The following is a 229467-nucleotide window of genomic DNA, read 5'->3' as shown; positions in this document are numbered from 1 at the left end:
GACATTTTTCCTTCTATTGAGTTGAAATCTGGCTCCCCGTAACTTCCCATCATTGCCCTCAATTCTGCTCTCTGGGGATGAGCGGCACAAATCCAATCCTTCTTCCATCCAACAACCTCAGACACTTGAAGCTAATTCCCCAAGCCTTCTCTTCTCCAGGACAAATACCCCTGCCCCTCCAACTGCTCCTTGGGAGCTAGTCCCCTCCCCAGTCTGATCATGCTCCCTTCAGCACATCCTAACCCCAGCTCTCCCACTGGCACACTGCAAAGCCCTTAGGCATGCTCCTGCCTCTCTGAGGGCCTCAGATATCTCCTCTATAAAATGGGAGAATAATCCTGGCCTTTCTCTTGCCCAAGATGGATGTCTGGGAGGATCACATGAGAATGAGAAGGCCCACAAGAAAATGCAAAGGCTTGCTGCATGAATGTAAAGAAGAATTATGTATTATCATACCTCAAACACACAAGGGGAGAATTGGGATCATTCGTTCCCTGCCCAGAGCCCCCTGCCCCCCCACCTCAGTTAACCAATTGCAACCATTTATCCATCACCTCCTACACACCAGGCACTGGCTAGGCATTGGGGATACTGAAGCAAAAATGAGATAGTCCTTCCTGCAAGGAGCTCACTCTCTCTGGTCAGGCTGTCAGGAGAGAGATCAGTAAGGTCCAGGGATCTCGGCTTCCCTCAAGGAGGCAGCAAACCGGTGACAAAAGCCGGGCAGGTGGGAGGGAGAGAAGGTGGCTGACGGCTTTCATAGGAGGATCTATCTCAAAGCACCTTGTCATGGGAGTTAGAATTAGAGAGGCACTTAAAGACTATTTAACCCATCTCCCCTTCCCCCCATTTTACAGATGAGAAAACTGAGGCTCAGGGGTGGGACAGGACTTGTACAAGTTCATCCAGGTGGTAGCAGAGCCACATGCTTGATTCCAAATCCAGGGCTCTCTTCACCGTACACTGTCCACATGGCCAGCCTCCTAGTCCCGTCACAACTGCCCCAGCCCAGGGCAGGAGGGGAGAGAAGGGCTACAGATGCAGAGCCAGAAGCAAAGAGAAGAGGCAGTCAGAGAGATGCAATTCCTTCCTGTTTTATTTATAAGCAATGCACAGGTCCTGGGCTGGATGCCCAGTCTGGGGCCAGGGTGAAGGGGCCTCTGGCCATGGCCTGGCCAGCTCAGAAGTGCAGCTGCAGCAGGTAGCGGAGCCGGCACTGGCTCTCCTTGTAGATCAGGTATTCACTCTGGAAGAACGAGGACTCTTGGAAGTCAGGCATGGGCATGGGAGGGCCTTGGGGCACCATCACCTTTTGCCCTTCCAGCTCGAGCACCACATCCTGGCGGGGATCTGTGGGGGCAGGGCCAGCCGGTCATTCCCACTCCTCTCCCCACCTCTGGCCCCAGACAGCCCTCTCAGGTGGTAGCCTGCCCCAGTCCTGCCCCTACTACTCCCAGAGTTCCCCTCTTGGAAACCTTCAGGTTCTGGAACACAAACACGATTCAGAACCCTAGAACAGTGGACCAGGGCTGGGAGAACTATAGAGAGCAACCAATCCAGCCCCTATTTATATGAATGGGGAAACTGAGGCTCAGAGATGAGAAGGGACTTTCCCAGGGTCACAAGGAAGAGAAATGGAAACAGACTTCCCAGGTCCTCCCTCCCCCAGGGCCCTGCTGCCTCCTCTGGCCCGGACCCTCACTCAGCAACATTTGGTTTCCCAGCCTTCGCTCCTGCCCTATCCTCCCTTCATTTCTATCCTTCCCTCCCAGTTTCTGCTTCCCCCATGGGATCTTGAATAAGTCATTTCAACTACAATAATACAAAACAAAGTCAAATGCAGTATCTTAGAGTGACCCATCTTTGCTCTCTGAGAGGAAAGAAAGCCCTGAGCCACTGTCTTTTCTTGGGAGCGGTGGGAGTGGTGGTCTATGGGTGCAGAATGGTGCATATGCCACCTCTGATAAGCATGCAATCTTTGTTAGAAGGGAAGGCTCCTGGTGGGCTAGGGGAGGGCATATATACAGATAGGATTAATATCAAACAAAAGGCACCAATAAAACTCAAAAACCCAAACTAAAATGGAATTAATGTGAACTATTACAAATGGATATGGGTGGCTTGGTGGGTATTTTTGCTTCTGGAAACTCTGAGACTGTCTGCCCATCAGGGGCTAATCTCCCCAATGGGAGCTCTCTGAACAAGTGAAATCAGTTTCAGATTTTTGAAAAAAGAGATATCTTTATCAAAGTAAAATGCTTTTACCAAGAAATAAAAATAAGTTATTGCTCTTCTCTGAGACCCAGATTCCTTCTTTATAAAATGAGGAGGCTACACTTGATGGTTCTTAAGGACCATTCCATCTGTGACATTCCACGTTCTATGCTCTAAGGCCTCTCCCAGATCTAACGTTCTACATTCTGTCTCCCTGGCGATTCCCAACCTGTGGGTCCAGGTTATGTTCCCTCTCCATCCTACACTCCCCCAAGCCTTCCCCCCCAGCCCGTGCCCAGCAGTGCCCAGAACTCACCAGGCTCCGTGTGGCCCCGAGCCACGATGCTGTGATACCCTGGTGGTGGCTGCCGAAGGCTACAGTCATCCTTGGTGATGTGGTACTCCTGGCCCAGAGCCACCTCACTCAGAAACATGAGGCCAATTTTTTGAGAAGTACAGCCCACTGCAGGACAGGAAAGTCTGGTCAGATCCCTGGGCTCTGCCCTGCCCTGGGCACAACCATGGATAGCACAGATCCCCTCCTGGGAGATGAGCTAGGGAAGGCATGGAATAGGATAAAGGATAATTCTCATGAACTTGGGGTGGAGGCATCAGATGGAGCTTTGAATCCAGGCTACATGCAGGGGTGCTTCATGGATAGGGCGAAGGTTTGAAAGGGACAGAGGAGTTATCACCAACTATCACCCATGAGGCCAAACGGATCTTCCTGGACAGGGCAGGGACCAGATGAGCTTGGACTGAGAAGCTCAGGGCAGCCAGGTGCATTGGCTAGTTAGCCCAGAGCATATCTCTGGTTTCTGTATATCATACATTTTACTCTCACTCTCCCATATAAATAAATCTCTTGCTAACACGTACAGCTCAGCCTTGGGTCCTAAAGAGGGTAAATGTCTAATCAAATAAACATGGTGGTGATGGTAGATAGTACAGGTTTGAGGCAGGCTAAAGATAAGGGTCCTGAGAATGAAGCAATGAAGTACTAAGGCTGGCTGTTCATTCATTCATTCAGTGAGTGACTGTTAATGACCCACAATGCACAGAGGCCTGTGCTAAGTACTTGGGGGAGACACAAAGTTCAAAAAAGACACTGTTCCTACTTTTATGACCCTCAGAATTTAAGGGGAAAATGGCACACACAAAAATAATTCATACTTCGGGAGATCTGTAATTTCATTCTTGGGGATGTCTCTTGGCAGAGGCAACGTGACATAGAGGAGACCTGTAGGCACCAAGAAGACTCAGGTTCAAATCCTGCTTCAGACACTTACTAGCTATAGCTCTCTGGGTCGCTTACTTGATCTCTGAGCCTCTGGTTCCTCATTCACAAGAAAGGGGTGATAGCGACACCTGCCTGCCATGGTTGTTGGGAGGTCTAGGTGAGATGATGCACGGGGAGCTCTCTGAAAGTCAGCCTCTTTCTGTGACTGGGCATAGGCTCCTCTGGGATGGGCAGTGGGCCCTCACTTGGGCTGGGGCATACCCAGTTTGAATTTGCCATGACTCAAGGAGGCTGAGCAGTATAGGTGGGGTATTTTGTAGAGTTTGTGAACAACTGTCACAATAACACAAAGAAAGACAACACTGAAAGATAAGAAAACTCCAACTGCCATCCTGACCAGTCCTGATACCCAAAGACTGATGGTGAAATGTGCCTCCCTCCTCTCAACAGAAGGGTGGTGGACTATAGGTGTGGAATGGGGTATACTTTGTCAGACAAGGCCAATATGTTGCTTTGTTTTTCTTTCCTGCCCTTCTTTGTTAGAGGAGGAGGTGAGTCTATTGCGAATAGGGGTGGAAGTCACTGGCAAGTGATGGGGATGCTTTAAAAAAGCATCAGTGAAAAATGTACATATGAGACAAGGCTAGAAAAGGATGGTGCCAGATTGTGGAGGGCCTTGAATAACAGGCTAAAGACTCTGGACACTAGCTGGAGGCAATGGGGAGTCAGTGAATGGCAGAGGAGGAGTGAGGTGACCAGGTATATGCTCAAGAAAGGCAGCACAGATGACCTGCAAGAGGGAGTGAGTGAAGATGGGCATGGCTGTGGGGGGCTGGACCAGGGAGAAAGGGACTGGTGAGAGAGATGCTGGGGAAGTAGAAGAGACAGAAGCTGGTGATCCAAGGCCTCATCTGAGATCTGAGAGGTCAGGGAACCAAGGATTACCCAGAGGTTGTGAAAACGGGAGACTGGGTGAGCAGCTGTGCCACAGACAGAAGAAACGAGTTTAGAAGGAAGAGCGGCTTTATGGGGAAGGAGGACCAGAAGCTTGGTTTTGGTTGGGATAGGTTGAGTTTGAGGCATTGGTGGGACATGTCCTAAAGGCCTTTGGAAATGCAGGTCTGGAGCTCAGATCACAAGGGATGTGGGAACGCCCCAGGCTCAAATGAACAGAGGGATTGGGGGTTCTTGGGCTTCTGGGAGGGGCCGTTTCTCTTAGATTCTACCCCCAAGGGGTTCTGAGGAGAATTGGGCAGTGGCACAGGGATCTCTCACCATAACAAGCTGACTTGCTGTTCTCAGAAGCAAAATAGATACCCTGCCCCACACGCCCACCCGAATGGGGCATGATCCGGAGGCCACTCTTGAGGATAGCAGCCACTACTGCCACGTTGGTTCCATGCCACAACAACCGCCGGTTCTCTAGCTTGGCATGGTCCCGGAATCGCTCTCCCTGGAACACAGGATGGGGAAGTGGGTCAGCACAAAGCTCCAGGTTCTGGGACCTTACCTCACTGCTCATATGCAGAAAATGAGGCCCCAGGCCTCAGTGAGGGAAGGGACCTGGATGTTTGTGGCAAGGACCTGAAAGGCCCTGGGCTTTCCATGTCCTCCCATTCCTACACAAAATCAGGACTTTGGCCAAGTCACTTTCCTTTTCTCGGCCTGCTCCTAAAATGGCAGAGAAGAACTAGCTGATTTCTAAAGTCCCTCCCAGCTCTACATTCTATGGTCCTTTGTATAAATGGGCTGTGGACCAGGAAGAAAAGTTTTTGGCAGGGCTTCAAAGAAATGAGGCAACATATTTTCATGTGGTCTCCTCCAGCTGTCTTCTCTCTGGGAGGGGGTACTGAAAGAAGGCCAGCCCTGGGAAGATGAGGGTAGTGAGTGGCCCTGGCTCCTCTCACCTCCCCCTCTCGATTTGTTTTCCAGACATGGAGAATGCGGAGATGAGGCCATCCTGTCTTCTTCAGGTAGGTTTCAATCAGCTGTGGCAAGAAGGGGAGAAAGGAAGGCAAGAAAGGCTGAAGGTGTGCAGGGGGCATTTGGCTGGGAAGAGGCTGGCAGCAAAGACGGCCTCAAGCAGCTCTATTGAGGCTTCAGGGCTCAGTGTCTAAGGGCTGCTACTTCAGACCCAGAGCCACCAGGGCAGGCTGGCCAAATGTCTCTCTTGCAATTAATAGAGTCTGGTGGTAGCTACAGTGAATAGAAACCAATTTAGGGTCCTAGAATCACAGAGTCAGTGTGGAAGGACCATAGAAGCCACCAAAGCCAACTTTCTCATTGGCCATATGGGGTAACTAAGGGTCTAGAAAGATGGGACTTGTCCAAGGTGAATAAGGGGCAGCCAGGACTAGAACCCAACTTTTCCCACTGTCCAGCGCCCCTGGAATCTGTAAGACGTGCCATTCTGGGTCAGAGTGGACAGAGACAGAATGGTGGGAGTTGTAGGGGCCCAGGTACAGGGTCCCCCTTCCCTCACATAACTTCTTTTGTCCCGGGATAGCCAAGGCTGGTAGGGACCCAGCAATGTGGGTTTCTGAGCACTCTTTCCCACCTTCCTTTGTTGTACCACACACCTTGTACTCATGAGTATCAGTTGCCAGTGGCTGCAGCTGGCATCTCAGGAGCTCATAATCACGGTCCAGTGGGTGAGGCACTTCTCCCACCTTTATGTTTTCTTCCTCCTCTTGTCCAGCCTTCAGGGCCTGGGCCAGCTCAATGTCAGCCAGGACCTGGGATGATGTGTAGGTTGGCCCCTGGGGCCCATGTTCTTCTGCCTCCTTTATCCTGCCATCTTCTCAGCCCAGCCCATCCTCTCTGCCTCCCTCCTGGTTTCCTATAGTACCTTCTCTCCATATCTTTCATTTGACTCTCTGGTCTACTTGACCTTCCTACTCATGTCTGTCTCCCACCTGTCCATCTCCCTATATTTCTCTCTGTCCTCCCCATACATATGTTCCCTCATCTCCAATTCCTGTCCATCTGCTTCCCCCACCTCCATTCATCTATCTCCCCTTTCTCTGTCTGCCCCTTATTTCTGTCCACCTTTGCAACTCTTCATATGCCCACCACCCCCATCCTTTTCCATCTGTCTTTCCATCCCCATCCATCTGTCCCCATCACTTCCATCTGTCCCTCCCCCAACCTGTCCATCTGTCCCCTAGCTCTCACCAACAGCATGTCCTTCTTGGCCTGAAGGACCTCCAGGGAGTTGATAGGTGGGGGCCGTTTCCTGCCAAAGTTATGGGGGATGATTGTATAGAATCGGGAGGACAGCTCCTCCAGCTGTTTTGCCTCTGAGCTCTTCTGCAGGGCAGACTCCAGGGCCTCCAAAGCCTCAAAGCCCTTGGCAATCTGCTGCTTGCTCAGCTTCCCCAAGGGCATCTTCTTAACATCTATTTGGCAGGTAGGGGTAGGAGAAGGAGCAGAATGAATCCAGGCTCTGAGGTACAGCTACCTCCAACCACTGTCCCCCTTAATTATCCCTACCCCAATTCCCTCCCTCCCTGGCCTCACCAAGGTTCATGGTCTTCATGGCATCATTGAACATGTCGTGGCTGAAGATGAGGGACACCAGTTCCTGAGTGGCTGGATCTAGGGTACACGGCTTGACATTCCACTGACCAGCCTGGACCCCGTCCACATGGTCTATCTGGGGAGGGGAAGGATGGGGTCATGCCAGGGCCAGCAGCTGCCCCTCTTCCAACTCCTAAGCTCAGGCCTCCCTTTGTGGGACAGACAACACAGGGTCACTGAAGGGTGGTCAGAAACTGGGGTTTGATTTCGTAACTCCTATAACTGCAACTGTTCCCATTTCTCTATTGCCTTAAGGTTTACAAAGTCCTTTTCTCATAATAGCTATGTGAGGAAGAGAGTACCAAGACTACTATCTATTCTGTAGAGGAAGAACCTGAACACATTGCCTATGACCACACAGCTAGAGGGTGCTCTGAGGCTGCCTGGTCTCTCTTAGTCTCCTCAGGATGAACCTGGGAGGAGGTAGGGGGCGGGGGAGAGCACCCACTGCCCACTGTCCATGAGATAAGGTCCAAGCTCACAACTCAGCATTCACAGCCTCCCATCCTCTGGTCCCACCAACTTCTCTAGCATTTTCCCCATCTCCCATAGTAATAAAGGCTTTACAAACAGCCGCCATTTCTACTTCACGTAAACACATTACAGAGCCCTTTACTTACACCAGCCCTGGTCAGGGACGGCATTCTCTCTCAAAGCTGAGCCTTGATCCAGCTCTGGAAGAGCTTCTTCCATCCCCAATGTACTTAAGCCCAGGTTCTATCATTTCCCAGCCCCTCCCCAGCTCCCAGATCATCATCCCTCCCTCCCTCCCTCCCCTTACCCACCTTGGCCTGAGGAGAACAGAAAATCCTTCCTTCCCTCAACCCCCTTAAGGCTATAATTTACTATGTTGTAGATTCAGAGAATTTAAAGCTGGAAGGGACCTTGGAGAGCATCTAGCCTAACCTCATTTACAGAGGCAGACGCTGAGTACTGGAGAATGGAAATGACATGCCCAGGGTCATCCAGCTAGGAAGTTAACAAAGACAGAATCTGAATCCAGGTTGTTTTTTTTTTTATTTTCTTGGAAGGAGATGAGGAAATAAAAACTATACAGTTGTTTTATCACTAATAGAGATGTCCGGACTTGTGCCTGGGAAGCAGGTGTGCCCTGCCACACCCTTGCCTCCCCATCCAGCTCTGGCTGCCGAATTCTCTTCTCTTCTCTCCCAGGGTAACCGGGCTGTGTGTTGTTCCCCACTGTGTTGCCAAGGCAATATTCACAATGGTTGTGATCATAACATAGAAGACATCCGGGTATAGAAATCCCTGATGCAGCACCATGTGCCGTCCTCTCCCTGAAGCCTCCTAGGGCTCACTAGGGACAGTTTCCTTGGCCTCTATCATTCAGCTCTCTTCCCACAATGTGCCTGTGTGAGCTTCGTCTCCCCAACAGTGAGGATGATTCTCATCCATTCTTTAAGTCTTCCTGCTTCTGCCCTCGAGCTCATGCCTGTCCCCTCCATCTGGAACGTCCTCCTGCCACAACTACCGCATCTATCCTTCCTGGCCCACTTCAAATTCATCTCCTCCACGAAGCCTTCCCTGATACCACACAGCAAAACAAAACAAAACAAAAAAACCAAACAACTTTTCCTGCTTCGGGACATCTGCAGAACTGTGACTGGCTTTCCCTTATGACCCATGTCATGATCTGCCTTGCTGTATAATTATTTGTATCTGTATCTGATTCCCCCCTACAGAATCTGGGGGGAGATTCATCTCTGTTTCCTCCTCAGCTGGCCTCAGCTCAGAGCCCTGTACACAGGGGGAGTTCAGGAAATGGTTGATGAATGAGTGGATGAGGAAGAGGCAGAAGGGAAGGGAGTGGGTCAGACAGGATCCCAGAGCCACGAAGAACGCACAGCGCAGTATGCCTTAATCATCTCCAGATGGCGGGACCAGAAATCATTCTTCCTAAGAGAACTGGATTGTTTTGCATGTCTCCCCCCTTTGATTCCATGGAATCCTAGATTCTTAGCAAGAATCCTCAGAGGTCAAAAAGATTCACTGACTGTCAGAGCTGGAAGGAACCCTAGACACGATCTAGTCCAATCTCATTTTACAGAAGGGCAAAGTAAGGCCCAGAGAGGTCCAGGTCACACAGTCAGTAAATAGCAGAATCAGGACTTGAATCCAGGTCTTCTGACTCCAAGCTGGAAGCTCTTTTCACACAGTTACAAGCTTCCTTAGGGTGAGAGTCTATTTTACAGCCTCTCAGAAATTCAGTGACAGGGACCTCACTACTCCTTGGAGCAGCCTATTCTTCTGCTGGATTGTTGTAGTCATTAGAAAATACTTGTCTGGAACCACAGAAAAAATTAAAAGACAGTTTGGCAAAAAAAAAATAATAATGAGTTTAAACCAGCATCTTCTATGATCTATCACAATGAGTTCTAAATGGACACTTGATTTCAATAAATAAAAGGCCATTAGAGAAAAATAGTCAGAAGTATCTTTCGCAACTATAGTTACAGATAAAATTCTTAACCAGTTTTGCAGAGAGGAGATCACCAAAAAGGCATGGAGATCACAAGGGATAAAAGGCATAGTTTTGAATATATAAAATTGAAAAGATTTTTCACAAGCAAAATGAATGCAGCCAGGAAGCAACTGATTGGGGGAAAAGATCTTTGTATCTAATATCTCTGATCAGGGTCTGATATCTACAATGTATAGATATTTAGCACAAATATGTGGGTAGCTAGGTGGCACAGTGGAAAGAGCTCCAGCCCTGGAGTCAGGAGGACTTGAGTTCAAATTCAGCCTGAGATACTTACTAGCTGTGTGACCCCGGGGCAAATCCCTTTACCCTGTTTGCCTCAGTTTCCTCATCTATAAAATGAGCTGGAGAAGGAAATGGCAAACCACTCCAACGTCTGTATCAAGAAAACTCGAAATGTGGAGAGTCAGACAAAACTGAAAAAACTCAACAACAAAAATACAGACCCAGAGACATTCACCAGTGGATGAATGGTGAAACCACATAAGAACAGTTCTCAAAAGACCTGCAGCTATCAGTCCTCCTCGTGAATAACTGCTCCTTTAATTACTGATAATTAGGGAAATGCAAAATAAAACAACTCAGATTTCACTTCATACCCAACAAATCGGTAAACATGACAAAGACAGAAATCGTTAATGTTGAAAAGGCTGCATGAAGACAGGCACACTAAGATACCTTTGGTGGAGCTATGAATTGGTCCAATCATTCTAGAAAACAATTCTGAATTGTCCTAAAAAAAAAGTGACTAAAATATCCATTATCTTTGATCCTGACATCTCATTGCTAGGCATATACCCAAAGAGAAAGAACAGAGGTAAGAAGAGCTACCCCACATAATACCAAACCATTCAATATACACTTTTTATGGTAGTAATTATCTGGAAACAGTGTAAGTAACCACTGAGTAGGAAATACCCTCCCAAATTGTGGATTTTAAAAATGTGAAAAATTCAGAGAAGTGTGAAATTTCTATAAACTGATACAGAGTGAAGCAGATCCAGGAAAACAATACGTACAATGACATAGATGGATAGAATAATTTAAAAAACTTGAGAGCTAGCCTACAAGTCAGGAAGATGTGGGTTCAAGTCCTACCTTTGACACATATTGTTTGTATGATTACGGTCAAGTCACTGACCCTCTCAGTGTGTCAGGCAGTTCGCTAAGACTATAAGTTATAGAGGAGCTCCTTACACCAGTGAGATCATAGGTCTACTCTTCTCAAAACTCTAAACAGTATCTATAGAAAATAGAAAATGATTATAATCTGTAATAGAAAAATACCATAAGCCTTCCCAACCACATCAGGAATAAAGCGAGAATATCCCTCATCACTACCATTATTTAATAAAGTTCTAGAAACTCTAGCTATATTTTTTAAAAAGTAGAAAAGGAAACTGAGGAAATAAACGTAGGCAAAGAGGGAACAAGTTTTGCTATTTTCAGACGACATGATGGTTGAAAAGGAAATTGGTCAGTATTGACTGCTTTGATTAATTTTTAGCTTGATTGTAGGATTAAGCTCCCTTCTTTAGGAGAAGCTAGCCCTAACAGCTAAGCCAAATTAACATAGACATTTTCATACGTTGCCTATAGATTTAGTGAAGAGATTGTTAAGACTTTATCATTTAGAGGCAGATAATTTAGATTAAGACCCCTTATTAGGAATAAAGTAATCACAGGTTTATAAGACTTTTTAAAGGCTAAGGTCTCCTCTCTGGCAACTGGAGAAAGGGGGGTTGACTAAAGGGTAACTCCTCTTTCCAATCTTAGTGGATAAGCTCCCTTTTTTCTTGAGCTACAGGTTAAGTCTAAGTTGAGTAATAGAACCTTTCTCTGATAAAAGGTTTAATATCCAAGACATAAAAAGAATTCATATAAAAATATATTAATAAGAGACAAATCATCAAAGTTCTCAAATAAATAAATACCAATATGAGTGTGAAATACCAATACCTATAGGAGAAATGCTTCAAGTCATTAATGATATGAAAAATGCCGCTCAAAACAATTCTGAGGTTCTACCCCACACCCACCAGACTGACAAGGGTAACAAAAAAGGAAAAATGACAAGGCTGCGTGGAAGGAACATGGGAGGATGGGTACACTGGTGACCTGTTGATGGAGTTGTGAATCGGTTCCACCATTCCAGAAAACAATTGCGAAGTACTTTCAAAAATTCACTAAACTGTAAATATCCTTAAATTTAGTAATATTACTATTGGTCACACACTCCCAAGAAAGTCAGGGTCAGAGAGGGAAAGGACTCACATGTACAACAATGTTTATAGAAGCACTTTTTGTTGTAGCAAAGAACTAGAATGAAAATAGGTGTCCATCCATTGGAGAATGGCTGAACAAATTGTAATCCATGAATATAATGGGATTTTATTATGCCCTAAGAAAAGACAGCTGTGATGGATTCAGAGAAATAGGGAAAGACTTGTGTGAATTAATGCGTAGCGGTGGGCATAACCACGAGAACAATTTACCTGACGATCACAGCATTGTGAGGCAAAACAACTCTGAAGGACCTCAGAATTCTCACCAAAGCAGACACCAAATATGACCTCGAAAGTCTGAGAAAGAAACACCTTCCACATTTTGGCAAAGAGGCATCGCACCAGACACACGCTCCAGGATACGGCTTACGTGTTTATGTGTCGATTTGTTTTACCTTAATATACTGTATTTGTTGTATAGCTTTTACTCGGTGGGAGGGAAGTCTGTTGGTAGGTAGTAACAGACATGGGGAAGAACAATTAAAAGTTATTTTTATTCATTGAAATTAATTAACCTTAAATGGTTACTAAATAAGATTAGGTGGTTGTACTGATGTCCAGTATTAAGTTTTTAATAAAACATTTTTAAAAAGAAAACTTAAGTTCGGATCGGAACAAAATGTTCAATGAAACCAAACGCTAAAGCTGAAGAAAAGTTGAGAAAACACATATCTCTTGCACTTTGAAAAGACCTCACTCTGCGGAACCATATGGGTTTCCAAATTAATAGGCCTCAGTGCTATTTTTCTGTATCCTGAAAGGCAGGTAAAATAAATTCTCTGAATCAGCAGGACAAATGGCAGGGTCAGGTCAGAAATGAACTGTCTAACAGATTTTCATTTCATAAGCTCAAGGATGGGGCCTAAGCACCTTCTGAATTGTGGGAGAATGGAACCCATAAAAGAGGGATCATCTGTAGAGACTAACACCCGATATCCTGCGCTTGCAACAATAAAATACAGCAGTCATCCAACAGATGCCTGGCATGAGGAGAGGACTAGAGACCAGGTCACATACAAGTCAGCTGAAGGGGGATATTTTACCCAGGAAAGATTGGGGTGGGGGAAGGGGAGATAGCTGGCTTCCAATATTTGAAGGCTGTCACATGGAAGAGAAAAAGACTTATTGTATTTGACCTCAGAAGGCCAACCGAGGAACAATGGAAGGAAGTTGAAGATTTAGGGGGACATGATGGTGATCTTCAAGTGTCTGAAGGGCCATCATGAGGAGGAAGGATTAGTTTTGCTACGTTCAAGGACAGAACAGGGAGCAATAGGGGAAGTAGCAAAGACGTTCCCTCTCTGAGACTCAGTTTTCTCATCTCTAACAATAATTTGCATCATTAATTCCTGTAATAGCTGGCTTCAGAGAAGTTTTAGGTTCAAATGAGATCATGCCCCCCAACACCTGTCTTTGGTCCTCCTTGAGAAAGAAGGACAAACAACAACATTCTCCTAGCTTTTAGCATCCTTTCCCTCTTGAGATTACTTTGAAATACTTGGTATTCACTTATCTCTATGTGTTGTGTCCCACCCCGACCTTAAGCTCTTTGAGAGTGACTCCCTAGCACCCAATTCAGACATTTAATAAATGTGTGTTTCTCATCTGAAACGAGATCTGAACCCTGGAATCCTAGGCGCGAACCAAAGGGATAGAGAAATTTGGGGGTAGAAGGAATGGGGTGGTCAGGGGGCCTCATACCACAGCCTGGGTGGCAAGGCCCTGCCTAGGTCAGAGGGGACAGGAGACCACAGGGAAAGTACTGCATGCGGGTCTCTAGTCAATTCTCCAGGGCTCAGTCAAGCAAACAAGCATTTAGTGAGTGCCTTCCATGCGCTAGGGTCTGTGTTAGGCACTGGGGTTTCAAGGTAAAAGAAAATGAGTCTTGGCCTCAAAGAGCCTCTCTTCTGTGAGTTCTCCTCCTGGCAGAGAGGGATTCCCCTCCCCCTCCCCCCTGCCCCAGGGCAGAGGACCTGGGGCTGGAACCCAGTTTCCTCCTGTCTCTGCTGTGGCCCGGGGATGAAGAGGAGAGGGTACCCCCTTCCCCCGCAGCAGGACCCACACCAAGCAGGCCCTCTTTGAGGCAGTGAACAAAAACTTCCCAAGGCACCATGCTAGGAAAGAAGTCCGGCTATTCTTCAAAGCAGAAGCCTTGGGTTCTAGTCCTGTCTCAACTGCTGACTGACTGGGTGACCCTGAGCAGGCCCCATCCTCTCTCTCAGATCATAATACCAATAGGGCCTATTTCCTCCTTGTGAGGATCAAACGATAATAACATTTCTAAAGTACGCAAGGCATCTTATGCAGGTGTTGGGGAGCATGACCTCATTGGAACTTAAAACTTCTCTGAAGTCAGCTATTACAGGAATTAACAATGCAAATTATTATTAGAGATGGGGAAACTGAGTCGCAGAGAGGTAATGCCCACAGTCACACAGTGCCAGAGTGGAATTTGAACGCAGCTCTTCATGTCTCTAAATCTAGCCCTCTAGTATCCCATACACGGCTCCTGCTGCCTTGACGACAGCGTATAGAAAGCGCTTTGCAAACCTTGGTCATGACACTCTGCCTGTCCAAGGATTGCAGACTCTGCTCTTGTGGTGTCTGCTTTCACCCAGATGACAAAGCATGGGCTCACGGGGCCTTTTGCTCAGACCCTCTTATTTTACAGAGATGGGGAAACTCAGGCTGGGAGAAGCTGGGGTACTTGCCGAGGGTGCCCCAGTTAGAAGCATCTGAGGTGATTTGACATCTGCTCTCCCTGACTTCAAGTCTAGCACTCTGTTTGGTTCTCTGTACACAGCTTTGGTTCGGCCCTGCTATTCCTAGGAAGGGGTCCCCTCGGTTTCCCACTAGGGTCCTGAGTGAGAACTTCAGGGGAGATACCTGGGTGGGACTCACCTTGACCGTGCCTTCCTGGCCCTTCTCACCATCATCAGCCTGCACTTCGATGAGTGTGTACTTGCCCGAGTGGGCCACAAAGTTGTCTCGATCGGTCCAGTGGTTCTTGGTTTTTTCCCAAAACTTCTTCTCAAAGTCCCGCTTAGCTTCATCCAAGGAGGGGAAAAAGCTTAGCTTGGACTGGCCCTTCTCTCCCTGGACAGAGGAAGGCAGGTGACTTGCCCTGTTGGGGCTGTGGGCTCCCACTACCCATTCTCCTGCCAGCCCACTTGGAGGGCCCGGGGGTCGTCAGGCCCTCTGGGTAAGCGGGAGCTCCTCAGACACCCAGGCACTGTGGCCACTTACCACACGACCCCAGCGGTTCCAGCATCCGTAGCGACCATTCTCATCCAACAGCTGGATGAGGTAGAATTTGTTGTTGTTGCTTCCTATGTTGGTCTGGTTCAGGGTACAGTCATAGTCCTCATATACCTAAGGGAGAAGAGGAGGGAGCCCCAAATCCCATGCAGCCAGGCCTTCAGGCAGCCTGGGTCTGGGGAGGAGATGTAGCCATTAGACAGCCTTCTTTCCCTCTCCTCTTGTCATGGGCCTCATGCCTTACTGAGGCCTTGGGATGGATCCAGGGGACCTGTGCTTCCAGTACTGCTTTCTAAACTCCCTACCCCAGGGCCCAGAGGCTTCCGCCCTTCCTTAATCTCAGGGCCTGCTCGATTCATCGAATGAAAAGATCTACAGTTCCCAATTACCAATTTCCTCGGCCAAGCCCCAAGGCCCAGGGCAAAGCCATTCACCAGCTCCTCAGAGGAGGGAGGTACCCTAAGGACTGGGCTCACCTGCACAATAGGGTTGCTGCTCAGTGGGCACATGGAATCCACTCGAGCTTTCTGTGTCTCCTTGGGTGCAGCTTTAAGGGCCTCTATGGTGGAGTGGAAGTCGTCTTCTGCCTCTGGCTTCTCCTTCTTCTTGGGTGTTCCAGTGCTGACAGAAGCTGCCTTGCGCTTCGGGGCCATTGAGCAAGCCTGGGTACATAGGGTATTTAGAAACTCCTCCACTGCCCCCTCCTTACAAGAGGCAGTGTGGTACCGTAGCTAGACAGCTGGCCTTAGAGCCAGGAGGATCTGAGTTTGAATCCTGCCTCTGATATGAGTTATGATAATGAATGGAAAGACCAACAGACATGATTTCTGGGTAATTAATAATCAAATTGTTAATTGGGCTAGCTAATAATCAACAAACTGATGGCCAAGACACTGAATGCCTTACATATTTTTATGTATGCCCTGATTGGTAGACATTTAAATGAGGAAGTGGGCTAAAAGTATTCAGCTTCTACCATAGAGAACATGGCTTGATCATGAGGCTCGGCCACCCCTAGCAATCTGGACAAGGGAGCACAGGTCTACCCAGACCACTCTGGCTGGTTTTCTCCTTCACAAGCCGGGTCACCCTAAACTCCAAGGGAGGGGTACAAGGACATGGGCTTATTCCCAAAGGGCAAGAATTCACATAGATTAGATTCTGTCCACACTCTGAACAGAAGTGAGATCTCCTACCCTGATGGGGTCCAAGATCAAGAAGCAGGTTCCCCGAGGATTAGGGCAATCTCATCCAACAGTCATACCCTTCAGAGACTGGCTGACTGGTCCCTGAATGAGGAAATAGAAAGCCTGGATCCTAATTAATGAGTTATTGATAGAATAGAAAATAAACATTTCCCTCAGACACATACTAGCTGTGTGACTCTGGGCAAGCGACCACTTCTGTCTGCCTCTCTTCCCTCACTGATAAAAAGAGGGGGCTGAACTTGACAGCCTTTAGGGTCCCTTCCAGCCCTAAATCTACTATTTTTTATACTGGACCCTCTCTAGTCTGGCACTGAGTTACTCTATAATCAATCCCAACCTACCTTTCCAACTGCTTTCCCAATACACACCCTCTGCTACAGCCCAGGTAGGCACCTCCTTGTCTTTGGTGCTGCAGGGGTCCTGGGGTCAGGAAGAACTGGTGAAGGAAATGACAAACCGTTCCAGTATCTCTGCCAAGAAAACCCCAAATGGGGTCATGAAGAGTCAGACACAACTGAAACAACTGAACAACAAATGATCATTATTACAAAGGCATCCTTCCCTTTATGAGGATTTCCACAGGCAGCCTGGATAAAAAAGAGCACTAGATCTGAAATGAGGAGACCCAAGTTCCAGTCTCCCATTCATTAACATCCTCACAGAAAAGGAAATTCAAGATAATCTGGAGAGGAGTGATGTACCCCAAAAGGAGGAGTAGCAGAGTCCCCACAAGCCCCAGAAAAGGCTGCCTGAGCCATATGAGTTGAGCTGGAAGGAAGGGAGGATTCTAAAATGCCAATCCCGTGGAAGAAACACATCCTAGGCCTGGGGGACCTAGGCATGAAGGCAGAGGTGGAAAGTCAGGTTTGAGGAACAGCAGGTGGGCCAGTTTGACCAGGACATAGACTGTGTGAAGGGTTGTAATGGATCGTAGATTGAGAGCTGGCATGAGTCCCAGGCCTCATACAGTCCAACCCTCTCATCATACAGATGAGAAAACTGAGGCCCAGGGAGGTCAAGTAATTAATTTGCTCAAGGATCACAGATGCAGCCTTGGAAGGGACTTCAGAGGCCACTTGGTCCAGCCCCCTCATTTTACAGAAAAAAAGTAAAACCCAAGGAGGCTAAGTCCAAGGTCATGGGCAGTAAGATCACAGGCAGGATTCAAACCCAGACCCTCTGGCTTCAAAAGTCACAGCTTTTGCCACATGACCCTACCGCCCCCTGCTAGGAGCAGACGGTGACTTTGCATGTGGGGCCAAGGATTCTGTGTTTTATTTTAGGGGTAATAATAGGGAGCCACAGAAGGTTTTAAATAGAATGACATGGTCAGACCTGCGCTTTAAGAAGATTAGTTTGGCTGTGTGGAGGATGATTCAGAGCAGGGAGAAAACAGAAGTGGAGGAACCAATTAGGAGGCTGTTACAATAGCCCTGGTGAGAGGTGAGAAAGGCCTAAACTAACAGCGAAGCTTTGCCAGTGGAAAGAAGGGAACACGTGGAGAGGTGGAATCAACAAGACTTGGCAATTGAGTCTAGTAGGAGCCGGGAGCTGGGAACTGGGGAGAAGAAAGAACAAGGATGACTTCAGGGTCTCAAACTTAGATTAATGGAAAGACAGCACTACCCTGCCTAGAAATAAGGAAGTTCAGAGGAACGGGAAGTGGGGGGAACATCAGGAGTTCCATTTTGGACATGCCGAGCTTGAGTTGCCAGAGAAAGAGGATATCTGAGGAGTGGAGAGAGATCACCACCACGTGATAGCCGGCGCTTCGCAGCTGGAGCTCAGGAGGAAGATTAAGCTGAATATATAAATCACAGCCACAACCGGTAATTCTTTCACTAGGGCAGTAACAGTCTAGACAGTGTGTATGGTGGTCTGGCCCCTTCCTTTCTATACTTGCCACTCCAATATGACAATATCAGCAGGATCCTAGCTAGGGATTGGGCAAGGCGTGGGAGCCGCTGTATACAACACAGGCTGGGGAGAAACCTCTAGGCTTGAGGCGTGGGGACAGTAGTGTCTGGACTGCGTGGGTAAGGAAGGACACCATAAACAGCATATCCTCCCCCCATCCACCCCTCCTTGTGACAAAGCCCCAGTCACCCCTCCCAAGTTGCATCTCTAACATAGATTCAGTCCTCTAGGGTTAGAGATCAGCAAAGGGAAAGCCAGAGTTTCATGTACAGTGCTTCCTGTAGTTCATGTGAGCACCATGAGACTGTCTTTGGATTTTCCCAGGCACCAAGCACAGAGTACAGGAGATGCTTAATAAGTACTTATTTTATGGATGAAAACCACAAACCTGATATCCCTAGGCATACCTTTCTGGCTGTGGGCAAGGAAGGGTTAATTTTAGGGTAAAGTTATGTCTCTACCTCCCTGGGGATCTGAGATTGGGAGGCTTGACACTATCTCTGGGGGAGCACCAAACACTGGGCCTCAAAAGAACTCTGGACCATGCAATCTAGACCCTGAGGGGTTAAAGGGAACTAGGTAGTAGGAAGACATCACCTTTAAAGGGAAGGGGGTTCCTTCTGTAGGGAAGAGGCTTTCCTTCTTCCCCCACACCTCACTAGCCCCATCCCTGGAAAGAATCTTTTCCCAGTTCACAAAGTCCTCCCCAAGATATCTAGGCCCGGCCCACATAGACTTCTCCGTTTTTCTGTCAGTTCCAGGAATGCTCAGCTTCCCCAGGCTCCAAACAGGCCTGGGGCTGAGTCACTGGATGGGATAGTGCAGGAAGAAGGGGTGTATGGGTGTGTAGTGGGGCAATCCTGAGGGAAGGTAGCTTTTGGAGTGGCGGGGTGGGGTCAGACCATGATGGCAGAGGGCTCAAGCAGAAGGGATGGAAGGGTTCCCCTCTCATCTAGCATCCTGAAAGAAGGTGGGCATGACAGTCATACCAACCTAGACCCCAGGAAGTCATGCCCAGCTCTCTGGCCCAGGGCTGTGTCCACTATCCTTCTCCCCTCCCCACCCCTGCAGCATACCCACCCAGAGCTTTACCCTAGAGTCAGGTGTCTGAGATCCTCCCCTCCTCCAACAACCTTTAGCTCTTGCCCACCCTAGTTTTTGGTGTCCTGTGGTGGGGTTGCTGGCACTCACCTCTGGGCAGCCTCTTCTTGCCCGGGCTGCAGGGCAGGGCAACACTAGGGTTGGGCTTCAGCAGCTGCTTCTCCTCCCCCAGACCTTCCACTTCCACCACTCTCCCCTAGCTCCCCACGTGCCCCCCCCACCCCAGTCGCAGGGTGACCTCATTAAGAATTTCAGGCAGTGGGTGGGGCCACCAGGCTCCCTGGGCAACAGGCAGCCCAACCAGCCCGGTTGCTGGGGAAGTCAAGAAGGAAGGCTAGAACCCAGCTGGTCCCTCAACAATAGATTGGCTCTGTGGTTATTAACATGCCCTTTGGGCCAAAGGAAGACCTTCAAAGACTGGCACACACCTTTTATTGTACTTCCTGCCCTCAAGGGGGAGGAGAGTGATTAGGGCACACTGAAGTGTATATGTGTCTGGGTGGGGTGTTCTGCTCTGGCTCCCAGGTGCCATTCCTAGTACCTAGGTGGCAGCTAATAATCCCAGGCTCTTCTCATCACCCTGGGAGTCCCTACTGTCTGGTGGGCATTTCCCAGGGACCCAGTGCCCAGCTGGCACTATCAATAGCCCAGGCTCTTCCCATCACCAGGGGGTCCCTGTCTGGTGGGCATTGCCCAGTCACCCCAGTGCCCAGCTGGCAGCCAATAACCCCAGGCTCTTCTCATCACCCCGGGGGTCCCCACTGTCTGGTGGGCATTGCCCAGTCACCCCAGTGCCCAGATGGCAATGCAAACAGCCCCAGGCTCTGCCCGTCAGCAGGGGTCCCTGTCTGTTGGGCATTGCCATGTCACCCCAGTGCCCAGCTGGTACTATCAACAGCCCAGGCTCTTCCGATCACCAGGGGGTCCCTGTCTGGTGGACACTGCCCAGGCATCCCAGTGCCCAGCTGGCAGTCAATAACGCCAGCCTCTCCCTGTCACCCTGGGGGTCCCTACTGTCTGGTGGGCATTGCCAGGGCACCTCAGTGCCCAGATGCCATTGCAAAAAGCCCCAGGCTCTCCCCGTCACCAGGGGGTCCCTGTCTGGTGGGCACTGCCCAGGCACCCAGCGGGCACTGCCAGGCTCAGCCATGTTCTCCACGCCGCTGGCCACACACCAGTCAAACCCAAGCTCCTTCCCCGTGCCCAGCTGGCACCATCGTTCTCTCCAGGCGCCTCTGTGCTTGGGGGCCACGTACGGCTCATCCCAGGCTCGCCACTGCGTACACTGACACTGCCCGCTCCCCTCCCCCAAATCCCTGACGCCCAGACAAAGCCCCCAGGGTGTGTCTCGAGCGCCCCCAGAAGCTGCTCCCCGGAAGCACAGCTGCCTTGCTCCTCTTACTCCACCTCCCCGACCCTCCCCAGACTCGTCAGGTCTCGAGCATGCGCCATAGCCCGTGAAGCAGGCAGCGGTCATGACGAACTTCCTATCCCATCTTCCGCCGGCAGTAGAAAAGCCCTCCCTCTTAAGAGCCGTGGCCATCCCCCCTCCTTAACCTATGAGCGCTCCAGGGGCGTGGCCATACCGGAGCTGGGTCCTATGAGGGGAGAAGAAAGGCGGGGCCAGGAGGCAGGAGCCTATCGGGGCGTAGGGGGCGTGACCCAGGCCTTCCCGGTCCGCCACCACGTGAGCTTCGCGCTGTTCTCGCAGTAGTGTGGGGGCAACATGGCGGCGGCTGTAGCGGCTGCGGGAAAGCTGGGGAGGCCGACGGGCCCTGGTGCGGGGAAGCGCCGGCGGAAGGTGAGGCCGTGCCCTTTCCCGGGAGCGGCGTCGTCTCTCTCCCCAGCGGGTGGGTCCAGCCCGGGCTCCTTTTCCTCCTCCCCTGGGTCCCCTGGGAGTCCGGCCCTGGGGCTCATCTCTGCCCTGCTGGGCCCCCGCTTCGCCACCCTCTCCCACCCTCGGGGGTCCCTGCCTGCCGCTGTCCCTCTGACTGGGGGCGGGGCCCTTTTCTTGGCAGCCCGACGTGGAGGGGGAGCCTGTCCGGCCCAAACTGGGTCCCAAGAAGAGACCCAAGCTGAGCGAAGAGATTTCCAGCGACTCGGAGCCGGAGAGGTGTGTGGGACGCGGGACGGGGCCGAGGGGGCGTGGGAGGGCCGAGGGGGTTTGGGCCCTGGCCGCTGACCCCCCGAGCGTGACCTTCCATCCCAGGGGCTGCTGCCCCCCGTGCCTTCTTCCCCTCCGAGCTTCTTTCAAAGCTCACTTCCGCCCCAAACCTTCCCCACCCCCTCCCAGAGGTAATACTAGCTAGAGCGTACGCGTAGCGCTTTTAGGTGGGCAAAGCGCTTTACAAACTACACCTGTCTGTTTGCATCCTCGCGACAGCCATGGGAGTTAGTGCCCTTGGTATGCCCACTTTGCAGATGAGGACAGGGAGGCATGCAGGCAGAGGTTAAGTGACTGGCCCAGGGTCACAGCTTCTGAGGCTGCAGTTGAACTCAGATCTTCCTGACTCCTGGTCCAGTGCTCTGAAATTACTCCGTAGGTGTGTATTTATAATCTTCTTCCTCCATGCTACTCATCCCCTCTTTGCGTATGCACGTATGTGTGTGTATTTGTTTGTGTTCATTTATTCACGCCTAGCCACATTTACGCTCCTCCAGGTCATGAACTGTTTAGTTTTTGCCTCTGCATCCCCAGCATCTAGCACCTGCTGCCCTCCAGATTCTCTGGGCCATCCCAGGGGTCACACATGTTAGGCACTTCATAAATGCTTGGTCAGTTCAACAGCCAATGACGTCTTAAATTGCTAAATCTAATGGCTTTTTCTCAGTCTCTTTCCTTACATCTCTGTGCCTTTTGCCTCAAGCAATGACCTTCTTTTGAATAGTCTCTCCTCTCTAGGTTTGTGTGACACTGCTCCCTCCTAATTCTCATCCTGCCTTTCTCACTGCTCTTTCTAAGTCTTCTTTGCTACATCTTCTTCCACCCTACGAGTGGTCCCCCGAGTGGCCTGGGCCCTCTTCACTTCTCTCTCTATACTGTCACACTTGGTTACCTCTTTAGCATCTGTGAGTTCGGTTATCATCTCTATGTGGATGATTCTCAGATTTTTTTTTTTTTAAATCTAGCTCTGACCCCTCTCTCTCGACCTCCGGGTTTTTTTGACATCTTGAAGTGGATATCTTACAGACACCTCAAACTTGGCATGTCCAAAAAAAAGCTCCTTGTTTTTCCCCAAAACCCTCCCCTCTTCTCAACTTTCCTCTTAGCTTTCAGAGGACTGCCATCTTACATCTTCCCAGCCACCTGGGCCTACAGTGTTGGCAGCTTCCTCAACCCTCGTTCTCGCCCCATGTATCTAATCTCTTGACTAGTCTTCTCCTTTCTACCTTCACAGCATCTCTCGTGTATGTGCCCTTCTTCTCTTACACAGCCACTATTGTAGTGCAGGTTCTCATCACCCTATGCTGGTCTCTGCTTCAAGTCTCTTCCTCCACCACTCTGTTCTCCACTTAGCTGCCAAAGTGGTCGTCTTCAAGTCTGACCACGTCATTCCTGTCTCTCCCCGCCCCCATGAAAAAACTCCAGGAGCTCCCTCTTACCCCCAAGATTAAATATAAAATAAATATGAAATCCTCAGCTTGGCTTTTAAAGCACTTTACAGCCTAACCCCGTCCTACTTTTAAGTTAACATACCTCTAAATATTCTGTGATTGAGCAGCACTCGCCTTTTTGCTATTTCTCAAACATGATGCCCCATCTGACAACTCCATCCATGCCTTTTTAATGGCTGTCCTCCAAGCCTGGAATGTTCCACGTCCTCACCATCACTCCTTCACCTTCGTTAATAGTCGGCTAGGATCTCCCCTCTGCAGGAGGCGTTGCCCTGTCCCTTCTGCTGCTCAGTGCCTTCCCTCTGAAATTATCCTCCGTTTACACTCTTATGTCTCTTGTATGGATGGTGTTTTGCATGTTTTGTTTTTTATTATCGGAATTGAGGGCAGGGACTGGCTTTTTGCCCTTCTATGTATCCCAGCACTTAGCGTAGTCCTTAGCACATAGTAAATGCTGAATAAATGTTTGTTGCTGGCATGTTTGTTAAAAGAACGAACCAAGTTCAATCCTTTGTTGTACAAGGGGGATATGAGTTCCACAGAAGTGGGAGTGACTTGGCCAAGATCAATCCGGGTGGTTACGGGAGTTTCTATTCTGTGTTCTGTAATTGAGGTACAGAGAGAAAAATGAAACAACCGGGATAGACTTTTACATACGTAAGTAAGTAAAACGTACGTGCTTAAATACCCGAAGGATCTTATGAAGTAGACATTCCCTCCAACAGTGCGCAGCAGTGGGTTGAGCATTTGTTAAGCACCTACTATGTACCAGACATCTTACTAAGTGCTGGAGAGACAAAGCAAAGTACCAGCTATCCCTGCCCTTGAGAAGCTTACACTCTCACAAGGGAGAGTAACTGGGTTCTTACAGATACGTGCGTACTAGACAGAAGGTAACCTTAGACAGGGAGGTAGCCAGCCCCCTCCTGCCCCTGCTGCCGTTGCGTTGCACACTCTCCCCGAGTTCTCTTGACGTGAAGGTAACACTGGAGTATGTGGACAGCTCATCCAAGCCACGACTTACAGAAGTACGAATCAGGTAATATCCAGGGACAGGAGCTGGAGGAGGAGTCTTAACCAGTTAGGAGGAAGTAGTATAGCTGTGCAGCTGTCCCTGCTCCGTGACTTTAAAAATGGCCGGGGCCTTCTGCCCACCTCAGACGGACTCACTGGCTCTCTGGTTCTAGAGGCCATCCCTACAGTCCTCGGTCTCCTCACCTGTAAAACGGAGGCACTGATTGCCCCAAAGTCCCTTCCAGTGCTGGCGCTGAGTGTGGTCCTCTGAGGGAGGCCAAGCAGAACAAGCCCTTCAGGTAGCTGAAGGCAACTTTCACATCTCCCTTGAGGCTCTTGTCCTTAAACACCTTCAGTTCCTTGATCCTTATAAAGGAAATAGATTCGAGCCTCTCCGCCACGTCCTAGTCACCCTTTTCCAGATGCCCTTCAGCTTATCAGGGTCCTTCCACGTGGTACCCAGAACCAACATAGAAAGGAACAAAGGAAATAAGCACTTGTGGCACCATTGTTATGGCACTGTGCCACACTTTTGTTCATCCCCTGTGCATTAAAAAAAAGTTTTATTGGGATCTTTTATTTTCACATCACCTCTACTTCTCACTTTATTCCTCACCTTTCCAGAGGGCCATACGTTATAATGATCCATAAAACAATAGGAGGGACAAGTTCAGCCACACGTAGTGTAAAAGTAAGATGTTACCTACAGCGAATGCTCCCACTTCTGTGCAACAGTGGGAGGGAGTACCTTCTCATGGCTCTCCTTTGGGGCCAGACTTGGTCATTATAGACTGCCAGGATTAGTTTGGATTGTTTATTTCAGAGGGTAGATGAGCCACCTGTTTTTATTTGGCCAAGGAGCTAAGAACAGTTTTTACACTTTGAAATAAAATCTTACTGGATTTTAAAATGTAGAAGCCATTCTTAGCTCTCAGCCTCCTGACTGGCTGCAGTTGGCCAGCCCTTGGTTTAGCTGCTGCTGCTCTTTTCTAGTTGTATGTGTTATTTTCCAGGTTCTGCTTCATTTTACATTGGTTCTCTCTACATATCTTTTAAAAATCTAAGTTGGTAACTTCCTTGTGTATCCACATTGATCTCTTAAGGCAAGTCTCATTTTTCCTTCATTAGAATTGTTTTCTTTTATGTCTTCAAGAATTTCCTTCTGGAAAGTTTCCCATTTCTCCTGGACTGACTTTCCCTGTAGAATTTCAGTCCATTTGAACCCTTTAAAATCTTCTATCACAAAGGAGTAGAATGTATTCAGAAACACCCCAATATAAATTGCAGAGATCTGACCTTGTGGTAGGAACTTGTAGCAAAGTGCCTAACTGAATACTCCTCAAACAAGTGTTCTGAACCAAATGTTCAGAAGTTGAAGTGGATTGTGTCTGGACGTACTGCACGTCAATTGAAGCCCAGTTATTACAAAATCGCTCATCTTCCAACAATCCCTGAAACTGGGTCTTAATAGGATTCTTGTGGTGAAGAAATTCCGCTATTTTGAAGGCTAATTTCACATCAGAACTGTGGACTCCAATATTAGAATGGATTTAAGCTGTGAAGCCTGAAACACAGCAACTAGGTTAGCACTGATATTTTCAGACTTGAGAGGAAAACAGGCTCTAGTTTGACATGGATTATGTGTGCTGCAGTTGGAAAAGTGTTCAAGACTAAATTATGATCCTCAAATGTGAAACTCTAATGCAGAATAAGGATGGGAGACTGTACTGTGAACTGACAGGTAATATTGATCCAATCTAGTAGTGTACGGATCAGTATACTGATTATAGGTAGTATTGATGGCAAGGTACGATTGATTTTAATTAATGTTATTTGAATTGTGATGCAAGTTCATATCAAAACAGATCAACTTCATCAGAAAAATGGTATGATGCACTTTAGTATAGTCAGGGTTACTAGTCTTTGAGGCAGTATAAACAACCTTGTTAGAGCCTTATACAGCTAGATAATCTAATAATTCTAAAGATTTATTTTTTGTTTGGCATATTTTTCATTTAAATTTGATTGTAAAATTCTATTAGAGTTGTAGACAGACATGTTAAATTTAAGTGATCTTCGACATTATCCTAGGGAACAAGTGATATGGTATACAAAGTTTTATACAGAACGATTTATATGTCAATATCTAGCCCCTTAGAAAACAAATAAATTTCTCTTATCACAAGCAACTCTTACAGTCTTGCAGATCTGAAACAGCTGTGTCCTTCTAAAGCAATATATGCTAATGCTGACACTCTAGAGCTTGTACATAAGGATTATGGTTGGTATGAAGCTTTGTATTTAAAAGCAGTACATGTGGGTATGCTATTGTCACAGTGCTCCTGTAACAATTCAACTTAGAGACTAAAGTGAGCTGCCTATCCAGATTCAAGTAAGCAGCAATTTAATTGACTAATTATGTGGCAGGTGGAGCACTTAAGGCTAGTTGTAGGTTAATGAATCTGAATTGACATAGGGTTGGGAAAGCATATAGCCAATCAGTGCAATATATAGTTTAATTTCCACAATAGCTCTAACTAGTTCAAATTTCCCTTTGACATCATGTTGTAGGAAAAAAATCTTCCCTTTAAAGATAAACCAAAGAACCACAGTAGGTCTCATATGTCTTATGCTTCATTTAGTAAAGCCTTTTGCAGATGCACTCTTCAGTTACTCCTAAACACCTGATTCATTGAAGAATTTCCTTTCTAATTCATCAATGCAAACTTAAGTTGGCTGAAGTAACTAAACAAAAGTACCGTTATGTTCTGGTACTAAGAAAGTGACCTTTCAATAAAACTATTGAAATGCAAAAAAAAAATCTTCTGTCACAAAATTTAAAGTTCTAGCACTAAGCACAGTACTGGTACATAGTAGGTGCTTAAAAATGCCTTCTGACCAGTCACATGGCCAGTTTTTCTCTCCTCTGTCTTAAATTCTAGGAAGGGGCAGTCAGTTCCCCCTAATCATTTTCACTTCAGCAACCAGTTCTTCCCTATTAATAAAAATCAGCTTTGGTATAGAATTTTACCTTGTTGGTTCCTTCACTTTTTTGAAGGATGAAGTTATTGTCATTAGCATCATCTTCATCTGGTAGTATTTATTTAGGGAGGTATGTGATCTTTTTATGCTTTAGTACTCATAATTTCCTTCTAATTTTAGTAGCCTCTCTGTTAATTTATTTGCTTATGGAATTTTCTTTTTTCCTTATTTCCACCTGTCACTCAATTTTGGGCACTCCCTCCCTTTTGATGGTGGGTATATTTCTGGGTGCTAGATTGCTAGGCCGCCTCAGCTTTCTCCCATGTTGGGGAATTTGCTCCTCACTGGTCTCACTCCCTGCCCTAAGTAGTTTGGGGGGGTGAGGGTAGTAGAGAACACAACATTAACTCCTTTTCCTTCAGATTCTGTATAGCCACTTTAAACTGCCCCACTGCCTGAGTTATAGTTGGGGTAGATGCTTTACAGCCTTGCGGTTCTGTACTTTGGAGATTGCCCCGGGCAGAAGAAAGCCTGATTCTCTTCCTCTTCTCCATATGTGACTGGAAAGAGTGAATTTCCACAGCTTATTGTAGTTGGGCTGGGGGCCAGCTGGGCGGTGAGGTACACTGAGGCACACTGTCAGAATCTGCAGCAGGAGCATAATCTCTGTCTCTCAAACCCACGCCCACGGGTCAGTTTTCGTGTCCTGCGGTTGCATGGAGACTGCTAAGGAAAAGTACTGAGTGAACACATTAAAAATGAGCATTCTCCGGTGTTATGAGGCTATTACCTCGTTGGGATTTTTGCTTTCTTTTCTTGTGGATTCATCTCAGATTCCAGCCCTGACACATAATTCCTCTATGGGGGGTGTTGAGAGTTACTGCAGACTGGAGAAAATGCCTGGTGCATCACCTTGTGAGTCCCATGCCTGGAACTGCAGAAGGAGCAGTTGCTGATTGTTCGCTGTCAGTGTGGCAAGAGGTCTCCAGCGTATACCTCAGGGGTCTATGGCCTAGTCCTGTTCAGCATTTCCATGTCTTGGAAAGGCTTGCTCAGCATATTTGCAAACGGCGCAAAGCTTGGAGGGTTAGCTAACAGTACTGAATGGGAAAGTGAAGATCTAAAAGCATAGAGCATTGGGACTGACCCAGTAAGATAAAATTCAATAGGCATAATTTAAGCCTTACACTTGTATAATATGAAAGCATGGGTAAATAGCAGTTGTTGCCCTCCCCCCAGAAAACAAAAATCTTGGGGTTTCAATGGACTGCAAGCTCCGTGAGTCAGCATTGGGAGGTGGAAACCAAAACAAGCCAATGAGATCTTGGGCTGCATAAAGAAGTCAGGCATCCAGGCACAGGGCTCTGCCTTCCTCAGACCTCGTCTGTGTTCTTCTCTGTGCGGTGCGTCTTAAGAAGGACCTGGGTGCTTTGGAGAATGTCCATAGGAGGGCAACAAAGATCAGGATGGACCTTGAGTCCATGACCCATGACCCTTGAAGTTTGGTTGAAGTAACTGGGAATGTTTAGCTTGGAGAAAAGAAGACTCCATGGGGCATGTAAGAGCTGTCTTCAAGAATCCGAAGACCTGTCATGGGGGGTGGGGATTAGGCTTAGCCTGTTGGGTCCCAGAGAGCAGACCCAGGAGCCCAGAGTGGAAGCTACAAAGAGACAGAGGTGGGCGGCCTCCACTTGGAGGTCTTCAGGCAGAGGCAGAATGACTGTCAGGGGGACTAGATGCCTACTGAAGTCCTCAATTTCAGTGGTTCTGTGAGATGCCTATGGGACATCCAGGCAGTTGGTGAGGAGGGGCTTGACGCTCAGGAGAGAGGTTAAACCTGAATAGGGAGATTCAAGAGTTGTTTGCAAGGAGATCGCAGCTTAAAGCAGAGAGTAGAGGGCCCAGACCCCCGACTTAGACGCCCATGGTCGGGGGCTGGGGTGTGGCTGGTGAGCCCACAGAGGATACTAGGAAGGAACCGTCAGATGGTGGGAGGAAAACCAGGAGAGGGAGCAAAGAGAATGCTGAAGGACATTGTGGCCATTGTGACCTCGGGGGTTAAAAGATCAGCCTTGGAGAGACAGAGAGATGGTGGGAGGGTCAGGAGCCACCTGGCCAGGGCTGAGAAGTGAGTGGGAGGTGAGGCAACAGAGGCTTTGAGAATCACTTGTTTTTTATTGTGAAATCAACAAACATGAACATTTCAACATATGAAGAAAAGTCAGTCAGCAAACATTTATTAAGCACTTACTAGGGCCCAAGCACTGTGCTAAAATCTGGGGGGAGAGGGAAAAACCCAAAAGTCTTTGCCTCAAGGAGCCTCCATTCTAACGGGGTGATGGTATAAATAACTGAGAACACACACGTGTGGGGTAGATGAAGGTAATCTGAAAGGGGAAAGCATTAGCTGCCTAACAGAACCGCCCTGCTGAACGTCCTGCTGCTCTCTTCTAAGAGCATAGAGGCCATTCTTCCTCGTTACCATCACTGCTGATCAGCTTCTCACCCACATGAGCCCTCTCTTGTAACAGTTCCCTAGAGTCGAGGAAAATAAGTCATCACATCTGAAAACATGCACATTGTTCTGTACCTGAGGCCCATTGCCTCTCTGCCAAGAAGTCAGATGCCAGCACCCTCCCTCATCAGTCTTCTGTTGGGTGCCTTCACTCATTGGAGTTCTGAAGTCTTTCAAAGTGCCTTTCCTTTACAGGATTGTGGTCATAGTGCGTATTATTCTACTGGTTCTGCTCACTTCCCAGGTGCACATCTGCACACGTCTTCCCAGGCTTCTCTGAATCCCAGATATTTGAAAGCACAATGTCCCATTACATTCATAAACCATCATTTGTCAGCCATTCCCCTCGCTACTGGGCACCCACTATTTTTTTTCCCAGTTCTTGATAGAACAAAAAGCACTGCTGTGAATCTTTCTTGTAGCTGAGGGTCCTTTCTGTCTTGACGACCTCAGAGTTGTGCCTATTAGTGGTTATGGATGACTTTTTCTAAGAGTCAGTGTCTTTTTAAGATTAGAGACAACCTGGGTGTGATTCTAGGCAGCAGGAAAGGAACCAGTGAAATAGAGATTTGAAGATTAGAGAGAGGTGGAAGGCACCATTGAAAGGGTAAGCTCTGGAGGAAACACGGCCGCTGCTAATTCAGAGGCTTATCAGCAGGCTAGTGGCCTCTGAGTTGGTTTCCCTGCATCCAGTATGTCTCTCCACGCCATCCTCCACAAAGCTGCCCAATTCATGTGCTTAAAGCACAGGTCTCTCCAAGTCACTCCTCTGCTCAAGAACTTTTAGTGGCTCCCATTGCCTCTAGGGTAAAATACAAAATCCTCAGCTTGGCCTTTGAAGCCCTTCACAGTCCTGCCCTAACCTGTCCTCCCAGGTGGATTGTCCATTCTTCCCCCTCACATACTCTCTGTTCCATACAAATTGTCTTCCTGCATGGGGCATTTCATCTACCCCCATTCCTGGACTGCTCTCCCATCTTGCTTCTTCCTTGCAGACCTTCCCAAGGGAAGGTGCTCAGGTGCTGCCCCCTACAGAAGACCTTTCCGGTTGTTAGAACTGCCCCATCCTCTCCCCTCCCCTCCTCTCCCCCCAGATTACTTTGTATTAGTCTGTGTGCATTGTGTATGGACTTCTCCATGTACATGCTGTTTCCCCCTTGTAGAAGAGATATTCCTTGAGGGCTTTTCATGGATGTCTTTATGCCCTAGCCTGGCAAAGGGCCTGATTCTCCATAAATGCTTCCTGCATCTCTCCTTGGGCTTTCCCTGACATGCCCAGCTCATCTCTGCCTGCAGCTGTGTATAAGTGTGCTGGCTGCAGAAGTGGCTTTGCCTGGAGCAAGAGGCAGATCCCTTCACCTCCACTCTCTCCTGTGTCTCTAGCCCTGAGGACACGAGGAAGAAGGAAGAGGAAGATGAGGAGCTGGAGGAGACTGCCCAGGAGAAGAAGCTTCGGCTAGCCAAGCTGTACTTAGAACAGTTGAGGCAGCAAGGTAAGGCTGAGGGATGGAAAGCCTGGGTCTCCTCCCTGGCTGGGGCTAGGGTGGGTGGGGGTTGGGGGGCAGTGTGGCATCCTCTTCTGCCTTCTCTGGGCTTTGCTAGGACATGCACAACCGCTGGCATTTTCCTGAACATTGCTGCCTTTAGGCCTCCAACATGGGGAAGCCAGCATGGGGCTCTGGGAGCCACCTGCCTCACCCCTCCGCACTGTCTCCTCTCCCTCCCTCCCCCTGCCCCCTGCTGTCTTCACACTTCTTTGGGTGGCTAGGCCTGGGCCACCTGGTGGGTGATTGATGCCAGTGCTGGCATTTAGCCTGGCAGGGGGGCAACCTACGTCCCTGAGCTAACTTTCCTGTGAGGTAGAGAAGGGAAGACTTTAATAGGCCCCCTGAAGGGAAGGAGCCCTGGGAGCCTCTAGTTATTTAAACAGACCAAGGCTGTGAAGTGGCTTCAGGATGGCCTGTGTATCCACAAGGAGGGCTAGGCCCTGGGCGGCAGGCCCTGGGTAGAGTTTGAGCGGAGAATTTGGCACATTCATTTTTGCCCCCACCTGGATCCTTACATGGTCTGTGTTCTGCCCTGGACAGAGGAGGAAAAAGCTGAAGAAGAGGCCTTTGGGGATGACCAGGTGGCTGGGCGTCTAAAGGAAGATGTGGTAAGTAAAGGGTGAGCTTGGTGGCTGAGTCTGCCCCTTGCCCACAGGGCTCCAGAGAGTATCATCCTCTTTCTTCTTCCCACAGCTGGAGCAGAGAGGGCGACTTCAAAAGCTGGTGGCGAAGGAGGTGAGTGACAGAGAGAGCCCTGTGTGGGGTCCTTCCTCAGGGGGAGATCTTGGACTTCCTTTTCTTGAACCTCAGTTTCTTCTTCCATAAAATGGGAGTGATGTTTAGGCTCCCTGCCTCCTAGGGCTGTGTTGGTGCGCTTCGTAGGGCTTTGTAACCTTAAAGGAATAAATGGCGAGGCAGTCATTAATCTGGACTCCGCCATGACTGTAGGCTGACCTGGAGCAAATCCCCCTGAGCCCTGTGCCTCTTTTCTCATCCATCAAGCAGCAGTTATGTCCCCCCGTGTGACTTGCTGAGGGTTCCCCAGTTAATCAGTGTCCATGCTTCAGACCCGGGTCACCAGCTTCTGAGTCCAGTACTCTAGCCACCACCCCCCTTCTCTTGGACCGGGAGAAGCCAGTTGAGGTGAGGTGTTTCCATTTAGACACTTATTTTTGAGGCAGTGGAACATAACCTCCATCTCTGGAAGCTTGGGACTGCAAGATGCTCCAGCTTTCTGTAGTAATCAGATGATGTTCAGCTTTTTTGTGCCTAACCTGTAGAACCAGCTTGACCCGAATGATCCTTCATGGACCCTTAAGTGCTTTGTTTTTCCCCAAATTGGCTGCTTTTCTTCTTGCTTCTGCACCCAAAAGATGTCCTGATTGTGGTACTCTGGAAACTCCTGGACCTGACAGACATCCTGCCTCCTCACGTGTGAAGCTTTCTTTTCCCAGTGCATTAATGCAGAAACAGATGCCTTGGACATGAGATGGCTGGAACAGTGTCAAGTCATTACTGTCAGATAAAACTCTGAGCAGTCTGACCCACCAAGAAGAGGCGTGGTCTTTATTTCTTCGCTGCCCTTGCAGGCCTGGATGTGGTTTCCACTCCAGCATAGCAGGGCGGAATGAGGCCTAAGGTTATTTGGAGTTTTGGAGCCCGTGTGGAGTTTACTATTCCTCCTGGTGCCAGCTGACAAGACCCCCTCTCGTTGGCAGATCCAGGCTCCAGTGGCTGCAGACATCCGGGTCCTAAGGGGCCACCAGCTGTCCATCACATGCCTGGTCATCACCCCTGACAACTCAGCCATCTTCTCTGGAGCCAAAGACTGCACCATCATCAAATGTGAGTGACCAGGGAGACCCAAGGTGGGGCATGTCCTGTGCATAGGAGACCAGGCTGTCTTTCTTCCTCCCTTTTCTTCCCCAATCAATGACAGAACCTGGGCAGAACCCCTCCCTGCACAGCCAGGGCCATTCAAGTGGGTGGGAAGCTCTGGAAGGTGAGACTCTTGGGTCTCATTCTCATACCTGGCCCCGGCTTTCTCCTCTGTCTGCCATCAGAAGAGGGCCAGCAGCCGGTCTCCAGCCCTCAGCCATGCTCTCTCCTTACACCTTCCTCCCTACCACTGCAGGGAGTGTGGAGAGCGGGAAGAAGCTGCACCAGATTCAGAGGGTGAAGAAGGGAGCTGAGGGCCAGCCTCCCGGGCACGCTGACCACATCCTCTGCATGGCTATCTCCTCAGACGGCAAATACCTGGTAAGGGAGCCTGCTGGGAGCCTCAGAGACGGGGAGGGCAGGTGGGACAGGGCCTGAGGACTCCCAGAACTGTGTGTTCTTGTTCCCCTAGGCCACAGGAGATAAGAATAAGCTGATTCTGATCTGGGACGCAGAAACCTGCAAGCACCTCTCTACCTTCCCAGGGCATCGGGATGCAGTGTCGGTAAGAGGCTTGGGAATGGGAGAGGTCAGGCTTGGGAGACACACACCCCCCCCCCATCTCCTGGGGGCTTGTTCTGGAATATTCTAGCTGGAAATAGAACTTTGTGAGGCCGTTGAGGCCATCCTCCTGTCTTGGGGCAGGGCCAGTACCCCTATTATGCTGGTAAGCTTACCCTTGGGGAAGTTCTTCCTGTTTCTGTCTAACTTTGGCCTGTTCTTCTATAGTGTGGGCCCCTGGGCCCTGGCTGCCCTAACACTTGACTTTCCCTCTGCCTTATTTAGGGTCTGGCATTTCGGAAGGGCACGCACCAGCTGTACAGCACATCCCACGACCGCTCTGTGAAGGTGTGGAACGTGGCCGAGAATGCCTACATAGAGACCCTGTGAGTGGGAGGTTGGCAGTCTGGAGCAGTGCTTCCCATGGGGAGGAGGGCATCCCAGGTGAAACTCCTTAGCCAGGCTTTTGAGGTCCCTTGTCATTGGCCGCAGGCTCGGTCTTATCTCTAGCCTCCTCTCCCCAGAGTCCTTAACAGATTGGTCCTAGCATTGTGATGTGGAAAGGAACAGGGCCCCTATAGAGGAGGGGAAGGACTGTGCCTGAGGCCTCACAGTTAGGAGGGTTCTAGGATTTAGAGCAAGAAGGAACCGGAGAGCATTTTTTCCTCATTTTATAGAGGAGGAAACTAAACCTAGAAAGGCTATGATTTTCCCAAGAGCACAGACACTCCTAGAGCCACCACCAGTCTTTTTGCCCTCTCCCAAACATGCCCCTTCCCTGTTTGCCCTCCCTGCAATGCTGCTGCAGTCCTGGCTCCCTCCTTCTTTTCCATCCTTCAGTCTGGCAGCTGTCCACCCTGCGTGGTGCACAGCCCCACTGCCACTGCTCTGAGCTCCCGATGCCCTCGCTGGCCGTGCCCATTTTTGTCCAGCTGGTGTCTTGGCTTTCTTGCTGGAAGCTAAGCTCCCCAAGGGCAGCAGTGAATTCAGAGTCCAGGATGAGGCTTAGCTGTGTGCTAAGGGAGAAGCTTTTTAAAAGCTAATTGGATCACAGGGCTAGAGTTGGAGGGGACCCAAGAGATCAGATCAGCCAGCCATGAGGATGCAGGCTTCCAGAGAAGTGATGTGTCCAGGATGATGTGGCCAGGCTTCACACTCTTGTCCTCTGACTAGATGGGGCTCTTCTCACTGCTGATGCTACTTTTTGCCTGATCCTTTCTCCTCTCTTTGCCCCAGTTTTGGGCACCAGGACGCTGTGATGGCCCTGGATGGACTGAGCCGGGAGAGCTGCGTGACGGCAGGTGGCCGGGATGGCACTGTCCGTGTCTGGAAGATTCCTGAGGAGTCGCAGTTGGTCTTCTATGGCCACCAGTAAGCGGGTGGGAACAAGGAAGAACATGTACATGACACCAATCTCCCCAAATCAGGGAGGGACTCTGGGTCACCCTGGGGAGGGGATGGTGTGGCTTTCCTCTCAAACCCTGTTCCCTCTTTCAGGGGATCTATTGATTGCATCCAGCTCATCAATGAGGAACACATGATATCTGGTTCAGAGGATGGGTAAGAGTTCCCCCAGCAGCCATGGCTTCCGTCCACCCCTACCCCCCCATTATGTACACAAATGCACTATCCCCCACCTGGTCACCCTCACAGAATGTGTGCTCTTCCTGTGCCTTCCATCCCCCACTAACTCCTTCATCTTCCTGCCTAAAGCTCGTTGGCTCTGTGGGGTCTCTCCAAGAAGCGGCCCCTCACCGTACAACAAAAAGCCCATGGGATGCGTGGAGAAGAAGGCTTGGAGCAGCCCTACTGGGTGTCATCGGTGACAGCACTGCTCAACACAGACCTTGTGGCCTCAGGTTGGTTTGAGCCCCACACTATCTAGCAGGGTTTCTCTCCTCTTTGTGGCAGGCTCAGGCCCAGTGGCTCTCAGCAGCCTTGTGGGCTAGGCTGATGGCCTCCCCTTGCTCTAGTATTTTGTTGTTGTTTTATTTTTTTAATTGAGGTCTGGAAAAATGCCTTCTTCCTTGAGTTCATAATACCATGTGTAATGGTACATTGTCTCTAGTCCTTTAAGGTTTATGAAGTACTTGCCTCAGGCTGTCCTGAGGTATGAAAAGCCTTATACAGTTCAAGAAACTCTTGGGCCCAATCTTCTCGCTCTCCTCGGCCCAGTCTGAGGAGCCCTAGTTAAATCATAGGACCTGAAAGGCGAGACCTTTGTCTGAGTAGGAATTCCTAACAAGATCCTCAGGAACACATCAGTTCTGCCCAAGGAGATGCCCACTGCTTCCCCACAGGAAGTAGAGAGTTCACTGCCTCTGGAGGCAGCCTGGGCAGCTCTGAGGGTCAGGAACCAGCCTTTCTGCAGCTTCTCCCCATTGCTGCTAATTTGAGGCTCAAGTGAGACAAATCTGATCCCTCTTCCACCTCATAGCCGCAGAGGCTGTGGACCCTGCCCAGCTTGTTCACCCCATGCTCAAATGGTTTGGTTTCTAGCCTTCTTGCCAGCCTAGTCACCTCCTCTGGATTGTCCTAGAATGTGACCCCCTGGATGCTCAGGGTCTGGCTGCAGCAGAGGAGTCCTGCCAGGGCCATGCCTGGTTCAGAGGAGGCCCAGCTGCTCGGATGTGGGCCCAGGCCATCCTGGGGGAGCCTTGGGGAGCCGCAGCTTGTGACCTCGTGGAACTTGGCAGCTAACATTGCCTTGGGGCCTGAGGTTCAAGTGTCAGCTCTAGGACTTTGGGGAAAGGTAGTGCCAAGGTAACTGGTGCCTCAGTTTCCTCATCTGTAAGTGTTCCTTCTGGCACTAAAACTTTGAATCTGGTGCTAAGTGTTGTTAGGGTTTTTTTTTGTTGTTTTTTGGTTTTTTATACAAATGAGGAAACCAAGGCTCGTGGAAGTTCAGCCCCATGACCCAGGTCACATACAGCTGGTCCCAGTCCAATATTCTCCACTAATAACCCTGAGAGAGTGTGGGATCCCAGGATTTCTAGTTGAAAAGGGGTAGTCTGGCTTTCTTGTGTTACATGGGAGGAGACTGATACCCAGGGAACAGACAGGAATGACCAAAGAAAACCTGGCTTAGTCTCTGGAATAGCAGCAGCATCACCCTCCCAGCCTGCAGAGCCTGGAGCCAGGCTCCTAACCTGCCTCTGCTGCACCACCTTCTCTGTGAGCAGTGTAGGACTCTTATGCTATGGGAGCCACTAAGATCAATAAGATGCTTCCCTCAAGGAGCTGCCAGTCTGCTAGGGAGAGAAGATGCATGCATGGCTTCTCAAGAGTGAGCCCATCTGTGATGAGGACACAGAGGAGATTGGAGGAGGGAGGATTCACCTGGGGCCGGAATGTTTGGGAAAGGTCTTAGAGTGGGAAGGGCCCCTAGGCATCTGGGGAGTGCATGGCCATCCAGGCCACACCACTGACCAGCAAAATGTTGGAGTCAAAGTCCCCAGACCACAGCATGGGGGTTCTCACTGGTGCAGGAGGTGGAAACCAGAAGTCAGGGAGAGGAAGCAGAACCTGGGGGTGGGGGGCGCAGGAGCAAGACATGAGGAAGGAAAAGGAATCATCGGGTATTTGAGAAATGATTGAGTTCTTCTAGAAAGTTTAACAGACCAGGAGAAATGCGCTTCAGAGAAGCAGCTGGGAAATGTTGCCCTAGAGGGCTTCACGGAAGAGGCAGCGCCTGAGCTGGGCCTAGGATTCTTGGGAAAGATATATCAGTAGGCAGAATTCTGTCTGGTGCAAGTTGTAGCAGGCATTTTGGTGGCCACTGCCAGAAGGGAGTAGGTTACTGTGAGGGGTGACCATGAGGCACATGGCCATTGAAGGGATGGACGCCTGTTCTTGACGTTCTGGGAGGGGTGTGAGCGCACACACGTGTGTGAGTGTGAGTGTGTGTGTGTGGCACAAGTCTAATAGGTGGTTAAATTTGGCCAGAGTGTAGAGTTATTATTGGGGACATGGCTGGGGGGACAGCCTTTCGCTGATGTAGAGAACAGTAATTGAAGAAACCCCCCCCTTTATCCAGGCAGATGGTAACTGTTCTGCAGCTCATCTTAAGAGAGTGAGTGAGTGGGACAGTGTTGGGCAGGACTGGCCACTGCTGAGGCCAGCTCTCTCCTAGGCCTTCTTGGGCACAGGGTGTCTGCCCTGAAAAAGAAAGCTAGCTTACACCGTCTCAAGCTCCTTCTGAGTCAAAGAGACAGCAGGGGCTGGGGGTCTTCGGCTTACTTTCCCTACCCAGCTCCAAAAGTTTTTGTGTTTTCTCCTTCCCCAACCCCAGGATCTCACAGCTCCTTTGTGCGACTCTGGCAGTGTGCAGAGGGTTTCCGGAAGCTGGAACCACTCTGGGACATCCCTTTGGTGAGTAGTGGGCCCAGGGGAGGACGTGGGGGGCTCGGACTGGTGGGGACAAGGTGGTATTCTGGTTCCCATTCACTCTTCACCATCCTCCCCTTTAGGTTGGCTTCATCAACAGCCTCAAATTCTCTAGCACAGGAGACTTTCTGGTGGCAGGTGTTGGGAAGGAGCACAGGTACGTAGTGTTGGGGAGTCCCATCGGCCAGGCCCCTCTTTTCTCTGGGATGGGAAGTTGCAGGGGGTGGGCTGGGACTAGAACTGGGACAGTAGAAGGAAGTAGGTTGGGAAGAAGCCGTGGAGGGAAGGCCTCGAGGCCTCGGCCTCAAGTCCTCCCTCTCCTCACAGATTGGGACGCTGGTGGCAAGTCAAAGATGCCAAGAACTCGGTCTGCATCATTCCCCTGCGGAGAGTCCCTCCTGCCCCTGCTGCTGGCTCCTAACTCCTCTTTCTCCAAAGCCCCTCCCTGTTTATTTAAATCTCCTCCCTGCCCCCAGTGTTTGTGGGTCGGTCCAGGCCCCAGCCACCCCACTCCTGTCTCTGTCGCCCTTCACCCGGAGGCCCAGCCACGGGAACAAAGAGGAGGAGAGGCTTGGTGGTGGACAGACAGAGTGACGTACACAGAAGCAGCTGGTGAGAGCCAGAGAGCGATGAGGGTAACTAGCATTTATAGAAGCACTTCAAGGTTGGCAAAGTGCTGTACATGTGTTGCCTTATTTTATCCTCACAACAGCCCTGTGAGGTAGGCACTATCGTTATCTCCAGTTTTATAGATGAGGAAACTGAGGCAAACTGAGGTCAAGTGCCTTGCCCAAGATCACTCAGCCAGTCAGTGTCAGAGGGAGGATTCGAACTTGGGTCTTGCTGACTCCAAGCCTGGCACCTGAGGTGGCACGGGGAGAATACAGGCAGAGAGTCCCCAGGGCCTGGGCTCGCTGAGCACCACCTGCAGCTGAGGAGGGAAGAGGTCAGGTCAGACCCACCAAAATCCTTTATTGGAGAGGGAAGACCAGGCCCTATGCAATTAAGACCTTCACGTTCATTGCCAGACCTCTGGCTGTGATCTGGTAGCGGCCACGCAGGAGCCCGCGGGTCAGGCAGTTGCGCCAGCGCGTCTGGATCAGGCAGGCGGCGGCCCGGGCCCTCAGGTAGCGCCGTCGCACACGCCACATTCGGATCAGGGCCTGAAGCTTCACCACGGCCCACTCTCGCCTCGTGTAGAGCTGCAGCACTGTCTGGCGACGCCGATCTAACAGTCGCACGTGAGCTACCCGCCACCAGCACTGTATGATCCAGGCACGGAGGGCTGCGTGCAGCAGGGCGCGTCGTACTACGGTCCCCCGCCACCAGGCCTGGATCTTGATGGCTGCCTCGTCCTAGGCCAGAGTAGAGCAGGACAAGAGCCTGCTCAGGCCCAGAGCCCCTCCTCCTCTTCCTCATTCTCTCTTACCTTTTGTCTCTGTCTTCACTTTCCCTGTCCTAGGAAACCCCCCCGCTCTGTCATCCCCTTCCTCAGACCCTGCCTGCCCTCATTCTAGGCTCTGGATAATAACCCCAGACCTTCTTACCCAACTCCTTTCACTCTCCCCAGTCCCCTCCCTCCCTTTCTCTGGATCCCGCGTGGCCTGGATCAGGCCTTGATGTCCCCTTTAACACCATCTGGGGGGGCTCTAGGTCTCCACAGAAAACATTCCTCCCCACCCCTGCCTGAAAAGATACAAGAACCCACTGTGTTCCTCATTTGTCGATGATGATAATTTTTTTAAAACATATTAGGGCACCTTCAACATTCTCCTGGCTTGATAAATGCAACCAGAGATAACTTTGTTCAGCAGTCCTCCAATTCTATACAGCGAGTGAAGCATAAAACAGGGAGAAGACTGCCAAGCAAAGGTGTCGGCCTCTGTCACAGAACGTCTTATGCGGCTGAAACAGAAGAAGGTTCTTTAGAGGCCGCTCAGCTCCTCCAAATGCCTTTATTTTCAGATGATGGCTTGTTGATTGCATCAAGCCCCAGAGTCATAGGACCCCCTCCATGACATGCATTCCCATCCAAAAGTAATCAACCTGGCAATTCGATAGGAGAAAGCCAGATGCAGGAAGATGTGCCTATTGCCCAATGTGCAGCTGGAAACGCGGTCCATGATGTCAGCCTGTCAGCGCATACATCTTGAATAGGCACTGTACTGGGTGTCCCTAAAATCTGAACATGGGAAAATTGACGGCAGTGGGAGTTATTGCATCGAGTTCACGTGAATCTTGCAAAGCGCATCAACCTTTGCAGCACATATGATGGAAATCATATTGAAGATGTTATTTCTTAATATTCCAATTAAATAAAATGTGGTTGAAAATTTCATTTCTCGAAAATACACATTTTTTGCCTATGTGTCCAGACTTTAGGAACACCCTGTAGACGGACGAGGAGTTAGACCCAGATTCAGAAGAGAGTAGATTGAGTGAATTGCATTTAGGTCTAGCACTTCTAATCATCTTAAAGTTGTTGCCTGAAAGACAAAAACCCATTTTTGAACGAAAGCATCTTTCCAGTGATGCTCTGTGTCTACACAATATGGAGTACCATGTTCCCCCAAGGAATACATGGTAGGTGTAAGACAACTATGGCATATTGAAGATTGGTTTAAAAGTTATTCAGGAAACGCAGCGTCAGAAAAGAGGCAGATAGGGCCCGTAGTGAGTTGAAAGATAAGACAATCCAGGTGCTGCGTCGATAAGTCACAGAATGTGGCCATTGGGAAGCTCCTCTAGAGAGGGATTTTGGAAGTATGTGGGTGCCAGTAGTGAAAGTTGAGGAAGCGTGAACGGGTGGCACTTGGGTAGCATGGAAACTGTCCTGTGTTTCTGTAGCAACCTATGAACTATCTTTACTTTTCTGTTTATTTTTCCGGATTTTTTTTTTTTTTTTGCAGTTCTTATGCACATAATGGTTAGTCAACAAGAGGGAGCATGATATAAAGGAAGGTGCTGGGTTCACATTCTTTGCTTGGTACTTTTGATCTGGCACAAGCCGCTTAATCTCTCTGTGCCTTGATTTACTCATCTACGTAATGTGATGAGGTTGACTTGTACAACTGAGATCTTGTCTTACTCTGCTTAACTGGGGATAGGTGATACTTCCCTGGTAGAATGGGTGGCACAGCCTCCCTTTCTCTTTACCCCAAGCACCTGGCACACAGGGTAATAAATGCTAGTTGATTTCTCTTCAGAGGCCCAGAATGGGCCTCTTTATCTTCCCCCGATTAACTTACCATGCCAGTTATGGTTTCTTACTTCTGACCACGGCCTCCATTAATCTATCCTCCCTCTCATCACCCCTCCACATGTTCTCTTAGCCCCCTTGCCCTCCTTATCCCCTGTTCAGTAAAGAGAATTTCTATACCCAGCTGGGTGTGCATGCATACTCTTTCCTTGAGCTCATTCAGAAGAGTGAGGCTCAAGCATGGTGTTTTTCTTGAATATTATGTTTGAATGTTAAGTGTTCCTTTCAGCTTGGGTCTTCTCATCAGGAATGCTTGAAAGCTCTCTATTTAAGAAATTAAATATCCATTTGTCTCCTGAAGGATTACACTCAGTTTTGCTAGGTAGGTTATTCTTTGTGGTGATCCTAGGTTGTTTCCCTTCTGGAATATCATATTCTAAGCCCTCCGCTCCTTCATGGTGGTATCTGCTATCCTGACTGTAGCTCCATGGCATTTGAATCATTTCTTTCTGGCTGCTTTCAGTATTTTCTCCTTGACCAGGGAGCTCTATTTTGGCTGTAATTTTCATGGAAGTTTTCCTTTTGGGATCTCTTTCAGGAGGTGATTGGCGGATTCGTTCATGTTCTACTTTGTCCTTTTGTTTTAAGAAATCCAGGCAGATTTCCTTTATAATTTCTTGAAATACTGTGTCTCTTCTTTTTTGATCATGCCTTTCAGGTAATCTAATTATTCTTAAATTATCTCGATCCATTTTCCACATCAGTTGTTTTTCTATAAAATATTTCACAGTTCATTTTTTTTCATTGTTTTTGACTTTCTTTTATGTCTTGATATCATGCAGTCATTAGCTTCCGCTTAACCAGTTCTAATTTTTAAGGATATATTCAGTAAGGTTTTGTACCTCTTTTACAATTCAACCAATTCTGATTTTTAAGAAGTTACTTTCTTCAGTATTTTTTGTGCCTCTTTTACCAAGCTGTTGTCTTTTCATATTGCATAGCTCTCATTTCTTTTCCCAGTTTTGCTCTACCACTTTTTTTTTTTTGGAGTGGGGAAGGCAGGGCCGTTGGGGTTAAGTGACTTGCCCAAGGTCACACAGCTAGTAAGTGTGTCAAGTGTCTGAGGTCAGATTTGAGCTCAGGTCCTCCTGACCCCAAGGCTGGTGCTCTACTCACTGTGCCACCTAGCTGCCCACTCCACCACTCATTTTTAAAATCTTTTTTTGCTCTTTTCTCCCTTTAGCTTTTCTAGGAATTCTTGTTGGGCTTTTGTCCAATCTGTATTCCATCTCTCCCCCTACCAAAAAGTCTTTGCTTGTAGATGTTTTCAAGTCATTTCCTTCTGAGTTTTTGTCTTGAGCTTACCTGTCACCTTACTAGCTTTTAATGGTCAGGTTCTCTCATTTATCCAGTCTGTTTCTTGAATTTGGATTTGATGTTAAGAATTGGACTCTGCTCATCTCTGGTGGTGGATGATGGCTTGGGCTTCTATTATGCCCTGGTATCACAGCTTGATCTGAGTTCTATAGGCTTTTGGTGCCCCCAGAGTGATGTGAGAGATCTGGTCACTGTCCCGCAGGTCTGCACTCTGCCCCTTACCCAGGTAGAGCCCCTGTTTCCTCATGATGGTGACATCGAACTGGATTATTGGTGGCAGCAGTCAAGTGGCATCCAATCCTGCACCCAGTGCTAGCATGGGGTTCCCCTGAGATCTCTTTCTGGCCAAGTGTTCAGTCCCTGTACCAGCAACAGAGACCAGTCAGATGTAAGGTGATGAGGCCTTGCACAGGAATAGTGACATCCAAGAGAAAGGAAGGATCTGGATGTGAGAGATACGGAAGCAAGAATGGCCAGAACTTGGGAAAAGGGCTGGATGGAGGCGTGAAGGAGTCTGAGAAAGATCTGTTTTATCCTGGGGGGTTGGGAAGGATAGTGCTGCCAGCAATAGAAATAAGAAAATGGAGGAAACCTGTTCACGACTTTGAGGTGCCAGGGGCACACTTAAGTGGGCTTGTGTCTTGTTAGTAGTTGGAAATGGGTCTGGAACCTCAGGAGACAAGTCGTTCAGGGCTGGAAATCACATCTGGCAGTCAAAATCACCTATCAACCATAGGTGTAGAGCTGGAAAGCACATTACAATCCAGTCCCCTCATTTTACAGATTAGAAAGCGGGCTAAGAAGGGTTAGGTAGTGCCTGAAGCACAATTTGGTTTCCAGACCCAGCACTCTAGCCACCTAGCTGCCTTAAACCTACCTGACCAAGAATCCTCTCTGAAATATTTTGATAGAAGGCTTTAACTTGAAGACTTTAAGAAAGAAGGAATTCATCTTCCAAGATAGTTGATTACAATTTTAGATCATTCTAATTATTAGAAAGTTTTTCCTTATATGGAGCTAAAATCTGCTTCTAAAATTTCTACCTCTTCCTCATGTTAGCCCTCCAAATACTTGAGTGACTGTCATGTCCTCCCCGCCGTTAGCCCTCCTTGCAAAGCCTTCCCTCTTCTCCAAGTTAAACATCCTGAGCTTCTTCAGCTTAGCCTTTTATAGTCTGGTGTCCAGTCCCTTCCCCATCCTCATCTCCATTTTCTAGATACTCTCCAGCCCATCGGTACTCTTCCTAAAACGACTTCCAGAACCAAGTGGAATATTCCAGATTAGGCTTCTCCACAACCCCAGTCAAGCAGAGGACGATGGGACTTTGAGCTCTCATGTTCTAGGTATGTCTCAGTGCAGCACAAAATGTGGTAATCTTTTGGTCCCATGTCCCATTATTACCTAGAGTTTGCAGTCCACTAAGGCCTCTCCATTTTCTTTTAGATTTGAGCAGCTGTTTTTTTTTTTGAACTCAAACATCTGACTTTGTCACTATTATACTTCATCTTAATCAATTCAGCCCTTTGTTCTAGCCTGTTGGATTCTTTTGGAATTCTGACTTGACATGCAACCTGTCAACCTTCACTCCCAATATTGGCATCTTCTGAAAATTCTGATCAGTGCCTTCATGCAGATAATTGATCAAACACATCAAGCAGCCCTGACCAGAGGCACGTCTATCCTTGGGTATACTCCATCTGCATTGATGTTGTAGTTTATGCTAGGGGAGTAGACCAGATCACCAAGTAGAAAACAGAGGGGTCAGGTCTACATTTTGAGGGAATGAGGAGTCAGTGAAGAAGACAGGGTGGGCCTGAGGATGTCTTTTGTTGGGCAAAGGAAGGTCTAGTGCCCTCCCCGCAACAGCCCCTTAAACCATTAGAATTTTGGTGTCAAATGCCAAATGTTTGCATGCCACCTCAGATTGGCTAGGTACTTTGTTTTTCTGCCTCTAACAGTACAGTAAGACTGGATGAAGCAGGTGGCAGAGTATTTGGCAGCAGCCCCAGTGAATGTGCCACATGTGGACCAGTGCTGGAACTTCACCAGGGCCCACTCCCTTGAGGTACACAGCAGCAGCACTGCCTGTCGTCTTCTCTCCGTTAGCCTTATATATGCCACCCACAACCAGCACTGGATAATTCAGGCTTAGAGGGATCCATGTAGCAGTGCCGGTTGTACCAACGTTCCCTGCCACCATGCCTGAATCTTCCAGCTTGCAGCATCCTTCATCTGTGTCTGCTGCAGGGAGTAGGACAGAGCTTAACAGGAGGGACCACTTAGGATGGCCTGGCTTGGCAAAAAGCACCTACTCCTTCCTTACCAGAGGAGAATCCAATGTTCTCATGTCAGGCCCAGTCTTGAGCTCCGATGGACTCCTCTCCAGTCCCCATCCTATTCCTAGGCAACTAATTCCTTGGCCCTTCCAAATCCCCACCCTCTCAGTTTCCACTCCCTGCACATGACCTGATTCAAGCCTTGCTACATCTCCCTCCACCATCTGTCCAGGACATAGTCAAACACAGCTCCCTGGCACCAAGAATGTGTGCTAGTCAACTCTGGATCCCCCTACAGGAGTCATTCCCTCTTCTCCAGCCTGAGAGGACTTCTGCCCCCTCCCAGTCCCACCCTAAGGAAACACACACTCTTCACCTACCATGTTTTTTTCTTCAAAGTTGTTAAGTTCGTTTTCAGATTCTTTACTACCCTTCTGTACCAGAAATGGGGCAAAAGAAGGAAGGAAAGGGGACAGATGAGAAGAGTGGACTGGGAGATGTTGGCACTGAGTGACCATTCTTTCTGTGGACTGGCCCTTGGTCCCTAGATCCCAGAGTTACTTGGAGCCCTCTAGAGGATACTTGTTCTCTCACCCTTCTAGGTCAATGTATCTTTCCCTCCCACCACCCTCCCAACCAGAAGCAGGATCTCCAGGATTCCCAAGCTGCCACCCAACTCTTCCCCCCACTTTCTAACCTAGCCCACCCTTACAGAGCCTTTCAATCCCATGGTTTGGAGGCAAGTAGCTGTCACCCTCTGACCTGCCTTGACAGCTGTGACCTGGTCTAAGCAGGAGGGCTAGGGGAGCACCTATGAGGTCATAAGGGGTGACTAACTCAGGGACTTTGCTGTATCCTTGATCATGAAAAACCTCTTTACTTTCCCCCCACCCTCCTTAAAGGATAGGAAGCTTCTGGCTAGAGTCAGTGGAAGAACAAACACCCAGATTGAAAGGCAGGACACAAAGATCCATTCTAGTGCTCACCCATACAAGGTGCAGGATATGGGGGGAGGGAAAAGGGATCTGACTCCAAGATGCCTCTTTAATGGGGCTTTAGGGTTCTGTAAAGTTGAAAAGAGAGCACTGAGAAATTAGCTGTCTACTGCCAGACCAACTCCATTCCCTTTCTTTTAAATGGAGTTATAAGGATAACTCATTGTAGGGACATCTTGGGTTTCAAAAAAGCATTTCAGAGCTTCTCTTAATTTCTTATTGGACAGGATGGGTGGCTGTTGACTAGATGAAAATGCGGTTAGACGGATTCATAACTAGTCAAAGGACTAAAGTGGACATCAGTCAATGTCAGCCGAGACTGGACCTTCTCTAATAGTACCATAAAGCTCTGTTCTCTTTTGATCCTTCCTCAAACTTTCCATGGCTTCCTTTCTCCCCATTCTCTCAGCTGAGATCCTTCTTATTTTACAGAAAATATTGAGGCCATTCACCTCAAGCTCTCCTCCCATCATTCACTCTCCTCCTTTGCCTCTATCTCATATGATGAAGTGGTCTTACTCCTTAGCAAGGTGAACAGGAGCTTCTGCTCTTTCAAATGATCCCATCTCATATCTTCCAAGAGATCATCCCCTCTGTCATCCCTATTCCAGCACTTATTTTTAATCCCTCTCTACTGATTCCTTCCCTATTGCATACACACATGCCCATATCTCCATCCTGCAAAAAACCACTCACTTGATTCTTCCACTCTTTCTAATTATAATCCTATATATCTCTGTCCCTTTGTAGCTAAAGTCCGGAAAAAGACCATCTACAATAGGCACCTCCACTTTCTCTCCTCCCACTCTCTTCTTAACCACTTGCAATCTGGCCTCTGGCCTTATCATGCCAACGAAACTGCTCTCTCCAAAGTTACCAATGATCTTAATTGCCAAATCCAGTGGCTTTTTCTCAGTCCTCATTTTCCTTGACCTCTCTGCAGCCTTTGACTCTCTCGATCACGCTGTCCTCCTTGAGACTCTTTTCTCTCTAGGTTTTTGGGATATCACTCTCTCCTGGTTCTCCTCCTACTTATCTGACTGCTCCTTCTCTGTCTGCTTTCTGGATCCTCCTCCAGATCACACCCTCTAACTGTAGGTGACCCACAAGGTTCTGTCCTTGACCCTCTTCTACTTCACTTGGTGATCTCATCAGTTCCCATAGATTTCATTACCATCTCTATGCTGATGATTCTCAGATCTACCTATCCTGCCCCAACCCCTCTGCTGACCTCCAATCTTGCAACCGTCTTAACAAAAAATCTGCCACATTTTGAACTCTCAGGATGGTACACTGGTCCACTTTAGTCCTTTTATTTAATCTTGTAGTTTACACAAATTTATCTTTTCTTATTCTATGTAAGGAGTTCATCCCTATAAGAGATGCCTGAACTGCTACACTTTATTAACATCATTAAGCAACAATTTTATCAGATGGCTTCTGGGATCTTTTACCACAGATCAAGAAATCAACCTACAGCGCTCTTGGAAACGTTGGAAATCTGAAAAATGTATCATGTGAGTTACTTCTCAGACACACCCTATATCTCACTCTTGCAATGAAAACACCTGTTTGCCTGCTGAGGTTCTCTCTCAACCAATCGTTCCATCCTTCAGACTCTGTAGGATTATCAGGATGCTCTACTGAAATGAATGACCCCAGTGCTCAGCCACCTATCATCCTTCAAGCTTCTGCGCAGACACATAGAAAGTCTGGTATTCAGGTAGCGATCACTTCTTCCCTTGCTCCTTTGCAGCGTCCTGCTAAGACCTCAAAAAGGTTGAAGTTAATTCCAATCAATGCTAACATTCTGGAGATAGTTGCTACATCTGGAATGAATGAATGAAAATGCATTTATTAGCCATATACTATGTGCCAGGCACTGTGCTAAGCACTGAGGACGCACATACAAAAGTGAGACACTCCCTTCTCTCAAAGGAGCTTACATTCTAATGGCTGTTGTCATTTTTTCTCTTGTGTCTGACTCTTCGTAACCCCATTTTGGGGGTTTTCCTGGCAAAGATACTGGAGTGGTTTGCCATTTCATTCTCATTTTACAGATGAAGAAACTGAGGTAAATGGAATTAAGTGACTTGCCCAGGGTCACACGGTTGGTAAATGACTGAACCAGATTTGAACTCATGAAGATGAGTCTTCCTGATTCCAAGTCCACTGCTCTATCTACTGTACCACCCAGCTGCTGTTTATATTCTAATAGGGGAAGATAATGTGTGTGTGTGTGTGTATGTGTGTATAAAATGAGGGAAGAACTGTCATGCCTTTTCCAGAAACAAGGTAGTAGTGATTTGATTACCATTCCCAAAGCAAAAGGTGGAGATGAAGATGGGATGGGGTCAGTGTAAAGTTGTATGATAGATATCTAGAGGCTGCATGTGAAACGTGGTCTGGGTAAGTCTGGAAGTAGGTTAAGTGTGTTGCCCTCATTCACCCCCTCACCAGTCTAGGGACACTCAGCCCCAGGGTAGGAATTCCCAAACTGAGTGGATTAACTCCCACCCTGAATGAACGGGAGAGGTGTAGTCTCTGGAGGGCTAGTCCAGTCCAGAGGGCGCTGTTCCAGGGAAGACTTGATCCACAGCATCTACTTAGGACACAACCCATCAGGTTATGCCAAATATGGAAATACTGATAGTCCTTTCACTCCCATCTGTCCTTTGATTGGCTGTGAAGGTGTTTTCCTCAAATGTGGTTCCTTGAGATCCATTCTCCAGCACCACAGAATGCTCCATGCTATCCATCTTCACTGTCACTTCTGTACGAGATCATCTGAGTCCCAGGCCATCGAGCCACGAAAAAATCGATGCCCCATGTCTTCAGCGTCGGGGGTGGGGTGGGGGGGATGGGACTTCTGTCCTTGTGCTAGGCTCTGTTTCCTAAATTGGAATTCAGGAATTTCAATTGAAATTCCATTTGGAAACGTGGCACACTTTTGTATTCTCTTGAATGCATCCCTCACTCCGCATGAGCATCCAGGCTCTGCTGGTTATACTTTAGTGGTTCGGGGGATTCTTCCTTAGACAACTGTAACCTCTGTTTCCCCTGATCCTTTGTCTTCCCAAACAGAATGGTGTTTGCTCCTGATCCCATTTCTTGCCGGGTTTTCTGCAGAATCCTGCCATTAAATGTGTATGACCTGTGAAGAACTCTTTTTCCTTTGCTTCTGTGGCCCACACAAGAGAAGCTCTTCCCATCAGTTGGAGTTGGATTTTCCTCAATCTGGCCATTCTTTGAGGGAGGCAGTGGAAAGAATCCAAATCCTCTCTCTGACACTTATTATCTATGCAACCCAGGGCAGGTCACTTAACCTCTGGGGGCTTCTGTGTCCTCATCTATAAAATAAGGGAATCCGACTAGAAACCTTCCAGACAGATCAATGATCTTTGGGCTCAAAGACCAATTGGATGCCCTTTTCCTCTGTAACAACTCTAATAACAGCTAGCATTTGTATAGCCCTTTAAGATTTGTAAAGTGCTTTACTGTTCATTCATTTAATCCTGACAACCATCCTGTGAGCTGGGGATACAAAGAAAAGCATAAACAATACCTGCCCTCAAAAAGCTCATAGTCTAATGGAGGAGACAACATGTAAACAGCTGTGCATAACCAAGATTTGTGGTGTACTGTTCAGTCCTTTACAACTTTTTGTGACCCCATTTGGAGTTTTCGTGGTAAAGATACTGGAGTGGTTTGCCATTTCCTTCTCCAAGTCCTTTTACAGCTGAGGAAACTGAGGCAAACAGCAGCAAGTGAATTCTCCAGGGTCACACAACTAGTAAGTGTCTGAAGCTGGATTTGAACTCATGAAGATGAGTGTTCTTGATTCTAAGCCCAGTGTTGTATCCACTGTGCCATCTAGCTGCCCACAAAGAAGATACATAGAGGATAACCTAGCAGTGAGGGGGGAACCTCATAAATGAGGAAACTGAGGCAGACTTGCCCAGGATCACACAGCCAGTAACAGTCTGAGGCAGAACTGGAACTCAGATCTTCCTGATTCCAAACCCAACACTCCATCTATTATGTCACATGAGCGGCCTAACAACTGACCATTTCCTCCATTTCTTCTTCTCTTCCTCCACTGGTGCTTGCACTACTGCCATGTCACTTCCAACTAGAAATCTATAATCCTTTTTATTCTGCAGGTCATCACCCGCTTATTCTGTTTTGACTTTGCTTCTCTGGGTTGTGCTGCTCCTCTTTCTACACTGGATATATGCGCATTGTTGCCTCAAATGCTTTAGGGTCTGGAGCAGACCCTCTTCCTGTATTCCAAAGGAGCTGGTCTTTCCTTTTTTATACCTGTATATGCCTCCCACACCCTCTGTCCTCTGCCAAAGCGTCCCTCTGATCTTTGCATGCATTCTTGTGACATAATGTCAGGGTTAAAGTCTTCAGATTTTGCACAAATGGAGGGGCAGGGGTAGGGGCAGGCAGGGAAGCTGCCTTTCTACTGCTCCCTAGGAGGGTCCCCACATTTTCTGACTCAGAAGCTTGCCACTTCTATCGTCATCTGGTAACTTGCCTTCCTGAATTTCTCCTCTGTCTCCTTCTCCAGGGGAATGTGGACCTTGTCCTAAGAAGATTCCTAGCTTGGGCTTATGACTTTCCTCCTATGTGGCAGGTTTAGACTCCGCACTGCCTGAGAGTGAAACATCCTTATTTTTTCCCTCACTGGCCAATCTCTGCCCTTGAAGGCTTCCATTTTTTGGAATCAACTTTTCCTCTTCAGAAAATGGAATATAGTCATTAATTTCCAGGTACTACATTACCTTCCATCACTCTACCAAGAATTTTTGAGTGACTAACTGTGTCTAGTACTGTACAAAACCAGAATGAGAGTGTCTCCCAAGCTTATCCCATGACTAATGATCATATATGATTTCAACTCTTTTATAATTCTTTTCCATGATTTGATAATGTCCTTAGTTTTATGCTCTGAATATACTCCTAAAATTAAGAGACTTAATTATACCCTTAGGAAGCTTTTTGATTGGCTTCGAGGTAACCTGAGATAATAGAAGTGGCCAATGTCCCTTATCCAGTGCACCCAGGTGGGCAAATCCCAAAGCTTGCTTAGGGTGAACTCCAGGCCCAGATCCTCTGGTGTACAAACTAGAATCCCAGGGAAGTTAACCTGGTTCTGGAATACTGAACAAGTATTTCACAGACACAGCCTACCGTGTGGGCTGGGAAAGTGGGTACTGGAAATAAACATATGGTCACTGTGGAAGGATATAGTCTCCAGGCCTTTCTCCAGACCTCATAAACTTGACTGTAACGCCCACCTCCAGCCTCTTCCCCCTCCAATCTGTACTGCCAGATTCGTCTTTCCTTCCTTTTTTGTCTAAAACTCATGGCCTCGATTTGTCTAAAACAGAATCTTAACCTCCACCCCCAAGCCTGCCCACCCTCCCAATGTTCCTGTCAAAACGACATCACCCTCTTTTAGTCACATGGGGTTTGAAGATTCAGTCACAGAATCACAGACTTTCTACAAAATGCCTGACAAATGGTTGGCCAGCCTTTGTCTGAAGACAAAGAGAAGGCCAAAAGGGCTGCCTTTTAGAGGCCAGAATAAGGGCCTACAGACAGTCTGTTCTACAAAGCTGGGAGCCCACTACTTCCAGCAGCCAAATAGATTTGGGGACAGTTCTAGTTTGTTTTAGGGAGTCAGTAAGGAAATTATTTGATTATATTGATCTTATGGGGTGGTGAATCTATGTAGTGTCTTTGCCTCTTCCAAGGGGATGGACATGACTGTTGGTGCCCCATATAGTGTGGGCCTCATTGATGGGGGCTGTCGCCTAGATGAATTGGTTGGCTCCTACATTTGTTACACAGACTATTTATGGCCCTGGCCTATAAAAGGGGTCTTACAATCCCCTCTGGCCCGCTCTTTTCCCTCTTTTTCTTTTGCTTGAACACAGTGGGTATCTAGAGAATACGGGAGGAAGTTCCTGCTCTAAGAGTCACTAACGGCTGGATTGGGAACAAAGAACATGGCGTGCTTGAGCCCATCTGGTTCAAGAGGTTCAGAAACTCACATCTCACCCGTAGCCCCATCCTTCTCAGAGCGAGCAGCCTCTTGGCTCAGGAGATAGCAGTGGTAGAATATTGAGAGTTTCTGGGGAGGCAGATGGTCAAGGCAGGCATATGTTTACCCACGTGGCCCGAGGGGAGAGTTCCTGAATAATGCTGAGTTCCTAATCTCAGCTTGGAAAGGCCTCCTAACCCCCCAACCAGAAGTTGAGGAGATAGTGGAGAGGAGAAGCATGGTGATGAATGTTCCTGAAGGCTGCATCTCTAGCACCCCCTCCTCTTGGATATTCTCTTCTCTCTAGGGTTTTGGAAGCATTCACGTTCTGCTGGGTCTCCTCTCCCACCTTAAATGCTTTGTCTCTTTTGTTGTCTCACCATCCTTTTTTTTCCTGACTCCTTTTCGTGGACATTTCTTAAGGGTCTCTCTTTGACCCTCTTATCTTCTTTCTTACCCGTGCCAATGACATCAGCTACCACCTCTGTGCAGATGACTTCCACAACAGAGTGGTGCTACTGGGGAGAAGTGGAGGGACCATATGCATTCCCTGGGAAAGTTGAACTCATCAGAATGCAAAGGGCTGCCCTACTAGCATCTCCAAGTTCAGTTCCCTTCAAAAACGTGTCCAAACCACAGGATGGCAATGAGGCGTGGAGGACTTCAGGGCCCTTGTGGAAAGAGCAATGGCTCAAATCCCACCCTTGTTACCTTGGGCAAATCACTTAGTCTCTCTAAGGTTCAGTTCCTAATGAAGCTTATAAAGAAATAAAGAAAGGGAGTTTAGTCTAAATAGCCCCTCCCAGCTCTCAGTCTACAATCCTAAGAATGGCATTAAAAGTTTGGGGAACATCATGAATCTTTTATGTTTTCTATGTTTGTTTGTGGTCTCCTTTCATTTTCTGTGGATAAAAATAAAGGATGTCCTACACATTTCACATGCAGCCTCTAGATATCTATCATACAACTTTACACTGACCCCATCCCATCTTCATCTCCACCTTTTGCTTTGGGAATGGTAATCAAATCACTACTACCTTGTTTCTGGAAAAGGCATGACAGTTCTTCCCTCATTTTATACACACACACACACACACACACACACACACACACACACGTTATCTCCCCCTATTAGAATATAAACAGCAGCTGGGTGGTACAGTAGATAGAGCAGTGGACTTGGAATCAGGAAGACTCACCTTCATGAGTTCAAATCTGGTACAGTCATTTACCAGCATGTGACCCTGGGCAAGTCACTTAATTCCATTTACCTCAGTTTCTTCATCTGTAAAATGAGAATGAAATGGCAAACCACTCCAATATCTTTGCCAAGAAAACCCCCAAAATGGGGTCGTGAAGAGTCAGACACAAGTGAAAAAATGACAACAGCCATTAGAATGTAAGCTCCTTTGAGAGAAGGGAGTGTCTCACTTTTGTATGTGCGTCCTCAGTGCTTAGCACAGTGCCTGGCACATAGTATATGGTTAATAAATGCATTTTCATTCATTCATTCCAGATGTAGCAACTATCTCCAGAATGTTAGCATTGATTGGAATTAACTTCAACCTTTTTGAGGTCTTAGCAGGATGCTGCAAAGCAGCAAGGGAGGAAGTGATTGCTACCTGAATACCAGACTTTCTGTGTTGTTACCTTGAATGCTTATACGGGAGCTGGAGGTACCCTTTTAGCTATGTCTATGAAGACCTAGACATAACCTATATTGGAAGATTTCCTCTAACTAACCTCTGCATATATGCATAACAAGGCAAAGAGGGAATGATTTGGTGGGGGAACCCCCCTTGCCCTCCCCCCCAAAAAAGGTAGAACCAGGTCCTGGTAAAACTCAGACTGGAGAGCCTAGACCAGGGCTTTCACAAGATTGATAGTTTTCAAAAGAAGCTTTACTGGGAAATTCAGAGAATAATAAAGCTCAGCAAAAATATAAATTCAAGAGCAGGTTTTACTGATCCTGGGATTGTGTGCCTATGAGAAAGATGAGGGACAGGAAGATCAAGTTGGGGAGAGGAGGAGGGTGTCAGGTCCTGGGGCCACTGACCTGTTGAGAAGCTAACTGAACAGTGGCCACCAGGTGGCATCCCAAGACAGTGGCCCTGGCAGCCTGTGGGTGCTTGTCTCCGTCTTGTTGCCTGGTTGCCAAGATGCTGCATTCTCAGGCTTTAACCAGCCTGGCAGTTTGGATTCTGTGATCGTGGTGTTGATTGCTGTTACCCTTACCCTTGGGAAGAAGTTGCAAAGAGGGAAATTTAGTCAGTGTCAAGAGAATTTTCTTAACAAGCAGAGTAATCCAGAAGTGGAATGAGCTGTCTTGGATTCCCCTTCCTTGGAGGGCTTTGAGCAAAGACCAGATGACTCCTCAGTGGTTGTGTGGTTGAGGGATTCTAGTGGGGGTACAAAAGGTTGGACTACATGGTTTCCAAGGTCACTTAAAACAACAAAATCCGCCAAACTGGAGATTCTGGGTCTGTGATTCTGCCAGCTGTCCCCCTGATGCTCTGGGCTCTCCCAATAACCCCAACCCAGCAGCCTCTTGCTGATCTCTGCTGCTCCCTGCTCCTCTGCTGCTCTCTGCTCCATCTGCCAATCCCTCCCCATCAACCCTCAGCGATCCCCTCCCGTGTTCTGCTGGCCCCTCTGAAGCCTGTGGGCTCTTAATGACATTGCACTAACTGAAGATTACTGTCTGTCCTTTCCCTCTCATCTAGAGTAGGAAATAAGGGTGACTTAGAATGGCAGATTTTTTAGAGATTTATGAAAGAGCTAGAGGAATCAGTGAGGGGGGGAATGGAGCAGAAGGGGACAGCGGTCCTCACCACAGGGGGCATGTGGTTTGGAAGGACTCTTGTTTGGCTCGAACAGGGCAAGGCAGGAGAAAGAAGGTTCACTCTAATTAAGCTGGGGGTTGGAGACGGGGGTGGGGTGAAGGGGAATGGGAGTAGGGTGGAACAATGGTTCCTGACCTGGTTCAAGGGTCCCCTAATAATCATAGCAAAATTTATACAGTGTTTTATGTTACATCAGAGATATGTGTGCCTGGAAGCAGAAGCGGCTCAATAATCAGGATGAAGAATCACTAAGAGACAGCCTGCTATAGCCAAGTAAAGTCAAGACATTTAAAGGAAGTCTATCCCCTCCCCCACTACTCCATTACGTGGACTTCCCTTTGGATAAAGCCAAGGACACAAAGCCCTTACAGCATGGTGAATGGGCTGTGATCAGCACCACTGAGGCGAATACCCACCACAGTGAGATGCGAAGCATATGAAAAGATGATCCAAATTGCTAATAACAAATGAAAGACCAATTAACTCAGAAACTCTTATCTCACACCCGTCAGATTGGCAAAGACAGACAAACAAATTGGCAATTATTGGCAGAGTGGCTTCTCGGAGTTAGATTAGGTACACTGATACATTGTTGATGGAGTTGCAAACTGGTCTGACCATTCAGAAAGATTATTTCAAAGTAATTACACTTCAAAAGTCACTAAACTGTATATACCCTAAGCCAGAGATACGACGGCTAGGCATATACTGTAAAGAGTTCAAAGACGAGGCAAAGGACTCATCTCTACAAAAATGCATATAGCAGCCCTTTTTGTTGTAGCAAAGAATTGGAAACAGAGTGAGTGCCCATTAACTGGGGAATGGCTGAACAAACTGCCGTGTATGGAATGTAATGGCATGTTATTACACTTTAAGAAATGACAAATGTGAAAAATTCAGAGAAACTTGGGAAGAATGAAATGTGCAGAACCCAGAGAATCGTTGGCGTGGGAGTCATGATAATGTAAAGAAAAACAACTTTGAAAGACTACAAAACTCTAACCATGCCTGCATTGAACATCAAAGACTTCAAAAGGTGACACGTGGCACCCATCTCTTGGAGAGAGGTGAGGGACCGGAGGCATCATGAGACATACCTTGTCAGATGTGGCCAGTGTGTTGAAATGTTTTGCTCAACTTTATGTATTATAAGGGGAGAGCCTTTTTCGAGAGGGGTGACTTAACAAATAGCAACAGACAAAAAGGAGCATCGAGAAAATATTCAAAATACACAGAAGAAAATAGAAAGTTCACAAGGGAACATAAAGCAGGTCAATTTTGTTACTACTCTGTTAAATTGTTGTTGAGTCATTTTAGTCATGTCTGACTCTTTGTGACCCCATTTGGGGTTTTCTTGGCAAAGATACTGGAGAGGTTTGTCGTTTCTCTCTCCGGCTCATTTGACAGATGAGGAAACTGAGGCAAACGGGGTTAAGTGACTTGCCCAGGGTCACACAGCTCATCGGTGTTGGAGGCCATATTTGAACTCATGACGATTAGTCTTCCTGACTCCAGGTCCATTGCTCTGTACACTTGGCCACCTACCTGCCCCTAATTTAATATACCCTAAAGCCACCACCATCAACAACAAAATCCCCCAAACAATAGGTGAGTTCACCATTTCATATGCAGTCCTTTTGTGTTTTCCTTTTTGTACACTGAAATGTTCATGTTTATTGATGATTATTAAAGTCATAATATGAAAATATAAATTTAAAAAGTCACAGAACAGTGCTGATCGGGGCCACTGCAGATTTACGTCATCTAATCGCAATCGTGCTGTGCCCCACTGCTGCAGAGCAATCTTTTTCTGCCTTGATTGATTCCCTGTCACATTCTCCACAGAGGCTGCCTTGCAAACCTTTTCCTCTCTCCTGTATCACCTGCTTCCTTGTCCCCCCCGAAGCTGAGGACCTGGCCTCAGACTTTGCCAAGAAAACAAAGGCCATTCATTGCGAACCACCTCTTCTCCTTGACTCCACACTTCAAATCCCCTCAGGCATTCAGCCACTGGTGAAGAAGATGTGGCCCTGGGTTCAAATCCCACTTCTGATGATTGTTGTCTGAGTGATCTTGGACGAGTCACTTAGTATTCTTCAGCCTCAGTTTCCTTCTTGGTAAAATGAGGAGTTTGGACTAGATGGTCTTTGAGGTCCCTTCCAGCTCCTTGCCTATGATACTATGTCCCATCCTCTTCTGCCTGTACTGGAAACTTGATGCTTTGACCATTTTCTTATTCTAATATTTAATCTCTATTCACTAACTTCTCTCCTGACTATAAACATGCTCAAACCTACCCTATATTTGAAAAAAAAATCTTCACTTAAGCTTGCCATCCCCTCAAACTATCATCCTGTGTTCTTCCTCTCTTTAACAGCCCTAGAAAAAACTGACTACCCTCTTTGCTTTCCTTTCCTCGACTCCCACCCACTTCTCAATATCTTGCCATCTGGCTTCCAGTCTCACCACTCAATTGAAGCTGCTGTCTCCAAGACCATCAACAATCTCTTAATTGCTAAATCCCCTCGTTCATTCTTCTCGACTTCTCTGCAGTTTTCAGTACTGTTGATAAGTTAGTTAATTAGTCAACTAGTATTTACTGAGGGCCTTTTATGTGCCAGGCACTGTGCTAAGTGCTGAGGATACAACCTCCCTCCTCTTACACATACTCTTCTCCCTAAGGGTTCTCCTACTGGGCTCTCCACACCTTCTCAGTCACCTTTTTGGGGTCATCATTCATGCTTCCCCTTAAGCATAGCTGTGCTCTAGGGTTCCATCTTAATCTCTTTTTATTCTCCACATTTTCTCTCAGTGGCCTCATCAACTCCCCCAGGTCCACGGATCATACCTGTTTCAACCACTCCCAGATCTACCTATTCAGTCCTCACATTTCTAATCTGAAACCTAACTCTTACTGTAACTTGCGCATCCCATAGGTATCTTAAACTCAGTGTGTTCAAAACAGAACACATCTTTCTCCCTAAACCCACCCACTCTTCCTTCCTGTTAACTTCCATATGTCTGTCAAAGGTACCATTATCCTTCCAAGTCTTTCAGGTTCACCACCTTGGACTTATCATCTCCTCTTGGCTTCCCCTCATGTCCAGTATCCAATCGGTTGCCAGATCTCAGTACTTAATAAATACTTGTTTATTGGCAGATCGATCTCTCACATCTGACCTCTTCTCTCCACTCAACATAGCCGGCCCCCTAGTTCAGACCTTTTTTCCTCTCAGTTAGACTACACCAAAAGCCTCCTTGATCGATCTTCCTGCTTCCAGTCTCTCCTCTACCCAATCCAGCCTCCCTGCAGCACTCACATTGATCTTTCTAAAGCACAGGTCTGATAATGTCAAGAAGTTTCAGCATATCTCCACCTCCTCTAGAATAAGATACAAACTCCACTGTTTGACATTTAAAGACCCTCACAATGTGCCTATCTTTTCACACTGATTTCACTTTACTTCCTCTCATGAACCTTATGTTCCAGATGAACTGGACTATTTATCATTTCCCATACAGAACAGCTTATTTCTCACCTCCATACTTTTGCACAGATTCTTTTCCATGATTGGAACACTCTCCCTCCTCAACTCTGGCTCTTGGAATCCCTGGCTCTTTTCAGAGTTGAGCTCAGGTGCCACTGCCTGATCCTCCCCCCGGCTATTAGTTATTGCCTCATCCCCAACAAAATTACTGTATTTGCTTTGTATGTACTTATTAGTGTATGTATCACCCCTATGCCAGTAGAATGGAAGCTCCTTGAGAGCAGGAACATTTTTGTCTTTATAACCAAAGTGCCTAGCACAGTGCCTCAAACATAGTAGGCATTTATAAATGTTTGTTGAATGAAATTGAATCCTCTATGTTTTCTCTGTACTTTACTGACTTTGTTTATGCTGTCCCTTATGGCTGAGACTGTCTATTCTAAATACACATTCCTTCCCTCCACCCCTTTAATTCCTATTCAACTTTTAAAGCCAAGCTTAAATGCTACCTCCACCAAGAAGCTTTCCCTCATTTTACCTGGTCACTAATAACCTTTTTCTATCAGACCTCACATAGTACTTTTAGACCTCATGTAACACTTTGTTTTCTAATTCTCACATATGTGTGTAATATTATGTAGCATAGTTATCCATGTGTCTTCCACTAGACCATGAACTCTGAATTATGGCTACTATGTCTTACCTAAACCATCTCTTCCAGGGCCTGGCATAGTGCTCTGCACATAGTAGGTACTTAATGTTTATTGAATTTGAACTCTCTTTTCTTTAATGGGTCCTTCCATCTCTGACATTCTAGGTTCTGGGAAACAAGCCCCTCTCTCCTTGGTTCTCCTTAAGCTCTTCCCCTAGTCCAGGGAACTTTCCATTCAGAGGTGCTGAATTCTAGTGCTACTCAGTTGTAATGCTTCTTCACTCCCCCTCCTCCTGGTCCCAGCCCCTCATTCCCATCTATCCCAGATGCCAGACCATCATCCTCCTTTATGACCAACACTCCATACTAAACCTTTCTTGGTAAATTCCCTCCATCCTTCGAGGCCTAAAACAAGTGCTATCTCCTCTATGAAGCCTTCCAAGCATCTCAGCCCTCCCTCTGTCCTCCAGCATTTATAGTACCCCCCAGAACCTTCCTAAAGATCTTTGCACTGATCCCCTTCCCTTTCAATCTCACATCTCTCATTTCTTTGACTTCTCTCTAGGTCTTAACACTAAGACTCATTTATAATTTATAATAGCTGGAATTTGTATAGATCTTTAAGGCTGGCAAACTTTCCCACACACATTATTTCATTTGCTCATAGGATTACAGATTTAAAACTGGAAGAGACCTTGAAAGGTCATGTGGTCCAACCACCTCATCTTAGAATGACAGAATGAAGGGACTTGCCTGGGATCACATAGGTGATAAATGACAGAGTTAAGACCACAATTCAGGTTCAGGTCTTCTGACTCTTCCAACATCACCCAACCCTGTGAGCTTGGTACAAGTATTGAATTATTTGGGCTGCCTGACTCAGAGGAAGCTCTGCTGGGCCAGGACCCAGGAGCCAGTAGTAACAAGCTGATGCTACTATGGCCCTGGCTCCATGTGACCCCCCTGGTCACAGCAAAGGGTGGTGCCATCTAAGTACCCTACCCGTTACATATAAATTCCCCTCCTCTGCCCCTTCCCTTTTGTACTAAAGGCACACAGGATTAGGGTGGAGAGGACAAGGGCTTGGATTAAAAAAAACTTTATTTACAGAAATTACAAAATAAATCACAGGATACAGTATTTTGCAGGAAGACTGGATGCTCCCTCCTCCCTACCACCCTAGAATAACATATAAAAAATTAAAAGCCCTAGGACATAAGGATATAAGTAGGGATTAGGAGTTGGGCCCAGAGCTGGAAGCACCTTTGATGTAACAAGGATTGGGGAGCCTGGCTCCTCTATTTTCCTCCCATTTCAGGGCTGCATTTCTAATATGTAAACCCTTTGATCCCAGGCCTTCAGTGTCTCTACTTTCCTCTGACCTCCCCAGGTCCCTCCCTCAGGGTTTCCATTGGACTCTACAGGTTCAAACAAAGCCAATGCTATGACCTATTAGATAGGTACCCTATACTCCCAACATTCTCCAGCAGCTTCTGACCCTGGGCCAAGGTTGGGAGGTGGGATGGGTTAGGTTGTTATGACAACCTAGAGGGGTTAGGTGAGATGACAATGTTTGGGGAAAGAAATGAGGTGATTTGGGATTATTGCAATGCTCCAGGCTTGTCTGCCTGGGTCCCGGGGGATGGCGCCCTGTGCTACCTTCCCCGTCTCTAGCCATGGAGCCAAGTTGTTTTGGGGTTCAGCCCTCAGAGTGATGAAGTTGTGGAGTCCACCACCTCCCGGCCATTACATACTGTAGGGACAAACTGGGATCCAGAGCCTAGGGGGAAAAAGCAGAGAGGTTAGTGGTGGGAACAAGGGAGTTTCATGAATCACATAGAGGGACAAAAGAGGGCATCTACTCCAAAAGGGGAGTGTTTTCTCAGGCTCAGTTGAGTCCTCTCTATGGTGGTGGATTTCTGGGAAGGGTCTAAGGGGTCTTCAACTGAAGAGACTTTTCTTTTTTTAACTCCTTCCCTTTTCTTTCTGTTCTATTCTCAGTGGATAACCTTTCTATTTCCCTCAAAAAATAAATTAAGTGTCACACACCTGGTGACCTGAGTATGTCTTCATTCCCCTGAACTCTGGGGGAGGGGGCATAATGAGGCAGCAGCTGGAGTCTGGGGGAGAGTGGGTATAGACCAGGTTTTGGTGGGGGACTGGGATTCAGGAGTGGTTAGGGTCAGAGCAACCTATGACCCCAAGGAATAGATATGGTGATTCTGTGATGATGGGAGGTGGAGGTGGGAAGGATGGATGGAGCTCTTGGCCTGGGAGTGCCAAAGAGGTCCAGGGGCATAGACTGACCATGGGAGATGCTGGAGCCAGCAGCTGTGACACTGAAGCGGCTGGTGGGAGCTCGGTGACTGACTACGTTCTTCTGTGGCTGGAAGAGGATGATGTGAAGTTTTGGGGTAAAGAGGCAGCCTAGAACAACGGAGCCACTGAGGCTGACAGACACACACATGGTTGTGGTCTGCACCTGGAAGGAGGTACCTGGAGTTAGGGCTTCTGTGTTGCAACATCCCCCACTGCTCCACCCACACAGGACAGACCTCCCCCGACCATATCTTGGGGTCCCGTTATAAGAGTCAAAGAACCACAGAGCATCAAAGTAAGAAGAGACTTTGGAACGTAGAATGCTATAATATTTTCATCATTTATATACTGGAGCATGTGAACAGAGGGTTGGGACCCAGGGAGTTTGCCTGGGATTGAGAGAGGGCTGGAAACCATGCTGTAGGGGCTCAAGGAATTGGATGTTAGCCTGAAGAAAAGATTTGGGGGGTCATGAAAGCTGTCTTCAGCATTTGAAGGTCCAATCTAGAAAAGGGATTTGGATGAGGAACATATCACAACTATGGCTGGGAGAGAATTCACATCACAAGGTCACAGTGATCACAAAAGACCTAATAGACAATTTTGATTATGTAAAACTAAAAAGCTTTTGTGTGGACAAAATCAATTCAGGAAAAACATCTTTGTAGGGGTGTACTGGAGCCAGCTTGGCCAAGTCTGCAAGAGCCAATTGCTCAATTTTCAGTCTAGACTTCAGAAAGTGATGGACAAAATGCTTATAATGCAAATTGAACTTAAAAGTGTGTCTGCATACATTTTCCCCTGAAGAGCTGGGTGGTAAAACATTTACCAGGACACCACTGAAATGTCATTGATAAAAGCCAGATATCATAGATACATAGGGAGTTGACATAATGTATGATTTAAGAGCTATTCCCCAGTGTATAAATGTCAAAGGATACGAACAAATGATTTTCTAAAGAAGAATTTCAGCCTACGAATAACCATGTGAGACCATTCTCCAAGCCACTAAAAATAAGGGTAACACATAATTAAGAGTAAAACAACTCTGAGGTCTCACCCCACACCCTGCACATTAGCAAAGATGGCACAAAATGCCAACATTCACACAACTTCTCAAATTTGGCATCATTCTTGATCACTGCGAATATCTAATCAGTTGCCAAACCTTGTCATTTTTTTCCTCCAACATCTCTTGCATATGTCCCTTCACACAGCCGCCACCCAAATTCAAGCCCTTTTCACTTCTTTCCTGAAATATTGCAGTAACCTTCTAACTGAACTCCCTGCCTCAAGTCTCTTCCCAATGCAATCCATCCCCCATACATCCTCTGACAATGTCACCTCGCTACTCAATAAACTCTAATGGCTCTCTATGACCTCTAGGATCACCTAGAAACATATCTCTTTGGTGTTTAAGGCTCTTCACAACCTAGCTCCTTCCGATCTTTCTAGTCTTCTAGTCTTCTTATACATTATTTTCTGCTGCATCCTCTCTGGGGCAGCCTGACTGACTTTTTCTCACACACAACATTCCATCTTCTGTCTTTGGCTCTTAGCATTGATTGTCCCCCATGCCTAGAGTGTTCTCTTCTGTAACCTCTTCTCTGAGAGAGAATCCTTGATTTCCTCAAGCACCATCTCCTGTAGGAGGACTTTTGTGGTCCTCCTTCCCCATCCTCCATATGCTTCCATATTCCATATTCCATCCTTCTCATTTAAAGCTACATTCCATCCATTCTGTATTTACTTTGCATGTACCAATTTTAATGAACATGTTGTCTCTCCATTAGAATGTAAGCCCCTTGAGGGTAGGGACTATTTTTTTCTTTGTCTTTGTATCCCTAGCACATGGTAAAATGTCTGGCACATAGTAAGTGCTTAGTAAATGCTTGTTAAAATAAAAATAAAAAATAAAAATAAATGCTTGTTGATTGATTGTGGGAAAGCAGGCATGCTAGCACTCTGTTGATGAAGCTGCGAACTGTTCCAACACTTCTGGATAAAAACTGAGAATCATATGAGAAAAATGACTGAAGTATCCATATTCTTTAACTCAGTGGTGTCATTATTAGGTATACACCCATAGGAGGTCAAGGACAGAAACAAAGGTCCAATATATATCAAAATATTCAGAGCAACATTTTTGTGGTAACAAAGAAGTGGACACATTGAGCTTCCATTGACTAGGGAATGGCTGAACTGTGGATGTTCTCATGCCATAAGAAATGACAAATATAGGAAGCAAGAGAAGCATGGGAAGATTTGTATGAACTGACATAGAGCAAAAGAATCAGAAGGAAAAGAACAAGATACACAACCAGTACAACAGCGTAAATGAATAGAAGTAGCTGAACTCAAAGTTAATTGGGAAAAAAAATAACCAACTTAATAATGGTCCATGAGAACAATTCATCAAATATAGAGCCTTCTTCTGAGCAGAGGTGGGGAAGTACAAGTATAGAATGCCATCAATATTGTCGGATGCCATCACAGCATCAGTTGTTTTTGTTTAACTGTTTTTCTTCACATAAAGGAGGGTTGAATTCTGATGATGTGGTGGTAAATCCAGAAATGACAGTGATTTAAAACCAAAAGAAATTAATAACACTATTTTTAAAATGAAAAAGTCTGTGATTTAAAAAGTCAGTGTTATATGAAGTATAAAAAAGGAAAGAAAGAAGGGAGAAAGAAAGAAAGAAAAGAAAAGGGAGGAAGAAAAGAAGGAAGGAAAGAGGAACAAAAGGATGGGAAAGAAAGAAAAAAAGAAAGTGAAAAAGAGAGAAGAAAGAAAAAAGAAAGAAGAGGAGGAAGAGGAAGGAAGGGGGAAAAGAAAGGGAGAAGGAAGGAAGGAGGGAAAGAAGGAAGGAAAGAAGTGAAAGAAAGAAAAAGAGAACAATGTTAAAGAAAAGGAGATTAAAAAAAGGAAGAGAAAGGGAAGGAACAAAGAAAGGAAAGAAAGAAGACATACAGCCAGAAAAAAGAAAGCAAGGCAGAAAGAAAGAGAGAGAGAGGGAGAGAGAGAGAGAGAGAGAGAGAAAGGAAGGAAGGAAGGAAGGAAGGAAGGAAGAAAGAAAGGAAGGAAGGAAGGAAGGAAGAAAAAGAAAAAGAAAGAAAGAAAGAAAGAAATAAGGAAAGGAAAAGAAGGAAGAAAGAAAGGAAGGAAGGAAGGAAGGAAGGAAGGAAGAAAGAAAGAAAGAAGGAAAGAAAGAAAGAAAGAAAGAAAGAAAGAAAGAAAGAAAGAAAGAAAGGAGGGAAGGAAGGAAGGAAGAAAGAAAGAAAGAAAGAAAGAAAGAAAGAAAGAAAGAAAGAAAGAAAGAAAGAAAGAAAGAAAGAAGGTAGGATTGGGACCACAGAGGATCAGGGAAGTCCTACAAGGGCAGATTTCAGCTCAATATGTTAGAATTTCTTAACAAGTAGAACTACATAACAAGGAAATACATGTTATTAAGTAGTGAACTCCAATCACTAGAAGTACTTGAGTAGAGGCCAGATGACTCCTTGTTGGGGATATTGTGGGAGGGATTCCTGCATCAGAGAAGAATCAGCCAGATAATAAAAATAACCTAGGACATTTGTATAGAGATGTATGGTTGACAAAGCACCTTACACCCATCATTGTATTTCATCCTCACACCACCACTATGAAGTCAATGCCATCACCAACCACACTTTACAGATGAGGCTGCTCAGAGAGGCTGAGTGACTCTGCCATGCTAGCACAGCCAATAGAGATCAGCAGTGGGATTTGAGTTCGGGTTGCTCCTCATTCCAAATAGAACACACTTTCCATGACCTCCCCAATTGTTTTAGAATGATACATGACCTTAATTTTAACATGAAAGAGCCCGGGGGTCAGGGATTTGCATTCAAGTTCCAGTTCTAAAGCCTCTCAACTTCTCTGAGATTCGATTCCCTCATCTGTAAAATGGGTGTGCTATTACATTCTCTTCCTATATCATAAGGTGGTTGTGATGAAAGTGCTTTGGAAACCCTAAATGCTGCTGAAATTTGAGTAAAACAGAATTGTCAGCTGGAAGGGGCCATATCAAACCTGTTCATTTTTAGAGGCCTATAAGCAGGTGTTTGCGGGTGGCTAAGTGGTGCCGTGGATAGCATGCCGGGCCTAGAGTCAGAAAGACATGAGCTCAAAGCAGCTGTGTGACCCTGGGCACTTCACCCTGTTTGCCTCAGTTTCCTTATCAGTAAAATGAGCTGGAGAAGGAAATGGCAAACCACTCCAGTATCTCTGCCAAGAAAACTCCAAATGGGGTCATGGAGAGTCAGACATGACTGAAATGACTGAACATGCAAGTGCTTAAGTCATCAGGAAGACCCTTTCTGAGGTACAATGTAGTCTTTCTGTTCAAGCTTCTTTTAGAAACTGGCAACAATAACAATTTATAACTTACATTTATTATTTATAATTTATTTAGGGCTTTAAAATGTGCAAAGTCCTTTATGTATTTCAGTTCATCTGGGCCTCAAAACAATCGTAGGGAGGCAGTGATAGAGGTCTTATTATCTTCATCTTACATGTGAGGAAAATAAGGCAGAGAGAGTTAAATAACTTACCTTGGATGAGAGCTAGTAAGTGCCTGAAGAGAATTTGAACCCAGGTTTTTCTGGCTCCAAGTCTAGGTGTCTGACCACTATACTATGATGTCTGAGGTAAGTCTGACTCATGACATTTAGGATTGGAATGGACCTCAGGGAACATCTTGTCCAACTGTTCCATTTTACAGATAAGGAAACTGAGGCATAAACAGTAGGAAGGATTTGCCCAATGTCACACAAGTAAGAAGCAGGGTTTAAACCCAGGTCCTCTGACTCCATCCAAAGCCCAGTGGTGGGTGGCGAAGAAGGGCAAGAGAGGTGGAAGGCAAGCAGTAAGCTGCTTTTAGGGGTTCCTGACCATGATCTTAGTTGGGCAGAATCTGACATTTCAGTTAGCAGTCAGAGACAGCAACTGTCATTTGTGTTCAAGGACAGAGGAATCCGTTGGCCAAGGGGAACTTTTGGGGCAGGTGAAAGAAGGATTCTAGAAATTACTTGTACTTTCCTCCTCCCCAAACTGAGGCTCATAGGAGGACTGAAATAGCTTAGGGAATCCTAACTTACCTCCTCCAACATGTACTGGATTTAAGAAACGAGTTTAAATTTCATCTCAGATGCTTGCTAGACATGGGATCCTGGGCAAATAAATCACTTAACTGCTCTGCGCCTCTGAATTTCCTCTTCTATAACATGAGGATCTTGGAATTGTTGGCCTCTGGGGTCCCTTCCAGCTCTAAATCTGTGCTCCTATGACCCCCCCCTCCCCAATCATATCTTTCCCTCTTTATTTCTCCCTCCCCCACTGCTGTTTTCTCTTGTGCCTTTCTTCTATTTCTGTCCCCAATCCACCTGTGTCTCTTTCTCTCTCCCACGTCCCCTACACAGGTAGGCCCTTGGATTCAGCCAGGCCCCTCTCCTTCTGAGGTGCTAAGGGAGAGAGGAAGCAGTGTTTGTTGACTTTAGAACATAAGCTCCTTGAGGCTAGGCACTGTGGGTTTGCTGTTTATGTGCATCCCAAATGTTTAGCACATGCCTAGCATATAGTAACATTTCATAAATGCTTATTGGATGATTGTTGGTTGAGTTGAAGTCAAAGAACCTGGGTTTGAATCCCGGCTTTGCTACTAGCTTTGTAGCCTTTGATATAAGGCACTTTGTTTCTTCATCTGTAAAATGTGGCTTAGTAATACATGTGTGGGAAAGTGAGATGAGGAAATAAGAAAATGGATTGGAAAAGATTAAGGATCTACAGAAATGTATTATTGGTTTTGCTTCATCTTCCTGCCCCCTGCTCCTCGCTCCCCCTTCCTCCCACCCCACCCCTTCCCATTCTCCTCCTCACAGCTTGTTCCTTCTCCCATCCCTTTGGTCTTCTTCCCTGACCCACCCAGCCTTCATTCCCAGCCTACCCCAGGTTCCAGCTCACCCTGTAGTCACTGGAGGTCACATAGAAGATGGGCAGAAAGGCCAGCCAGATGATGCAGGTGGTGTACATGGTGAAGCCGATGAATTTGGCCTCGTTAAAGTTCTCTGGACACTTGCGGGTCTTGAAGGCATAGAGGGTGCAGAGCGCAATGAGCAGCACATTGTAGGCGAGAGAAGCCAGCATACTGGAGTCCCGATGGTTGCAGCGCAGGGTCACCACCTCCCTTCTCTCGGGCCCAGTCTCCTTGCCCGTGCCCGGAGCCTCCACCAGCAGCCAGATGGTCACAATGAGCAGCTGGCCCGAGATGAGGGCCAGACAGATGGCCACCTGGGAAGCAGGACTTATGAAACGCGGGCGCCGGGCTCCGTCTCGGGCGCCGCCACCAAAGATGCGCGCGATGCGGTTGGTCTTGGTGAGCAGGGCCGAATAGCAGACGGAAAAGGCAGTGCCCAAGCCAAGTCGTCGGAGGGCGCATACTGCCGTGGAGGGCTTGGCAATGAATACGAAAGTCATGGAATAACAGAGCAGGACACCGGCCAGAAGGATGTAGCAGAGCTCCCGGCCTGAGGCTTTGACCACAGGTGTCCCATTGTGGCGGACAAAGACGCCCAGGACAAAGAGGGTGGCGAGGAAGCCCAAGCAGGAGATTGTGACTGGCCCCAAGGCCCAAGCATCTCCCCAGCGGATGTACTCTTGGGGCAGCTCAAAGCACCCAGACAGGCTGGCGTTGGGCCAGTAACCCAACCCACAATCGGTGCAGGTGAACTCATCCTTCAGATACTCATAGGGCTGGCACGGAATGCAGAGCCAGCAGCAGACATCACCGGGCTGGACGCTCTTCATCTCATTCTTCAGGCAGGGTTCACTGCATCGGGAGGCAGGAAGGGCGGTGCCTTGGGTTGAGGCCCATGGGATGAGGCTGGTGTCCAGACTCAGGCCCTCAGCCCAATAGCCGACCTTTCGGTATCGGTAGCGTCCACTGCCTCCGCGCAGGTAGGTGAAGATATTGTATCGGCCGATGCCATCGCCAAAGCGGTCGAAACGCACCTCGTTGTGGGTGTCAGCCGGTCGGAAAGGTGCTGGGGGTACGGGGAGAGAAAGGGGGAACAAGTGAGAGAACCGAGTCTTGAGTTTACAGTCATTGACTCTAATCCTAAACCAAGCCCTAATCCCCAAAATGAATTCTACTCAGCTTTGAACCCAATCTAAACCTCTTCTAGCCCCTAAATCTAACCCTCCACTAAGCCTAATCCCAAACCAGCTCATAAACCCACCCTGAGCACCAACACTGATCATCGGACTTAACCCTATGTAGATTCACCCTCAGACCAATAATCCTGACTTTAACTCCATCATTGAACTAGTCATCCTGATCTACATCTGGCCACTGGACCCAGATGGCTCCAGAGGAGAAAGTGAAGCTATTGGCTTTGCGTAGCCCTCCCTCACTTAAATCCAATACACCCTCAAGTCGGGGCATCATCTTCCTGACATCATGGTCCTCTTTGAGAAGGAAAAGACAAACAGCCGCGAGTCTTGATTCACCCCAGCCATAAGCCTTACACAACTACGGTGTTAGCCCCTTGAGATGATCCCAACTCAAAACCAAATGCAGTTCTAACTTGCCCAGTCTCCCAAATACCCCATACCCACACCCCACCCAACCCCCAACACAAACCTGACTCTGATGTAATACTAATCCCATTCCCAACTATTATGTGCATCATTCTCTACTCTGCTGGGAGTACCCTGTGAGACCTTGGGCAAATCACTTAACTCTCCTGGACCTTAGTTTTTTTTTTTTAATCTCTAAAATGGGGATAATAGTATTGTCTATGCGTAACTCACTATTCTTGGGAAGCTCAAATAAGATCAGATCCACAAAACTCTTTGCAAACTTGAAAGCCAGATTGAAATGGCAGCTGTTATTATTAGTTCTGCCCTCTGGGGCCAAGTAAAGAAAAGTTTAATCTTGCTTTCTCATTCTGGCCCTTCAGCTATTTGAAAACTGTGATTAGTTCTTTCTGATGCTTGTCTCCTCTAGGCCAAACACCCCCAGTTTCTTCAGGGATCCTTGTATCCCTGGTCACTATATTCTTAGCATACTGGTCATCCCCTTCTGGGTAGGTCCCAGCTGGTTAGTACCATTGCCTAAAATGTGATGCTTAGAATAAACAGCAGAATTCTCACCTCTCTGCATGGGGATGATGCTGTGGGTTATCATGCAACTGAGGATCATTCATTAATTAAGCTAATTAATGCAGCTTCTGGTGGCCTGTGTCTCATGATTATTAATAACAATAGCTGGCATTTGTAGAGTACTTTAAGGTATACAAAGTGCTTAGAAATACAATGCCATTTTATCCTCATGAACAACCCAGACAGGTAGAAGCTGTGATTACCTCCATCTTACAGACAAGGAAACTGATGGAGAGAAGTTAAGTGACTTGGTCGGCATCACAGAGCTAGTAATTATCTGAGGATTGATTTAACCCTGGGTCTTCCTGACTTCGGGTCCAGATATCTAACCACTGCTCCATGTAACGCTTATGACTGATGCTTATATTGAATTGAGGTTGACCCAGTAATTCCAAGGCTTTCTGAAATCATGACATCTTGCCCTACTGTGTTTTCACAATAGCTCATGCCTTCCCTCCAAAGGACACATGCTTTCCCTATTTTAAAAAAAAAATAAATTTAAACAAGCTATTTTTTAGGGGGGGAAAACTCATGAGAACTCCATAGTATCACATGGAATGAATATAAACTTGGGGGTATAAAAAGCAGATGGAGAATGACTCTTCCCATACCTTGACCCTAAATCTGACCCTTCACATCAACTCACACCAGTTTCCCCCTCCTCAGGGTAGCCCACCAGGCTCACTTAAACCTCTCACATCTAGGATCCTGAACCCTCACCTCCTGCCTCAACAGTCCTGGAGATGGTCATTGATTGAGGCGGAGGGTCTTGATCAGTGGATGCTTGGTACAAGACTTCTTGACTAGGACTGACTGTCCCCTCTCTATATACTTGTCTTCATCCTGAGCTTAGGGTTGGGGGGGCTAGAGGGGGATCCTCTACTTTAGATCCTTTCCATGACTCCTTACATCTTCCTCCCCTCCCTGGGAGTCCAAGTAAACTTGAACAACTCCCCTCCTCTAGACCTCACTCTTTAGGTAGCCATCCTATCTCCAAACACTCCGCTTTTCTTAATCTCTCTACTTCCCAAACCACCTTTCCAAGGTCCAGTTGACAGAGCTCTGGTTTGAGCCCTGACAGAGACCTTATTTCTAATTTTGGATCTGCCACTAAGCTCACCTGTGTAACCTGGGACACAGCTCTTGCCCTCACCTCACCTCACCTTTCCCCCATCCATGTGATGGGGCCAGCAACACATGTCTTCTGTCCCCATCCAAGGTGTATTGGGAGATAGATAGTTTTCTATTTCATCATAACCTGAATGGAAGCATCCATATAGAAGTAAAGCCATACAGAGGGTCATCCCCATCATCAGAATCTCCCATCTGTTATCTAGGTTGGCCTTTATTGTACTTGACCTTACATTCCGAACAGACTGGGCCACCAGCTAGCTGTCCCAAATCTTCCCACAAATCCTCCTTCTGCATATTTGAGCACGCCTAAGCCCTGTGGTTTAGGAGAAATGGTGCTGATTGGGGATCAGAAAATTGGCTTCTTCAACTTATTAGGCACATGACCAGGGTTTAAGAAAGTAACTTGACTTCTCAGCCAGCGATATGCTCACTCCTGAAATGAGAGATTTAGATAAGCTGGCCTCTAGGGTTCCTTATATCTAGGAGTCATCCCTTCTCACTTTCATTTGTTGAAGTTCTTCCTTTCTTTCAAGGCCCTCCCCCAGTGGCAACCCCTCTAGGAAGCTGGCCCTGATTGTCCCAGCCAATGAAAATGCTCTCTCCCTCCTCCTGTTTTCCTCACATTTTGTCTGGATTTCCACCCCATCCCCCCACTCTCACATGCATACACATATTATATCTCCCTATTAGACTATAATCCCTGTGGAGAGTAACCACGCCATTTTTCTTTTAAACATCTCCATGTCCTTAGCATCAGGTTGGGGTATTGATAAATGGGGTATTGATAAATGCTTGTAGGGTTGGATTGACTCATTACCATCAAACTTGACATTGAGCATGAAGTCTTTGTAGAGCCGCTTCCCATTGACAGGGCGCATGGCATCACAGAGATGAGTGGTGTTGGGGCACAAGGCTTGGTGCATGTTGTGCAGGCTGTGGGCCATAGCATACACAGCATTGACCACAAACATAATTTTGGACTCCTGCTCAAAGGGCCCTGTCTTGAGTGAGTGGGCCCCACAGTCCCGCCGGCGGAAGCTACACCCAAACTTCTGCTCCCAGAATTCTCTAAACCAAGGGTTTCTACTGTTGTTCCATGGGTCAAGGGCCCGAAAATAGGTGGCAAAGTCACTGATGGGGTAGGAGGCCAGCTCAATGGTGAGGGCACCCTCTGCTGCTCCTTCACTGCCCGCTACCACACTTTCCAGGGCACCCCAACCATCACTGGCCACCCAGGTGAAGGAGGCATTGAGGCGTTGGGCAGCTGCCAAAAGTTCACGGGCATCCTCAGAGCGAGCAAATACAACAGCCACTCGGGCACTGGGCTTCTGCAACAGGGCCCGAACCACACCCTCAAAGGCAGCCCGGCTCATGGCCCGGCCCACCTTCTCTGAGGTGGCCACACAGATGTTGCGGGCGCGGGCCTCCAGCTCAAAGGCCTCAATGCCAGTCTCCCCGTAGTCCCCCTCGGAAGCCACAGTTGATACGTAGGTCCAGTTGAAGAAGCGGAGGATCTCAGCCATGGCCTTGGCCTGGTAGAAGTCTGGTGGAACGGTGCGAGCAAAGTAATCATAACGGGACTTGTCGCTGAGCTTAGCACTGGTTGATGCATAGCTGATCTGTGGGATCTGGAAAAGCCGGAGGAGGTTGGCGACCTGGAATAGAAGGTAGGGGTCAGAAGGTCCCAGGAGTTTCAGACTCAATGACTTATTTGATACTTGCTGGGGACCAAGCCAGGTTCCTGACTCACTCATTCCCTGGAAGATAACTCCCAAGGAATCTCTCCACTCCTTGGACACATGGCTCATAGTGCCTCCTCCTGCCCCTTCTTTGGTGGAACTCAGTCCTGCTTCTTGAGCTTTAGTTTGGGTGACCTGTTCCCATCACCATCATTCTAACTCTCCCTCATCCAGGCCCTTCCCACAGTCCCCATTTTACTGGAGCCACTTCGTGTTTCCTTCCCCTAGAGACCCAGGGGTCTTGCTTCTCACTCTAGAACTCTCTCCCCTCCAGCAAGAGCCTAACCTCTAACCTTTTCTTTCTCAGTGGATGGGTGGAAATGAGCACATCTAGGTGGAGGTCTTTGAGTCAGAGTCACTCTTGTGACCTCATAGATGACCCTGTAATCTCCTTTTCAGACAAGGCCAGGGCTGCCTAAGCTAAGGTCAAGAAGACAGCTGAAAGATCATCTGTCTGGAAGCCATGGGAAGTCTACTCTCTGTAAGGGATAGACCAGGGGTGCTGGGCAAGAGCCTTGAGGTCCTCATAATTTCAGGGAGGAAAAGGCTGATTTGGACCAAGGGCTGATCTTCCCTGTGGTAGGGGGAAGGACCAGATTACCTCTGGAGATCCCTGAGCAAATCCAGAATAGAGTGGGGGGCTTTAGGTCCCTTAGAGTCTGGGCTGGGGTATAAGGAGTAGGGCAGATTCCTTTCTCCCTCTTCACCTATCCCCTTCTCCCTCTCCTCCACACTAGTCGGCACAAAAAAGGAAAAAGAAGGAGTCAGAAACAGAAGAATCAGAAATGGAGGGAGGAACAACGGTAAGTAGAGGCATCTTGGAGGAGGCAGGATTTTTGCTTTGAGTCCTTGGGGGAGTGGGGTTGGATGAACCAAGGAGTCAGTAGAGTGATTAAGGGTTAGGAAAATAGAAAAAAATATTATTAAGAAGACTAGAGCAAGACTAGGATTTTGGGAGAAAATCTTAAAGATGAGGGTTGATGTGGAATCCATAGCTAGGCTTGATTTGTGGGGTAGGGGCTGGTAGGAGAGAAGAAGGAAGACAAAGGGAGAGGGAAGAAAAGAACAAGAAAGGAGAGAGGAAGGGAGAGAAAAGAAAGGAGGGGAGAGGAACAAGATGAGAGAGAGGAGACAAGAGAAGAGGAAAGAAAAGGAAGGAAGGGAGGGGGCAAGAAAGAAGAGAAAAAGAAAGAAAAGAGAAAAGGAAAACTGGTGGAGAACTGTGGGAGGGAGAAGGAAGATGGAGAGCAGAAAGGGGAGAAGGGAGGCAGAAGTAAGGAAATATAGAAGAAAGCACACAGCTGCCCTCTTCGCTTCAAGTTTCCAGGCCAAGTACAGTCCAGAATACTGAAAGAACTGCTGCATGAAATTGCTGAGCCATATGCTATCAGTGATCTTTGAAAGATTTTGTGAGGTGCCACAGAACTAGAGGAAAGCAAATATTCAGATTTGGGAGAAGGGGGGAAAGAAGAGGAGAGTGTGCAAGCTATAGGCCAGTGAATTTAATTTCAATTTCTGGGAGGGAGGGGATATAGACTATATAATTAAAGGACTAGCCTGGGAACATCTGGAAAAGAAAGCAATGAAAGCCAACATATCTTCAAGACGTCATGCCAAACTAGGCTCATTCCTTTTTTTACAGAATAATTGGACTGGTAGATCAGGTAGCTGTGGTCAATTGGTAGTTGACCTTGATTTCAAGCATTGGACAAAGTCTCTTATGTTATTCTTCCAGATAAGATGGAGAATTGTGGGTTAGACAATAGTATTAGGTAGAGTTTGAGCTGGTTGAATGACTGAACCTAAAGAGTGGCCTGCAACCTCCCTGAGTCCATAATACAACATTGCTGTCCATCTGGCCAGCTAAGGATGTCTTAGAGCTGCATCAAGAGGCCTGGTGTTCAGAACAAAGGATACCGTGGTTCTGCCTTCAGCAGATCCCATAGAGAACGGTGCTTGGTTCAGGGCACCACACTCAGGAAAGAATGTTAAGGAGCTGGAGGATCACAACCAGGATTTGGGAGACTGAAGACCATGCCACCAAAGGACTGTTTGAAGGCACTGGGGCTGTTTAACTAGGAGAAGAAACACTTGGAGGGGAGGACAGAGACATGATCCTTATTTTCAAGTATCTGCAAAGATGTGCAAAAGAAGGCTCCGTTTGATTCATTTGCTTGGTTCTGGGGGATAGAATTAAAAGCAAAGGTTGGGAAATGTAAAGAGCAGATTTAGGTTCCATGGGAGGGAAAGCTTCATAAAATTAGGGCTCTCCAAAGGTGAAATGGATTGTCTCTAGCAATAACGGGTTTTGTCCTTCACTTGAATTCTTCAAGTGACAAATGGATGACCCTTTGTTGGGAATGTTGTGGAGGGATTCTTGATCAGGTCAGATATGAGCTATGACTGAGCTAGATGATACCTGAGGTTCCTTCCAGGTCTGAGGACAGAATAGAGAAGAAAGGGAGAAAAGAAAGGGGAGAGAAAAGATGGGGAGGAGAGGGAAAGGAGAAAAAGGAGAGAGAATAGGAAAGAGAGAAAAACCGGGAGGAGAGATGGGGGGGGGCAGGAAGAGGAAGAAGAAGAAGAAGAAAGAAGAAGAAGAAGAAGAAGAAGAAGAAGAAGAAGAAGAAGAAGAAGAAGAAGAAGAAGAAGAAGAAGAAGAAGAAGAAGAAGAAGAAGGAGGAGGAGGAGGAGGAGGAGGAGGAGGAGGAGGAGGAGGAGGAGGAGGAAGAATAGGGAGAAGAGAAAAGAATGAGGAGGAGAGGGCGAGGAGAAAAGAGAATAGGGAGGAGCAGGAATTGAGGAAAAGGGAAGAAGAGGAGGGAGGAGAGGAGGAGAGGGCTCTGTAGGGGAAGTGAGGAGATGGGAGAAGCAGGGAGATTGCAAAGAGAAGATAGCGGATGGGCTAGGGAAAAAGAAGAGGAGAGGGGTGAAGAAACAGGGCACTCCTGGCTGAGGGCCAGGGTCAAAGCTGGGATAAAGATTCCCTTTCTCCCTCTAAGCGCCCCTCTTCTACCCCAGGACAAGGAGATTGAGGCAGCCATCAAGATCCAAGCCTGGTGGAGGGGCCTGCTGGTGCGACGAACGTTACTGCACGCAGCCCTCCGTGCCTGGATCATTCAGTGCTGGTGGCGGGCTGTGCTGGCCCGGGCCCTGGAAAAGCGACGGCGGACAATGCTGCTGCTCTACTCGCGGCAGGAGGGCGCCGTGGTCAAGCTGCAGGCGCGGGCGCGCATGTGGCGGATTCGCCGCTGCTTCTGCCGGGCGCGGGCTGCCGCCTGCATCATCCAGGCATACTGGCGCTGGTACGCCAGCCGAAACCGAAAACTGGAGAACAACCACACGACGGCAGAGCATTTGGAGATCGATATAAAAATTCTGGTTTAAAAATTCTGGAGCCCTAGGGGCTGGGGTAGCTGTGGAGGGACCCAGCCAACTCTACCTCTTTCAATAAAGAGTATGGACTGGACTAACCTGGTCTGGTCTGGCCTGGCCTGGTCCCTTTAGCCTCTCCTACACTGTCCCAGGCCCTAGGGAATCCTGGACTTGGTACCGGGCAAGGACCTTGGAGAGGGCATCTCGTTCAAAGCTCGCTTTACAAATGCGTAAACAATACCAGAAAGGGAACAGAATTTGCCCCAGTTTAGGAAGGTTAAGCACACAGTAGGGACCCATAGGCTCCTTTCCTTTCTCCCTAGGGAAGATCCCCACCCATTCCCCACCATCCCTCCTGCTTTCTAACTAATTTATAGGAGACACCTCCATATTGTCTCCAAAGGGAAAACTAAGGACCCCTTTGCCCCTTCCTCCTACAGGGGAGGATGGACCCAGGAATCCGTGCTCTTGGCTGTCTTCTGTTTCAGCTAAGAATAGCCCTCTTTCCTTGGTTTCTCTCTCTCCTTTCTACCTCAGGCTGTACCTTGTACAGCTACTGCTAGTCTTGGGGTGGGGACCAGCTGGGTATCTGGATTCTTGGGTTGTGTCCTTGGCAAGGGCCACTACCTGGTAGAGTGCCTTGGGGACTGGGCAGCTGAGAGGAAAGTAGCTGGCAATGAGGGGAGCGGAAGGGAAAGAAGGGGAAACCCTGATCTTGGACCCTGTCTCTCATGGGCCAGAATGGCAGATGGTGAGAGCAGACAAGACTCAGCTGGGCCTGCATTGGCTCACCCCTCCCCAGGGGCTTTCCCAACAGGATTCCCTCTTCAGGCCTTTCAGACAGAGCTAGATGTTGAGGGAAGGAGAAAGAGACTGATGTCGATATTTATGTATGTATGTGTATGTGTGCATGCGTGTATGTGAACGGCCTGGCCTCCTCCTGGACATGTGGGTGCCCCTACCATAGAAGGGTGTCTTCCCATCCCAATACCTCCCCTCATATCCAAAACCTTGCCTTCCTATCTCATTCCCTCCCACTCATCCCATCAAGGTATCTGCCGACCTACCTCTCCATGTTTCACAGTCTTTGCTTCTCTGGGCCTTGGCAGGCCTTTCTGCCTCCATTTCCTTGTACATTTCTCTAACTTGTCTTCCTGCCTTTGAGTCTCACTATCTCTCCATCTCTGTGTCCTGTCTCTAACTTTCTCTTTGTGAATCCCTGCCTTTCACTACCTATTTCTATTTCTATTTAGAAACATCAATGGCATACTGAAAATAAGCACAGGGCGTGGTGTCATGGAGACCTGGATCAAATCTAGCCTTAGATACTAGTTCTGCGGCCATTGGCTAATCTCTCCACCCTTAGAAGCCTCCGTTTCCTGTAAGACTGGGATAGCATCTGCCTCATAAGGTGGTTTTGAACATCAGATTCGGTCTATTTTTTCCTGGGCCCCTCTTTTGCATTTGCCTCAGTGTCCTACAATTTCTCCTTTTCTCCCTATCCCCCCATTCCCATGTTCCTTGTTGGGTCTTTGTCTTTTCCGATCTCTGTCTTGCCATCTCGATTCCTAATTTCTCCAGATCTCTCACTGCCTCTGTTTTGTCCCATTCCTGTTTGCTGGTCTTCTGCCCACTTTTTCTGCCTCTCCATCTCGGCCTTTCACCACACTCTTTCTGTCTCTGTCTGTCTCTGTCTTTGTTTACGTATGTCCTTTTCTTATTCCATGTCTCCATTAGAGCTATCTAGAAATGGAACAAGCTGCTTGTAGCAAAGGCTGCGAGCAGCTCACTTCTCCGAAATGTATCAGGGACGGGTTGTCCCATAGAGGGACCTTCTGGAGGTTGGGAGTCTGTGCTTTCATTTCTCAGTCTTTCCTGTCTCTTAGATCCGTCTCTCGCTACGTTGCCCTGTCTTACTCTCCCCATTTCACACTCCCTCTCTGCCTCGGACTACTTCTTTTTCTGTTTCCTCTCCACCTCCTTCTCTGTTACTATGTCTTACTGTCTTTACATCTCCGCATCTTTTTTCCTCTCTCCAGGGTCTCTGTGCCTGTTCCCTACTGCCCCTCCCACCCTCGCCTGTGCCCCTGCTCCTAGCCAAGACCACTCCACCCCCGCCCAGGCCCTCCTCCCTGCGGACCTGGATAGAGACGTCGCTGTAGGAGCCGCCGATGACGCCGGTGATGGCTGTGGGCGGCTCGCCGTGGATGGCGTAGGAGCCGTCGGGGCACACGTGGCGGGAGCCTGGGGCGCCGCGGCTGAGGGAGGCGCGCACGAAGTCCAGAGCCTGTTCTAGTGCGTGCGTGTCGGTGGAACAGCTGTCGAGGATGTGCGCGCCCAGCCGCACGCCGGGTAGCAGCCTCGGGTCACTGTTGATGCGGTCCAGGGCGAAGAGCATGGCTTCCAGGCGCTGCACACCGCGCTGTTCGTTCACAGGGCCGCCGCACTCCCCGTTCCCCCCAGCCCCCGGGACTCCCTTCTGGTGCACCGGGAACAACCCGCCCAGAACCAGGTCCCCCGCCAGGCTTAGGGTCTTCTTGCCTGGACTCCCAGCTCCCGCCTCGGCCCCACCCCTGGCTCCCCACAGCAGCAGCAGCAGCAAAAGCAGAGTTGGCCCCATTTTGAGGGCACCTGACCGAGGTCCCGGATGGGATCAGGGAGAGGAGACAGAGAGAAAGGGGGAGAGAGAAGACAAAAGGAGAAGAGAAATGGGGAGAAGGGAGGGGAGGGGGAGAGAGAAAAAAGAGGTGGAGGAAGAGAAAGGGGATGAAGAGAGGGAGGGAAGAGGAGAATGGGGAGAAGAGAAGGGAGTCAGAAGGGGAAAGGGAGAGGAAAAAAGAGAAACAATGGAAGAGGGAAGGGGAGGTATGAGGGGGAGGGGAGAAGTGATGGGAGAGACAGGAGGTAGGGGAGAGGAGAAAGTGGAGGAGAGAGTGAGGGAAGGAAGAAGATGAAACAGGTAGGGGAGGTGGGGAAAAGAAAGAGGGAGGAGGAAAAGAGAGATAATGAAAGGGAGGAAAGGATCAGCTTGAGGGAAGAAAAGACAGAGATGAGGGGAGAGAAGACAGAAAGAAGATGGGCAAAGGGTTCACTGGGAAGAGAAGAAAAGAGGAGTGTTGGATGAAAGAAAAGGAATAGGAGGTAGATGATTGGAAAGAAGCTGATGGGCTAGAGTGAAAAAAGACAGTGAGGATAAAAGGAGTGGGAGAGGAAGGAGGGCAGAGAGAGAGCAGCACCTGCAGAGAGACAGAAACATGGAAGCTGGGCAAAAGGGAAAACCCAGTGGGCTTCCCCAGCACTCCCACCTCACATACTCAATCACACTCTTGGGAGAAATGAGAGTCCAGGACCAGAGGAAAAAAGATTATTCATTAAGCTGAAGAGGTGACAGTGATTGGCTTCTGATCTATTTCCTGGGGCCCCATTTTCTTTCTCCTCCCTTCTGTCCTACACTATGTGATCCCTGATCTTTTCCAGGGGCTGACATGTGGGGGGGGCAGAGTGGAGAGAAGAGGGGGGAGAGAGAGAGAGAGAGAGAGAGAGAGAGAGAGAGAGAGAGAGAGAGAGAGAGAGAGAGAGAGAGAGAGAGAGAGAGAGAGAGAGAGAGAGAGAGAATCAGAAACAGAGAGACAGAGAGAGACAGAGACAGAGACAGAGAATGTCTCTCACTCAACTGGGCCTGGGAAAGGAGAATGAAGCCTTGGCCAGAAGGGGAGAGAAACCTCATGCAAATGCTACAGCATTTGCAGATACCTGGTGTAAACAACACAGTGTCTGGTGAGGACCTCACCATCACAGCAGTGCATGCTAAGATCCCTGATTTGTGTGAGTCAGTTTCTAGGCAATACCTGGACAGAGGTTCTTTTAAGAAGAGGAAGAAGGGCTTCTAAGAGTTGGCTATCCGGGGTGGCTAGCACCAAGCTGGATGAACCTAGGTGTCTTTCCAGTGTCACATAGTCCTTTTCTAGTCTGTTTTTGCTGATGGATTCCCAACAGCTGACCAAGGTGGGGGCGGGGGGGGGGGGGAGGAGATGAGAGGAAAACCAGGCATTTCAAGCTCCTGTATAGTTGACTCTCTCTATCACTGCTTGTATGGTGGAGTAACTGTGTGTTACAGGTGTATATGACTGCATGTGTATATACAGGTGGGTGTGTCTGTATGCATTTGTGCATGTCTTTCTCAATGTGTGCTCAAATTTGTGTAATGTGTCTGAATGTGTGTGATTCTGGTCAGGAATGTGGGGGAAGTTGGTTAGTTCCTACACTTTCTCTCAGGCATAACAAAGGCACCCAAAAGCTGGGTCTAGGTTCCTATCTGATACCCTGAGGTAAAAAGGGTGGAGGCAGGGGAAGGAGATGCTGTTTCAGTGACTTAGTTTCCTCGGCCTGGCAAATATCTCCATCAGTCCCCACCCCCCCAGCCTACACATTTTCACCCAAGGGCTCTTTGTCACCAACACACATGTACAGCTCTCCCTCCTCACATACACATACAGATTCCTTGATGCTCACACACAGTCTTGCAGCTAAATGTGCACACTTCTTCCCTGGGAAATGTCACCTTTCCAAGGCACAAGATGGGGGAAACTGAGGCCCAGGGGAAAAGAGACACTTGTTCAGGGTCACCTGGTTAGGTTTCAAGTGTTCTGACAATCTAATCCAAGGTTTTCAACATCCCTGATCCTTACTGTTTTCTCCCCTGGCTCAATGGGGTCTTTCTTCCTCATGGGAACCCCATCTCTGCCCCTTATTTATATATATGGGGTTAACCCCATTCTCTCCATAAGAGAATATAAGACACTCTGTGAGGATCCAGGAATAGGAGGAGAGACAGAGAAATGGAGGAGGTTGGATCAGAGACTCTAGAAACGGAGGAGGGGGGATCCAAAAGGGGGTGACAACCAGAGAAGAGTGGGGAGAAACAGACATGGAGGGGGGAAACAAGAGGGAGGAAGAGCAACAGAGATGGGGAGGAAAAAGAGAGTCAGGAATGCGGGAGAGACAGAAACAGGGAAGGGAGAGAAACAGAGACAGAAACAAGAAGTGGGAGACAGGGAGGGGGTTGAAAGAAAGGACAAGGAAAAAGACAGAGACGGGGGTGTGGAGGAGAGATTCAGAGACACTGACGGGGGAGAGGTGGACTGAGAAAACGACAGAGACACTGAAAGGAGACAGAGGGATTGAGACAGAGGCAGTGATGGAGAGGGACCCAGACTGAGTCAGAGCCCTGAGGTAGAAGAGGAAGGCAGGACGGGGCTCATCCTCCCCACCTTCAGGGGCTCTCGGGACTGGGACAGGGCGGCCCCGCAGGCTCCAGGGAGGGAGCCGGACCTCGCCTTACCTGCCTTGGCTCGGTTCGGAGACGGAGCTCAACTCGGCGGGTGCTTGGGTTCTGGGCTCCTGGCTTCTCCGTTCTGGCTCTGGCTCTGCCTCTGGCCCGGGCTCCGAGCCGCTCTCCTGACGCCCAGCTCTCCCAGCCGCTTTCATTCCCGCCCGCCCCGCCCCCGGCCCCTCCTCCCCTTTCCTCCCTGCTGGCTCTGCCCGCTCCGTCACTCTTCTTCGCCCCCAACCCCCTTCCCTCTCCTTTTCCTCCTTCCTCTCTCCCCCTTTACCCTCTCCAGCCCACCCACCCCCCACCACTCCCCCTTTCTCTGACTTTCCCCCGCTGCTCCTCGTTACTCCCTCCAGCCCTGGGAGTGGGGCCAGCTGCCCACTCCAGACCGCCAAGCCCCGGAGCTGTCCGGGCCAAGGTGCTGAACTCTGAGCTAACCTAGCCTCAGTGCACGTCTTCCGGACCCTTCCCAAGGACCATCCGTCTCCTGGCCTCTACCCCAGGCCAGCCTTTTTCCGGACTGCCCCTCTCCTCAGTCTGGACCCTTCCCAAAGCCTAGACTAGCCACTTTCCGTCCCCTGGATCCAGGATAATTCCTCCTCTGACCCTCAGTGCTGATGGCCTCTGTCCCTCCTGTCAAATGGTATTCATTTCTCCCTGAAGAGGGAGGCCAAGCTGATACTTTGAGAGCAACTGATGGCGTTTAGGTCACTCCCTTCCCTTCCCCCGCCCCATTCCCTTTTTTTTTTCCTTTTCTTCACTGGGAGGGTGAGCAGCAGTAGTGGATACAGGTAGGAAGATGCCTGAGGCTTCATAAGGGTATATGGAGCTCGGGGTCCCTTTGTCAGTTTGTGGAACTATTTTTTATCTGCAAGAGTGGCTGCACATTTGTGTATTAAAACATGTTCAGAACCCTCTTCTTTGACTAGTTCTGACAGTCTGTCCCTCCCTGAGACGTGACTGGTACTTGAGATAATGCATGTCAAAGTGCTTGAGACACTCAGTGTAAAATATTACCTCTTCCTACTCACAAGGCACCATGGTGGAGAGGCAGTGAATGTGCCTACATCTGTATTGTACCAGTGTCTGCATTTGTACATGTATGTACGTGGCTGCACATGTGTGTATGTGTGTGAATCAAAGGGCAGGAAGCAGCATCGATATTTCTCTCCTGTCAGTGAACATTCCTCCACCAGCAGGTGGCTTTCTCCATTCAGACATCACTACTCCATCCTTGTCCAGGCCTGGGGTGGGAATGGGAGGTAGTGGGGGAATCAACTCTCTCACCTTTTTCTTCCACTTTCACTCTCCAGCCCCGAAATTGGGGATCCAGGTTTCCCAGAAGATGGGAGGCAGACTAGCCTTCGGATGAGGGTAAGGTAGGAAGGTGTAGAGGAGGAACACGGGTTTTCACGTGGTAGAGATTAGACATATTCTGCTTGACTCAAGGGTGGAATCGAGTGGAAGTTTCAGGGACACAAATTTCCATTACATGTAAGTTTTTTTTTTTAAAAAGACACTTAAGAGTGATATAAAAGTGTCCTGAATTGTCTCATAAGGTAATGAGTTCCCCATCACTGGAGGTATCCAAAGGCTGGATGACCAATTGCCACAAAGATTTCCGTTCAGGTTTGGGTTTGATTAAATACATTCTGCGGGTCCCTTCCCACTCTGAGATGTGATTCTGTGGAGGGATTCTGAGAGGAAGCCCTACATCCAGTTTTCATCAGGTGTGGGGTTAACCTATAAGAGGCAGCTCCTGTGGCAGTAGAAAGAAGGAAGTAATGTTGGGATTGGTGGTAAGCTGAGGGAGGATAGGACAGCTCTGAGAAGTGGCTCTTGACTCTCTTCTTCCCTGCACACCAATCTTCTCCAGGCCTCCCACCTCAGCACCAGGAGCTGTAGCTGCTCTCATGCCTGATGCCATACCAAAAGGCATCAGGCAGGTGGGGGCACAGGGGGCTTGGTGGAGCAGGGGTCATTGCCCTCTCCTGGGCCGTCCCCCTCTTCATACCATCAGGGAGATCAAACACTACCCTCACAGACATGGGCTAATGGATACAGGCCCCCACCCCCCATTATGCACTTGGCCCTTACAGACATACCAACAGGCACACAGACATGCTGCTGGGCACACCAAGATCTGACCCTGTAGGATGACAAGCTAAATGCCCGTCACATGTGGAGGCACCCACATGTTGATTCAGGGGCCACTGAAAGTGCAGGTTTATTCAGCTCAATTTCCTGACTGCTTCCGTAAGTCACAGGATCATAGACTTACGGTCTGAAGGGACCTTCGAGGCTGTGGAGTACAACCCCTCATTTTATAGATGTGGAAACTGAAGCACAGAGAGGTTACATGACTGGTTAATGTTGGGTAGCGTCTTGAGGCAGGATTTGAACCCAGGTTTTTCTAACTCCAAGGCCAACACTATTAAATACATCCTGACATCACTTAAAATAAAACAAAAAATTCAAGGCAGCGGTGGGATGAAACCCCCCAAGACCTGTCAGGTTAAACTGCAGCTCCTACTTTGCTGGCTGTGGTTCTTCCCTGCTTCTCCTGGCTTCCAGCAGCCACTCCCTGCTGTAAGACTTGTGGATGAGGTCAGTATGAACCAAGGCTGAAGCCTGGGGGTAAAGGGAGTGAAGGGTCCACACACACGTCCACACACACACACACACACACACACACACAAACAGAAGATGCAAAAAGGAAAAAATCCCAAGACAAAGGCCTATGTTCAAACGTGAGCAGGGCCCCTCTGTACTTGTGACTCCAGAGACCCACAAACCAGGAAGGACTCCTGTTTCCCTTCATCTGGGCAATCTGCTTCTGTTCCTCTGCCCCCTCGAGCAATGCCTGCTCACAAGTATATATACACACCAGCTAGACCCAAGCATAGGGGCAGCATAGTGTCACCTGGAGGGTGTCCCTGATACCAGTCATTGAAGGTGACTGAGGGGCCTGGAAGGCAAAACATCCCTGAGAACAGAAAGTGGGTACTGTCACTAGTAGCCTCTTCTCCAAGGGCTGCTCCCCACCTACCCCAGGACTTTCCCTCAGCAATGCCTAAAGGAGCAGGGAGGGCCCTTACAGGCCATGGAGAGCACACAAAGAAGGCAGGCAGTGTGGTCCAATGGTGAGACTCCAGTCAGAGGACTTGGGTTCAAATGTGACCCTAGCTGTGTGACCTTGGCTACGTCAGTGAACCTCAATTTCCTCCGCCCTCAAATCAGAGGGTTGAACTAAGTGGTCACTGAAGTCTCTTTCATCTCTGGATCCATGGTCCTAAGAAAATAGCAAGGACCCCCAGCCCCTACCTGAGGATTGCTCCAGTGAAGGGTACCTGCCTTCCACCCAGCCCATCCCCTTACTCCTCGGAGACCCTGAGAGAATCATTTCCTCACCATCCAGCCCACTGCCTGGTGACCTTAATGGAGCTGGCAAAGTATGAATGGCGGTGACTGCCAGGGGGTCCTGGGCCAGTAAAGAAATCTGCAGCTTGAATCTGAGTGAAACGAAAATCATCTGCTTTATTCTGGATCCTAAAAGTCCCAATGTAAGTCTGAAAAAGAGACTGATGAGGGAGGGGCAAATGGGAGGGAAGAGATTGTGCTCCCTCCAGCTGTCTGGGAACAACAGGCCAGGGAGTGAGGAGGAAGAACAGAGAAAAGAGCTCAAGGGTGCAGGAGTAGTAAGACAGCCCCCCAGCCTGGTCAGGAGAGGGCAGGGAGCCACTCTACAGACCCACAGGGCCAGCCGGGGCTGCTCCGGCCCCAGCCCTTGGAGTCCAGGGTCTAGAGGAGAAAGGCATGACGCAGACCCAGGCAGGCCAGGTTAGAGGTGGGGAAGGATGAACTGGATCAGTTCCTCTTTGATTAAGCCCAAGGACAGCGGGGCTGAGAGATGGAGGCCTTGGCCGGGAGGGGCAGCTACTCCTCATCCTTCTCTGGGGTGCTGGGCTCCTTGGCCCTCTTGGACCCGGGGGGCTCAGCCTCGTGGCTAAAGCGAAGGTCACCCGAGGCACCTTCCCCCTCCAGGTCGAGCTCCTCAAAGGAGGAACCACTAGCCCCCGACTCGCTGTAACTGTGCTCGCTCCGGTTATCTGTGTCATCCCAGGTGCGGCCTGCCACCCCGGGAGACATGGTGGAGGTGGTGGCAGAGTTCTCTCGGCTCCCGGGTCCTGCATCCAGACTGACGGAGCTGGTATCGCTCAGTGTGTCAGCTCCTGGGGCAGGAGGAAAATGAAGAGGCTGGTTAGCAAGGGGCATGGCCCAAGCCGGTATCTCTGAAAAACATGGGCTTCCTGAAGGCAGGACAGAGCCCACCTGGGCAGAGTGTCCAGGGCAGGGGACTCATTTCCTGGGTATGCTTATCTTGTACAAGGCGGAGGGGGTGAACTGGGCAAAGCCTATGAAAAAGAGATGCCATCTCTGCACTACCATCAGCCAACGTATTCCACCCCTGCCATCAAGAGACGGAAGGAGGGAAGGAAGAAAAGAAGGGAGGGAGAGTGTGGACCTCGGCTCCACTGGCCTACCTCTCTGGTGTTAGCCATGGTTCCCTGCATTCCCACAAAGCCCCGGCTATGCCCCCCAGCTCTTCACTGATGAACCTGGCTCTTACTTAGCTTTAATGTTTTCTATGGCCCTGGGGAGCGTGGGGTGGAAGGGAGAACAAAGGCATACTCATAGCAGTCCCCACCTTCTCCCCCTATACGTTTGTCCTTTTGCTGTGGGTCTAGGGAGGGAACAAACCAGAGATGTCCCCTGGCTAAAGATGGCACAGAGAAAGAATATAACTGGGCTGCCAATCAACGGGCCCCCTAAGAGGCTGGAATATGGCTGCTGCAGAATGGAGGCAGAAGCCCCCTAGGCCTTTTTCTCTGGAAGAAAACTGGTGGGGAGAGATTTGGGCACTCTTTGCCCTTTGGTTCTGCTTGACTTGAGACAAAAGGAGCATAGGATGTGTCCCTCAAGAGCTAGGGCAGGAGAGACCTGGGTGAAGCGAGGTGGTGGCTGGTCAATGTCCTTAAAAGGAGGAGCTCCTTGAGCCTCAGCAGCAGCCGCTGTCCCCTAGTAATAGTGGCTCCAATGTATCCTCTAAATTCTTAAACCCCCGGGAGGGTTGCTGAGACCAAGAAGAGCCATGGTCCTTTCAGAGTTCCCCTTCCCCCCAACCTGGAGACCCCAGTTTAATTGCTCTAAAAGCCACTTTCTGCCCCCTAGGATTAAGCGCCAAGGCTTGATAGGCATTCAGGCAGCAGGTAGGATCAATGCGGAGGATGAGGGAGAGGAGGGGAGGGCTAAGGGGCCCTGGCTAATGGTGCTGAAGGAGGTGTGGGAAGGAGAGCTCCCCACATCCACACATCTCACTCCCAGTCTTAAACACTTTATCATGCTCCCTTGTCTTAAAACTGGCCGTCTTTCCCTTTCGTGGGGAAGGTTATTTGATGAAAGGGGAAAACAGGAAGGGGAAGGGGAAAGCTACTGCCCCCAGCATTGGTCTTGCACAGGCAGAGAGACAAGGGGGACAGGGGAGTCCTCTCTTCACCCCCACCCCAGCCTGGCCCAGGTGTGGTAGCACTGGGGAGGTGAGAGGTTAGCCGTGTTCAGTGAGCACGATGCTTCCCTGGTTCCCCGTCTCCATGGTGATGGTGACAGAGCCCAGAGCCCAAGTGCTGCTGGGCAGGGGGGGAGGGGGGGGGTAAAAGCTCTGAATTTCGGGCTGGTCTTGAATTTTTGGTTGGTATAGGTTGGAGCTCTGCGGTAGATCTGTCTGGCAATTGGGGCAGGATAATGGGATGGGGCACCCCGTGGAGCTCAACAGAGGGTCAGAATTAGGGTTAGGTTAGCTGCTGGCTTGGGATCCTATTGCTTTTTTTGGAATGCTACAGGGTTGGGCTCAAAAACCAATGGCATATGCTGAATGACCACACAAAATGAGTGTCTTTGCCATTTTGAGGCCCCAGCAACTTGAAGATACCAGACAGACATCCTGTGGTGATAGTGCCGAATCGCAAAGAAGAGAGAACAGCCTCGGGGCTCTTAGTGGACCTAATGCATCTGTGTGCTTACATTTTCCCCTGCCTCTAGGGGTGCCAGTGGATTACCCCCCAGGCTAGCAGTGCCCCAGGGAGATGGAACTAGAGATAGAGAGGCCAGAAACGTGGTAGGGGCAGAGGCTGGAAGGCTCTGTATGCCCTACGGAGCCTGCCTGGTCACTTCCCTTGTGTGGACGCACCTCCTCTCCTGCTGGTCACCCCCTACCCCCCACTCCCATCCCAGGGGCCCGGAGATCAGAAGACAATCTTCCTCAGCCCTGAGGCAGGACACCCGCTCATCAGCAGCAACACATGTCTCTTTAAATAATAATTAGCGCCCCTGGGGGCCAGCAGAGCTGGAGTAGCTACTGAACTCTTCTCAGGGCTGCAGACCAAAGGAGACTGAGCATTTGGAGAGGCAGAGGAGGGGGAGAGGGGGAGGAGGAGGAGCAGTGTTCTCCAGCCTTATTAAACTGTCATGTCGCTCCCTCCACACGGGCTCTCCTGGGATCTGGGTGCCAGGGGAAGCTGGCAGCCACCCAGATGCCCATTTTTCACATCCACCCCCACCTTCTGCCCCACACCCAGACTTGGAAGATCTCAGGCAAGTAAGAGGGCATTCTCGGAGTGCCGGCAGGGTCAGCTCTGCCTCGGCTGGCTCCTGAAGGAGGAGACCCTTTGGGAGGGAGAGGTCAGAGCACAGCTTCCCACGCAGTCACTGAAGCCTATGTCTTTTCTGCCTTCCCCATCAGGATGGCACTCTTGAGGGGAATGCTACAAGTCTCAGCTTATGTCCTGCCCTGGCCACAAGAGAGCTTGCACCAAAGTGGTCCTCAGCCTGTAGGGTCGCCTTCCTTCCTGTCTGCCAAGGAGGAAGGCACTCACAAAGAAATGGGTAGGAAGCAGGGACTCTATTTCCTCCTCCTGGTGCACATCGTGAAACATGAACCCCACAGCAACGGCGAGTGGCAGCCGGCAAGAGTCCAGATGGGTCTGATTCTCAGGCCTCACTCCCATAAGGATGAATGGATTAATGGGAAGGGGGTGCTTTGAGCTCCCTGACAAATGTCCCCATTGCCAGGCCTCTGTACTACCCTTCACTGATGGAGGCTAGGGACAGACAGATGCAGACAGATGTACTGCAGATAGCTTAAGTAGTCTTTAGGGTTACTCTTCCTAGCTGAGCCTGGAGGGTCAGGAAAGGAGGAAGAGCCACCTCTCATGGAGCGCTGCTACTCAGCTTACTTCTTCTTGGCCTTAGTTTTCAGGGTGGACACCGGGGAGGGACATGGCAAAAGTGAAGTCCCTGTCCTAACCCATCCTGGCCCCCCCAACTCGGCATATTGTTTCAGCTGTCTGGATGGCCAGCCCTCTTGGGTCCTGCCTCATCACGCCAAGGGACCGTCTACCTCAATATTTCATTCAGAAGCAGTGGGGCCCATTCCCTTCCCGTTCTGAATCACGGGCTTGTCTCCTCAGGACACTAGGCAGATAGAACCAAACTTCCCACTATCTCCCCTGACCAAGTAGTATTTAAGCAGCTCAGCCCCCAGAGGGAACACAGAAAGCCTTCTCCCTCCACCTTCTCAGCCAGGTAGGAAGCCTGGCAGGCCGGTATCCAAACTGCCAGGGTTCCAGCTACTACTGGGGAAACATAATGGTCACTATTCAACCCCTAACCCCATAGCCAGGCTCCCTCCTGGCAGCCAGCTTAATGTGCAATCAAATATTCATCTCCTCTCCTGGTACTAAATAATACATCAATGTAATAGCAGTCAAGAGCCAGCTAATCACCCCCTTTCACCTCCTGCGTCCCAGCCATGGGGAGAGACAGGCAGGGGCAGGCTGAGCTGCAGGCAAGCCAGGCACCCATCTCACATTGCTGTGTGAGTGGCATGCACCTGGAAGTCGGGAGATCTAGATCCCGCCCAGGGGTGGGCAGGATGGACCATGTCAGTGAGGGGCAAGCCCAATTGCCCTCTATGCCAGGGGGCCTGGGAGAAATGGGGGAAGGGAAGGAGAGGGTAGGAGGGCTGACAACAGGCTGGGGGTGGTGGTGCAGGCATGGCCCTGCCCTTGAGGGAGCCTGGGGGCTGCAGCCAGCTGGAGGGGGGAGGGCAGAGGAAGGATCAGGGTGCCAGGCAGGCCCTCAAGATCACTGGCAGGCTATGTTTCAGAGAGGAAGGACTAGGGTGGGGGTGGGTGAGACTGGAAGCTCTCGACTCACCCCGGCCTCTCCTTATCCGCTCCTATCCTGAGGTCTACTCTGACCTTGTGCCATGTCCTGTGCCCACAGTGGGAGCACCAAGGAATGTGAGGCTGGTTTGAGGGCACTGCTGGCCTGGGCTGTGCCCCAGGGAGGTAATTAAGTGGCAGATGAACTTAATTGTGTTAGACACAGTCCCCTGGGGAGCAAGACACTGCCTCTCTGCACCCCGCCTTATACACACTCTCCCCTACTTTCCCCAGTGACCTTGACAGCTGAGGAGCCAAACTACAGAAATAGGACAATGGTGGTGGTGGTTGGGGAGAAAACGGTGGGTACAGAGAAACTTTTTCGTCCCTAAGGCAGTTGCCTAAGTCTTCTCCACCCCACACCTCCCCCTTCCTCTAAACTCCAGTTAGATGTGACCTCTCACAGGTCACCACATGAACTGCTTAGGGGCAGCCCCCTTGGGTCTACTTGGGATTGGCAAAGCAAATTTCCCACCTTGTCCAGGTCAAGAGGTCACTCCCCAGCCTGTACTAAGGACTGGGGTGAGGGAGAGGTGACCTTCTGGTCTAGTCCCTTGGGTCTATTAGGTGCCCTTGAGCAGCTAAGAGGCTCTGTCAGGCCTCCTCCTCCCTTCCTCCCCCAACTAAGTGATGCCTGGCTGTTTTCCTAAGTTGCCTAGGGGCATGAGCCCCACATACAGCAGGGGTGCAAGCAGGTGCTGGCTTTCTGAAAATTCAAGACACCTTTTTAAGTTCAGTCTGCAATATTATTATCTCTCCTCCATCCTTTTCGTAAGTCTAGCGACGGCCAGTTTCTGAGATGGAAATGCTCATGATGCACATGTAACAACCACTATCCTAAAGCCAGTCAGTATGAGCAGTTTCCAGCACGCCCCTTGGTGTTGCCATCGCAGACTTTCTGGATGGAGTTTGTTCCCTGCCCTGGACCCCCAGCACCCAGGACATGATCTCCTCTCTCCATTCCCACATCTAGAAGTCAAACACCTACCTCCTTAACTGATTTGGGCCCTCGGAGGCCAAAGGGTGAGGGCCCAATGGGGAGGAAAACTAACCTTTCATCTGACCCCTTAAGGTGATGGAGCCCTATTTCCTTGCCAACTTATGCCCCAATGCATCTCAAATGTACCTTTAACGGGAAGCTCTCTCTGATCGAGGGTGCCCAGACAGTATCTACCTTGACACTGTGCTCGTAGGCAGCGAGTGTTCATCTACGCTTGTCAATGTATGGCTGACAGTGTTTTAGAATTCAGCATGCGTATCAGCTGTCTGTCTTGTCTTCCCAATTGGAGCAGAAGGTCTCCAAGGGCCAACACTATGTCTACCCCTTCCTCCATATCCCCTAGAGTGCTCAGCGCACAGCTGGGGACCCACGCAGTGTTAACTGAGGCAGGGAAGGAGCAGCTCCTCTCCCCGCATCACGCCCCCTCCACAGGGTACCTGTGACATCGGTTTGGGTGTCATCAGCCTCAGCGGTTGCTCGGCTTTTGCGTTCCGTCTCCTTCACCTCAGGCACATAGAAGTCTCCCTGTCTCGCCAGTGGGCACACAAAGTGGATCTGGTCCTGCTGGTAGATCTCCAGCCGGGGATGGGCACACAGCTTCCGCTCCTTGGGCAAGAAGAAGAGAAAGGCAGTGTGAGATGCCCACAGCACCAGCCTGCAGGAGGGGATGGTGTGGCCCATGGGGCTACAAAGCATGGGGAGAAGTGATGGCCTAGGGGTACAGAAAGAGATGTCCCTTGGCAGGGATAACCAGTGGGGGTGGTTTATTTTGTGGACAGTCCTTACTTGTGCCAAGGAAGGAACTTCTATCTGGGTGTGAAGGTAGGGTGGGAGTTGGTAGGTAATAAAAATGATGCAAAAAAGAGGAGAAATGAAGAGCGTCAGTGAGACACCTAAAAACGGACTGGACAGAGCGAAGCAAAGGTTTGAAGGGGATATGGACAAGCAGGAAAAGTTTTGTTACTGTTGTGATTTAATACTTAAAAAAAAAACCCAACCTGCAAAAAGCCAGTTTGGTTTCCTCCATCAACCTCTTTTTTGGTTCTTTCATTTATTTATTGAACAGTTGTTAAGTGTATGATAAAGAGGAAAAAATGCGGGCCAGAAAGATGTGGGGTCTGGGCTTGGGATTTGTCCCTTACTCCTGGACTGACTCTGGCAGGTGCCTGCCCCACCATGGGGCTCAATCTCTCCTTTATAATTAAGGAGTTGGTAGAGATGTCCTCTCTAAGGGCCCTCCAGATCCCCAATCATACAAGTTCCAAAAGCGAGGGATTTGGCTGGGCCTGCCAGGCAGCCACCCTAACCCTGATGTTTCCCCCACCTCTCTATGGGCCAGTCCAGGAGCCAGAAGGAGGCCAGGCAGGTGAGAGGTTCCAGAAGCCAGGGATCCCCATCGTGAGTTAGGCCCCCATTCCCAGTGACCTCTGTGACCTCCAGCCAGCAGCACCCACACCTTGCAGGTTACTACCAGCTCAGAAAGATTCTCTGGCACTGCCTCTGCTCCCCTCTGGGCACTGCTTGGCATTGGCAGGAACAGTGCCCATGAGCTGTAGGCCCTCAAGGTCTTGTCCCTCTCACAGAGAGACACCAGAAAGAGGCTCAGAAAGAAGACTTGGCCCCAGGTGTGACTTTGTGGAGGGAAGGGCTAGGAGTAGGCTAAGTGGGTCCAAGTTAGCTAGCCTACATCTTCCGAAGCTGAGCCAACAGCCAAAGACAGGAAACAAATAGGTCCCTCCTCCTCTTCCTCCCCACACCTGGGATCAGGGCCATGGCTGCCTAGCCCTCTGAAGGAGCTGAGGTTGGTGGGATGGGAGAACAGCCGGCGAGAGAGGGAGCCAGGCTTGGGGGTCTGAGCTTCAAGGCTGCCCACCTCACACACTCCTCCAGCCCCTGGGCTCACTTTCCCAACCAGACTGTGGGGGGAAGGCTGCTCTCCTCTGCCCATTCCATGAAAGCGGCCTGGGCCAGGCCAACCTCTGGCTGGAGGGGCAAGAGCAATCCGGAGGGTGGCCTGGGGAAGAGGGCTCCAAGCCAAGCCTCTTCCTGCTCTGGAGTACAATTACCCTCTGGATCGCAGAGAAGATTACTGTGCAGGCCTCGCCGCTGTCAAGCTCACACGCCAAGCTTCACAACAGGGCTATTTTTAGCGGCCAGCGCTCACTTCCAGCTCCCAAACGAGCCCTCTTTCCACTGAGATGCTACAAGAGAGGGATCACCCAGGAGAAAAGGGCACCCGCATGACTCCCCTTTTCACCTTGGGGTCAGGGGCAAGGGAGAAGAGAACACAGGTGGATCTCTCCTTTTCCAGGGAGAAAGGAGGGAAGCTTTGATCACTTCCTCAAACCCTTTCACATCAGAAAACTGATCAGGCATAACAAGGCTGGGTGCAGGGTCCTTTGCAGCCTGTTGTTCTATGGAGTCTTGCCTGGGCCCTTGGGAGAAGGCTCCCTGAGCCCCCTGAGGGCTGAAGCACAGAGGTCACAGCTCCTGATCCTAACACAGCAACGTCAGGAATCAGGAGGAGTCCACACATAGGACAATCGGAAAACTGCCCAGAGAAGGAATCACCCAGGCCTCTGGCACTGGGGAATGGGGGGAAAGGAAACCACCTTTCTCAGGCACTAGTCTTTACCCTTTTCTTCTTGATGGGGATTCTGGGCACTGCTGCCTCTCCCTGGAGAGAGGAGTTCAGGACCTGCTGTGGAAGCCCTGCTCAGAGAACGAGAGAATGGAGAAGAGAGTTGAATGATGGCTTGGCTCTTGCCTCATCAGGAGGCCACAGTGGAGGCGGGTGGGACAAAGAAAACAGGCCTGGCTGACCCCCTGGGGTCCAGTTAATGACTGACCTTCTCAGCATCTCTGGCTCAGCCCTGGGCCTCCAGCTGGTGCAAAGGGCAGCAGTGGGCAAGGCCGCCCCGCAGCTGGAGCCTGAGACAGAGCTGGCGTGATGGTGCTAATCCTTCAAAAGGCCATGTAAGGCCCACTGATCAGGCTAGGGGCTTCGGGACAGTCTTAGAGGCTGAAGCTCCAGCTCGCCAGGTTTCCTATATACCCGCCCCCCCAGTACCTTCCCCAACTTCAGACTATTCCACTTTTCAGAATGCTTTGCAGACAAGAAGGAAACCTAACCTTCTGTTAGCCTGTGTCCCCTCTCACAGGGTCCTACATCAGGTTACCTCCCCCCGAGTGACCCTATGCCACCTGTTCTTCCTCAACCCCTTGCCAGCAAGTGGGGGGCAATTTTGTGGCTGCTCTGCACATCTGCCTCCCTGGGAGAGCCCGGGCTCTGAAGTTGTTGGCTATGGACAGCTCTGTTGCCATGGAAACAGCATCTTCTATCCTTCCCGTGGCTTCCATCTCAAAACCATCAGGGAGAACAGAGGAACAGAGAAGAGAGAAAAAACGAAGGTCTGGCAGGCCCAGGCTCAGCCTCTCTCCCCTCCCCTTCCCTCTGGATTCTTTCAGGCATCACACACAGGGAGCCTCTGCTCTCCTGCCCCCACCCCCCTCTGTTCAGGCATCTCTGCCTCCAGACTGTCCCACCCCACAAAGGGGCCCTGGAGAAGCCTTCCCTTCCTGCCCAGAGCCACCCCGACACCGGTGCTGCTCCTTACTCTGCCCAGGGAGCTGCTTGTCAGAGTGTGGCACCAAACTAATTAAAATTTCATTTGCGGCTCAACTGAAGTCATTAAAACACAAGCCAGGTCCTGTTAAAATTTACACTTCAGGGGAAGGAGAGGAAGAGATGTCAAAGACACTTGTTCTTTCTGGGTACCAGCCCCAGGGGGACAGGAGGAAGGTGAAGGCAAAAGGGGACACAATGTACCCCCTCATCTACTGGCCCTTTCCCCTGAAAATCTCCCCAGAGCCAGGCTGGATGAGAGAGAGCATCTATTCCAAAGGGAACGAGGGGCTGGACAAATGTCCTGGTCTTCAAGAGAGGGTGTGGGGGTATTCCAGCATCCTGCTTGGGCCTGGCCATTGGCCCACGGTCATCCACAGGGAAGCCTTACAGATGAGCCAAAGACCTAAAATGGAGGGAGAGGCTGGTGCTCCTGCTGCTAGGGGGCAGGAGGCAGAAGGAAGGCGATGGGCTTGGGGTCCACAGCTTAGAGAGCCTGCTTTTCCCAGCATGCAGTGCTATGGCATGGGGACAGGGACCTCTGTGTACGGTGGCGGGGGAGAGTTCAGGGGATACAGGGGCAGTGTGTTCTACTAGAACTTGGAGGAACACCAGAAGAGAGATCTCTTTCTGGGTCGTCAATCAATTGACTAATTGGTCAACAAGCATTAATTAAGCACTTATGCTATACTACATTGACAGATACCTAAGCGTTTGGGGATATGAAGAAAGGCAAACACAGCCCTTGCCTTCAAGGGGCTCCCATTCTAATGAAGGAGACAGTGCTCGCATCACTAGGGACGGACAAGAGCAGGGGAGGGTCATCTTAGAAAGCAAGGCACCTGCAGCTGGGGGCAGGGGACAGCAATGACTGGGAAAAAGCCTCCTGGAGAAGGTAGAATCTGAGCAGAATCTTGGGGCAATCCAGGGACTGAGTGGGGGAGGCAGGGAAGGGGGGCACTCCAGGGATGAGGGAAAGTCTGCATCCAAAAGCACTCGTGGAATGTCACGTGAGGAAGAGCAAGTCGGCCGGACCGCAATGTGTGTGGAGGGTAATAAGAGGCTGGGAGACTGGAAAGACAAGAAGGGGCTGAGTTGTAAAGAACTTTAAATCCCAGAGGATCATACATTTGATCCTCGAGTTAACAGGGAGCAGGCAGTAAGACCCAGGCTTTAGAAAAATCACTGTGAAGGATAGACTGGTGTGGGGAGAGACCTGAGGCAGGGTGACTGATCAGTCTAGAGGAGAGGTGGGGGGACGGGGGGCCTGCACCAGGGAGTGGAAGGCTTCAGATCCAGGAGATGCTGTGGAGTAGGAGATGAGATTCGGCAACCTAACTGCACGTGTCAGGGGAGGGGGAATGAGAGGAGACAAGGATGACACCGAGGATGACGCTGAGGTTGCAAACCTGGAAGGACGGTGGTGCCCTGATGTGGTCAGGGAAGTTTGGAGGGAAGGGACTGTTTGGACATACTGAGTTTGAGATGTTGATGGGGCATCCACTGGGCAATGCAAACTGGCGCTCAGGAGAGAGGAGAGCTGGGTATATACATCTGAGAATCGTCTGCACAGAAATGATCATTAAAACCCTTAGACACAATGAGAGTTAAGAGAGAAAAGAGAACGGTCCTCACCTCCCACCTGAGCTAATGGGAGAAGAGAGCCAAGAGGGAGGAAAGAGGCTGTCTATAAGCTGGCACCTTCAGCCTTGGTGGGGGTGGGGAGGGGGAGGATCTGAGAATGTGGCTCTAAGTCTTAGGCAGGAAGGATGAGGAGAATGAGTTACGGTGCTGGCTGTAGCCTATGGAGCTGTTGAAGTGGTCAGACCCCATCAGAAGGTGGTGCTAAGGCTGGAGTCTATCTCTACTAACCGCCTACAGAGCTGCCTGGGGCAGCAATACTCAGGGACCTGGAAGCAGGGCGGGTCACTGGGCCTCGGAAGGTAGCAGGCAAATCAAGCCTCCCTTGGTGACAAACAATTCTGTTGCAAGGTTCTTGCTTCCTTCCAGATTGCTGGCTAGGCCCTGGAACAGATCCCATCGAGGGCACAGGGTGCTATGAGCTGGACGCAGGAGCCTTACAAGCCCCAAAGGAAGGGCAGGAGGATGACAGAGAGGGAGAAGTCAGGGCCATGTCCACATACCTGGAAAGCTCTCTGGGGCCCTGAGATAGAAGGGTGCTGAGCCTCTTTTTCAAGGTGTGCTGGAGGAAGAGGGCAGCCAGCCACAGGCAGCTGGGTCAGCAGTTCAAGGAAGGACACACTCCCCCTCCCCTACCCACTCCAAACTTAGGAAAGTCTTCATGCTGTGAATGATGCTAAGTTGGTCTTCCTCCCATCACGTCTTGGAGCAGGAGGAGGCCCGATCAAGGATCTGCTTAGGAAAAGGATGGTGGGGCCTGTGGCCCTGCCCACCCTGTCCTCTTCCCTCTCCTCTGTCACTACCGTGGCTGGAGTTCCCGGGCAGCACAAGCATCCAGCTGGTAAACAGCTGTTGCACCCTACCCAAGGGTGGTGGCATTTCAGTGGTGGGTGAAGCGATGCATATTTATTTTTAATTATATAGACAGACCCTGCTATATACACACCCCCATATCTATCCAGCACGCTAAGAAATGTACAAACACACACATGCATATATGTGGGGGTGCGTGCCTGGGCATCCCTAGACAGACCCTCTGTGTGACACATGCAAAGTGCTCTGAGACACCGCGGCAGGGAGGTTGCTTCACAAATGCAGCACGCCATTATTATCCTACCCCCATGGCATCTCCCCTCAGCCCTGCTCCCAGTGGCCACTGGGCCCCTGCTTGTCAGGAAGAAAAGGGTGGCCAAGTTAAAATTAAACAGCTTGGAGAGCCAAGCAGGGAACAGGGAATGGTACGTTAAAATTAAACACCTCCCCTCACCCCCAACCTCAAAATGCACCCCCTCAAGGGCAGCCCCCAGACCAGGTGCTGTGTCCAGTGTTGGGAGGGCCAGAAGGGAGAGGGCAAGATGGGGCAGAGAGGGACCGTGGTGTGGTCAAGGAGACGGCTGCTGAAGGAACAGGAGAGGTGGGTGAGAAGGGAGGGGAGGCTGACAGGATGAGCCAGGCAGCTGAGGTGGCTGCTGCAGAGATGAAGGGAGGCAGGCGAGGCCGGGCAGCAGCCACCGTGCTGGGCCGAGGGGCCCTGCTGCCTCCCAGTTTTTCATTTTCACCTCAGAAAAGGCAGCCTGCCATGCAATTTACACCTCGGCTCAGCATCCTGGAGCTGCCTTGGGCCCAACACCCCATGAGAGCCCAAGGAGGGAAGATGGAGGCAGCTGACAGGTCAGAGAAAAGGAGAGGCAGGAAAAGGGGGACACCCCTGCTCAGGGAGCAGGCTTTTGAGCTCCCAAATGCTGAGAAGCCATGGGTTTGCTTAAGGGAAAGGTGGGGAAAATGACCCCATGAGCCTGCTTCTACCAGCCTCCAGTCAGACTCTCAGGCACAGTACATCCCCCAGGCCAAAGCCAACACTACTCTAGGCACAGAGAACCCACTCCTCCCCCACAGACCACAGCTTCCTCTCCTAAACCTCAGCAAACCCTCTTCCCTATCTCTGGGGAGCCGAAGGGGCTCGAGGGGCTTGGCATAAGCTAAAGCCTGGGGATGCAAAGAAGGAGGGCTGCTGGGAAAACAGGGAAGGGACTGTGACTGTGAGGGACTTCAGCAGAGACCCCAGTCTCAATTTCAGGGATGCATGGGTCATAGGGAACCTCCTCGCATCTGGGAAAACCTCCTTTTTTTTTCCTCTTATGGGCAGCACCATTGTTCCAAATGGCAGAGGCAGGACCAGTCACCTGGAAGGGAAGACCCCGCAGGCCAAAGCAGCGACCAACGTGGGCTGTGTCCTTTGAAGGAGAAAGGACCTTGGGTCAGCTCAGCCCTCCCATCCTGTGCCTGGGCTGATGGAAAAGTTGTTGAGTGATTATCCAGCAGAGGGGAAAGCTGTTCTATGCAGATGGAGCCGTGAAGCAAAGCAACGAGGAACCAGGAGAGGAATAAATGCCAGCGGGAAAGGACAGGTGCGCCATCGGGGGGAGGGGGGACAGGAGAGAGGAGGCACTGAGTTTCCTATGACGGCATCAGTATTCTCAGCAGGGGTGGGGGGTGACACTGTCCAGGGGACTCATTCCCTCTCTCAGGGCCTCCGTGTTATTGGCTGCATTGTGGGATGGGTGGGCCCCTCTTCCACCCTTGTTTGGGGAGGCACTTTAAGGGGGGTAAACCAAGGCAAAACAAGGCCAGGAAGCAGGAGGGACGTGGCTCATCTCTGCTGGGACTCTAACCCCAAGGCTATGGGACAAAGTTATAGCAACTTTTCTTATTTTTATAAGTTGAATGATTCTGATATTAACTCTTACTCTGGTTTGTCTGGGTCCCCGCTGCAGGGGCACAAACCAGATGAGCCTCAGTAAAACGTGTGGCACCGGGCACAAGTTCCCTTGTTTTACCTGGAGGGAGTGAAGATGCCCCTAGAGGGAACAGATGATGAGAACAAAGTTCGGCCATAGGCAACAGGGCTCATGGGCCTGTTCTAGGCAAGAGGGAAAGAGTCTCAGGCAGGCTGCCCGACATTATTCAATGTCAGCTTGGCAGGGGGTCTCCAGTGGGGGGGCACAGGGATCTCTGTTGGGCAGCAATGACTTGGAGAAAGGCATAGAAGGGCATGCTCAGCAGGACACAAAGCTGGGAGGGATAGCTAGTATTCTGAATGACAGAGTCAGGATCCAGAAAGAGCCTGGCAGGCTAGAGCAGAGGGCAGAGTCTAGTCCAAAGGTCCTTAACCTTTGGGTTTTTTTGTTTATTTGTTTGTTTTTTTGCATAACAGACCCCTTTGGCAATCTGGCAAAGGCTACAGACACCTTGGAATAATGTTTTTAAATAACTGAAGTAAATAGTAAATCTCGGTTAGAAGTTAGTCATTTTTTTCCTATTCAAGTTCAAGTTCTATCCGTGGACCCTTGGTGATCTGGGCACCCTGGGCTAATAATAAGATGACATTCAGTAGGGGTAAATGTAATCTTATCTTGGATTTAAAAATCAACTTGACGAGTAGGAGATACTGCAGCTCGTCTGACCACGTGCAAATCATTTAACGTCTCTGGGCTCCAGTCTCCCCACATGGGAAAAGTTTGTATGAGACAATCACAATGCTGGTCAAGCAAGAGGAGGTGTGGGTGAGGGGACAGGTCAAGGAAGAGATGCCAAGGGGGCTCTGGGGTACTTTGAGAAGGCAGATCCTGATTGTTCAATTGATCAATAAACACCTACTATGCGCCAGGCACTATGTTAAGCACTGATGATACAAAAAGAGGCAAGGAGATGTCTCCTGTCCTCAAGGAGCTCACAGTGGAGGAGAAAACAAACAAACAGATATGTACAAACAAGCTATGTCCAGGGTAAATAGGAAATGATTAAGAGAGGGAAGGTGCTACAATTAAAAGGCGAGATTTTAGCTGGAATTTAAAGGAAGCCAGGGAAGCCGGGGACAGCATGCCAGGCATGGGGGGACAGACAGCTGAGAGATGGAGGGGCTGGTCTGTGGGATGGCCAGGAGGCCAGGGTCGCCAGACCCAAGAGAATGAGGTGGGGGAGTAAGGTGTAAGAAGACCGGAAAGGGAGGACGGGGCTAGGTAACGGAGGGCTTTGAATGCCAGAGCATTTTGTATTTGACTCTGGAAGTAACAGGGAGCCACTGGAGTTTGCTGAGTAGGGGAGTGACGTGATTTGACCCTGCTTTAGGAAAATACTTTGGTGGCTGAATGGAGGATGGGTGGACGGCAGAGGCTTGAGGCAGGCAGACCCTCCTGCAGCTACTGCACGAGGTGATAAGGGCCTGCACCAGAGCGGTATCAGTGGCAGAGAAGAGAAGGGGGTGTATTCAAGAGATGCTGCAAAGGGGAAATCGGCAGCTTGGATAAGGTCAGCGAGAGACAGTGAGGACTCCAGGATGACTCCGAGGTTGGGAACCTAAGGACTTCGAAGATGGTGGTGCCTTCTACAGTAATAGGGAAGGCAGGACGGGGTAGAGAGATAATGATAATTAGTTCTATTTGGACATGTTTAGTTTCAGATGTCACCTGGACACCCACTTGGAGACATGTGAAAAGCAGTTAGAGGTGAGATTGGAGGTCAGCAGAGAGTTTGGGGCAGGATAGGTAGATGTGAGAATCATCCATATGGAGATGGTAATTAAATCCATGGGAGCTGATGAGATCACCAAGCGAAGTAACATAGAGGGAGAAGAGAAGAGGGCCCAGATTAGAAACCTGAGGGACACCCTCAGTTAGAGGGTGTGATCTGGAGGAGGATCCAGCAAAGGAGACAGAGAAGGAACAGTCAGATCGGTAGGAGGAGGACCAGGAGAGAGCAGTGACCTGAAAACCTAGAGAGAAGAGAGGATCCAGGAGAAGAGTGATCCACAGCGTCAGAAGCTGCAGAAAAGTCAAGGAAAATGAGGACTGAGAAAAGGCCAATGGATTTGACAACTATGAGATTATTGTTAACTTCAGAGAGAGCAGCTTCAGTGGAATGATGAGGTCAGAAGGTGGACTGGAAAGGGTTAAGATGACAGTGGGAGGAGAGTGAGGGGAGGCACCTCCCTAGGGAGGGGTTTAGCTACAAAGGGTAAGGACACATAAGATGATAATTAGCAAGGGTGGAAGGATCAAGGGAGTGTTTTTCCAGGATGGGGGAGACATGGGCATGTGTGTAGGCAGTAGGGAGGGAACCAGTGGATGGGGAGAGACTGATATTAAGTGAGAGGGTGGGAATGACAGAGAGGAGCAGTTTACTGGAGGAGATGGGATGGACTTTGAGCAGGCAGGCAGTGGGGTTTGAGATGGTAAGAAGTAAGGCTTCCTCATCGTGTGAGATGGGGTGAAAGAAGAGATGACGGCAACCTAGACTTTGCTTTTTGACAGATGAGTCTCTGAGCATGGAAGGTTACAGCTTAACTCTAACCCTAACTCTCTACCAACTCTTGTCCCATATTACCCAGACTATCTACCAGCTTCCAAACTGGACCTTCAGTCCAGTTAGACTTTTTGTCTCTCCTCCTCTGACACACACAGCTTTCCCTGTACCATTACCTCACCCCCAATCTTCCAATGGCTCTCTCTGACCTATCAAATAAAGCCCAGACTCCCGAGGTTGGCATTCAAGGTTCTTTTCCAGCCTTGTCTCCCATCATCAGTCATTCGTTCCTCACACATGTTCCACACCTCCCTGCCTTTGCTGTCACTTTTCCTGAGGCCTAGGATCTCCACCCATCTTCAGCTGGAGAGCTGACCCTTGTTTAAGATGATTCAAATGCTGCCTACTCCATGAAGACTTCTCTTCTAGGCAGAAACAGTCTCTCTGTCCTTGGATTGCCCAAAGAACTTTGTCTGTGTCTCTCTTTGGGCCCTTGTTGCATTCTGCCTCTTGCTGGAATTATATGCATCTGTATCTTACTTCTTTGCTACAGTATGGAATCCCTAAGGACAGAGATTTCTCTCAGCACAGGTACAGAACAATGCACACAGGAAGTGTTCACTGATCATTCACCTGAATGCATCAAAAAACAAGTGAGTTCAGGAGGGTCAGCTACTTGGCTCTGAAAAAACTGAACAACATAGTGCCATGGGGTATTTAAGGAGGTCCCAAGGCCGTCTGAGTATTGGGGAAGAGAAGAGAGTGAGGAACCTGGACCTGGACCAAGGACAGATGCCAAGTAGGCATCCCTCTTTGCCTACTTCCCTCTGTACCAGCCTGGCCCAATATGGGTCTCATGCCCATGCTCCCTGCTGGGCTGATTACTAGCCATACTCTTGGTTGCCCATGCTCGTTCTCTGTGCCAGGACCACAGGGTAATCCGATCCAATCAGATCACCCGCCTTTCACCCAGAGGAGGAAGGACACGCAGGCAGAGATAGCTGGAGTGACTAATGAATACCAGTAGACTTCCAAGGAATTCTACCCTATCTTTAACCTTATCTCACCTCCTCATGATAGTTGTACTCAGAAGGGAGGGAGGTTTGTTTATCCCAGACTGGAGCAGCCACCTTCCCTAGCTCACCTGGCATAAAACCCACAGACAGTGGGTCAATGTAAAAGACACCCAATAGCTGTGGGCCATCCAGCGGTCAGACTATTTGTCTGCATGTGACCAACCTTTCAGACACGGTTATACGTGTGGCTTCACTTCATGGACCGAGATGGAGAGCCGCCAGGCAGCAGGGACGTGTACCTGCAAGTTGTAGCTACCTGGTATAATTATGCCCACAGGGCGTGTCTATCTGTCATTCAATAAACTGAAGTTGGATCATCTAAGTGAGAAACTCTCTCTCTCTCCCGTCTAATACCAAACTTGCCTAGCAGGGGAGGGTAGCACTGCCAGGTAAGAGAGACAAAAATGAGCACATCCAAGGATGGGGGGGCGGCGGGGAGTTCTGGGAACTGAGCCTTGGAATGAGAGAGGAGCAGCTGCTTTCTGTGACCTTGGCAGATGCTACCTCCCTTAACAAGCTAGCAACGGGCCAGGGGATGGGGACAGGAGGGGACCCTACTGGTCTTAATTTCTTTGGTTACTCATGCTACACTGAGTCTCATCAACTCTACCCTAGCAAGGCCCTCGATGCCTGGACAATGACAGAACCTCCTCTGTCCTGGAGCTTCTGAGCAGATGTTAACTCTACATGGTTCATACCCTGGGACTTGGGAGGTAATGGCTTTAATCAGCTGGAAGCCAACTATGGGCTGATAAGGATGCCTCTAACTCTTTACTGTCCAGGGCCCAGCTAGGTGGCAAAGGCAGATAGAGTGCTGGGCCTGGAGTCATCTTCATAAGTTCAAATAGGCCTCACTTACCATCTCTAAGACCCTGGGCAAGTCACTTTAATCCTGCTTGCCTCAGTTTCCTCATCTGTAAAATGAGCTGGAGAAGAAAATGGCAAACCACTTCAGGATCTTTGCCAAGAAACCCCAAATGGGGTCACAAAGATGCACGACTGAACAGTAACTGAACAAAGACAAAGGCCAGGAGGAGCATGCCAGGGAGAAGCCCTGCCCTTCGCCCTGGCACAACAGGCAGGATGGCTCTGGATTCACCTCTGAGAACAGGCAATCACACGGAGGGAGGACTAAGCCTGCACGCTGAGGCCAGGCCGGGAGAAGCCCCGGCCTCTCTGTTTCCTCTTCTTTAACAAGCCAGAATTCACTAAGCCCTCATTACAGGCAAAGATCAGATAAAAAGCCCAAAGTGACAAACAGTTCTTGCCCAGAAGGCACTTCTATTCTATTAGAAGACAACAGCTTATAAACAGGCATTAAATACCGCATGACTTGAGGAGAGGAATGGGAAAGGTTTTCCAGAAGAAGGGGCACCGAGCTGAGTCCTGAAGTCTCAGAGAGGTGACGGAGGGGAGGGTGCCTTTGTTTTGAGGCAGAGAGGGGACGCCAGGTCCTGGGGCCAGGCAGCGGGCCAAGGAGGCTGGTAAGGAGGGTGTGCAGGGAAGCAGAGAGGAGATGGGACTCCTTCCTGACCAGGAGCAGGGTGACTCATATCTTTCCTCACCTGGCAGACAAGGTGTTTCATTCCTCAAGCCCTCAGGGGCTTACAAGGAAGAAGGAGGCTCAAGGCCTAGCACCTAAACAGCCTGAAGACACAAGAGGGGCCCCAGCTTCTTGGGCAAGAAGACTGGTGAGTGAGGCCTGGGGGTGGGGGCCCGGTGGTGTGGAACCCACAAACCGGGAACTGGCTAAACGCAGTCCTCTGGAGATCCTTCCAGGGATGGCCAGGGTTCTTTGTCAGATAGCCAGGCTGCTCCCAGCCAAGCCCTGGGGGATTCCAGGGCCCAAACACTCTCCTGAGGGACAGTTGCTGTCCCCTTCCCTTGGTTCCTTCTATCTACTGTCAGGACTACTACCTCCACCTTCTCCTCAGTCTTCTGTCCTCTCCTCCATTTTCTCCACTTAACAGGACTCCCCCAGACTGTTAGTCTCTTTTAAAATGGAAAACCGGCAGGTTGCTGTCAAGTCACGGCAAACTCATCAGCGTCTTCAGGCTCAGATCAAGAAAGCTCGGATGGAGCTAGCGGCCCAGAGAGGAGGCACGCACGGATGGGGGTGCGCACCCAGGAAGGACCAAAGGAGCAGCAGGCTCCAAAGGGCCCGGAGCACCTCATTACTGCACTCCTCTCCCTGTATCCACAGTGGGGGTTGGGGAGGCGAAAGAAAGGGATGGGGCTGGGATTGGAACCAAGCTCCACAAATTCTTACAGCTCTGCCTCTGGAGGCTGTCCTTTCACAAAGGGCAGGGACAGAGACACTCCAAGACCTTGGAAGTCAGTCCCACCTACACCGACTCCTCCCGTAGGGTTCCTGAATCTGAAGGAAGGCTCAGGAAGCACCCCTCTGGGGTGGGGAGATGACAGAAATGATGTCCCAAGGAGGCGGAAGAGGGGAAGGGTGCATCAGAACAACCTTAACTGGTCAGTGGGAAGACTCGCACCCTCCCCGAGATACTCCATTTGTGTCCACATACCATGGGAGGCCGAGAGCCCCGGGACTCAAGGATCAGGACTACCTATTTTTCATCTCCAGCGGGGCCTTCTCACCCTAGTGGGCCTTTGGTTCCCTTGGGGGTGGGGGTGGGAAGAGGAGGGGAGTAAGAGCTTCCAAAGAAGTGATAACAGTACCTAAAATACTCTTGAGAGGTAGGGAAATATGAACAAAAGTGTCTAAAAACCAGACACCAGGATCCAGGGAAAGGCTTTGGCGCTTGGACGCGCTTTCACACACTTTCACACAAGGCCTGCACTCCTAAATCAACTTCCTCCTGCCGGACAGCAGACTGCACCTTCAGACATGCAGCATCCATAGGAAAGACCCTGGCTGGGAGTGGGTCTAGGTGAGAACTGCCCTCAAAGCTCCAGCACCACAGGGAACCCATAAGCAAGTGCGGTGTCACCGGGTCAGGGCAGAGGTGGGGGCTGGGGGAAACCCCCTTCTACCAACCTGGCCTGGCCACCCTAGAAAGGGCTTCTCCTTAGAGAAGGGTCTAAGGAACACTGAGAATGGAGGTGAGAAAATGCAGACAAATACCTTCTGTCCAGCTCCAGGTGATGACAAAGGACTATTAATGTGAATTAAATTTGGGCCCCCAGGTACTGGCCGAAAGGAAAGGGGTCTGTGGTGGGAGTTTCTGGTGACAGACAGGAAGGCAGCTTCACTGGTCAGCCTATCATCCACGCCCCCTCCTCTGGCTGGTAAAAAACCATGATACAGAGAGCTAAGGCTGCTCAGAGCTTGTTATCCCAAGAGGCCAGCACCCCCAAGGACAAGCCGGCTGCTCTGGCTCGTCACAAGAGGAGACCAACGCCAACGGCCGCCTTCTTCCCCACGCCACGTTCTGGAAGATGTTCCAAACTGCTTCCAGTTAAACACCTGATGCTTAACTCTGAGGTTTCACCTCACACCCATTAGATTAGCAAAGATGACAGAAGAGGAAGGTGACAATGTGGGAGGGGCTTTGGGAAAAACGGGACGTCCACACACTGCTGGTGAAGCTGTGATTGGTCCAGTCATTCCAGAAAGCACTTTGGAGCTACCCCCCCAAATCGATTAAAGTACCTATCCCCTGACCCGGCTATTCCACCACTAGGCCTAGACTCCAGGCAGCTAGGTGGTACAGGGGAGGGAGGGCAGCCCTGGAGTCTGGGGACCTGAGTTCAAATCCGATCTCAAACACTAGTTATGTGACCCCGGGGCAAATCGCTTTAATCCTCTTTTCCTCAGTCCCTCATCTGTAAAATGAACTGGAGAAGGAAATGGCAAACCACTCCACTATCTTTGCCAAGAAAACCCCAAATGGAGTCACAAAGAGTTGGACATGACTGAAATGACTGAACAACACCAAAGGCCTATACTCCAAAGAGATAAAAGAGGAAAAAGACCTATATGGACCAAAAATATTTATAGTAGCCCTTTTGGTTAGCAGCCCCAAACTGAAAATTAAGGTGGCACCCATCTATTGGGGGGTGGCTAAACAAATTGTGCCGTGTGGGCGTGACAGAACATTACTGTGAGCCATGTCTGACTTCCCCAGGGTGCCCCGGGAAGCTCATTCCTGGGATAACCTCTTCATCAGCCTCGGGACGCCACCTCATCCCCACCCTCCGGCCTTCTGACTGGAGGGTGAGGCCATGAACTCCAAACCTCCATTTAAGGAAAAATCCCAGCTCAGACATTTCCTCATTTTCTCAACTGGCTGAACTACTTTGGAATTACTCTCACTTTTTCACCACGTCCGGTCAAGTACCTCTTCCTCCGGCCCTCTCCTCCACCCTCAAATCTGTGTCCTCGACCCTCAGTACTTAATGAGTTCCGACTACTGACTGTTGGAATATTAATGTGCTATAAGAAATCACAAAACGAGCCATTTCAGACTTCAGGCTAAACCACTGAGGATGAAATACGCCACATTCCTCCTGCCAGGAAGGACGGATTTTAAAATGCGGAGTTTTGGGACATGGCCGGAGCAGGAATTTGTTCTGCTGGACTATGCATGATTGTTATGAGGGAGGGGCACTAGGAGGGAGAAACGATAAATGCATGTAAAAATAATGTCTTAAAAACCTGATACTTAGGAGAAACCCTGGCCTGCCAATCAAATCGCCTCCCCCCTACTCCATTATGCACTCACACTTGTCCCCAGCCCTACCTTCAATGGCTACCGCGACCTTCCCTCTGGTAGAGCCTGGACTCCTGACAGCTCTAGGCTGGTGTAGCTCGACCATCCCCAAAGGCCATTTGGGTTCTTACTACGTGCTCCTAAGCTAACCCCAGGAATCACGTCGCCCAGGGCACAAAAAGAATAAGGGAGAAGAGACAGGGCACAGCTGGCTATCCCCTATGCCTGCCCATAGTGCTGACTTCAGAGGGGCTGGAGCTTCCCATGGTCAGGGACTGGCATCCCACACAGACACAGGCTTTTGGTGAGGCTGGTGGGAGAGGAGGGGAGAACTTTAAAGGCTGCCCTCTCAGGCAGGCTAACCCTTTTTGGATCTGCCTGTTTGGGAAGGGAAAATGGCCCAGGGGCCAGGGAGGACCCAGGATCCTTCAGAGCTGAAGGGGGTCCAATACGTGCTAGATGCCAGGGAACCAGGGCGAGCCTTTCCGACGAAGTGTCACCATTGCCTATTGAGATCCTTGGCTGATGCTTAGTCTCTCAGTGGGGTAGCTCTTGAGGTTCCAACCCTACAGTGTTCATTCGGCACTGTCAACCCCCACCCCCCGGTTGTTTTTCAGTCATTTCAGTCCTGACCGACTCTTTGTGACACCTTTTGGGGTTTTCTTGGCAAAGATACTGGAGTGATTTGCCATTTCTTTCTCCAGCTCACTTTACATATAAGGAAACTGAGGTAAACAGGGTTAAGTGACTTGCCCAGGGTCACACAGCTAGTGAGTGTCTGAGGCTGGATTTGAACTCAAGATTCATCTTCCTGACTCCCTGCCAGGCACTCTACGAACAATGGCACCACCTAGCTGCCCCACCCCCAGGATGCCAGCACTGTATGTAATCTGTCAGCAGCTGAGAGCCAAGGGCCGAAGGGATAACTCTCCTCACCCATGTTCTCTACTTGGCGACCTTGTTCCCTCAAACTTACCTGAGGTCTGCCACTCTGTACCTGAGGTCTCAAGCCTGGCAACAGAGGGCCAGAGAGAGCAATAAAGGCTGAGCTTGGGCTTAGGCCTCACCTTGATATAGGTGTCCAGGGCAGGATGGACCCTGTGGGCAGCCAGATGGATGGAGAGCGATGTGGTGTAAGGGAAGACGGCTGTCACCACGTGGCTGGGGGCTGGGAAGGAGAAGATCTTGAAGCCAAACTTCTGGTAAAGGCGGATGAGCTCGGGGGAGGGTGACTCTTCACCCTCGCTCAGGATGCTGCCCACGGCACAGCGGCACTTCTCCGGAGGAACCTGTGGAGAGGCAGAAAGCAAGCAAGGCGTCAGGTCTGGTGTTCCAGGCAGGGAGGGGTCCTGGTCACAGACAGGAAGACCACAGTAGCCAACCAAGAGATGAGCAGGCCATCACAATAATAGTAATAGCTGACGTGCGTATTGTGATCTAGGGTCTGCAAAGTGCTTTACATATAAGCTTCCGTTGGCGCCTCCTAGGAAGGAAGGAAGCGTGCATTTATTAAGCACCTGCTTCGTCAGGGACTGTACTAGGTACTTTATAAATATTCTCTCATTTGATTTTCACAACAACTTAGGGGTGGCTGCTATTATTACCACCCCCCATTATACAGCTGAGCAAACTGAGGCAGAGACTTTTAGCAATCTGCCCCAGCTCACACAGCTAGCTAAGCATCTTAGGTTAGATCTGAACTCAGGTCTTCTTGACTCCAGGCCCAGGGCTCTATCCACTGGGCCAACCAGTTGTCTCTAACCCCAGTTTATGGATGAGGAAACTATCCTGATTTCCCAGCATCAGTAAAGAGACAACTACTTCCCCAACCTGGACACCATCCTGGACTGGGATTATGTGGGGGCACATAACATTGAGGATCAGATCAGAAACAGCACAAAGCAAGGACGAGGACGCAGAAACAGGCAGGAGCCGACCTCTCTCGGCTCTTCCTCCCTGACAACAGCTCAGAAGGGATGTTACTATGCTGCCACCCCAAGGCGACAGACAGGCCTGCGGATGGGATAGGAAGCCTGAGCTGACCGACAGCCCACAGAAAGATTCGTATTACCTCCCTCAACCTCCTACGCCCAAGCTCCTTGAAGGGGTTCAGAATGTTTTATATACAGCCAGTGGTTCATCCTCTGAGCCCAATAGGAAAAGGAGGAATTGAGGAGGAAATGGAATCTGGGTACCCTTCGGAGATTGGAACAGCCCAGGTTGGCATCCTGAGAGAAGGCAAGGGAAGCAGGTAGCACCGGGCAGGAGACAATAACAGACTCCATCACACGGACGGAGGTGGGCAAGAAGGCTCTCAAAACAAAGCCATCTGTTCAGATCAAGGGTCACCACTTTAAAGTCTGAGAATCTCCAAAACTTAGGTCTTTCTTCAGCCTCCAGAAAGATTTCTCTAGGGGCACCAAGCAATCACGAGCCCTTCATGTTGGGTCCTCCAGGACCCCTCATTTTTCCTTCTCTTGTGTCCCCAACTTCAACCTCACTTCCAGCTCCTTCCTCTCTGATGTGAGGACCGTACAGATGGTGTGATTCAGCTCCTTTCTAATAGCTGATCCATAGTTCATCTCCTCTTCCTGGGCAAACCTGGGAGCCTTCTCTTCCCCCCATGCTTTCTGTTCTGTGGTTCACTTTCTGCCTCCTGGCACCAATCCCTATCTTCACCGAGATCATCTGGGGGCCAGAGCCAAGAGACCTCAGGAGGAGCAGGCCACTTTACTAGTTCTCCGGCCCTGGCTTTAGGGATCCCATGTGCCCACTTCACAAAATCTCGAAGCCTAAAGGGACTTCGGAACAGCGATCTCCTCTAACATTCCTAACAAGTCACCATGCTTCAGCTCCAAGGCCTTCCATGACACGGAACAGTCTTCAACCCTCCTCAACTATTCCCTCAGGCTCTGATTTTGGGGGCGCTGCTCTGCACCCTCCCCAACTCTATCCTCCATTTCTTGTCACTATGGCAGCCTCAGACTCTTAACTATCCTGGGCAGGGCAGGGAGCTCCAGTCCTCACAACTCCCATCCACCAGAGCCCAGGTTTTTCTATAATTTACAGGGGTCTTCCCTTGGATGGCCCACAGCGGAGCCGTCTATGCCCTATCCCATTAATAAAAGGATTTGTTCTGTGAAGTTAGGAATCAGTCAAAGGGCCGCACTTGAGGACCCAGAGGGCCACACGCAGCCTCGAGGCCACAGGTTCCCCACCCCTGCCCTAAACTGTCCTCCCCTAACCTTGGTCTTAGCCCCAACTTGCCCACACTTTGCCCCAATACCCAGTCTCTTCCCAAGGCCTGCCATCCCTTCTTCTGCAGTGCCCATCCACCCCTCCGCTCCTGGAGCCACAACCCTCCTTGAGGCCTCTGTCTTGCAGATCTCTAGATATCTGGATGATAACTTTGCTTCTGGGCTCTACCACGCAGTGAGTAGCAACCTTGACCCTGCCAGGGCAGCACCTTGGCAGCTAGCTGGGAGGTGTCCGTTCTGGTCCTGGGGTTCCCTGCCATTAATCTCCCAGTGTGACCTCAGACGAGTCATTTCTCCCTCTCTGCGGTATTTTCCCCAGAGGGCTGGATTAGATGAATTTGCCTGCTCTGGTCCAGATGACCTGACAGGGCCCTGCATTCAGAACCGCGGCCACTAGAGGGAGCGCCTGCTCCTTCCCAGCCAAACATGCGGCCTCCCCACCTTCTGGCCCCACCGGGAAAGCACCCAGATCTTTGTGCTGCCCTGGTACAGACCTCTAGGCTTCAGAGGCCCACAACAAATGCCTCCATTCAGAGGCTCTGAGCCCTGCTTGCTCGGTGCTCAAATCTACTAAACGACTATCCCGACGGCTTTTTCCAAGTCTGAGAGGCATGGCCCTCTAGGGAGAGGATATTCCCCCCTCCCACTCCTTCATCTATGGATCAACAAGCATTTATTAATGAATTACTATGTGGCAGGCACTAGGCTAAGCGCTGCCCTAGACAGAATGGGGAAGAGCTCCTAGGAAGCCTCGGGACAAATCCTATCCTTGGCAGGGGCCGCAGCTCGCAGCTCGAGAGGGGCAAGTGTGGGGACAGAATGCCTGGCTTCCTAGAAATCTGCAAGATGGGTAAATCCCAACCTTTCTGGGCACCTCAGTTTCTCAGAAGAGGCCACACCAGGGACATTACAAGTGAGATCGGTCACCCTCCAATTTGTTTCTCAGCTGGGCAAGTGGGTCCTCCAGGAATCTTGGACAAATGCTTGGCCATCTCCTTAGCGGCCAGGAGCAGGCCCAGCCTAGCAGCAGCTTCGGGGAAACATGCCCTCCAGGAAATGAAAAGCCGCCAAGGAGCTCAAACAATAATAGTCTGTCAGGGCCTTGAAGGCCCTGGAAGGCAGTAGCAGGTAACTACCCCTTTTTGCTCCTGGTTCGGACTTAATTTGGCACCAAGGAGAGAGATCAGCTGGTTTCCTCCGGTGACAAACTTCCCTATCCCTCCACCCCACCCCCAACCATCCCCAAACTCAATGTCCAACGTGGTTTAGGGGCATTAAGTCTCAGCAGCTGGACGCCCTTCTCGCCCTTCTCCCCCAGAGAATGGGGCAACAAGCCAGGGAAAAAGACTGCCCCTCAGGGCAGAGGCAAAGGCAAATGTTTGTACACCCAGCTGGGTCCTCAGCCAAGTTGGAATAGATTTCTTCCTTCCAAAGAAAGGGCATTCAGCGCTTAAAGATCTCAGGTCTAAGGAAGCCACCCAAGGGCATTTGCCTGAATTTCTGCTAGAATTAGAAGGAAGCTCCATGAACCAAGATCAAACCAGTGCTGCTACTGTCCCAGGATGGGGTGACGATCCTTTCCCCTGTGACCCCCCTCATCTTCCCAATAATTTTCTGGACTAATGTGCCCCTTATCTTCACTAAAATGTCAATAAACTCCTGGAAGGCTTTGCACGTGTATTTGTATTATAGAGGAAAGGTACAAATCCTGTGTGCTATGAGTTTGGGGGAGACATCTCCCCAAAAATCCTAACCTTGGAGGTCAAAGAAATGAAGCCTGCAGGGCCTTGCTGTTTCTACCTCAAAAGAAGGCTCCTCTCAGGTCCCTTCTAAATATTCCGAGATGTAACAGAGACTTCTGATTCCACCAAGACGTCTGAGGAGATTAACTACAAGGAAACAGGAACAGACCTGCTTGTGGCTTACTCCAAAGGTAAGATGTTCTCTTCCCTCCCCGCCCCCACCCCCAATGACTCAACAACCTACCTCCCAAATCGGGAAAGCAGCTGAGCAGCCTGGCCTGAGTGGAGGATACTCTGTCATCTGCCTTAAAGCTGTGTAAAAGCCCATCTAAGTGTGCTATCTCCTGCTCTTAAAAGTAGCTAGCCACCTGGCAATTACCCATCAGCAGATGCTAATTAAACTTTTCATCTATTAGCCTTTGGGGGAGGAATGCCTCTCCAGGAGGATTTTAGGATCTCTGGGCTAAGGAATTCCCCAACGGTATCCTGAGCACTGCCCCTTAGCACACAGTAAGTACTTAATAAATGCTTTTTCCTTCTTTTTTTTCATTCATTCATTGATTCCTGGAAAGGAGGTTAAGGGCAGGAGGATCCCTACCAAACTGGAAGGGTGTGAATTCAGATCTCCGAGGATCAGCCCTACTCCTTGAGAAAGGAAACTAAGGAAGGGCTCATCCCCTCCTGCCAGGTTTGTTCAAGGGCCTCATGTACACTGTCCCCTAAACTACTCTCTAGATAATGATTTAAAGGCCCCTCCTAAAAGACCAGGTTATTGGCTAAGAGGTTTAATGTACCAAAAAACAAGCCTTCTGCCCAGGGAAGGACCCAATGTCCTCTTGGTAGGTTGACGGGGTGAACTCAGGTGGGCCAAGATCCAAGAGGGCTGGCAGTCCCAGGGGAGCTAAGCCCAACCTCAATGGACAGGCCTTATGACCCAAGCACATCTCACCAGATGTTATTTATTCAACGGCTATCCGGCTCCAGGATAGGAATCTCTGGGCCCACTTCCTTTTCTTTTCCCTCCCCACCACCATTGAGGCCAAGTTCCAGAAAGATCCCCCAAGAAGGACGGAGGGGTACCAGGCACTGTGCTAGGTGCTGGGAATGGAGAAGCTCACAGCCTAATGGGGGAGGCAACATGCCAACAACTATACACAAACAAGACATGGTTGTTTGTTGTTGTTGAGTTGTATCTGACTCTTCATGGCCCCATTTGGGGTTTTCTTGGCAAACATTCTGCAGTGGTTTGCCATTTCCTTCTCCAGCTCATTTTACAGATGACAAAACTACAGGGTGAAGTGAGTTACCCAGAGTCACACAGCTGGTAAGTGTCCGAGGCTGGATTTGAACTCAGGAAGATGACTGACTCCAGGGCCAGTGGGGTGCTCTATCCTATCCACTTCGCCTCCTAGCAGCCCAAGATGTATACAAGATAAATTGGGGGTAGTCTCGGAGGGAAGACACTAAGATTAAGGCCTAGGAAAGGCTTCTTGCAGAAGATGGGATTTTAGATGAGACATGAAGGAAGCCAGGGGAGCCAGGAAAAGGAGATGAAGAGGCAGAGATGTCAGGCTTGGGGGACCAGCTGGTGAAACTGCTTAAGTCAGGAGAAGGGGAGTCAAGGAACAGCCAGGAAGTCACAGGGTGGGGGGTCCCAAGGTATGAGGGACTGGAAAGGCAAGAAGGGGCCAGTGAATGCCAAGTGGAGGATGGATATTTGATCCTAAAGGTGGCAGGAAGCCACGGGAGTTTGTTGAATAGGGGATGATGGGGAGACCTGTGCTTCAGGAAGGTCTGACAGCTGGGTGGAAGACAGCCTGGAGTGGGGAGACCCTCCAGAAGGTTACCTCAATAGCCCAGGTCAACAATTCAATAAACAGTTATGAAATATCTCCTACGTCCAAGGTACTACATACCTGGGCCGCACTCAACAGACATCTGCCAAGTTTGAAATGACTTCACAAGTCTTTCAGCAAAGCACTGTCATCCCAAGGAGATGATACTGGCCTACCTGAGCTGAGCACAGCCTACATTGACAGTGAGGGAGCCTGTGGCCTCGAGGCCACATGTGTCCCTCTAGGTCCTTGAGTGTGGCCCTCTGACTGAATCCAAACTTCAGGTTCCCCACCCCTGTGTGTAGTGGAAAGGGGACAGAATTTGGAGTCACGAAGACCTAGCTTCAAATTCCAACTCTTATTATCCATGTGACTGTAAGTCACACTTAAACTGCTCTGAATCGAAATTTTAAATAAAATTTAATTTGATAACATCTAGTGCCTCCTCTGCATAAGATACAGTGAAAATAATACCTGGAGTACCTACTTGCACTGATTTGTAAATGTGAAAACACTATACTGTGAATTATTACCCTTCATTTGTTCCAAAGTCACGAACACAAAGCTATTTGCTATGAAAAATTCCCTTCCCTCCCCCCAAACTACATACGCCTTCCAGGCACCATTGGGTCTCTGGAAAGATCAAAGGTGATGTTCTAAGCATCTCCAAGAAATAAGAGGACACCCCCCCAGGTTAAGGAGGTGGGATCAGGGCCCTGAGATTATGAAACACCAGCTCATCCACTCAAGGCCCTGAAGAGTCATTGTCTTTCATTGAAGGAAAATGGGCAGAGAGAGGTAGGCCAGATCCTTAACTAGCTTTAATTAACAGAAGGGCATGCATGCTACTTCCCCTGTGGATCTAAAAGCCCCTATAATCCATGCCTGGGGAAGGATACTCTACAGCCTAGAAAGTGTCCTTACTACATTAGTGGGGAAAGAGGCCCAGAGAGGTAGTTCAGCTTGCTTAAGGAAATCATCCAATTCAAACCCAAACGAAGGCAGCTTCTCTTCTGGCTCCCTGACCCCGCTACTGCCAGGATCCAGGGAGAGGAGGTGCCCTCTAAGGTGAGACCAACTTGGCCACCTCAGATCCCCACGGGGGAAAGATGGGAGGAAGCCAGCAGAAGCAGGAAGCTGGTGGGGCGGCCCAAAGCGGGGTCAGGGCCCAGGTGGCAGACACGTAAACAGAGCCGTGATGAAGCCAAACCCCGCCTCTGGCCTGGGAGGTGAGGTAAGCTGAGCTAGGGCCTCTCCAGACCTTGCCTGCCTCGATTCAGTGGGGCTTCTCCATCCAGGAAGCTTGCACACGTCCCAGACAGTCATCTAGCAGCCACGGGTCCCCTCAGCCCTTGGCTCAGGGGTAAGGGAGTGGGATGGAAGGGGTGGGTGGATACAGGTGTGGGAGGAAAAAGGGAAGGAAGGGGGTGGAGAGAATCCCATCCTAGTCTGAGGCCGGGCTAGACTCGTCTGGGACTGAGCCTGCTGAGGCCAGAGCCCTGGGTCCCACTGTGCTCTCCTCACCATGTTTAGCAGCTACTGCCTATGGCTAGGTTTTTTAGGTTTTGTTAGGCAGCTTCTTGGGCCCTGAGTCCAGAAGACCCGAGTTCAAATCTAGTCTCAGATATTTATCAGCCGTATGACCTGGGCATGTCATTTAAACTCCCTCTGCAAAATGGGGATAATGGCACCTACCTTAAAAGGACGGAACGAAACAGTGTGCATCAAGTGCTTGCCTGACACACAGTAGGTGCTTCAGAAATGTGTGTTCCCTTCCCTTTTGGTACGGGTAGCACCTAGTTTTCGACGGGTTCTAGCTTGTCCCTCCTCAGCTTTTCCAGGCAGCAGCTCACCCTCCTCTTCCTACACCATACTCTGAAGTCATTTAGAAGAGGCCTTGGCTGGCAGACCACAAAGCCCGAGGGCTCGGGGAAAGATGGCCAGATCGATTTGGGGGCTCCTCCCAGACTCTCCCTAGTGCCCTCAGGGGCCCAATGGCCCTCCTCCATCCTGAAAGGCCATGGATTAGTGAAGGGTCACTTGAGGGAAGAGGGGAAAGAGTCCTGAGTCCCCGATGGATGAGAGTGGAGAGCAAGGTGACTCCCAGAATTCATGCTCAGCCAAGTCCCCGTCACACACATGACTGAGCGACAGCCTGCTTCACCCAGGGAAATGTGGCTGAGTACAAGAAGGTTTCCTACCCACAGACAAATAAAGCATCTATTTTCTTTAAAAACGAGAGGGCGGGGGCACAGCCCTCACCTGCCACATTCCACTCCTATTTAGGAGACTCACCATAGCCACTCTGGGTCTCAGTTTCCCCCTTCCCCCCCCACCCCAGGCTAATGACTAAAGGCTGTCGAGCCTCTCAGTGCCACATAAAAGCGCTGGGTGTGTCTGCCTTCCTTTGCCACCTCTAAGTGGGAGGGAGAGGGGAGAGGTAGGTGGAGTCTGTGGGAACCTGAGAATGGGGAGCAGCTTGGCCTCACATCCTCACTGAGGCCAGGCTCATCGAGGAGCTCAATTCTAGGCCAGGAGGCTGGGAGCCCAGGCCATTAGGCATCATTCTCTCCGGAAGCCCTTCCTTCTGCAACAGAGGCATTTCTCAATCCTTCCAGAAATACTGCAAGACATCTAGCCTGGCTACCTACCTACTCCCAACCTAACAGCAGGCTAACCCACTCTGCTGAGACAGTCTCAGCACTGGAAGAGGTGGGGGGAGGGGAGAGAGAGACAGAGACAGAGACAGAGAGAGATGGCTAAACAAAAAGAATGGGCTTGTTAAGGGTCTAGTTCAGGGGTTCTTAACCTGGGGTCCATAGACCACCTAGACAGATTTCAGGAGGACCCAGAACTTGGATGGGAAAAAAAAATTAAACCTTTATTTTCACTAATTTTTAAAACTAAAATTTAGTATTTCCTATAATTGTTCAATAACACGACTCTAAGAAGGGTGTCTATTGACTTCACATTGGTCCTGGACACTAGGAAGGTTATTTCTGGTAGAGATGACCCTGGTCTAGGGAACTCCTTCTGCTCAGCGGCACAGGCGGTCCCTGGATGCCAGGCCTGTGGCCACATCCCTGAATGGAAGGCTGGGAAGTCCCTGCTATGTCCCAGATGGATCAGAGAGGGTCTGGGAGCCAGGGTGGCCCGACGTCTTTAGGGCTTTTAACTGTCTCCGTGGCCCAATCAAGGCACACACTTGGTCATTAACTGAACAGGAGCCGATCCAAGCACAGATAATGCTTGCCTTCATAGTTGTGATCACCTCTAAGGGGCAGTAGAAGGAAGGCTGGAGCTGGAGGTAACCGACTTCCAATCTTACCTTCAATACTTGGGTAGCCACAGGCAAGTCATTCCCCATTGCCCCATTTCTAAGACTCCAGATCCTCAGTGAGGGAGCAGGAAGGACGATACCACGTGGAGCACCACCTCTCCCAGTGGTGGAAGTGAGAGAGGGGACATAAAGCACTCTGGACCAAGTCAGAGGTCAGCTCTTGTGCTGACTCCCTCCTGAGCTCTGAACGGCCAGGGATCCTCCAGGGAAGTGTCTGGGGTGCTGAGGTCACCCCCAGAGGTAATGCTCCGCTCCCTCAGTGGGTGGGGACCAGGTATCCTGGGCACAAGAGTAGCCATGATGTAGAATAAGGACACAGGTGCTTCCTGCAATGTCCCCTCCTGAGACAGGAGGAGCTGTGATCACAGAGAGTGAACTTCCCAAGCCTCAAACTAAAACTTGGCCAGTGGGACTTCTTTTTTTTTTGGTGGGGAAGGCCCAGCAAGGGGAAAGGAGAATAAAAGCCACCCCAGTCCAGAGATGGCCTAAAATAGTTCTCTTCTACCTTTCCATACATGGGAGTGGGCAAAAGCCAAGGCCAGAGAACCAGTCCCAAGGCACAAGTTTGTCCAAGCTCTTGGGAGGACTGGAGCAGGGGATGCGGGGGCACACATGAGGCAGGCCAAGGTGAGGTAAGGGTGCAGTAGAGAAAGAAAGAAAGGAGAAGAGCCTGGCTTCTCTCCCCTAAGCTAAAGAACTGAGTCACACGGCCATACTTGGCCTCAAACCCCATCTCCCCCCCCCCCTTCACAAAAGTAGAAGTTTCAGAAGAACACCATTTTTTCCCTGTGCCACTCAGGGAATCCAATAGGGTCTGGTGACAGGGATCTGTCCAACCCCATCAACAAAAGAAGTCTCATACTGTACCCTGTAGACACCCTACAGGCTCCTTTCCCAGGGTCTTCATGACTTTGGGCATCTGTCTGGGGTACGTTAGGGGCCATGCTGTATTAGAAGACTTTGTGAGATCATTTACATCTGGGCCATAGGAACCTGCACATCAATGGCTCGGACTGTCTATAACCTTGACCCTGACTGGCAGAGAAGCTTCAATTCTCGATGGGGTCCCCCAGGTCGCACTTCAAGTCCCCAAAAGCAGCTTTTTCTTCCTCTGCCTGGATGTGAAGTTTCAGCAGACTAAGTGGGCTAACATTAGGCAGGCTCTCTTCCCTCCACCCCCTCTGTTTTGGCAGAAGAGGCTCTATTTGGGGCTGAAGTCGCCTTGGGCCTGGGGCCTGACCTGGGCCAGGTGCTAGATGAATGGGAGCTAGGCAGAGTAGGTGGCTGCTGGTAAGGTGGATTGCTCAACTGTCCCTCTGCTCGACTACCTACTCCATCCGGGTGGAGGGGGTAGGGACCCTAGCGTCATGGAGTTTCCTGCTGATCTCCTGAGCACAAGGGAAGCCTGGCCCAGGCACTGAAGAGGTAAAGCTTAGTGAGCAGAACAGATGGAGCCACCGAAGTCTGCCAAGTCCATGCCCACCCATCAGAGGTGGAAACCTGAGCTGGGAATTCCAAATCCTAGGCCCAGAGCCAACTCTGGGTGTGGGGAAAGAATAGACTGAGATGGGGTTGGGGAGCAAAGAAGCTGAGGAGCCCTGCCCGCTGGGCTGAAAGCCCTGAGATGCCAGCACACCAGGCTGTGGGCTGTACCTCCCCATGCCACGAAGGCCACAGTGGAGAGCCCTGACTCACTCCCCAGGACTCCAAGCCAGCCAGACGCCTACGGAAAGCCGGGTGGCCTGCTGGCCAGCCCCAGGGCAGCGATGCTGCTCAGCCAGTCGGGTATCCCAGGCATCAAGGGCGACTTGGCTCATCCCACTACCTGGCCAACTTTGCTCTCAACAGGGCCACTTGAGACCCAAGGAGAGAGGTGAGAGTGGTATGAGAAAGGCTGTGGAAAGGAACATCATAAGGCTTGAGGGGCTGGGGGAGAAGGCAGTCAGAATGGAAGGATTCTGATAAAGGCCTGCACTTCAAGCTTCCACCCCCAGCCCACACCAGCTCATCCCTATGCCCGGAAGACTGAGCCCAGAAAAGGGAAGAAGGTACAAAAGTAAGAGAGGGAACACGGAAACAGTATAAATTCCAGTACATATCGACAGCTGGGCAGACACCTGGAGACAGGGCAATGGAGAGTTAGGCTGAGAGCAAAGTATGGGTGCAGGTAGGGAGTTGTGGATGGGAAGAGCACCAGAAATATGTGTGAGCCAGCTCTTAGAGGAGGCTGAAGGGCCTGGCCATTAAAGGCCTAGCCCAGGTGAAGCTGGGGGGTGGGCAGAATCTCAAACCCATGATGGAGGCCTCTTGCTATAGTAGCAAAAGAGGAAAAGCACGACCCAGCAAAGCCCTATGCTCAAACTGGCCCTCAAAGCAGTCCAGCAAAACCAACCCCTGGGCCCAGGAAGGAGCAGGACCCCCCAAACCCAGCACCTCCCCCAGATCGCCACTTACCGTGTGAGGGTTGTCATAGTAGACCCCAATGGAACTAAGGCGTGGAGAGATGCTGCAGCTCTCCGTGAATAACCGGCCTGACTCCTTGTAAGGGCCCACGTGGAACTTGTAAGCCAGTGTGATGTTCCGGATTGGGGGAGAGCCTGAACTCACTACCACATCCTCCAGCAGCCCAGAATACACAGCGAAACCCAGCAAGGTCAGCAGAAGGGTCAGCACCAGGGCCGCAATCAGGCCCAGGAGCAGTAGTTCAGACATGGCTTCTGGGCCCTCCACTCCCCGAGAGATGCTGTAGGAGAAGAAAGGGCCAGAGGGAAGGTGAGTGAGGTGAGGGATGGCAGTGCCCTTCACTCCAGCCTCCAGTCCAGGCAGATGTGGCCTCCCTGACTCTGTGGGAGCCACAGTCCTTAGGTCCCTCCACTGGAAGCTATGAGCCAGGAGGAGGGGGAGGGGCCAGGAATGTTTACTGCTGGCCAGATGACCTAGAAGGCAGCAACAAAGGATGACAGAAGCCACAAGCCTCTTTATTTCTTAATCACACAATCATTGAGGCTCTGAAAGCAAACTGGCACTGAAGGCCAGAGTGTCATCACATCATCTTAAACCCGAATCACAAGGAGGGTAGTAGGATCAGCTTAAGAGAGGGAAACCCAACACCCAGTCAAGTGACAGCACTGCCCTGAGCAAGGCTAGAACCCACAGGGATTTGGGCAACTACATGCCCTTCCCACAGCCAGGCCAGGATGGCAGTCCTGCAAAAAGAAGATCTGAGTGATGGGCCTCAGCTCTACCACCTCCTACCCATGAGACGGTGGGCAAACCCCTCTCCCCTCCTTCCCATCTCTCTGAATCTCAGCTTCTCCTTCTGTAAAGAAGGGGGTGGGACTGGATGATCTCCAAGGACCCCATCAGCTCTACCAGTCTGTGACTCTCAAATCCCCCTTCCCAAGTCCTTTGGTCAGTAACATTCAGGGCTGCCGTAGTCAGAAGAGGACCTAGGGAGGCAAGGCAAAGACCCAGATACCTATTAATAACAAGGATGCCAGGAGACACAAAACCCCAGAGAAAAATCTTTCTGAAGCTCTAATTATGATGCTAATACTTTACTTATCTGCAGCTCAACTTTCCAGGACTCTCAACTCTAGAAAACAGCCACAAAGGAAGAAGAGAGAAAAAAAGGGAATATTCAATAGCCTATTTCCTCTTCTTTTACATATGGTTCAAACAAGCTTCACTATCTGGTTTTTGAGCCCAAGATAAATTGGAAAGCAGGAAATCAGAAGGTGGTTGCAGCAAACACACTGACAAAAGTAATAGCTTGCCAGGGGAGGACACAGAAAAACAAAAAAAGCTGATGGAAGACCATAAAAAGCCCAGTAAAATCTAAGCTAGCAAATTCAGGACAACAGGTTTCAGCCACCCCTAAGAGGTCTTCCAACTCTCTGAATCCAGGGCACTTTCTACGAGGCCTGGAAGATGTCACATTATCACAGCACAAAGCAAAAAAAAAAAATTATGTTACAATGACCTTAAGTAATCAATAAAAGTTAGGATCAAATACTAAATACACAGTGTGACAAACATTTACTGGGTGCCTATCACATGCAAGGAGGGTCCAGTGCTACAGGAATACAATGACTCTACTACACCTTCCTTCCCCCAAGGAATTTAGAGTCATTCTTTAAGGTGGGGGTGGGGAACCTTCGACCTTTGGGCCACAGGTGGCCCTCTAGGTCATCAAGTTTGGCCCTCCAACTGAATCCAAACTTCACAGAACAAATCCCTTTAATAAAAGGATCTGTTCTGTAAAACTTGGACTTGGTCAAAAGGCCGAACCCAAGGACCTAGAAAGCCCCATGTGGCCTCAAGGCCACAAGTTGTCCTCTCCTGGTTTAAGACAATGGGGTCAAACATGCCAGGCCCTTGCTGCTCATAACACTTCCCTCTTCCCCCCCTCCTGAACTAGATTAAAATGTAATTGGGAAACATTTGACACAATAAATAAAAATATAATAGATACATAAGGTTAATTATCTCATCATAACGTCACTATATTAACATATATTGATAATATATCATATATATCATTAATTAATGTTAATAAAATATATAACGTTAATATGTGGTTTTCTAAGTCAACATATAGCCTGCAGGGATCCTAATGCACAGCTTTGTGGCTCTGTTTGTATGAATTTGACATGACTGGTTTAAGAAGGCCTGCATGAAAATAATATGCTTTAGACAGATGGTTAAAATTGTTCGATTTTTAAAAAATTTTGGTGCTGAAAGAGGCAAAACTGAAGGCATTTGGAAAACTTGGCTAGCAAGGTCTAACTTCTTGAGATTTTAAATTATATAATTAAAGAGAGCAGCATTGGGGAAAAAAAAATACAGGCCTTGGGATAAAGAAGGCTTGGGTTCAAGTCCCAGCTCTTGGTAGTAAGAGTTGCTGCATGAATCACCACTATTGTGGGGCTCCATTTACCCATCTGTAAAACACCAATGAGTACATCTGCTCTGCCTCCTGACACCCACTGGGGTGTGATCAGGAAAGTGTCCTAACAGGCGTAGGGTGGGATTGAGGACTAAAAGGGAATCTGGAAATGAACTCATGCAGACCCCTCATTTTTAGGAAATGAGGGGGGTGAGGGAGGCCCAGAGGATTAGCGGGTCAACCAAGGTCCCCAAGGTAGCACAGGGGGATTCAAACCCCAGTCTCCCAACTCCAGGGTACTTTCTACGAGGCTACAAAACCCAAAATACAAGCCTAATTTGGTCTTAGAACACCACCCTCTTAACTTCATGCAACCACATTTCTCCATTCATGTTCTCGGTCGATCTTAACTTCCTTTGGTTTTGGCCCTTCCTTTCAGCCCCTGCCCGGGCTATGCCTCAAGCCTACTACTTGTGATGCTTCCAGAAAGCCCCTTCCCCTCAGCAACCATTTTGCAAAAACTTCAAAGAACTGTGTTTCTGAGGTCTCCCCAGCAGCTTCCTTTCCCCTCCAAGGACCTCCCTCAGGCCACTCTCTAGGTTTCTGTGGGTGGCTAACCCACAGTCATCCCTGATTGGCTCCTCACCGCTTCAGGCCCCCTGAAGCCATTGGTTCCTCTTTACCCCAATCTTGTTCTAGCCTCCTGGGCTCCCCTCCCTCCAGGTCCAAGGCAGCCCTGCACTTCCTGCAGAATGAGAGTGTGTGTGCCAGTCACCGGGGACATCAGAAAAGAGACAACTCGATACCAAGGAAAAAAAAATCCTTGGTGGCTTTGTAGTTACTCACCGAAAAATCAGGAAAAACTAATAGTTCATGGTCTCTGCCACCCAGCGGGGGCCAACGCACACCTCCAGAGCTGCAAGGAGGACAACACAATGCACAGGGTTAAGCCACATCCCCACGACCTGGGGCCACTTAGGCAATGGGCAAACGGGCCCAAACACCTCCACTGGGTTGGTTTTTTGAAGCCATTCTTGCTACAGGATGGCTCCCTCCCAGCTATATCTGGCCCTCGGAGGGGTGGGAGGGGAATGGGGTTCCCTCAAAGAGTAGGAAGAGCAGGGTTCAAATCCCACCTCTCACATTTGCAACCTGTGTGACCTTGGATTAATCACTTAATATTAATCAATAACTCTAGGCTTGAGTTTCCTCATCTATAAGAGGAAGCCCCCTTCCCTGTTCTAGACGCACGACCCTCCTCTGCTGGGGCCCACAGGAAGAACAGAAGGCAAAAACATCCTCAAAAACCCCCTCGACTCAACACCAGCTTGGGGCTGTTCCTTGTTTTGTTTGGGGTTTTTGGTGTCCGGTGTTAAAGGGTCCCCTGCACTCGTCCTTTCGAGCCGCCGAAATCTCTCCTTTCTGGGATAGTTTCAATCACCCCTGAAACAAACGCCCCCTTCCCATCCGGGGGTCTCTTCTGCTGTTCTTTTCCCCGCTCTTACCAAAGAGGGAAGTGGCCCTGCTTCTGCCCAGACCGGACAAAACGCCAGGTCGGCACATCCGAGGCTCAGACTTAATCACCCAGGCGGCGGCCGGCTCAGATAATGCGGGGACAACGCTCAGGCTGAAAGCCCGTCCATTCCTCCCCCCACCACCCCGGTAGGCCTCCAGCACGGGTCACTCCTCCCAAACAGATGTGTTCATTTCAGCCGGCTCCAGCTTCCTGGTTCCCCGGGATTCACGTGTGCGGTGACAACAGCAGGCGGAGAGGGCGTGCCCGGTTCTTAAAGAGACCCTGGGTCTCATGGAAAAGTTTAGAGCCGGGTTCGAGCTGGAAGGGATTCTGTGTGTGTCTGTCGTGTGCTTTGGGTGAGCAGGAGGTAGGCGGGCCTCGGAGGGCCTCGGAGGAGATAAGCGTGTTGCATGCATTAAGGAGGATTCCGGATTGCTGGCAAAGATTCTCCAGCTCCTTGCAAGGAGAGAGACAGCTCTTGAGTTACCAGTGGGAGACCGGGAGTGGCAGGAAAAAAAGGGAGGAAAAGTGTGCTCGGAACAGGAGAAACTCCAAAGAAAGGAGCATGCAGGTACCAGGCACGTTAGGAAGGTAGGCGGAGTCAGGCAGCCAGTGCCCAGCTCCAACGGGGAGCCTTCAGAAAGCAGGGGGCTCCACTAAACGTTTGTTCATGAGCGGGATGGCTGGTGTGAATCTCAGTGGAGTGGCAGGAAACCCAATCTCGCCCTTTTTTTCTGGGCCACACGCTGCTTGGTGTCAAGGAGAGTCAGTTCCCCCTCCCCCGTTTTAATAGAATTTACTCAACGCCTCTTTTATTTAAGTACCTCTGTTCCCTCCGCTCTCCCCAGATATTCTCTCAATCCAGACCGGTGTACCCCCTTAGGTTTAGGAAGGAGCCGTGGAGATGCGTACTTATATCTGAGAAGTTACTATGAATGACACAGTTCTCATATGGATGGGCTACTTCCCCACCCCCACACATCCCTACTTTGGGGGGAGTTGAAATCTAGGCACCAAGACATTAAAGCAACCCGAGAGCTACGAGTGATCACCCTTTCAAATGCGGGAGGGAGGCGTCCAGACGGGCTTCAGTTGGGGTGTGGCTGGTTAGGCTGAAAGGGGACGGTTTATTGGATTGTGAGTTCCTGGAGGGCAGGGACCGTACTCTTTGGCTTTTCTTGGTTGTCCCCAGCGCGTGCTTGGCACAGTGCTCGGCACAAAGTCGGCCCTTACCAAATGTTTACCGACTGACTGCTGGGGGGCGTAAAGGAAAGGGCAGACCCAAAGCCAGTGCCAGGCTCGAGGATGCAAAAGCAGCTCGATTCACTTCCATCACCCCGGGCTTGCCTTATGAAACTCCACAGGCTCGTCCCACCTGACTCCGGAAACTTAAAACGGCCACGAGCTGCGAGGGATCGGTTTTTGCAGATGGGGAAACTGACCACAGGCTGCCAAGGGACCGGTCCCACGGTCTCCAGGTCCCCTCCCTCACTCCGCTCCCCCCCCCCGTGGGGGTGCCTCTCTAAGCCAAATCTCAGCCAGGAGGTCAAGTTCACGGCCAAGGCCACGGGGGGGGGGGGTTGTCCCCCGAAAACTACATCAGCCGGCTGTGCAAAGTCTGGAAGTGGGGCAAGGGGCTTTCTGTTCTCTTCCCAGGGATCTCCAGGCCTCCGGAGGGGAGGGGCTTAGAGGTGGGGTGGGATGGAGGTCTCCCCTTCCTAGCCCTCCTCCCCGCTCCGGCTTAGGGACTGTCAGAGCCGGGGGTGGGGGGGTGTTGGGGTGGGCCCTGCGAGTCTATGGGCCCGGCCCACTCTGCAGAGGGGAAAACTGAGGCCCCGGGGCTTGCTCCGGGTGGCCCGGAGAGAGTGGCGGGCTGGAAGTCGGGAGCCAGGGCTGCCCGCACGCAACGCTGCACGCGGAAGGCCCGGCCTCGCGCCCCTGCCCTTGGCCCGGCCCCCACCCCCCGCCCGCACCCGCCTCACCTCGGCTCCCTACCGGCCCCGCGGTCGCTCGGGGGTCGGCGCGGGCAGGTCCCGGGGCAGAGGCAGCCGGAGAGCCGTGCGCGCCCCCGGGACTGGCGGGCGGGCGCGTGCCCGGGCCCGGCGCGAGCGCGCTGGGTGCCCGGGGTGGGGGGAGCGGGGGCGCGACAGCCCGGCTACAGGATGGGCGGTTAGTGGAACCGAGGGAAAGGCAGGGGAGGGTCGCCATAGCAACAGCCCCCCCACCTCCGCCAACCAAAGCCAGGCCCCGCCCCTCCCCGCCCAGCGAATAAGGTTGGGGTTATGGCCTCCAGGCGGCTAGGGCTTGGGGGAGGAGGGGAGCCCTAGCAACAGACCCCGGGGGCCCCGGAGAGGCCTGCGCCCACCTCTGTCGAGCACCTCCCAGAGCCACCGGGGAATGGGGGACGAGGAAGACCCGGGGAGGGCTAGCCCCCCCTGCCTCCCAAGTCGTTATCCCCGCCCACCCCGTGTTCCAGGGCCTCGCATGCCCTCCCTGCCCCTGCCTCCTAGTGATGCTAGATGAGTGCTTGGCCTTCCAGGTGCTCCCCTCTCCTGCACTGCCACCCAGCTTTTATTCCCTGCAGACCCACTGTGTGCAGCAGCCTGTGCTGGAGACCCAAATGACTGGGTTCCTGCTCTCAGGGATCTCACGGTCTGGTTAGTAATCTCTGTATGCATTCATGTTGTATTCTAGCACTGCCTGGCATGATACCCATCTGCCCCACTAGACTGATCGCCCTGTGGGTAAAGGCAAGGACTGAGGATGAAGGAATGACCGATTCAGGGGTGAACTGGACTCTGCCAGGAGCCCATCCCCTTCTGTGGGACCTCATCTTTCTCTCTCCAGGATCCCCTCTAAACCCAGTTTTAGTAGAAAGCAGGCAAATAAGAGTGAGAGAAAAGAGGAGGAACCAGAGAAAGAACGATAGAAGGAGAAAGCAAGAGGAAACCCTTCTAGAAAAGGGGGAAATAGGGAAGGGACCCAACAGCCATCCAGAGAAGAGATGGAGAAACCAAGGTGGGGGGTTGGGGTGGGAAGAGAAAAGGGGTGTGTGCGGTGGTGATGGTGTTGGAGGGATATTTCAGGGCTCCAGATTCAATTTATTAAGCATTAAATGCCTTCTCTGTGCAAGTCTCCATTTCCAAGGCAATGTTCTGCTTCCCTCCTCCCTGCAAAGAGGGGCTTACCACTCAACCCTTAGGTAACTCCCCCCAGCTCTTCCTTCTCTCCTAGTGGGAACGGGGAGAGATTGGAAATGCCCTTCCCACCTTTTTGTAGCTGAAACCACTGTGCCTCAGAAGGTCTCTGGCTGGTTGGTTAAGTTTCGGAACTTTCCTTCTCTGTCAAGTTGCGCTCTTTCCAGGACTGGGAGACAGAAGGATGGAGACTTTGAGACTTGCCAGCTGTTAGCCATCAGCAAGACTCACCTGGGACTTCACAGAGTGGAGGCAGAGCCTTCCTTAGAGTGCATGGAACAGGAAGGGAAGCAGCTAATGGCAAAGGCGGTTGTGCTAAAAATGATTGACTTTTAAACATGGAATCAAACCATGACTCTGCCCACCCCTATATGCAAGTCCAACGATAGGGACCCCCATTCTCCTTCCACATGATTTCCTTCATTTTTTATTTTAACCTGGTTTCACACACAGGGGGAAAAATCCAAGCAGCAATTTGGCAGGACCAAGATCTACAGCCACTTCTGGCCTTGAGTGGGAGCTTGTCCAGTATTTGATTTATATATCTCAGATATGGAACTCTGAAATTCTGTTCCCTGACTGTTGGCTCCAGTCCTTTCAAACTGCTCTCTAGCTCAGGGTCATAGGTTCAAGCCCCACCCTAGGCATGTTTAGCACTTACAAACAGCTGGGTGGTTTAGTAAATAGAGCATGTTCTTGGGGTCAGGAAGAGTGGACTCTGTATCCTGCATTATACATTTACTAGGTGTATAACTCCTGGGCAAGTCCCTTTAGCCCAGCAAGCCTCATCTGTAAAACAGGAGTAATATAGCACCTACCTCCCAGTGGGAGGAGCCAGTGAGATGATATTGGTAAAGGGGTTTGCCAACTTGAAAAGCACCAGCTATTCTTCTAAGCCAGCTCTTCCCTCCCTCCTTGTTTCTGTCTCTCCCGTCCTCATTTCTCTCCTTTCAAAGAGTTAAGCCTATAGTCAAACCCTTCAAGAAGACACCCTTCCCTCGGTCATCCCCCACTGTCTGCCTTCTGTTTCTACTGTGAATGCTGCTGGAGGAAGTCACAAGCTCATGCTGACTTTGGTCCATGACCAATTCGACTGGACCCTTACTGCTGCATCTTTTTAGTCATCTCTCACTGATCCCGGTCCCCAACAGCAGCTGCTCCTCAGCTCTTTCCTATTCTAGCAGATTGCCTCTGACTCCACCGAGGCTCTCAAGGAACAGTCATTTCCCTTTCTTCACATTTAGAAATCCTTCTCCTTTACACTCCTCCTCAGCTCCCTGGCTCATCTCAAGAGGATGAGATTCTCCCTCCCTCCCACTTTTTTTTTGCCAAGGCATATTTGGGTTATTGATCCTCTCTCATCTTCTGGAGCTTGCTTCATCAGTCATTCCCTCTTGAGCCTCTCCCCTTCTACTGGCTCCTTTCCTGCTGCCAACATTATCTCCCTGACATTCTACAGTTCTCTTCTCTTTCGTTGCTTAGTGCCTAGAAAAAGCGGTATCTATGCTAGCTGCCTCCACTTCCTCATCATGAAATCCTTAATTCCTTGTAGTCTGGCTCCCTACTGGACATGGTCTCTCAAAAGCCACAAAAGATCTTCTAATTGTTCACTGCTTTTCTCAAACCTCCATCTCTTTGGCCAACTTCTGACACCATCGACCATCCCCTTTGTAGCAGCCAAACTGGACTAACTAGTTCCCAGACTCTACATGCCATCCCTCACTTTGATGACTTTGTAAATATCTTCCATCTTTACTTTTGCCCTTCTGAATCTGTTTTCCTTCTAAACTCAGCTGTCACTTCCTCCTTAATGGGGTTCCCCATTCCTCTTCCTTCTCATATTTCCCTAGAACATTTTGTGCGGATCCCTCCCTTGCCACCATTCCCTACCCTGGATCATACTCATCTGTGTGCATGCCCTATTTCCGTTGTAGAATCTGAGGAACTGGAGGACAGGGGCTGTGTCATTAAAAAAAAAAAATCATTGTATCCATAGTACCTAGCAGAGTAGGCACTTAATGTCTACTGTATGAATGCATGAAAGAAGGAATAATGGTTCCCTCCAGGAGCGGCTGAGAGGGTGGAAAGCAGCTGTGGGTTAAAAAGCCCTTCTTTGTGTCATCTGACCCCTGGGTCATTGGTTAGACCCTCTTAGCAAGGAGTTTTTGAGTTCAGTGCCCCTGCTTCCCAGGGGTCAATAACATCTTCCAGAAAACATGGAGACCAGCTGTCAGGAGGGCAGCCCTTAGGACAAGCCAAGTCTGCCTAGTCTGCAGACTCTTGTGGGTCTCCTCTTTCACAGATGAGTACCAAGAGGAGCCCAATCCAAAGTTCCCACTGGAACCTCTGCAGGCACTGGCTTCTTTTTGGCTCTTTATGTTCTCCTCTAGCACCAAGAACTCTGTCAGGAGTCAGGACTTCAGCTGAGAAGGGAGGTTGGGCTGTGCTGATCAGCACAAACTTAAGGATATCTTCCAGAGTGATTCTGTCTTTGCTTTTCCCTGCTGACAGAGGGTTCAGTCTTACCAAGTGGGAATCCTAGCTATAAGCACTAACCCTTGCAAACCACCAGAGGGCAGCCAGAGCCTTCCAAAACTGACTTTTCCAAATGCACCTCCACCTTGGCATCACCTGCTGCTACACCAAACCCTTGTGGAGACTTCAGAGGCCCAGACCCACCAGCCCAGCCCGAAGTTAGGGGATCAAGCAGAGAGGCAAGAACACTGAATAGTCAGGAGCCCTTTTGGACCTCTGGTGAGGTGCTGCCCCATCTATAAAATGAGGGAGGGGTCTAGATATTCTCTCAGTCTTCATATTCCAGGAGCCCCTGCTCCCAGCTGTCAGATTGAAGTCTTTTCTAAGGCCAGGAGCCCTTCTATAACACACTTCTTGTGCCCTGGTCTCTGGGCTCCTTCCAAGTCTCCCACCTCCTTAGCCCTGGGAAGTGGCAGTCACACACCTCTAAATTCACTTTCCTACACTTCCCCTACCCCAGACTCTATTGCCTCATGCCAAGGATGTTTCCTGTGGGAGCTCTAGAGCAGCAGAGGCCCTCTCTGAACCCAAGCACAGCGCTGCCTTCTCCTGCTATCCCAATTCCCAAGCCATTTAAGATACCACCAATGGGGATGGTGTCTATCCAGATAAAACTGAGTCCAGAGAGCTGCCTCTTTTTTTTATTTTAAATTTTATTTTACAAAAAGAGAGAAAGAAAACTGATAGGCAGTTATACTGACTTACAATTGTTCTGTTTGCTTTTTTAAAAAAAGTGACATGAAACACAAGTAAAAATAAATACGTCATAGAAACGACCAGTTGTCCAGTCTCTGGGACAGGAGACATCCTGCCTTACAGAGAGAAGAGGGAAGCACATGATCATTCGTGCGGGCCAGCCGGCCCTGCTACAGAATCTCTCCGTTTCAGTCTCCAAAGGCAGACCCCAGACTCAGATGGCATCCAAAGGAAAAGAAAACTGAAAACCAAAGCCAGGTACTGGGTCCCAAGTGCCTCCCCATCCCTATCAGCAATGTGGCTTTAGTGGTTGTCCAGTACAACTCCCCTCTCTGCCTCCCTTGAAGCTGGTCCACTGATCAATCCTACCCCACCCACCCTCAGTAGATGGTGCTCATCAATTCAAGTTATAGGAAAAAAAGTCAGTCCTGGGGGTGGAGGGGGGGGAGGAGGGGTGGTTCCTCTAATGTCTCCCTAACCCCCATGCTGTTTTTACCCTCCTAAGTGCAGTTTGATGAACAGATCCAGATTGGAAACAACCTCCCAAGGTCAAGCTATGTTCTTGCAGCTACTGATGAGCCCCAGGTTACAATACAGTATGAGGTCCTGAGCAATATACTTTTACCCTCAAAACACCATCCTTATAGAAGGACACAGGACAGAAAATATGTCACTTCAACCGTAAAGGCCCTTAAAGTTCTGCCCCTTTCTAAGCTGACACGTTAAATTACAGGACCTCTTAAAAAAAAAAAGGCAGATGTACACAAAGGCAGCGGGCCAAGGCCAGTGGATATCGTGTTCTCTCATAGCTGAGTGCCCTAATTTTGGTTTGAGGGTTCATGGTGGGTAGGGAGTTACAATCTGCTTGGCTAAGAATTTAGTAGTTTTAAGATTCAGTTGTCCCTATGGTCTAGGACAGAGTAATGAAATGGGGTAAGCACATCCAGCACTACAACCTTAGGCAGAAAAAGCTGAGACAGGGAGAAAGATGAAGGGTGATCTTCCAAAAGAACACCCTTGGAACCAGGTCCAGGGCTAATGCCTCGGCTCTGAACCAGGGGCAGATTATAGCCAAGTCAAGAGAGCTTCCCCTCTGATCCTTTGAAGAGACAGAGCTCATACTTGCTTGGGTCAAACACCTGTTTTTCAGGGTGTTTCAGACTGGTGACTGAAAGGGGTCAGTTTTCTTCGGGGGTATGATTTTGCATGAGAAGGGAAGGCTATGCACACCAAAGGGAGAAGCTGGGTGTTATCGATCACTAAGAGAAATTGGTAGGGTATGGGGAGGTCATAGCCATGAGAGGTGAGGAATGGGCTCTTCTCTTAGATAAAGAGAAGAAAGGAATGTCAGGTACATATCAGACATTCAGTTAAAAGACACAAGATGACTCATGCTCAGATAGTGCATCTTACATTTGATACAAACAGGATCAAACAAAAGAACACGGGCTCTCGGCAATGACTGAAAGGCCCTATTCTGCTAACATTTCTTTTTGAGTAAGATCTAGTAAAGATTCCCACCAAGACAAATTGCTAGTTTGGTTCACTTTTTCAACCAGGCAGGAAAATTGGACTTTTGAAATGGCTAGTTTTTCCTTGATCCATGCTCCTGGATGAGGCAAATTTTAGGAGATAATGGATGTGGATATGAATTAGGGGAGTGCAGAGATCACCTTTAATTTTTAGCTAGAAAGCAAGTCTGCTTGGGAGTTGTCTCTGGCTTGGATGTTACTGGAATCAGTACTCCTGTGTTTAAGGAGCACAGAAACCAAGTTAAGTCAGTCTCAGATGTGTATTTGTATTGGATGGAACTGTTCTGGGACATAGCTTATTCCTTTTCCAACTTATACATGAACCATGCATGTTGGTAACATCTGCACCAATTTAAGACCACAAAGACATTTAAAAAATGGAAGAGTGTAGTTCAGATCCAAAGTTAGTTTCACTACAGCTGTTCCTGTATCATAATTGTACTGTGCCCTTACAACTAAGAGCAAAATCTATAAGCAGCAAATCTACAATAAACCAGATGTTTAAAAGGCTTAAAAAAAAGAACCCCGACCCACAGATGTCATCAGCCCAAGAATTACCTTGGATACACCACCCTCCTCCACATTCCATCTTTACCATATATAATCTGGATAGTGAAAGCCACTGCCATTTGTCCCTCCCTTAGTGAAGACAGACAAGAATATGATTTTCACGGCCTCCATGACACCATCTGCTTCCCTCACGTACATAAACCACATATATGTGTGTACACAAATACACATGACAGACATACACAGAAAGGCAGCAGTAAAGACAGGGTTTTGTTTTTCTAAAATTCATTTATAAAACCCTCAGAAACTCAGATCCCCCAACCATCCCACTTTCCCACAAAATCTACAACTGTAATCATCAAAGAAGGCCTTCTTCAGCAAGACCAGCCTCCCAAAGCTCTGGCCTTCAGAGATGGAGCAGGAGTATGTGACTGTGAGAAGTAACCCCTGGTACCACATGTGAAAGAAGGCAGATTAATGCCCTCATTAGCCAACCCTGTGAAACCATTCATGACATGGCAAACACCAAGGAGTCTTCCACTGTTCACTAGCATCAGAATGCTAGCTGCACTATCCTGCAAAGGGATCTGTGATCCTGGTCCCTGTGCCAGTTCCACCTCACTAGCCTGCCCACTAACTCTAGTGACAAAGTGATGATACAATCAGTGTCAGTGGACATGCAAAGAGGCAGCAGGAAAGACACAATCTCCCTCCTCCCAACACATAACTCAAGACCCTTCCTGTTACCGGGTCTTTGGAGCCACCGGCACAGATCAGGTAACGAATGAACCCAGTGGGTCCAGACTGATTACCTTCTACTGTACCAGTTTAAACCTGAGCCTGCTCCAATGGAGCCCCTTGACTGTCCACTCATGGGAAGTGTCTGAAAGAGAAAACACTGGTTTGAACTGCTATTCTTAAATTAATCAAAAATAATTTGCATAGCTAAACTGTAGGTCTAAGGCTTCTATGAGTAGCAGAGTTAGGTATGTCTGACAGAATGCCCATGAAAACAGAGAGAAAGCAAGCTCTAAGGTTCCACTTCCGGCATTTTTAGACAACAGTACATACATGTGCACACACCCCTATCGTCCATCTTCTCTGTGCCCCTTTCTTGGGAATAACTCAGCACACCTAGTCCTTTGAAGAATGGAAACAGTGTTTGGACAGAAAATTCACGAGAGATCTAACTCCTAGGGTCAGTCTGGTCATGCTTTCCTCATAGGGCTGGAAAGAAACAGAAATGACCCACTAAGAGAAGCTGCTGCAACCTCCCAGCCTGAGGAGACATGGTCATCAGCTACAGCTCTCCCCCTGGGAAAGCTTGTCAGGAAAAGGCTTTTTGTCTGGCTCATCTTTCTCACCTCAGCCAATTTACAAAACCCTAGTAAACTCCAAAACTCGATGCCAGTCCTAAGAGAGGCAGAGTTTATACTTATCTTAGACACTGTCGCCAGGAAAAGGTTGAGCCCAGAATGACCAATTTGCTTTTGAAAATGGAAGTCCAACCCAGTCTTCAGAGTAGGGGAGGAATGGTGCTAACACAACTCCTTCCCATGGGAAAACAGCCGAATTCAGCATATACATTAAAGGATATACTTTAGGAGTTGGGAATATTCCTTATTCTGAAACTAAGTTTATGTTTCCCTTCCAAATTTACTATCAACAGTAGACAAGCTCTGAGGAATTGAAAGGGTAGCCAATGCTCCAAAGCCATAAGCCACTTTCCCATTACAGGAATGGAGTACACTGGAGGCCCCAGACCAGGACAATTGTTTTCTACCTTCTTACTTTGCAGCCAATTCCATGGCCTCCACACTAATCCTAGGAAATCACCACCTAGAAATGCATTGGTCCTAACTACAGTCTACACTTTGGTCAATCCTCTAACTTCCATCCAAGACTGATTCCCTGTCCATATAATATTTCTCACAGACAACCCAGGGTCAAGGAGACCTTAAAATTCTCCATCCCTATTTGCTTCCTATCTCCCACCCCTGTCCCTCCCAACTCCCTCCCCCTAACATAAATGAAAAAAGAAATGAAAACCCCCAGTAATAAATAATTGCCTTCATGAAATAAATTAACATGGAGATTTCTAATGGAGGAGGGAACAAAGACATACCACTAGGCCAGGTAGTTGGGGGTTCAGTCTTATAAACTCTTTGAGTTCCCGCTGATCCCACCACTGAGAAACTCTCCATACATGGCAGTGAATCTTCCCCTCCCCACCACCCACCCCCTCACAGGATACACACACAGCTTCCCTTCAAGAGGGGAAGCAAGAGCTGCCCAGAGACACCGACATGGCAAGGAGAAGCACAACCTGGCAATGTATAATCTTTGTATTTTTTCTTCAAATCCTAAAGCAAATGCAGGACTGAGAATCTGCAACTCAGACAGTGGGTCAACCAGGTCTTCTCAGTCACCCCATATCTAGCTGGAATTGTGAAAAGGCAACTCTCCCAACCCTGAGCTGAGTCTCTTCTGTTTACCCACTGTTCAAGCTGGAAAGAAGCCACTACATTTTTATTTCAATTAAGAAAAAATTTCAAGTTCTCCCCCAGCCCCTATCCCAGAACCCTCCCTTCCCTCCTACCATGCTGTCACACACACACACACACCCACACACACACCCACCCCTGGCTGAATTCCTGCTCCATCCCCAAGAAATAACCTCACTTCAAATGGGATCTCAGCCGATAGGCTCCGTTCTCCCTTTGCCTTTCCTCTCCACCCACCCCCCTGCCCTCCCCAGACCAGGTTAAATCACCCAGTAAGGCAGCTGTCTTAAGAGAGAAGGCTCCCAAAAGCCAGATACTGGATGAAAGCCTCCAGACTTAAGCCAGAAGAACCAATCTTCACATGGACTCTCCCATTCAGGCAGGCAGACAGCACGGGTTGAGAAGACAGAGAGAAAGGCAGGATGTTCTATCTCTGGTCCCCAGTCCTCAAACTCCCTCCACTGTAGCAGTCTGGATTTCTCCTTCCTTGCTAAACAGCACAGAACCCCTGATATTTAAGAATGACAAACAGCCCCTGTCCTGCCTACTGCTCTCCCTTTCTGGGCCCTATCTTCAGAGCTCCAATCTTTGCCCTCCGATCCCAATGGGAAGCCCACTGGGGGGCCAGAATGAGGTGGAGAGGGATTCCCCAGCTATTTCCCCGTGATTTCTATCACATCATCGTCCTTGTCCTCATCTTCATTGGAGCTGCACCCCACCTCCGAGACCTCGTGGGAGTCAAAATGAGGCACCTGGGACCGTAGAAGACTGCCAGCTGGGTACCCCGAGTGGGGGGACATGTAGCCTGGGTAGACTGACATGCCCCGGGCAAGGCTGCTGGGCAAAATGGTGGAGGGGAAGGGTGCAAACATCCTGGGCTCGGGTAGGAGAGACTGTGTGAAGGGGAGTGAGTAGCTAGGCAGCATCCCCGTCACAGAGGGGTTTAGCATGAAGGAAGGGACACTGGCAGTGGCTGAGGTAGCAGCAGAAGAAGAGCTGACTGGGCCAGCTGGCAGAAGGGGGTCAGTAGTCACTGGGAATACCAGAGGGGAGTCTGCCAGCAGATTGGGCAGCTGGTAATAGGAGGAGCCAGTGCCCATGTAGAAGGAGTTCCCCGCCTGGGGGGTGAAGGGATGGGTGAGGTTGTGGTTTAAAGAGACTGGCGGCATGGCAAATCCACTGGAAACTGGGTACCCGTGTTCATACGGCTGCACGGGGGCTGGCAGCTGGCACTTTTTGGGCGGCCGGCAGGCTGGCTCCTCTGTGGCAGATGGTGAGGCCGACTTGCGTTTGTTGCCCCGTAAGTCCAGTACTGGGTGCCCATCACTGGGCTGGCTGGTGGCCGGGAGGGAAAGGGCCAGGCAATGGCTCCCTAAGCGAGGCTCAGGCCCTCGAGTTGTCCCAGGGACTGCGTTATTGTCTGTAGACCGGGTTGGGGGACCGGAGGAGACAGGGTTGGTGCTAGGCGAGATGTGATGGGTCTCTCGAGCAGCTGCAGCCTCTGCATACTGCTGCAATTCACTGATGATCTCAGGGCTGTCAGGGGAAATAGGTCTGGCCAGTTCCTCTGTGTTGGGGGGTTTGGGCGATGAGGCACTATGTCTGCCATTGCTTGTGGACTCTAGAGATGGACCCTGGGATCCTGGGAGCAAAACATATATATACCTGGGAGTTAGAAAGGACAAGGAGAACTGACTACTTATCAGAGTGCTCAGGCACAAGATTATCGGACCCACCCTCGACTCAAGCGAAAGGGCTGGTTGACACTGGAGTGGTTATAAACCTGAGGTCAGCACTAAGAAGAGGTAGTTCCAATTTGGGGATCTAATTTTCAAGGGAACAAACTAAATGAACTCAGCTACCTGGTCTCAATTCTCCTGAAAGTCTTCAATATATATTGAGTATCCATTGGGGGTAGGGTGGGTGGCAAGGCACTGTGTCCTAAGATTAGGGCAGAACATTGGAGCTATGAGTCTAAAGGGGGCAAGGAAGATGAAGAGGAGAAAAGAGAGTTCAAAATGAAATTCAGTCCACTAGTTGGAGGTAAGAGAGAGAGTCACACAGGTACCTGAGGCAGCTGTCCGGCGATCATCATCGGCCTTTGGTTTTCCAGTTGTCCTGATGGCAAAAATCCGCCCATCACTGGTCCGGATATATGTCCCTGAAATGGACAAGAAGACTAGATAAAACTGCCACAATGTATCCATGACGTGAGATATTTGTAAAGTACTTAGCACAATGCCTGGAACATAGTAGGTGCTTAATAAATGCATGTTTCTGTTCCCCCCCCCCCCCCAATCCTATGAAGGCTTCAGGCCTAATTACATTTAACTGGCTACAAGCTATGTAATTAAGCTTCAAACTCTTGTCAATGCAGCACTCCGGGGAGGGGATGTTGGGGCAAGGGTGCACATAAATAGGAAACAGGCCCAGCTACTAAGGGTCTGCAGCACCGAGCAGCAGAGAGAGCAGCCCAGGTCCTACCTCTGACACTGAATAGCTTAGTAAAGGGGGGGGGAGGGGTGCCACTTAAACTGTGTACCTATCTGAACTAGAGCTGGGGACTTCCCCACACTCATCACAGCTCCAGACCCTGTCTTCCCACTCCCTGCCAGGGAGGAATACAGATGCTGGTGCTTCACCTGCCAAAGGGATCGATCCCCTTTAGTTTTCAGGACTCAGGCCTAACTCTCAGGAGAGCTCTACAAAATGGATAATGTACCACCTTTGTACTGTGCCATCAGCCTACTTCAGTGGTAAATGTGTGTCCTCTACTAAGTACAGCAAGGATTGAAGTAGAACATCCTTGCCAGAACTCCAGGAACTCTTTGGAGTTGGCCAAGGATACTAAATGGGCCTAGCCTGAAACACTCTCCACACCCAGAGACTATAATTGTGTTGAAGCCTCTTTCATATCCAAGATCACTTTAGAGGCCTACTGAGTGATTTCCTTGAGGCCATCCTGACTTTTGCTTCCTAATTCCCCCACACCTGCCAATTTGCACATGTACCCCAGTCCCCTGGCTTGGGAATGGCAATAGCATCAGGGGCAGCTGGGCTACTGTCTCTCACCCTTTGTCCCGCGGATGATATGGATGCTCTCCCCAGCACTGATTCTTGCCTGCACATCTGTGGAGCTGTTTGTTCCAGGAATGACAATATCTGGTGGATAAACCGATACCTAAGGTTATAAGGGCATCTCGGCTAATTCATACTGATGAAGAGTTGGGAAAGCTATTTTTGTGGTTAAAATTCTTGAGGGAAGACCACCACTGCCACAGATCTACAACCAGTTAATTTCACCACCAGGGTGATCTCAAAACCAATTATTCCCAAGAAGGCCATCTTGATTAATCCTATACCACGACAATTTTTTTTAAATTTTCTAAATTCTAACAGCACTTAAAGAATATATACTATACAAATGAATACTTGATTATATACCAGCTTGTAGTTTTCATTTATTTCATAAATGTGCCTAGTGGGTCTCAAACTACGGTGTGAGTTCCTTAAGGATGAAGACTATTTTCTGCCTTCCTCTTATATCCTTTATAATACTTAGTAAGCACTTAAATGCCTGTGGAATGAAAATACGAATCAAAAGCAAAGGTGGCACTCTTGTAGTTGTGCCTATGTCACTGACCTGTTGTTGTAACAATCTTCTGCACGAGGACCCCGGCACGCTGTAAGTAGTTGATGGGGAAGTTAACTGCTGGGTTGGATACTGAGGCAGAGACTGAGCTGCCCAGTGGGACATGCCGGGGCATCATAGGGATGGGGGTTGACTGCACGGGGCGGACACTGGCCACAGGCTTGTCGTCACCTTTCAAGGCTGGCCTCCTGAGAGAAGAAGACCAAGAGGCGGTCAGCTGAAAGGACTTATTTACTCTTGCTGGTCAGGTTTTGAGTGTCCCTTCTAAGTGGGCTGTTCTAACTTACTTGGAGGGACAGCCTTTGTTAGTGAAAACAGATTAAGAACCAGAAGAAATGGGTCTATGCCTGGTTAGTTAGCTGTGGGGCCTTTATTCAAGTCATTTGGGCCTATTTGAGTCTTCAAGTTCCTCAAAAAATAATCCTTTCTTCACAGCAGTATTATGATCATCCAATGGAATTAACATGTGAAAGCAAACTGTACTACACAAAGAGCTTTGTTATTCCCTAACGGAGCTCCCAACTGTTGGGTACCTGGCTAGGGGCACACTCCCTCTGACACCAGAGATCAGAAAAGGATGAAGAAAAGAAAACTTAGTATTAACAGCTTCCAGCTTGCCCATCCACAGGGATTTTCAGTCTTCAGTAACATCTCACAAGCAAAAGAAAACTATTCCCTAGCCACCCTCTCTTTGTGGCAGGGACACAATCGTCCCAGGTAGTCAGGCAGGGAAATTTTTCCTTCATCTGTCCCAATCCCTCCATCAAATCAACTTCCTCATATCTATCTGTCACCCCTTCCCCCTTCCTGCAGCATGACTAGATCAAGAGGCCAGGTTAATGGCAGGTGTCTCATCACATATATTGAACAACTGAGAACACTGTGTTTTCAACATGGGTCCCAATTCAGTTACCAGCCATATCCCAGAGCTCACAATCATTAGAAGGGATTCGCAGTGCCTGGCCAATCCAAAAGGGAAAAGGAAAGAGGGGAAGAACACAGGAAAAGAGGGAGTAGAAAGGGAAAAGAGAAAGAGAAAGAAACTTTCAGAATCAGTTTGAGTACTAAGAGCTAGATGTCACTTCTAGGAATGACTGCTGTGGGGAAGGGAGATGCTAGATGATCTTCAAATGCTTCAAACTTCCCAGGATTCTCACTGACTAAGGAACTAGACTTGTTTGTTTGGATGGAGTAATTATTACACTCCCCGAGGACACCTGGGACAAAGTCTAAGACACCATGGGTGATAGAGGCTGTTCAAACCACACCAAATGCTGACTGGAAATGTGAAGAATTCTTCCACTGACCTACGAATAGCCATATGACATTAATTCGTTCTGTAGGGGGAATATGTGAAAAATAATGTTTTACAAGTTCATTTTTCTGGCTCTCTCTAGGTACCTAAGTATGATGGTTGAGCTGTACATAGCAGGTCTAATTAAAACAAACTGGAAATTATAGAATTACAGCTAGAACCCTGGAAATCACCAAATCTAACTATGTTAAAGATGAGGCTGAGGGAATCCTTCTAACTTCTTGAATTTAACACAATGGAAAATTGCTTCCACAAACTATCTGGGGGTGTTACATTCTCAGAGACAAAACACTAGACAGGATAAATCACTGGATTGATTAAGTAGAGCCTTCCTATAGACCCTGATTGCTGCATGGGTTTTTATGTTGCCAAACAGATGGACAGATGAGCAACTTTCAAGTTATGCAAATGTTCATATTCCCTTGATAAGTCACTGAAGAGAAGAGAGAAATTCTATTGTTAAAGTAAATTACACATGTTACAAGCACTGGCCTTATAAAGTCACTGCTGGGTGTGGCATAAATATTGGCACCAGTAGAAGTGCCTATAGCTAAAGGAGAACCTCGCTCACAATCACCAGTCTTTGCCTCAGGGATTAAAGCTCAGCAGTAGTGGCCAAAGAGAAAGTCTTAAGGTTAGAGGCTATGGGTTTAAATGCCACCTCTGATGCTCCTTCCTTGTGTAAATGACCTTGTCATTTAATCTTCTTACAGTTAAAATGAGGAGACTGGACCAAATGGCCTCTGAGATCCCTTCCAGCTCTGGATCTTTGATCCAATGACCAGCCTTTCTCTCTGGTCCAATGGATAGAGTGCTGGGCCTGGAGTCAGGAACACTCCCATTCAAATTCAGTCTCAGACACTTGCTAGCTGTGTCACCCTGGGCAAGTCACTTAACCTCTGTCTGCCTCAGTTTTCCCATAGGCAAAATGGGGATAATATTCAGTCTCTCCCAAGGATATGGTGAAGATCAAAGTGCTTAGTGTGGTGCCTGGCCCATAGTAAGTGCTATATAAATATTAGCTATTATCCACATATCCCAGAAATCACATTGTTTTGACCATCTCCCTTTCATAGTTATTTATTTAAATAGTGAACAAAGACATGAGAGACTCAAGACAGGCTGTCCTATGGAACACAGCAGGGGCAGTGAGCAGAGCCTGTATCTGGAGTCAGAGGGTCTGGGGTAAATCCCACATATGTGGAGGCAGATTATTTACTTTCTCTGGCCCTCAGTTTTGTGGACCGTAAAATAATTTAGTTAGACTGGACAGTCATTATGATCCCTTTCCATCTCTCAACCATATGATCCTATGATCACTTCTCCTGCAAAATAAACTACAAAACTGAAATGATCAGAGTTAGAAAAATGTGCCCTAATCCTCAAAACCACTCCCGGACAGAAGACAAGAAATGGATGCAATTTTTAATCTATCTCATCTTGTTGCATAATACCACCTATTATTTGTCTACTTCAAGCAAAATGTGGAAATGCAAGCAATTTATGCTTCTAGATACTTAAGAATTACTCATTTCAAAATATTCAATGGGCATAAAAATATGAGCCAAAGCACAAGAAAGGGATACATCAATGTAAACTTTCTGAAAAACATCATTAGGATGGTCATCCACTTGGAAAAAATGGAAAACACAAATTATATTATAATTAATGATTTATTTTTAAATCCCAAATTCTTTTTCTACATTTCAAAGATATAATGAACGTGGTTCCAGTTACTTTGTATCCTAGAAGTTAATTTGACATTTTCCATGTAAGATACTTAGAAAATAGCAACAAAATGGACAAAATCAATCAATCAGTCAAGTTCCTGAGCCGCTAGATAAGAGGAGAAAGGCACTGTCCTGAACACATCAGTGCAATATGCCAAACTGTAAACATGGGCAGCAGATCTGGTTATTGAATAGGAAGGTGAAAAGTGGGAACCACATTGTCTGAAAATGAGAAAAGAAATTAAACAGATAACTGCACTATCATTTATGATAAAGAACCTTATCAACAGCTGTCTTTGCTTCTGCTTGGAGCCTGAACCATTATAGAAGCTGTGCCCAAGGAGATTAACTGTGCAAACTGAGAGCTCAGCCACCAGCTGAAACCCCATTAGCATTCAAAAGCAGAAAATGGGCACAGAAGGCCCTACCTCCAATGACCAGTTACCCAAAATAGCTCCTGAAAAACTCACCCTCTTCTAGGAACCAAACTGCCACTAGGAACCAAGACCAGGGCAGGGGAAACCTTACCAGCGATATACAGGGCTTCGTTAGGTAGTGAGGACAGCACATAAGAAAAGAAGTGATTTGCAGTTTCAGGCGTCTCATCACTAAAAAAAGTGAGGACAACACATGATCTCTGTCCTCTGGGCCCTAGAGCCAGAAATTCGACAAACCCACCCTTCTTCCCCTTATAGAACCTTAAGTTCTATAATAAGTACAAGCTACTCAAACAACTCTGCTAGATATGCACATTGTTCTAACAATGAACAGTGTGTGATCTTTTTGCTTAAAAATACAAGTTGTTTTGTCTTAATGTTCAAAGAAAAAAATAAATCTTGGTTCTATCTCCTGGAAGCCTCTTAGATTTAGACACTCACCAGTTTCTCTGGCTGAAGGCAGGGATACTGGTCAGGCTCTGGTCGCTGACAGGATAATACTGAGCATAGGACGGGCGCGTGTAAGGGACAGACGCTCGCTTCTCTTCTTCATAGCTTTTCTTTGCAGCTTTTTTCTCTGCCTTGGTCAACTTGTGCTCCTTTCGATCCAGGAGCAGCGACTCATGCTGGAAAGGCTCCTGCAGAAGCAGGGAGGTTTAGACACTTTTTCGTCTACTCACCTACTCAGCTGACCCCCAAAGAGCATACAAGCTCCCCTCAGTGTAATGCAGCATCACTGTACCAGAAGGAGTGATGGACAGGAAGGACCCAGAGAAGTACATGGAGACCTATATGAACTGATGGATGGTGAGGAAAGTAGCACTAGGAACACACACAGCAATGATTAAAATGTGAGTGGAAAAAACAAAACACTGAAACTGAATGCGGTGTAAGCATAACAATCAGAGAAAAGGTGAAAAGTAAACTTCCTTCCTGCCTTTGCAGAGGCAGGGGACTAAGGGTATGACACATTCATTGCACATGCACCAATTCTGTGATGGCTAGTATTTTTACTAGGCTGTTTTTTTCTCTCTCTTTTTTTAATAAGGTCTACCGAGTAAGGGACAAGGGAGGTATACATTCAGAAACAAAGGTGATGTAAAAACAAGATATCAGAAAAAATGTTTTGAAAAATGGGAGTTAAGCAGGCGGGTCTGTTCTTCCAGATGTACTAATGAAAAACTGCTTCAAAATAGAAACAAATACAATTTTGCCTTCTCCTATACATCACATACCTAGCAATTCTGACTAAGAAAAAAATGGATGCTCTCCTCCACTATGACCTATACTCCTGGGACACAGACAGAAGGGGAAAGAAGAAAAGTGTTACAAAGGGGGTCCTATTCTTCCCTTCTCCACAAACTACCACCCCTAGCAAAGCATCCTTAAATCACAAGTTCCCAAGAGAGGAGGGTCTGGGTATCCTATCTTTGCATTTCTGATGTTAAGCACTGTGTCTTGTATAAAAATAACTGCTTAATAATTGTCTGATGAAGCAGACTGCCTTGGACAATAAAGGTAGAAATTTAGAATGAGCAAATCCACTCCTTGGAGGAGCGCTGTTACCTTATTTTTGATAGATCCTTTTAGGGGAGTACATACACTAAACAGGGTACGGTACACACCTTGGTGATGAGGTGAGGGTACTTGAGACAGGCAAGCTGTAAGACTGAGTCCTTGATTTTACTCATGTTCAGTGCCAGCTGGGCGGGGTCTGGCTCCTCTTCTACAAAATGCAGCAGGTTTTCTACCTCCCTCCGGGTGAAGTTTAACACTGGATTTAAATCATCCACCACCCGATCTGAAAAGGGAGACGACATAAGATGTGTCAGGGAAGCAAGGTAAGAAACTGATTATAAATGCAAGATCACAAAGCTAGAGAAAGTTAAAAAATAAGTTTTTACATGGCATCATTTCAGCCATATTCCACACTATAAGATCAGAACAGCAAAATAAAGTCCTGCTTAGGACCAACGTTGTAGGAAGCTCTAAGTCTGAGGCAAGATACTGAAGAGAAACTCACATGCCAATATGGCATTGATTGAATATTTTACCATCAATAAATCAATAAATTAAATCAAAGCCCTGCACAAAAGCTTTCTTAAGACCACTAAGGTAAAGAAGGTGGTAATATAGTAAAAAAAAGACTGTAGACTTCTAAAGTTCAAAGCCCAAATTCCCATTATCCTCCCCCTCCTCTGCCTTTGACTTCCTTCTACTCTCTAGCTCATGGACACCATGCTATGGGTATATCAGGGAAACTGGGAGGTGACCTACCTGACATGCCCTGTTTGGAAATCTGCCGGTCATAGATTTTCTTCTCCAGAGTGTAGTCAGACACTAGACGGTAAATATGACAAGGCTTCTTCTGCCCGTAGCGGTACACACGACACACTGCCTGAGCATCATGACAAGGATTCCAGGAGGCATCAAACACCACAACTCGGTTGGCACCAATGAGATTCACGCCCAAGCATCCAGCTCTTTAAAATACAAGTCAACAAGCACCAGACTCATCTACAGAAGAGTACTGACTTATAAGGGAAATTTGCAAATCAGTTTTCATTGTTACTGCCACTTATGGCCCTTACAACAGAATTAACTACTCCTGTTCTAGTACCACAATACCCTAGTTCTCTGCTGTGCCTCAGGAAAAAACCATCATCAATGTGGTTATTGGAACCTATACGGTTCCCTACCCCTCATCTATTGTTTGTCCATTTTCAAAGAGGACCAATGACATCACAGGTAAATCTTGTGCATAAATTGGGTTTAAGTGAGGCAGAGTTGAACAAAGCTTTCAGCCTCTCCATGAATCATCAAAGGCCAATGGCAGGACAAACATCAAGATGATAGCCCAGGACGCACTGGACAACCTTGGCGTCTTTGATGACTGATTAAGCTCTAAGGACTCCAAAATACCTGCTTTAGACACCTTCGTAGCTGTTGAAACAGATTGTTCTCATTCACCCATTCCCCTGGGGGAAGTCTTCATGTGCTTGGGGTAGACATCCCCCTAAATCACCAACAGGTTTAAGGCCTATTGGTTACCCTAGTTTAGCCTGTTTGCCAAGATGGTTTACCAGGTTATGGCCACTGTACATGCTATAGCTTCTTGGAGCCACAGGTGAGAGTTAGGTGAAGGTGGACACTAAAGGTGGATGAATAGCCCTGTAAAGGGCTTGGTAAGCTCTCACACCAGGGTTCTAGTCCTCCTGAACATCCCATACAACCCACCCCTTGGTAATGGCCAAAGAGAGATACTTTGAGCTTAGGTGTATGGAATAACATCACCATTACTTATTTTAGTAGTCCTTTTAAAACATTTTTCTATTCATTGTCTCATTTGCTGGTGTAAGGCAGGTATGGCCATCTTCAGGAAGCTTCCTCTGCAATTCAAAAAACTAGATATTTTCACTAGAGCTCTCATGAACAAGGCATCATCACAAACAACTGTTCTCTTCCTCTTACCACAATCTCCACAGCACCTACTTTCTTGACTCTCCAACAAGATGTAAACATTCTCTTTTCTGGTCTTTCCCTAAGTTGAGGACTAAATTACAGATCAAGGCAGCTATTATAGTAGATACCCTAATAGTGACCCTTTGAAGCAGAAGTATGTGAGAAAAGAGTTAATGGCTCTATCCACTGCTAAACTCTCTTCCACCTCCACTCCCCAAAACCCAACTCACCGTGTAGAAAGGAGGAAGAGCCAGACGGAACTGTTGTTGGGATCATTAAATTGGTTGATAAGACGCTCCCTTTCAGAAGCCGAGGTGCTACCATCCAGTCCTAGGGAAGGGAAATGGCAAAGACTTTATTGATACAGAGTTGTCATAAATACACAGAGACTATACTAAGCCCTTTTCCCATCTACCAGGACTTTAGGTACTACCTCCTTGACAGACAGATAGATATATCCACCGGGAAGAGACAGGAGAAAAATTGCTTTTGTGTGCTTTTAAGAATCTTAGAGGGAAAAGCTAACAAGAAAGTAAAGTTCATAGTAGAACTCACCCATCCAAGAAAAAAATGCTATGCCCCCAAGACCCAAAGGTACTCAAAGGAAGGTTCCCCTCCTCAACCCTAATAGCAAGGCACAGACTCCCACTGGCTTCCTGAACATACAGTAGCCAGGCAACCTCCAAGTAAAAAACAAAATGAGACAAAGCAGGACGTGGTCAAGCCAAGGACATCTTAAAAGTTGGCACAAAGTACTTGACACAAAGCAGTAGGTCACGGCACCCAAGAAAAGGAAGGGAATTAGAATGAGCCTATATCTGTATCCTAGAATTAACAGATGGCAGTCAGTCAAGAGTTACATTTGGTGCTGGTTCTAGTAACAGAGTGGGATCCAGAGGGCCATGGGCTGTAATTCATTGGCTCCAGCTATCTTTTCTCTTAGTAAAATAGATAAAAGAATGCTGATTTGGGCTAATGAATTACCAGCACCAGAACTATGAAGCTCTATGCAACTATATATCATGATACTTATACAGGACATTATGGGAGGGAAAATTAGTCACAGGCCCACAAAGTATACCATAGACATGTAATAAGATACTTCTAAAAATAGAAGAGCCCTAGTTTAGCATCAAAGGCTCTCCATAATTTGGCTCTAACCTATCTTTCATGCCTTTTTCTCTATTATTTCCCAAAAGAAACTCACTGGTATGCTGGTGAACACTTGTAATCCAAGTTACTGAGGAAACCGAGGTTGGTGGAACTCTTGAGCTCAAAGCTCTGAGCTACAGTGGATCATGCATCAGTAAGGCAAGCCCATGGGAGCCAGGGAGCGCTAAGAGGCCCCAGGCTGCCTAAGGAGGTCAGAGATGGAGCAAAAATGAAAACTGCTGCTAAGTAGTGGCTCAGCCTGTAAGAAGTCACTGTACTTTTAGGCTGAGTGGGATGGAAGGAGGAGAGGGGGAGGAAGAAAGAAGAAAGGGAAGGCTTTACTTCAGTCAAAATAATTTCCTCACTTATTCATACTATTTCTCCTGCTTCAAATGATCTCCCTTCACAGGATCATAGATTTAGAGCCGGAAAGGACCTTAGAAACCGTTTGGTCAGACTCCTTCACTTTACAGATAAGGGACTAGGGCCCTGAGAGCTTATGAGACTTCCCTAAAGTAATTTATGTAGTGACAGAAGTGAGATTTAAATTCAGATCTTTTGATTCAAATCTAAGGCTATTCTCACTGAACTACGCTCTCCTCCTAGCCTACCCAATCTCATTCATCTCTCATAGTCCAGTTTATCTCCTCTTCTTCCAAGAAGGCTTCCCTGACTTCTCCGTCCCACAGTGATTTCTCCCTCCTCTACATTCCTAGAGTGATTATTGTCTACACCACTCACGCAATACTTAAAATATAACGCCTTCTATTATTAATTGCTTGTGCCCACATGTCTTTATCCCGACTAGACTGTGAACTCCCTGAGGGCCAGTGTGATGTTTTGTACGCCCCCTTCAGGTCGGATCCCATAATGCCTAGTGCAGCGCTCTGCACTGTATGTTGTGCCGGTGGATATCAGTTGATTGATTAACTATGGATGCTCGAGGGAGCATAAAGAGAACAAGGTAGAGGACTGAGGAAAGGAAAAGGAAAAAAAAGAAAGGAAAGAGGAGGAAAATGCTACTCTAACCGACATTCCCCACAATGCCATGCGGTCAACAGGGATGAACTCACGGTAATAGCTGAGATTTCGAACCCAGTTCTGATCTCCTTGCCCGTCTGAGCCAGGCAGGCAGGGCATCAGTCTTTTGGCCAGGAACTCCTCAATGACAGACAAGGTGGACAGGCTCTGGCTGCAAAGAATAACAAGTCATCTTAATAAACCTGCCCAAGGGCATTTTGTCCAGAAGCAAAAAGTTCCTTAAAGTCTTTGTATAGGCTCCCTGCCCTTAAAAAAATAAAATGTAGCATCCCAAAACACAACACAAAAATGTCTCTGGGGCCCCTTCTCAGCCAAGAATCCGTGAGTACAGATCACATTCAAGACATAAAAAGATATTTTCTTCATTTCAGAATTTGTACAACATCATCATCTTCATACCTATAGCTCAGAAACCAAAAAAATCTCCATCCTTGTTCCTGTCTCTCCTTTTATTTGTGCATCATCAGCCAAAGAATTCTACAGTTGGGTACCATGTCTGGTATATTTGCTCAGGCAAATTAGAACTCACTATAGTGCTACAAGCAACCTCACAAATCCTTCCAGGGGAAACAGATGTCTGACTGCCTTAAAGAAGGCATCTGTCTTTCTCACCTACAGAGTGCAAAAGGAGGGTAAGAAATCTTTTGGAAAAAAATGCTACCCACTTTTACACTTTATCTGGCATGGATGTGACTCTGATAAAGAAAGATGATGAAAGATAAACCAAGAAGCTGATGGTAGTCTTTAGTTACATTCAAATAGTTGCTGATTGTCTAGTTCTGTTACTGAATTATTCAGTAAGATATTTTACCAAGGTATAACATGATGCAATGGGAAAACCCCACATATTTTAACAATCACTCTTCCCTCAAATCCCTTCCTGGGTGGTATGAGGTGTTTCAAAAGATGAAGACCTCACTTGAAAGCTGTTAAAAAAAAGCAATTAAGTCCCAGTTAAGTTAAGCTAGTACAGCCCTCATATCATCAAGGATAAGTCTTGTTATAGGTGAAGAAATGGGACCTCAGCTTTTAAAATTTCCTTGAGAGAAAAAGTCATCTCTGGAGGAAGATCCAAATGACTGAAACACTGGAAAAGTTCTACAACTTCCTCCAGGAAGAAATGTCATTAATAATAAAGAAGAATTATAATGATAGAGGCTTGCTCTAAAGAAGCGATATCAAGACACCTGCCGATCATTTAAATTGACATGTAGGTCAACAGGTGTGGAATATTGCATATAATGTCAAATTTTTTCAATGTGTTCATTGGTTTTGATTAATTTTTTCCTCTTCTTCCCTTTAAAAAAATTCTTTTGTTATAACAGATGGCTCTCAGTGTAAGGAAAAGGGAAGGGATACTGAAGGAAACATATGTGAACAAAAGATATGAATAAAAATGTATTTTTAAAAAAACACAAAAACAAAGAGGAGAAAGAAAAAAATGAGGAAAAATAAAACAGAAAAAGGAGAGCTTAGTATTATGCAGTAAGTGATAAGTGACATCTGTCTCATTCTGTTAACTGCTCCATTTCCTTTGGAAATATGATGTGAAATCTCACCAGGGTTCTCAGGGAGCAGCTAATACTCTTACCTGAAAACAAGGATCTTGTCCCCAAGTTTCACACTTTCTTCAATTAAGTGGAAGAGCAGCACCATTTTGGGTGAGTTTTCCAAGACTCCAGTTTGATAATCACATAGGATGTCCTTGGCCTAAAACAGAAGAATCAGCAGCTTAGAGCTGTTCCTAAGCTAGTTCATTATAACAGCCACCATTACTGCAAGATAATTTGTAACTGGTTGCACTCTTACTACTATTTGGCAAAAGGCAAAAGCTGTTCCCCTGTCTACTATGAGCTTTTCCTCCCAAAATATATAATATATCACCACCTGTTAACTAATTATTCCCACTCAATATTCAACTTTCAGCCCACAAACACTTATTATATACTAACTATATGGAAGACAGAGAGATCCCGTCTCACTCCCCCTATCCCTTTTCTTTGTCCTCCCACGAGTCTTTCTACACATCAATGCTCCCTCATCTCCAGCCATCACTCTAGCCAACTCTAATGTCACTTTCCTTTCTTCCCAATCCTGACCCTATGGTGAATGAGTTCAGAAATTACTTTTTATTTATCTTAAATCTATTTCCTGCTGTTTTCTCCCAGTAGAATTTAAGCTGAGTATAAAGACCATTTTGTGTTTGTCTTGGTACCCTCAGAACTCCTAGCACATCACCTAGCACTTCGAAAATGCTTAATGAATACAAGTAAAACAAAAGACCCTTGTCCTCAAAGAGCTGGCATACATGTCAGTGAAAGAGCAGTTTTCTTGAACTCACCCATTCATAAGTGACAACCTGGTTGGCTCGCTCCTGAAAGGGGTTGAAGCCTCCAACCCCCTGTAGGAATTTGCTGTTCGTTGCCTCTCCTCCTGAGGGTGCCAAGGTGCTGCCCTCGGTTTTGACCTTAACTCCCTGGCAGCGGGCATTGGTCCCAGCTGTGCTGAGGTCATCTACATCCAAATCCTGCTCATTGGCAAGGTTCTCTTTCTGGAGGGCTTCATGCAGCACATCAGGATGATTCCAGATCTGAGGCCCACAGAAAAGGGATGAGTAACAGGAAGGAGTAAGTCTCACCTCCTGCCATTCCTCCCTCCTTCCCCTCTAGCTCCTGCTGGCCATATATGCATGCATGGCGAGCACACGCACACACAGGTGAGCATGTGCACACGCACACAGGTGAACATACACGCACGTATGCACACACGCACTCTCTCTGTCTCTCTGACAAGAGAAAATGAAAACTCCTTTTGATTAACTAGTTCTAGTTAACACAATGTAATTCATAGAAAAATGATAGATATGAAGGGATATTAAAAGAAATTTTAATTATATAAAAACAAAGTATATTTTTAAAAAAAGAGAGATTTGCTCCCGAGGGATTTGTCCTTTTTCTTAGTCTACAGTCAGAAAGCTGGAGTCAATAGCTAAAGTTTTGTGTCCGTTTGTTTCACTCTGTGGCCTTGGGAAGTTAGATACTCAATGACTAAGAGTCTCCAAATGTAAAACAAGACCAATCTTTGACATATAGGTACAAGTGAGTAATGGATTACTGTTCTAGGAATATTCTAAATTCTAACACACATAATAAAATCCCTGGCAGGGGCATGAAAATATTGCTACCAGATTCATGAAAACTGTACTTCCCTGTCACTGATGAGGCTGTGGAGACTGCAGGGCAAATACTTCAGAACCTCATACTCACCTATCTTTTTGCTTGACTTGGCTAAAGCAACTTTCTGATTTGGGTAAAGTAACTTTCCATAGGAAATATGACACAATGGAACAGTTCAGGCTCAACTGCTGGTATTGGTTAGAATGAAAAGTTTTCTTGAAGACACTGTTGTGTTTCTCTTAAAGGGGGCTTCTTAAGTCTTTGCTTATAGTTGTTACAAAGAGAGGCCAGAAGGGTTTTCTACTGGCTTATAGGGTTTCTGGACAAGGGTACTTTGGCCTTGCACTTTCCTCAAACTCTCCCAGGTGGAATCAGCCTGAAGGAAAATTCCCATACAGCTGAATGCAGAGATGAACAGAAATATATGAATAGCCTTTCTAATCTACAGACTTCTTTAAACCTCGCTGTTACAGATACCAAAGGCGGGCTGGCAGTTGCCCACTCATTTTATGCAGGGAAAGCCAGGCTCACAAAGGGGAAGTGATCTTTCTGGGGTTATAGCAATGTAGCAATAGGAGACTGACCCTCGGAGCTGCCTCATTTTCCAGGTCTGCCTGGGCAGTAAGGCAGTAGTGCTCGTTTTACTTTCCCATTTAGTAGGCAGACACTAATGGTGGTCTAATGTCCCACCACCACCAATTTCAATTACATCTTCCTAAAGGACTCTTCTTTCTTATTCTTCCTACTCACCTTGCAGCACACACAGAAAGCCTTGAGAGGGTTGAGTCCCAGCCAGCCGCTGTTGCCAGCGTCACGGAAACGATTCATGAACTCTGTATACAAAGCCCGTTGGATTTTGGAGAGTCTCACTAGGATCACATGCTCTTCTTTGTATGGAAGCTGTATCTTCAGCACACTGTGGCCTCGCCTACAGAAGCAATGCCAAAAGGAGAGTGAGGAGGCAACAGGGGGAGGTCACGGGCTGATGTAGGATAAAAATTAAATCTTCATAGTTAGCCTTCTTTTTAGGGACTTTTATGATTTATTGTGGCTATTCATTAGTGAGCTTTAAATCATCAAACTTTAAACACTCAAAAACATTTATTAAGCACCCATGCTGTGCCAAGCATTGGGGACACAAATGTCGTTCATCATTTTTGAAGAGGACCAATGATGTCAAGGGTAACGTCTTGACTTGTGCATGTACTGTATTTAAGTGAGGCAGTTACACAGAGCTGGTGAGCCTCACTCTCTCTTCCTGAGCCATCGAGGTCCAGAGGCAAAACAAAAGTCAAGACGCTTGGCAATGGTCTGAAATGCACTACATGATCTTGGTGTCTTCAATGTCTGACTAAGCTCCAAGCACTTCAAATCGCCTTCTTTAGCTGCCTTCATGACCACTGGGAAAAATTGTTCTCATCCATCCATTCTGCCAGAGGAAGTCTGTACATGGTTAGGGTAGACATCCCTCTAATTCACCAATGGGTTTGAGGACCCTTGGTTACCTTCAACCTGGTTTAGCCTATCTGCTGAGACAGTTTTGCTGGGGTGTGGCCACTGCACATGCTACAGCTTCTTGGAGCCATAGGTGAGAGTTGGGTGACAGGCAGACACCAAAGGTGGGCAAGCAGCCCTCATACCAGGGGTGCTAGGCCTCTTGAACCCCATACAACCTAGTGATACAAATACAGACAGTGAAACAATCCTTACACACATAGAGTTTGGATTCTTTGCAAGAATTTAAGGCAAAGAGGCTGCATTACTTGCTCAGAGTAGTCACTCAATGAACCAGCTGCAAAGGTGAGATGTGAATCAAAGCTTCTTGTTCTCTGGACTGCTGTTCTCAGCTTACATGACACACAGCATGCACATCCCTATTCCACAGCCTGTGATCCTGCTTTTCTTCCTATTAGGTAATGCTTCTTTCCTTCTTTCCACCCCTCCATAGTCCAGACATTCTTTAAAGGCTGGCCCAGTGCATATTATACCTCTCTGGATCCACAGTAACTAGCACACAAGTAGACAATTAATGTTTGATGATGATGATGATGATGATGTTGAAGATGACACCAGGATGGTTAAAAAAAACCCCAGGAGTTTCCTCTGGATTTCTATAAGTTCCACTGACAAACAGGTTACAACTGTGGAAATCACATCCCTAGTATTATGGCATAAAATAAATTCTACTCCAACGAAGTGCAATGGTGATCAAATGTCCCAAGATTGCTAGATTTTTTTCCTCAGCATATGAGGTATGCATCCCTGGGGGTCCCTACTAACCCCCATTTAGTCCCACCAATAAGCCCCAAACCTTTCAGTCAGCTTATCCTTCCCTGAAGTTAGACACAGAGGGGAAATCTATTATTTCTCTTCCTTGAGAAATTGGTACTAGTCCCAAGACACAGGCAGGTTAAGTGTCTTATCTTTCCACCTTTACAAGAGCCTTCCACACTTACACTAGTCCATCATGAATCCTCCTTAAGAAGCTTCCAAAAGGAGTGGTCACAAATTTTTTCATAAAGCAACCTCAATCTGTAGAAGCAGCACCTTTGGAGACTCTCAGAACGACTCACCTCTGCACGAATCCTTCCAGGAGGCTATGGAGAACATGGCTTCGGTATCGCATGAGGCGAACATCCTGAGGGGTGCTGTCAATACACTGCCCATTGAGAATTGGGCGCTCAAACATGTTGCTGAATTCCTGCCGAGTGCCCAGGAAATCAGGGCGTACAAAGTCCACCATACACCAGTACTCAATGAGGTTGTTCTGGAGGGGGTATCCAGTCAACACCACCCGACGGCGAGACCGAATATTTTTTAGGGCCTGGGATGTACTGGCATGACAATTCTTGATTCGGTGCCCCTCATCACAAATCACCACATCAGGGCCAGGGCGGGAAAGGGCCTTCTCAATGCCTAGAGTGAGAAAAGAAAACCAAGAAGCAAAGGTTATTGCTTTTTTCAGCAATATGGAGGAAAGTTACTTTGTAAGAAAGATGAAAAACTAGAAAACAATAAAGCCACACTACACTAATTACAGAACACAGACAGCACAAAGCCTTCCCATTACACTCTACCTCCAGCTTTTCAGCTTCCTTTTATGAGCTGTTTTCTCCCATTAGAATGAAAGCTCTTTGAGGATTGGGGGGCTCTTTCTTCCTGTTTATATTTGTATTCCCAGAGTTTAGCACACTATCTGGCACAGAGTAAATGCTTAATAAATACTTGCTGACTTCTTGCTGTTGACTAGTGTTTGGTTTCATGGAATGTCAGCTATAGTATTTTCATGGCCAATATATTCTCTTAACAAATTTTTATAGGCTATAATAGTAAAATCCATTAGTCTTCTTGAAATCCACAGTGTATAACAGATGGCAGAGAGGGGTTCATAGTATGCTAGGAATGATCTCAGGATTAAAAGTGGGCTCTGACCAAACTCTAACATGGACAACAAATGCAGAGAATGGTGCAGAGCAGCTTGTCCTTCTAGGGTCCTGTTTCTGAGACAATTTAGAAAAACTGGTAGAAGTCAGAAAATCAATGGCTATTTTAGCAGCCCTTGCTGGGCTCATCTTAGTTCTACTAGAGAGTACTTGCAACCCTGTCACTAAACTCAAAAGTCTAGCTTCTAGGGTCAGAAAGAAGGCCCTTCCTGATCACGGCAAAGGCCTCCAAGAGAAGGAAGAACTAACAGAGACAGGGAAGTTAGCTTTGCATAGAAGAAAAACTATAAAATGCTCAATTTCCTTTTTTTATAAATGCATCAGGAAACTGTCAGCACCACTTTGACTTCTATTGATGTTCCTTTGTGTGCTTTGTAAGCTTTACCTCGGTGACTTTCATCTTTCTCCCCATTTGGCAGGTCTATGAGGTCACAAAACAGTGAAGGGATTTCCCTTCAAACCACACACCTAGCAGGTCAATCCCCAACCAGGTCTCTTTCCACTAGGCCACATAGCATCTAGGCTCTGAGGGAGAGCATTCCCACCTATTGATGACGTAAGGAGGGGGAAGCCACCAACCTTTCATGAGTTCTTGTTGTCGGTCCTCCTCATCCAGGTCGATGATTACCGGACAAGCAGGTTTCTTGGTTTTCTTCTTCCTACCTGTAGCAAAGGATTTCTTCAGGGAGAGGAGTCGGTACATTTCATACCCCATCAGCAGCACCCCGCCCTCTGACACCCAATCAGTCACCACCTTAGCACGAGCAGCCGTCGTCCTACAAAAATGAACAGACAGAAATGACTACTGCTTTTTCAGATTCCCCAGCAGCATTCACCAAAACAGACACCTACAAAATAACACTTATTTTACATCTGTGATTCTAGAATGGCAACGACTTCAAATATTAGTTAAAACCATATATATACATGGCCAATTGCTCAAAAACTTGTCTCTCTCCCTCCCACCATTCTCCAAGATAATGTTGTTACTGAAGCTAGGCCAGGTCATTTAAAAATGATAACCAATAGGCCCAAGGACACACATTGTACATCAAGAAGATTAGCCATAGAAGATCCCAGGCCACAGTATAAGATTCCCTAGACAGTACCTAAAAATAAAATGTTATCCATGTCAGAAATACAGTGTATCAGGTGGAGAGGTAGGAAAGAGCATCCGGCAAAGGTCGGTGAGTGAGCAGTAAGACAATTACAAAGATATGCATCCCTGCAATGTAACAAGAACTGGACACTAATAACAGGGTGGCTGATCTTAAAACATAGTGGACAAAACCAAATCACTGTTCCCAGTATACAGAAAGCTTGCTATGAAAGACAGACTTGGGCTAAGGGATACTGATCTGTCCAGGACTTCTAAAAGACAGAGACTTACCCACTCCAAGTTTGAACAGTGATTCCTACAGGGTAGAGGAGATTCCTTGGCACTACTAGTGAAAAGAGATGTCCTAACAACTTCTCTCTTCCCACCTAAGTTTTGGAGCATTGATTCCCTTTCTCTCCTTGTCCCACCTCACCTTTAAAGCACCAACCATATATTTCTTGGAAGCTACACTCCTAGCTAAGACTGGGATTTAAACGCATTCCAGTAGAAATGAAACCATTCCCAAAGAAGAGCTGCAGCTATTGAATATGTGAAAAGGAGTTTATTTTAACCAATGGAGGGAAAGGATGACAAAGATAAATGACATGTAGAACATGACACAATTTGATTTCAGTCATTACATTCAGCCTTTTCTTAGAGGAAAAGATGATATTCATAGAATATCATTAATTGCTTATCTTCTAAGGAAGAAAAATGACAAAAAGACAAGGAAAGAAGAAGAGAAGGGAAGGACAAGCATACCCCTTAGGGTCACGAACTTGGACCTAGAAGGGACCCTCATTTCATTCAACCCCTTCATTTTACTAATAAAGAAACTGCAGCTCAGAGAGGGTAAGTCATTTGCTCACAGCGATACAAGGTTCTGGGCAAGAATATCTTGAGTCCCAAGCCTCTGGCTCCAAACCCAGTTCTCTGTTCACTGCACCACTCTATCATGCCGCCTCCCACATCAGCAATGACTGCATCTCATTGACTGCATATTACATGGTATCTCACAAAATAAAACTGAGGTAAAACATTTCAGGAATCTTTTTTTTAATTATTATTTATTTAATATTTTTAGTTTTCAGTATTGATTTTCACAAGAGTTTGAATTACAAATTTTCCCCCCATTTCTACCCTCCCCCCCACTCCAAGATGGCATATATTCTGATTGCCCTATTCCCCAGTCAGCCCTCCCATCTGTCACCCCACTATCCCCCATCCCCTTTTCCCTTACTTTCTTGTAGGGCAAGATAGATTTTTATGCCCCATTGCCTGTATATCTTATTTCCTAGTTCCATGCAAAAACTTTTTTTTTTGAACATCTGCTTTTAAAACTTTGAGTTCCAAATTCTCTCCCCTCTTCCCTCCCCACCCACCCTCCCTCCCTAAGAAGGCAAGCAATTCAACATAGGCCACACGTGTATCATTATGCAAAACCCTTCTACAATATTCATGTTGTGAAAGACTAACTATATTTTGCTCCTTCCAATCCTATCCCCCTTTATTCAATTTTCTCCCTTGACCCTGTCCCTTTTCAAAAGTGTTTGCTTTTGATTACCTCCTCCCCTATCTGCCCTCCCTTCTATCGTCCCTCCTTTTTTATATCCTTCCTCCTTCTTTCCTGTGGGGTTAGAGACCCAACTGAGTGTGTATGTTATTCCCTCCTCAAGTCAAATGTGATGAGAGAAAGATTCGCTCATTCCCCCTCACCTGCCCCCTCTTCCCTTGCTTTTATGCGAGATAATTTACCCCATTCTATCTCTCCCTTTCTCCCTGTCTGAATATGTTCCTCTCTCATCCCTTAATTTGATTTTGTTTTTTTAGATATCATCCCTTCATATTCAACTCACCCTGTGCCCTCTGTCTGTCTACACACACACACAAACACACACATTCCCTTCAGCTACCCTTATACTGAGGTCTTATGAATTATACAAATCATCCTTCCATGTAGGAATGTAAACAAAACAGTCCAACTTTAGTAAGTCCTTTATGATTTCTCTTTCTTGTGTACCTTTTCATGTTTGTCTTGATTCTCGTGTTTGAAAGTCAAATTTTTTATTCAGCTCTGGTCTTTTCACTGAGAAAGCCTGAAAGTCCTCTTGCCTTGGAGCATTATACTCAGTTTTGCTGGATAAGTGATTCTTGGTTTTAATCCTAGCTCCACTGACCTCTGGAATATTCCAAGCTCTTCAATCCCTTAATGTAGAAGCTGCTAGATCTTGTATTATTCTGATTGTATTTCCACAATACTCAAATTGTTTCTTTCTGGCTGCTTGCAGTATTTTCTCCTTGATCTGGGAACTCTGGAATTTGGCAACAATTTTCCTAGGATCTTTTTGGGATCTTTTTCAGGAGGCAATCTGTGGATTCTTTCAATTTCTATTTTACCCTCTAGCTCTAGAATGAGGGCAGTTCTCCTTGATAATTTCTTGAAAGAAATTCTTTCTCTTTTTTTGATCATGGCTTTCAGGTAGTCCAATAATTTTTAAATTATCTCTCCTGGATCTATTCTCCAGGTCAGTGGTTTTTCCAATGACATAGTTCACATTGTCTTCCATTTTTTTCATTCCTTTGCTTTTGTTTTATAATATCTTGATTTCTCATAAAGTCACTAGCTTCCACTTGCTCCAGTCTAAATTTTAAGGTAGTATTTTCTTCAGTGCTCTTTTGGACCTCCTTTATCATTTGACTAATTCTGCCTTTCAAGGCATTCTTCTCCTCATTGGCTTTTTGGAGCTCTTTTGCCATTTGAGTTAGTCTTATTTTTTAAGGTGCTATTTTCTTCAGTATTTTTTTGGGTCTCCTTTAGCAAGTTATTGACTTGTTTTTCATGGTTTTCTTGCATCACTGTCATTTCTCTTCCCATTTTTTCCTCTACTTCTCTAACTTTTTGAGCTCTTCCATGGCCTGAGACCAGTTCATGTTTTTCTTGGAGGCTTTTGATGTAAGCTCTTTGACTTTCTTGACTTCTTCTGGCTGTATGTTTTGGTCTTCTTTGTCACCAAAGAGAGATTCCAAAGTCTGAGTCTGAATCTGAGTCCGTTTTCGCTGCCTGGCCATGTTCCCAGCCAAGTACTTGACCCTTGAGTTTTTCATTGGGGTATGACTGGTTGTAGAGTAGAGAGTACTTTGTCCCAAGCTTGAGGGGCTGTGTTGTTGTTTTCAGAGCTATTTCTACATAGCAAGCTCGGCCACACCAGCGCTCCTCCTCCCCCAAGAACCACCAACCCGGACAGACTCAGATCTAAGCAGGCTCTGCACTCCCGCTCTGATCTGCCCCTTAATTCCTCCCACCTGGTGGGCCTGGGGCCAGAAACAACTGCAGTTGTAGTTCTGTCCTCAGAGCTGCACCACCTCCGCTGCCCCCGGGGTGGTGGCAGAACCGCAAACTCCTTTCACTCTGTCCCCGCAGTTTTTCCTACTAACCTTCTCTGTTGTCTTTGGTGTTTGTGGGTTGAGAAGTCTGGTAACTGCCACAGCTCACTGATTCAGGGTGCTAGGGCCTGTTCCACCTGGCTCCAGTTCTGGTTGGTCCAGGCACTGCCCATGCTGGGTTCTGCTCTGCTCTGCTCCCAGCTCCGTGCAATAGACCTTACGCAAAGACCATCTAGGCTGTCCTGGGCTGGAGCCCTGCTTCCCTCCGGTATTTTGTGGCTTCTGCAGTTCTAGAATTTGTTCAGAGTCATTTTTTATAGGTGTTTGGAGGGTCCTGGGGGAAAGCTAGGCAAGTCCTTGCTTTCCAGCCACCATCTTGGCTCCACCCCCCGGGGGGATCAAACATTTCGAGATCTCAGTGGCAGGTCAGTAGAGGCCTGAAGGTGGCTGTGTGGAATCTCTAACACACTCTGATTCCATAGGGTTTTGTCTGACTTCATCAACAGAAGAATGGATGTTTGGAATGGCAGTTTGGCCCTACCTAATGAGAATAAAAGTCATTTTAACTCTAATCTAAAGAATCTATCTGAAAACAAAGTTTGCTGGTTTAGTGAGCAAGAAGAATACAATCCAAGTGCTGCAAAAGTTTTATAACCCTAGATTAATAGTGGATCAGAGGCAAACATCGAAACTGACCAGCTGAATTTTGGGGGGGGGGGGGGCAACCGGGGAAGGGGAACAAAATTTATTAAGTGCCTACTACATGCCAACCACTATGCTAAGCACTTTACAAATATTATCTCATTTGTTCTCTACAGTTAAGCTGTACAGAGAAGAGTTCCATATTTATCATGTCAGATCTTATTACTATAGCAGTACATGGGAAAACTATGGGATAGGCAGATGCAAAGACAATAATTGGCACCCTTGCCCTCAAAGAGAATACAATCTATAGGATATGAGTGCACACATATGTATATATAAAATGTAAATATAAGACCAATTTTAGGCAAGGCACTAGCCGTTGAGGTGATCAAGAAAAGCCTCAAATAAGAGGTGGTATTTGAGCTGCAATATGAAGGAAATCAGGGATTTTAAGAGGTGAAGGTGAGGGGGGAGGGCATTCCAAGCTTGGGGGGGGGAGCGGCAAAATAGACAAAGGTGCAGAGCCTGACGCTAGAACACTGTATGTAAAGAACACAAGAAAGCCCATTTGCTGCTGCTACTGCTGCTGTGCCAAAGTGTGAAGGGGGTAGTATATAATAAGGCTGAAAATACATGTTATAGTCAGGCAGGGAAGGGCTTTAAATGCCAACAGAGGAACCTAAATTGATGGGAAGATATTTAAACTTTACTGACCAGTGGAGAGACAGTACCTATGCTTGAGGAATATCTCTTTGTAAGCTGTGTAAAGACCCAATTGGAGAAGGAAGATGACCAAATGAAAAGCATTTAAGGAAGAGTGCCAAATGAAGCACCAGCAATGAGAGCCTACAGTTACCTAACAGTGCAAAATAGATTAAAAAAATTAATAAAACTGATGCTGAAGGTAAGACTATATGCCAGGTCTATAGCGTAGAAGAATTTACCAAGAAACCAGGAACAGAACAGAATTCATTTTAAGAAAAGGGTAACTAATATACAGAAGAAACAAAAGGAAATTAAGGAGGATGGAACACATACAAACAAAACACTGCTGAGCATCAGAATCCAGTAGAGTCTGAGGCTTTTGTGGTGCTTGAAAGAAAAAATGCTGGTTGAACTGAATTTAAAATAAAAGTATGTTGAGCAAATAAATGAAAGGAAGGGAAAACAAGAGGTAAAAAAAAAATTAGAGACCTACTTGTGCTCATCATTCAAAATGTGGACTTTAAAGTAGCGTGGCTGAATCTCTTCAGGTTTGTAGTCAGCAGGTAGAGCTTCAGGGGCTGGCAGCCACATGTTGAATTCTGCCAGCCAGTTCTGAAGAGTGTTCACCTTTCAAAAGTAAAACAAAATAAAACAAAAAAAAACAGAAGGGGATGAGGGGAGAGAATATTTAAGGAATGAACCCAGAAACCATGTTATTTGCTACAAGTACTGACATAGACAACAAAGAGTAGAAAGTGTGTGGCCTATATGAAGAGGACCTTATTATATTTGCTAAGTTTTGTATTTATTAATAGCCCCTATGACATACACCTATAAAATGAAAGTGTTTGAAGAATCAGTCCTTCTTCCAAAAAGGCCTGACCCCTTCTGCTGAAACAATGCAAGTGGAATACTTATGATGCTAAGGAACTTAAACATCCTAACTGCTAAAACTGTGGACAACACTCAGCTACTTTCAACCTGCTTAGCTGCAGTTAATTCTATAATGAACAGACATTAAAGTTTTTTTTAAATTATACTACAAAAATCAGCACATTTAGGTGCAACATAAGCAATTAAAATACCTGTTTGTTTAAGGTAGAAAGCTCTGTAAGTGTTGGGGAAAGGCAGCAGATTAGAAGGAACTCATTTTGATGCTGGGTTATACAGTAAATGCCAAATATGGCAGAGCTAGCCTAGATCTAACTGGCTCCTTACCGGTACAATAGCAAGGACAGTCTTTGCTTCTGTGTGTCGGAAGAGGACATCTAAGAAGGAGATCACCTGTAGAGTCTTCCCCAAACCCATGCTGTGAGCCAGAATACAGCCAAATCCACTGCTGGTTTTAAATCTCTCCAGGGACTCGACCAAGTTGTCATACAGGAATCGGATTCCACCAATCTAACAGGATAGAAAGAAATCATAAGAATATGAAATGACAAACCACATAAGTGACAAATAGTGGAGTTGGCAATTTACCTTTTTCCAGGACAACAGTAAAACCCATGTTAAGTCAGTAAGTATTAGAACAGACATCACCTTTAAGCAGACTACTGTTGAGAAGCCAAATGGGAAAGACCAAACCTCAAGTTTTAGGCCAGGCATTTACTAGTTGTGTGACACTGGCCATATCACTAATCTGTGTAGGTCTCAGTTTTTTGCTCTGCAAAATGGGGATAATAATAGCTCTGTTAAGCACCTCAGGGTTGTTGTGAGAATCCAAGATAGGCACAATAAAGTGTAACTTATTATTATTGCTAATAATCAAAACAATAGTTTATAGGGGAGGCCCTTTTCGAGAAAAACACCAGAAAGTCATCCTTAGTGAGTATATAGGTAAGAGGGAAACATTTGTTATTACGTCACTCCCAAAGGTTTGCTAGGACTGAAGGAGAACTTAATGTGGAGCCAGATGAGCTGGTTGGACCCCAATTCTGCTGTGCACTAACTACCCTTTGTGACTCTGCACTAGTCATTCAGCACCTCTGGGCCTCAGTTTCCTTATTTGTGAAATAAGAAGGATGAACTAAATAAACTTCAATGTCTCTCATTTAGCATAATCGTAAATATAAAATCTTAAGTGTTGGAAAGAACCTTCAAGGTCACTAATTTCAACCTCCCATCCAATGGAGGAACCCCTTCTAAAGAATTCCTGGCATGATCAATTCAGTTACCAGTCTCAATAATCAGTAGCTTCAGTAACATAGTATTTCACTAATCTCCTGGGTAACCTATTTCATTGTCAGGCAGCTCCAGTTGGAAATTTCTTTTCATCTGTTTAACCAAAACCTACCTTCCCATAGTTTCTACCTCCTGATTCTAGTGGAGAAATACAGAAAAAGTCTACTCTTTTCTTATACCCATTAAGAATTTTTAAAGACCTATTCATGTCATTTTAAGGAATCATCAATACAAAACGAATTTCCTAACTACTTTTCTCATGGAAGAAAATAAGTTCAAGCTTTCAGACCTTACAGGAATCTCACTCAAAATCTGTTTTATCAACAAGACTAGGAAACAAGTAGTCAATGATCAAAACAGTCTCATTACATCTGGTCCCACCCCTCTTTCCCCCCAGTTGTTCCTGATGCTTCTCAACTTCTGAATATTAAATGAAGTTTTAGAAGACCAGCAGATAAGGGACTAAAGACCAAATTTTCTATACAACTCCCAAGTGCTCGGGAAATCTTCACTTCTTAAGACAATAATAAGTTATGAGTAATACCAACACCAACAAGGAGACCTTGAAAAGAAAGAAGGAGAAGAGGGTCTCAAGACTTCCAATACCTGATGAGGTTTCACTGCACGTGCCAACTGTGGGGCTAGGAAGATATTTTCCTCATTAGGTGGGTGGTTGATGTTGACAATGACCTGCCCCATAGCATCAGACTGATTTAAGGCATCATTCACATGGGAGCCACTGCTCTCCTCGGTGGCATCGCCGTCCCCTTCATTGGCAGAATCACTACTGTCCACAATTTGAAGGGCCTCATCCTCTCCAGAGCTCAGTTCGATCACTTCTAAGACACCAGGAAAGATTAAAGGGGATTTTAGTGATCATTTTCAAAACACAACAGGGCAAAAACTTTACTCTGTCTGCTTTCATTCCTGAAAACAACAAATTTCAGCTTCTTTTCTCTTGCTTCAAGATGAGGTAATGATGCAATCCGCACATAAATCAGAGGACATAAAGGAAATGTGTCTAGTCAGCCCCAGACTGTGGGAAGGAGGGGTGGTAACCTCATCAATTCAGATATGTCGCTAAGGATGTGCAGTAAGCTGAGACTAAAAGGAACAAAGTGCTTCTTACCATCTTTAATGCCATGTAGTATTCCCTTGGTCTCCTCCTCACTGCCGCTGCTGGTGCTATCCAAACAAATAACTTCTTGGGCTAAGACCTGAGAGGGGAGCTGGGAAGCTTCACCGGCTCGTAAAACAATTTCCTCTGTGGAGAGAGCAGAGCAATGGTTGGGGAGGAAAGTCACAATGAAAACACATTTCCCTGAGACACAATGCTCTTGCCTGGTTTTACTAGCTCCATTTCTATCATGTTAAGAAGTTTTCATCACCCAATGGCAATATCTTTTTGTGTCCAAGGCCAAATTTGAACTCAGATCCTCCTGACCTTGGTGCCAGTACTCTACTCACTGCACCACCTAGCTGCCCCACAACGGCAATATCTTGGTCAGATCTTATGACTCTATTTTAAATCTCTATCTCTGAAGAGGTTCTTGATTGCTAGTGATATTCAACTCCCCTGGAGAAGTGGTAATAATATTCCCATGGGAGAAAGGTCTTGAGACCCAAAATGATAGAAGGAAAATTGAGAAAAATCTCAATTTGGAAGATACATTTCAAATTGTGTTCCTGGTTATTTTAAAGGTTTTGTTCAGTAGTTTCAGTCACGTTCAACTCTTTGTGATCTCATTTGGGGTTTTCTTGGCAAAGACACTGGAGTGGTTTGCCATTTTCTTTGCCAGCTCATTTAGAGAGGAGGAAATTGAGGCAAACAGTGTTAAGTGATTTGCCCTGGGTCACACAGCTGGTGAATGTCTGAGGCTGGATTTGAATTCAAGTATTCCTGACTCCAGGGCTAGTGCTCTATCCATGGTGCCATCTAGCTGCCATTTTAAAGGTTGCAAGTCCAAATAATTATTTAAAAAATATTGATTAATCATAAAATGCTTTGAAGTCTCCATTACATCTGAACCCTATGCTCTAGACAACCATTAACTACATAATCCTCTGACTTCCTGGACCTCTTCCTGGCCTTCTCGAAAAGCTTCTGCCCAGGTAATCTAGCTCCCCTCTCCCTTCTTTCAAAACACTTTTATGGTTGTCATTTTCCCCCAATAGAATGTAAATTTTTTGAGAGCAGGAACTGACTTGCTCACTTGTATCTGTATCCCTAGTACTTAGAAAGCATAGTTTCTGGCGCACACAGCAGGCATTGAATAAATGGTCTGTTCGTCTATCTATTTATCCTTACTCCTATCCTATATCCTACTAAGGACATAAGCTTATCTAAGATCTCTACCATTATAGAAGCAAAAGACTCTTAAAAAAAGATTTAATGCTTTAGATTATGAATTTAGACCAAGGGATCCTAACTTGGTCCATAAACCTGGTTTTTAAAGAATATTTTCATAAATGTATTTCATTATAGTAGGTTTCCTATATAATGCTATGTGTTTTATCTTAAGCATTTAAAAACAGTACCCTGGGAAGGGTCCATAGGTTTCACTAGCCTGTCAAAGGGTCCATGACACAGCAAAGGTTAAGAACTCCTGGTTTGGACACAGTCTACATCATGCCATCTCTTTTTACCTGGGAGGTACTCTAGTGGTACAGTAGGGATTGGGGCAGGATAGTCCTTCCTCTGCTGTTCCAGCCGTTTTCTTCTCTCCAGCTCTTCCTGTTGAGCTGCTTTGGTGACTGCCTCCAATTGATCCTCCCGTAGCAGCTTTCTAAACATTCAGATACATAAGAGAAATCATTTTAATTATGCTCATGAACTCAGCTAAAACAACCTTATGGCAAAACCCAAAGTAGGAAATGGCTACTGAAAAGTAAGGAAAAGAGATTATCATATTTATTGTGTAGTTTTAGGAAAGTATATATTTTCCCCACTTGCCCTATCATTAGCAGACCAAGGAGTGGAACTTGGTAATACTGGGGAAATCCTTGGATCACTGTACTTTTCACATTATTTCAGGCACAAGGAAAGCCTGCACATTGACAAGCCTCAGCAGACAAGAAAGATGACATACTTCTTATGGTCAAGGCTATTATTTTGACCACAGAAGTAGAGGTCTCATAGAATGAAGAACCTCTCGGAGTTCTAGAATTCTTTTTTGGTGCTAAGTTAAAAAAAAAAAGTCTTGTGTTGGTCTCCATCCATCATTAAAGCCCTAGACACCTCATAGAGGTCAGTAACCCCAGGTTCTAAAAAGGCACGCCAGCACAGTCTGAATTCTGGCAGGCCTTGCTAGTGCTGTAAAGGCTTTAAGAACAGGGCTAGTAATGATCTATATGCTCGTTATCCAAGGACCAGCCTAGCTAAGTCTGGAAAAGCTCACCAAAAGGGTGAAGGGTGATACATTTTTCAGCTATAGCAACCTTCAGAAACCAAATTTTATAGAGGGCTTATTATCTGAGTTGCGGAGAAGAATACCCCATCAATAAAATTATATTCTTGAATTCTGACATATCTAGGCTATGTGTTCCTATATCATATGGTATCAGGATAGAAAGTTAACTTCCTTTCCTACCCTCTTCCCTCTTTAAAAAGAGAAAACAAGACATATGAGCAGAGATTCTGATCCAGGACATTTCCCACCAATTCTACTTTGCCTTATCTAGACTTCGGATAATAGGCATATGCCCACATTCCCTAGCTATGATTAAGATAAATTCCTAAGATAATTCCTTTTGGCGATCAAGACCCAAGGACTGAACACATGTCTTGGGAATCACTTGAACCATCAACTAAGATCCAGAATGAAAATACTATCTACAAGTTTCTCTTTTAGCAGTTTGGGAGATGCTTGCCCTGTTAATAGTTCCAATATTAATATTACTAGCACCATCAGTCATAGAAATGAATTTACTACTTGTGCTGGGATAGGGAGGGTTGGGTGAAGCAATAACAGATCACTATTACATAACTCTCCCTGGCATCTTATCTTAGATAACTCACCTTATGTTCCTCCTCATGTGGGAAGGTTTCTGAGCCCTCTTTTTTTTGGTGTCCTCAGAGGTCAGGTTCTTGCGCTGGTTCTGACCAAGACGCTCTGCCCTTTTGCTCTGAGATGAGGTAGTTGAAGTAGAGTGCTGCCATTCCCCATCTTCTTCAGACTGGGTATGTTCAGTGCCATACATGCCTTCTCTGGACTGGTCTAAAAACAAAGAGTAAACAGAGAAGATGTTGCGGACCAGTTTCTATAAAGTCCCTTAGGCTCTCCTTGCCCAGGAAGGTAGTAGAAGCTGTATACAGTACTGGCTTGGAAGTCTCTACAGCACCAATCCCAGTAAGATGCTAAAGATGCTAAAAATGACAACTAAAGAGATCCTGAAAGCATCATTATTTAAAGAGATGAGCACCATCCAAATAAAAAAGTTTGTTCCAAACTGTGATACTGGAGTTTTTCTGATTGGCAGAATAAGATATGAACTGGAATATCGTAATATGGCAAAATGTAGCCAAATTCATACAACCACACCCATACTCTTACACTTTAACCTCAAATGACACTTAAGTTACACAGATACTTCATGCTTTGCAAAGAGGAGGCACTCAGAAACTTCATGCCATGTGGCCACACCTCAAGTTGGAGCTCCAGTTCCCACCTTCAGGCCCTATGGTCCCAAATGGTCAGAGTTCTCCATAACTAGCCAATGCAGACCCATCAAACTAGTCCTCTCCAGTCACCTTCATATCATGCCACCTCCCTTCCTTAGCCCCTTCTACCACCAGCCTATGGGAATAGTGATGAAACCAATACTACCATTCCTGAAAAGGCTAAATCAACTGCCACAGGACTCCATTCACCATCCTTATGACTTCTCAGTTCAAAACATCTGTTCCTGCACACCACTCCCCTAAACACACATGTAATGTCTTCTCCTGTTCAAATATAAAATCCTTAAGGCCAAGTGCTGTCTTTGCTTTTCTAGCTCTAATGTTTACTACAGTGCCTGGTACCCAGCAAACACTTAATAAATGCTTTTTCATTCATTCACTGTTGATCCAATAATTGATCATGTACCTAATAATAGCTTACATTTATAGAAAGTTTTTATTATTAAGTTTTGCATTATCTTTGACCCTCACAATACCCCTGTCTATAGTCCAAATATGATTACTCCTATTTACTTTTAAAATTCAATTTTGTTTTCAGTTCCAAATTCGCCACTCCCCCACCCATTAAAAAGGAAAGAAAAGCAAAACCTATTACAAATATGTATAGTCATGCAAAACAAATTTCAGCATTAACCATGCCTGTCTACACTGCCACCCTCTCCCACTCCCCGAAAGGAAAGGAAAGAAGAAAATGTGCTTCAAACCATGTTCTGAGAATACTGGTTCTCTATTTGGAAGTGGACAGCATGTTCATTAAGAGTCTTTTGGAATCACGGCTGGTCATTGTACTGATCACAGTTACCAAGTCCTTTAAAGCTAATTATCTTTACAATACTGCTGTTACCATATCAATTGTTCCCTTGATTCTGCCTACTTCACCTTGCATCAGTTCATACAGCTATTTCCAGGTTTGTCTGTTTTTTTCTGGAACCATTCCCTTCATATCTTATAGCACAATAGTATTCCTTCACATTCATATATCATATCTTGTTATGCCATTCTCTGATTGATAGGCATCTCCTCAGTTTCCGATTCTTTGCTGCCACAAAAAAGAGCTCCTATAAAATATTTTTGCACATATGGGTCCTTTCCATTTTTCTTTGATCTCTTTCAGGTAAAGACCTAGCACTGGTATTGCTAAGTCAAAAGGTATGTAAGGTTAACAGTTTTTGGGCATAGTAGCAAATTGTTTTCCAGAATGGTTAGACTAGTTCGAAGCTCCACTATGTATTAGTGTACCTATTTTCCCACATCTCTCTTCTAGCATTTGTCATTTTCACCAATCTGATGGGTGTGAAGTAGTACCTCAGTTGTTTCAATGTGTATTTCATTATTATTAGTAGTGATTTAGAAATTGTTTTTCACATGGTTATTGATAACTTAAATTTATTCCACAGAAACTGCCTATTTGGCAGTTTTCAGAGGAAGAAATCAAAGATATCTATAGTCATTAAGCAAAAATGCTCTAAATCACTATTTTTTTGAATTTCTATTCTCTTTAATATTCAGTTTCTACAATAATTACAATTTTGCTTTACAAAAGACATTTTAAAAGACTAATTTTAAAAAGTTAGCACTTAAGCATTTTCTGTTGGATTATTAACATGGAATAATGACTTTGGTAAGTGAGAGTATTTGGGATGGGAGAGAATCATTGGATCAGCTGGCAGCCGACTTTAGCAAACAGAGAATTTGAGAGACATTCATTTAACTTGATCTTTCACTTTTTCTTGTCTTCTAGGACAGGAATGTGACCTGGTTAGTACTAGCCTTGTTGAAAATTTTAAGATGAAGATAGATTTCCAAATATTTTGAACGTTTGGAAATAAGGTACTTATTCAAAACATTGTTGATTTCTGTTTAAAGATGATTTTTCTATAGAATTAACAAATTAGGCACAACCATGTCACAAAACAATTAAGTTCCACTGGAAAGTCTAAACAAATTTTCTTACAATGTTGCAAAGATCTGGTTCTACAGGATGCAGGCTAACAGTAGATGTGCCTGACATGTCCCGTGTCACAGAAATACTAATAACTTGGGATACAATGAATCCCTGTTGTATCTTTCATCCAAAAGGTTCAGACTTAGAATCAAAAGATTTCTAATTAACTAAGCAATCAATTAGAACCAATTTCTAATGCTCACCTGATACATAAATACCTATCCTTCACAGTGCTGGGGATGGGATTAATATCCTACTTTTAAATGATATTAGCAAAAAAGGATATTACTTTTAGGGACATAATTTCTACTATCTGAATCCACGTAACCCAAACCAGAATTCTTGCTTTATATTTAGAGAAACAAAAAGTTATTTTGTTTTTTTTTAAGTAAGGATTTGTCCATAATCTCAGTTTATTCCATGTTGAATTAATGACTTCTCCCTTCTCAAATAAGGCAATCTCGAAAAGGAAAGAACTCAAACTCAAGCCCTTGATGCGGAAGAAAAGCAGAAACTATTAACAATTTGCTTAATTATCATGTTTGGCCCATTTCCAAGTAGTATGTCAGTCTCCGGGGAGTACCACTATGCTCTTTGGGTCAGAAACTGCAGATACTGTCCTCGAATTTCAAAATGATCAGCTGGATGATTGTATGCTGTCCAGATCGGTTCTCCAACAAACAGCCTCATCACCTTAACATAGTTTGTTTCATCCAGGGTGAAGCAATGATAAATCCCAGCTGGAAGTGTTATCATGTCTCCTTTCTCCATGAAGATGCGGATCCACTTGTCTTATCTCTTACATCGAAGTATCCCCTTCCATCCGGGACATAGCGCATTTCATCATCAAGGTGTAAATGTTCTTCATAAAACATCTTGATCTTTTCTTCATAATCTGGCAGCTTGTCTTTACAAATGGTTATGATGTCCATCCAGCAGTAGTTTCTTTCTTTTTGGATCTTCTCTAGCTCTGGATCATCCTCATACTTGTCAGCGTCCAGTTTCCAGTAAAAGATGCCAAGCTGCTACAGCTGTTCCAGGCTGACCAGACGCTCAGGCTCGGATCCGTGCGGTTTCCTCTGATCCTCCGCAGAGTCATTCACGTACCCGGCCTCCACCATTTCTCCTAAATCACTATTGATTAGAGAAATGCAAATCAAAACCGCTCTTAGGTACCACGTCTCTCCTGTCAGATTGGCCAACATGACAAAACAGGAAAATGATAAATGCTGGAGAGGATGTGGGAAAATTGGAACACTGTTACATTGTTGGTGGAGTTGTGAACTGATCCAGCCACTTTGGAGAGCAATTTGGAACTATGCCCAAAGGGCTATAAAAATGTGCATACCCTTTGACACAGCAATACCACTTCTAGGGCTATATCCCAAAGAGATCATACAAGTGGGAAAGGGACCCATTTGTACAAAAATATTTATGCCAGCTCTTTTTGTGGTGGCAAAGAATTGGAAATCAAGGGGATGCCCATCAATTGGGGAATGGCTAAACAAATTGTGGTATATGAATGTAATAGGATATTATTGTGCTATAAGAAATGAGGAGCAGACGCACTTCATTACAACCTGGATTGACATATATGAATTGATGCTGAGTGAGGGCAGCAGAACCAGATCATTACACATGATTACAGATGCACGGTATCTGTAAGGACTAACTTTGATAGACTTGACTCCTCTCATCAATGCAAGGTTCAAAGACAGCTTGAAAAGAGACTTATGATGGAAAAAGCTATGCACATCCAGAAAAAAATTTTGGAGTCTGAATGCAGATTGAGGCAAACTTTTTGCTCTCTCTTTTTTCCCCCCTTTTTTGGTTTCGTTTCTCCTTTCTCATGATTCATTCCGTTGGTTATAATTCTTCCTTACAACTGGACTATTACGTAAACAAGCTCAGTGTGAAGGTATATGTAGAACCTACATTGTATATTACATGCTGTCTTGGTGGGGGGAGGAGAGAGAGAGAGAGAAAATTTGGAACCCAAAAACTTGTGGAACTGAGTGTTATAAACTAAAAATTAAAAAATTTATAATTTTTTAAAAACTGCCTATTCATATCTTTTGACCTATTGCCTATCCATATTCTTTAATTAACTGGGGAATGGCTCTTATAAATTTGACTGTTCCCTACATGTTTTAGAAATGAGACTTATCAGAGAAACTTGCTGCAAAGATTTCCATTTAATGTTCTGCTTTTCTTCTAATTTTAGCTGTAGTGGTTTTATTTGTATAAAAACCTAATTTTATGTAATCAAAATTATCCATTTTACCTCTTGTGAAATTCTCTATCTCTTGTTTGGTAATGCATCTTTCCCCTCTCTGTAGATCTGACAGGTAGTTTCTATCATGTTCTACTACTTTGCTTATGGTATCACCCTTTATGTCTAAATTATGTATCTATTTTGGCTTATCTTGATATGAAGTGTGAGATGCTGGTCAATGCTTAGGTGAGTTCCCAGTGAGTTTTTATCAAATAGTGCCCTCATAGCTCAGATCTTTGGGTTTATCAAATACTACGTTCCTGAATTCGTTTGCTTCTGTATAGTGTATACCTAATTTGTTTCACCGAAACTTCTCTGTTTCTTAGCCAATATAAATACAGCTTTGTAGTATATTTTAAGATGTGGTATTGCTAGGCTTCTTTCCTTCTCTCTTGTTTTTCTCCCATTGATTTCCTTGATATTCTTAAGGTTTTATTCCTCTACATGAATTTTGTTATTTTTTCCTAGCTCTATAAAGTAATTCTTTGGTAGTTTAATTGGTATGGAACTAAACTAGTAAATTAATTTAGATAGTACTGTCATTTTTATTATGTTAGGTTGGCCTGCTCATGAGCAATTAATATTTCTCCAGGTGGTTTGTACCTATCTCTATCTGTGTGAAGAGTTTTTTTGTAATTGTGTTCATATTGTTGTCGTGCATTTCCTAGCTGGCAGACTCTCAAGTACTTAATATTGTTAGTGGTTATTTGAAATGGAACTTCTCTATCTCTTTCTGCTGGGTTTTGTTGGTAATATAAAGAAATGATGATAATTTGTGTGGATTTATTTATATCCTGCAGTTTAGCTAAATTTGCAGTTTTGATCAGCTTTTTAGTTGACTCTCTAGGGTTCTCTAAGGAAGCCATCACATCATCCGCAAAAAGTGATAGTTTTGTTTCCTTATTTCTTATGTTTATTCCTTCAATTTCTTTTTTTTAACTTATTACTATAGTTTGCATTTCTACTATAATATTGAATAGTAACAGTAATAATGGTCAAGGCTTCAGCCTTGATTTTACTGAAAGCTTATAGCTTATGCCTATTACAGATAATACTTACTCTTGGTTTTAGATATATATACTTATTTTAAGGAAAGTTCCATTTATTCCCATCCTTTCATATGTGTGTGTGTGCATTTATGTGTTTTTAAAAGAAATGGATGTTGTATTTTGTCAAAAGGTTTTTCTGCATTTATTGAAATAATCATATAATCTTGGTTGTTTTGCTATTAATGGTATAAATTATGCTTATGGTTTTCCCAATATTGAACTAACCCTGCATTCTTGGTAAAAATTCACTCTGGTCATAACGTATGATCTTTGTAACACATTGCTGTAAACTCCTTGCTAATATTTTATTTAAAAATTTTGCATTAATATTCACTAGGGAAATTGGTCTATAGTTTTCTTTTTCTATTCTGACTCTCCTTGATTTAGGTACAAAGAAAATATTTGTGTTACAGTAGGAATTTGGTAGGTCTTCTTTATCTATTTTTAAAAATAGTTTACGTAGTATTAGAATTATTCTTTAAATGTCTGGTAGAATTTGCTGAGAAATAGATCTAGACTCAATTTTTCTCTCCCTTGGGGAGTTCATTTATAGATGGTTTAATTTCTTTTTCTAAGAAAGGGTTATTTGGATATTCTATTTCTTATTCTGTTAACTTCGGCAATTTATACTTTTGGATTATTGCTATTTGACAGACTAGAAAAATGAAGTTCAACGAGGATAAAATGACTTGTCCACATGTCTATGATTCTAAGTTTTCTAATTTCACATCCAATGTTCTTTTCCACAGTACCATGCTACTTCTCACCAGAGGTACTCAAATCCACAGACTTATGGACATTGCGAGACCTTTTATAATAGACTAGAAATTTATAGTAATACTTTGTAAATTATCCAATATATATTCAGGCTGCTAAAGAGGGAGGCAGTACAGTATAATGCAAAGAACATGAGGCTGGGAGTAAAAATTTCTAGTCTCGGCTCTTTTACCAAGTGGCTATATGACCTTCGATAAGTCATCAACCTGTCCAACCTCAGCATCCTCACTCAATTCATCTCAACAAACATTTACTACATGGCTACTATGAACAAGGCACTGAGTTAGGCTCTAGATATACAAAGACGGATGTGATATAGGCTTTGTATCATATGGGCACAGGAGTGTTACAACAATCTGCTAGCAGCTGCTAAAGGGATGTAAGACCCGCCAACAACCAGCACACAGAAAGCTGCCAACACAGGTTCTTTTGATCTGCTTTACTAAGGAAAGCAATGTTGAGGGGCTAACAATCTTACTTTAATCCAACATACAAGTATCATTCACTCAGCTCAGGGGGAAAAGCCAGCACCCTCAGCTTCAGAGCAAATACAAACAGAGCAAATAAACATCAATCAACAGATAGATTTCCACTTGAAAAAAATCACAATATAGTTACCAGAAGCAACAATATCTGAGTTTTCTACAAAGCCCGGGAGCTTATAACAATGGCTGGCCCAGAGTCACAAGCCACTCCTCCCACTGTGGCTCAGAGCTCCAAAAGAGAAAGCCAACCTCTGGGTTTATATGTCTTGTTCAAGTTCAAAGGTGAGTCACACATGCAACTCACCCACGTGACCTAAAAGCATCACAAAAATGCAACTTAAAGCCATGTGGTCTAAAAGCCTCTGATGTCACAAACATGTCACTCAAACACATGTAAACTAGGCTTTCCCTCAAGGCAAGGAGGTCATCAAGGACTCCTAATTTAATCAAGGAAATAAAGGCCATACTCTTCAAGGGCACTTGGTTGAATAAGTGCTAAGAGCCCATCTTGACTGCCAATACAAGGAGGCAGGTAAACAAATAATTATGACACAAGTGAGTGTAAAGTAAGCCCAAAAAAGTAGTATGAAAAATTAGAAAAAGGTGAAATAACTTTCATCTGTGGGATGGTGGTGGTGGTGGTTGTTGTTCAGTCATTTCAGTTGTGTCCAGCTCTTCATGACTCCATTTGGCATTTTCTTAGCAAAGATACTAGAATGGTTTGCCATTTCCTTCTCCAGCTCACTTTACAGATGAAGCAACTGAGGCAAACAGGGTTAAATAACTTGTCCAGGGTCGGTCACACAGCTAGTAAGTGTCTGAGGCTGGAACTGAACTCAGGAAGATGAGTCTTCCTTACTCCAGGCCCAGAACTCTATCTACCATGCCACCTACATGCTGGTAGTGGTTGTGGGGAGGGCTAAAACTTCATGAAGAAAGTGGTATTTGATTTGGCTCTTCAAGGAACAAAGGGAGACAAAGTGGAATGGGAGTTAATTTCAAGCTAAAGGATTGATTGTGTGATCAAAGTCACAAAGTCAGGGTCAGAGCAGGACATTTTGAGTAGACCATAGAAGGAGTGAAAGAAAATAGTAAGCAATGAAGCTGGTATGGTAGGCTAGAAGCAAACTATAGAGGGCCTTGAATGCCAGCATTCTATATTTGACTCAGAAGGCACAGGGATGCCATTGAAGGTTTTTTCCCTCCCTTAAGTGCAGTTTTAACCACAACATTCTTAAGCTCATGAGACCTCAGTGGCACCCCCCACTGTCCTTAGGGAAAAATACAAACTGTGTCATTTACAGCCCTTCACAATCTGGCTCCAGGTCTAATGCACTTGCTGTTCCTTTGTGCTATACACACATTCCATCTTCTGCTTTGTCTTTGCCCAAGCTGTCCCTGCTGCCATGCTTGGAATGGTCTACTTCCTCTCAACCACCTCTTGGAACTACTAGCTCTCTTTCAAGTCAAGTACAACCTATTATAACTGAGAAAAAGAGGATGGGTTGATTTGCACCTTCCAATCATGCATATATGTATGCACATACTTGCCTGCACTCATGTGTGCTTGTGTACCCACGCGCACACACACTTCCTGGACTTATTCATGAACATGTGTCACGCTAGTACAATGTTGGCAGAATACTTTTTTTTGAGAGAAAGAATTAATTCACTTCCATATTTGTATTCTCAATGTCTAGTATAGTACCTGGTACATTACGGCTTTATAAGGGCTTGATAAATGCTCATTAGCTGAGTGAATGATATTACCAGAATGTCAATTAAGATTACTTGGCCATTCATATATCCTACACTTAGAGCTGATAGGGATCTTGATGTCGTCTGGTCCACCGCCCAGCCCCAGCCTCATTTTACAGATGAGGAATGAAACCCAGAAAAGTTGTGATTGGCCCATGGTCACATATATAGTTAAGGCAGGGCCAGGATTCAAGCCTAGGTGCTCTGACTCTAAACCCAGCACTTTTCCCAATATACTAGGTAACTTACTCTAGGAGTCAAAGTACAAGAAGATAGATTAGTTTAGTAGCTAGGTGAAAAGAGATGAGGGCCTGACTGAGGGTGATTGCAGGGAGAGCAGAGATACAGGATACATGAGACACTGCGAGAGTAGAGAGAGAATATGGCAAGAGGTTCAATACGAGGGTTCAGGGAAAAGAAAGAATAGCTAGGAATCCTAGAGTATTGAGAGGATGGTGACAGCATAACAACAATAACATAATATTATTAGAGAAAGGGAAAAAGGAATGTGTGGGATTAGATGTCTAGGATCCTTTTGAATTCAATTCAATCACATTTACTAGGTGTCCACCATCTACACAACACTGCTAGATAAAACAGAAATATGTCAAACAATAACTATGTGAAAAATGTAAAAAAAAAAAAAAAGAAGTCTAGGTGGTAAAGTGCTAGGAAAAATTTAAAGAGGAAGATAGGCTTAACAGGAAAAGCAGTAGTATCCCAAGTGACGCATGAAAGAGCAGTTTCAACAGGTGGGGTGGAAGACTTATGTTCAGGTATAGGTGATGGTATAAGCAAAGGGACAAAGATGGCAGGGAATGAGATGACAGTGGGGGATTGAAAGTAGCCCAGGTTCGGGGCAGCTAGGTGGAGCAGTGAGTAGAGCACCAGCCCTGGAGTCAGGAGGACCTGAGTTCAAATCTGGCCTCAGACACTTGACACACAACATACTTACTAGCTGTGTGACCTTGGGCAAGTCACTTAACCCCAACTGCCCTGTCATCCCCCCTTCCCCCCAAAGTAGCCCAGTTTGACTGGGATGTAGAGTATGTAAAGGGGAATAGTATGAGATGAGGTTGATAAAGTAGCTGATTATAGCAAGCCTTGAATGTTAGAATAAAGAATGTATGCTTTATTTGGCATGTGATGGGGAGTCACTGAAAGTTTTGGAGTAAAAGAATGATGTAAGTTGTAAGTCTACCATGTCAGGAAACTATATTAAGGGCCATTCTACGCACTCAGATACCACCAGAGGATGCCAGAAACTCACGAAAACAAACAGGTTGTCTCACTAATAATCTAAATAGTATAGGAGCACTAGTTCTGGGATTGATGGGACTGTCCTACTTCCTTCAAAAGCATCTTTCACTGCTCAGTGTAACCTGAATTTTGTGATATATTACTCAAAGTTCCCTGAACACATTCTTATATGGGAATCTCTGGAGTGGGATATACCAATGACTAAACCCATGACTTCAACCCTTCAAAGGCCACTTCCTGCTGAATACCTCTTGATAGGTCCTACAGAATCAAAGTGGGGTAGAGAGAGGGTGACAGGACTCTTTGGCTCTTATTTTGGCAGTTTCCAGTATGTTTTCCTGCTTCTGGATAGTTAAAACACTTCTCCGGAGGCTGTTCCATGAACAAAACACACCATCTCTCAGCTTTGGGAATTCTCTCTGGCTGTCCCCCATGCCTGGAATGCTCTTCCTTCTCTGCTCCAACTACTGACATCTCTCACTTCCTTTAAATCCCAACTAAAATACCATCTTCTACAAAATGCCTTCCCCAATCCCTCTAACTTTAGCCTCCTGTCTTTTAATTATCTCCTGTGCCTCCTATACACAGTTTGCTTTGTATATTTGTTTACATATTGTCTCTCCCATTAGACTGCATGCTCTTTGAAGGGGCTGACTTGTTTGCCTCTTTTTATATCCCTACCACTTAGGACAGAGTACCTGGCATACAGTGAGCAATTAATAAATGTTTATTCATTGATTTTCTTATGTATTCCCAATCCCATTGTACTCTCACATAGCCCCAAAATCAGACAATGGGAGAGGACTGAGCTGGGTGACAAGAAGAGAACTATTTTATTTCTCCCTTTCCCCCTCAATTCAAGACCAGAATATTGATTAAATTAACAAAATGTTATTGAGTGCCTATTTTACAACCACGTACCAGGCATTGTGAAGGAGATAAAGAAGTAAAAGGCATAGTTACTCTCCTCAAGGAGTTTACAAATGAACTGGGAAAAAAATTATAAACATGCTAAAACAGGGAGGAATGATCACTGTGAGCTGGAGATAGGAAAGAAGGTTTCATGAAAGACTACGGTTTTCAACAAATTTATTCAACCCCCACTCTGTGCAAGAAGCAGCAGCATGGAAGAGTGGACACATCATTCTACATCTGGAATCAGAACCACTTGTTTTCCATTCCCACCCTGGACACTTACTAGAAGTGTCTTACATCGGTAAAAGTATTAACCTCTTCATCCTTGGTTACTAAGACTTATTTGCTAACGGATATGATCTCTGTAGGTGCAAGGAGTTCCCACATTAAGAAAATTACAGATTCCTAACTATGCACTATGTATCAGTGCTGGGAATACAAAGATGAAAACAACAGTCCCTGATTTCAAGGGAGTATGGATGAAACATTTATGCAAATAATTATGATACATAAAATACAACTTACAGCTGGAGGTTGGAAGGAGGGAGTAATCCTGACCAGTGGTGTTAAGCTCAAATAGAAATGGATCCCTGAAGGTACATATTGGCTTAAAAAACCACATACTAACATTATGTTCTATTGCATTTCTACTTATTTTATTAAATATTTCCAAAGTAAATTTTAATTTGGCTTCAGGTCACACTCAGACCAAGGTGGAGGTCTTTGACATCTCTGATCTAGCCTTTGGAGAGAAGAAAGAGTAGGAAGGGGGAAATGGAAAAGATAGGCAAAGGCAAACAAGGTATGTTCAGGACTCTCTCATGTAACTATTCCTAAGGTAAAAAGGCCAGTTATTAAATCAAGAAAATAATTGCGGCTCTGTGTTCACTAGGCTCTACCTATAATTCCATTCAACAGCTCTGATGCTAGCGATTTACCCCCCCAACCAAGCACAGGATCACAGATTTAGAGCTGACAGGGACTTGGAGGGGAGGGGCCTCAGCTGTAGCCTGGCAGAGAGGTTACAGAGCTCACCCCCAAACCAGGAAGACAAAAATTCAAGTTGTGTGACCTCAACAAATTCTTTAATCTCTTAGTGCTCCCAGGAAAATCTCTAATACTAGAAAAAGCAGATGGATTGGGCAGAGGTCCTGGAGTTCCTCCCTCAGTGGGAGGCTCCCTACACTAATGAAATAACTTTGCCAAATGTCCCACTAAAATGCAGGCCCACAGTGGATCACAGGATTCAGAGATAGAAGGAACCTTCAGGAATTATCTCATTTGACCTCTTCATTTCACAGATAAGCAAACTGAAATGATAATCATCATAACAATATAGATAACATTTGTATAGCACCTACTATGCACCAGGTGCTATAGTAAATGCTTTATAAATATCTCAGTTGAAACAGAGGGAAGTGACTTGCCCAAGACCAAGAGATCAGGGTAATAATCAGATGAGAATAATAATAAAAGACATAGTATTACAGAGGAAACAAATTATACCGAAACAAAAATCTATTTTTTCCCATCCATGTTCACAGACCTCCAGAAATCTATCCATGGACTCCTTGGAACCTTAGGTTAAGAATGCCTGACACAGAAAATAAATAGCAGAACTAGGATTTAAACTCAGGTTTTCAGGAACATAACCCCTGCTTTTATACAAAGGAAAAACAAAAGGCTGGTCTTAAAGAATGCTTATGATCTTGTGAATGGTGGGCTGACTTCAGCATCATGGATAAATAACTCTTAGAAAGGCACTAATACATGGGGTTCCCACAACGCCCCCGGGGCTCAAAGTGATGGAGTAGAAACAAAAGAGAGTGGGAAGCACCTAGATTCCATGTAGTTAGCACTGGCATCCTCGCAAAGGGAGCTGATTTACATCATCCAGATATGCCCAAGCCAAAATAAAGAACCAAAACATTGTATGGCAGGGGGGAAAAAAGAAAAGGAAACTCCAAAACAGAACTATAAGATTTCCAGGTAATTCCTTCCCAGTTCCATCTGGGTTATACTCACCATACTTCTAAGTGAAGTATAACAAGGGAGAGAGCTAAAAGGCTGTTTACTTTTAAGAAACTAGTCATTCCTTCAGGTCATTCAACAGTCTAGGATCCTCCCACTCAGCTCTAAGTAAGAGGTAATACTTAATAAATGTTATGTTACACAATTCATTTGTGTATTGCTTACACTTTCCTCCTCAGCCCACTTTTGTTAAATTTCCCTCCCTTCTGAGGAAAGGCCATCAAATTCCTCCTCCTCACAGCTGCTAAATATCAGACACCTCTAGATATTCAGAGCCTCCAAAAAGAGGGGGATGACCATTACCAATTAGCTGCTTTCACCTAAATTTGCAATCTGGCTGCCAACAGCTTTAAAACATAAACTAAACTAATGTTGTGCGGGCCACATTCCAGTCTTAGCATGTGCTATATCTTTCTTTATGTTCTGCCTAGTTCAATCCTAGTTTCTTCAACCCTAGTATTTAAGACCTCCATTAAACGGGAACCCGCTGATCTGGGCCATCTCTAAGGGTTAGGTATAGTTTTTTTCCTTACATTGTGCTGAAATATGCTGGGGTCCCTGTAATTTCCACGGATACTAGCGTACTCTGGGGCCAAGAACAAGTTTCATTCCTTTTCTGCTAAAGTCCTTCAAATCTTATCTTCTCCAGGTGAAATCTCTCCAGTTTCTTCAAATGACTCTCATGGATCACAGTTTCCAGAACCCTCATCATCTTTGCTAGGCTGGCAATGTTCTTCACAAAATGTGGTACCCCAAACTTACTATCGTACTCTACATGTTTTCTGACAAGGGTAGAATACATCAAAACTAGCACTGTATAATAGGCCACTATCCCATTTTTTGATATAGCCTAAAATTTGGGAGATGCCATAATTAGGCTACTTATTACAGTCCAGTGTACAAGACACAGCACTCTTTCATAAGAACTGTTATGTAGACATGCCTCCTCAATTCCTATTCTTGTGCAGCTGATTTAAAAAAAATTAGCGTAGGACTTTCCATTCATTTTATTTAATTTTATCTTATTATTGAAGCAAATTGTTCTAGTCTACTGTATTTTTTACCTTATAATCCAACATATCAGCTATTCTTTGTGTCATCTGGAAATCTGATAATCACATTATCCTTCATCCATAGAAATCACAGAAAAAATACGGATATCAAGGACAGATTACTGGGTCACATAACTAAAGACCTACCTTCAAGCTGACATCAACCTATCAATGACTACTCTTTAGCTCCAGTCATTAAACTAATTATGACACCACAAAACCATACTACCATCTGGTGCACATCTTTCCATTTTGTCTACAAGATAATGTAAGAAACTGTCAAGTGCTTTGCTGAAATCCAAGTGTATTAATTCTATGGCATTCCACTCATCTACTACTAGTCTACTAACACTGTGCAAAAAAAGGAAATGAGGCTAGTCCGAACTGATTTGGTTTTTTGTTTGTTTTACAATTTTTATGATGTCTTGTTTTTGTATCTTCAGTTCTAAATATTTCCTTCCCTTCACCCCTACATCAAAGCAAGCCATTCCTCACACTAAAGAATAAAAAGTGAAAACCAAAAGCAGTTTAGCAAAACTGACCACCACCTTCCTCTGACAGCATACATACTGCTACACACACACAGTCCACCTCAGTGAAGAAGAGATGGTGGCAAGTTTTCTCATCTCTTTTTCAGGGCCAAGCTGGGTCATTCTAATTACACAGCATTCAGTATGGGTTATTGTGGTTGTTCTTTTTTTTTATACTAATGCAGTCATTGTGAATATTGTTTCCTGTGCCTTTCCATACTTCTCTGAATTCTCCATGCTTGTTGTTTCTTCAATCATATTCACAAGGCACAATTTTTAAAATTCATACTTCAGCTTATGGCATCTACTTTGTTTTCAAATCTTTGTCTCAAGAACAAGTATTGCTATATGGAGCCTTTCTTTCTTTGACATCTTTGTAAGTACATGCCTAGCAATAGGTTCTCTGGGTCTCAGAGTATGGTTGTTTTAGTCACCTTTTTAAAAGCATATTTCCAAACTACTTTCCAGAATAACTGGACCAATTTATAACTCCACTAAGGTTATATTGGTATGCCTCCCTTTCTGAAGAATTAACACTAATTATTCTCATTTTTTAGTCATCCTTGCCAATTTGCTAGACAGATGTGCAGCAAAATCTCAGTTATTTTGATTTACATTTCTCTTATTATTAGTGATTGAAAGAAATCTTTCATGTTGCTAATAATTTGCAAGTCTCATGATTCATGGGCCTGTATATTTTAGAACCTTATCAGAAATATCTGATGACAAGAATTTTTCCCCCATCAAGAAAAAAAAGAAAAACAAAACTAGTGTTACAAATATGTATAGTCTTAGCAAAACCAATTTCCACATTGGCCATCTCAAAAAAAAAGTCTCATTCTGTATTTTGAGTCCTTCACCCTTATATCAGGAGGTATACAGTATGTTTCATTACTAGTCCTCTGGAATTCTAGTTGGCGATTATACTTGTCAGAGTTCCTAATTCTCTCAAAGTTGTTTATATTTTACTATATAATTGTCTTCATATAATTTTTCTCCTTTTTCTGTTCACTTCAATCTGCCTAAGTTTATATAAGTCTTCTCAAGTCTCTTTAAAACCACAGCTTCATCATTTCTTAAGGCACAATAAAATGCCATCACATTCCATAACTTGTTTAGCCCATTCCCCAATTCATGGGCACTCCCCTCAGATTTCCGTTCTTTGACACCACAAAAAGAGCTAGAAACATTCTTAGAGTGTGTTTTGCTTACAACTAATCCCTACCTTAATTTTCTCTTCCTCTAATTTCACCTTTCCCTATTGAGTGAAATGTATTTCTGTACCCAAAGCTGTGTGTATATTCTTCCTTCTTTTGACCAGTTTAGAAGAGTGCCAGCTGCTCCCTCCCCATTCTCTCCTTATTTGTATGGATGTAAACTTGTACACTGTGATTATGTGAGATAATTTTGCCTAACCTTCCCTTCCCTTCCCTTCCCCCTGCCTTCCACTGTATTCCTCTTCTCTTTCCATTCTTCTCTTAAGATCATCAGGACATGACAGAACCATTCCCGGGCCTTGCCTAATTGGACTCCCTGTATGAACCCTGATATCAGATGATAGGGTTCAGAGGGAACACATATATCATCTCCCTCTATTTGAATATAAGCAGTTTATCCTTTAGTAGCTCATTATTAATGTTTAAAAGAAAACTGCCCAGATCTCTCAGAATCAGAAGGCAAAGTGGAAATAAAAAGAATCTACTGGTCACCTGCTGAAAGAAGCCCCCAAATGGAAACGCATTAATGTTTACTTTTTTATGTTTCTCCTATTCCTGTGTTTTAACTGCAAAGTTTCTACAAAGCTCTGGTCTTTTCATCAGGAAGGCTTGGAAGTCCTCTATTTCATTTTCCTCCCTGGAGCATTATACTCAGTTTTCCTTGAGTTATTCTTGGTTGTAAGCATATATATGTTGCCTTCTGGAATACTGTATTAGGCTCCTTCATAGCTGTGCCTATTAAATTATGTGTGATTGAGGGCAGGGGCTGTCTTTTTTTGTATTCATATCCCTAGCATTTAGCACAGTGCTTGAGACAGAGTAGGTGCTTGATAAATTCTTACTGACTGCAGTGATCCTAACTGTGGTACTTGAATTCTTTCTTTCTGGATGCTTCAGGATCTTTTCTTTAACTTGGAAGCTCTCAATTGTGGTTATAACATTCCAGGGAGTTTTCATTTGGGGACTTCTTCTTTCAGGAGGTGACCAATAGATTCTCATTTTTACTTTGTCTTCTGATTCCAAGAGATCTGGGCAGTTTTCTTTTAAAATTTCTTGAAATATAATGTCCAGGCCTTTTTTAAAAAATAATTTAAGAATCTAATGATTCTTAAATGTTTTCTCTTTGATCTATTTTTTAGGTCAGTTGTTTCTGCTATGAGGTAACATATTTTCTGCTTTTTTTTTCAGTCTTCTGACTTTGTTCTAATATTTCTTGTGTCTTATGGCATCATTGGCCTCTATTTGGCCCATTCTAATTTTTAGGGAGTTTGTTGCTTGGCCAAGGTTTTGTGCCTCTTATGCCAAGCTATTAATTCCCTTTCCAAGTCTTTCTTCCATAACTCTCCTTTTTCCTCTAGAGTGCTCATTTCATTTATAAAAACAATTTTAAACTCTTCAAAAAAAAAACCAGCTATTGCTTCATTCATCTCTGCCAGGAATTCTAGTTGAATTTGTGCCCAAGCTATGTTTTTCTATAAGGCTTTGCTTATAGATATTTTGGAGTAGTTATCTTCTGGGTATGTGTCTTGTGTGTCCCAGTCACCATTTTTGGGGCATGGGGAGGTTGCCCATTCTTCTAGCCTGTTCCTGACTCTGGACTTGATATTAGAGCCCAACTCTGCAACACTTCTGGAAGGAAGGTCTGGGCTGGTTCTTTTGCTGCTTTCTTTGGGTAGTGAGTGATATGTTATTCTAGGCTCTCAGGGATGGTGCAGGCTGGGGACTGGCAAGCTTTCAGTGTTCACACTGTGGTCTAATTCAGGGCAAAGTCTGGTTGCTGCTTAGTCTGAGCTCTTCAAGTTTCTGACCTGGGTTTGGGTCTGAGCAACTGTAGACTACTGCTAGACTCAGCCATTATCAGCTAGCTGGGAAGTTCTGCTAGTTCTGAGTGACATAATTTCAGGCTCTTCATTGGTCTGCCACTCCTGGTCTTATTATTCCTCTGCAGGCTTCAGACTGGGCTAACAGCTGGAGCTGAGACCCTTCTCTGCTCCTGTGTTTTGCGCCATGCTACTGCTGCTTGCTTCTAAACTTGCCCAGGGACTAAGACTGTTTCCTACCACAGAACATCCTTGGGTGCATGCAGGTCCTTTACTCAGTCTACTCTTGATCTGTGACCCCAAACTGAGGATGACAAAACTACCACTTGGCACCTATTCCCCCGATCTTGAACATGATGCACAGTGCCCTACCACAGATCTGGGACCTCCTCTTAGCCTGGCACACAGCTTCTCTCTCTGTACTGTAGTGCTCGGCTAGATGCACTCCTGGTCAGACCCTGTCCCTGATGTCCACAGACCTTTTTATCTGTCTTTCTATGCCGAACTAGGCTGGACAAATGACTCACTGTGACTTTTTCTTGGATTTTCCCATCAGGATTTGGTCTAGGGCATTTTTGACATCTGTTTGGAGCAGGCTTTTTTGGGGGAGAGGGAGGAAGAGTTGCAGGAGCGTGAAATTGGGATATACATAGCCACCTCCAATCCCAAGGCACCTCTCCCTATGATTCATGATATTTCAAAGATCTCTGACAACAACAGTTCAATAATCATATCTGCCAGAAACCTGGGTTATATTTTGACTAGGCCTGATGACTTTAGCTCACTGGTGGCAGTTAAGTGTTTGCTAATATTTCCTTTCTCCTAGATTCAGGAACCCTCTAGGTTTTGCCCCTAATTAAAGAGGAGAGCTCACTTTCATCATCTAAATAATAATAATCATTGGAAAACAAAGTAAAAAAAATTCTCACACTTCATTTGGAATTTGTAACAATTCAGACACAGCATGTGAAATTCTTACTGCAAAAAATGCTCAAAATAAAATAAGGGGAATACATTTATTAAAAAATTTTTAGTTGAAGGACATAAATTCTTCTCCAATGTATCTCTATCTTCTGAGATGAATCCTATGATTCCCCACATACTCACATGCTTTCAAATCTAGTCATTATATGACTCCTTTTTGCTAAAGGATGTTTATGAAAATTTCATGTTTATGACATAGTCCTTCAGGCTCTGATTTGTAATTTTTCATTACTTCATATCGTTTATTAGTAACCAATTATATCTTACTTTATAAAAGTACCATACTTTAATAAAATTACTCTTCTTTTTAAAAAATTATATAATTCACACTTTTCACTAAGTGAAATTAGACATATTCAATATTGTAAGAGTTTACTTTTACTGTACTTTGTAAATACCAATACCCCAAGTCATCCCAACAAATACCAGTATGAAACCTAAACCCAACATCCTAATGCTTTTGCTTTTCTCATCCACCAAACATGATATAATGCTACTAAACGCAGAAGATAAAATACAACTTTTCCTGTAGATGGGGAGAGTAAAGTATAAAGGGGGGTGGGGGTGGGGAAAGATTTCATCATGGAAAAGAAAAAGGGGAGGGTAACCAGAAAAAAACCTGAGCATTTATGGTTAGCTATAACTGGTCATGTTTCTTCCAAGTCTGTAATTAGATGAAACAGTCTCTTTTGGGTCCTAAATGCTCATGCGCTTTAACTCTGGCCAGGCCCCACTGCTCCGCATGTTAGTGACTAAGGAGACCCATATTACATAAATGCTTTAAAGAGCACTTATGTAAGCCTCTGCAGGAATGCACTTATGAACACCAACACCTCAAACTCCAAGAGGCAAGCAGTTGTCTGCTATCACAGACAGGGAACTCCAGGCCACTTATTTTGGTTACTAGGTACAATATTTCTAGTGCCCCATACACTTTTTGATTTTTTAAATATCTTTTTGGTTTAATTTTTTTTTCACTCTGAACTTAACACACATACACCAAGTGCATTTCCATGTAAAATATAGAACACAAAAAGGACTATATGTGAAACTGTGAATCTCTATTCCATATTGCTTTTTTAAGCATATAATAAATTCAACCTGTTATTTTCAAAACTGTCCTGCTTGGCTGCATTTCCTTTTGTTCTCATCTGTACATTTTTTAACCTCTTTTTTTTTAACCCTATCGACTAGCCCTGCTTATTTTTTCCCACTTTTCTCCCCAAACTGAAAGGAAGAAAAATAAGATCCTTATAATAAATATACACTGGCCATATCTGAAAATATGTCTCTCTCTGCAGAGAGGCTGATCACTCTCTGTCAGGAGGTGGATAACATATTCACCTTAGGTCCTGTGGAGGCATGGCAATCATTCTGTTCGGTCATCTCTTTGATTAAAGTCTTTAAAAACATTTTTTTAAAAAATAATGTCCTATAAATTTGTTTTGGCTCTGCTTACTTCACTCTGTATCAATTCATACTTTCCAGGGCTCCCTGAAATCATCTCTTTCAACACAATGGCATTCTATTACATTCACACACAATTTTTGTCCAGCCATTTCACAAATGATAGGCACCCTCTTAGTTTTCAACTCTTTCCAGTATCATCTTCCCTCTTGGTCCCCCCGCCCCCACTTTCCTCTTCTAAAACCCACAGGAAAGAACCAATCTATCCCCAAGTTCACTGTATTGTTTTTTAATTAACTCTCTCAATACCCTTTGAAGACATTAAGGTTCTGAAGGGATACTTGTTTTTTCTTCCCCATTAGAACACAATCTCTTTCAATTGCTCAAACAACTTTTATCTTTCTAGATTTCTTTAGACTCTTGTGTTTACATTTCAAGGTTTGAAAGCTCTATCCTTATACCAGGAATGCTAGAAAGGACTCTATTCTACTAAAAGTATATATATTTTTTTTCTGGTTGTAGGATTATTCTCAGCTTTTCAGGGTAACTTATTTTTGGTTGTAAGCCTACAATTTTTGCTTTGTAGAATAATATATTCCAAGATATCCTCTCATTCAAAGTAGAAGCTGCCAGGTCTTGCATGGTTTCTTAGTACCTGAATTTCTGTTTGGCTCTGTGAGGCACTGTTTCTTTGATCTACAATCTCTGGATATTGGCTGTGACATAACTGGAACTTATCCTTTTAGAACGTGGTAAGTGGATTCTTTCACTTCGCCCTCCAGTTGAAAGAGAACTAGGCAGTTTTTCATTTTGATTTCTTGAAATACAGTATCCAGGCTTTTTAAAAAAATTACCCAGTGATTCTTAAATTATCTCTCTTTGACCTGTTTTCCAGGTCGGTTGTTTTTCATATAAGATATTCAATCTTTTTATTTTGTTTTGCTATGAAGTCAATTATTTTCTATCTGGTCTAGTGTAATTTTCAGGAGTCTATTACTTAGGTAAAATTTACCACTTTATGTTCTAAGCTATTTATTCTAGTTTCAATTCTTTCCCCCAGAGCTTTTTTCCTCCATTTTTTTTTTATCTCTTACTTCCTTTTTTCTAGGCATTAATGTAGTTCTTGTGGAAAATTCATTTTTTCCTTAGGTCTCTATTTGCTGTTTTAATCCAGTTATTCTCTTCTTACAGGCTGGATTTTTGGATATCTTTGGATCTATTATTAATTATTCTTTATAACAGCCTGAATCATCTTGTGTTTACTCATCTCTTGAGCCTTACTTTACTCCCTTTCTTTAACTGGGAATTTGTTCCAGGGCCAGGATATGCTTCCTGTGCTCTACTGAGGGAGATGGTCAGCACTGCTTGGTCTCGGCCTTGGTAACTGGGTTCCTGAGTGTACTTGCTCTTTCCAAGGATTTCTGAGGTTCAGAATGCTGGATCTTTAGGGCCAGAAGGTTAAAGACCTTGGAGAGTCCCTGGACCTGAGGTGTCCTGGTCTGAGTTATGTTGTAACTATACTGGTTGCTTCTGTTCCTGGTCACCTCTCTAAGGATCCTGGTATGAGTTTCTGACCATCCTAGGGTTTCTGGGGGAGCCCTCTGTTATAGTTACTTCCAAATAGAAAGCTCTGTTGGCTACAAGTGAATTTGGCTCATCTCTGGTATCACTGGAAGGTTACTGTGCTACTGTCTTGTTTGCCTGAGTAGAAACACTGGCTTTTCTGGTGCATTCCCTTTCCTATTGCCTACTGTAGGCTTCTGGCTAACTTTTTGTGTAGTTACAGGGTAGTAGAGTAGTTTCTCACTGGATTTCTTAATCATAATCTACATTTATTTCCCCCATCACAAATGGGATAAATACATGTCATGTCACAGAAATATCCCTAGAAGAGTCAGGATATTTTCATTCTAGTCTCAGGCATGCATAGACTAATGATTGTTGGCGAGCCACCTTATTTCTCACTTTCCTCATTTGAAAGGGAGGGAGTTGGACTAGATGACCTCAAGTCCTTTCCAGCTCTTAAAAAAAATTCATGATTTTATGAACTATACTACTAACAACATCTGCCTCCTATCCTAGCTAGATACTAGAGAATATGATGACTCCGAGTCAAAAAGGACTTGCCAAATGTACTCCCTTCACAACAGTGATACATGCTAACAACATCTTTATAACCAAGCATGTTATTATAAAAAAAAAGAATAAACTAGTTATCATTAAGCATTAAGAAGACTGAATAGAAGAAATGCTAGGGAAGGTAGCCTAGACATACCAGATATTAAACTGTACTATAAAGCAGCAGTCATCAAAACTACCTGGTACAGACTAAGAAACAGAGTCGGGGATCAGTGGAATAGCTTAGGTACACAAGACGCAGTAGTCAACAACTATAGCAATCTACTCTTTCATAAACCCAAAGAATCCAGCTTCTGGGCTAAGAATTCATTATTTCACAAAAACTGCTGGGAAAATTAGAAAATGGTATGGCAAAAAGTGGGCACAGAACAATATCTTACATCATATACCAAAATAAAGTCAAAATGGGTTCATGATTTAGGAATAAAGGCTGATACTATAAGCAATTTGGGAGGGCAGGAAATAGTTTACCTATGAGATTTATGGGAAAGCGAAGAATTCATGACACAACAAGAGAGAGAGAGCATTACAGAATGCAAAATGGATAATTTTGATTATATTAAATTGAAATGTTTTTGTATAAAAAAAAACCAATGCAACAAAGATTAGGAGGGAAGCAGAAAATTGAGAGAAAATCTTTACAAGCAATGTCTCTGATAAAGCTCTCATCTCTAGAATATACAGGGAACTGAGCCAAATTTATAGGAATACAAGTCATTCCTCAATTGAGAAATGGCCAAGGGATATGAACAGGCAGTTTTCAGAGGAAGAAATTAAAGATATCTATAGGATATGAAAAAATGCTCTAAATCACTACTGATTAGAGAAATGCAAATCAAAACCACTCTTAAGTACCACATCTCTCCTGTCAGATTGGCTAAAATGACAAAACAGGAAAATAATAAATGCTGGAGAGGATGTGGGAAAATTGGAACATTGTTACATTGCTGATGGAGTTGTGAACTGATCTAGCCATTCTGAAGAGCAATTTGGAACTATGCCCAAAGGGCTATAAAAAAGTTCATACCCTTTGACCCAGCAATACCACTTTTAGGGTTGTATCCCAAAGAGATCACACAAGTGGGAAAAGGACCCATATGTACAAAAATATTTATAGGAGCTCTTTTTGTAGTAGAAAAGAACTGGAAATCAAGGGGATGCCCATCAATTGGGGAATGGCTGAACAAGTTGTGGTATATGAAGGTAATGGAATACTATTGTGCTATAAGAAATGGGGAAGATACGGATTTCGCGATAACCTGGAAAAACCTACATGATATGATGCTGAGTGAGTGGAGCAGAATCAGGAGACCATTATGCACCGCCACAGATATATGGATTCTGTGATGACTAACCCTAATAGACTTGGCTATTCTCAGCAATATAAGGTTCAAAGACAACTCCAAAGGACTCATGATGGAGAGAGCTATCTACATCCAGAGAAAGAACTATGGAGTCTGAATGCAGATTGAGGCATACTTTATGCTCGCCTTTGTTTTTCCCTTTGTTTTTTTTCTCATTTGTTTCTTCTTTCTCATGATTCATTCCATGGGTCATATTCTTCTTTACAACTTGACTATTGTGTAGGTGGGTTCAAGGTGAAGTTAGATGTAGAAGATATATTGGATTCCATGCCATCTTGGGGAGGGAGGCGTGGGGGGGGGGGTTGGGGAAGAAAATCTGGAACTCAAAATCATGTGGAACTGAGTGCTGTAAACTAAAAATAAAAAATCTTAATTAAAAGAAAGAAAGAAAAATAAAATAAAATAAAATTTAAAAAAAAAGAAGACTGAATAGGGCCGGTATCAATTAAGTTCAAAGTACAAATGGACAAACTCACTATGAGAGAATGATATATTTGGAGCAAAACTTGGGTTTGAATTCCTGCTATTTATTACTTCTGTAACCCTGGCAAATCACTTTCTCTTTTTTGGGCTCCGGTATCTTCATCTGTAAATGAGGGAGGTTAGAATTAATGATCACTAAGGCCTCTTCCAACTGTAAATCATATGATCCATTAAATGACTCCTGATAGTAATAATAACAGCAGCAACAACTTGATATAATGCTTTCAAGTTTTCAAAGTATATATCATATATTATGCCATTTGGTTCCACAAAGTAATGCCTATAGGAAAGATTTTAAAAAGTGATTTAAATGGAAAAGGTTTATCAGAGTAGGAAATGAAAGTGATTCACAGAAGGATTAATGATGGAAATATCTGACATTAAATACAAGGAAAGGCGATATTTTATCTAACATTAAAATTATCTATGATTGACTTGGCCACAACTCATGTAAAATGTTCTATATTCCTAAAGATATCAGAAACTTGAGAAAAGTTAGGGTAAAATTACTCAGAAGGACACAATAATACACTGCTCATGAAGTAATAAAGTGGCCCAATTGCTCTGGAAAACAATTTGGCATTATGTAAGTCACTACATTTTTCCCATCTTATGACTTGGAAATTCCACTACTCAGTACATATCCCAAAGAGCTCAAAGATAGAAAGAAAGGGTTTAAAGATAACAAAATTCCCATTTGCAGAAGTACTTTTCTGTTATGGCAAAAAAAAACTTTTTAAAAATTAAGTGTGTCACCATAAATTAAGAAGTGTGTATAGAAGGGGAGAGGAGTTGTGATCTACAAATGTGATGATTAGTATATTGACTATGAGGAATTCAGAGAAACATGATATGTTATAAAGAATTACATAAGCAGAAAACAGGAGAATGAAATACATGATGGCTACAACAACATAAAAAAATACTAAAAGGCAGGCAAATTTAGACTAATTGCAATGACAAATCTTAGTTCTAGAAAACATTTTATGAAATTCACTCCTCTACATCTCAATAAAGAGGTGAAGAACCATACTATCAGAATGTTGTTGATGTAACAGACTTTTTTTGGTTGGTTTTGCTTACATTCTTTTGTTGTGGCTGGGATAGTTATATTAAAAAGTTATAGTAGTATAATAAAAAGTTTGACATTTTTTTAATTAAATGAGAGCTGAGGATAGTTAAGGTAAGTGAGTGAAATCAGTGGCCCATTTGAAACTGAGGATTTTGGTAAAAGATGCCTCAGCTTGCTAGTTTTGCTTTTGATAGGTCCTACAGGACTCCAGTAATGTATTATCTACACTGTCCAGCAAAACTTTCAATGCTGGTCCAAACAGGTTGGCATTAAAAACATAAGCAAGTACAAAAAGGCACAGGCAAAACTATAGAGCCTGAAGATCACAAGGCAATGATGGCTGGCAGAATAGAGGAATATAGGGATAGGAAATAACATAAAATAACACTTTAAGGCCTGGCTGTGGGAGGAAGGAATGTTTCAGGTTTTTGTCATTGAATCTCCAAAATTCTGACACGTAGTAGGCACTTCATGAATCGTTCTTGATTAACACATTTATTAATCACCTACTATGACTTATTAAGAAAACTGCAAACAAGGTCTTCCTTGGCATAATCAACATTCAAGTCCCAGAAAGAATACCAACAAATCGGAGTGGCTAGAAAATTAGCCAAAAAAAAAAAAAAGACACCAACAAAAGTCCAACTAAATAAGGCTCAGCTCCAAAAGTACATAATGACCTGTTCAGAGAAATAAAAAAATCCTAATTATAGATCCTCGCTGGGAAGGAAGAAACCTAGAAAGCAGGAATACCAGAGGAGTCCTGGTGAGCTGTAAATGACTTTGTAACATGATCTGATAACAAACGGGATCAATGCAATTTTCAGCAATACAATAAAAGGATTTTTTCACCATAGAGGAAAAAATGTAGCTCATCTTCTTCCACTCAATTCTAACCAAACAGCAAGGCTATAGGATACCTTAGCATACTTCCTGGAAATAGATAAATGGAAAGCATTTCAGGGGTGAGAATTATTAAAATATCCATAAAAATTGAGGGAATTAAATGTGAATGAAAGCAAGCATACACGTGGGTGGAAGAAAAATAAATCTAATGTAGGAGAAAGAACATTGGATGTCAAGTCATTAGATCTCAATTTGAGTTCTATTTCTGATACTTACTAGATGATAACCTTGGACAAATCATTTAATTTCCTTGAGTCTGTTTTCCTGGTGTGATGAGGAAAATATTACCTTATTACTTCTATTTCACAGGTCTGCTGTGAGAAACATGCTTAGTAAACCTTAAAAACATCATGGAAATATAAATTGCTGTTCCCATCATCATCATCATCATCATTGTTGTGGTGTTGATGAATTCTAGAATGCTAGAGCTGGAAAGAGCCATAGAGTTTAGAAATATGTGATCTTGTTTGCCTTATTTCAAAGATCAGGAAGTGCAGATTTAGAGGTCAGACAACTGTGTGTAGGTCCCTCTCTCCATCATCCCAATATTAACCTGAAACTTTCTAGCAGAATTCCAGTTTCAATGTGAATCCAACACACCTCACTTCACCTCCTCTTATGCTCAAATAACTCAAACACCAATGGCTCCAATGACTGGGTCTTCCATCCCTTCTCAGAAAATTACCCCTAATTTAATTTCCTCTGGATGAAATATATGCTCCATAAGGGAAAGGACTTAAGTCTTATAACCTTCCCCCAAAGGCCAGCAGAGTACACCACAGAGAGTAAACACTTAATAAATAGTAAATGAATGAATTTCAAAGCTCATACTTACACTAGGACAGAAGGTATATGGAGAGTTTATCATGAGAAGGACATGTAAACAGAGGGAAGCAAAAATCAAACAACTGCAATTTAATTATTGTAATTCTCTTCTCAACTTCCTCCATCGTATCACAGCCATAGCCTGAAAGGAAACTCACTAACTCCATGGAGGCTCCATAAGAGCTTTAGAATAATAAAGTCAGTTGGAAGCACCCTTAAAGAGTCAACTTCTCATTTTGCAGATGATGAAATGGAGACCGAGGGGAAAAAAGATCACTTGCCTAGAATCAAGGTTAGGGATGAAGATCACTGAATTTAGAGCCAGAAGGGTACTTAAAGATCATCTATTCTAATCTCATTTTAAAGATGAAGACTCTGAATCCCAGGAAAATGATTAGTGGCTTCATAAAGACTACACTCATAAGAAGCAACAGAACCAGGCTATGAAACCAGGTCCTCTGATTCCAAGTGTGGCTGCTTTCTTCTGTACCCCATTACCCTTCCTAAGAGAACTGCTATCGCCTTGCCTCCTTGGATATTGTTGATATAAGATGCATAGAGTTTTAAAAAAATTCATATACAAGATAGAATAAAATGCTCAAATTAGGAACCCCACTGGGGAAAAAAAAATCCAAGTTGTTTTTATATAACAGTGGTATGTGCTGGCCAGCCTCATAAACCAAGAACTCAAATTTCATTATATTATTCACACATTCATCCAAATGAAATGAAGTTATAGATGTAAAACATATGTAATAATTCAAGTATTCAAATAATTTTTCTACTCTATGATTTATATAAGAAAATTGAAAAGCAGTTTCTTTTTTCAACCTCAGTTTCACTAGAATTATAATTATTTGTGTTAGAATCATCACTTACTGCAAAAAGTCATCCATAACCTCTCAGCTATGTGAAATTGGAAAAGTAAATTCCCCTTTCTAAGCCTGCAAAATGGGGACAATATTTGAGAGATTATTATCTTTGTCTTGACTGCCTCAGAGTTGTGTTGGTATAATAAAACAATGGATGTGAAAGTGCTTTGTAGACCACTAAGTTTTTTTTTTAATTTATTTAACATATTTAGTTTTCAGCATTGATTTTCACAAGAGTCTGGATTACAAATTTTCTCCCCATTTCTACCCTCCCCCCCACTCCAAGATGGCGTATATTCTGGTTGCTCTGTTCCCCAGTCAGCGCTCCCCTCTGTCACCCCACTCCCCTCCCATCCCCTTTTCCCTTCCTTTCTTGTAGGGCAAGATAAATTTTTACACCCCATTGCCTGTGTATCTTATTTTCTTGTTGCATGCACAAACATTTTTGTTTGTTTTTGAACATCTGTTTTTAAAACTTTGAGTTCCAAATTCTCTCCCCTCTTCCCTTCCCACCCACCCTCCCTAAGAAGTCAAGCAATTCAACATAGGCCACATGTGAATCATTATGTATAACCCTTCCACAACACTCATGTTGTGAAAGACTAACTATATTTTGCTCCTTCCCAACCCATCCCCCTTTATTGAATTTTCTCCCTTGACCCTGTCCCCTTTCCAAAGTGTTTGTTTTTGATTACCTCCTCCCCATCTGCCCTCCCCTCCATCATCCCCCCACATTTTTTTTATCTTCTTCCCTCTTCTTTCCTGTGGGGTAAGATTCCCAATTGGCTATGTATGGTATTCCCTCCTTAGGCCAAATCTGATGAGAGCAACATTCACTCATTCCCCCCTCATCTGCCCTCTCCCCTCCTCCCACAGAACTGCTTCCTCTTGCCACCTTTATGGGAGATAATCCATCCCATTCTATCTCTCCTTATCCCCCTCTCTCAGTATGTTCCTCTCTCATCCCTTAATTTGATTTTATTTCTTTTAGATATCTTCCCTTCATCTTCAACTCACCCTGTGTCCACTCTCTCCCTCTCTCTCTCTCTCTCTCTATATATATAGATATACATACACACATAGATATATACATACATACACATTCACCCATATATATACATAAACATATATGTATGCATATTCCCTTCAGCTACCCTAATACTGAGGTCTCATGAATCATACACATCATCTTTCCATGTAGGAATGTCAACAAAACAGTTCACCTTTAGTAAGTCCGTTGCAATTTCTTTTTCTTCTTCTTTTTCTTGATTACCTTTTCATGTTTCTCTTGATTCTTGTGTTTGAAAGTCAAATTTTCTATTCAGTTCTGGTCTTTTCACTGAGAAAGCTTGAAAGTCCTCTATTTTATTGAAAATCCATATTTTGCCTTGGAGCATGATACTCAGTTTTGCTGGGTAGGTGATTCTAGGTTTTAATCCTAGCTCCACTGACCTCCGGAATATCGTATTCCAAGCCCTTCGATCTCTTAATGTAGAGGCTGCCAGATCTTGGGTTATTCTGATTGGGTTTCCACAATACTCAAATTGTTTCTTTCTGGCTGCTTGCAGTATTTTCTCCTTGATCTGGGATCTCTGGAATTTGGCAACAATATTCCTGGGAGATTTCTTTTTGGGATCTATTTGAGGAGGCGATCAATGGATTCTTTCAATTTCTATTTTGCCCTGTGGCTCTAGAATATCAGGGCAGTTCTCCTTGATAATTTCTTGAAAGATGATATCTAGGCTCTTTTTTTGATCATGGCTTTCAGGTAGTCCAATAATTTTTAAATTACCTCTCCTGAATCTATTTTCCAGGTCAGTAGACCACTAAGTTTTAAACAGAAACAGGATTTTTTTCTCTATACTACCATCCACATCTCCCTCATTTGCTTATCGTGGCCACTGATACACAAGATCAAGAAGATGGATCTCAGAGAGAATTTTTGAGGTCTTCCAAAAATCACCTCTAAAGTGGGTAGGTCCCACTGTTAAATTTCAAGCGTATATGGATCATAGATGGGGCACACTAGCAACCTGCAAAAAGTTCAAGATGATACACAATGATAACTACCATTATCTTTCCTTTATGTTCATGGATGACAAACTACTCTATGTTACCTATAGAATATCTTACTCAGGACTTTACTACAACCTGTCAAAAAAGAAAGAAGTCCAGTCAGCTGAGGGCATGTACTGCCAAAACAGCAAAAAGTATAAGTGAATTATTTGTAAAGACTGTATATAAACATGACCAAGCACCATTTAAAAACATCTGAATCTGCACTCCCTTGCTGCATTAGTATTGTTCAGCATTCTAAGGGTGGTTGTGGTTGTCTCTAAGACTAACAGCAGGTGACAGGCAGCGAACTAGAAAAGAGTAAGAATTCCTGGGGTATAAGTGGAAGATAGAGAAGGAGAAGAGTATATAATTACTAAGGCTGATGTTTTGAGGGATCTGATATTAAGTGTAAAATGGAATTTTTAAAAAGTGGCAGAACTTCTCAAGTTAATTCCTGGCTTTCTAATCCCTTAAAGGTGACAGGATCTCAGAATCCCTCCTTGCCAAAGTACAAACAAAAATCAAGTCTCAAAGCCAAAAGAACAATGAAAATCACTAAACCATTTCTTGTTTGCCCTCTCCCTAAAAAACAACTAGAAGCTCAGGTGACACAAGCTTCAGAATGACATAACTAATGCGAAAGGATCCATTGGATTCTGCACCACGGTATGAGAATTACTTTGGACGAGCAATAATTTTGGAATGGTTTCATTTTGGGACAGTAATGGTTATGCATATGTGCTCCTACTGTCACTACTAGGCTGATAACATCTGACCCTGACCAGAAGAAATTGAATTGAGCTGGTTTATCTTACCCACCTTGAGTTCCCTGTCAGTTAAGTGCTGAGTTTTAGGCCATACATAAGAGTTTCATTGCTCTCTTTTGTTGTGTTTTTAATTGTGCAGTTCTTTAAAAATGCATATCACTCCAATGAAATGTGCAAAAGTTGTAGCTCTTAAAAAGTACACTTCAAGGACCATTAGAGAGATTGCACTGAAGAAGTTGAATGTTTCAAGAAATACTCAAAAGCATAATAAAACAATTAGTTTTACTAAAGTGCAAAGGAAAGTGAGGTTGAAAACTGAAAAAAAAAAAAAAAAGAAAAGAAAATAACACCACACCAAGAACTGAGAAACTATTATTGTGAAGTAGCCTAATTTATCTCAGAAAAGAAGGAAAAGTTTTTGACAGACATGGAAGCAGAAAAGGTTATTATTCATTCTTTTATGTTGTAGCATAGGCTTCTTCAAGCTAGAAGAATAGTGAGAAGGCCAGTTAAAAAAAAAAAAAACTACCAACTGCTGTTATGAAGGCAAAAGTTGTCATGGGGCAGACAAAAAAACTGAAGTGCTGTAATTTTTACTCATGAAACTCACTTCTTCATGTGAGCTTATACCAAAACCATTGTCAGAAGTCCCGATGAGCCTGTAAAATTTGGACATCTTCACCAGACTGTACAACATTCACACACAAAAACATTTGGTTAGTTTTTTACTTACAGTGAGCCTGGAATTCTTATGTCTATTGAAGGAATAAAGAAGTTGGGCTGTTACAGAATTAAAGAAATTCCCAGAGATATAGCCTTGTATCATGTCACACCTTATAAAAGGCTAGGGAATTATCCAAGAAGTGAAAAAACAAAACAAAACATGCTTCAATGGCCTGGGAATTTGCAAGATTTAAATCCCAATGAAATCCTATGGGCAATGATCAAAGCTAGAATTTTTTAATGGGCTGTTTGTCAAAGATATGCCTAATGTCCAATGTGATAGATCTCTGAAAGAGAAAAGAGTAAGGGATAAAAGGGGAAATTCAGACAATATAACCATAAAAGATATCAAGTAAATCTATTAAAATATCTAATGGGATAAAACTGTGAGTTCATAATAAATTAAAGACTAACAAAATAGTATGAACTGAATGCAAAATTTTGCAAAATAATTGCAGCAAAAACAGGACATAATTGAACATTAAGTTTTTTTACACGTAAAAGATGTAAAGTTTACTGTATAGGTCAATACATTTAATTATTTTACTTTGCCCAAGTTAATTTACAGACTACTGTAATCTTTCCAAACTTCTGATGCTGAAATTGACTGCTAAGTCAGACACTATTCTCACACACCCCCATCTAAATGGCATTGCTCCCACTTTCATCCTCTGCCCACCTACCCAAAACACCATATCAAGACCCAAGAGAAAGCTAAATCCTACCTGGAAACTTCTGTAACTCATCCAAAAGTAACATACTGCAGCACCCAGATGACTGAAGCTGGTTCTGAGACAGAAGAAACTGCCTGTACTCTGACAGAAAGAGTTGCCTTTTCCCACATCAGCAATCCTTTTGGAATTACCTCCAAACTTACAATCAAGACCTGTTATCTCTGTTAGCAAAGCTAAATATTGGGATCAGCTGCATGTAGGTATTGGTAGGAGCAAAGGGAGAAAGGCAATAATCTCTTGGTAATTTCCCTCTATAGTTGCCCAGGAGGAGGAAGAAGAAGAGGAAAAAACAAAACTAGAACTAAATCCAAATGCCAAATATTCCTGGAAATGTTCAGAAATGCCATCTGAGATTGTACTTTCCCCACCTGGTGCTCAATACTAAAAGGAATAAAGCTGTACCAGAACTAACTCCATGCTGTTTGAGCAGGATCACTGTTATGTAACTGGTTAAATGCATCTGCGTGGTGCTCAGCTGGAGGCCTTACAAATAATGGTGTCAATCTGATCTCCCTTTCCCTGCCCTGCTTATAGGCTCAAATCAGTAGTACAGCCTAAGGTAGCTGGGGAAAGCAACCACCAGGTACCAAAGCAGCCCAGTTTACACTTGTTAGCTGATGATCCATAAGCTGGAAGATGACTAGGTCCATCCCAACAGAAGAGATTAATTTAAAAGGCAAAGTAATGAGAATGTGGATGATGGGGAAAGACCAGTCATCCTTTTTTTTCCTCATGGCTTAAGCTAAAGTTGGCATTCAGACCAGATCCTATTTACCCAGCCTGCAATCTACTTCACCTAGTGGCAGAGACCCAGAATATAACACAAATCCTCAGATAACTATTCAAACTCTACTGGGGCCCAGGCAAGGGAGGCTACAAGAAGAAACCAGGAGGAGATACAAAGGCTAATGCTACAGTGGTGGAGAAAAATGTGGGAGCAAAAAAGAGTTGAAAATAACTATTATTTCCCTTACATGTAATCTGAGGTGATAATTCTATAAAGTGTCCCTATTGTAGCTATTCTAACACAGAGGAAAGAAAGTAATATTAATTATGTGAATAAACAGAAAACCACCAAATCTCAGAGATGTAAGAGACCTACTACAAAACGTAATCCATGCTTGAATAAAAATCCCCTCTACAACAAATCCACCCAGGCTTTGCTTAAAAACAACCAGTATGAGAGGGAGCCCACAGTTTTCCTGGCAGTTCAATCCACTTTTGGAATTGTTAGGAAATTGTCAGGAAATGAAAGGAAGTTTTTCCTTATATCAAATCTAAATGTGCCTCTTTACAAATTCAATCCACAGCTTCCTGGGACTCAGCTCCTCAAAATACGGGAAGATAGCTATCATGGACCCCTTCAGTCTTCTCTTCTCCAGGCTAAACTGTCCTCAACGAATCTTCATATGGTATCGACTTTGAGGCCCTTCATTATCCTCTGTGATGCTCTCCAGCTTATCTATCTTTTTTTTTCAACTCATATGGCTAGTGCCCTAGTTCAACCCCTCCTCACTCACAATTCAAGTACTGAAATGGTCTAATTGGTCCCAAGTCTATTTCCTTTTCCAATCCATCCTCTATTCAGTGGTCAAATTGATATTCCTAAGGCACAAGTCTGACTATAACACTCCCCTGCTCAATAAACTCTTGGGGGTTCTCTATTACCTCTAGAATCAAAGACAAATTCTTCTGTTTGGAATCTAAAGTCCTTCACAACCTAGCTCCAACCTACTTTTCCCACCTTATTACATTACTCTCCTAATTGTCCTCTCTCTGTAGCTGACCAATATCTTGCCCTGGGTTTCTCTCCTGGCTTCCAGTCTCATGCATCATCAAATGCCCTAGTGGACATTGAAAACTAGATGTCTCAAAGGCACCTCAAACTTAACACATCCATAATAAAACTCATTATCTTTCCCTTCAAACCCATCCATACATATTCCAAACTTCTGTTTCTATTGATCTTCCTAAACCCAGACCTGACATTATAACTACCTATATTCTTTATTATCTCTCAGATCAAATACAAAACCCTTTTTTTGGAGTTTAAATTCCTTCATAACCTAGCCCACTACTTCCTTATCAGTCTTTACACTCTATTCCCCATCTGTCATATACTCTGTGTTCCAGTAACACTGGTCTCCTTGATATTCCTCCCACAAGCTATGCCATGTCCCAAATCTGTGCACTTTTACTGGCGACTCTTCTGCCTGGAATTATCTTCTTCTTCATCTCTGCCTCAAGACTTCCTTGGCTTACTTCAGCTAAAATTCTATCTTTTACAAGAAGCCCTTCCCTACCCCTTAATGCTAGTGCCTTCCTGCTTTTATCTTCAATTTATCTTGTACATATCCTGTTTGCACAGTGTCATCACTGTTAGACTGTAAACTCCTTGAGAGCAGGGACTGTCTTTTGGCTTTCTTTTTATCCCGAACATTTAGAGCACAATGTTTGGTTATCCCCCATGCCTGAAAGACTCTCTCCCTTCCTCTACCCATTAAAATATATTATTCACACCATAAATTACTCTGTCAGCCTGGGTCCCTCCTTAGTATAGTCACTTATGTCTCTCGCTAGTACTCCTCATTATTTTCTGGCTTGTTTATATTTTTATATCCCCATTACTTTCCTTCTGTAAAGTTCTCCCCAATGTGCTATCTGCTCATTGTATTCTTCCTTTCCTTGCCCACTGTACCTTGATCCTTATGTCATGATCTTGCACACACTGAGCACTGCTACCTGTCATGACAGTCAAAGCTCCACAATCCCTGTACACTCCCTCCTACCCCCTTCTCTTTTCTTTATTCTGATCTTGCCTGAAGCTTGCCTGCCATTAGCTGCTCCCTTTGGAGCCTGTTGTTCGTTTACACGTTGATGCTGACCAGGGTTTCTATATCTTTTAACAGAGTTGTAATCCAAAGCTAATTGTTGGGAAGCCTTCTACACAGCTACTTATTTCCAGGGGAAAAGAAATTTAACAAAATGTCCTTGTGAATAAGATAAAGAAATGTGGGTTGTATAAAAACCTGAAGTTAAGTGAATCCTACTATGGCTAAACCACTATACTGTCAAAAGAGTAAATTATTAGTTCTATGTCAATTTTAAGACAGGAGGTAGGTTTTTGTTAAACTGAGATAAACTATCCATTGGCCTTACCTTGTTCAACATCGTCATTAATGTCTGGCAATAAGAATGTAAAAGCTATACTTATAAATTCCATGTTGATAAAGACCTGTAAGGGTAAAATAATGATAAGCTGACAGAATCAAGAAATGAATTAGCTAGGCAGACAAGCATTTGTCTGAAACCAAGAACTTGATATTTAAGAGAGAAAAAAGTAAAGTTCTGAATTTCAGTTTTTAAAAATCAAATATGAGTTACAAAATGGGGAAGGATCTGTCTTGACAACAACTCATATGAAAAAATATGAAACATTTGACCAAGGGCTCAATATTATGCACAATGTCTAACACATAGTAAATGCTAGTTAACTGACTGAATGAGAAAGTGTGATTCAGCTACTTTAAAAGTTAAGGCAATTTTAGGCTGAATTTTAAAAATTAAGAATGATAATAAATAGTTCCACTACACAATGCAACTATCAGCACACATTTGAAGTACTGTGTTCAATACTGGACAATAAAGGAACACTAAATAGTATGTGTTTCAGGATAGTCACTGAGATAGTGAGGGGTTTAGAAACTATGTCACATAAGAAATTGTTTAGGGAGCTATAGATGATTAACCAGGTCAAGGAACATGGAGAAACAGTGGAATTAAGGAATGAAGAGAAAGTCTGTTACAACTTGGAAGAATAAAAAAGTTGTCTTTCTGTAATAACTCTTCCTCCCCTCCCCCACCCCCCAAAATCAGCCTCAGTTGAGGTTAGATAACAATTCTGAGATGGACTCAAGTCATCACAGCTGCATACCTCACACAAGCTCTGTTCAGCACAATGCCCTGCTAAACTACGGTGAATACCTCTCTGCAAATATCTCAAAGGCCATCATCACGTAGAAGAGGAGTACACTTAATAAATTATGGAATGGAAATTTTAAGGAAATTTTAATTTAAATTTTAAGAACAGATCTACAGAAACATTTTCTAGCCAGGGCTGCCCAACACTGGAATTGTTCTATGAGACAATAAGTGCCATGGTTTTGGTGGGAAAAAGCAGAAATGCTGTTTAGCAGGCATTGTGCTCAACAGGGCTTGTGTAAGGTATGCAGCCGTGATGACTTGGGTCCGTCTCAGAATCATGTTATCTAACCTCAACTACGGTTGATCTTTTTTTTTGGGGGGGGGGAGGCAGAGTTGTTTCAGAAAGACTTTTTTCATCTTCCAAGTTATAACAAACTTTCTCTTCATTCCTTAAGCCCTCGATATCATTCCTATTCAACCTTCTCAGCCAACAATATTATCTCATTCTTAACTGGAAAAAATAGAAGCCATTCACCAAAACCTTCCTTTCCTCCCCTTTTTTACCTCTCAAAACTCCTTAACATCACCCCATACTCCCTCCTTCTTTATGACTGTTTCTGAAAAAGTAGCCTTTATTTCCAAAACTAGCTTCTCTAAACCTATCCTTGATCTAATTTGCCCTCTCAACTTCTCTGTTGATTACATCCATGCTCATCCCTTCTTTGGTCTTGCAGATCTTCATTCTCTTCCTATTTACTTGTTCCTTCCCTGACACTTACAAATACACCCAGTCTCGCCCATCCCTAAAAATCCCTCAAAAGCATTTACTATCTCAAAGATATTATTGTGCATTTTTCCTCCATTTCCCAGCTAAAATCCCAGATGATTAGTCAAGACAAGTCAATAAGCATATATTAGGTGCTTACAATGTGCCAAGCACTGTGTTATGTCCTGAGGACACAGGCAAGGAGTTCACTTTCTAATAGAGGAAACAACCTGCATACAAATATTTATATACAAGATATATACAGGATAAATTGTAAGTAATCTCGGAGGAAAGACACTAACACTGAGGGAAAGGCTTCTTGCAGAAAGCAGGGTTATAGCTGGACTTGAGGGAAGTCAGGGAAGCCTGGAGGCAAAGCACTCCAGACATGGAGACCAGCCATGTCCCTGGAAATGGCTGAAGTCAGAAAATGAAGTGTTTTGTTTGAAGAACAGCAAGAAGGCCCACTGGTCTTATTCTGCAATCGGTATATGCTGGGGTGTAATGTATAAGAAGAATGGAAAGGGGTGTGTGGGGGGGAGCTTATGAAGGGCTTTGAATGCCAAATAAAGTCATTTACAATTGATCCTGGATAAGGAGCCACTGGAATTTGTTGAGTAGGGGGAGTGACATGGCAAGTGATTCGTTTTAGGAAAATCACTTCGGTAGTTAAACGAAGGATGTACTGAAGGGGACAGAGACTTGAGAAAGGCAGAACAATAAAAAGGCTATTCCAATTGTTCATGGATGAAGTGATGAGGGCCTGCACCAGTGGTAATGATGGGGTGCTTGTGCTTGGACCCTAATTCTAACAGCTTCTACTTGGGTGCCTGTGCATCCCAATTCCAAACACATCCAGTTCTCAAAACATATTCTCTCTCAGGCAGTCTCTCTAGCTAAACGGCAGCATGCCCCAGCTTATCTCTGCTTCTTCCTTAGTACACTGAGTCAAAACCGTATTTACTACTTACTGACCTTTCTAACATGTATCCTAGACATAGTATTTTGTCTAACAAGACACTAGATGAAAAACTATATAGAGATTCCCCTTTAGCCCTGACCAATAGTGAACTCAGTGACTTTCACAGTAAAAACCACATCCCTAGTAACCCCACTGTGGGCTATTTCCTAGAGAACTCTGGGTAATATGCCTGCGCAGTAGATAGTAAATGTTCCTTTAAGAACCAACCACTCCTTTACTACGCCTTAACCACTCCCTAATCCCACCCAAAAACACCTAACTGACATTTTCCCCCCCTTTAATCCCCTAAAAGCTTCTATAAAAATTCCCCCTGCACCTCTTCATGGTTGCAGGTTCCCTAAGAATTCTTGCCCACTGTAAAGCATAATAAATCTTTGCCTCCTTGACTTAAAGAATGCTTGGGTCCATGAATTCATTCCAGGTGGCCTCACCCTGGGAACTTTGGTTTGGGATCCCTGAATCCCTGGGTTTCTTTTGCCCCTCAACAGTAACAGTGTAAGAGTCTCAAGAGAAGGAGGCATATTAGACAGATGTTACAAAAATAAAATCAAGAGGTCTTGGGCAACAGATTGTGTTCCATTATGACCCAACTATGAGAGAAGGCTTCTATGGGGAGAGGGGGACACAGGGCTCCTTGTACTCTATTCTTTTCTCCCAGTTTGTGGTGCCTTGTTCACCTACTAAGGGGTGCAGCTGTAAACAAGTAGTCCCAGCCAGGGTGCCCCAGTTTATGGCTTAAGGAAGGGGACTACAAAAAGGTCGCTGGTTGGGTCAGGGCAAGCAAACTCAGTTATTTGAATATTCATCAGGAAAGATCATGCTGGCAGCAATCAGGGAGTAATGCACCAGTCACACTTTAATAAGGCACCGAGAGTACAGAGGCAGATAGTGCAGGGAATGGGGTGGAAGAGGGAGGCAGATGGCTTCAAGAAGAGACAGAGAAGGGAGAGAAGCACATTGTCACTTATATAACTGCTCATTAGAGTTTGGAGAACTTGGTCAGCATGGACTGTGGCAGATAGAATAGTGCTCAAAGCAGGGTTCAGGGGTCTCATTCTTACAAGGTTCTGTTAGTACCAGAAGGTCTAACTCTTCTTCAGGCATCTTGGGGTTTGCCCATTTTCTAAAAGTTATCATTGCCACCTTAGCCTTGCCTTATTAGATTAACTTTTCTCTGGTTTTATTTTGCATATCTGAGCCTGAGGGTCCATAACTGAGACAGAAGGGCCATTATATTGGAGCCTAGCTGGCTTCTCCTAATTTAGTACATAGTTTGTGGATGCGGCCTTAATTTGGGAGGCAGTTTTGGGCAAGTGGGTGCTATGTTTTCCTTTACAACCTTAATTCCAATTTCCTATTATGTTATACTGGTTACTCAATATACCTACTTACTATAGGTATGGGATGGTTGAGGGGAAACATAACAAGATACAATTTCAACAAAGATTAGCTATACAGGGTGAGAGATTGAGGAGTTGAAGATGATAACCTAGGTTGTGAGCCTGGAGGATAGTAGTGTCATCCATAATAAGGAAGCTTGGAAAGAAGAATGGGGGAGGGGGGAATCTAGTTTTAGACATGTTGAGTTTAAGATGTGTATAGGACATCTAGTTCAAGATGTCTAATAGGCAGCTGGAGCTTAGAGACTAGAAGTCAGCAAAGAGATTGGAACTGGATAAGTAGATATGAAAGTCAATAGCATAGACATACTCTTTCATGTATGACAGCTATCACCAAGGGAAATAATATAGAGAGAGAAGAGAATTCAAGATAGGGCCCTGTAAGACACTCATATTGTCTGGATGAATATCCATTAAAGGAGATTGATCTGAGAGACAGGAGAACCTGGAGAGTCAGGTCATGAAAACCTAGAGAAAAGAGAGTATTAAGGAGAAGATGATGTTGAAGGCATAAAGTCAGAAACCAAACTGTAGAGAATTAAGAAGAAAGTGAAAGGAAGTGGAGGCACTGACTGTAGATGGCCTTCTCAAGAAGTTTAGCCACAAAAAAAAGAAGAGATAATAGGACAACAATTAACAAGAATGGAAGGATGGAGTATGAGTTTTTGATGATGAAGGAGACATGGGCATTGTTGGCAATAGGGAAGTAGTCAGCGGATAGGGAGAGAATTAAGATAAGTTAGAGAATGGAGAATGGGGATGCTAGAGGAAACAAACTCTTGGAGAAGACAGGATAGAATCGAATAATTTGTGAATACTGAGGAGTTAACCTTGATAAGAAGAGTCACCTCTTCATGTGAGATGAGTGAATATGATAGTGGTAGAAAGCATCTGGGTGATGTGAAATGGGAAAGAGGGAAGAGGGAGCTCTTTATGAATGGTCTTAATTTTTTTGAGTAAAATATGAGGCAAAGTTCTCAGCCGAGAGGGTGGGGCAGAAGAAAAATGATAGGAAATTTAAGGTGGGATGAAAAAGTTTGCAAGAGCTGTAGTGGTGAGTGGAATAGTGAGTCAATGAGGGAGGTGTAAAGATTACCTAGTAGGAGTGAGCATAATTTCAGGTTATATAACATGTAGCGCACCTAGTCAGGAGAGTTGCATCATTTTCTTCAACCTTCATTCAGCAGCACATTTGTAGGCAGCAGATGGTAGGAGTGATTTAAAGCTGAAACTTGGCAGGGCACAAACAGCGATATGATACAGGGGTAAGAGACTCAAGAGAGGTGGACAGTGTAGAGTTGAACTGGTTCATGTAGGAGTAAATATGGGGGGAAAGGAGTGGATAGCTAGTACAAGAATAAGGGCTTAGAGGAGAAATGAAGTTCTGAGGGATTAGAGGTTACAATATGGATGAAGAATGTGTTTTGAGATTGTAAAGCAGAGGCAGAAGTAGAATGACAAAAAATTATTATCTGATAAGGGAATTTCAGTAAACATCAAAGCAGAACATTTGCCGATGATGGCAGGATCAAAGGTATGAACATCTTTGTGTGTAGTTGAGATGGGGTGGAGGAATAGGCCAAGGGAAATGAGTAAGTTGAGCAACAGGAAGCTTAAGGTATTTGAGGGAGTATCTATATATGTTGAAGTTTCCTAGTAAGAGGGTAGGATTTGGGGAAGAGAGAACAAATGAGTCAGGAAATAAACTCATTGAGGAAAGAAGAGTATACAATTGACAACAGCTACCAGAATTTTGATTGGGTGGAAGACATGAATTGAGTGAACCTCAAAGTAGGAAAGATAACTGAGTGATGGTGGTAATAGGGAACAAGTAGTATTCCAACTCTCACCCTTCAACCAGCAAACGGTGGAAAACAAGTGAAAGGGCAGCCTGTACTGGAAAGGATGCCCAGGGAAGCTGGGTTATTAGGAGGGAGCTAGGTCTCAGTAGAAGCCAGAAAATGAAGAAAGGGAAGAGTGAAAGATTTAAGATGAAAATAAATTTGTTGCCAAAGAAGCAAGCATTTGACAGCACAGTGTAAAAGCATGGGTATCTTTGGAGTGAGAACCTGAGGATGGAGTGGGTAAAGGGGAATGGGAACCAGGCATCAGGCAGTGGGGAATGGCATCTGAAAGATGACTCATAGGATGAGAGTGGGGATTCAGAATCACTGGGATGTGAAAGGTATAATCAGGAAGCTTGTTAATCATTAAGTGAAGATTTTTAGATGTTTTTTTTTGTTTTGTTTTTAAATCAGTTTTTATATTTCCTGTTTCTTATATCATAATAATATCTCACATATCCCTCCTCATCCCCTTCCCTGACAGCTATCCCATGACAGATAATTTTTTTAAAAGAAGAAAAAAAAAAGCACAACACTGAAAAAGTACAGAAACATGTGCAATGTGTAACACTTAGGGACCTTCCTCCCACCTCCACAAAGGGGTTGGTTGGATATGTCTTCTCCTATCTCTCCTGTCACATCCCACTTGATCTTTATAATTTTGTTATATTCACTTGTCACTTTGTGTATGTCATTTTTGCCATTTACATTGTTGTAGTTACTGTGTATGTTGTTTTCTTGGCTCTGCTTACTTCACTCTATATGAATCTCTGCATTCATCACCCACATCATTTCTTACAGCACAATAGCATTTAATGACATGCACCACAATTTGTTTACCCATACCTGGACTGATGGGCATATACTTTGTTTCCAATTCTTAGCTATCACAAAAGTACTGCTGTAAGTATCTTGGAGTAGATAGGGACGTTTTTCTTATCAATGGCTTTGCTGGTGTATGAGGCCAGTAATGGAACCTCTGGTTCAAAGGATATGAACAGTTTTACCACTTCACACCTCCACCAACAATGTATTAGCATGCCTATCTTCCTACAACCCACCATTTTTTGTTATTTTTGCCCATTTACAGGGTGAAAGGTAAAACTTCAGGGTAGTTTTAATTCGCATTTCACTTAGTATTAGTCATTTGACACATTCTTTCATTTGGCTGTGAATACTTTGCAGTTCTTTTGAAAACTGTTCATATCTTTCGAACATAATATGTTAGGGAATGGCTATTACATATATGTATATGCAGATATTTATGTTGGGGGGAGGGGAGGGAAGAGAGAGAGAAAGAAAGAGACAAAGAGAAAGAGAGAGTGAGAGAGAAAGAGAGAGAGAGAGAGAGAGAGAGAGAGAGAGAGAGAGAGAGAGAATTAGATAGTCTATCTTGGATTACCAAAGTCTTACCATAAAAATTTGATACAAAGATGTTTTTTTCTAGTCAACTACTTCTCTTCTTATCCTAGATTTATGTTGCCTGTGCATAAACTTCCAGTTTCAGGTAAACAGGGTTTTCTATTTTATCTTAAGTAATTGTCTCTATGTATTATTTGGTTAAGAATACATCTCTTATCAATAGCTGTGAAAGGTGTATGATCTGTTTCTTTTCTAATTTTTATGTTGTTATTGTTCAGTCATATCCAACTCTTCATGCCCCCATTTTGAGCTTTTCCTGGCGAAGGAACTAGAATGGGTTTGCCTTTGCCTTCTCCAGCTCATTTTATAAACAAGAAAATGAGGCAAACGAGTAAGGCAAATGAGACTGGATTTGAACTCAGGAAGATGAATCTTCTTGATTCCAAGTCCAGGGCTCTATTTACTTTGCCATCTACCTGACTAATTTTTTTTTAACAGTATGAGTTTTAATATTAAGGTCCATTTAGAATGTATTGTAGTGTGGGGTATATATAAGGTGTTAGTCTAAGCATAATTTCCATCAGATTGGTTTTGAGTTTCCCCAAAAATTCTGTAGCAGTTTTTATCAAATAGGGGGTTTCCCCTAGATAACTTCCATTTTCTACTTTATCAAACACTGAGTTATTGAGTTCTCTTATTTCTAAATCTCCCTTGACTAGATGGTTCCATCAATCTATCTATCTATTCATTAACCAACACCAACCAGAGGGTTTTGATGACTGCTGCTTTATAATATGGTTTGAGGTCTGAAAGTGCTGTTTTGTTTTTGGCCTTTAGGTCATTTCCCTTGATATTCTAGATCTTTTGTTTTTCAAAATGAATTTTGTTATTATTTTATCAAGGTCTGTAAATTATTCCCTTGGTAATTTAATTGATATAGAATTAAAAGTATAAATTAATTTTGCTAGGATTGTTTTTTTTAATATTGGCATGGGCTTGCCATGAGCACTTAATATTCCTCCAGCTACTTACATTGTTTTTTATTTCTTTAAGGAGCACTTTGTAACTGAATCTATATAACTATTTTGTGTGCTTTGGTAAGCTGATTTCCAGAGATTTTATGCATTTTGCAGTTATCTGTAATGGGATTTCCCTATTATTGCTTCTTGTGTTTTATGACTGTTATTTAGAAATGTTTTTGATTTTTGAGAATTTTTTTGCTATTGCCTCAATTAGTATCTTTGCTGATTCTCTAGGATTTTCCAAGAAAATCATATCAGCAAACAAGGACAGTTTTATCTTCTATTTACTAATCATTATTCCTTTAATTCTTTTCTCTTCTTTTATCACCATTGTTAGCATTTCCAGAACTGTATCAAATAACAGTGGGGAAAGTAGACATCTTTGCTTCACCCCCATATTTAGAAAAGATTCTAGTACATACCCGCAGCATATAATGCTTACTTTTGGTTTGAGATGCTTTTCATTATATTTTTTAAAGTTTCCTCTATGTCAATAGTTTGTAGGGTTTTTGTTTTTGTTGTTGTTGTTTTTTTTTTTTTTTTTAGCATAAAAGAGTGCTGTACTTTGTCAAGGGCTTTGAAAAAAATTTACCTAGATGATCACGTGATTTTGGATATTAGTTTTTATAGATTATATTGATTGTTTTCTTAATGTTGAACTATCCTTTCATCCATGGTATAAATCCCACTTGGTCATAATGAATGATTCATTGGATAAATCACAGTGTATTCTATTTGACAGGATTTTGTTTAAAATTTTTAACCAATGTTTATTAATAATATTGGCCTATAGTTTTCTTTCCATGTTTTATCTTTCCCTGGTTTAGGTATTGGAACTATATTTATCTCATAAAAGGATTCTAGTAGCGTGCTTTTTCTTCTCAATTCTTAGATTTGTGAAGTATGAGTACTAACTGTTCTTTTTTTGTAACTAATAATCAATTTTATTAATTATGGCTAGCAAATAATTATTTAGTATTTTATTTTTCCCCAGTTAGATGTAAAAACAATTTTAACATTTGTTTTTAAAATGCTGAGTTCCAAATTCTCTCCCTTCCTCCCTCCCTTACCCCATTGAGAAAGTAAGCAATTCCATATAGGTTATATATGTGTAATAATGTAAAATATTTTCATAAGTCATGTTGTGAAAGAAAACACAGACAAGAAAAAAACTCAAGAAAAATAATGTAAAAAAAAGTATGCTTCAATCTGTATTCAGACACCATCTCTGGGGATAGATAGCATTTTTCATCATAAGTCCTTCAGAGTTGTCTTGGATCACTATATTGCTGAAAATAGCTAAGTCATTCATGGCTGATCATCTTACAATACTGCTGCTACTTTGTACACGGTACGTTTCACTTTGCATCAGCTCACATATGTCTTTCCAGGTTTTTCTGAGAGCATCCTGCTCATCATATCTTATACTACAATAGTATTCCATCATAATCACATACCACAACTTGTTCAGTCATTCCCCAATTGATAGGCATCCCCTCAACTTCTAATTCTTTATCCCAAGAAAAGAGCTGCTATAAATATTTTTGTACAAATAGGTCCTTTTCCTTTTTGTTTTTTATCTCTTTTGGGATACAGACCTAGTAGTACTATTGCTAGGTAGAAGGTTTTTTATAGCCTTTTGGGCATTGTTCCAAATTGCTCTACAGAATGGCTGAGTCAATTCACAACTCCACCAACAGTATATTAAAGTCTCATTTTTCCCATGTTCCCTCCAACATTTGTCATTTACTTTTTCTGTCCTATTAGCCAATTTAATAGGTATGAGGTAGTACCTCAGAATTGTTTTAATTTGCATTTCTCCAATTAACAGTGAGTTAGAGTATTTTTTCATATGGCTATAGATATATGGCTGAAAACTTCTCATATTTTTTGATCATTTATCAATTGGGGAATGGCTCTTATTTTTATAAATGACTCAGTTCTCTATGTGTTTGAGAAATGAGGGCTTTATCAGAGAAACTTGTTTCAAAAATTTTTTCAGTTACTATTCCTCCTATACCTCCCACCCCCATTTATTCTATTCTCTCTCCCTTTTCACCCTGTCCCTCCTCAAAAGTGTTCTATTTCTGGCTACTCCCTCCCCCAATCTGCCCTCTCTTTTACCCCCTTCCCCCCTTCTCTTATTCCCTTCCCTTCCTACTTTCCTGTAGGGTGAGATAGATTTCTATACCTAATTGATGGTGTATGTTATTTCCTCTTTGAGCCAATTCTGATAAGAGTAAGGTTCATTCACTCCTCCTTACCTCCCCACCCCTTCCCTGCACTGTAAAAGTTTTTTCTTGTCTCTTTTATGTGAGATAATTTACCCCATTTTACCTCTCCCTTTTTCTTTCTCCCAGTACATTCCTCTCTCACCCCTAATTTTATTTTTTAGATATCATTCCTTCATATTCGGCTCACGCCTGTGCCTTCTGTCCACATATGCTCCTTCTAGTTACCCTAATAATGAGAAAGGTCTTTTGAGTTAGAAATATCTTCTTATGTAGGAATTTAAACAGTTTAAACTTATTAAGTCCCTTATGATTTCCCTCTCCCGTTTGCCATTTTATGCTTCCCTTGAGTCTTGTATTTGAAAGTCAAATTTTCTATTCAGCTCTGGTCTTTTCAGCAAGAATGCTTGAAAGTCTTCTATCACATTGAATATCCATTTTTCCCTCCGGGTAGATGATTCTTGGTTGTAATTATAGCTCCTTTGCCCTCTGGAATATATTCCAAGCCCACCAATCCTTTAATGTAAAAGCTGCTAAATCTTAGGCTATCCTCACTGTGGCTTCATGATACTTAAATTGTTTCTGACTGCTTGCAATATTTTCTCCTTAACCTGGGAACTCTGGAATATGGTTATAATATTCCTAGCAGTTTTCATTTTGGGATCTCTTTCAGGAAATGATCAGTAGATTCTTTCAATTTCTATGTTACCTTCTGGTTCTAGAATATCAGGGTAATTGTCCTTGATAATTTCTTGAAAGATGATGTCTAGACTCTTTTTTTGACCATGGCTTTCCAATAATTTTCAAGTTATCTCTCCTGGATCTATCTTTCAGGTCATTTGTTTTTCCAATGAGATATTTCACACTGTATTCTATTTTTTTTATTGTTTCTTGATTTCTCATAGTTATTAACTTCCATTTGCTCCATTCTAATTTTCAAGGAATTATTTTCTTCAGTGAGCTTTTGGATCTTCTTTTCCATTTGGCCAATTCTGCTTTTTAAGGCATTCTTCTTCTCACTGGCTTTTTGGACCTCTTTTACCATTTGGCCTAGTCTGTTTTTTAAACGTGCTATTTTCTTCAGTATTTTTTTGTGTCTCCTTTACCGAGCTGTTGACTTGTTTTTCCATGATTTTCTTGGATCACTTTCATTTCTCTTCCCAACTTTTCCTCTACCTCTCTTACTTGATTTTCAAAATCCTCTTTGAGCTCTTCCATGGCCTGATACCAATTCATATTTTTCTTGAAGGCTTTGGATGTAGGTGCTTTGACTTTGTTTTCTTCTGAGCATGTGTTTTGATCTTTCTTGTCACCATAGTAACTTTCAATAGTCAAGAGTTTTTTTTTCCATTGTTTGCTCATTTTCCCAGCTTATTAGTTGACTTTTAAGTCTTTGTTAAAGTAGAGGCTCTACTTCCAGGGTGAAAAGCATACTTTCCCAAGTTTCAGGGGGTTTGTGAACTACTTTCAGAGATACTTCCAGTATCTTTCTAAGTTTTCAGTTCTTCCAAGGTGGTATTATCTAAGGAGAGGTATTTACCACTCTCCTGGCCTTTACTCTGGCCTGTGAGAGACCACAAGCACTCTTTTCTGCCCTAGAACTGTGAGGAGGGTCCCCTCCTCCACTGTGGCTATGCTAGTGCTCCTCCTCACCCTGGGATTGCCACCCAGGACCTGGATCCAAGTATGGGCAAAGCGACAGAGTCCTGCCTCAGTACTAGCAAAAAGATCCCTGTAATCTCCTTCTGACCAGTTCAATCCCCTTACCTTCCGTGGGCTGAGAGATACAGAAGCAGTCACTACCACCGCTGCTGCTGCTCCTTCAGTCACTCCCAAGGCCTGCTCCTGGTTTGCTGAGGCCAGGGCTGTGCTGGTATGGCCTGTACTGGACTGCACTCCTCTATCAACTTGGTTCAACAGACTTTTTTCCTACTGACCTTCCAAGTTGTCTTGAGCTGGAAATTTGTTTCCTCTGTCTTTTAATGGGTTCTGCTACATCTAGAATTTGTTTAGTCATTTTTAAAGGTATTTGGAGGAGTCTGGGGGAGAGCTTAGGCGAGTCTCTGTCTTTATTTTGCCATCTTGGCTCTGCCTCCAACAGGGCCATTTTGCAAGTCAGGATGGCTTAGGGTCCAGAAAAATCTCAACCAAAAGGCAATTTTTTGCCAGTTAAGTGGGAAGAAAACCCCAGAAAATACCTTACATGAGTTTGGAGAGGGCAGTTCTATTCTGACACCAAGAGGTAAAATATGATTATTAACTGTTCTTTAAACATTTTATAAAATTCTCCTGTGAACTGATCAGGACCAGGAGTTTTCTGAAAGTATTCCTCTATTTCTTCTGTGTTTTTAGTTCTGTTAGCATATAACTGTGCAAAATGTTCTGATTCTTCTTTTTATTTCTTCTAGCTTTGCTGCAATTTCACTTTGCACATTTGCTATTTTGATTTGATTTTCTGCTCTTTTCTTTCAAAATCAGATTAGTTAATGGTTTATCAATTTTATTAATCTTTTCAAAGAACCAGCTTTTAGTTTATTCTGGAGTTTTTTCTTTCCAATTTACCTATTTCCCCTCTAATTTTTAATATTTCTTTTGTACTTAAGTTTATTCACTAATTTTCCAATTTAAAAATCCATATTCAGTTCATTAATGTTCTCTTTTTCTATTTTGATAACATATGACTGTAATGATATGATTTTCCCCCTAAGGAATGCTTTAGCTGTATCACAGAAATTTGGTATGCTCTTTCCTCATTTTTTACACAGTTACTATTTCTGAGATTTGTTCTTCAGTCTATTCGTTATTGAAGATTTCATTGCTAAGTTTCCATTTGGATCTGTCTTTAGTTTGTGGTCCCTGAAGCAGTTGCTTCTAATTGTATTATGGTCTATAAAAGATTTATTGGCTATTTCTGCCTTTTAACCTTTGTAATATCTCTGTGCCCTACAACATGGTCAATTTTTGCAAAAGTTTCATGTGGTAGAGATATATGTATACTATTCTGCTATTTAGCTTTTAACTCTAGTTTTTCCAGTATTTTGTTCAGTTCCACATTTTTTCCTTTTGATTACCTTTCTGCTAAACTTATATTTAAGACTCTTATCACTATTATGTTACTATGTCTTTTTGAAGTTCAGAAAATGTTTCCGTTATGAATTCAGATGCTAAAGAATTTGGAGCACTTAAGTTTATTATTGATATTGGTTTATCATCTATAGCTCCTTTCAGCACAATATAGTGTCCTTGTTAATCCTTTTTAATCTTTGTTTTCGCTTTGTCTAACAGCATGATGGCAACTCCTGATTTTTTTGAGACACCTGATACATAGTAGATTTTTCCCCATCCCCTTAATTTTTATTTTATGCATGTTTTTGTTTTATAAATGTGTTTCTTTTAAGCAGTAGGTTAGAGTTCTGCAAGGTTTTGTTTTCTTGTCCAATCTCACTCTTTTTCATTGTATTGGATTATTTAATCTGTCTATATTTAAAGTTATAAAAGTTAGGTTTATATTTTCATCCATCTGTCTCAAAGATTTTTAAAGTTATAATTTTTCTCCCTTTTCTGCTATAAATACAGTATTATAATCCTTTAATTATCTTAATCTTTTTTCAAGGTGGACTTGTTCCAACTGGTTCTCTTCCCCTGTCCTCTGATCCCCTCTTTTTATCAACCTTTAAGGTTTTATTTATTTGTTCCTCTCTCCTACTTTTATCTGATTATATATTTCTTTTTCCTTTTTTCTCCTCTCAGGTAGGTTCCCTTTTCCTCTCCTCCCCTTCAGCTAGCCCTGGTCATTAGTTTTTAAATTTTATGTTTTTGTACTTCTTTCCAAAAAAGGATTTCTCTCACGCTCTTCAATTATCCATCTTCTTTTTCTGTTTACTAGAGCCTCATTCTCTGATTCATGACATGATCTATATAATCATCTGGTCTCTCTCTCTCTTCTTTGTATTCTTTATACAATCAAAATTTCCAAGGTATCCATTCTAGGCTGTCTTGTGGGTACATTCTGCCACTGCCTTGTAGGGTTTATTTACCTCATGGATTCCCATTTTTCTGTTGTGCCTCACTCTCAGAACAATGTCAATTATTGTAGGTGTCACAGAAAAGGATGAGGCCCCCAGGCCTCATCCAGTGTGAGGTCCTCATTTCTCTTTACCCATAAGGGCATTCACCATTGGAACCCCTCCTACCTCCAAAATAAGGCCTCTTTCCTCTCCTCCTCTTTTCAATCTTTTCCCCTACTCCTCACCCCTTCCCCTATAGTTTCTTCTCTTTCTGAAGCCAAAAAAGTCACTTTCCCTTTATTGCTAGCCTTTTATTTGACCCTGGCACAGCACTCCTCTCCATAGCCCTGCTCCCCCTCCCCTCAACCCCTTTCATTTACCCTCTCATATTGTAATGTAGTTCTACAAAAGAAGCATTCACCTATAGGCAGGGTGTTGCCAGGCTCTGTCCATAATGTTGTCCCCTTTGTGCCTCTTTGCTATTACTTCTGCCATATTCCCATCATCACTCCTGTCTCCTTGTGTACTTTTAGAGAGAAGTCTCTTACTGGTCTTTGTGTTTTTACTCCATTGCTGTTGCTGCCTGCATGTGTTCATTCCTCTTGCAATTGTGTTCTTTGGGATGCTCAAGAAGCAAATAATCTTTTCAGATCTGGTTTTCTAAGAATGCTGCCAGCTCTTCCTTATTATTGAATATCCATCTTCTGTCCTATATAGTTAAGCTCAGATTTGTAGGATAGGTCACCTTAGGCTTCATCTTGAGCTCCAATGGTCTTCAGAACACATTCCTTCCTCTTTTATCTAGTAGGTGCAGAACAGTCTTGATTTATTTGACGATCCTTTCCTTTGTATTTGAAGGTCTTTCTCCTGATGGCTTATGGAACTTCTTGTTTCTGAATTGAACTGTTAAATTTTTAGCCTAGGAGATTTTTTTTTTTTTCTGAAGGCAATCAGTGAATTCTTTCAATTTAGGTTTCATTGTCTATGTTCAGAAGTTCGAGGCATTTCTCTTCTATTATTTCTTTCATTATGGTGTGAGGTTTTTTGGTCCTATCATTTCCTTCTGGGAGACCTATGATCCTTCAGTTGTCTATACACATCTTGCCTTCAGGATCTGTAATATATTACATATATATTACATATATATACATACATAACATATATTATATATATTTTGCTTGCAGAATGAGCATATTTTCTTTTAATGTTTTTTGTGTTGATTTTTTTGCTTTTCTTTTCTCAGCTGTCCCTTCATTTCTGTATATTTGCAATCTCAATCTATTGTTCTCTCTTTTGTTTCTTTGGTGAAGCTTGCCACTGTAGATTCAAATTTCTGCTCATTATTTTTTGCTGTGCTGGACATAAATTCTATTCTCCTAATTCTCATTTCTCTTTTAAACCACTATTGAACAGCATGTTGTGATTCCATGTTCTCCTCAAATTTTACAGGATCCTCCTCTAGCTCATCAAGTGCAGGATCATTTTCCTTCATTTTGCAGTATTTATTCATAGATGCCTAGCTTTAGAGGCCATATTTCTCCTGCTACTGGTTTTCCTGTTGATTTATCTGTTTATGTTCAAAGTCTTTGAGATTTTTTCTTCCTAAAGTGTTTGGTACTTTCAGTCTCCTCACCCCTCCCTAATCCCCTCCCCCGTCTGATTGTGGTTTCCTTGGGGGCTGGATCTAACAGTGTTCTCAGTCTTCCACACTGAACAATTCACAGTTCAGCAGCCTAGGTCTCTGCCCCAACTGACTTTTGGGTGATTAGAAATGACCCCAGCTGGGTGCTGTGTTCTTTACCTCAGGAGTGCTGCACAGCTCTCCACATGCAGTATCTCTTGTCCTGATGGCCTATCCTACTCCCTATTTCTCAGTTCTCTGGCCCAGCACCAGGAGTTCAGAGCCTGCCTTCCTTACCACTAAATAGCTCAGAGTACCACATATCAGAGCCCACTTTCCCTGGCACTGTAGGTCAGAGTCTACTGGCATAAGCAGTTCAGAGCCCACCTTCTCCAACACTAGCAATTCAGACCTTTGCAGCACTGGTACTTCCAGGTTGAAGCACCTGGTAAGCTTTTGCTCCTGAAGGGCTATGTCCAAGTTGGCTGTTGATGCCTAAAGCAAACTCCTTCAGCCTGGAGCCAGGATCTCTATGGCACTGGAAAGAAGGAGATGAAAATGGGGTGCGGTGGTGAGTTTTGATGAAAGCCTTCATTATGTCCATAGTTCTAGTAGTTTGGCCTCATTGGTCACTGTGTGGGAGGTAGAGGAGAGGTGCTGAGTGAGGTCAGGGCCAGTGAACATCAGTTTAGTTCTTGCAGGTGGGCAGAGGGGGTGCATGTTAAACTTTTGAGGGGCTTCTAGGTGTCCTAGACCATGAAAAAGCTGAAGTTGCTTTGTCTTTCACACATAATTTCTGTTTTAGAGAGGTTTCAGAGATGATAGGAAATCAGAGAAAATGCAGAGTCTGCCATGTTGTTGCTCACACAACTCAGAAATCTACTCCACATAAATTTTTGAAAATTTTTTTTGTTATAGTTTAAATTCTGAATTGTCTCCCTACCTCCCTCCCTACACCACACCTGAGAAAGCCACCATTTGATACAGATATAGATATAACCACATATACAATACTAATCATACTTTTGTTTATCAGTTCTTTCTCCAGAGGTGGATGGCATCTTCCTTCAATATCCATAATATTCAGAATAGCTTAGTTGTTCACAATTATTTTTCAAACAATATTGCTGTTATCATATATAACATTCTCTTGGCTCTGCTCATTTCACTCTTAATTATTTATACAAGTCTCTCCATGTTTCTCTAAAATCAACCTGCTCATTTCTTACAACACAGTATTCCATCACAATCATATATCACAACTTGTTTAGCTATTCCCCAATTGATGGGAATCCCCCTGCTTTCTGTCTAGATAGGAGTTTCAACGTACATAGGGTTTTGGCCTTAAGGTAGCATCTTTTTAGAGCTCAGGCAATTTAAGAAAGGAAGCAAGTAATTGGAAAAGAAGGAATTGTGTTACTCTCCTTTCCCCAAGGCAGCAAACATGCTGGAGACTTGATGGAATGATGCCTATTCCTGTAGCCCAGAAGCAGGAGATTGATTCATTGGAATGGCACTTCTCTTCCTATAGGAGGCTAGAGATGAGGTAGGATTTACTACATGCACAGCACAATGAAATGGTATCTGCTTTCCTTCCTCCCCAGGAGGTTGGGGATCAGAATGGTATGATGGAATGGCACCCTTCACCTTCTCACAAAAAAACTGAAAGGACTTTTTAGAGAAGAGACACAAAGAGAATTCTGGGAAAATGGCGGAGATCAGAAAATTATAGGCACTCCAACTTCGCTCCACAAAAAAGACAGAACATCACCTCAAAATGAATGCTGAAACAATAATTTTAGCAAAGTAATAGGAGATAAAATAAACCCACACAAATCATCAGCATTTTTATATATCACCAACAAAAACCTGCAAGAGATGCCCCAGGGAAGCTAGATGGAGCAGTGAGTAGAGCACCAGCCCTGGTGTCGGAAGGACCTGAGTTCAAATCAGGCCTTAGACACTGGACACACTTACTAGTTGTGTGACCTTGAGCAAGTCACTTACCCCCAACTGCCCTGCCATCCCCCCTCCAAAAAAAGAAAAGAGAGATGCCCCATTTAAAATAATTGTAGACAATAAAAAATACCTGAGAGTATACCTGCCAAAACAGGCCCAGGGAACTACATGAACATAATTATAAAATACTCTTTATATACAAATAAAGTAAGATTTAAATAATTAAAGAAATATTAATAGTTAAACAAAGCCAATATAATAAAAATGACAATTTTACCTAAATAATATATTTATTCAATGCCATTCCAATTAAATTACTTAAAAATTATTTTACTGAGTTAGAAAAAATATTAACAAAATTCATTAGGAAGAACAGAGGATCAAGAATTTCAAAGAAACTAATGAAAAAGAATGTAAAGGAAGGGGGCTCAGCAGTACCAGACCATAAACTATATTATAAGTCAGTAAATATCAAAACTATCTAGTACGGCTAAGAGGCAGAAAAATAGATCAGTAGAACAGAACAGACATATGATACATAGTAATTAAGGATTCTGGCAACCTTGTGCCTGACAAATGTAAAGATTTGAGTTCTGAAGATAAGAATTCATTGTTTGGTAAAAATTGTTAGGAAATGTAGGAAGCAGTTTGGCAGAAATAGGGCATAGGCTGGTATCTTTAACCATGTACCAGAACAGGGTCAAAATAGATACATAACCTAAAGGGAGATAGCACAAGAAAATTAAAAGAACATGGAACACATAACCCATAAGACTCATGGATAAAAGAATAATTTATGAATAAACAAGAGAGGGAGAGTATTGTAAAGTACAAAATGGATAATTTTGATTACATTAATTAAAAAGATTTTATACAAATAAAACCAATGTAGCCAAGATGAGAAGGAAAGCAGAAAATTAGGGATAAAATTTTAAGACAGTCTCTTAGACAAAGATCTCATTTCTCAAACATATAAAGAACTTTGTCATGAATATGAGTCATTCCCCAATTGATAAATGGTCAAAGGATATGAACAGGCAGTTTTCAGAGGAAGAAATCAAAGCTATCTACAATCACATGAAAAAATGCTCTACCTGATTAAAGAAATACAAAGTTAAAGATTCCAAGGTATTACCTCACACCTATCAGATTGGCTAAGATGACAGAAAAGGAAAATGATAAATGTTGGAAAAGATGTGGGGGAAAATGGAACACTAATGCATTGTTGGTGGAGTTGTGAACTGATCCAACCATTCTGGAGAATAATTTGCAACTATGCCCAAAGGACTATGAAACTACATACCCTCTGATCCAACAATATCACTACTAAGTCTTTACCCCAAAGAGATTTTTTTTTTAAAAAAAGGGAAAAGGACCTATTTGTACAAAAATATTTATAGCAGCTCTTTTTGTGGTGGCAAAAAATTGGAAATTGATGAATTGGGTGAGCAGCTAGGTAGCTCAGTGGATAGAGCACCAGCTCTGGAGTCAGGAGGATCTGATTTCAAATCTAGCTTCAGATACTTATTAGCTGTATGACCCTGGGCAAGTCACCTTAACCCTGTTCACCTCAGTTCCTCATCTGTAATATGAGCTGAAGAAAATGTCAAACCATTACAGTATCTTTGGCAAGAAAACTCCAAATAGAATTATAGAGTTGGACACAACTGAAAATGACTTAACAGCAACCATAAATTGGGGAATGGTTGTGATATATGATTGTTGCTACAAGAAATGACAAGTAGAATGATTTCAGAAAAACCTGGACTTATATGAACTGATGCAAAGTGAAATGAGCAGAACCAGGTGAACATTGTACACAATAATAGCAATTTTGTATGATGATCAACTGTGAATGACTTAGATATTCTCAACAAAACAATGATCCAAGACAATTCCAAAGGACTCATGATGAAAAATGCTATCCATCTCCAGAGAAAGAACTGATGGAAGTCTGAATGCAGATCAAAGCATACTATTTTTTCACTTTATTTTTCTCATGGTGGGTTTTCTTTTTGGTCTGTGTTTTCTTTCACAATATAACTAGTATGAAAATATGTTTTGCATAATTGCACATGTATAGTCTATATCAAATTGCTTACTGTATAGAGAATTTGGAACTCAAAATTTTAAAAAACAAATGTTAAAAATTGTTTTTACATGTAATTGGGAAAAAATAAAATATTCTTAAATAAAAAGTCAATGGTGCAAAATTATAAAGAACAAGCATGGTTTGAAAGAAGAAATATGAGAAGACACTCACATCTTACCCCTTTGGGGGGAGAGTCCATGAGTATTGCACATTATATATATTTTCAGACTTCATGATTTAATGATCAGTTAGGGTGATTGTTCTTCCTTCTTTTGTTTTTAATAACAACATTTGTTATACTGGATGGCTCTCAGGGAGGAAAAGTGATACTGGGGCGGGGGGAGGGGGACTGTAGTGACGTAAAAAAAACAAGGTATCATTAAAAATTTATTAAAAAAAAAAACTAAGTTGGTTTAAGTTCCTTTGCATCCATATCAGGACCTCTGGAACAGAGGTGTCAAACACATGCTGGCAGGCCATATATGGTCCACAATACTCCCAAGTGTGTCCTGAACCAGATTAAAATATAATTAGGAAGGTATTGGCGAAACAAATAAAAACACAATAAAACTTTAAAAGCTAAGTTAATATATGGCCCACAAGAATCCCTATGTATGGTTTAGTGGCCTGTTTCTATTCGAGTTTGACATCACTGCTTTAGATAATTCCTCCTTTTCATCATCATAATTGTGTCTCTATAACTCTGGTGTTTCATTCTTAAGGGCTTCTCATGACTCCTGAGCTGACTTCACCTACAGAATTTTAATTCACAAGATCCTACTTCTTTCTACTCTGAATTTTCTGAAATCTGCTCTCCCAAAATACAGAGTATATGTCAGAAGACTATTCTTGGTTTTCTTCTCTTTCTCTATCATAAACTCTAAAATGGAGCAGGCACTTCCCTCTAAAGTGCTCATCATTTCCACCCCAGCAACCAATTTCTGCCTGGTGAAGAGACTCACATTCAGAATAGAATTTCCTACATCACTTTCTTTCACAATATGACTAATACGGAAATATGTTTTGCATGATTGCACATGTATAACTTCTAGCAATTGCTTACCATCTCAGGGAAGGAGGGAGGGAGAGAATTTGGAACTCAAAATTTTAAAAAATGAATGTTAGAAATGTTTTTACATGCAAGCAGGAAAAATAAAATATTTTTTAAAAATTTCCACATCTTGAATAATGAATGGGCCAAATAAAAATCATAGAAACTATAATGGAAGAGAATAATCATGAGATGACATACAAAAATACCCAGTATTCAGCTAAAGCAGACCTCACAGGAAATATTATGTCAATGAGAACATACATGAACAAAATAGAGAAAGACAGAATCATGAACTGACCATGCAATTACAAACATGAAAATCAACAAACCCAAAATAAGCAAAAAAAGAAATCTTGAAAATCAGAAGAGAAATAAATTGAAAGACAATAGAATTGTCTGACAATTGACAATAAAACTGTAAGCTGGTTCTCTGAAAAGACAAACACAAATCAATGAACCTTTAGCTAACATAATTTTAAACAGAGAAGAAAATCAATTTACCTATTTGTTACAAGGGCTTTGTTTTGCTTTTAATATGAGGGGAGGGAGGTGAGAGGGGAAGAAAAGAAATTTTTGTCCATTAAAAATAAACTTTAAAAATTTTTAGAAATCAAATTACCAAAATAAAAAATGCAATTAAATCACAACAATGAACAAAAAGAAATATCATCACATATTATATATAACTGTATCCTAGTGGAACTGAAAATTTACAATAGGGGATTACCTAGAAAAATACAAAATGACCAAATTAACAGAAGACCAAATAGAGATTTTACATCAGGAAAGGAAATTGAAGTAGGTACAAAGGAATAATCATTGTATAATCCATATATTTATAGGAAAATTCTCCCAAATGTCTAGAGAACCTCTATTACACACATTATATTCTCAAAAAGTTTTTTTTTTTAAAAAAACACTCTACCAAATTCCTTTTCTTAGACAACTGTAGACCTACTACTTAAACAAGGAAAGAATAAGGCAAAGAGAACTATAGACCAACATAACTAATGAATATCAATTCAAAAGTTTTAAATAAAATCCCATCCAAAGTAAAATAACATCTTTTCTCATTGATTTCCTTAACTTTTGAAGGGTGAAATTATCATTAACATAAGTAAAGAAATCATTAGCTACTTTGCACTAGGAAAAGTCTACAGACACTATTCTCCTCCCCATCCAGGTCACTCCCCTTTCTTCCTCAATGAGTTTATTATATAGCTCAGTTTTTCTCTCCTCCCCAACTCCTGCCCTCTCATATTAGAAGACTTTCCCTAAAACACCCTAACCACTCAGTTTCACAGCCACTCACTTCTTATGAATACAATGATAGTCATATACTTGATTTTGCCACAAATGTACTCATCCACTAATGGATCACCTCCATGTTCAAGAATTTCAAAATCCCCTTATCCAGCCATAAGCTGTTGGCTTTTCACATCTCCCCTCTGCTTCCCCTTACAAAACCCGACTCTTCACTCACACTATCACTTCAAATTCCTTGATCCCTCAGTACTCTCTCAGGTCCTCTCCCTTGCACTAGCCATTCTCCTCTCTTCTCCCCATCTTGATCCCATGGTAAACCAATTCAACTCTACACTGCCCTCCTCTTTTAAATCCCCAGCCCCTTTATCATATCACTGATTAAGCCCCGCCAAGTCTCAGCCTTGGATCATTCCTGCCTTTTGTACCCTTCACTCGTACACACTTATTGAACAAAGGTGGAAAAAATCATGCAACTGTTCTGACTGGGTCTCTTACAAATTTATATTATACATGTATAACCTATATCGAACTGCTTGCCTTCTCAATGAAGGGATGTGGGGGAGGGAGGAAGGGAGAGAATTTGTAACTCAAAGTTTTTAAAGCAAATGTCATAAACTGTTTTTGCATGTAGCTGGGGAAAAATAAAAATAAAATACTTAACACACAGGCATGTGCACACACATACACACATAAAACACAAATTTATGTTATACAACTTCAACTGGGTCCTCACTTCTGCTAGGCAATCCTACTATGCCTCCCACTCTCCACAGCAGATCTCAACCCTCCTCAAACCTCCCATAGCTCCCACATCCCCTATTCTCTCAGCAGAGAACTTTGCCTCATATTTTACAGAAAAAAGTAAGGCCATGCACCATGAGCTCTCTTCTCCCCTCTTCATAATCTCATATTACTCAAATGCCTTTTACTACTATCTCCTCCTCATTCATCTCACATGATGAAATGGCTTTGCTCCCAAGGCTAACCCATCTATTTGTTCAAAAGATCCCATTCCATCTCATCTTATAACAGTTTGCCCCCTCTGTCACTTATTTTCTTTTTTTTTTAAATTAATTTTTAATATTAATTAAAAAATTTTTAGTTCCAAATTCTCTCTCTCCAGCTCCTCTCCCACTCATTAAGAAGGCAATCAATATGACACTCATTATACATGTGAAATCATGCAAAACATATTTTTGTATTAGCTATGTTGCAAAAAAAAAAAGAAAAGAAAGAAAAAGAAAGTGAAAAACAATCTGCTTCATGCTGCATTCAGAATTCAGCAGTTCTCTCTCTGTGAAGGTGGACTGCATTTTTCATCATTAGTTCTTTCGGAATTGCCTTGGATCCTTGTATTGATCAGTTGCCTAAATCTTTCACTGTTGATCACCATTACAATATTATCCTTACTGTGTACAATATTTTCCTGGTTCTGCTCACTCCACTATGCATCAGTTTATATGTCTTCCCAGATTTTTCTGAAACCATCTCCCTCATCATATAGCACAATGGTATTCTATCATGATCATATACCACAACCTGTTCAGCCATTCCTAATTGATAAGCATCCTCTCAATTTCCAATTCTCTGCCACTACAAAAAGAGTTGCTATAAATACTTTGGTACTCCTTGTATCTCCTTTTCCTTTTCCTTTGATCTCTTTGAGATACATATTGATGGGTTAAAAGGTACAAACAGTTTTATAGCCTTCTATCATCTATTTTCAATCTCTCCCTGTCTACTGGCTCATTCTTTACTGCCTATAAACAGGCCCATGTCTCTCCCATCCTGAAAAAAACACTCACTTGATCCTTCCATCCCAGCTAAATATCATTCCGTAACTCTTCTGCCCTTTGTAGCTAAAGTCTTCAAAAAGGGCATCTATAATAGATGCCTCCATTTTCTCTCCCCTCATTCTCTACTTATCCCCTTACCATCCAACTTCAAATCTTATCATTTCACAAAAACTTTTCTTTCCAAAGTTTTCAGTTATCTTTTAATTTCCAGATTCAAAGGCCTTTTCTCACTTCTCATTCTCCTAGACCTCTCTGAAGCCTTTGATACTGTTTATAATCTTTTCTATGGTACCTAGCTTGATGGATGTATATACTGTTCCCTGTCTCCCCTTTTCATTTAAAAGTCCTTTTGATTACATCTGAAATACTCCAGACAAATACATTTTTATTTGCCTTTTGTTGGGTACAGGCTTATCCATAACCAAAAGGGGCATGTCACTCCTATATTTTGAGCTATGTTCAAGAACTCTAAGTCCCTTTCTCATATACCACCATCTAACCAGCTATTCCATTCCAAATGGCAGTTTCAAACTTACTCTTCTCAAGCCCCTATGCAATCATCCTTACTTCTCAAAATTCAAGCCTCTGTCATGAGCTTCTTCTTTTCCCCAAATCATAATATTCCAATTCACCTCAGCATCATTCCCCCTACACTCTTTCTTTGTTCCAATCTAGGAGGATGAAGTGGCATTCTCCTTGCCTGTAGCAAGCCGTCTGCTGTTATCTTTGATCCCATGCCTTCCCATTTTCACCAGGAGATTGTCACTCTGATCATTTCCCCCTCACCCTGAATTTTTCAACCAATCCTTAACCACTCTCTCCTTCATTGTTGTCTAAGAACATCCCCAGATCTTCCCAATCCTTAAAAAAGAAAAAGAAAACTTCCCTGGACTCTAACATCCCCTTAAGGTGCTAGCCTATATTGCTCCTCCCTTTGATAGCTAACCAGAGAAGACAAAGCTCTCTACACCCATAGCCTCCACCTTTTCACAGTTCCCATCCCAGAAAGAAACGGCTCTCTCCAAGGTTATCAATTATTTATTACTAAATCTAATGACCTTCTTCCCATTGTCTAGATGATATTCCTCCACACAGATTACAATTCTCCTCCCTGCCTCTTCAGATCCTTCAGCTTATTGATTATTATGGTCGTCAAGTCCAACCTATAACTGAATAGGAATCACTTCTTCAATATTCTTGACAAGCAGTCATATTCCCTGACTAAAGACCTCCAGTGAGAATAAACATTTCCTAAACAATCTGAGTTGTCCCAAAGCATAATCAACTGGCTCAGAAGACAGTGAGGTCCTTTCCTGAAATTAGCTTCTCTGCAACTTGCACTCACAGAATGCAAACAGGCAGTATAGAAGTCCCAGGACTTTTGAAAGCTTTGATGACCATGCAATCCTATTAGTCACCTCCTATTTGCTGACAATCAATCACCTTGTGAAAGGACAGAATTGAAGGCCTATGGTTAGGCTGAAAAAAAGTTTCTAACCAGCTAATCACTGAGTATTCAGATCATCACATTGTAATGAAGGAATCTGGAGTAAATAAAAGGTCTATCACCACTTGGGCCAGTCCCCTCACAGAAGAGTCTGAAGAACTGAAACAAGGAGACAGCAGAATTACAAGAAACAAAACGCCCAACTGAGGCTTCACTAAGCATTCCACAGAGAAATCACTTACCACGAGAGGTAGAAGATGCCTTAGAGAAATCATTTAATCCAACCACTTCATTTTATAGATGAGGAGCTGGAGGCCCATGGTGGTGAAGAGATTTGTCCAAGGTCTCAAATCAAGTTAGAAGCAAAACCAAGTCTCCTAATTTCTGGTAAAGCAGAAGCTCTTTCCACTGTACCAGGCTGCCTTGTGTGTCCACAAAGTGGTAACAATATTTTCTAGTCATATCACCAAGAACTATTCGATCAGGAGGCAGTGGCAGTATGAAACCTATTTCTGTATTTGTATGTTAGAAAAATATTTTGCTGTGATCTCTCATTCTGAATTTTAAAAGCAATCCAACAAGAAATAAAATATCAAGAATTCTCTGGGAATAAAACATCTACTTTTAAATATGCAAAAACAAGAATGGGAATATCCCTACTCTCACCAAACCACTATTGCAAAGACACCGATGGATTGAAATATATCGGAAACCCCAAATACTTACCATTCTCATCAAGCAAGTCTTCCTCATCATCCCCATCATTGCCCTCCTCCATTGCCTCTTCCTCCTCCTCCTCCTCCTCCTCCTCCTCCTCCTCCTCCTCCTCTTCCATATCCTCCGGCTCCAAGTCTGGGTCCAAGTCTGGATCACTCCCTGAGATTGACTCGTCTGACATGGCTCCCAATAGTCCTCACTGTGCATTACCTACTCATGGTCTACAGTGGGACAGACCTATGGGGAAAGGAAAGAAAGCAAGAAAGAGCTCAGAATCCCCAATCCCAAGGCATCACAAGCTCATGATATCCTCCTCATCTAGGGGTAAAATGAGCCACCAGAATGAGGATTCAGGAAATAGTAGTTTCAGTTCCTCTCCTAATTCTATCCTTCATCTCAGTATCTATCATATCCTTTTATTTCATTTTTTAAAAAGATTTATTGCCTTTTATTTTTCTGTCAACACCTGTCACCCCGAATGAAACCTTTTGTTTTTCTCTTAAAATCCCTTCCTCCCACTGAAACTTTCCCAGTAACAAGTAAAAACATTTAAGCAAGGACTGAAGATAGTCGCTGTGAGCAAACATGACTGACAATGTATTCTACATTTCACATCCATAATTCCCACCTCTCTACTAAGAGGAAAGAGGTTGGTTTCTTTATCAACTCTCCATGACTGAGATTGTTCATTATAATTCATCAAGTTTCACTGCTTTTAGTGTTATCATTTGTATTATTGCATCCCTTTATCACCCCCTTTTAAATACTAAGTCTTATACATACATACCATGCCATTTCCTTTGAATCTCCCTACCTGGCTAAAGCTTATTACGTCTATCTGGGCAATTATTCCGAAGTTTGAAAAAAAAATTAACAGAACAGTAAGCAGGGAGCTGCCAGGCCAGATTTCCTAAAGAAACGCTTCCTAGTGTTACTGTTACCTGAACAGGTACTATACAAACAATGCCACTCAGACTTTGCACTCTTAGTCTCCATCCGGTACCTGTGAGGTCTTCCCTTAGATTTTTGCTTAAATTCTATTTATTTCAAGTCCTGTCTCCTCCACGAAGCCTAGACAATTCACTGTAGGTCTCAGTGATTCTTCCACTTTCTTTAGCACTAAACTGTGACTATCACTCTTGATTTTTACCATAGACTGATCTCTGTTGGTGCAAGTTCCTTGAGGTCAGGGATTAAGCCTTTCCTAATCTTTGTCCCTACCCTGTATAATGTTCTACATACAACAAGTGACTAAAAATGTATTTTGATGATGGTGGTGATGATGTTTTAATATCTGAGGGCAAAATGGCTCCTTCTACCAGGTTGTAAGACAGAACAGTACTTGACTTGATTATAAGATGTAAAGTTTTCTAGAGCCTTAAGAGAAGGCTAAGAAAGTTACTACTCAGTAAAGATACATGGCTCAAAAAATTAAAACCATACTAGAGTAACTTGGTATTCAAATCATAATAACAGTTGCCTAAGCATACACATTTCCTTTCCCTTTTCTATTGTTTTATTAATCTTTACTTTTATTGAGGTCATTTTTTTTCCTGGCCAAAAATAGCTGAGGTATACAGTCTTTTTATAAGGGTGTCACTTCCTATCACAACCAATACAATATGGCTGAAATATTTTAGGTTCAGATTAAATTTGAAACATAACTTTTGAGTTTCCTCAGGAAAAAACAGAAAAATTAGAACAAGTTAGATGAATCACTTTTGAGTTAAGTAAATATTTTAGGAAAAATAAAGACAAGTTTAGGACCCCTAAGATAAAGATAAAAATAACATAATAATTATGGATATGAGAGTGAATTATTTGGCCACAAAGATCATTTATTTAGTTTTTCAAGAGAAGCAAGCAAAGAACATCTGTGAAGTGATTTGGTAACAAAATATAATAATAATTACTTCCATAAAACATCTGTAAAACGCATTTAGGCAAAGAGATGAAAGCTTATCTATAAATACAAATTAATGTTCCATTATGTTCCAAACTTACAAAATAGATTTTTAAACCTCTTGGCATGGGTTCTATCATGCGTTTTGGGGTCCACTGTGGCTGTCAGAAAAGAAAAAAAACAATTAAATACTAACAGCTTTGGATGCAGAATCAGCTTTTACAATATTTGTATGACGATAAGAATTTTCTATGAACTGATTCATGTTTGGAACATAACGAATTACTTTGTTTTGTCAGCAATTACTCCAAGGAAGAGTAAATATTTTGCTTTCAGAGTGACTATGTTGGCTGACTGTGGAACAGATGATTGTGGACTAGATTTTAGGTAAAGTTTTAATTAGCCTTTATATACACATAATCTGAATGGTGATAAAATTTCAGAAGACATTTTGGTGTGCTGAAAATACTTTAAATTCTCTGGGCCTCAGTTTTATCTGTAAAATACAGGGGACTTGGTTTGGGCTAGAATAGATAATGTTCTAGGTCCCTACCAGTTTTTAAATCTTATGAATCAAGAAAACCAAGGCTTCTAC

The 229467-nt window shown here is 45.2% G+C and overlaps 7 protein-coding genes and 1 pseudogene across 12 annotated transcripts; 2 read left to right on the top strand and 6 right to left on the bottom strand.

Moving 5' to 3' along the window:
- Positions 1–1078: 1078 nt before the first annotated feature.
- Positions 1079–19436, bottom strand: PARP3 (poly(ADP-ribose) polymerase family member 3). 3 transcript variants are annotated; one of them, XM_036738535.1, is made up of 12 exons: positions 19396–19436; positions 16629–16723; positions 15556–15741; positions 15068–15193; positions 14723–14917; positions 6974–7109; positions 6629–6852; positions 6034–6189; positions 5362–5442; positions 4730–4907; positions 2531–2677; positions 1079–1350 (listed from the first exon to the last, which is right to left on the bottom strand). In XM_036738535.1, exons 3-12 carry the CDS (start codon positions 15730–15732, stop codon positions 1181–1183), a joined length of 1590 nt encoding a protein of 529 aa, XP_036594430.1. In that variant the 5' UTR covers positions 15733–15741; positions 16629–16723; positions 19396–19436; the 3' UTR covers positions 1079–1180. The 3 variants fall into 3 exon arrangements, with proteins under 3 accessions (XP_036594430.1, XP_036594429.1, XP_036594431.1); XM_036738534.1 differs by lacking the exon at positions 19396–19436 and having other exon boundaries at positions 16629–16753; XM_036738536.1 differs by lacking the exon at positions 19396–19436 and having other exon boundaries at positions 16656–16753.
- Positions 19437–21021: 1585 nt separating this feature from the next.
- RRP9 (ribosomal RNA processing 9, U3 small nucleolar RNA binding protein) lies at positions 21022–40139 on the top strand. Its single transcript, XM_036739171.1, has 15 exons — positions 21022–21106; positions 21324–21418; positions 30815–30924; positions 31519–31586; positions 31672–31713; positions 32697–32823; positions 33113–33237; positions 33329–33421; positions 33703–33803; positions 34654–34788; positions 34915–34977; positions 35131–35276; positions 37709–37788; positions 37887–37960; positions 38131–40139. Exons 1-15 carry the CDS (start codon positions 21032–21034, stop codon positions 38222–38224), a joined length of 1428 nt encoding a protein of 475 aa, XP_036595066.1. The 5' UTR covers positions 21022–21031; the 3' UTR covers positions 38225–40139.
- LOC118832233 (IQ domain-containing protein F5-like) lies at positions 38799–57288 on the bottom strand. Its single transcript, XM_036739632.1, has 4 exons — positions 57256–57288; positions 51723–51795; positions 44436–44620; positions 38799–39158 (listed from the first exon to the last, which is right to left on the bottom strand). The coding sequence occupies exons 1-4, from the start codon at positions 57286–57288 to the stop codon at positions 38799–38801; spliced, it is 651 nt and encodes a 216-aa protein (XP_036595527.1).
- Positions 57289–60394: 3106 nt separating this feature from the next.
- GRM2 (glutamate metabotropic receptor 2) lies at positions 60395–78057 on the bottom strand. The gene is made up of 5 exons (XM_036739630.1): positions 77578–78057; positions 71141–71978; positions 66991–68069; positions 60996–61170; positions 60395–60468 (listed from the first exon to the last, which is right to left on the bottom strand). The coding sequence occupies exons 1-5, from the start codon at positions 78055–78057 to the stop codon at positions 60395–60397; spliced, it is 2646 nt and encodes an 881-aa protein (XP_036595525.1).
- On the top strand, positions 74925–75449 carry IQCF6 (IQ motif containing F6). Its single transcript, XM_036738241.1, has one exon. It carries the CDS (start codon positions 74925–74927, stop codon positions 75447–75449), a length of 525 nt encoding a protein of 174 aa, XP_036594136.1.
- Positions 78058–84280: 6223 nt separating the features above from the next.
- Positions 84281–125035, bottom strand: TEX264 (testis expressed 264, ER-phagy receptor). Of its 4 annotated transcripts, none has more exons than XM_036738854.1 (6): positions 124937–125030; positions 122285–122354; positions 119005–119293; positions 107444–107665; positions 90489–90657; positions 84281–85001 (listed from the first exon to the last, which is right to left on the bottom strand). In XM_036738854.1, exons 3-6 carry the CDS (start codon positions 119260–119262, stop codon positions 84706–84708), a joined length of 945 nt encoding a protein of 314 aa, XP_036594749.1. In that variant the 5' UTR covers positions 119263–119293; positions 122285–122354; positions 124937–125030; the 3' UTR covers positions 84281–84705. The 4 variants fall into 4 exon arrangements, with proteins under 4 accessions (XP_036594749.1, XP_036594748.1, XP_036594751.1 ...); XM_036738853.1 differs by lacking the exon at positions 124937–125030 and adding an exon at positions 122944–123182; XM_036738856.1 differs by lacking the exon at positions 122285–122354 and having other exon boundaries at positions 124937–125035.
- A 9147-nt stretch (positions 125036–134182) lies between these two features.
- RAD54L2 (RAD54 like 2) lies at positions 134183–227030 on the bottom strand. The gene is made up of 21 exons (XM_036739629.1): positions 226979–227030; positions 165369–165567; positions 163997–164136; positions 162480–162614; positions 161957–162189; positions 160388–160570; positions 159663–159796; positions 153916–154112; positions 152467–152809; positions 150644–150821; positions 149059–149307; positions 148309–148427; positions 146750–146868; positions 144755–144854; positions 143340–143545; positions 142688–142863; positions 141504–141700; positions 137572–137768; positions 137001–137090; positions 135997–136089; positions 134183–135570 (listed from the first exon to the last, which is right to left on the bottom strand). Exons 1-21 carry the CDS (start codon positions 227028–227030, stop codon positions 134582–134584), a joined length of 4329 nt encoding a protein of 1442 aa, XP_036595524.1. The 3' UTR covers positions 134183–134581.
- On the bottom strand, positions 168562–169097 carry LOC118831709 (annotated as a pseudogene).
- Positions 227031–229467: the final 2437 nt, after the last annotated feature.

This window comes from Trichosurus vulpecula, chromosome 9 (assembly GCF_011100635.1).
Source record: "Trichosurus vulpecula isolate mTriVul1 chromosome 9, mTriVul1.pri, whole genome shotgun sequence".
Lineage (NCBI taxonomy): Eukaryota > Metazoa > Chordata > Mammalia > Diprotodontia > Phalangeridae > Trichosurus > Trichosurus vulpecula.
Note: the sequence above shows the minus strand (reverse complement) of the source record. Positions and strands in the feature narration are given on the sequence as shown.

Excerpts from the sequence above, each read along its gene's own strand:
- RRP9 (XM_036739171.1), top strand. The coding sequence starts at position 21,032 with ATGGCGGCGGCTGTAGCGGCTGCGGGAAAGCTGGGGAGGCCGACGGGC. Across the intron at positions 33,422-33,702 it reads GGCATCGGGATGCAGTGTCG|GGTCTGGCATTTCGGAAGGG; the intron begins GTAAGAGGCTTG and ends TGCCTTATTTAG. Across the intron at positions 34,789-34,914 it reads TTGGTCTTCTATGGCCACCA|GGGATCTATTGATTGCATCC; the intron begins GTAAGCGGGTGG and ends TCCCTCTTTCAG.
- GRM2 (XM_036739630.1), bottom strand. The coding sequence starts at position 78,057 with ATGGGGCCAACTCTGCTTTTGCTGCTGCTGCTGCTGTGGGGAGCCAGG. Across the intron at positions 71,979-77,577 it reads ACAGCGACGTCTCTATCCAG|GTCGCCAACCTCCTCCGGCT; the intron begins GTCCGCAGGGAG and ends CTTCTATTCCAG. Across the intron at positions 68,070-71,140 it reads GCTCAATGTCAAGTTTGATG|CACCTTTCCGACCGGCTGAC; the intron begins GTAATGAGTCAA and ends CCGTACCCCCAG.
- LOC118832233 (XM_036739632.1), bottom strand. The coding sequence starts at position 57,288 with ATGAATGATGACCCCAAAAAGGTGACTGAGAAG. Across the intron at positions 44,621-51,722 it reads TGAGAAGGATGGGGCTACGG|CAGACACAGATGAAGGATGC; the intron begins GTGAGATGTGAG and ends TACTCCCTGCAG. Across the intron at positions 39,159-44,435 it reads CTGCTGTGTACCTCAAGGGA|GACGAGGCAGCCATCAAGAT; the intron begins GTGGGCCCTGGT and ends ACTCTGGCCTAG.
- TEX264 (XM_036738856.1), bottom strand. The coding sequence starts at position 119,262 with ATGTCTGAACTACTGCTCCTGGGCCTGATTGCGGCCCTGGTGCTGACC. Across the intron at positions 107,666-119,004 it reads ACTATGACAACCCTCACACG|GTTCCTCCGGAGAAGTGCCG; the intron begins GTAAGTGGCGAT and ends GCCTCTCCACAG. Across the intron at positions 85,002-90,488 it reads CACCCAAACCGATGTCACAG|GAGCTGACACACTGAGCGAT; the intron begins GTACCCTGTGGA and ends CTCCTGCCCCAG.
- PARP3 (XM_036738535.1), bottom strand. The coding sequence starts at position 15,732 with ATGGCCCCGAAGCGCAAGGCAGCTTCTGTCAGCACTGGAACACCCAAG. Across the intron at positions 15,194-15,555 it reads GCAGCAACCCTATTGTGCAG|GTATATGAGGACTATGACTG; the intron begins GTGAGCCCAGTC and ends CTTCTCCCTTAG. Across the intron at positions 5,443-6,033 it reads CTGATACTCATGAGTACAAG|CTGATTGAAACCTACCTGAA; the intron begins GTGTGTGGTACA and ends TTCTTGCCACAG.
- IQCF6 (XM_036738241.1), top strand. The coding sequence starts at position 74,925 with ATGGGAGAAGCAGGGAGATTGCAAAGAGAAGATAGCGGATGGGCTAGG.
- RAD54L2 (XM_036739629.1), bottom strand. The coding sequence starts at position 227,030 with ATGGAGGAGGGCAATGATGGGGATGATGAGGAAGACTTGCTTGATGAG. Across the intron at positions 165,568-226,978 it reads AGACTTGCTTGATGAGAATG|ACCAGTCCAGAGAAGGCATG; the intron begins GTAAGTATTTGG and ends CTTTGTTTTTAG. Across the intron at positions 150,822-152,466 it reads CTGGAAGGATTCGTGCAGAG|GCGAGGCCACAGTGTGCTGA; the intron begins GTGAGTCGTTCT and ends TTGCTTCTGTAG.